At 36.5% G+C, this 288358-nt stretch overlaps 1 protein-coding gene across 2 annotated transcripts; it reads right to left on the reverse strand.

Annotated features, from left to right (window-relative positions):
- Positions 1–4459: 4459 nt before the first annotated feature.
- Positions 4460–126927, reverse strand: SEMA3C (semaphorin 3C). Of its 2 annotated transcripts, XM_033004631.2 has the most exons (18): positions 126534–126927; positions 123365–123505; positions 59011–59171; positions 56486–56548; positions 51478–51597; positions 47575–47665; positions 43598–43717; positions 41600–41742; positions 39508–39622; positions 37125–37194; positions 34276–34420; positions 27636–27858; positions 17969–18057; positions 15776–15817; positions 14382–14539; positions 11322–11389; positions 7961–8091; positions 4460–5971 (listed from the first exon to the last, which is right to left on the reverse strand). In XM_033004631.2, the coding sequence occupies exons 2-18, from the start codon at positions 123465–123467 to the stop codon at positions 5558–5560; spliced, it is 2256 nt and encodes a 751-aa protein (XP_032860522.1). In that variant the 5' UTR covers positions 123468–123505; positions 126534–126927; the 3' UTR covers positions 4460–5557. The 2 variants fall into 2 exon arrangements, with proteins under 2 accessions (XP_032860522.1, XP_032860529.1); XM_033004638.2 differs by lacking the exons at positions 123365–123505; positions 126534–126927 and adding an exon at positions 111737–111758.
- Between the last annotated feature and the right edge of the window lie 161431 nt (positions 126928–288358).

Genomic DNA, 288358 nt, shown 5'->3' on the forward strand with positions numbered 1-288358 from the left:
TTAGAAGAAAAGGGTTTTGTTGACTGATTACTTGTCTTTTAAAATGCTCTCAGAGATGGTAACTGCTCTACCCACAAGCTACTGATGTCTTGGGACCATGAGGTCTGATTCTGCCCATGCTGAAACAGAAAAAGGACATACAGTAATGTTAAAGGAAGCTAAATGGATCAGCAAATACTGTAGGGAAAGAAAAGCTTTTCTGTATGCAGGTAGTTGTATGTATACATGTATCTATCTGGAACCTGCTGGTGAGTATCTGTGTGTAGTTTTACTTGGGCTTATATCAGATGAAGTCACTTCTCCCCAGACCTCCTTGGGGTGCACAAGAAGGGCTTAGAGAGCCAGCTGCAGTGGAAAGGATAAAGAAATATTGCTCTCCTGAGACCTAGTCCCTTGCTTTAGGCAAAAGCCTTAGTGCTTCAACCTGCTTTCATGGCCTGCCCCACAGAATTACAGCTGCTGATTTAATTCCAGAAGCAACAATCATCCTGTAGTATTGGTAGCCACCCCACTGCTAGCAGTGCCTCCAGTGCAGGCAACATTTTTCACTGGTTGCCTCTGGGCTTCTGTGGCTGTGTAGCGGAGGCTGCACTTGACACTGCTCTGTCCGACAGGGATCCTGCATGGACATATACATCACAACAGACTGTATAAGTGTGTGGGTTTTGCATCCTTTTTTCACTTGAAAGATGATATTAGAGAGGTCTTGTCACCAGAAGAAAGACCTTAGTAAACACAGTAGCTCTCAGATGGAAAAAAAAATAATAAATTCCAGCAGACATTTGAAAGACAAAGGAGATAGCTCAGATCTTTGAAGATCTCACATCTGATGTCTGGAAAAGTCCTGTGTCTTGTTTTGCCACTGCTCGGAATTAATGAATCAAAGACCTAAGTGTTGAACTGCTGCAACCCTGCCAGAGGGGGAAGAAAAGATAACGGAGGAGATCAGCAAACACAACTGAGCAGGATAATAAAGACAGAGTATCAGATTTGGCATACGTTTCTCAGAGTGTAAAACTCTGTAAATGCCCAGCTTTTTTGGAGCCTAATCCAAACATTTCCTACAGCATGTGGGAGCGCTCAAAACCTCAGCTTCCGACCCAAGCTGGCCAGAGTGCTGAGCAGGTAACTCTCCAGTATCAGCACATCAAGGAACCAGCCAGTACAGAAATCCTGGAGTAAGGTAATCTTATCCACTCACACCTCATAAAGTCTTGCAGGAACCTATCTATCTGGGAAATCAAAATCCAGGTTTAATGACTCAGAACCTTGTTGTGACGGTCAGTAATTGTGACAGTCAGTACTTGTAACATTTAATTTTTAATTATTATCCCAAAGAACTGAGGAGCCTCTATGCTTTCTTGTTAAAAGTCATCTGGAAAAACAGACGATAAGAAGAACAGCAATAACACTGCTTGCATGATAGATGCAGGAAAAAGGAACATACTGGAGGTGTCAGGCTGGATATTTCACTCCCAAGTACAAGCCAGGAAATGGGAGAGCTGCGGCTCCCTGGGGCGCAGCCCCACCAGCCTGCCTCCCCTGCAGAGCTGCTTGAAGAATGCCTCAAGTCACGGCTGAAAGATAAACCTGAACAGCACAATTTGTTTCATCAGCAGGATTTCACAGAATGCACTTGTTTTTTTGTTTGTTTGGGGTCATTTTGTAGGTTTTTTTCTCAGTGGAATAAAAGAAGAAAATATTTACACTTCACTACCCTTCTTTAGTCAGACTTTTCTAATTGACTATATTTCTAGTAGAAAAACAAATTTTTTTTTTTTTTTACATTGAATAAAAGTTAACCTGCTTATATGCAACATCTTTATATGGGATAATTTCTGAAAGAATTAATCTCTGACTCCTCATGAACTTCTGGAAATCTCTGTGACTGAGTGTTCAGCCCAAAGTGAACTGATCAGCCACAATACCTGATGCCCCGAGGATTTTCTTGGACTTGTTTAATACAGTTTATGGGATTGTCTTTCAGATTAAAAAAAAAAAAGTTCCTTATTTTTAACATATACCTATAATGGGGAAGACGACAAATTTTTAAGTTGTTGCAACACACTTTATTTTGTCAAGCAAATAGTATTTTAGATATTCAATTAAATAGCACTATGTTAAACTACATTTTGTTCTTTCTTACACACTATATAATGCATATTCACTGTAATGACAGTTTCATCATGCTAGGAACTTATAGACAGACGTACACTTTTAAAAACAAGATTTTCTTAATAAAACACACATATCTACAGTAACAACAATTGCAAAGAACACATTGTTAGATCAGATTTCAGCAAACTTTACAAACTACACAAAATAAAAATAGCCAAAAAAAAAATCAGTACATGGTGAAGTTCTTAGCAGAGAACGTATCTTTACATTTGGTGAAGTTATGCCTACAAGTCATTTTGCTTTTGTACTTTTTGAGGAATAAAATTATATACATTATTTAGTAATCCTTAAAATAGGAAGTATTAAATAGCACAAACAATATTACAGTCTTAAGTTTTGGTGTTACCTACAGTAGAGGGGCTACTTTAAACAAATAAAAATTGCAGTTTGTCTATTCTGTACATTTAGGGCAAAACCCTCAGCTGATATAAACCACAGTAGCTAAATGGACAGCAAGGAAGTTACATGAGATTATAGCAGTTGAGAATCTGGCTCCTGACTACTCTATACACAGGGGAAGGCTGTTAAAGCATGGAAGCTTGGACCGGTTACGCACTGACAGAAGCTTATTATATATATGCTGAAGTTTTCATGCAGCAGGAAAAATGTTAGTTTAAGTATAATCCCTTAAACAGTCATACCATAATAATGGTATCTGAAGCAGCTTTAAAAATATTATTTTATAATCATATGAAACTCCGAGCTATGCTGATTGTTTTAACGGAATCCCTTATTGCCAATATTCTATTAGAAAACAGTGTAACTATAATTTCTGAGGCCTAATGGGGGCCTATTAAAATATCACTGTACCTAACCACTTAAAGGGTAAATTGTACCCTTAAATACCTATTAATCACTGTATTCCATCTGGAAGCAATTATGATCCTCACAATAGACATCAGTATCACACTAACTCTGCAGTAAATCTGCTGGGGAAATAGGAAGAGCATCATGGCAGCATATAGAGTATATGCACTAACGTCATTCCAGGAGGTAGTTCTATTTTCTGGCACTCGATTTTTGGTTTGTCACTTACACACTTCAGAAGTCAGTCATCCTCAGAAAAAAAAAAAAAAAAAAAAAAAGAAAGAAAAAAGTAGTTTGCTGCACTGAAAGTCAGGTGAGGGAACAAAAAAATAAACCCTTTATCTCATTTTCCTTTTTTTTTTCCTCCAGATTCTGCTTTGCCAGCTCTTTGGGCCAGATCCAAGCTCACTGAAGTCAGTTTCCCAATGGTTTCCATAAGAAAGACCTTTGATACCAGTGGCTACACATTGCAGAAATATGCATTTAGGCCTTGATTAAGGAAAGAACTTTACTAGATGACAGTACAGAATTGCTGGAATTGCAATCCCCTTTGAAGCAAACAGCAAGCACACAAATTAAAGATCCCCCACCAGTGTCAAAGGGATTTAGAGACAATGCCTAAGTGGTTTGATCAATCAGGGCCCATTTCCCAGCTATTCTGCATCAGGTGGTGATAAAGTGACACATCTAACTGATATCAGGTAAATACCAGAGTTAAGTCCCTTGCACTAGATCTTAATTCACACTGGCACAAACCCAGAGGTGTTCTCCTCCACTCTGTAGAGTTACTCACAGAGTATTCTAACAGAAACAGAATCAAAATAATGCCCAAAGAGTTTCAACAAAGACCCATTAAAAGATTTTAAAGTATCTTTCAAAATACGGTACCCACTTGTTACTGGTTGGAACTAACAACTTTTAAAAAATATTTTTTCTTCTATCTGTGTCCAGAAATTATTTTCACTCATTTTTTTTTTTCCAGAAATTTATCTTTTTTTTTTTTTTTTTAGCTTAACTTAGTTCATTTTTGAGCTGAATGTTAGTTTATATTTTTGTATACTATCATAAAATATTATGGAATAAACCACAATTTTTCTAAGATACTCATACATTTTAAATCCCTGTTATCTATCTCCTCTGAATAGACTCAGTGACTTTTGGAACACACTTAGACAGTAAAATGAGGAAGATTTGTCCCTATTTTTTGCCATCAGTGTTGCTTGAAGAAAAAAAAAAAGTAATAGTTTTTCCCAGGATGTGTTGATGTACATTTACACAATTTTCAACTAAACATTCTTCATTAGACCTGACAGATGCTTCTTAAACAAAAATATTTCTGCTTAAACGTGCCTCTCAAGTTGTTATACTTTTTGGTTTATTGACCCAAACCCATTTTTCAGTTTTACTTTTCCCTCATTCTTTTTTTTTTTTTTTTTCCTCTTTCTCTTTTCCTGATATTCTTTTCAGCAGAAAACTGAAAAGAATAGGAAACTGTGAAAATAACATTGAAAAAAGAAAGGGTACAAAGACTGGAAAATGGAAATGGATTATTTAAGAATTGTAGTTAAATTATTTGCAACTTTGAGAAAACATTTGAAAAAATGTTTTAAAATTTTCAAAGTCACTAATGACTTGTTTCCACATTGCAGACCAGCTCCAAATTAATCAAGGAACAGATTAAAGATAATCTATGTTTTTAATTTCTGAGTAAACATTATACAGTATACCCTGTCCTTTGAAATAAATTGGAGTGTAATTCTTTGAAAAATAGCTAAAATACCTAAGTCACTTAGGTGTTTTTTAAAATTGTAAGTATAACGAACATTCTCATGTTAGCTTTGTGCCACTTATAAAGCTATGTAGTGTTATAGGACACCCTACTTTAATAAAAATCAATATGAGCAGAGATACTTTAAGTTACATTCCAGAACTCATTAATTTATTACAACTCATACTATGCACAATAATCAGTGTTTCCTCCAATAAAGTATAAATTTATTTTTTTTTCTTCTATTTGTTCCTTTATTTGGCCTCTGAATGAATGAAACATTTCTACTATAATTTACTTTCTTCCTATCAGCATGCATTCACATGATTTGAACAATGAGTGAAAGCTGTAAACCCAATATTAAACAGTAAACAAGAAGAAACTCATATGCTTAAATGCAGCGCAAGGAAATCTTACTTTCAGCATGCATCTTAACCTAGATTCTTTCACCACCAGTCTGGTTGGTAGTTCCAGAGTTGTAAGATAATGCATTGATATTGTAAAAATTTCTATTCAGCTGTAATTAAATACTGAGATGTTAAAGGTGGATCTAGTTTAAGATGAATACCCAGTTCTGCCTCTAGGACAGAGCCCAACCTAGTGACAGCAAGAATCTAGGAAAGAAAATGCTCTGAACTATTTTCTTTAGTTAAGTTACACTGCATTTTATTGGGAGAGGGATCTTTTCTGTGGCTTGTTGGATTTTCATTTAATTTTTTATTAGATTTGCTCAAATTTGTTCTCAATAGACAAATACAAGCCCGCTACAGTGAGGACAGAGATATCTATTGCTATAAAATAACATTAAGATCCAGGTAATTGATTCCTTCTATTTCTACTTTTTCTGCTATTGATAAGGGCCTTTAGTTTGCTGTAGTCCCCTCTCATCTTCTGGGCTTCTTCCCTCTGCTGACCTTGCTGTCTACTGTCTTTGCAGTACTGGTTAATCATCTGCAATTCTGAGTGGCTGAAAGCTCCCACAAAGTCCTTTGGGTGGAACTGCAGCGCTCGCACCGAGCTGGCCCAGGTCCAAGGGGACCACTTGTCAGTCATGAAGGCCACCACCTCCGAATCCAACACTTTGAAATTGATCTTTGCTAAAGTCTGCTTGAAGCTGTTCTCTGTTGCGATGCAGTGGTAAAGCCCCCGGTCGCTGTCTTGGACAGAGCGAATGAGGAGTCCTTGCTCAGTAGCTATGATCCTCTCATTCAGCTTGACCTAAAGGGCAAAAAGGCAGAAGGAACTTTTTAGAGAATGTTATGGAACAACACAGTATTGAACCTCTTGGTAAGTCTCACTTCAAACACCTCTTTCTCTCTTAAAGGGTTTCTTAAAGGCATTATATTTTGCTTTATCACATCTCCTAGAGACCACTGTTATTGCTACTGTTAGGAGAGGACTTACCTTAAGGTAGGTAAGTGTCACTAAAGAAAATCACTTCAATATTTTTATTCGTCATGTTACAATAGATTTGATTAAGATCAAGACAAAGATGCAAATCTGGAGACTACATGAAAGAAGAGTTTTCATCATGTTCAAATAGCAGATCTGAGGAAACTGGCTTTTATTTGCCGGGTTACACCCCTGAGACTGTCTCTTCCAGCCTCAGAGATTGCTGCTGAGACTCAATGGAAGGAAGGTGAAGAACTGGGGGTTGGGCAGAATTGGGGGTTGATCTGGCATTGAACACAAAGTGACTTCTAGTTACGTATTTTGACTTTGAGCAGGTTCCTGGAGCTAACTTCTGAAGAACTCTATCTGCACCACAGAGTCTACAGCCTGGTATAAAAGTTTTCATCACAGTGGCCTCAGCTGGGATTTGGCTCACTGGCAAGCAAGAGCAATTTTTCTACTCCACCTATTTCTTTTCTGGCTTCAGACTCTGGACAGGCCCAGGAGATGGTCATATCATCTGAAGGAAGCAAGTTACCACAGCTTGTTCAGTTATCAACCGATTATAAATGACTGTGCATGTGTCCATTTGTATAACAGCTGGGAATTTTAAAAATAATGAATTTAACTCATTATGAAAGAATATCAGTGCTGGTATTTTTATGAATGATTTTACTGTTTTGCCACTGCACTTTGCATTATACCTTATTCTCTTGGGAATTCATTTATTTATTATGCTATTCTATTATTGTAAACTTTTGTAGGCATTGTATAGGTAAGATTTCCAGAAATCTGAGAGCTTGAAATGTAATTAACCCTTTGATTGCTTTAGTCTATTGTTATTTAAAACTGCATTGATTCTAATACAGTCATTGAACATAAGAACAAAAAGGGGAGATGTTCTGCTGAAGCAAAGGGTTAAAGAATTGCACCTACATTGTCAGGACATGGTTTGAATCTTTGAAGAGTAAGTGGGAAAAAGAGCATGAAAGACTCACTGAAAGGATTGTAAGTCCTCTCCAATTTTGGAAATTGGCCTGATAAGAGAATAATGCTTTTCAGTATTTATAAACTATCAACAGACAGCATATTAATAGTTTTTTTCAAAAGTTGTTCCTTTTTATTTATATAGTAACTGCTTGGGATTTTAAGTGGATTTTTTCCCCCTTCATATTACTTAAGGAAGGCACATTCCCCATAAACAATCATACTGTATATTATAGTACTGAAATTTGAGCGCCTTAGAGAATGCAGTAATGGAAAATGTGATTGTACCATGGTGGGGAAATGCTTTTGTCAATTTGTGTTCTTAGCCTGGATTAGTTTCTTGCTGAAAAAACCTTTCACATTTCTCCCACTTTTGTCTTTTTTCTCTTCAACAGCATAGAAGGGCTACTGCATGATGACTTCTTCCTGAATTTTATACAGGTTATTGTTTTTATGCCTATTTCCTCAGATCAATAAGAAGTTCTGAGTGCTGAAAACCTTCAGTTTGAAATTAGTAAGGTGTGAAGGAAAAATTAACTAGTTCCCAGACTTTAGGGGCTGACGGAATTTTTTTGATAGAATAGAATAGAAATTTTCTGGTCCAATAGAAATCACTGGGGCTGCGGAGTGAAGTCCCAGCTATATTGAAGAGTCTGCCCTTGTTTATATGAGTTAAATGCTGGTCACTGTCCTGCATTCACACAAATTCTCCAGCTTCACTATATCTGGACTGTCTGATGAAAACAGAAACGCTCCCTCGCCTTGGTCCAGGGAAGGCATGAGATGCTGATCAATGTCCCTTCCAGAGCTCCTGCTCACATTACTCACCTCTTTCCTCCTGTCATTGTCTTTTTGTAGCAGCCATTTAATAGAAGCCTGAGGAGATTTGGGTGTGCATTCAAGAAAGGTGGTGTTGTTTTTCACTCCATACTGAACTATTTCTGCAGCGTTTCTGTATGCTAGAAAGAAAAAGAAACAGGTCAGGCTACTGTGAACTGTGATTCGATATAGAAAGCAATTAACTGCAATACAGGTAAAAAGTTTGCAAAACAGGTACAATGAAGTATATCCGACCCTAGTACTGGCCAATTATAAGTAATGTAGGGCACAAAATTTTCAGAGAAATTAAGTGAAATGTGAAGAAGCACATCCAGTTGCAAATACTAGTGTTTTCAATCCGACATGGACTGTTCTGAGAAAGTAGGATACTTGTGGGTTGGTAAGCTCTGATGATGGAATAGCTGATCTCAGGGATATTGTTCCATAAAATGATCTCATTCTCTACTACTACAGGAATGCCTGTCTAGAACTATCAAAAGGAGAATGAAACGTTTAATATATTTCTTCACATTTCACGGTTTATGAGTTGGGGAAATATGACTCAAAATACAGCAGCATGCCCTAAAGAGGGCTCCATCTATTCTGGCTGTGTGCAGCATCACAGGGAGGCGAGAGAGGGCAGACTTGGTTCCCACTCCTCTGCTTCTCTTACCAAGCAAGGAAGGGACTTGGCTCTAAATCTGAAATGTAACGAATACATAGACAGGCCAGCAACAGAGAACGAGACAGATTTATAGCACTCCAGCAACACCTGGGCAAGTGCTGAGCATGTGTCATCGCTTAGACTTGCTGTGCCCCTTTATAGTCTTGACAGATGAACAATTGGCAGTTACTGATAGGAACTTTTATGTGCTCATTGCTTGGTCCAAATTGTAATATTTGTCCTGAAAACCATACACTTCCAAATTTAAGAGCTTACATCATATATAAAATACAATATTTTTTATATTTTTTCTTTTTTTTTTTTTTTTTTTTTTAAAAAAAGAAGCAATGGATACAAAATAGTATGAGAAATGCAAATAGCTAGAGGTCGACAGGTCTAAAATCAGACTCTGGTTTTGTGCAGTTCTAAGACTGGTTTTCCTCAGACTCTACTTTATCTCCCATTCTTTTCAGCTTCTTTCATCAACTGATATGTGAAATTGGAACCTATTCTACTGAAGTAAGGAGACTTTATTTGGTTCTAGTCCTTCAAAGTTTTTCGCAGATTTATGAGATTGTACCAAAATCTATTGTAACTTTTAGGAGAATAATAATATGGAAATATTTTACATTCAAAGACCATAAGCTAGCAACAGGCTTATTTGTGGGCTGAGCTATCTGTATCTGTGGAACAGTGAGAGTCAGAGCTGTAACATATTATTAGTTTTATGTACACAGGAACTAGGTGTACCAGAGAAAGGCATTTTTGTCTGTTTAATTGATCAATATATATCTAACTTCTTACCTACTCCATAGTACTACTATTTATACATGCTAAGAAAAAGATTGAGAGAATACAAGTGCATTTCTTTAATGGCCATAAGGGCTAACATGAGTATAACAATATTAAACAGAACATTTGAAAAACAATCATACAAACCCTTTAGTTCTTGATGATATATTTAAAAATTGCAATATGCCAAAAATGTTGAGTTTATACATGCTGAGAAGTCTATAGCATGCAAGCTATCATGTTTAAAGACTGTTTCAAGATTAGGGTTCCCTATGAACTTGGAAGATTTCTTGTTACTGCCTGACTCTCTGCTTTTGTCCTTTAGGTAGATTTCATTTTTTCCCCAAACACAATTTTGCTATAAATGGTTTTAATTATATTTTGAAAGAGTCTAAGTTGCTGTTTCTTTTTCTATTTTTTTTTTTTTTTTTTTTTTTTTTTCCCCACTGGGGAAACAACTGCTGTCTACCTATGCTATATCCCACTGCTGTCACCAAAACATCCTTTATAAAGTTGCTAAAACACATAAACCTATAAATACATACACATTAAAAAGAAATGGTTGGAAAACAAGAAACCTGTTTCACAAGACTGTCAAAGTTTAAACATTTGTTTCCCCTCAGCCCATAAAGCAGACAGTTGACATTCTCACATTTTCCACACAGAAAGAGGAGACACCCACTCTTGGGACAGACAATGGGTGAGTGGTCACAGCACATGCCTGCAAGGTAGGACACGCAGTTCAAGTTACTTCATGATTCAGAGCCTAAGCTTTAATATGGATCTGTCAGAGCTCAGGTGCATACACTAATGGTGGGGTCATCTTTTGTAATTACCTGTTCAAGCTATTCAGCTTCACATAAATGACCTAATACTGAGTCATGTGGAAAGACCCGCTGGTGCTGTAGGTTGGCAGCTAGAGCAGGATCAGCCATATTTGGACTGAGGGATCTCCATCCAACTGACCGTTGTGGTTTGTTTTGATGCATAAGTTTCTTCTGAGACCCAGGGGAGACCATTTCAGTGGAATTATTAATAACTGAAAATTTCACATGTAACTCTTAAAGCATTGTTCTCTTACTCAAAAAATTCAAACAAAAATTTACAATCAGGTCTATTATTTGGTCTCCAGCTGGTACAGATGAGAATGCACTTCAAAATGCAAGCTCAGAAACAGAGGTGTAAGGACCATAATTATGTAACATGTGTCCTTGGTTTGATGGTATACATTGCCATAGCCTAGCTCAGACATGCATGTGGTTGATGAGGGTTAAACTGCTTTTATATGTGTCTACTCTTACTATAACATTAGCAATATTTGACTGGTGTCTATCAATCTGGAGAAAGTGGTAGCTGGGAAAGCAGAGCAGTGGCTCCCCTATCCACCTGCACCATGCCAGGCTGGCTGCACAGCTGGAAATATGGGACTTCATAAAGAGATTTGGAATCATTTGTTTTCCCCTGTAAAGGGAGAAAAAAGAAATAGTGACTCAAAAGACAAGTTGAACACCTGCTGTTTGCTGAAAGATGTGCTCTAAAACACAATATGGCCTCAAATATGTAGAATAATTCTGAGGTCCAAGACTTAAATGCATGAAGAGGAATTAATAAAAACTCAATGGATTTAGAAGTAGAACAGCCCTCAAATTAACTGTACCTGTTTCTAATCAACACTGTCAGCTTCTCGTTCATGTATGCCGAGCTATGTATTTCATAGTTCATAATTTGATCATATAAACGCAAGTTTCATGTAACTGCAAAGAAAGATGTTAAAATCAAATCAAAACAAAACTCAGAACTGGAAAATAATTATGCTTTACCAGTAAACCATACAGATAATATGAGTTATGATGAATCACATAAAGGAAAGCCATTCATTCTTTATATAGCAGGAGGATCTCCAAATTATAGTACCTTTCAGGTTGAAACCTCGGCACTGAGTCAGAGGGTTTCCATGTCTCACGTCTTGCCTACGACTCCTCCTGAAATATTTTATAAAAACAAAACATTATTCCAAGATAGCTACACTGAAAATAAACACTTTTTTTTTATTTGTGGGTTTATTTTAGTTTGTTTTGTTTTGGTTTGGTTTTTTTTAAATAGATCGACTGTTAGGGATAGTTCATGACATACTGTGAGTATGCGTTACTCTTGGCCATCTTGCTAGAGTGAAGATACTGTTTAAATGAATGACCAGTTTTCTGAAGTTTATAAAATGCTTGTACTTTTGGTAGGTAAAGCAGTTTTGCAGTGGAGGTATAGAGGTGATGCATGAAATAGACATCGGTTCACTGTTGCAAGGCCTAACATTCAAAGTCCCAGCTGGAACTCTTTATAAAAGAAAGCACCTAAGAATGAGATGCACAAGAGTCACAGTGCTCATATCTACTGCACTAACAGAAAATTACAATATAGGGCATATTCCCTCCTTGATTTTGGCAGGCACCTTATTTTTGGTGCCTGTAGCCACCTTGGTAGCAGTTTGACTGAACTATTCACCCAGAATGGTGGAGTGCTAAGATTCAGTTCTGTCCTCTACCTGAGGGTATGGACTATTTCCAAAAGATATTAAAACTCACCAAGCCTCAGAATACTTCTAAATGGGACTTTGCTACGTTATTTGGATGACAGATGCAAAATCATGACTGCAGCAAATTAGCTAGGGAACTTACTGGGATTGGTTATACTGGCATTTCAGCTCTCCCTAGCTAGGGGTTCATGTAATTCAATGCATGAAAATCTGGCACGCAAATTTTTTATTTTTAACATCTATTATTTTGTTTCTGAATATTCTGTAAATTAGCTCAATATTTATCAAGTTCAACAAAAAAAAGGATTGCTGATAGATTATTGCAAATGGATACTGCTGGGATTTGTAATAGCTGTATTGTGAACAATGCACTAATGACTTGCAAGATCAAAAACCATAAAAAGGCCCTGAAGCTCCAGTGTCATTGAGTGAAGGGTGATACCTCTATGGCCATATTATACCAGGTACTGCACAAACACCCAGAGAGTGTTTATAAACCCTTGACACCTGATCCTTCACATCCTTTCCTTTAAAAGGAAACTTTTGAAAGGTGATGTTTCACAGGAGTAATTTCTGACATTCCAAGTATATTTTTGTTGTTTACCATGAAAAATATTTCATCTTATGCCTTGGGACCTTAACCCTTGTGAACTATTTATGTGAGTCAGAGGAGACAATGAAGAATTTCTCAGTGAATTTCAGGATTCCTGTGCTACTGTAAACTGCCCCACACTGTCAGAAGTGGCACACCACTTGTATTAAGTGGTTCTGAGAATGTAAATTTACAGTTTAATATTCCTAAAAAAAAAAAAAAAAAAAAAAAGTTGAGAAGGTGGTAGTCAGAAAATAAAGATAATACTGTCAGGTGTTTTGAGGTAAATCAATGTTGGATGAGGAGCCACAGTAACCCATGGGAGACAGAATTGTCAAAAGAAGAGAATAAGCAAATGTGTCCAGCAGATACCACTGTCTAAACTATGGGATTTGGCTCTAATTAACAATGTTTTCTCCTTCAGAATATCTCTTCTTAGATAAAGGGACCACTTATTTCCTTAACATATGAAAATTAGATTTTTTTCCATACAATTTTAGGTGTTTATTTAGGTTTGATATAAAAAGCAAATTCCAAACAAAATGTCAGCATGAAAGCAAGCCCCAGTGGAAATAACCCTGGGTGTATATAATGGGTATAGCAAGGAATCTAGTGGAAACTGCACAGGCTAGGTATATCTGACTGCTCGTTATATCTTTTGGCAGCTATATTAGTGTAGGAGTTAGGTGGCCTGAGACTTGGGGATTTTTCTTTTCTTTCCTCCTCCTATCTTCTGAACTTTGTTCCATGGAAGAACACAATCAGTTTGCAGACTGGAGGCTGAATATGATGAGTGAAAGCAGTAAAAACAGCAGGTACTTTATCAACTCCTACATGGCCAGGTTGGGCTTTACCTTTTAATCTCAAATAAGGAATGAGTCAAGAAAACATTGCAATAACAAAAGTAAATTGTCTTTAATCCCAGGCATTGACATTGTCATCAGCTGGTTGGGTCACTGGAGGAGACCCAGGCTTTGCCTGTTTCTGTCTACTGTCTCCCACCATGTAGGTAAAGGAGTAAAGCCCATTAACTGTATCTGGTCTTCTGTATCTACAGCTCAGGTGCAGGCAGTGAGCACAGTAGCACACAGTGGGTAAGGCTCTGGCACACCTCTGAAAGGTTTGTCTCCTCTGCAGTAATATCTCATTGTGTATTCTGTAGCTTTGTTTGTATATGAAGTGAAATCTTAGTAACATAAGAGCTCACTGCAGCTTCCTGTTATTAAATATTTCCCTTGGGAGGAGGAAAGAGGTTCTTGTTTTGCATAAGAATTATGAGATGGACTATTAGCTCTGTTGTAAGTTAAAGAGAAATTGCTTTCCCTGTATGCTTTAATAAATCTCATGTCAGAAACACCAAATCTGCAGGCACTACATGGAAATCACATTTGCCTAAAATTTCCCTGGAAGTAATTCTTTTCACTTAGGAGTATATGAGGAACAAAAAGAATAAATTACTTTATTCCTCAGACAGCCTGAGAGATACTTTGCTGTATTTAGGGCTATCATAATTACATCTATAGTGAGCAAATGAATTTAAACAAAGGGAGCAAATGTTTCACTGATTTTGTGTGCATGAGACAGAAGGATTAACGTTTATGATCAGGAATGGGGTTTTCTTCCTATTTTTTTCAGTCCATTACTTTAAATATGAAAAGGAAAGCTCTTTATCATACGCTCTCGCATCATATGCTCCTAGGCGATGGACAATGCCAAGCACAATAGCTATGGAGGTATTGTTTGTACATGTTCCTGAAAGGAAAGGCATCCCACTTCTCCATCACATTGCAACATAGTAGAATGAAAGCCTTGTTTCCTAGCTGACTTCACTAGGCTGCTTAATATTGCTCACCTTTTCCCTGTGGGATAAAATCTGGAGCAGGAATTGCCATCCCAGGCGCAGTATGGATCTCGGGCTAGACAGCAGTCAGCACAGGCAGTCCCATAGATGTGGCAGCGATGCAAAGATACCTGGGTGACCCCTTCATCTGAGCTCACGTACAACTGTTGCTGTAGAAGGAAATGGAGAGATTTATTTCAGATGTGGAGGAGCTTCACCTGAGTCTCAGCTAACACACCTGAAAACCTTTCAATTAGTTTTGGAATCAACTCAAGACCAAGAGAGGAGCCACTAGTATATATAAAGCCAAGATAAACAAAATCTCCCAGGTGAACAGGACTAAAATATTTCCACCTTCCTGTTAGAAAATACTTAGAAACACTAGGGAATGTTAATGTTTTTTGGACATTGAGTGTCATTGTTCTGAGGTAGACAAGCTGAGTTAATATTTCTCAGATTTGAGAATTTGGTTCTTACTCAGTGAGGATTATTGGCTCAAGCCTTTGAACTAAGTATTTTCTCTGCATATAGTCACTTTAATAAATATTACACAGAGTTCCTAGCTGGATTCTCCAGTGCATAGATTTACAAGACATAAAAACTATAGATTATGTTGAGGTTTAGGTCCAGATTCTGATAGACTTATATACCTGAAAAAAATATGCCAAAAGAACTTTTAGAATAAATGAGAGCTTTTGCAAAGGGAGTTTAAAGTGACTAGGTCATCACCAACATCTGGGCCAAAATGACTGTTTTACTCAGAAAAAAAAATCAATTATTTTTAGAATATAAATTAGTGTTAAACAAAAACCTAAAAACTCCCCTGATCTTTTTGTCTAAAACTAAAAAATTAAACTGAATTCAAGTTTACTTCTTAGTAGTTTTGTAAAATATCGAACAACTTGTTGCTTGCAAAATCACAGAACACATATTTTCAGTTTGGGTTTTTAACATTTCAGTAGAAATACTTTCAGTAGTTTGAATCATTCTTATTGCCATAATTTTTTACTAATAAACAAGCACACACAATTGCACCATGGACCCAACAGCCCCAACACTGCCTTTTTGCATTGTTCAGACTTACAAGGGAAAATCTATATTTAGGACTTACAGAAAAAAATGGGAGGGCAAACTTCCTTTTTAGCACTTTTTCTTTCCTTAGTTGTCAAACAAAACAACAAAAAAATTGACACTGTCAGTGAATTAGAAATTATACTTAATGAATAGAAGTTGTTTTATCTTAGTGGCTCTGAGGCATATAATCATGCAAACTTCAGTCAAATTTCTCCATATTCATTACCAAAAGTCTCCTGCCTACATTTAGTATGCTGCACAACAACTAGTATTCTAACATCTTTATTATCTCAATCAATAAGCAATAAACTAAGCATTCCACTTTTCTTTACCTTTTTAGATGAAATCTTCATTGTTGTTATAGGTGAATTACTCTGAAAGACAAAATTCCAAACTACATTTATGATTATCTTGTTAATACTGTCCCACATCAAAATTTAAAATTCAGTAAAACCAGAGTCATATCTAAGAAAACTATAACTTTTCACATCTTGGAAAGGCATCACTCCTACTAATTCTTTGCCATTTTCAGAACTAAACAAATGATGTATATACAATTAATGTCACACAAAATATATTGGCCAAGCTCAACTGCATTAGTATTACCCATATGCATCAAGTCATACACTTCTAATTATAACCTGTATCTGTGATACCTCAGCAATACAGGAACAATGAGTTTTGAAGCCATTATGCTCACTTTGTAATAAGAAACAGTGTTTGTTCTTTGACAATGATGATAAGGAAAAATCATAGAATAGCTCAAGAATATTTACCACATGATCTGGATAAGAGTATATCATATTTCTCCTACACATTATCTACAGTGCATACAGTTTGGTTACCATCCAACATACACATTCAGATTATCAATGACTAGAATATTAAAAATGACATGTGTGTTATTGAAAGTTTCTTTCCCAGAGACAGTACTATATACTACTGTGTATCATCACTGCAGTCTCTTATTATCTGTGTCCAAATGAAACGTTCAAGAGCTGGAAAAGGAATTATCACATTCATTGTCTTAAGCAAGTGAGGCAATTCATTATTCTCATCCAAACAAATGATAAAATTAATGGTAATAAAAATGTTCAGCATTTTTTTAAGATTTAGCATTTGCTCGGTCACAAAAGAAAGCCATAATGGTGGGCTAGGATTAACTGCAGTGGACCACAAGTACAGCACAGAGGCCAGGACTAGAAAATCTGACTGTGAATCATGTGAATTAGCAAAGGTTTGAAGGAGTTTAGAGCCACTGTAGCATTTCATGGACTGTCTGGAGACTCCAGGTCAAACGCTACACTGGATCTGATGCCATATTCCCTTTCCTTGCTTATACTCTGGAATCAGTGTTCTGCTTACTCTTGCTATTTATTAGCACACAGCCAGGGTCTCAGTCCCACTCTCTTGGAGAAACTCATCAAAATACTGCCATGCTGCCTACACATATTGCAATAGTAGAGGTTAAGATACCATAATTTTTAGGGTTGAGGGTAAAACAGTCTGTGCACAGAGGCCCAGAAACTAGTTTTAGTGTGAGGATTCCTCTCAGCCCATCTATCTTCTTGCTGTATTAATTTATGTTTCAATAAATGGAACTAGTAATACTTGGGCAAAGGGTATTCTTTAGGTACTATTGGTCACATATGTCTCTTTTAAAGAGAAGTCTTCAACAAAAGCCTAGGAAGACTAATTATGTCTTTATGAGGGTTACAATAGAGTGTATTTTTTTTTTTAAAGAAATTGTTAAAGCTGCCTGTATAGATAAAAAAGCTTACATTTTCCTTTTTGTATCCCCTCAATGAAATAGAGAAAAGCCCATGACAAATCCCTTAACTAAGTTTATGGATGTATACTACCATTTGCCCCGAGACTACCTGTTTTAAAGAATAGTTCATCCAAAAATTTGAAAGGAATTTTTCAACATGAGGGTAAACATCTTCTTTTGGTTATTACAAGCTGCTACATGCCTGAGTGATTGACAGAGGCTATTCCCTTGTTTCTCCCTGTAGTTGTTTGTGTTTCTTTTCAGTTTATGTTGTGTTAAGCTTGTAGCTTTCTTGACTCCAGAGGCATGTGGATTTGAAGAACTGGAGTTAAGCAAAACCAACACTAGTTTGCTTCTATTCTGCAGCTTGGAATCAGTAAGATTATCAGATAATCAAAGAAGTAAAAAATTCCCAGATTCCATCTGTCTCAATATGTGATGCCAATGATAAAATTTGCCTTCTGGCAGCCACTATAACATGACCTTGTAAAAATGTGATTATCAAAATCCTTCTAGCCAGTATAATAACATAAAAAATAACAAGTTAAATACAGGATAAAAGAAGGACTCTGGCTAGCTACAGCCTTCATAACAGTGGACGTTTCATATTCATCTTTTGGTGGGTATCAAGCTTACAGTATGCATATTTACTTAATCTTCTATCAAGTCACAGTTGGCTCTGCCGAGATCTCTCAGAACAAAGTGTTTGTGTGAACGTACACATTGGAAGAGTAAAAGTAGGAAAAAGCCAAACCTGAAAAACCTCCAGTTCTTCCAAAATTAGTTCTCCACTTGCAGAGAAGTTGGTGGGTAGGACAACAACTTTTTGTACAGTTCCTTGATCTGGAAAAGGTAAGAAAAAGTGAGACCATATGACAGAGAGCAAGGAAGAAAAAATGAACCATTATCAATTATAAAGAAACCATCAGAGCAAGAACTATGACATAGAGAAAGATAAGAAATGTTCAGTAATTTCTAAGGTTTGAGGTCAGAAAGAACCATGAGATGACTCCTTATATAGGAACACTATGTATAGTATTATTCTCCTATATGAACATGAAAAAGTCATAGTAAGATTGGAGTTACTACCAAGACTGTTACTATTCTACCCAAAAAGATCAATCAAAATCAGTATCTTCTGTACTAGTTACTGTACAGACACACATAGAAAGGCAGTATCTATCCCCATGATCTTAAGGTAAAAACACAGCAATATAAACAGGTAAAAGGGAGCTACTGCAGAATTTAATATAAATTCATATTCATTAATAAAATATAATGACAACTGGTGACTTGAAAGGTAAACCTTCCAAAGAATAACTCTATCTACACCTAAACAAAGTAAGATGAAAGCTTTTTTTTTTTTTTTTCCAGGAAAGTCAAAGAATAATCAAGTCCATTACATATTGGTAGGAGTTAATATTTTGGTCCATAAAGAAAAAAGGAAAAGCAAGGTGAGGGTATTGTAGCTACTCTATTATGGCTGACCTCCCAAAATACAGTTCCAAGCCTCCCAAATCCACTCAGAGCAAAGGAATGAGAAGTAAGATGGATGGGGCAGTGGTAGTATTTTTGAAGGGTAGATGTGATGAGTGAGACCAAAGGGATATTTGTGATTAGTTTTCCAAATTTTTTATGTGGAAAGAATATATGAGATGGAGGGATCCATCTGTGAAGGCTCTTAAAGACTGAGACAGCCACTGAAATATTTCTCATGTGGCAGAAAAGGCAGACTGTGGGAGATTCACAAGGGCAAGAATTTTTACTTGGAAAAAGCACAGCACATAGAATTCCTCTTGCCTGAAAGGCCTGGAAATTAGTCTGACTAGAATAAATTTATTTTCTCAATATTGATAATGAGGAATGAGACCACATGGTACAGTTTCTGTTTGGCCTTCAAAAGTTTTATGAGCAATATAGACTTATGTGGTTAGTAAAACATTAGTAGAGTACAATATAGGTAAGTATCTATGTGTATTTTTATGAATTTGTGACTGAGAAAAGGAAATCTCAGCTTCCTCTTTTGCAATTCATTATGTAGACAACATAAACTGAAAAAGGGCAATTTTTCATTTGATTTTAAGGTCAGTGACTAGATTCCATATCTGGAGCTGCAGGGCAAGTTGGTTACAGTAAATAATTCACATCTTCTTATTTCCCTGGAGGAAGCTAACAAATAATAATATACTTTATTTTTTTAAAAAAAAAAAAAAAAAAAAAAAAAAAGGTTTAAAGCCAGAATATTGATATGTAATGGCCTGACCACACACAGAGAGGACACATTGCAGTATTTTGTCATTTAGAAAAAAAAAGGAAAAGAGAAATTGAAGGCTGACAAGACTTAAAAATGTGTAGCTATCAATTGTACAGGCTCACGGCATGTTAGGCATGAATTTTTCATGAGAATTTTCTATGGAGAACATGTATTCTCATTATACAATGGCACGATAAACCAGTTCCTTCCGAAGAAACTTTACTGAAACTAAATCTTGTGATAGCACAGCTGTGGTCTAGACTGGGTGCCACTATTAGCAAAACTATGAGAACCTGAAAGAGATTTACTAACTCCCATGTCCCACAGAAGCTTTAAACTGCTGCAGATGCATCCCTTGTTGGAGCTAAGGAGAAGCATGTGCTTGTGTATGTGTACTGCTTCTGCTAAAGGTAATAACCCACTCATAAATATACACACCTGAAGTCCACTCTACCTCTGCTTCTTTGCATTCTTTTATCAATGTCTCTCTCTAACATTTAACTATACCAGACAAAACACAGTATCAGAAATTCAGGAAGGATTTGCAGTCTTTTGTGTTTTTTTTCAGTTGCCTGCAAACCTGTAACCCTGACATACAGGGCGCTAAGCATGCTGACAGTGACCTTACCTACAAAGGAATGTGAGGCTGCTGAGCCTCTGAAGAACCAGTTTATTTCAATGATCCATTAGCACATGCCACATATTTAAAATTCCTAAATTGTCTTCAGTCCTCAAACGTTGCCCTGAACTGAAACAAGAACCCAAGGGAAGATTTTATCCTGGGCATTGGCACAGAAAATACTGCTAATGTCTGACGCCAAGTCCTTGTGTCCTAATAACCTTTTCTGTTTGAAAAGTAGGTTCTTATCTACCTTTTTGTCACACCCCAGCAAAATACACAGAGTTAAGGACTGTTTACCTTGGTATTCATTCCCTCTGACTCAATATTTTACCATTTGCTTTGACTTAGTATTGTACCATAAAGGACAGATCCTTGCAGAAAGAAACAATCCATTTTCTCAAAGGAAACAATACAACATTTAAAATAAATATTCATGTTAGTGAAAGTAGGCAATAGAAAGCTATTCATTAAATAAAATCACTTAAAGCAGGGGATTCCAATGGTCTGAACATATATGTATACACATACTTCCAACAATACATGGCTTATAGGCTATAGTCCTCCACAACTTCTAAAAATATCTTTTCTACTGTTGCTCAGCCTTTTCCTTAATAAATGAAAAGCAATTATTTGTGCACCAGAAATACTTCTAACTCCTTTCTCAGTAGTACTGATGTCTCCATTATAAGCACAGTAACTGACAAATCAAGTCACTTATACGTGTTCATGTCAGAAAGATTATGGTACATCTGAGTTTTGCTGAAAACCTTATTTGCTTATTTCCTTTAATGGCAAGACAGTAAACTAAATTCCCTGGGTCAGAAGGAAGGTTGGAAAGGATGCAGCGCTGTGCACTGCAGGAGATATATGCAAAGTAGCAGTGCCTGAGCTATTTCCTAGTGTATTTCACAATAGATAATCTTTTGTGTTCTAAGCAAGGCATAAGAGATCACTAAACAAGTATAAGTAAAATTTTTTCACTTTTAGGTCAGTGTATGAAATTATAAGGTAATTCTGTCAAAATCATCAAAGTGAACAGGATGATTTCCTTTGTGGTTTACTTGATACTTCCAGAAATCCACTTGAAAACAGTTCTATATTGTTATTTCACATAGTCATGAAAAAAGCTATTGTGTCTCCAGAATATCAATCCACCACTGGAATGCATGAAGTGCAGAGGCAGATCTATACTCTCCAATTCCCTGACTTTTCACCAGGAGCTGTTTGCAGCCTCACACCAGCCCAGCAGTCTGTGAGTGAAGGGCAGACAGACAAACAAGAAGGAATCTCCCTCAAGCTGACAGCAAGGGGACAAGAGCAACTCATAATGTATTTCTGTTTCAAACCTGCTTGAACGATTGCAGGTCCCCCAGCCTGACATGGAAGATGGTGTTACTGAGATTGTGTTCCCTCTGAGAGGACTGAAAAACAGGGAACAGCAAGGAAGGAAAGTGCTAACATCCTGTAGGCTAAAAAATGGTGCAGAGTTGGAAATAAATGGAGAAGGAAGGCAGTCCAATAAATGTTCCAAGGAAGGAAGAAGAAGAGACAAATAAATAAGAATAACAAAGAATAAGAATTAAGAATAAATATTCCTTGAAACGCAGGGCATGATTCTGGGCTGGTATTAATCAGCTAAGCTTCACTGATACTAGTTGGACTATGCCCGATTATACTAATTCTTGGTGTGGCTGACCATGGGCAATGGAAAAGACAAAGCTTAATGAATAGCAACAAAAAATGCACAGGGGTTTGGCTGAATCTGCAGCTCTCAGTTTAAACCTCATTCTCTGAATTTCAACTAGCTTTTCTTTCCCCAGCCCTAAGTGAACACTTCAGTTGTCAGTATTGTAAGGCTCAGTCAGGACCCATCTACCTGGAGCCACATCACATGCACAAATGGAACAACAAATAAAAAATCTGACATTTCCACATCATAAAAAATTGACTGCAATGGACACCAACTGCTACTTTGACAGGAGTTTCACAGAGAGACTTCCTGCAATAATACCCCTCCCTGATGTGTCTGACATTGCTGGAGACCCTCTGAAAACTTTTCTCCATATTCTACCTGTCAGCCTAATGCAGCTTAATTATTTTTGGTCTCTAATCTTAGCTGAACCTGATGCAAACAAATAAAATTACAAAGAAAAAAGAAAGCAAAGAGTTTTCAGAATGCTTAAAATCTCTCTGAGAAAATTTTGAGGCTCAGCAGAGCACCTGTGATAATGGCAGGTTAGTAAGGGCTGAGATCCTGGTGCCCACACTCTCTCATGTACTTAGGTGACTACTGTAAGTCAGAGCTGCCAACACAGCCACCTAACCTCTCTGTGCTTTAGTTCACTCATCTGTCAAATAGGTGCAATTTTTTTCTAGCTCATAGTATTACTGTGAAACTTTGTAAAATTCAACATGCATCAAAGAACAAAAAGACAGATACAAGCATCTAACGAGCTCACACTTGAGAGCAAAACTTTTACATAGCCCCAGATCAGTCAAACTTTTTGGGGACACTTGTTTGAACTAAAACTGAACAAGGGAAATGAAACAGGTGGAGGAACATCCTCTTAATTTTCATATCTTCTTAAAAGGCTGTGAAAAAGCTTTGGATGACTTGGTCAATTAAAGGTTTTGAATGACACTATGACCAAGAGGAAGAAGGAAGCTCTGTCTGCTGCCTGTTGTGCCACAATTGTGCAACATCATCTTCCCAAGCTCACAGTCATGAAGCTGCAAACCAGCAAATCTACGGCAGGCAAGCTTGCTCTTCTGGCCAGATTATCTCTCTCTGTTAGAGACTGTAGCTCATTATATGATTTTGGCTATTGCATTACTGGAGGCTACCGTTGTCAGCAAGGGTTAGTTTTCCAGAAATACAGCCGTCATGTAACACCATGAAAATGAGTATTACAACCTTATGCTCTGAAGGCACTTACTGCATCCAGACTTTGAAAACAAGTGTTGCATCAGAGAAGAAAATTTAATAAGAAACATTGATCAACCTCATGCCACATCAGATGCATGTGGCCCACATTAATCATATGAATAAGCCACACTGAAGTCTGCAGTGCCTTTTCATGAGAGTAGCTTAGATCTCTTTCCACAAAAACATATCCCATCTTGATAGCAAGGAGCTGAAAAAATCCTGTGGGTGCCCACGGCTGCTTAATGTACCCAAGTTTGACCCAGACATTTAAACATTTTCATAACACCAAGAGCCATAAAAAACCCGATGCATAATCTTTTGGTTGTGCAATCTGCGTGTACTTTGACCAAAGGCTTTCATACTGCAATCAGTAGGTGGCATGCTTAAAAAAATAAATATTAATCTCAGGAAAATGTTTCCATGCTGTTTTACTGCTGTTCTTAAAACTCAGATGTAAAACAATCTACCAAAGGATAAACAGAAAATATTGAAAGCTTGGGTTCTTCAGATATAACTGAAATGAGTAAAGTAACTACAGTAAATCTCTAGGGTGAATCAAAAACTTCAGGACTGAGTCCTGGCCTACAGGATAATCGAAGCAGAACTCTAACCCCAGATTCCTGAACTGAGTATGTTATTACTCATTGCATAGGTAAGAAGTGTTATCAGCATCGCCCTTTTCAAATATGTTAATGGGTGATTACATTCTATCCAAGTGAATTATCCCTTGGGTTTTTGCTAGGGAAGATGAGGTATATGGCACTCTTCACTTGTAGCACTGCTCTCTACCATTAAAGACTTGCTCCTTACTCTAAATCTGCTCATTTCAGAGGGGGATGAAGAGTTCCCTTTGGGTGGATTTAACAAAACTTTAGGATTCTTCATGTTGAAAAGCATAGGGAAAACAGGAGATTGTTATCATTTGAAAAGTGGGTGGAATGCTGCAAGAACAATGTCTGTCCCTGAAATTTATTTTGGTAGTTATGTAGGCGAGGGAGGGAGAAAAGCAATGTATTAACTGTGGGCATGGACCAGCCCCTGTGAGCTCAGCACTTTTGTCTGGGGGCGCAAAGGATACACTACATTTAGTTCACATTAATGTGAAAAAATGACACAGCTGCCTATGCCCTCCCATGCCATGGCTACATGATAAAAACCACTGGGGTTCTTGGAGCTTTATACTTCCGTTATTCTTCACTTGCATTCAGGAAGTGATTTATTACCAAGGCCATAGAGGAGGAAGAGAGGAAAAGCTAAACATTTTGTGTGCTCTGCATCTGGCAAGACATAAAACACTACAATTTCAAGCATGAGACAGGTCACTGACAGTGACAGACATAACTGGCAACATCTCAGTTCAGCAACAGTAACTCATCATCTGAGCTGAGTGTAATTGTCACCAGGTGTCAAGTCCCATTGTCTCTGGCTGTGGGGCTCCAGGCTCCCAAGGAAATTATCACATGAAATTCTCCTATACAATGTGGTTTTCGCATTTGCTGAGATGAACTGACACCAAAGCAAATCCCCTCTGCATTCCTTTTGACAGTTAATATCTCTATTCGAATCCTCCTGAGTCTCACAGAAAGCAAAGAATAAAGAAAACAAGTTTCTCCTCTCAGTGGCTGAAACTTGATCATTTTTACTTAAAAGGACTGAGAAATGCAGTAACTTACATTACACCAATTTCTTCTGAGGAAGACCTTGGTAGCTATTAATGTGCTGTACCCTACTCAAGGAGAGTAATGCCTCCCCTCTAACTAGAAAGCAGACAATGATCCTCATTGCCAGTGTAATGCAGAAGATAAAACAATGAATATAAAGTATCAAGAGCTGCAGTTTACATATTTCATCCATAATGGATCCTGCCCTGTGTCAATACACAGAAGAGGATTAACAAAATATACAAACAAGCTGAGGTATGCTAATGTTTTTAGTGAATCACAGGTCTATGCGTGAAGCCACAGTGATCACCTAAAACCAGTCAGAATCTAATCAAAGTATGAAATCAAATTACATGTATTTATCTCTTGAAGAATTATTTAATTGATAAACATCACCATTTTGTTTTCATGCACATTTCAAAATTTCAATAAATTTCCAGTATTAACTATCACTGCTGTATTAAGAACTCTATATTAGCTGGAAACTCTTTTCCACTAAACTTTAGTAGATTTTTCCTCCAATTAACATCAGATATTTATAGAGCATTTTAAAACAATGACACCACTGTATTAAAAAATGCGTATAATGTTCCTTTGAAAGATCTGTACTAGCCTACCAAGCTGCTACTCCAGCTCAACATAGTGATCTGTCAAGGAATAAAGTCAATAGAAAACTAAGCCTTTTCTTTTACTAAGTGTTCTTGTGGAGTTGTATAACAGTAGTAGGGACAATATCTATTAACACTTCTGATATTTCTACAGTTGTATATGAAAACTCTTTTCTTTACTTCTGTAGGAGAGGAGGAAAATCACCCTAAAGGGTCCCAAAGTCAAGAACTGTAGCTGCATTAATTAAACTAAAATGTGGTTACATATTAGGGAGAGGGGAAAAAACTCCCACCTCAAGAAGAAAGTCCTGCCTTAATTAGCTTAATTTGGTAGTTTCCAATGATTCTGCAAGTAGGATCAGAGAGATCTTCAAGAATATCTTAAAACTCATATATCAACTAGTAACCAAGAAAACAAAAATACTCAGACCAAAACCTGACAAAATTCCTAATGTAATTCATTACCCAGAGCTTCTTCCACCTCGACTATGCTTTATAGTACACTAAGCATTCACAGTACAGCAGATGATGACCTGGCAAATGTCTGACACCAGAACATGAATGAAATGTTTCTGTTTCCCTATTTCCTTTCATTGAACTGCAGAACCCCATAGGCTGTAAGAGGCCTCTAGAAGTCTCACACTCAAAGCAGGTCCAGTTAAAGCAAGTTGCTCAGGGCTGGGTTTGACTCCTTTGAGTCTCTGAAGATGAAGAATTCACAGCCTCTCTGGACCTTTGTTCCAATGTTTGATCATGCTGATGGTGAAAACTTTTTCCTTTATATCTAATTGCAATGTCCCACATTGCAACTCTCATCCAATTCTTCTCACCCTGACACTGAGCACATTGAGAAGAGTCCAGATCTGTTTTTTCCCATTAGATAGTTGTACCCTTCCAGGAGGTAGATGTCAGCAGCAGTAAGATCTCCCCTTAGCTTTCTCTGAATAAACCCAGTTCTCTCACACTCTTCTCATACATCACATGCTAAAGTCCCTCAACTGATCTTGTTCCATTACGTCAATGTTTTTCTTGTACTAAGCAGCCCACAACTGGGCATGGTACTCCTGACAGAAGCCAAATACAGGGAAGAATCCCTTCCAGCAACCTGCTGGCTGGACACACTTCTCGTAATACAACACAGTATGCAGTTGGCCTCCTTTGACACAAGGGCACCCTGCTGACTTTGATAGTTGGGGAGGTTTTTCTAAGAAGAGTGAAGAGAGTTCCTTCTAACCTTACCCCTATAGAAGCCTGACATTCTTGAGAGACATTTTAGCATCAGCTTCCTAAATCTATTATAACAGGATGGCTATTCCCAGCCCCATGGAAGTTTGCTGGCAGACACAGTTATTCTACAAGCAGAAAACTATCAGGACTCCAATAATATCTAAACCATAAAAGCAATGCAAGCTGTCTCTGTAATTATTTTCTGATGTTCAGAGATATATTTCTTCTCCCAGAGTTCTCTTCCTTTGTTCTACTTGAAATCATCTGAAGTAAAAAAGATTAGCCTTTGTGCCTATCAACTTATAATACCCTGTTTAGCCAGTGGGAGTTTCAGATGCGAATGAATCCTAGCCAGAGTATCAGTCTGCTTGTCTCCTTCAATCAGCAGAGAGTGATTCCTATCTGAATATTTAAAAAAAATCAAAATTTATTATTATGTGAATCACTTGACCTGTTCCCTGCAGACTTCAGAAGCATAACACCAGATTCAAATTTTATGTAACTAAGACCAAAATGTAGGTTATATTAGACAGAAATTATTTTAGAATACTTGGATCAAATTCTCTGTGTCCACTACTGCTAGGAGTCCAACCATTTATTTCTTTTTCTCTGCTAAGTACTTCCATATTTTTATGGTTTTAAAATGGAATTGCTATTTCTGCCTTTGTAACATCCTGATCAGATTGTGTCTTTCCTCAGAAGTAGCTTACACAGCATATATTAAATAATATTGATGAGTGTATACAAAACAATATGAAGGCAGATTTTGGTATTTTTACTCATGTTAGAGAGCATCAAATGCTAATGTGGAATCATGTTGCAGACAAACGATATGCAAGAGAAATAGTATAAGTTAAATCAAATACAATGTACACTAGTGTTGATTTCTGTCTCTAAAAATCATATCAGTACTTTGTATGTCTTTCACATAATTAACATTTATACTTAGCATAAAAATACACAAAAAGCAAAAAGAACATAATTTATGGATTTCTATAGACATTTTTGTAGATAGCAAATATGTTTAAACAAACATTTTTGGAAGCTGTAAGTTGTACAAATTGGAGTCAATTGCAAATTATAATGCATTGGAGGAAAATGCCTGTTTCTAAGTTTGTCTTACCTGTTCCAAGAAATAAGACATGGTATCTTCCATCAGCAGCATTCACTCGATCCACGGCAATCTTTGTATACTTGTAGTCAGCTCCTATCCGAATGATTAACGGCCTCTTGTGTATTGGGTAAATGGGATTAAACATCAAAGGGTGATTCCTGATGAAGGTCACGACATCATCTGGAAACTCTTTGGTTGTCTGCATATTAGGTGTGAAGGCTCCTCCTGGACACTGTAAGAAACATGCACAGTAATGTTTAACAATAGTTACCATCTTTCAGAGAGTATTCATCTCCAAGTCATTTATAAATATTGATGGATATTTGACAAAGTAAGTTCCCGAAAGAGCACTTCAGACTCTGACTGAAAGTAATTATGTTCCAGTAACGGGAATGAAGTGCTTGAATAGCTATGCTTTGAGTTCCCGTCAATTCTGATAAAGCAAACACAAATGTATATTTGCACTTTCAAAACCTAGCTTGATGGCAAAGATTCATCCTTCTGGACCCATTTCCACATTCTTTATGCTTCCAAGCTGCCTGCTGAAAAAAAATCCAAGTGATTGGTATAGGAAGACACCAAATTCTTGCAGCTAGTTTGTTATAGAATTAGTACAAAGGCAAAAGGTAAAATCTGATACTTAACTGTAATTTGGTCAATATCCCACTAGTCATGACTATGAGATGGTGAAAGGGTCTGTGACTCATCCTGATTTGAAAAAGCAATAATATGGAGTTGAAGAGGGAGTCCCATGAAAACACATTTATATCTGAGAAGACTGAACATTCACAGGATCTTGTCCATACTTTCCCCTATGCCTGAGAAATAGCAGAGGTCCATGAATAACCTTGATGCTTTAAATGTTGTCGTGGTTTGGGCCTGGTTGGCAGCCAACCACCACGCAGCGGCTCTCTCTCCCTTCTCTTCCAGCAATGAGAAGGGACAGAGAGCCAGGCTTGGGGTTCAAGATAAGACTGGGATGGGGAAAAATCCCCCTTTATGGTCATGAGCAAAAGTCAGACTCATTAGGGGAAGAAAAAAAAGAATATACATTTATTACAAACACTAACAACACATAACAGAGTAGGACAGTGAGAAGCATTGTCACATCTTGAGAACAACTTCCCCCCCAGCACTCCCTTCTTCCCGGGCTCAGCTCTGCTTCTGATATCTCTACCTCCTCCCCGCAGTGGCGCAGGGGCGGGGAATGGGGGGGTGCAGTCAGTGCTGCCACTTCCCTTTATCTTCAGTGAAGGGAGTTTCTGGAACTTCTTCCCCCTGCTCCAGCGTGGTCCCCCTCTCACAGGAGACAGTCCTCTGCAGAGCGGCAGAGGAACAAAGTGCCGAGAAGGACTCAATGTGGGTGATAGAGCATTGTTTATCTCCTTTATTAGTCCAGGGTACATATATTTATACAGACAATGACAATTATTATGCCTACTAGTCACTAGCTGATTGGCTTAAGCTCTAAAGGTCGTGTTCGCACGATCCACCTACTTGCGGTTAGCGAACAGCACAAGCTTCTCATAACACTAAGTTTCTCAGGCCACTATTTCTAATTCCTCTTAACTTGTTTTCGATACACAACGGTACCATAACACTAAGTTTCTCAGGACAACGGTACCATAACAATAGGTTTCTCAGGCCACTATTTCTAATTCCTCTTCACCTGTTTTCGATACACCATGGTACACAAGGCCGAAGCATCCTTGACATTCTTCACGTATCAGCAGCTGCAGGCAAACCTTAGTGAGGCCCAGCATCAGCCCCTAGAACAGGCTCTGATCATACAACTGCTCGGTGGGCTCATGACCCTTGTCTCTGGGCCATTCTCCAACAGTCCTCCACAAACTTTCTCCAACATGAGTTCCTCCCATGGGCCACAGAGTTCCCCATACTGCTCCATCATGGGTCACCAACTTTCTCCAACCGGAGTCCCTCCCATGGCTGCAGCCCTTCCCGAGCTGCTCCGGCGTGGGACTCCCCCGCATGCTGCAATCCTCCCAGCACTGAATTACAGCAGCGGGCCTACCTTTTCCCATGAGACCCTGGCCTTCTTCGGGCACAGCACTTTGACCAGCCAAGCAGAAGCCACAGGCCATAAATCAATGTCTATTCCACCGTAGATCTTCATGGGTGGCGGGGGGGGGGCTGCCCTGCCATCTCACCACAGGGTACAGGGGGGTCTCTGCTCCAGCACACCTCCCCCCTCCTTTCTTCCTCCATTCCTCCACTGACCTTGGTGTTCACGCAGCTGCAGCAACTCCTCCTCACAAGTCCGACTGCCCGTCACCACGTCCCTTCTTAAATACGTTATCGCATAGGTGCAGCTGATTGGCTCAATTTTCCAAACAGAAGTGGAGCTGTCTTGCAGCTGGGGGAGCTTCGAGAAGCTTCTCACAGGGGGCCACCCCTATAGCCCCCTCCCCTGCCACCAAAAAAACTCCACCACTCACTCAACCCAGGACAAATGTAATGAAGAATCATCCAAATAATCAGCCCTGAGGCATTCTGGACCTCATGAGGAAATCTTAGAGCAATCTTAGAAAACTCAAGTGTTTACTGAGAGTGAAACTAGAAGACTGGGCAGAAATCAGGAACTATGTCAGTAAGTGATACAAAGTTCTTGATGTACCTATGTTAATTTACATGACTTTTTTTTTTTTTTCAGCTACTGTTACACACTTTTTATTGTTGCTCCTGAGCTTTTGTTTCCCCCTTTACCAGATTTCTGAGCTGTGAAACTCTCCTCAGCATATTAGACTATTTCAGAAATGTTTCAACACTATTTTTCTAATTGGAAAATGTTCATTTGTTCAATATGAAGCATTTCATGGAAACTTGTTTATTTTGATGAGGACCATTCTTTCATCTAGAATGGAATTTCTGGTCAAAACCACAGACACAAAAATAGCTAGTAGCTTAGGGAGAGATTTACCTCACCTGACTTCTACTGTCTCAAAGTCAGGCACTTATTCTTAGTTAGCCACCTAAGTTTCCTCTGTAGTCAGTAATTCAGACTAGAAGCCCTGCTTTTAGATGGCTAAAATTACATAAAATGAATCATATTCTGAAAGACTAGGAAACTCACTGGGGATATATGAGTCATGTATCCAACCTACCTGATGTGATCAAATGTCAGAATCTGAGTCTTCACCTCTCGGAGGATCCCTCTAAACACCAGGCAGGAGTGCCCATTCTACCCTTGTTGCTGAAAGCTGTTCCATCTTGTGCACCTAATAAGCTATTCATCGGGAAATACCAGGAATCCCAGGCTTTAGAATCATCTTCTGGCTCAATTATGATTAAATTATTTATGCAAACTAGAACAGCTGTGGTAGGAATTCTTTCAAAGAAACTGCTCTAGCATCAGTTACCTTCAGGAAGAAGAACTAGAACTCAGCTCAGATATAGGTCTCTTTTCTCATCTGACATGCCTGACAATTGATTTTTCTGGACTCATACTGAAGGTTTTGGTTTGGTTCTCACTAGAAATGACACTACATGCTAGCTCTCTAATATTGCTCACAAAATATAATTCTTATCTTGTTTGCTCTACTCCTCCCCTCTGTGGTACTTCCATCCACAGTCTTCCAGGAAAAGTACGGAGCTATCTGATAAAATTATCAACAAATGCTGAAAAAAGAACTGTGTTCATAAATTTGTGGGCTATTAGCAAGATTATTCTACTTAGTAGTGATCTGCCAGACCCCAGTTCCTCTCTGGAGGGATTCTGTTTCATGAGAAGTTCAAATTAAACTTTTTTGTCCCACATAGTTCAGTTAGAAGATTTCCTATGATACCTTCTATCCTTCCATTCTTGACTTGGAGATTGTAAGACTTTTTTCTGTGTCTTCCTGAAAAAATGTCTGTGCTATGGTTCACCCCAGTATGACCCTAAAAACTTACATTATATCATTTTTCTGAGCAAAGCAGCCTTAACAAACGTCTTCAATTAATTCTTTTCCTATCCCACATACGAACCAATGACAAGCAAAAGATATTACTGAAGAACCCTATAAGCTCTCTCTTTCCTGAAGGGATTGAATGTGTATCCTTCACACTTCATTCAAGGACTTGGCTACACGACACATGTTCACAGTCGATCACCATGCAGTTAGATTGCAGAGAGAAACAGAATTCTTTAATTTACAGCATATTCCCCAACTTGCTGTAGGTACCGAAACTATTTCTGTAAACTCCAAAAAATGGAAACTATCCTCAAACATCACTGAGTTGAGTAGCAAGCTGCCAATTATGTAATTTTTTTCCCTTTCTTTTTCCATAAGTAAGTTTTGCTTGTGGAGAAACAAGATACCATTGGTATTTAGTGAAGGGCAGCCAAACACTGTGGAGTTGATTATGGCCAAATGAACGTATTGCTTTATTTAATCCTACTGAAGCTATACCAAAGCCTTTTCCTTGTTTATCCAATGTACTGGGACACAATGAACATTCATTTATGTCCAGAGTTTTAGTATAGATACCTCTTTAGGAAACTGTAAAGCAGGATTTTCCAAGTCATATAAAAAGGCATCCCTGTCTAGTCAAGCATCCCAGAAGTTGCAAAAAACCTATATTCCAGAGGAAAGAGGCTCATGTCCTATAGTCTGCAAGTGTGGCTTTTCAAAGTTAACACTGAACACAAATTCTGAGCAGAAAAAAGTCCTTATGTCCTCAGTCCTGATTTTTACATTTGCTTTGACATAAGTGAAAAATACCCTTTGTGGCATGCATTTAAAATTGGAACATTTTGGCAGTGGAATAAAAGCAAAGCCAAACAAGTCCCAGCTTATAAAATATACCTTTAAGATACTGTATTGTGGCTGAATTGTCACAAAACGCAGAAATGCCAGTGATCAGAAAACCAGCAATGATAAACTTAAAAGATTCTCTTTTGGCTTATGTTTTGTATGAGCTATGATCTAAGAATTTATCTTCAAATTCAGAACTCATTGGCACATCTGAAAAAAAGTAGATAGTTTCTGCCACCATGTTAAATCCAAATCTGAATTTTCTTTTTCCTTTCCATTGTGCTGCTCCATTTCTTTAGGTCCATCTGGAATACCTCATAAACCTCCATAAGGCGAACCAAGAATAACATGCCAGAAGTTGAGGAAACACGTACAAATACAGTATTCTGAAGCAGCAAGCAACTCTGAAATGTGATTAATCATAAGAGTGTGAAACTTCCTGTTTAAATGGGCCATTTATTTTATTTTTTTGTAAAGTTTAAGCTTAAAGCCTCAGTGAACTCATGAGATTAGAGCTGTATGAATTAATTGCAAAGAAAGAATAATACTAGCATTAGATCTCAGTGGAATATCAGGTATTGATTATCTAATTCTAGAGATCTGGGAACATAAAGTCCTAAATCTTATAGCCAGTAATAACTGCAGTAAAATGTCATGAAGAATTGTGTGAACAAGGAGAACTATTCCATGTATCTGAGCATTAGTGTATGAGAGAAAAAGAGAAAGAACAAGATCTACAGCACAAAGATGAATATGAATGAAATAGTGAAATGGTTAAAGGTTCTTACAGTGACTTGCAAAATTAAAATAATTTTCTGTGATAAATGGCAAAGCAGCAAAGTGTTCATCTAAAAAAAAATAACTACATTGTTGAGAGAAGATTTATGATTCTCTGCATACTTACTAAATTCTGATACTTAAGAAAATGTAAGAAGATTTCATAGGAGTCAACAGAATTCCACACTACTATACTTCATTTAGGAAATATGCATTTAGAGAAGATTCTAGAGAAAGTTCATACATTCTTCATTAAAGATGGAAATACTAGATTTCATACTTCCGCTTAATCTAAATTAAGAATAGTGCAAATAAGTAAATAGAGACAAAAGTGCATCAACAGCAATTTTTATACATCATAAAGGTGAAAAAAAATTTTTTAAAATCTTTAATAAGACATTTTTGTACAACTTGGAAATAGAGCTAGTTCTAGTGGTGTACAGAATTTATTGGAAGATAATTGCTACCCCTGATACAGTGAAAGAAAGTCCTGAAAATTTTTCAAGACATACAAAACTCAGTCTTAACAAGAAGACTACAATGAAGTGATTGGCATGAAAGCTCATCTATTTCTGGTTCTCTCTTGTAATATTCAGTACCCAGCAGGGTATTAAGGCTAGTCAAACGACAAGTCCCAGAAATCTTGTTCTCGTACTACATCTCCCAATCATCCTAGTAGAGCTGCAACACTTTAGAGAACTATGGAAAATTCATACAGACTGAAGACAGATTTACAGATGTTTGGATCCAGACTGTAGAACACACTCACAATGTGTCTTTGTATGCATATTTATTTAGCTATCTTTTGCCCAAACATACCCACAAAATGTAAATGTACATGTAAACCAGAGGACTGTCATCTAATGAAATAATTCTTACCACCTTTTCAGCAGAAAGAGCAAGTGATTAAACCTTTTGCATGAGTTTTTATTCTTTAGACAAGATTTCCAGATACTATGTGATTTGTAGGACAAGCTGAGAAGCAAATAAAATTGTTCAGAACTTTAACTAAGCTTCATAGTCACATATAGTCTGTTCTCCTAGAAAAAACAGTATTTATTTATGTATTAAACAAAGACAAGTAATTGGCAAGGCTGCATAAACATCTTTGGACTTACAGTGCCAGGTCGCGGGTATGGAATTCTGCCCTGATATGGAATCAGCTGGTGGTTTGGGCCCTCCTTGTGTGCAAATGGCCCATTGAACACGGTCTGGATGTCAGATAGATGATAAACACACACGGCTGAGCCTTTAAATATAGAGCTGGAAGACAGCAAGAAAAAGGTAGTATTGCAATCTATCAACCTTTGTTTAGCTTTTCCATCATTTTGCATGGTACAATGATGAAAGATACCTCTAAAATAATATATTTAATACAATTTAATGCTTCTATAGCATGGATTTAATACATTTTAAATCAACTAATCTAGCTTCCTAATATACTCCATTACTCCTTAAAACCTAACACCTTTTTGAACAGTGAAGTGAAAAAAGAGGGAGGAAGGTAGTACCCTACTGGTGCAATAAGAAAATTTCGTAATGTTGAATATAAAAGAAATATAATCTGGCCCCAGTTAAATAAATGGCAAAAATATTGCTGACTTCAGTGAGACAAGAGTTTTATAAACTTTGTACTTCCAAGCTCAGCACAGGTTTCCAGAACTCCCTACCAGTATATTAACCACAAGACCTCCATGATCCTCCTAAAATACATGGCTAAAATATTAATCAAAACATCCAGTGCAATTACAATTGGTTAGATTGTTACAATCAGTTGCCAGCTTTTCTAAGCAAAATAGGAACAGGTTGTGGCTGTAAAGGAATTACTCCTATACAGTCCTTAAATCCACCCCAAAAATTGGTTTTAGAAAGACCCCATCAAGAAGGTTGAAGTTTGATGGTTCCTAAAAAGAACGTGGACAGTCACCTATAAGAAGGGTATGTTTTTTCCACTGCTCTGGTTCAGCAATGGTCTCAGACAACACAAGCCCTGAATGGCCTCCATCACCCTGTGATAAGGCTGATTGAATTGAATTAACTTCTTTTTTTCTCCACTGCATGTAAGGTTTGAGATATTTATCTTAACAAAGTGGAAAATATGGACAGTTTAAAATCTGCCTGATGCTAACTGTAGGATGAAGATAATCCAAATAACTCTCTGGTTTCAACTGAAGAAGAAAAAAAAACACTCCAGAAAAAACTGAAAACATTACATATAGTGTCTAAACAAGGGAAGTGGAAATGACATTGCTCTTAGATGTATATGGATTAGTAAGAGGAACTTTTATATGGATTATGGTATTTGTGGGAATTTTAGTAGGTATTAATAGGTTTTAAGAAATGTATTTAGTCTTTCCAGATGTTTTATGTTGGATTTACAGCAGATTATGCCACTAATATAATTTGCTTCAATACTACTTGGATTCCTTCTGTATGGTTTAGATACAAATACTAATAGCTACTATTTTCTGGGATATTTTTCTCTTGCTACTGTTATGAATTGGAGGTCTACAGAGGTGAAGGTAAAGGAACTGGTCAGGAATAAAAATCTTTATGATTGCAGTATTTAACTAGGTAACACATTCGATCTATAATTGAACAAAGAGAAAGAAAGCACAGACCATGTCATTCATGGTAACAGAAGTGTATGAGTGTAAAAACTTCAACAGAGAGAGAAAACAGATTGAGAGCCAGGAAAAAGTGAAGTTTTCTCTTTGTTGTCACCTTATATGGTCCTGTGATTCAAACCTTATTTCCACTGAAGGAATACCAGGAGAATTAAGTAAAAGTGTTTCCAGTTCAGACATGTTGCATCTACAACCTAATCGCAAGTGTGGTTTTACTGCTAAACATAACCTCAGCATTTTCTCTTTCTGTGCAGTAGAAACCATAAAATTTAGACAGCACCAGATGTTTACAAGTTATGTGATTTTTTTTTTCCCAATTAAGTATCATAAAATCATATTTTCCTGGCTGATCCACATATTTGAGAAAGCAGATCCCTGGATCCACATGAAAAAAGACAGAACAATACATTGGAAAAAAATATCTTTTCCATGCAAGGATTTTTTTTTTACTAGAAATTGCCATTAAAGGAATTATTATCAATAAGTTGAATAATTTTGCTAATTTGATCAAATAAATTAAATGAAATATTTAAAAAGTCAGAAAACCACTTTGAAGGTAAATAATAGCAACTAATTAATACAGGATAGCATATCAGAAGTGAATTCTACTATTTATACTCTGCATACTACCACTGCAGTTAGGACAAGAGAAAAGTGAAAAAAATAAAGGTGGTGATGGCAGAATCTGTTGATTCACCTGTTGGTCTATCTTTGTCAAGAGTTTCAGCCTGGTAAGCCATATCTAGTAATTCCACAGCCCTTAGGAGCTCACTGAATGATTTCTAAACTGGACAGTAAGTAAATACTACTGACTGATAACAGGGAGCTTAAGGCTGCAAGTTGGTGACCAGATGCCATATAAGCTTGTCTTTTCATAGCCAGCTGAAGCCAATAAGGGTTATTTTCCATCTGTGCATCATCTGCCAGATGAGAGACTGGAAATGATTTGTATGAATTGATGTAAGAATTTCCGATTTGATCTTTCAGGGTGCTGGATGTCCTTCAGGAGGTGTTAAGTGCTCTCAGATGCCACATGAGTTCACTGTGTTGAAGTCATTTAGCTCTCCACTGCTGAATGGTAACAAGTGGCCCTCCATGGAAATGTTTTCCCCATGCCAGCTGACAGTATGTCAGGGTGAGGTTTGCTCCAAGCAGAAAAGCTCTAACACAGATACTAACAGGAATGATACTGAAACTGTTACTCCTGCATGCAACTGATGGCCACGTCAGACATGATAAAATTGCATATAACAGCCTTGACCACAAACCATCACTTTCAGTGTTCATATAGAAAACTGGGCAGTTCAGAAATGTAACTTTTTTAAAATGTCCCCATTTACCTTGATGTTGTGAAAATTCCATACACAAGCGTTGTTCTGGGGTTATCTGTCTCTAAAAGAAACACATCCTCTGTAAGAAAGAAAAAGAAAAAACATTTTGAATAATAATAAAAACTTTATTTTTGAGTTTAATTTATTACTTTGTTCCTGCTGCAGTTAACAGTAGTTTTGTCTCAGACTTGAATGGGAAATAGCAGACTTACTGTATGAATGGACCATATGCGTAAATCTAGCATTTGAACATTCTGAAACAGATTTGGAAATTAACTCCATGCCATCTAGCCTCATGAAGACAGAAGGCAAAGATTTTCAAATATGTTCAGGATCCATGTTGCACATTTCTCTCAGCTGGGTCTTGTTTCAGCAGGTTGTTTAACAGTAGGCAAACATTTAATTTGCAGTAGGTTAAAGACAAGCAGTTCCCATAGATGGATGTAATCCAAAGCAGGACAATTAGGTGTTTTATCGTCCAGTACACAGTCTAGATGCTCTCATTAGCTCATTTTCAACACAGTATGAATGGCACACAGCTTTGCACTGAAGACACTGAAAGATGTATACCTCCCAGCTCCAGTTGTGTAGGCATTTATTGACTGCACTATGCAAAACTGTATCTACTCACTGAACTGAATTTGCCCACCGTTGCCTCTGATCTCTTGATTACCTTTTACACTTCAGTGAAAATTACATTAATCTCTGACAGTTTCTCCTTACAAATGTTTTTAATAACTAAAATCAAACTACTTCTTAAACTTATTTTATAACACACCAAAAGACTGAACTGTTTGAGCTTTTTATCATAGAATATGTTTAGCTTTCCATTAATTTAGGTGGCTCCTTCATTTAACCCTCTGAATTAATTAAATATTCTCTTAAATATATCAGAAGGAAAAGACTTCACCATGCAGAACTGTAAGCGTTACACTTTTCTGCATTATACATTAAAACAGAAGCATGTGCTTGCTCTCTCCTAATTTTCTGCATTTCCACCTGTGGTTGTGTTCTTCCACTTCGCTAGAGGATTGTGCTGGGAGCCCAGGCTGAGTACACTGTCTCCTATTCTGTATGGTGCTACATTTTGTCACACAGAAAACTAAAAGCAGTTATCCCACTGCTTTGTTGAAGAGGATTCGGCTGGTAAGTCACAGTTCTGAAAGATAAGTTGCTTTGGCAGTGTTAAGAGGCACTGAGAACTTCTGAAAGTCAGTCCTCCAAGCACTTTGCACGTTCTGAGTTACAGCAAATTAGGATCTGCTCCTAGGCCCATCAGGTTCCACTGAAACCTTGAACCAAAGAAAGTATGCCAAATAGTTGTAAAGATATAAAGTCAAAACCACTCTAAACCCCACCTGCTATGATGAGAATCAGGAATAATGACACAGAAAAGAGAGGGAGCGATTGCAGTGGAGAGAAGGTCAGAATCAGATGCAGCTCCAGTGTGAGGCCCATTAGCTATTTATATTATTCCTATTTCTATTTCTATTTCTATTTCTATTTCTATTTCTATTTCTATTTCTATTTCTATTTCTATTTCTATTTCTATTTCTACTTCTATTATTTCTATTTCTATATTTCTATTTCTATTTCTATTTCTATTTCTTTCTATTTCTATTATTTCTATTTCTACTAATACACATACCAAAACTTCAACACCTGAATTTAAAACTATGACTTTGTTCATCACAGCTGTGGACAATATAGAATTAAAACTTTCTGATAATCTTGTTTGGCACTTAAATATCAAGATATGCATTTGTTAATTTCTTAATGAAAGGGAATGTCTTGTGATTGCTGTACAGGTTACTCACTGATTATCTGCAGTGTTTCACATGTTGAACTGAAAAGCTAGGTGCCTGAATGAATCCTGAGAAATTATATTTATTTATAGTATTATTGCTGGTGCTAGTAACAGTATTTATTGGTATTATCTTGTTCTATCAAATTGAGGCCTCTACCCAGTGATTGAAAGTATTGCGGAAAAGCTGTATGTTACACAGTGGTATAAGAAACAGTTTCAAAGAGACATAGGTTAAAAAACCTCTATCATAATCCTAACCAGGAGCACAATAACAATAGACATCACTTACATGTTCCCCTCCAAATATTAATTCTTTACATACATAATTCCTTTACATACATAATTCCTTTACATACTCAAGATTAATTAGTTTTATTTTAAAGATAATGATAATTACCTAGAGAGATTAATGAGGAATTTTTTCATTTCCTGTCATAAAACTACAAAGGGAATTTTGTCATGGATTTCTACAGACCCAAGATTTCACTGTCAACAACTTGATTAAGGAGCTGTATGAACATCAATAATTAAATATGCACAAGGTGCAAGATTTAGATAAAACTTTTAGGGGATTTTTTGCCATACCTAATTCATCAAAATATGTTTCTGTTCCATCTTCATCCATTACTGAGCACACAAGTCTTGCTTTCAAGAATGTTGTCCACTTGTTCACGAGACTACGCTGACCACCTGTGTCATTCTGGGAAGGAAAATAATTTTCAGAAAAATTTCAGAACCAGTACAACACAGCTAATATTTTACTGTGCTTTCCCACATTTTCCTCAGATTAATTTAACTCATCATCTAGATAAGTATGCTGGTAAATTCAATATAAAACAATAGATAGACCTAAACCAAATCCCCTCATCTAAACACTCCACATACAGGAAAAACAAGAACTAGTTTTCCGAGCAGACTTTCTATGCTGGGCCAGCAGGCTTGGGAGGGTCAGGCAGTAGATTTTGTGCAGCAGCAGTGTGTGTATGTGTGATTAAAAAGGACTGTGGAGGTCTGTACCACTCACTGACACCTAGTGTGGAGAAGTCCATGCTACCTCTAAAAGGTCTAATAGTCCTAAGGAGGGATGTTTCTTCTAGTCCTGACAGCAGCATAGCTATATCCAACCTAGTCAGCCATGCTAGCCCATGAGGTGAATGCTCTGAACTAAATTCAGAAATGATGGCTAGCCTAGGACAAGACAGTTTTGCACTGTTGAAAGTCCTGCTAGTTTGGTCCGGAGCTGGCTTGGTCACGTCTCGCTCAAGGGCTTTTCCATCTCTCTGGTGCAAGGTGGAAACCATATATGCTAAACCAGGAGTGATAGCTCCTGCCACATTCTGCTGATGAACATCTTATCTAAGAGCAGTATCTTCCAAACTGTGTAGCACAATGTAACTCAATAAAAGGGAAAAAGGAAATGTAGAAGCTAGGCAAACGTGATTTTGATTAAATGCAGTGCACGTTTCACTGGTGCTCCTGGAGCTGATAATCTGACTTTTTAGGTGACCTATAAGGGGTCTTTTGGGGCGGTCCTTTTTGGCATCATTGTACTAATATATTTGGCCAGTCCAGTCTCAAAGGTGTTGATATATGGATATGATGGTATACAAGTATACAAATATGACTTGCTCAGGTTTCTTTTCATTGGCTTTGGGATTCTGCCACTGACTTTAGTGTAAGTCTAAACAGACTGAGGCTTTTCAGAAATCATCTGGGCTTCATTATAATAGTAACAATAACAAACACAGCTATAGCTGTGTGAAATGTCTTCTTGCAAAACACTCAAAAAAGCCTTTGGGCACCCTCACAAAAATATAGAAAATGGAGATTATAAAGGAGATCACATGGCTCATCATATTGCCAGAGAATGAGTTTAATACAATCCCAAACACACCCTCACACCCATGCACAACATCACAAAGCACTAAATTCTAAAGAAGACCCAGATTAAAGACAGGGAATAAACAAAAGATCACAATTATCTTCCTGAGCCTTTTCAAAGGAAGGAATGAAAAGGGTACTAGTAATTGTGCATTTATATTTTTTCTCCCATTAAAAAAAAATCAATTTCACCAGAGATATTAATAGCTGTTTCAGTAATTTTTCATCTATAGTTGATTACAGATACGAAAAAAGAATCAGAGACAATGAGGAGCACTGTGACTGTAACTTAATTACTGCACTGGAGTAACCATAACTCCTAAATATAACTTTTTTGTGCATGTTTTTAAAGTGCTCACACTGTAGTTGCACACATACATCAATGCAAGAACTCAGAAAGGACAGATATGCTAAAAATTAAAACAGTATTTGAAAGTTAAATCAACACATTTAAAATCTTCACTGTCTTATAATTAACTTTTTCTAAGTAAAGAATGTACCTCATTTGTGCAAAGGACAGCAACTTTGGAAATTCAACACTGCTAACTATTCTCAGTCACAAATACACAAATCCCTGAACCTCTAATTTTCCATATCATTATAGGTATATCCAGATATACATAACATGTTCAGACCCTGTGTTCAGTAACAGCTCTTCTTAATTATGAATGTGGAAGCCGAAAGAGGAAATTTGTTCTGAATATAAATCAAAGGTTTTTCAATTATTTAGTCTTTTAGCTTATCATGTCGCACAGGCATCTTGTCCCAACAACCTGGCAAACAAAACTGTTCTTACTGGGCATATTCTTGCAATCATTGAATGAATTTGTTTCGTGCTGCCACTGTTGTCTGTGAGTCTCTCTTTGAAGAAGAAGTAGATTTTGGCATCATTGGGGTCAGTGCCATCTGGGATAACATGAGCATCCACAAAAATAGGCTCTGAAATGAAGCAGTATACAAAAAAGATGAAACCAAAAGATGTATCAGTACAAGCAATTAATGATTTGAAAGTTACTGACTGCTTCAAGCAAATGTTATATAATGCATATAGAGGTACTGCTGTGGCAGGTTAAGTTCTATGATCTAACCTCATGTCTATATATACCAGATATCATCAGCCAGGTAAATGGATTCTTGCTGACAGCCTTAAGTTTCTGCGTCCTCACATTTTATCCCACAGTACATTTTTAGAAAAGCGAAGCAAATGTAGAAGTGGTAGTATTACATTACTGCTGAGATTCAAAGACTTGGAGGAAGAGGAGGGAAGAATCAATGTGTTAACAGGGGCACTTAAGGAAAGACTTATTGAGGTGAAATGTAAAAGCAAGCTGTTAAAAGACTTATTAGGAAAAGAACAAATAAGATGCATAAATATGAGAGGAAAATAACTCATGGAACACAGAAGAGGAAAGCAGGGTATGCAAATACTTGAACAGCGTTTGAGTTCATATCAGAGGTTGATAAACATAGCCAAGTGTACATGCAAAGCACTTCAAAGGAGCACTAGTGAGAGAGCAAAATAATTTATATCCTTAACAGCAAGCATATAATGGGCAGTGAAGGAGTCCTCAGAAGACCTTCTCCTTTGTCTGATGCTTCCAGCATGAAGGGTATATCTTTTCAATGATCATGCAAGATTGCTTCATCAGTTGAAATCCAGTACAAAATTTGAAACAATATGATACAAAGGTTGGATGTCTGACAGAAACTTCACTTTAGACTGCAGCATTTTTCTATTCACATGAGCCCATTCTCAATTAATAAGTGTCATGACTCTGGAACATTGAAATAAACTGCTTGTCAAATACCTGTTCTGAACATATGTAACAGGTAGATTTTCTGGAAATCAGGCATTTCAATGGTTCTTTTTCCCTATTTCACTTTAGGATGCACACTTCAGGGTGTTCAGGTAAGCATAAGAATGTGTAAGAATGTATATCAAAAAAGAAGAATTTAGAAAGCAGACATAGTTTCTCATTCATACTGAAATTTTATTCTAATTGCAATCCTGTGATTTCACTGTAGTCACAGCCACACAGGAATAACAAGAGTGACCCTAAAAATAGTCCAGATAAAACCACAGTAACTTTACTTCAACACAACCGAAGGCTGTTTTAAATTAGAACTGTTACATTAGTTGCTCTATAACCTTTGACATCTACCTCTTCTCAGAGGGTTGACCACCATTTTAATTTAAAATAGTTTAATTGGAAGGAGTCTCCTTATCAGTAAAGTCAGGGAGAATTTTCACACTGATTTCACTGAAGCCGAGAGTTAAGTGCTTGCACTCAGAAATTAGTTTTCTTACTGTGTTTTGATAATCAATTTCTTACCACTGAAATAAATAGCAATAATTACCACTGACTTCTCTGATTATGGGACTTCTCTGATTATGGGACTTCTTCTGCACATATTTTGAATGCAAGTGGTAGTGAGTCTTCTGTACAGAGGTGGATTAGCCTGAGTTAACTGAAGTTGGTAATTCATTAGGAAAAAACTTAGAATCAAGCACTCTAATTTAAAGCAATGTCTGATGCATCAGAGGTGGAGAAGGCTCTTCCCTAGAAATCAGATTGTTTGACCACTTGGCATTTGAAAGGTTGGCTTATGCCGTGAACCCTTTCCATCTGTGCATTGCTTACAATATGTATTTACAAACATTTATTCATGATTCAACTTCACAAATTAAATTTAGAGGAAAGCTCTTTAAAAGGCAAGCACTTTATTTTAAACAAAACAAAGCAGAAACTCTGTAAAACCCATTAAAACCTCTGGTAAAACAAAGGCATCTCACCACTCAGCCACTTGGAGTTGTGCTGGTCGGTTCGCACAGCATTCCTCCTGGTCAGACTCCGAAAAATGGCTGCATCGGTCCCCATGAAATCAATATACATTCCTGAAAAAAGCTCTTCATCTGCAAAGAATTGAAATGGAGGGGAAAAAGCAAATGCATTGTTATGGCTTTTGGAAATCCACACTTACTGATCTATTTTTATTTTAAACTTGTCAGCACTTTATTTACACAGGAGTCTATACAGATAAATATTGGGTTATGGGAATGGGATTTCCCTCTGATTTACAATGACACAGTCCAGAATGCAAAGAATCATCAGATTTTTCTTAAAAAAACTTTAGGGAACTGCATAATTAAATGCAACAGCAGAACTGCATATGTGGTGAACCTTTCTTTGATATGAAGCTTAGCTGCTCAACCTTCACTGCTAAGGATCACTGGAAAATCAATATACTGTTATCAAAAAGAATCACATTCAATTTTTAAAGTATGTACTTCAAAAAGCTTTTTTTGTTATGGGAGTAGACAAAATGACTGTGCTGAATTTATTGCGGGTGTAAACTGGCACAACATCTATTGAATTCAATGGATCAGTGCCAATTTTTACCAACAGCATTGTCAAGGCTGCCCCAGGCAGCCTCAAGCTGACTTCAGTATTCCAGAGGCCAGAAAATCATATTATTGAACTTTATATGGAGCAATACGGAGCAACAATTGTCCCCTTTTATGTACTTGATTCTAAGTATAGGGTCATTAAGTTTGAACAGAATTAGGCAAACAACTCTTACATTAACAGAACTATGAACTTCTGCTCTCTGTGCAGGTTTGAATACTCAATCCATGTATATTTCTTTTTGTGTGAGTCTGTATGTGTGCATAAATATATGTATATATAATTATAATTCTAATTACATATACTATCATTTTCTACTCCATGGATAGTCAAGTGATTTCCGCTGACTAATGACAATGAAACACCAGAGTAAAAAACAGTAGCTAAAATAAACTTTAACTCTCAGAGTGGGAGTGGTGGCTGAATACATTCCAATACAGCTGGGTCCTTTGATTGATGTTTTTGTCTGAATTCCTGGACTACCCAGAGAGTGTGGTCAAGCTGGCAAGAGTCACAGGTTCAGAAGCGCTTGAGGCTATTTTTGTGCTCTGTGTGTGTGTGTGTGCACATCAATATGGAAGACTATTGGCTCATGAGAGAATTAAAACTCTGGATATTTTGTTTTTCTGCTGTTGGCTAGAGCCTGAACTGAACCCCTGCAGAGCAGCCAGCAGCCACTCTTCTGCTCTCATTTCTCCCAGTGATGACAAGATTCATACACAGGGGATTTAAACAATGCATTTGCTCCATGTTTATGAAGCATTTACTTCCTGAGCATGTATTGACAGAATGACATTAGATCTATGCTGATTTATAACTGATTTTGTATATTTGCCTCACGGCCTCAATCCATCAGAGCTGTATTCTTACTACGAAATAAATTAACTGAAAGAGATCAGGCTTATGTTTCTCACTAAATGTTATGTCCTATGCATATACACATATGCACACACTTTAACAATAGTACTACACTATGTAATTTTAATCCTATTACATATCAACACTATTAGTTATGTCTTAAGCATTCTTAGTGTCTGCTTGCTAATCACGTATCAGATTATATTTGTCATCTCCACTTCCTTTTAGTTAAATTCTTAAATTCCACACAGTACTTGGTCTGCACAGCACAACTAGTTCACACTACTTCTCTTTGTTACTGGGGGGATTACTGAATTGATGAGGTATGTCTGATTTTATAAATATCTCATAATCTTGAGCCAAGCTTCCTCAAAGCACATTTTTCATCGCTCTGATGCAAAAAGTGTCCTTGTACAATGGAAAATTGTACCAATTTCAAATTTGTTTATATAGCATCACTTTTCTCCGAAGGGTGAGTCAGCTTTCCAGCTGTATTCTAGGCTGGTGATGCCCAAAACTGTCAAGAAATTGCTTCTGTATTTAAAAATGGTTCTTTTGTTGTGGAAGAGTTAGCCGACCTGGCAGTATTTCCCATCTTCTGAAGCAAGGGTAAGGAATTCCTCTTGCAGAAGAACGCTCAGAGTCCAGTATATGGGTCCCCTCATTATAACCTGAACTGTGACTTACAAAATCTTCCCTTTTCTGGCATGGATATTGAGGCTAAATTCATTCAAGCTTAATGTTTTTTAAGTGGCTGAACTTTGTAGTAACAGGGAGAAAGTATAAAACCCAATCTGTGGGACTCTTGAAAAAGAGTGTGACCTTTGCAGAGTAATTTAAACTTTGTAGATTAATTATGTCATGAAAGAGAAGTCAAACACGAGGGAAGGTCTCTTCAGTCACTAAACTGAGAGATCAAGGAAGATAACAAAGTCTACTAAGATGAACAAAGCCGCCATAGATCTACTGTAGAAAAAATTAGCTTACTGTATATAACATAATTCAGAAACAATTTACTTTAATGGTGTTTCATAAAATCCAGAAGGAACAAGGAAAGGAAACTTTATTTTTTAATGGCAGTTGATCCACTTAATAATACCAGAACAGCAATGAGTAGCAGTGGATTAATCCATCACTGACTTCGAACAAACATTTTCTTTACACAGTGAGTGTCTGTAAACACTGTCTGTAGATCACTGATGAGATAAAGACATTAAGTGCAGCCAAGGTTCAGAGAGGTATCTAGGTAGTATTTACCTGTCTTCTAAAGGTGCTTCAGTTCATACGTCTGTGAATGAAAATACTTGTCCTTTGTAGTAAATATATTTGCAATGAGGAATCCAAAAAAAAAGGTAAATTGTATTTTGAACAGACCATGTAAGACAGACTATATGACACTCCCCTTAAGCTTCATAAAACTCTTTAAAGGAAATATCTGGCACAATATATAATTGCCATTGATTTCAGTGGAAGCCAAATGGCAGAAACACCACACGTTTTTCCCTTGTAAACCTTGGGTTAAAAACACAGTACCTGTGTGCACTAAGTTTTATTTGTTAATAAAGCCTAAAAAATCTGTGTAACTGCCATTCCCTTCATAGCCAATAATATAGCAAGGAGTAGGCACATGTTGAAAAATCAAGGCTTTGGCACAAGATGTCTGTGAACATGCTGCAAATATGAAAGGTCGGATTACACTGCATATATATAACATGTCTCCTGGTTTGAAAAAAAGGAAAAAAAAAAATAAAAAAAAATAAAATAATAATAATAAAAAGTTTATTTTATTGATGACTTAAGTTGGACAAATTGTATGCCCCCTTTGAGTCTTTAGTTAGGTGTGTAACAAGCACTGCATTAATTCTTTGTATGGTGTATATCTCATAGTCACTGAGTACAGTTGTCATCAATTCACAAGAATATTTGAGATGTGTCAGTTGTATCAATTTCTGGCCTTTTAAATGGAAGAAAATTGCAAAAATGGTTGAGTACAAAGCCAATTGAAGAAGAAAGAGCCTTGCAATAGCTGGTGGGCTCTACAGAAGACATGACAACAAAAATGAAATTCAAAGTAACTAAAGTCTTCAGGCTTACTTTCCCTGGCTACTCCAAGATTTTACGAATAATTAAATGAGACACAAGTGCTGTCTAGGAAGAACAAGGTCATAAACTGTTCAAACATAAAATGCTAGACAGGGCAACATAAAGCTCAAACTAATCCTGGGAAAAAATATATAAGCTGGAAAAGGGACAACTTTTTTTTTTCTGTTTTTCTCTCTCTCCCTTTCAACAGCTTATTTCTGCATTTCATGTGTACACCCACCCTTAGCTTCATGTAAATCTTGAAACAAGGATGGACCCAACCTGTGTGCCCTATAGCCGGGTACAGGGTACTGCTCCTTGGAGGCTAAATTCTGTGTCCAGCTCATTTCTGGCATCCCATCAATCCAAATCATGCATGATCATATGGGTTTAGACCTCAGCAAATTGGAGTATCTTTACTTACTGATCATAACGGACACTGTGTTAACATTAGGGTTGAAAGAACAGCGTCCCTTTCCTGATTCACACTTGGAGTCGATCTTGAAGATTTGTTCCTGCAATGTAGATTTGTGTGTCAGTTCTCATTTCAGAAACCATTAGAGATAAAGCGATTTTTATGCTTGGTCGTTTCCAGCATTAACAAGGCTCAGCACTGCTGGCTACTTTTGCTATACTATCAGCAGTTTAGCTTTCCTATTTAGAATTTTATCATCTTTTTAGACAACTTTTTCATTGATAGCCACTTATTTTCAAGACTCTTGTCATAAATTCAAGACACTGAAACAAAGAATTTTTCCCTCTAGCTCAGATATGCTTTGGAGAGGTTGATTGATCTCTGCAATAACATCTGTGGAGATTATTTTTGTGTTTTTGAAGTTATTTATAATTTAGTTTTGAATTCACAATGATATTTATACCAGTCTAGGACATTACAATAAAGCTACTAGAACAATAACACATATTAAGTAAGAATCCCTTATGATACCTGTCATTTGGTGATAGTATAACTAATTTGCTCTTTACTGAGCTATCACACCTCCAAAAATCCCCTAAATCACATTTATTTTCTTCAATACAATCTACTGGATTATGTGTAGAGCTCTAATTCTGTAGTGATAGATGACGTATCAATATCTTTTGCCATAGCCTGAGATATCTTGGAAATTTTTTGCCATCTATGAATCTTGGTATGGGGATTTCTTTATATCTTATGTGACTTATAAACAGGAGATACATTTGACAAAGTAGAAGCAACCTGGACTACAGCTTGTAATACAAGCAGTCTGAGTATCTGTAGAAAATTCACCTATCACAGTGTACCTCTTCACTTCTTGGTTCCCAGCAATACTGAAGAGCACAGTATGCTGATCAAGAAGTGACTTGGGTCCAAGTCTGTTCCTTAAAACTTGCAGTCAGTAATGGCAAAGACATCGATCCATAGCACATTGACTCATGTACCATTGTATACCAAAACCCAGCTTGTTCCTTGCCTCCTATAACAAACTTCTAATCTTTAATAGAGGGCCAAAAGACACAATTGCAAGGAAAAAAAAAAAAACACTCAAAACATTTCTATTTCAACAGAATAAGGCAGCTGACAAAAATTCCCCAAAAAGTTTTCTGTGACATAGATGCCAATGTATTAGTTATTTAAGGGCAGCAACACTTTATATTCCCTTTAACAATTATTGTAAATCACAGGGGAATGTAGATGCCACACAGATCACTGAGCATCTATTTGCCAACAGTGAATTGGAGACTCCACCAACCTGAAATGCTCAGCTAAAGCAGGAAGTTTTCATATCCATTATGTCCTATCTCTTTTCCCCCTCTTCTGCTTTGCCTAATTTAATCACAGAGATCTTATTTATTGTTTCAGTAATAAGCTCTCTAAACAATGTTACAATATAAGCATAAAGTTTCTAATATGATCTTGGGTGTGTGGGGGTTGTTTGTTTTACTTCTAGATTAATATGCAGCTTGATGTTAATCCATATTTACTATATTATACCACTATTTACCAATTCAAAATGCCCATTACTACGCTATTAAACTATCTTCAGGATTACACTTGATTTTCATATATATTAAACTACTTTTTAACCTATAATTAATTCACATAGTGATTACATTTCCTTCTGTTGCATTCACTTTGACATTAGAATATATTTGGGTGACTAAAAGAGTCATTACCAAAGCCCAAAGTATCAAGTGTGCCAAGTAAGAAAATTAATTATTTTTAAACCTGTGTCAGGGAAAAGAGCAACATTCTACCTCCTCAATGGAACTGCTTTTTTTTTTTTTTTTTTTTTTTTTTTTTTTTTTTTTTGTGAGATTATGTGAAATTCTGGAGACAAAAGAGCAAAACACGTCCAGTTCTTATGATTGCTGGATATGGCTCTTGCTTTCAGGTTTTGTAACTTCTAGAGAAAAACAGATGTGCTTTCTAAAATATCCATTTTGCACATGAAAAAACAGCCATCTGTGAATGGAAAACTGTACTAAATTAAAGGTGAAATGATAAAGGCGGAGAAAAAAAGTGAGTTATCACTAGTCCCATCAACACTACATAGTGCTTCATTCTGTTCTATTGAATAGTCAGGAGCTGATATATGCAATGAGTTCAGAAGGAAATGCTTGTTTTAAAACTGTTATGCTATTGTTGGCCTGTACAGTGATGGCTTTGAGCATGCAATGCTTAGTCAAGTCTCTGACAGACTCCAGACGTCTGAAATAGCAGTTTATTTAATCGATTGATTATAGGCATGTAACTATACAGACAAGCTAAATGAAGCCAGTTCTGCTCTTCTAAGGCATGTATCTTTATTTTTAACTTAAGAAATTTAACATCCTACATCATCTGGAGATGTCATTTCCTGCCCTCCCTCTCCCCCCCCAGTCTCATTTTAAAATCCCCTAAAATAATGAGATTCAGAGTTCTCTGGGTTACAGTACTACTACTGAAACTGATAAAGGAATATTGCATAAATTAGAGACAAATGAGATCACTTTCCATGTTTTAAATAATTTGTCAAGGTATAGGATAACTCTGAGGAAAGCTGACCTCTCTTTCAAAATGCATCAAAATAAGTTAATGCAGACTCTGTTAACCAGAAGGATGGATTTACTTATTCAGTTCTGCTTACTTGTGCTTTTAAATCCAGGTCTATGAACCCCTACTTTTAGATAATTCATTAGGACTGAAGATGCAGTGATTCAGACTACATACTCTGTTAAGGAGGCTGGAGCCAGGTGGGGATCTACCAAAAGTCACTGAGATCATCCCATGCAAACCTATCTGTAGAAACAATGATTTATCCCCTCCTTGGGAAACTCTGGAGTAGTCTTGGGTCTTGGCTAGACTTTCCATCCCATTCCCAATGAAATCAGTAATGAATTTCCCACTGTCTTCCCTAGGAGCCAGCCCAGATTTTAAAGCTGCCCTCACATGGCAAAACTCCAGATAGCACACTCTGATCTTCCTTCCTGACACATCTGATTCCACATTGTACAGGAAAATATACTGCACACCCCTGTGCCCACAGACCTGAACCTGACTCAGAAGCTACTAAAATGCTGGGTCCTGGTTAAGTGTTTTTCTTTCTCCTTCTGGTTGCTTAATTTATTAGCTATTACATTTGTACATAAACAAACTTTTCACTTTCAAATCAGGAAATTTGGACAATATACTTGTGAAACATCTGGTAGTTTTTATATTGAAAATACACAGTGAAACTGAATATAGAAAAACAAGAGACTTATCTAGAGAAAATAAGATTTATACCCTGGAAGATCTCAAAATGATAAGAAAACTTACTGACTTTATCCTGGCAGAATCTAATGGGGCAAAACTTGTGCAGTAAATGAAAGTTATCTGTACTGGGATTGGATCTAGTGGGTATTAAGCTGCAGTACAGCAAACTTTCATATACTTGAATAGTTAGAGCACTTTAGGGCTTCTCCCAGGAATCAGTAACATGTGGAAGTCACAAAAATTTGACTGCATATTTTACTTTTTATCTAACTGGCTATTCCTTTTCAAGTATTTCTTGGCAATTTTTCTAACAAATGACAGGAATGAATTCACTGGCAACGTCAAATAAAAAAGTAGTATCGAATGTAGCCCAGTGTTTGGTATGACTGTGCAACTTTGGGCAGCCATCATATTTGAGGGATGGCTTTTGATCATGGCTTTTCTTCTAGCTGGTAACAGGCCAGAAAACTATGGACCTTTGTTATTTTTCTATTTAACATGGGTGAAAGAACTTATTTGGATCACTGATTTCTGCATTTTCAAAATTTTGAGTTTTGCATAAACTAGTAAGATGAACCACAAAATGAGCAGACAAAATGAAAAGAGACATACCTCGGACCTGCGTCCTCTGTTGACATACACACACACAGGGCTGAAGGCGCCACTGCCGCAGACATACAGGTGTGTGCGATTGTACGACTGTATCACACGCACAAAATTTCCACAGCCATGCTGCAGGGAATACAGAAAAAAAAATAATTTCACACTGGAAAATGTTATTAAAAGTTGAGATCTCAAGGGAATAGACATGGTTGATAATTTCAATAGTATCACTAAAACAGCTACTGAGTTTGGTAGTCTCTGGATTTGAAGCTGTAGACTTCTGTCTCCTTTTCATGTCATTCTGCCTAGTCTGGGAACTGGACATTGATAAAGCACTACAGAGGAGCTATAGAGGAGTGCATGTAACTTTCTCATTTCCACACAGTAATCTAATTTGCATTGACAGACTGCATGGGAAGAATCTGGACTTCTGTAGGGAAACAAGAAGTAACCTTATGAAGTTTTCTTAAGGAGACCTCCAGAACAGTCTTTTTTCCCCCTATTTTTTTCATCATAGCCGGAGATAATTAACAAGCAAAGCAAGCCTAAATCTCAGATCCTGTTACTTGTAGAAACAATTTATTTCAAAAACTTTAAAACACTGAAAGACACAAAGGAAGTTTGCAGTGAATTGTTGCTTCATATTGAAGATCAACAGTAATATCTTCAAATCAGCATGAAAATTAAAGAGAACCATTAAGGGCCACAGTTTCACACCATCAGATTTGCAGCTTTCTCCTTCCAGCATGCCCCTTTCTTCTGTTGCTCTTTCTTTTTCTGACTATCATCAACTGTTAATGCATTTTAGGTTGAAAATAGATTCTTTTCTGAATATTTTTTTCTTACTGAGATCCCAGAACTGCCTTCATATTCAATCATCCAAACCTTCACCAAAAACAGTGAGATTGCATGTGTTCTGTGAGCACAGGATTGGAAACTGTGTCATCAGTCACCTTCATGAAAATCAGTAGAGTTAATCCTTGTTTAGCAGACTACACAGATTATTTATATTTAAAGGCATTCACATTTTTTGTGAATTTTCACATCTGTAAACTGGTGCATAGCTGTAGGTAGTTCAGAGTTCATAGAGGGGGTTTCTCTAGAGGGAACACTGCATGTCCTCAGTTAGCTGTTAGCTCTAGCTGTACCAGAAAAATCCTTTAACCCAGTCAAAATACATTGTTTCTCTAAAGCTGAGGACTGTTCCTAAATGTTTCCATTTCTCATATCCACCAATCTTAGTTTGGCTCAAAGATGGCTTTAGTAACCTCTTGCTATCAGAATCGTGTTTTTCTCAGCAGTCTTGCCCATCCGCATTACAGCTGTGGAAAGAGAAGGACAGGCGAAGGTATACCATTAATTTATATATGCCAGAGTGTAAACTGATGCTTTCTTTTCTTGCTGTTTACAGAAAACTTTTCTAGAAGACTCCTAGATAAAGGATTACATGCTGAGAAATCTCAGAATGAAAGTCTTCAAGGTCGGGATCAGGAAACAATGTCTACACGAACAGTACCGATTCGTGGCACTTGCTATTCTGCTTCAGTACCATTACATGCACTTTCCAAAGTGTCTCTGGCAAGAACACAACAGTGGTTAGATGAACGTCTATTTTCTTTAAGGACAGCCTTCTGGGGTAACCATGGGACATACTGTATCTTTATGTCTCTTCATTGATGATTTACAGACAAGTAACACAAGTTGGCTCAACACCAACTTTCTCATATTTTAACACAATCTGTCAGGAAGACCATTTTATGATCTCTGAGCCTTTGCCCCATCTCTCTAGTGTTGAAACACTGAACTCCATTTGCAATTTGCTACATGAGTAATCTGGGTACTGGGCTGTGACTCCACAACCCAACAAAGCGAGAAATTGTTATTTCAGAATATACTCTGTAGGAGTGCCATTCAAGAACACCTATTCTTCAGTTTATTTCCCTTTCATTGATAATGGAGTACTTTGTGCTTTTAAATCAGTGTGGTTTGAGGTGATATGAGATCGTTGTCTTTAGGATAGATGTTTGTCAAAGGCGATGGCTAAGCTGTAAATACTCACATACGACCAGTCCTCCTCTTGGAGGAGATACCAAAACTCACTCAGTAGCAGTGTTGGGGGGACTGCCTTACTGTAGACATCTGAAAGTCAGATATCTATGCCCTACGATCTCATCACAGTAAGTGGAGAGAAATAGATGTCATATTAATTTCAGCATTCAAGTAAGCCTGGTAAACTTACTATTTAGAAGTGACAATTTCTTTTCATTAACAAAAAAGGCAGACAAAGGTGACAAATTCAGACATGAATGTTTGTCTAATCATAGGGCAAATGATCCCCCTCCAAATCTCCTTGGAAAAGAATTCTCTGGTTGCATAAAGTCTTTTACTGGCTCCTCCAAGTCTATCTATTCCTCTCTTGCCTTGTGACAATCACTATTGTCTGATAGGCCAAACATTATCATGCATTAACTCCCCCTCTTTTTTTTTTTTTTTTATTTGAAATTCTTATTTCTTTTTGATTCATTCACTGATCTCCCATTATTATCAGAAGTGAAATTCACAAGAATGCTATTAAAATAGAGCTTTAAATTTTAAGCTGCAAACAGTGATTTAGCATTGGATTGTCTTTTTCTCATTATTTCAGTGAGCTTTCAATAAGACAAACCATTGATTTTAGTGGGAGCAGAAGCTGTTCTTCAGTACCATTTTTTTTGTTTCTCTTTTAAACTCTTGAGGACAAATACTAAGAAACTCAGTGTAAACTTATATTTTTGGAACTTAATTTTTCTTCTTCAATGCACATCTGAGATCAAACAAATCAATTAAAAGTTGATGCACATGGACATTTATAATTAACTATATTACAGGATGTTAGCTGTACTCACAATTAAACTGTTGTAAAAGCATAGGTTCTATCCAGAAATCTGTCCAGTAATTCAACAACATTTGGGTATTCCAGTATGATTAAAAGCTAGGAAAGTCTCAACACTAAATATCCAGGATTAAAAGTTCTCCATAGAGTCCAGTATTTAGTAGTATCTTAGCTTTTTGTTTCTCATGAATCACATATTTTACATACTACTTTCTGGTTAGAGTATCATCTATATTTTTCCTATTTTCACCCTCGAAGAGTGTCATTATACATTGGAAACATGACTAAGAGTAATGAATTTTTCTATTTGAAAGAAAATAAAAGTCCTTAACCATCTATCACAAGTTGATGGTGCAGGATGCAGTTGACATAGTAAGTAGGCTAAATATTAATCACCATTAACAAAGCTATATGTCTTATTTTCATATTTAGTGCAACTTAACAGGCCACTAGCTGTGGAATTTACTGCTCACTGCAGTAACCAGAACAATGTAAAAATGTATAGAAGAATAGATTATTCAATAGGAAAAATACTTGTTTTTCACTAGCATAGCTATCAGGAAAGAAAGCAGATAAACTACATACCAACCATAATATAATTATTCATAAAGAATCATTCTGTTGCTCTGCAGCAATATAGTGAATTACTCTCAACAGTTTTGAAAAAGCAGTGTTACAGCAACAGTCCAGTAGGCCAACCTTCTGGTTTCCTTACATTCATCAGCATTTGCAATGGATTCTGAAACTAATGCCCAAACATATTTTTCTTATAAAATGGACTCAGGTGAATTATTGCAATATTGCAGTATAAGAATTGCATGTCACCTGTAGGCTTAATTAACAACACAAAATGAGTAGCTAAAATAAACAGAAATACCAGCCATGATATAGAGATCTTTGAAATAAATAACTGTTTTTATACTAAATTCAGTAGACTTCTGCATTAATTCTATTGTTTCTGAAATTAAAAGCTGTATTTATGTACACCTGCTTGAGTCCTTCAATCACTTCATTATGATCCTAGATATATGCTGAGGAGTATGTTCCAAAGACAATTATACTTAAGGTGAAAGCTTCTGATTTCCATAGATTTTTGCTCAAATAAAAATATAAGCAAAATGTCATTGGTTTTGCTTATAAGTTTAATAGTAAGAAATTGCAATTTTCTAGCTCAGATTAGATACTGAATTCTAATACTAAAGTAACTGTTGGAAAACATCTGTATCTAAAGAGCTAAAAAGGAAACCAGGATAAAGACCTTTAGGTACTGCAGAACTGGTAAAAAGTCAAAAGGTAACTGAATAGAATGTGACTTTCTGCTTTTTGTTTTAGAATTTATCTGTCTTCTGATAATAGAATCTAGGCATGTACAGACTGTAAATTCAAATTACTTTAGGAAGATAACCACATTAATATAAAACTCTGCCAATGGCAGGATCTGCTGTATTGTACCACTCACCAGGTCTTTCAAAACACTTAATTCTTATCTAGTTTCTATAAAGATTGTATAGGGAAATTACCATCTGACTTAGGTCCTTTGGAAGGAGTCTTCATTTAGATGGGAAATAATCAGCTGTGGTACAAAATGACTCAATATAACTTCTCCATGGGCTGTGTTTCCTGTGATTTCAGAGATCTATTTTACCTCTTTTTAGGAAAGCATACTGGTTTCCAGATATTTATATGGGCATTGTTTTGAGGAAGTAGTGGAAAGAGGTGTTTGAGGTGTTCCCGAGTCTGGGGTATTTATGCTGCAGACAGTGGGTACCCCCTGCCTGTAGAGTCCATTTCTGGGGTGAGCGGGCAGCCAGAGCACTTCCCCACCCGAAACAACAGTTCAGCAGGATGTTCAGCATCATCCCTAGGACATATCTGGAAAAGTACTATTACCTAGTTTGACTAGCAACGAGAAAAAAAAGCGAGGAAGTGGACAGTGCATATCTTTTTCCATCTGCCAAAGTCTGAAGGTGCATTCTGTTTACATAGCCTGTTTTTTCATAATTTGACTTTATCGTTTGGCCTGAAGAGCATTTAAAAAGAAAAACAAACACTTCTTTCAATTTGTTTTGGCTGCACTCAAGGTGCTCTTACTTTATTGCCAAATATGTAATTTGTGTGTGTGTATGCATGTGGATTACAACTTACTGTAGGATCTTTGCCAGCCATTTTGCACTCTTCAACCTTGTTTGCTGATGCTGGCCAGAAAATCTGTAAGGAAAGAAGTATCTTTTTAAGTAACATATTTACTACATAATTCAAACAAAACATTTCACTGCCTAAATTACACTAATAAATTAATATTTTGATATCTTTTACATCTTGATTACAAGGCAAACAAGGATTATCATTGATAAATGAAAACAACTTCCTGTCTGAGCATTAAGTAAACAAAATAAAGGCCCAGGTGTTTGGCTGATATGACTGAATTTTATTAAATATTTTTAAGATAAATTGATACATTTATTTAAGCTTCTTTCTTCTAAATAAGAGACATTTTCATCATCATTGTCTAATTTACTGTCCATCTTTACTTTTTTGCTTCTACTGAATTTCTAGGTATTGTTCACACTAGAAACCAGAAGAATAAAATATTAAAAGAAAAGTTCTTATAAAAATTTTTTGGTTTTGACAGTAAAGGATTGGAATATTTTATGATAAAGCCTGCCTAAAATCTTAATATTTCAGACTGGTTTCTTGATTTCTTTCTAAGATATCTTTCACTACAGACAGTTTTCTGACAAACAGACACCTCATTGTCTGAATGTTTATCTGATCTATACTCAAACTCTGAAACTACTGAGCTTCTTCCATTATTTATTTTGATTTTGAAATAGAAAAAAACATCCATTAGAAATCTCTCCCTAGAAATTTAGTAGGTGACAGCCTGATAACATTTAGCCTCAAGATAACATAAATAATAGCTTTAAAAGATCTCTCTCTATATATATATGCACACATACATATATATGTAGAGAATTGTAAGTATGTATGCACATGTATACAGGGTTTCTATAGAGGCATAAGATTAGAAAAGTGTATCTGTTATTAACAAAAATAAACATAAACATAAAAAGAACATGTGGAATTGCAGAGATTAATTCTGAGCCAAATATGGGTGATCACATTTGCCACCAGAAGATTTTGTGTGTTTTTGCTTTCTGCTGATTTTTTTTATTCCAGTTTTTCCAGGCCTAAATAGACTGTTGAATTGCCTCACAGTTTTATACTGCAGAATATATTCCATGCAACAGAGGCTTCCTTATCTAACCAAACTCTGAACAGATTTAAAACCAACCTGCTAAGTGATGGCTGGAGCATGCTGTGTGGGATCACAGCAGCTCCCAGACAAGTGTGGCTGGATCACTGGTGAGATGGGAATTAGCAAAAAGGTCACACAAGCTATTTCAGATCAGAGAAGGCAGCCTTGTTTCAGAGGAAGATTTCTGTACCATTAGGAGGTGGAAGGATGTGTTCATGCTGCCACACGAGAGGCATTTAATTTAAATGTGTAAGTTAGAGTTAGCCTCTCTGTACTCCCTGCACAATCAATTCAGGTAGACAGGCATGTCCACAGGGTGATTCAGAGAAAAGCCTAATTTAACTGTGCTTAATCACCCTCCAGTGGGGCCGCTCTTTCTCTCCTGACACATTAAAAGCCTTGCCTCTTAAGGAAGCCACTTAACTTTGATGCTGCAAGCTGGATATCTCTGGCCTTCAATACTCCTGAAGTACAGTAATAAAGCCCATAGATTAAGGGATCAGATGAATTTGGTAGAACAAGGCCTTTACAGTACCCGTTAAGGTAGTTTTGTAGCTGTGATAATTTAAAGATAGGCAAGGCAAAATCTGTAGAGAGAGAATAGCTTAATAGTTAGGTTTCTGGGCACACAGGTACTTCTGCAGACCACCTATTTTAAAAGCAGAGAAGCTGAATTTGAACTGGCTCTGGAAACAAGAAAGGAATCTGTAGAAGTAGTTTAAACATATGATAATTTGGTTATTTTCATATACAGGCTGCCTACTAAAGTTTGGGGAGGTGTGACACAGAGAGTCCTTAGAAAATGGCATCTTGATAAGTAAAAGAAGGAGATAGAAAATTGGTGATGGCAAGAGGGAGATGTGGGTCATAGTGGCAAAAAATCCTAAATAGGAGGTGTCTTAGCTACCCAACTGAAGGGCAAGGGCTGACACAGACATAACAAAAGGTTGGAAAGTAGTTCAGTGATCAGACTTCTGTATACAAAACAAAGAATTTGAAGGTTAAAGGCAACTCTCTCCCTGTTGGTTTCTTCCCAACGGCTGAAAAGGATAGCATGTATCTTACTTTTCCTTACAGGCTTCTTTTAAAACTGCATCTCTGAACTATAGTAAATCTTGCAGAGGAGCAGAAACTATCATCCCACACAGATTTTCCTTATGAGGCCAAGTCATGCTGAATGTCGCTTCAAAACGAGCAAACAGGTCAGTTTTAAACAGTGTCTGAGGAACAGCCATGCTAACAGCTTGTTCCTCTTGCATTACACACAAAACAAGGACTAGCAATTCAATAAAGTGTGGGCCTGGAATTTTGCCTGCTGCAAAATGATGAAATACACATTTTTTTTTTTTGTCTAAAAAGAAAGGTATGTAGTAAAACAACCTTGGATTCCCAAAATAAATCTTGAACTTACACTGAGAGGGTCCTGGCTTATATTATTAATATTCAAAGACATTATATGGTCTTTGCTGCCCACATAGATCCGATCCTGATCTTCATCCATGAATAATATCCTGTAATCCAGGGGACTGTGGGATATTCTGTGATATTCAGAGGTCTTAGTTTCTTGCAGCTCTGAAATAGTAAAGACAACAAGTTAGTAATGCAGTTCAGTTGCCTTTCTCGCTTCACAACTGCATTTCTTTCTAAATAAAGGCATCTTTGAACACAAGCAGGATCAATAAGATAAGAAAAACCCTCATCAGACACTTGGTAATAATTCAATGGTTGAGTTAAAACAAGTTTTCCTTTCCCAGTTTGAATACTATTCTTTTGCACATTAAATAGCTAGACATGTCTCATAAAAATCAGGCATTGCTGTTATTCACTCATCCAATTAATTCTTATTTTAATGGATATGATTATTTATAGCTTTGGCTTTTAAGGAAGATCATGTTAATTAATCAATGTATTCAATACATTTTGAAGTTTATGACGGAAGAAAATCCACAAGATCAATGAAAACTACATAAAAACAGTTTATTTTCCTTTCCTAATGGGGAGCTTCACTAAGAACAGGTTTTTATTGTTTCTGAGGCCAAAGTTTTTGTTAGTCCTTCATCACCATGCATGGCTTAATTAAAAGAAAGAAAATATATACTCAGTGAAGCCTAAATGTGTCCATTTATTCTGTTGTTCGTTTATGGGATTTGGACCAAACTATCAGAACTGTAGAATTAGCTCTATTTTTCCACATAAAACTTTCTTCAATGAAGTGAAACGAAAAATATCCTTTGATCTCAGTAGTGTAGGATCAGGCCTGTTACAGGAATAGCACAAGCATCTGCAATGTGAGTATTACTTGCTGCCCTTAGGAAAGCTCAGCCTTCCTGTCTTTGCTTGGCCAATATGTTTTGGCCCCCACTCAGATTATTTTTCTTTTCAGTAATAACAGAAGGGATATTTTTCAAGAGCTGGGAATGGAAAAATAAAACTTTAATAATCAATTTGTCCTTATTCAAATATTTAACATATAATTGTGTTTTCTTACCTTATGAGCATTAATATTGGATTGTGATCCCTGTGACTCTAAAAAGGTGGCAAATACATAGCACATATGAAAATTAAACCCTACTATAATGTTTATTCATAAAGCTAAGAACTGAGTCCACATCCCTTTGCAAATTGTTTGTCTGGGACAATATGGCTTGTCACTGTTTCTAAAGCCTAGTTTTTGCAAACAGCAAAGATTTTGCTCATTAGTTCCCTATAGAAAACAGTAGATGTCTTATCCAAAATCAGTCAGCTAAGCTTTTTAATTTATTAGATTAACATGGGCTAATGATGTTTTGGAAAACAAAACTCTCAAACCAAAAATATTTCTGGATATGTGCTCTGTTAAAAAAAAAAAAAAAAAAAAAGTGTGCCTAAAGTATGCACCTTCTGTAAAACACATGTTTAGTTGGAAGCATAACTTTTTCTTTGAAAATTACTTGGACAGCAATTTTTGACAAGCTTTAGACAACATACAGGCAAAGGCTGCAGTTTTGGGACTTATACCTGTCTACTAGAGATCTGATGATTGAAAGAACACTTATGAGACTATTATTTGCATTGATAAATATGATACATAACTCCACTTAATTTTTATCATAATTATTAAATAGTTTCATAGGAAGATGAAAAATATCTTCAGCTACTGAAAGGTACGATGTTTTGATTCACTTAGATGTGTGACAGCTTTCAGGAGCTAAGGGTTGTCTACATGCATTTATTTATGGTAATATTAAAGAAAATTAACAAATGATATTTCTATTTCATATGTCCCCCAGCAAAAGATAAACATACAATCAAGATTTACAGTCTGTGACTAAAAGCTTAAATTGAAACAGTAGTCATTAAATATATATGAATATCATCCACATCATTTGCAGAAGTCTCTCTTCAGAGCTTGAGAAAACAATTTTTTTACTTTACTTAAAAAAATCTTCCCTGTAAGCTTTTAGACAGGATTTTCAAAGGCACCTAGGAGACTCACCAGCATAGTGCCATTAAAATGAAGTCCCTTTGCCCTCTCTGAAATACTCACTGACCTTTCATAACAAGCCTGAGAAGCTAGTGCTCATCACTTTTCCTGGAGGCCTTATTAACTTTATCGTAATATTTGGCAGCTGTAAGGTGAAACTAAACCTTCTCATAACTGTATATTTGATATACTAGGAAAGCACAGATAAACTGGGAGAGGCAGCAGTTGCCTGCACAACACTGGGTAAATGTGAGCACAGTGGTTGCACAGTATAATGCCCCTCCTTATTGCTTCAGTGACTGACAACAACTGACAATGAATAAACCATGATTGACATAAAAGATGATCAAGATTGTTTTTAAGCAAGAGACAAAAATAGTAACAGATATTTGATTTCCACAAATTTCATTTATTAAAATCCACTCTTTTTCTGGATTTTTAGCCTCTTTGAAATGGTATTATTCTTTCTAAGGAACCTTCAAGCTACTGATGAGGAGAATACCTTATGACATGCCACTAGACTATGGAAACTCAATGCCATTCATAAGAGGAAGGAAAATCCCTAAACAAATACTCACATACTCAGATTTATTAGTTTTATTTTTTTCAGTACTGAAGCTTACAGTTTATTAGCCTCTTAGGGCTACTCAAGCAAGTGGGGAGGGAATTTATAACTGATCAAATTTTCTTCTCATTAAACAAAATTTACCACACAATCACTCACTAAAATATGATTTTTTAAAGATTTACTATCTGGGTGTTTTTACTTGGAAAGACTAGTGTCTGGACAGATGCTGTAATGTCTTCCACTTTCCTATTCATCTCCAAAAGTTTTTATAAACATTTACTGGCCTTCAAAGAAAATTCTATTCCATGCTTTTGGAATTTAACCAAACATTCAAGTCAGTAAACCCTGTATGGAGAATGATGTTGTGGACAGCTCTCTATGAATACCAAAAATTTTGTTTGACAATAAAACAAAAGGTTATAATATATTCCATATGTAAATAACTACCATCCTTAATGATATAATACTAATCTTTGTCCGTCCTTTTTTCATCAGTCAGTGAATTTAGTTTTGGCTTTCCTCAATGATAAAGCCCATACCAACTTGGTCCCTAGTATTAGAAGTCTGGTCTTAGAGGATAGGTTATATAGCTCCTGTCCCTTTTAATGAAAAACAAAAGCATCAGTGAACTCTCTCCTTAGAACTATTATTACTATTGAACTGTGCATTTTGGAGATTCCAATGACTGGGATTTTCCTCTGTAGACAGTGTACAACTCACTGATAATTAGGCAGTTTAACACCTACTATACTAGAAGATGGATCCTTCTAATCCACCACAAAAAAGTTAATGTAAGTATTATTTTTTAAAAAAGTTGTGTTCTCACAGGAGAAACAACAAAATATTTGTGCAATATCTACTATTAACATCACAAAAGCCTTTGTGACACTCAATTTTCATTGTATTGGCCAGAACAAAACAAATTTCAGCTATCAGAGACTGGAAATCCAGGGAAGTGGAGATATCTCACACAGCCTGTTATACCCAAATTGTCCAACCTGCATAAGGGTATATGAGCTAGATCCACTCATCATATAGTCCTCTAAAGGTCTGATTTAATCACTCAGCATCAACCGTTCATCATGCTTTAGTTCAAATTCACTGGTGTCACGATGCTGAAAACACAGCCTGGACTTTCCTAACATAAGGAATATAATCCCTAATATGTAAATTAAGACACTAAAATAATTGACTTCCTTGGTAGATATCTTATACTAATATGGATGTTTGATGCATATGTTACTGAAACTAATACAATTTTTAGCAGGACCTTCCCAAAATATGATTATTTCCTATTTGCAGACCCACATAACCACTTGCTACTGAAAAGTTCAATATAATCAAGAAATATCTTTACCTCGAAGAATTTGGTAAGCCATAGTATGCAAGCATGTCCAGCCCAAGTTCAAAGCACTGAGTTTATCAACTGATAAGCTGTGGATAAACTACCGTATGTGAGAGTGCGCAGAGTCATTTCTGCACTATACCATTCCTGGGTTTCCGGCCTAGCAAATCTAGGATGCTCTGTCAAGCTTTTAATTTAGGATCCCCTGTGGTAAAGTACAAGAAATAATATGTTTTCCTCTTCTTCCCTGCTGGCATAAGGATTCAGTGTCAGAAGGTTGTTTATGAGGAAGTTCAGAAGAGAAGCAGAGATTTGATGTACGTGCCTCAAAAAAAGCAGGGAGTGAGGGATAGCAATCCAGTTTCACATGCAGCACCACAGTGAAGGGGACAAACATAGCTTTCCAGAAAGATGGGCTACATATCCCCAGGGAACCTCGCTGCTCAGACTAGCATGGATTTTATGTAGCTCTAGTGATTTGGAAGTCAGCAATACAATGCTGGTTTATTTTATTCCCTCATGGGGAATGGGGTGCACAAATGACAGCTCTTGTGTACATCTTGCAGTAGGCTTAACAAAGTTAGCTTATAGTTAAGGAGGCTGCAAGACTCTCTTCAGCCTCATTAAGCCTTCTGTTTGTGCTGACTAATTTGGCAGCCCATGCCAAATATGAAACTATGATGTAAAACCTCACCATCTAGAAAATGGATTTAATTTTTTTTTTTTTGACTTGTCTAGAAATAAATATTTAAGTACAATGACAGTTTTGCTTATAAGATCAGATGGAAATGATACCTTTTTAGTCACAGGTCACTTTTGAACAGGTGAAAAATTAATTTGCACATATAAATTTAGAGACAGACTGTACATAATGTTTCTAACCTTGAAAGGAATGGTTACATATTTAAAAAATGTGAGAGGAATCAGAGGTATCTCTGAAGTTACAAAAAATTTTAAAACAATGCCTCAGCCAGAAGAAAAGATGTGTTTTATTTCAGTTTAAATACTTTCCTTTCTACTTTGTATTGATTAACTTCTCTGGGGTTTTTTACCTTATTAGTAGGAATGACTGGAAAAAGTCTAGTTAAAAGGTATCAGATTTCATAAGAATCTAATAATTTTACCTATTGTTTTCTTGGCCTTATTTCTGATTTTTTAGTGTAAAGACATGGAAAAAATAAATGTATTCTTTTTATATTTTACATAGTACCTGTGGAAAAAGTATGCTATTTAAAATACTGTTTTTCAACTCGTGAGGATATAATGTGACTGTTTCTTTAACTGTATGTATGGGAAGAGAACAAGGAGTGTCTGAATATTTCTTTTCAAAACTTTGGAACGAGTCACCTTTGCACTGTTGATATTCTTTTTCTTTGAAGAAATCTGTATTGATTCTTTCCACTTAAGGGGGTGAGATAAGAGAGCTGTTAAAGCATTTTGCCACTGCTCATGCAGTATTCAAACTAAAATCCAACCCTCAGCCAGTTCGCAAGGGAAGCTGATTAAACATGGGTACGCAGTCACTTGGCTAAAGAGCCATAAGCAGCCAGATGTGCTACTAGCCAGTCTCTTGTGTGCCTTAACCACACGGGGCCCAAAAAGATCAGGTGGACCTTTGACCTTTTCTTTATCTCTTTATCTCTTCTTCACACATGAGAAGTCTTAACATTTTTTTTTTTTAATACCGTTAGAGTGAAATTTGGCTTTTTTGTATAAGGACTTAGGAGGTTTACAAGGACTGGAAATCACAGATATGCACACTTGCTAGCTTCTGAATCTGTCTGAAAGGGTTTTAATTACATTTTTATCAAAAAGAAAAAGACAGAGAGTGAGAGGGGAGAAAATAGATTTACAAATGCTCATAAAATCACAGGCTAACTAATTAACAAGATCACTTGGAGGATAGGGAGAAAGGCAGTTCAGGCAGTACAGGCTGAAACAGGAGCCCTCTTTGCCTAGAGCTAAAATGTATAATTTGCTAGAAGAAAATTTAATTGCTTTGTTTGGAATGAGAGTAAATAACATAGAAATGTCAACAATATCTAAATATGATCTGATTTAAATATACACCTTGAATACTTGTTAGTATATTTTCTAAATGAATTGAAAATGGAGTTTAAACATTATTGGATTGAGATAGTTCAATCTTTTATAAATAGAAATAATAGTACTAAAATGAAGTCTTTGGAGAATCAGGACCAGAAGTAGCTCTAGCATGTCTGAAGAACAATCTGTCACCTTGAGCAGCTCAACATACACATTAGGAGCAGTAAAACACTCAATAGCTCTTTGTGAAGGGGACCATGTGTTGATAGGAAAAGACATACCAGTTAATAGTTGACCTTAAGCAGAGCGTTCACATATGTCAGTAGATTAGTCTTTTTTTTACAATTCATGAGTCACACAAAAGTCCTAAAATCCTGGTAACTCATGGACTTTAAAAAGATTACTATGGAGTATTAACTGACTTTTGCTCTTGGGGCTTTTTAATACTTATACTGAAAGGGGAATCACTCATGACAGAGTGTTATTTTATTAAAACTATCAAAAACTATCAGAGAATTTTTCATCTTTGATTTGCTACTTTGAAGAATGAAGAAGGAAGGGCAGATCCACTGAAGTGTGGGCAGCTGCCAATTTTGTGCAGGAGGAATGTGCTTTCTAAGCAAAGGCAAACACACAACGAGAGGAAGTCACTTACTTGTGTTTGACAAAATGTATTAACGTGGCTCTGTGGCACATTCATCAGTCCAACATACCCCACAAGGTTAAGTGCATTTTTACTGAAGCTTTATATTATGGAGAACAGACACTATTAAAATTTTATTTTTTTTTACTTACACAGATATTGTCATGATGAAATCATACCACATTCCACAATAGAAGCCCCACACCGAAAGAAAAAGGGAAAATATGTCAACTTTTTTCCAAACTGCAGTTGAATAGCTATTCCAAGTATTGCCAAATATTCCAGTACTGCGATTCCTTCATTGAGAATTATGCAAGACCACCCACACCCTCTAGCCAGCCAGTCTCCCTAGGCTGTAGACACTTCTAGGCATAATTTTCTGATTATTCCTCCACTTATCTTGCTGTAAACCTGGAATAACTCTTCTAGAGGAAGAGATATTTCAATAACAACATTGAAAAGTGGGCTTCTTATTTTTTAATAAGTAGCATGAAGTTATAATTTTACCAGTCATCAACCTAATCCCTTTATATAATTGCAATTTGTGGGTTTTATTTCAGAAAACGTCACAAATACTGCCACTCTACAGACTTTCCAGGAGAAAATATCTGATTTTTCGAGTATTACTTTGCTCATTTCTGCCCATTATTAACCTGTCTAGCCTTTATTCTAATTTTTGGTCCCAAAATCAGAGACAACTTTGTCAAGCGTGGAGAACCATAAAGACAGGCCAACTGGGTTTAAGATTACTGCAGCTGAGCTAGCCACATCAGATGGGAGCCAGTCTTCTTAATGTCTTGTGTATAAAGAGTTTGTGTAAAACAGTTCTGCAGTGTGCAAACTGCTCTCCAAGAGTTGCAAGCTGCATACTTCAAAGTCTGCAGTTACATAGAGTTTACCCTTTTGTTTCTTTCCAAAAGACATGGAGAGGGTCATTGCCACATTGACTAAGGCTGTACAAGCTCAACCTGTCTCATTCAGCAGCCTGGGTGCACACAATGGCTTTGCCATCGTCACTCCAGATGGTTTTATTTTCCAGATGCAGGAGTGAGAAGCTTTCAGTTGCCAAATATGACATTATTTTTGAGACGGAGTAAGAAAAAAAACCACACCCACAGAGAAGTCAGACAAATTCCACATTATTTTACTCCTTCTGGGAGCAGTATATCTTTTCATTGTAATCTCTTCTGTTTTCTCTCTTACTCTTTTTTTCTAGAGGACCAGCAATAACATCATTGGAGGAATGGCTGTGCTTCTTCCTGCAATGCTGTCACACATAGGAATGTTCCAAGTAGCTATCAGACTAACTGGCCAGCTGAAGCCCTGACTGTATGCAGACACCAAAACTCTTTGATCCAAATTTAAAGATATGAGAAATGGAAGAAAATGAATTATTGCAATTGTCTGTCTGAAAAATGAATTAAAACTGAAGCTCATGCTATTCTCCAAGTCAGAGCTGGTCAACAACATGAGTCTTGTGAGTTGTTCTCCCAATTCATTCATCTTCATCCCATTTTCCTCTAGTGGGTTGACCTCTGGGAGTAGAATGAGGTCTGAGTGGACTTCTCATTAGTTTTGCATCTCATTCAGGCTGCTATTTCTGTGATTAAAGCAAATCTTTTTAGGCTTAGGTTTGAATATTTGCATATTTACTCCCCACAAGCTGATGTGACAGATAATGTCAGCTGGGATGTTTCTGAATACTGAGAAGGGAGAGAGAGAAGCAGTAGGAGTGTAAGCACAGTTGACTGAAATGTAGATTGTTTTCCTGCTAGAATTGTCTTTCTTTGAAAGTTTCCCTTTCTGTTTCAGTGTAAAAGTGTACTTTGCAGGTTTACTGAGGTAGCCGGTAGACAGTGAAAACATAATCTGCCTTTTTCAAAGTTGACAGAGACAGCTACTTCCCAAATGTGAATTGTGGAGGTGTTAATACATTTTTGTTAATGTACCAACAACCATGCCTCTGAATTGTAGTGAAGAACTATCAAATGTTGCAAAATAATCAACACCTTAGATAATAAAAGTATGATAGTGGTCTCTTAACTTCTTTTCTGACCGAAAAAGCTCTTCACATCAACCTACAAGCACAGCCTCTCTTTTTCTCTCTGAGCATACTGTCACTAAGCTGCAGAATTAATCTTGTTGCCAGATCTAATAAAAACTCATTGAGAAAACACAGCTCAACCACTGAAACATTTCATTATGGTTTCTCTAATAAAGTAAGAACACACTTCACTGTGGTGAAGAAGAGGAACCCTTTTAATTATATTTCTTTCTTTCCTTCAAAGAGCAACCTCCCCAGAGATTCAGACAATCTCTGTATATCTAGGACTGACATTACTGGTCTTGCTGCAGTAATCCTTGCCTTTATTGATGTTACCTACTTTAGCTGCAATTTTAGACATGCCACTTTATCCACAGATCTCCTTAAAACATATTGGTCCTTTGACAGTCACTTCTCACCACTATTCAGTATAAAAAAGGACAACTTTGTATATGCAGGCTTGGTTACAGTTTCATTATTATTATTATTATAATTTTAATCAAATTAGGATTAGCTATCGGGCAAATATCAGGCATAAAGAGATCAAGCTAAATCCTAGGTGCTTATCTTTTATTCATTCTTCAGTAAAACAACTTAAAATTTTCTCAGCTATGAGCTGAAGAAGACTTGGAGGGCAGTATTTCACATTCAAAAAAACTTCATTAATAAATCAATTTCAATGGACTGGCAAATTAAAGGATGGTATTTTTAGACACTGACAATTCTGAATATAGAGGGATGCTCATAAAAGAAGCCAAGTTTTCTACAGCAAAAATAAGGAAACAGGTATGTAGAATGATGGGTATCACATACACCTAGGTAAACCACTGCTTCCTTTTTTAGTGTTTTTTCTTGTTTCCTATCAGCATCAGTATGTCAGTCAATGTTATGCATATACCTGGTGTCTATACACTCTTGTCTATATATCCAATAATTATTTCTATACACCCAGTCTAGAAAGTTAGCAAATTCTGCTTTACATCTGGGAAGGATAAAAGTAACACTTATTCTTACTCCACTATGTGAGAAAACAAAGCAGCTGGAGGTCAACAAATGGCATCCCCCCTTCAGTGAACCTTCAATGAACCTCTGGTCCAATGTGATGCCAGAAGGGTCATTATATTGGAGATAATGAACCTTACCAAAAGAGACAGCCACACTCAATTCCATAGTTCTTTCATAACCACATTTATTCAATCTGTTCTTGATATTTCTACTTCTAGAATCAAAATATTAGAATAGTAGAATACTTCACAATTTTTTTTTATTCCTTCTCCTGTATTTCTTTGATGTTCTATATGGTTAAATTATCCCTCGTAGCCTAATTTGGGCTGTTTGATTAAATTTGATTTTGCATCCAAGAGGCCACCCAGACTTTTGCATTGAAAGGAAGCAAGCTGCTTTCTGGACATGGGTATTTGGGGTGCCTCCTGAAGCCAAGGAAAGTTTTGTTTGTGAGAACAGCAAAGGTCAAACCTATCCTTAAATGTTTTCATGTTTTTTTCCCATTAAATAATTTTTTTATGGGTTATTAAATTCATTCACTCCCATCAGAGGAATAGCCATGTGGTTTCACCAGATTGCACATTAAGTTGTTGTTTTTTTGAGTTTGGTTTTTTTTTTTTTGTTTTGTTTTTGTTTTTTTTTTTTTTTTAATTACTATATTGCCACAACCTGCTTCACTGGACACGGGGCTTGGCCACATCCCTCAGAGGACTTCAGAGGTTGGACACAACTGGAAATTATTAATTTCATCATCAATGTTCACTGCTTGTGTTGCTGAACACCTAAGATTGTTATGAGTACTTTCAATATTAAATTAATTGAGACTTAAGTTTTTTTTTCATGTCAACTTCAAAACCAAAATGCTTCAAGCATGTGTGCAGTGAAAATTATTTTATTTAAGATTACTTTATTTCTGTACGGGTTTGGAAGCTGGAAGCCTGTCTGTCACTGTTAGGTGTCATTTATGAGATGTGGCTGTTCCTACTGCTGGCTCAGTGGAAGTAGGAGTGCTGTGCTCAAGCCTCACAGGGAGTCGTGTTCAGTGGGTAGCACGTTTGCTGTTTAAACACACAGAACGTAACCGTATTTCACTCTTTTTCGCACCATGAAGACTGTCACAATGAGTGAATTTAGGAGCACATTCCAGAGCTGCATGCTACCATCAATCTTCAAGTGATCACCAGCAGGTATTTGGGTGCACAATAAAAGTCATGTTTAGTGGGCTGAGCACAGCCTGGTGGATTAGACTCCACTCAACTCTAAATCCTATTCGGCTTGTATTTTGCTTTTTGATTTAAGACATGTCACATAAACTCTCTGAGTTACATATGTAAAGTGGAGGTAACAGTTTGGTATTTATTTGACTGGGCTGTTTTTGGGTTGCACTTGGTAATGTACAAAAAAGCCTTTGAAATTAAAATTAAATAGCTGGAGGAAGTTATTTCAAGCGTGTTTCACATGCAAAAAGAGAGATTTTTTGTTTGTTTGTTTTAAGTCCAGACTCTTCAGACTTAATAAGCTCAGCCAAAACTCTGGTTTGGATTTAAGAGATAACTTTTATGCTTTTCTGTTTAGATTTCATCTGAACGGGAAGCCATTTAAATAAATAAACCTTCCACAGTCACTCACTCCATGTTTAAAGTGGACTTGCCATATTTATTAGGCAGGACGACCATTTAGTATTTTGCCAAAAGAAGGAAAAAAGTATAAGCATTTCCTCTCTTATCATTTGCAAATATATATATATATATAAATAGATAAAACTTACTTGTTTATATTCAACTCTTAGTTATGAAACATTTCATGATTACAACACTGCTGCTTTTAGATAATGGTAGGCTCTAACAGGAGTGAGCTATTAGTTCATTTGGATGTGCTGAACATCAGCGAAGAGAAAAAGGAAGATAAAGTATTGCTTCCAGGCAAAAGGCAGAAGAGTCAAGACGAGTAATGTACTCTGATAAAGTACTGCATGAACCTCTTACAGGTTCAGCATAGAAAGAGCAGGTTCAAGGAAGGAAGGACTCAAACATCAATCCAAAACTGACAGGTGTTTAGATTACTGACAGATTAAAATTTTCACACTGCAGGTATAGGATAGGAAGTGGTAGTGGACAGCATAGGATAGAAATCAACCAGAGTTAGCCACTTAGTTCAGTAGTAAACTATTAATTGTAGATTAGAGGATGATGCAGGTGCCCTCAGTATTTAACTCTGTGTCCTTGATTCTGAAACCAAATAAAAATCACACTAACTTTAAAGGCAAAATCCATAGATTTTGTCCTTTGTGTATGTCCTTTGTTCATATTTTGCAAGCACAAGCAAAATAACATGTCTATTCCTTTAAAGCATAATGTAAAAATATCTAGAACAAAGGAGGTTTGTCTCATGATCAGAACAGGGAACTATAAGTCAGAACTCCTGGGCACTTGCTCTCTGACCTTTAACAAATCTCTCACCCTCCATTTATGTCAGCTTAACCATCTGCTATATGTTCATAGCAACACTTACCTGTCTTTCAGAATTACTATCAAGTTCAGCTAACGTATGTTTGCCAAAAAAAAAAAAAACAAAACAAAAAAAACAAAACAAATAAAAAGCATTTATATGTTCAAGGTATTATTCTAATTCATGTTCCTGCTAACCACTTAGGCTTATTACACGATACATTTAAATCACTCCATATTACAGGTACACATGCTTTAGTGTTTCTGTGTCATATAAAGTAATGCTGCTTAATGCACAATCCATTTCAGTTCCATCAAACAGATAATGTCATGAATGCTATGGTAGTAGAAAGGAAATCTCTCCACGTGACTGTGACAGAGTAAATAGAGACGGTTCTAAATACCTTTTAATCAGAATTTTTTTACTAAAGGCATATTAACATCACTAGATTTGCCCATGAGGAGGAATGCCAAACAGTGGCCTTTTGAACTCTTAACTTGAATGCAAAATATTTTTAACAGATTTAGGTCTTTTAGCTGGTGTTTATTTAATAGGGCTGTTCTATCAGACATATTTGACTAGTTCCCTTAAATAGCTTCCCCTTCATAGCATTTCAGGGTATACTTCTACTATTTATCAGTTATGCAAAACTAAAAGCAACTCTAATTCAACTTTGTTAAACTAATCTCTCATAGATGCTCCTCTTCTTTGGCTCTGTTTACTATTCAGTTCTGGGTTACTGGGTAGTTTGCTGGCACAGGAAGTGCCTAGAAACAGGAGTCTTTTGCAGCAGACGCATACTGAGTGTAGAATAAGTAATTTCAACTTATTTTTATGTATTTTTGGTGGCAATCTATTGTAAAGTCTAAATATTACTTGCTGAAGACACTACAGTCTAGAGTTACCTACCTTTCTCATTTATGCTACAGAAGTTAGAAAATCTATTCTTTCCATGGGAATATCACTAGCCTGAGAATTCCAACACTTTACAGAACACTGGGTTTTATTGTCACTGACCAGTAGTCTGTTGACCTAATTTTCCACTGCATTGCTCTAAATGTTCCATTCTCAACACCAATAAAATCAAAAGAGAAATACTGGTATAAAATATGGTTAAAACATTAGGAATCAATCCTTAGCTCTCCAATGAACTGTCAGAAATGCAGTCTCCAAATTAATCAAATTTACCAGTTAGATGCAAGTAACATTTCAAAAACTGTTGAAATATGAGCTCAGGATGAGAAATGACCTAGAAGTTCAGATGCTTGGGCTCTACTCCTGGTATTAATACTAAGCTAGAGTGCAGACAATCATTCTTAGAAATGTGAACCTCAGATTTGCAATACCTGTCAGACTCCCTGTCTGACACAGTAACCCTAAGGCAGAACTGAGGAGAGCACAAATATTCAGCTACTTGCAGGAATATTTCAGGCATTGACTTTCTGCCTTTTTTTATGGCTACCACAGACCTTTTGGTTCAGGTTGGTAAGGCTTGACCATGCATATCAGGCTCACCAAAGAATTTAGGCAGAGAAATTATTTTGTTCTGCATGATAATAAACTTCTGGCAGCTGCTTTCTTCACCAACCCAGTGCAAAGAGAAACACTGTGCAGGTCACGTCCAGTAGTACAGCTTTCATCTATGAAAATTTTTGAATATGAGCTAGGCTGGATTTTCCTGAATTAACATTCCTAATTTATGCTCTAATACCCACCTAGATGACAGTTCAGGTGCATAACTGGTGTACTGAAAATGTTCCTCCTTATACGTCCTTGCTATACTGCACTTCCCTCACTCTAGCTTTGGGCATGTCACAACTACTGCCATCTCTTCTATGGGTAAACTAAGTACAGCAACGACACTTTATGTTCCAAAACTGGTCTACCAAAAGAATTCACCAATACCTGTTGATTTCATAATAAAGGAAACTTTCTGGATTCTGGTGAATTATGTCTTTCCTTTTGTACTTCATTCTGGTTTACATGTGCTGCAATCAAAAGATCATGCAGACATGGTATTGCTATGATCAGAAGTCTAATTCTTGAATCTAATCACAGGAGGCAAAGTGTGATACCCTGGACTTGTCACTGCCTATCAGATGACCTGTCCCTTTATCACATCAAATCAATGCACAGTAGTCCAGAAATAGAACAACATAGAACAAATGATTCATGATTTACAACTTGTAAGATAAAGTACACACAAAGAAATTCATCCATCAGTGTTCCTCATACTGAACGAAATGGTCACAAATCCTGCACTGCCAGAAAATACATCATCTTCCTCAGGCTTAAAACATGACAAGACAATAAGGGCAGTGTATTTTAGGCTTTGATATAAGAAAAGTGAAACCTTAACAATCAATGACTATTCTGGGGAGAAACATTCTGCTGAAGGAGGGAAAAATAAAGTAATAATTTTCAGGTGCTTTCTGAAATGAAGGACAGTGGCACATAACCTAACTTCTCCACACTGACATAATTTTCTCTTTTATCATTGATTTCAACCTTCTTTTGCAGGTTACTGTTTTGTTTTGTTTTATTTTTCTCTATTGATTAGAAAAGAAGCCCAGATATTTAACTCAGACTAGATATCTAACATTTAGATGACAACACTAGAAGTAGGTGAATTTCCTCAATATGATAAAAACACAACTTTGGCTCACCTGGTACCTATAGGGAGAAGTGTAACAGTGACAGAAAAAAAAAAATCTGAAAACAGTTAACTAAGGATTTTGTTTGTTTGTTTCAGTGGTTGACTTTGAGCCGTTGAAATAAAAAAGATCTAATTCTTTTTACATATATTGAACTCAAATGTAATTCCATCAGAAACCTCCAAGGAGGACAAAAATCGCACAGACAGGAGTATGATGAATTAACTTGTTGGATTTCTCATCTTAGACATGAGGAGAGGACACATGAAGAGAGGGAGGAAGGGAAGATGATAAAATATCTGCAATTTGAATATATTTACATTAATTTCCTGATAACATTAAATGCCACCTAATATCCCCCTGCCCCTCACACACTAAGCCACTGCAAACCAAAAGTCCTGAAAACACTATAGAAGCAATCAGAATGTGATTTTTCATAGATGCAAAATAAAAAATAATTACATGAATAAATGTTTGCAAGTTCAGTCAGGCTGCATGTTACCGATATTTAGATGTTGTTCACAAAGAGCACTGTGCAGATCACATAATTAATACAGGTTTTCTCCTTCAGTTCTGCTTCCCTTTCTCCATCTTTTTAATAAGGCAAAGGACTATGCTTTTAACTGACACAAACTTGTGTGAATCCATCAAGATGACATACAGTCCAGGTCCAAGTGTGAACTATAGTAAGCTTCCAAACATTAGTTAACATACCTTTTTTAAAATTATAAAATGTAGTTGCTAAAAGACAATTTTTGTGCTGTGCCTCAGCCCCCAAATTATTCATATCCTGCAAAAATTCTGCTTCCAGTAGCTGACACCAAAAATCCATTCAATTATTCAAATATGATATTTTAAATATCTGACAAGGTTATTTATAACTATTGTATTTTTTTAATTAAAATAAGACCTATCAATTAGTTTAATTAATAGTGGTGGTGTGCGGATGTGTGCCTAACAAGTGAATATATAGAGTGTAGTTTGAACTGTTTTTTCTGCTGTAATGATACTGTTACTCAGGAGACATTAGGACTTGGCTAGATTTAATTGAACAAAGGAAACTATGTCAATAGCCTTGGGAAAAACATTCTAATCAGAAATGAGCAAGTATTTAAACAAGCTTCCCTCTGTACTGAAAAAAAATATAGAAAAGGCATAAAATAACTGCTGATGATTAAGATATGAGGACATAAAAAATGTGCATTACCATTCTGGAGTAGACAAAATATTAAAATATTCCCAGTATCTCATCTCTTTTGCCATATGTCAAGGTAAAAAGCACTTAATTATTGTGGACGTGTGTATCAGAATACCAAATTGTGATAAGGGACATGCTATTTCTGATTCCATTTCACGACATGGGAGATGATGCTCTTACATCTTTTGTCTGAGTTTGTGAATTCATTAAGTTGACACATTTTTGCCTATGTCTTGCCTTTAAAATTACAGTGAGTAGTTGCTGAAAGCCAATTGACTTGTCTTTTAGCTGACACTACCCAGGATTTTCTTATTGAAAAAGCCACATATTTCTAGTGACAAAGACCTTTTAGATTAACCTGAGCTCTGCTCCTGTCCAGCTGCATAACTATGGGCACATCATTTCATTTGTCTATTTCTCCTTCTGGCTTTGTTCTGTCTTGTTTATTTAGATTATAAATTCCTCAAGATGAGGCCACAGGCAGCTTCTGAACATCTTTGCATAAGGCAGGGGCAGCATATTACTTAATTTCAGTTTATTGCAATATCAATGCAAAAAAAAATTTATACTTAAATAATTTCTAAGGAGGTTCGTATAAAATGCCTGTCCTATTTTAATTAGTTTTTAAACAGTTCTTTTGGCTGAAAGATTTTAAGCTCCTAATTTGCATTTTGAACAGTGTCAAGAGAAAAATTCTATTGGAAACTTTCCTTCAGGTTGCCTTCTGTCTGCTTCACTCTGTTGGGAGATCCAGGATAAATACTTTTTCATTGCTATTGAGTCACTCAAACACATTAGCAACTCAAACCAAAGCCAAATTGTCCGTGGCCATTAGGATTACAAACAATCTAAGCATCATCTTCTGGAGCAAATAGGCAAGAAACATACAGGAAAGTGATATGTAATAATTGCTTTTGAATATTAAACAAGGCAGGTCAGTAGAAGGTCAAAAATATTTTGTATGGCTGCACAAACCACAGACCCAAAGTCAGGTTTGCCATTAGGTTACAACAGGCCTGCAAACATTATAGGAGGAGGAAAAGAAAGGGCATCATTCCAAAAACCAATTGCTCCATCACCGTTTCTGACTCAGTGAATACATGAGCAATTAAGAGTGGGATCAGACGGTCCATTTTAAGAATTCCAGGTTATCTGAGGGTAGGGACATGGCTTGCACTCTTTTTCATTAATAAAGTCAAATCCCAAAGAGATGTTTGTGTGTCACACAGGGCAGGCAGTAGAAAGTCATACAGTCTGCTGCAGGCATCTAGTATGAAGTACTGAATTTAGGAGCGCAGTTTCTAGAAGTTCTGTATATTCTCACTGAGCAAGAAAAGTTAGAGCGCTAACAGAGTAAGGGAAAACCTTAGAGTCTCTGACGTTTCCTCTGAAGGAATATGCCTTGATTTATTGAGTTAAAATGGGGCCTGAAGAGATAGGGCTCTAACTCCAATTTACAAATAATTCTCAGTTTACTTGATCTGCATACTGGCACACCTAATGGTGTCCATTCCCCATGAGATCTCAGAACAAGTGGGAAGCACATCTCCTTGAGTAAGAGATCATGGACATGTTTCAAAACACCAGGCCCATAGGTCAGTGGTCTTATTTTTTTTCTTGGAAGTATTTTAAAATGCTGCAATGTCATGCATGTCTCGTAAAGGAATCATTAACAACAGGAGAGTAACAAATTGTAACTTTCATTAATAAAACTTCCATCTTCCTTTTATGCCCTTCCAAAGAGATTAAACATTTTCAGAGCTAATCCAGTCTCTGTAGATCTTTATCCCTCTGCTCACTCCTTTTGCAATCAATGGGATTCACAAGATTCCACTGGAAGATTGGTGGCTGTATTTTCAGTAAGACAGGGCTAAAAGGTTGAAATAAACAAGGAACTTTTAAAGAATTCAAACAGGGTACAAGAAGAAAATAGGGGCAGATATTCATCTGCTACAGTTGTAATACGGTCTATTCCAAAAAAATTAAGCACTTAGAATTTAACTGAAAACATACAAGTAGTTCCACCAAGACTTCTCAGGAATGCAAGCTAAGAATCTTTAAATGCTCTGTCGGACCAGTTTTTAATTTCAGGTAAAAAAGAAAGTGAAGAAAGACAATCACATATGAGGGAAAAGGAAGAAATCAAGCAAGGGAATGAAATTATTAGGTTAGCTATTACAAATGGTAATAGTGATGTCAGTGTTTTAAAGTACACGCTAGTGTCTTACTGAAAGATAGGAAGTTAAATTTTAGCTGGAAGATGTAAATAAACACTGGGCTGCCACAATTATATATTGCTATCCCATCAGGGGAAATAATCAACAAGAAATAAATGGGTTAAGGAAAAAAAAAAAAAAAAAAAAAAAAAACAGAAAGGAGAAAATACCATTCTAGAAATAAGATTGCCAATACAGCTGAAAATTGGTTTGCATGCTGTTTTCTTCCTTCTGCCTCAATGTAATCTTGCTTGGATGCATTTCAGAACAGCCATTTTCAAGAGTCCTTCTACGTTAAGGAAGCAAAGAGAGATGGTGGAAGGATACTCCTCACACAAAATGCTAATATATCTATATGATAATTTGTTCATCAGAAAGCACTAATTTACTTCAGATTCAAAGTAAAAATGCAACTCTTTGTGCAACACAAACATAAAGCAGATCACAAATATCTTTCAGAAACAGTTGTACCTTTGTAAACAAGTCAAAGAAGAGAAATCAGAAACATAAAGAGCGAAAGTGACCCGCCAAAAGTCATCTAAGACCATAACTGGGAAGAACACTTACTGCCAAGGCCCACTTTCATGTCCTGTAAGATCAAGGGTAGTATCTTGGCCTCTCCTTAAGTGAAGGGAGAAATCATTTGGGAACAGTCATCCCTGAGGAGTCTGAATATGGCAGAGCCAGGATCCCTTCTCAGAGTCCCAGTGCAAGTTGGCTCCTCTGAAGCCTTTCCAATGTCCTTGGACAGACCAAGTACTCTGTCTGTGTACTTGCATGGGTAGCAAATAAACAGCACATGCTTGAGAAGAAAAATGCGGAAACCCCTACTTTAAACATCCATTAATGGTTTGTGGCTTAACTAAAAATAACAATGGCTGAGAAACACAATCTGTATTTGTTTTTTCTTTATGGGTTCAAATTATGCTGTGTGGTGACCAAGACATTTCATGAAATTCAGTCCAAAGAGATCCAAATTTTATTGTCCTGGGAGGATAGGTTGATTGTATATCCCCAGAAAACCTGTCAGAAGGAAGTTGGCTTTTATAAAGCCCACGCTAATACACTTCACTCCCAGCCTCCCACATTACAGAAAACTGAGATAAGACATCACTCAGCCCATCTGCCTCTCTTACCTCCTAAACATGCTTCCCTTGTGTTTTAACGGTATATATTTCACTTGGTTAACAGCTACTAATAATAAACTTTAAGAAACAAGGGTAAGTTTGATGTGGGCAAAAAGAAGTATTTTTTCACTTGTAAACTTAAAGAAAAAAAATGTCCAAGCACAGATATTCTAGAGAGAAATAAGCATGCAATCTAGCAACCCAATCTTCATCACACAGCAGCCTTCAAGCACAACAATGGCAAAGGCTTGTTACTTCCACACCTTGTCACTGACATCGAAGTCCACTGAAAACTCTTAGGTTTTCTGACATGACATTTGTTACTCTTTCTATACTTAATGTCCTTTGCACTGAATGTATGTGAAGCTATTTGTTATTTCTGTTTCCTATTAGCAGAGGATTTATGTCACTGCATTAGAATGCTATTACAATGAGTAAGCTCCTTACCACCCTGAAAACAAAAACAACAGAGAGAATAGGAAGAAAAGAAAAAGAAAACCCAGATGCACATCCGGAGAGAAAAAAGTTCTAAAGTTCCCTAAAAAAATATATATTTTGGCCACGTATGTGTATCTTTGAGACTCAATGTCCTAAATCCAAAATATAAGGGCTTTGGCCCAAAAAATTGAATAATTTTTGAAACAGCCACTGACACGTCCAATAGCAGAGATGTACTTGAAAGAAAATTCAGAGCAAAGAAGAATGTATGTTTGCCCCTGTCTGCTCAGAAGGAAGCATCAGTATACACTGGTCTCCAGTTAACCCTGTCATCCTCTTTCATGTCATCAAAGAAAGGTACAAATTTTCATTACTCTTACAAATATCACTGCCTTGAGGAATATTGCAGAAGTCAAAAGTTTGCAGAAATCATTTTTTTCACAATAAAACAAATACACTTGGCAGAGAAAGAAGTGTTCAGACTAATCTGTATAGTGAGACAAATACAATCATTTTGGCCAAACATTGGTCTACATTGATAGGAATGAGCAGAAGCGTGACTAAATATAATACAAGACCATTTCTGCTAAAGGAGTTCAGGAGCTGAAGATTTAAGAAAACAAAGTTACTGGTACTGCAAAGATAATAAAGCAATCAGGGAAACTAGCAAATTATTTCTGTTTTATAATGAGAACAGAATAGAGGAAGATGACTCAATTTCTGTGAAATAAAACAATAAAACTTTCTCTATTCTGCCAAAATGAGGCCGGTTACTAAGATTCAAAGAAATTTGGTAATTTCTTCCTTGAAATCTTATTGTGAATGTTGATTCCCACTATTCTTATATAGCTCAGCTAGAAGAAGAGCTGAACTCTCATGAGAAATGTGGTAGCACCTTCAGTTTGTTCAAAAGTGGTTTGATACTTCCTGAAGTTCTGTAATTTTCAGTTACTTTTTCAGAGTCTTTCCTCTGAAATGTACTGAAGCATGATTTCAGACAAAGAGATAGTCAATTAGTAATGCTGAGTCTTACACAGGGCTTGGTCCAAGCCCATTAGAGACCTCCCAGGTTTTTGTTCCTGAACACACGAGGTTCCACACACGGGGTTGTGTGAACAGTTACACCCCCCACCTCAGGGGCCTTGCAAAGGGCAGGCAGGGCATGCCGGCCAGGGGCTAAAGCCAAGGACTTCTGCAAGGGAACGTGCTTTCCAGAAAGTGCTCCTGAGCTCTTTCTGGGGTGCAGTACCCTGGTCTCTATGATCTGCAGGTTCATTTTCCTGGTGCAGCAGGACAGTCAGCAGGTCCTGGCACACATGTTGCTCCAGAGGCAGAAGAAACCCATAACAGGGAAGGAATTGATGTGAAAGCAACCATATCAGCCAATCTTCTGCATAAACCACACAATTTATCAGGTATAGTACTAGTGGCAACAGAAAAACTTTATAGATAAAATAGAAATACAATAGAAAATGTTTTCAATAGGTCAGGGAGACAGGGAACTCATACACAATTCATCAAACAAGGTTACTCTAAAGCCAGGCAGAAGAAGTAAGTCTAAGAAAGAACTAAGTAATGACAGAATAAAAATTAGCCTTCAAACTTCTTGTGTTTATCAGCAGCAAACTAAATCTTGACTTTATTGAGGCTCTCCCCATTGCTGTAACTAACTGAGCTGTAAAAATAGGTCACATAATAATAAGGTTTTAGATAACGTTTCCCAGCACAAATGTTTCATAGAAGCTTCATTTGTTGCCTAACACTGCATAGGGAAATCATAAATACTAGTTAGAAATATATAGGTCTTTATGGACTCATAATACATTTGTATCTGTTACAACTAGGATTAAGCTGTGTATAGGTAGACCTGCAGGCTAAATAATGGCAGGTTTAATTAATTTGTTAAAGCCATATAAAGTATTCAGCTTTCTAAGTACAACAATTCTATTCATCCAAGCTGACTGAATACCAATAATTGCCTAACAGCAAATCTAGCTATGAGACAATGCAAGCATTCAAATAGCAAAAATTACATGTAGCAATTAGGTAATATGGTAAAACTAATAAAGCAAGTGTTCATAGCACAAAGTGATAGAAAATAGTATATAAAAATAATAAAATGCATGTATTATTGAACTTGATAAATAAACATTTTGTCTCTCAAAATTATTTCCTTCTCCCTCCAGGGAAGTACACAGCCTCACAGCTGGTGTCCAGGAAGAGCTCTAATCCTGCTTGCTAAATACTTTAAGGGAGAAAACAATAGAATTGACTTGCTTATTTTTTGGAGGTTTTCATCTTGAGTACGAATGGACTACTTGATGAGGCTGAAGTATTCTGTGACCAGATCAGCTGCTTCGGCATGAAACTTAGTATCCTTTCTTTTGAATTTCACTTAGGAGGAGAGTAAGATATGAACTATTCATATGGATATTATTAATTTATTTTTAGTAGGTTCCATAAGGAAATCTGGTGGAAGGCAAGAAATTAGACCATTTTCTCCAAAGAAAAAAGTTAGTGCTCTCAACCTTCTTACATACAATTTTGAGTATTAGATTTGCAAATTTAGGACATGTATACAAAACAATTGAAAAAATGGTAACCAACATTTATGTTGCAGCAGATAATAAAACAATAACATGCAGTTATTCTGACCCAAGGATCCCAAATCTCTTTAAGTCTTAAAATGTAGACCAGGGAAGAGTGAACACAGTATAGAAAACACATCTCCCAACAACCAGGTCCAGGTTAAAGAGAATATCTGTTTCACACCACATAGCAAGCAACACTCAAGCTTGGGGATAAGAATAAAAGTGAATACTGAAGCCAACCAAATATGCAGATGGTAGGTCAAACACAAAAGTCAGAGGCTTAGATTTTACACAGCTATGTATGGGCTCACACTCTATGTTTGAGTATTCAAATTCTAGTAACCTGACTTCTGTTTAACATTTCACCTAAAGGATTGTACCTCCAACAACACAAAGCCATCAAACTTTATTCTGACTGTATTGATTTCACAGATGGTCAAACCCTGAATCACCAGCCAAACTGCAGCAGCAGCTGGGTGTGCCTGGGTCCAGCTCCAATTAACTCCACAGCCTCCAGAGCTGGCAGGACCCTTGTGCAAACCGGAGCAGCTGCAAAACTTAGGTGGAGTGATGTCTCAGGCTGTCTGCAATACACATTAATTGTTAAGTGTGGAAAAATATACTACACAATATTTACAGTCAAAAATCTAACAAAGCTATGTTCTGACATTGAAGACAAAGATCTGTGGCTTTTGAGTATCTACTTGGAAACTTGTCAGTAATAGTGGTCTATAGTTCACATCATCCTCCACCCATCCAGATCTAGATAGATAAATATATCCAGGTATAAAGATTTGGAAAACCTTGGCTAGTGCTTTCAGCAGTACTTGCCAAGCCTGCAAATAAGCATTACAGAGATCAGTCTTCATGATGAACATTAATTAGCTGGCAAAATACTTAGGAAAATATGTATGCTACAAATAACCAAAAGGAGCCTTTTCTTTTTTTCTAGGAAAAAAAAAAAAAAAAAAAAAAAAAAGAAGTTAGAAGGAAAATGCTTTCCATCTCAATGGGTAAATTTTAACATGCTAATGATCTGGACATTCAGATTTTTCCTCCTCATTTGCTCTTTTCTAGTGCTTGGATTTGTAAGAGGTACATTGATTGCATATCATTCAGCTCAAAATATATATTTATATGCTGACAGTGTACAACTTTGGGCAGAAGGGTTTTAAATGGTGTAACCTAGGCATGTGGGCACAGATTTCTATTTCATTGGCATGATCTGTAGCTATTAACAAATATCTGCTGCTTCTTATGCTCAAAATAGAAGTGGAAAGATGTCTCATAAAGTCAAATGCCTGGATATTGGGAAAAGGTTTTTTGGTCTTTTCGTTCTGTAGTTTGGTAAAACAAGACCACTCATCACTCTGGAAAATGTCATGTCCTTGAAAACCTTTTCAAACCATCCTTTGGAAACAATGATGACAGAGAAGTAGCATATTTGTTATTATTCATTGCTCCTTTGTAAGAGAGAATTCAAACACAAATAGCATGTTAAGCCTCCATAGCTACTGAGCACAGAGAACCCACAATAATCTTGGGAATATTTTTGTTATTTCTTAGTGTCAGCAAAAAAAGACAAGCAAACAAACAAAGAGAAAGCTCCCCAAAGAAGCTAAAAAGTCAATTGTTATACACTTGCCTGCACTGTGAATATGTTCTGTATTTGTGTGCTGAACTTCTTTAAAACTTAACCAACACCAAGGAATACTGAATGATTTAATGACCATGTGAGTTTTTCCTCTTGTGTTCATATTACTGACAAACACTGTGTTGTCCGGTGGTAAAATCAAGTATAATATACCTCATAGAAATAGAGAATCTAATCGTCACCTGCCAATCCTCACTGATAGTCACAATACTTGCTAATTAACTATACAGAAAAGGTCAAGGAAGGAGGCATCGGAAATGAGATTCCTGTGGTGAGGGCCTACATACAACTCAGTTTGACCAAAACAACTTACATCTGGACAAAATTAGCACTCATACTGAAAATTCTTTGAACTCTGAGATAGTGGCCAAAGTGGCTTGGATGCAAATATATGTATGTGTGTATATATAAACACAGACGCACACGACTGAGAAAGACTGCCAACTAAGTTTCTGTAGGGCCACTCGCCAAGATATATGAGAATCTGTGTCATATCTGTTAATGTCACACTCAGTACTTCAATCATAGGCAGAGGAAAAGCACATAATGGGATTAAGTGGAAGATGCATATGTGGAAAAAAAATAAAAGGAAAAAAGGACACCGTCATCTTTGAGAGCACATTAAACAGTGAAAAGAACTGAGATTTCAAATGTAAAACATATGGCTAAAGCTTGTAATTTACAATACATGAGACTAAAAATTGAAAGAATCTCAATATACCAGCCAGGTTAAACATCTGAATTCCAACATGGAAGATTATTCTGTTGCTAGTTTTCTTCAGAACTTTGATGTCTGTTAACTCCTGTATACCCATCCTGACTCAGAATTGCCAGGACTCTATGCATTAAGTGAGAGAGAATATTTAAGTATGATCTCAAAACAGCTTCCCACCTTTTGCACTAATATTCTCTCACTGATTTTAAAATTTACTGGTTGACAAGGCCTAGGACTTTAATTAAATGCTAAATATAAAAGACTATGTCTTCAATATCAATGGAATAAAGCCAGAAAAATATAACATTACTGCAAAACTGGCACGGTTTCATAGTAACTCTATATAGCTTTCTAAATCTAAAATTTACGTTTGCAACCAGCAAAAGACTTACTGTTAAAATGCTTGAACACATTTGTCGCTCCTCATAAGAGTGTGCAAAGGAAGGACATATGTGACACGTGCTCAAATTTCTTGTTTCCGTACCCTTTCTTCAAAATATTCTTGCAAAACATGCCACCAACAGCATGATGCCAAGTGCCTTAAGGGTCACACTGGCCTTGCTTCACAGGACTACAATGATTATATCATGGTGGCGTTGACATGCAGCCATGTCCAAACAGCTGCTAAAGAGATGACAGGATACCATCTGTCAGGAAAAACCATGCCCAGCTGCTGTCTAATCTGAAGATTACTTTGCTGACATGATGCAGATGGCACGAAAAGCTTCATTACCAGGTTAGTTAACCAAGTCAAAAAAATCCAACGTTATAACAGCAAAAGCTTTTCTATGGCTGTAACACTGAGGCCTGAAGAAAATGGTGTTCACACCATGGCACAGCAGAAGGCACTACAATCTACCAGACAGAAGATGAAAGCTAACAAGATAGTAAAAGGCCTGACAGCCTCTGCTGCAAGGCTGCTAACACTCTGTGACAGGATAATTCATTCTTATAAACAACCATGTCTGTCCTCTAAATTTATCCTCTAAGGCCCCTCACAACACAGGGGTGTATCATGGACCTCTGAGCAAGGAAACCAGCAGGTCCCTCTGTCCAGGTAGCTGCCAGCAGGCGCCTCTGGCTTTGGCCCACAGAGCAAAGTTAGTTCTGTGAGAGAACAGACCTCACCCAAAATGCAAGAAAGAACATTCCCATGGGTAGCTTCATCATCCAAGTAAGCAAGGAAAAAGTTGTTTTCTGGAACACCAGCTTTCTCCTTCTATTATCAAATTGAATTTCATTTTCTCCACCGCTTTGCCTAGTAAGGAAATTGGTAGCATCTCCAAGGACTTCAAAGAGCACATTTAGCTGACATTAACAAGCCCACTGCTTTTCTTTCTGCTGCTTCCAAGAAAAAAAAATGTTTGCTGTAAGCAGGAAGATGCTAAAGTACCTCTTTCAATATGTTTATAGCTTTATATTACTATGATGTTGTTTTCTTTGTGATTCACATTGTGTGTCTGCTGATTGGAATAAATTATACAGATTTCATTGCTGTAACATGAAAAGTATGAGAGGAATTTTCCATATAAAAGGTTTAGTAATACAACTCATTTTCAGTAAGATTTGTCCTGTCAGGCCATAAATGTTTCCAAGCGCTCCACCCTCTAGTACTTTCAGTAAAAAAGATGTTATTTCATAATACAATATACCGTATTTCACAAATATGTATGGTCTTGTAGTCTCTGCCAAAATTCATACAATAAAAAAGATAGGAAGAAATGACAAATGCAGAAAAGGAACTTTGTTTTAATCATGTACTTAGTTTACAATTAGCAAATGCAGTAATTCCATTTAAGGTTATAAACTGAGGATGCACAACTCATAAAGAAGAGTGCAGCTAGTAAAGAAGCCGGACGTGTGATGTCTTTTCATGCTTTTTAATTTTTTAAGAAAGAGGTTTTAAATAAAAAGGAATGCAGGGACAGTATCAAAACAGTTGCTCTACAATTAGTAATTTTGTCAAATGCTTTCTCTACAGGCTATCTTGGTAGGATTATATGAAATACTAATTAAACTGTAAACTCTCCCTCTCCCAATACACTGTGTAGCTCTAGACAATTTGTGCATGAGTATACAAAAACTCACATGATTAGTGAACAGCAAAGTGAAGGTTTAGGAGCTTCAATTCCCTTTAGATGTTTATGTAAAGTATAATTAGATACACCTTAAGATGAAAGTAAATAATGGAAATTAAGTCTTGACTATGAACTCTCTGTGGACTATGTTGACCCAGACTTTGAATTACTGAATCCTTGTTGAGGTGACTCAGACTGAGTCCAGGCATACACAATAATAAATGTTGTTCTTGTTCTGTCTTATATGCCTATAGTTACCCTAATACCTGTCTAATTTGTGTCTTTAATTTCATAGTATGTCTGTGACATAGCATCAGTGCTGATCCACTGATGGGAAATTACAGAGAGAGGACTGCGGTACTCGCTCAAAGCATCACAGCAAAGCTGGTCAGAATTAGGGAGGTGAACCTCCATCTGTGGGAGGCACCACAGCTGCTCGGTCATCCTTCTGTCAAAACATATTCATGTAAAATTAGCAGAAATGTAATTTTGCTTCCTTAAACATTAAAACCTTGATTAGGGAATGTAACATATTCAGAGAAGCAGAGAGGGTGCTGTATCATGGTTGTGCCTGTGTCTAAAAGAGTAATGTAGGCTCTCTTGAACTTGGACAATTGAGATCATCTCTCTGTGCTTCAGTTTACCTATTGGATAATGTCCCATGTGAAGTTGTTGATGATTCTTTCTCTAAAAACATTATTAAAATGCCAAATATTGTTATTGTTGCTACCATTCAAGTTTCTGAGTCAGCAGAACAGGTCTGAACATCTTACAAACAATCACTGTGTTGAAATACTTTACATACTTTTGTAGTGCAGGCTGGATAAATCCCTGTAAATGTAATGGTTTGGTTCACCCTTCTTAACAGAAACTGGAAAATTTTTAGCTATTCGGGGGAAAATGTATTTTGTATTTTCCAAAACAGTGTTTTCCTTTAGAGGGTAAATATGAAATCATAAAACATATAATAAACTTTCCACTATGTTTTTCATAAAAGCTAGAACAATTGCTTCATTCACACATTAAATGCATGCTGCTAGTGCTAGTAGTCTCAGTGAAAGCTCTCCTTTCTTTTCTAACACTGCTGTACTAACAACAAAATTGACCAAGAGTGAGAAACCACACTGCCCACCCAGCATTTGCTGCAGCAAAGTACAGACAGTATTGGTTGTTGTCTCTACAAGATCCTAAACACAGGAGTGAAAAGCTGCCAGTAACCATTCCTTCCTTTATTCTTTTTTTTTTTTTATTTTTTTTTTTTTTCTCTGTATTTTACAAAGAAGCAGCAGCTCCAAGAACAACTCTCTGGCAGGGTGCTGTACATGCTGACTTGGAAACTCATCTCTGATTCTAATCCAAACCAGCAGGCTGTGAAGAAAACCATAGTCTCTCAAGTGCAGCAAACACTTCTCCCCCCCTCCCCCCCCAGTCTACTGAGACATTGTGTCATCAAAGATTTTATTGTCTCAGCAGGTGGGAGTTACATACCTCCTAGATACCAACATTTTCAATTACAAGTCAAACACAATGCATTGTTTCTTAAAGGGATAATTTTTTGTTAAATGGTATGAAAACTGTTCTGTACAGTTAGAGTGCTGTATCAAGTAATGTAGATAGCAGCGGGGTCAGTGTGGCAGACCAGGAGCACATCTGCAGTCACAGCAATATCTTAGGAAGATTTCCTCTTATAGCTGTAGAACAGAACAGTTACACACAGAAATGTTGAAGACATATTTGACTAAAACCCACTGCAATTAAAATAATTATGAATCCTTAAGACCATTGCTGCCATCCAGTAAATCAGATTCACATATCTGCACAAACAGAAGATCAGCTGGGTCAATATGTGCCCATTGTACCACCTCCTTCTGCATTCTGCATTACTGCCAAGTAACTCTCCCTTCCAAAATACTGAGATTTTAAATACTATGTTGATAGACTTTTGTACATATATCTGCACTTAAAAGTCAACAAGATAGAAGACATGTCCTATCCTATCCCTAGGAGTACAGTGTGTGGTACATCATTATGTTTTGATGCTTATGGTGTTTTAAAAAGCATCAACCCATGTGGAAGTGCAAGACCTGCATACTGTTGCATTTCTGGTGCAACAACCATTTCTGATATAATCTAGAAATCTTTAAATATTGATGGGAACAACTGATGTTTTCCTGGAGCACAGGAGAGGACTGGGATATCAAAAATGATGCTGCTTAAATAGCTGAACACTCTCAGCACAGAAGCCTCTGGATTATAATTTCTCCCTTTTCCTCCATATGGGTAACTTCAGTCTAGCACCTACACTCAGAATTGCAAATCTAGTTCAGAGCTTCCCCGTATTTCAGTGCTTTTTAGAGGCACACTCAGTTTTCAGTTCCAGGGATGCACCCTGAAACCAAACTGCATGTCAGACTCTTATTGTTATCAGAACTAAGGCTTTTTGAGTAGCCATAGCAGTTTCAGACAGTTAAATAACTATGTTCCCCCTAGGTCCCTAATATTTAATCATGGAAATATTAAGTGATTTTACAGCTGGAATTCCACCAAAAGTAGATACTGTATACATTCAGCACATTAAGTATTCATTATTCGTTATGGAAGAAGATGATAAGCAATGCTAACAGGCTAGTGGATTTGGCATATGTGTGATGGAAAGGCTGACCTTCACAAAAATTAGACTGATGCAAAAAAGAAAAAGCATTTAGAGCTTACATTAGGGATGCCCCTCCTTTCTCTAGATCCAGTAGTGTTCTTAACTCACTAATGTTTTAAACAGACACAGAATTTACCTTACACTTCTACTAGCCAAACCTACCTTATTATTATTAGTTCCCTGTGGCCTTTATTATTCCTTATCAGTATAATGAATCACATCAATCCAACATGACAAATGCATCTAGCTTCCAGTTCTGCTAGGCGTACTTCAGGTGTGGCAGCATGGTGGGTCAGTCCAAGTAAAACATTTGTGTTGAACCTCAAATAAAAAGCAAAACCCACATGCAAACCATCAAAAAGCCAAGTCCTGACCTCAGCCAGAATCTCTCACATCTTTCCTGTCCTTCCTTGAAAAAACTACCGCTGCTCAACGAGGGATGGTGGCTCATCTTATTCACTCCTCTAAATCTCTGTGGGAATATCACTAATTCAGACCAATCTTGGGCTAAAAAGTTACATGCAGGTGTAGTAATACTTCCTTCCACAAAAATATATCTTATGTGCATGTGAATTAGGATGGCTAAATGCCTCTTGTATTTCCCTTCAAATCTAGGCACAGCTAGTCTGGCTCAGTTCTTGTTGGGGAGGTCACTTAGGCACTGTTTGCAGATGTAAAGAAGTCACATTCAAGCAATTGGTAAAACCAGCCCAACTTCTGTGTACTTTCAAGACAAATTCACTGAACCAAGTAATTCATTTTTTGTTGCCTGTCCATATGTTTGATGCAAATGTGTAGTCTAATTTCACAAGTGGTAAGTATTAGAGATATAGCCTATTCCAGAAACTTATTGTATAGTAATATAGCTTACAGTTATTACTGACATTTTGTAGAAGTGAATCCATTCGTGATACTACCAAAATGCTAATACAGATGTTACAGTAAGAAATAATTATTTTCCTAGATTTCGTTGTTCATCATTTGTTTGTTTGAGGACTTATTAGGTGGAGGCAAAAGCTTTCTTTTGTATGTATAGACTACAACAGCAGTAGAAGAGTTTTCTTGTTGTAGTTCTAGCTAAATAGCTATTGCAATAATCACATTTAAGGTTGAAAGGGACAAATAACAAAAAATTAAGCTATTTTTCTTTGCACTTTCCAGACTGAAAATGTGATCGATCCACTTAATTTACTGCACACTTCACTGAAGATCATATTCACTATGAAGTAAAACGTGGCTACTTTACTCATTTGCAGAATACTGAAAATCCACTGGGTAGGATTCAAAATTTTATAATCTTACTCATTTTAGGAAAGATCATGGAATTAACAGGATTTCTTGAACTTTAGCTTAAACCAAGGTGCAAAATTTGTATTTCTTCCTTTAGTATATTACTTTTTAACCTTTTAGCAGTTGGTGTTTAAATATGCTGCCCCCTCCTCCTCTCCTGCCTTGTGTCACTGTATCTTTATTCACCCTCAAAGACCTGCTGCTGCATCCTCACCAGCCTCTGCCTTCTTCCTTTTCCCTTGGGGTGCTAGTGTCTGCTGCAGCTGCACTCAAAGCCTATGCCTAATGTGCCCAGGGAGAGCTTACGAGTCTGGACTCCACACTATACCTCACTCTCAGTATTGAAAGTGGACTGGTGCACTTCTACAAACGTGTGTGCAGGAGTTCAATATTCACATTTATTTAATATTGATGACCAAAGCCTCTCAAGAAGCAGCAAGCAGAGATTAAAGGAGAGCAAATGCTTGAGATCAAAAAGAACACTCTAATACACAAAATCAAGTTACAAAACCATGAAACTAATAGAACTGCCATGGCAAAACTTATTGGCAGTAACAATGGAGTTACATTTCAATTTACGTTTTTCCTTTCTGGTATATATGGTTCATTCCAATAGCTCAAGTTGTATTTTCTTTGGGCATACTGTACTGCTCTGTTTAAATTTCTGGCTCGGTCAAAGTTAGGGTAAAAACATGGGACATCCCTAGAGAGATTCCAGAAATGTTAATAGACATCTTCAGTACAGGAAACTCAATTCAGCACAGTATGATACAGAAAAGTAAAAGGGGAAAAAGTATGAAAGCTAAATGAAAAATGTGGGAAATGCCAGACTTATAATACTATACACCACAACACAAATGATGGCATCACTCATAGATGGCAGTCATCCCAGACCTGTATCTGGAAATATGCAATTTTGCAAAAGCAACTGAAAAGTGAATTTTGGAGCCACCTTTAGCTCGTTAAAAATCTGTCTTATTTCCACTGAAGCTGGTGGCAAAATATTGTCCGATTTTATGGATCTCAGGTAGTAGGTTCAGATTTGTCTGTTTTCACTTTGAGAAGGGATCCATATTAGAGCCAAAAATTATGGCCCCTAGTACATTTTTGGAGAAAAGGTTTCATCTGCAAGTTTGTGTAGATCCTCACTTCTAGACATTTCACTTTTTAATAAGCAGTTCATACAGCCCTAGCATGGACTGTTGTGAAGCAACCATGAAAACGAGATAACTATTATGGAAATATATGGAATACATGGAATGTATCACTATTATTAATTTCTGATATATGGAAAATATATAATTCATTAGCATCAACACCAACACCTTGTCGTCCTACAAAACTACTGGAGAAATAACAATTTTCATTAAAAAAATGTTAAAGGTTATGGATTGCTGCCAATTACTTGACTTATATGTCAGCAAAGGCAAGAAGTACATGTTTTATTTACTCTATCACTCACATGGAAGCTAATGTAATGGACTAAATCAAAACAGAGAAGCAGAGTTAGTAAGGATCACAATATTATTATACCATCCTGGATCAACACATGTAGATAGGCTTACAATGTATTTTTTCCAATAAATGTTTAATTCTCTGGGGACCATCACTCCCATTCTTCCAACACAACCTGTTTAAGTCCATACAGTTTACGTTTCTCCTACAAATCCCTAGTACAAATTAAGTCAATAGCTCCCTGCCTTGTCCTCCAAGGATGTAGGAAACAACTGATAACCCCTGTGGCTGTAACAGTTCTGAAGACTGTTATCAAGTTCCCTTCTCCCACACTATGAGTCTTCTCCTTTCCAGACTAAACAAACCAAGTTATTTCAAATTTTCCTTGTTGGTCATATCCTTTATAGCTCTTATCAGTCCTGCTGCTGTCCTCCAGACACCCTTCACTTTGCCTACACATTTGCTGAGCGTGGTGACCAAAACTGCACTCATCAGTGTGCAGTAGAATAATTGCCTCCTGTGCCTGAAATGGCCATTTCAATTAATTTATCTGACACACTTATGTTATTACTTACTCAGTTTGAAAGGTAGTACACCTAACTCCACTTCTGTGATGTTGCTGTCCAATTTTCTTCCTTCTTTCATTTGAACATTTAATTTCTTCTCCTTAATTGCACACACAGACTTTGCAGTTCTTTTTATTGAATTTCAATTTATTGATTTCAAACCATTTTTCAATTCAGTGAGATTATTTTGAGCTCTGACCTTATCCTCCAAAAATCTTGAAACTTGTCTCAGCTTGGTGTCATGTTCAAATGTGGAAATTCTATTCCATCATTCAAGCTGCTGCTGAAGGTGTGTAATAGAAATAGATTCCAGATAGACACTTTGAAATCACACTAAAAAAGTCTTTCCAATTTTACAGAAAAACAGTATTCTTAAATTATTTTCTACCTACTAAGCATATATTAAATTAATCCAGACCTTAATTCTGTAGTTTGCTTTAATTAATTTGAAATGGGGCAATATTAAGTCAAGCTGTAACAGATGCACTTCCTCACATCCACAAGAGCAGACACTATCAAAGAAGGATCTTGGATCAAACTAAAAACTACTTTAGTCCTTGTAAATATAATTTGTTTGATTCTATTCAGCTCACTATCCTTCCAATGCATTTAAACTGACTGTTACAGCTTTTTAGTTAATTGGGAAGATTTTTGATTCTAGTATTATTGACAGGTCTGTACTTTTTTAAACACTCCGTTTACCTCATCTTTGCTGATGCACCATGCTCTGATCCACTTGGACGTTACCATCCCCAAGGACTCCTGAAAAGACTCTCTAATGCTGCATTTAGCAATTAAGAAAAAAAGTCACCTATTATGTGATTAAAAATGAAGACACAAGTCTGTAGTGTTAAACTGTGATAACAGGGGCCTGGCATTGTTTAGGTTGGTGCCAGGTAACACTTTTCCAATCAAGTACTGAGGTAGGGTGCAGTATGGAAATTGTCAGGGATGATTCCCAGCAAATAATTTGGATGCAGATGCCTTGATTTGGAGACAAAGATAATTTTTAGTGAGACCTTGGCTGTTTCATGCCCCATAGCATCGGTACCCAGGGAAGTTCATAGGAAGTTATATTTGCTAGTACAAACATAGCTTTGGAACTGAAGGATTCCCTACACTTCCCTTAAATTTGTCTCAGAAAAACTTAATCAGTCTCTCACACTTAAAAATATCCAGCCTGTATAAATACCTTTAACTTGTTCTTCTTGTATTATGATCAGTGTTTCTCTCTTTCTCCATGCTTAAGTAAACTGCTGTAACCACAATTTTCTTTGCTCTCTTTTCAGTCAGCTACAAATTTGTGCTTTTCTTTTGCATTTCTTGCTCATAATCAAGGCCTGCAGGTCATTACAGTGCTTGCATAATTCAGAATCAGGCTTACAGTAAATTGTCAACCTGCTCTAAAGTAACAATTTTGAATAAGAGAAGTACATTCATTCTTCACTGACTTAGCAACTAACAAGCAATGTTTATAGGCCAAAGTTAGGTTTTAGTGGATTTATTGTTAAAACACACGTTTCAAAATAGCTTTGTGTCATTATAGAAGCTCCTATTTCAGTTTGCTTAAAAGCACTGCAACATAAAGAGAAAGCAAGGATCCCTGATACTAGAATTCATTTGCACTCTTGGTCAATTTATTAGTAGACCTTTCCTAAATTATATAGTTAATCAGATTTTTGTATTAGTTTAGTAGCCAGAAATGACCAACTTATCAGAGTCTTAAATGGTTTTTAGATTATACAAAGGTTACTCAACACTTTTGTTTCCAGTTGCTTAACTGAAATTGTTTGGTCTAAATTTTTCCAGTTTGGCTGTCTGCCTTGGGCTGAAACACTGGAAATTTTCAGCTATGCATTTCTGCTCTTCTAAAAAAAGGAGGCTAGGGATAATATATCATCTTGACCATGCTAGTGTAAATAGCTTTTAAAATAAAAGGTTTGAGCATCCCTTCAATTAATGTTCTGAAGTGTCCTCTTCTGTCTCCTGGAAAAAGCACCCATGTGTGCCCAAAATGTGTACCTTTGAGAAATGATACTTTGCTTGTGCCCAGCAGAGACAAGTTCCAGCCTGAAAAGAATGCTGTATGTTAGGCCAAGACATGAGGCCAGAGAGAAAGAAATTTGTCTCCCATGAACCCTTTCCACAAACTCAGTCTTAAACCCTTTCTGTCTTTCCAACATGAGGTCAGACAGGATATGGAGTTAACCCTTTCAATCAAATACAGGATTGTATTTGATTGTAACACGAGGAGGGAGGCAAGCCTACAGTCAAAAGTGACTTCTCTTCTAGGTTTGTTCAACAAGGGTCATCTCACAGCTTTTGCCACTTAAATGGCAGATGACTGAATGATCTCAAAAATCATATACGGTTTATGTTTTTTATGAGCATTAGGATGATGATAGAATTTCAGCAGAAGAAGAAGGAGGCACCCAGAGTGCTTCCTAAAACACTGCTGTGAAGGTTTTTTATTCATTCATTCAACTTTACTTTGAAAGTAAACTAAAACCGCAAATTCAAGCACTCAGAAGACAGAAACTATCTGAACAAAATCTAATTTGACCTCTATGTTATTGTGAATTATAATATTATGAATTATAACATGTTTCTTAAATATATCAGCACATTTTTCCTTAGTAATCCAATTAATACATTCAGTGCATGGAATATCGAATAACCTTGAAGTAATTCAACATTTTTTCATCTTCATTCCTCAGTGATAGATATTTTTCAACCACTCTTGAAGACAGTATTTTTAATTCCTCTGGGGTTTTTCAGTGCTGCCCAGGGTATCAACTGAGAGCCTTTAGAAATGTTAACTGAATTACTATTACATGTCTATTAACTTATAGATGGAAAATTTAATTTAAGAAAAGTTGGGGTATGCAACTGAAGACACAAACATATATTTCTTTGTAGACTTTAATACTACATAGCACTTTATATGTCCAGTTGCATGTTGCTTCTTATCAGGACTCAAGTTTAAATATTTGTTACTTCTGCAATCCAACAGGAATCTCATCCCTGCTAAAAGGACTTTGTGATCAGCTGAAAACACTACTTAATTGACTAGTCTAGCATTGTCAGTGAAAACAGTGGAACAGACAAGAAGAGGACTAAATTCCCTCAAAAATATTGAGCTACAATTTTCTTCTTCCATTTTGTACTTTCTGCAAATAAATGACAGTAGAGATCTATAACCAAGAATTGTATCGCGGGCCCTGAATAATTCCAAAGGTGGAGGTAGCTTACAAACAAATTGCAGGATAATTTCACAATACATGATCACAAAGCAGCTGAGTTAAATTTAGGCTGCCTATTGCTAGTTTTTTAGTGATTGGCTTGATCCTTCAGTAATGGTCTCTTCACACGACTGGGTTTTGGAGTAGTTCTGTAATGAGTCTAATTCTCACCCTTGCTCACTCATCAGTTCTACTTCCAGGCTGATGTGTAGGGGGAGCTCTGTGAACAGCTGACCTAATATACTAAAAGGGTTCACATTTCACAAGCTCTTATGCTTTCTGATCTTTGATAATATAGTTTGTCAGTTTTTCACTTTTTATTCAACCTGGGATCCTATCAGAAAATACTGACAGGCTCCCTCTGAGATGAGAGCCTCCACAGCAACATTTAGGTCATGGGAATCTTTCATTGTCTTCAAGGGACTGTGGATTAGATTTTAAAAAGATGCCAAAAGCGGGTATTTCTCTGTATTTCACAGGGCTTCAGATCACTGTTCAGAAAACAGGCAACACACGAGTGTGTACATCAAATTGTAACAACATCAGGCTTAGTCTACCAGGCTGATGTGTGTATGTAGGAGTTCTTGACATACTCATACTATGCAACAGATATTCCACATCTCAGAGCTAAGGTAACCAAAACCTTTGAAGTAGGCTATAAACATACATAGTGCACAAATAACCTGGTGGGTTTTTTTCTCGCTAGAGGAAATTTTCAGTGTATTTATAACGTCCTTTGATGCTCCCTGTAAATTTGCAAACAAGAGGTCACATGTCCTTTCGATGAAACTTCAGTTGTAAATATATGTAAAACAATCTGCTGGAAGCACTTGGAAGAGCTTGAAATAAACAAAGAGAAAGAGTTACACATACATGACCAAAACACGGCTTAGTTAGATTTTAAAAACTCAACAAGGCAAGCTTTGGCTCCCACAGGTTACAAAGGGTTGTTTAAACAGCTCTTTTTAACTAGTTACTTAAACTAAGAACACCATGTCTGAACAGGAGATTAAGATATACACTGGCTATGTGTTTCAGCACTTTTTAAACAAACCCCCATGAACTATGCACATTACACAAACACTATTAGGAATAACGTCCCTTTCTCCTGAATACAACTTCACTCATTTCTAGAGCTGAACTCAAAAAAAATCTAATGTGTGGATCTAAAATATTCAGACGTTATTTTTTTCTAAATAATGAAAAAGGACTGGAAAGGACTGTCTCAAGACCTCCTGTATTCGATACAATCAAATCTAGAGAGGCAACCTATCTTGAAAAGGTATTGTTGGCAATCAGAAATAGGTTCTGTAAAATGGGTTATGTACTACATGCTAAGTGAGAATCTAAATAGATGCCAGCTTAACCTACAAGTCTGAATATCTTGTTGAGACTTGATGAGACAACAGAAATATTATTTGACTTGATGGACTTGCATTTCCTAGCCAAAAGTTCACTCTTGTCCTTGATAACTATAATACATACTTCAGGAGAAAAAAAATATGTTATAGCTGTCCCAAGCAACAGAAAGAAATGAGACTCTGAGTGTTACCATATAGCATATGAAAAGAAAGGAAAACTGTACATGTCTTTAACAAGATACATATCTGCAGTTTCTTTTGTACTTGGCACTGAAGACCGCTTTCCACTGCTCTGAAAGAAGTAGTAATACACTGTACTGGAAGACTATTTTAACTCCTCTGGAAGATACTAGGGTACAATGTATTAGCTTCAGTGGTTGAAATAACCCTTCTGTGGGAGCAAGCAGGATGTTACTAGCGGCACTGTGAAAAGCTTTGCAATGGCACACAGCATAAAAATAGCTTGTTTCAATAGACATTGACCCATATGACATGTCATCATTGTTCTCCACAGCAAACCACACAAAATATCAAGGCAAGATTCTTATAAAACTCCTCTTTATTTTAGGCCTTTCAGTTAGGCTTTCTCTTTTCAAAGCATATGTTAAATCCAGGTCTTGATAATTTGTGGGCATTTTTGTAAAAACTATCCAACTTTCACACACGTATTTACAGCTTTGGTTTTCTGCAGCTTTCTTTCAGATTATCCAAGTCCAGAGGGGTTGATGGTCATGCAAGAAAAAGCCCCAATTTAAATGTTGTTTTATGCCAGTGGGTAGGGTAGTGCCAGTCTTTACTCTACAAATATGAAAATATCTTGCAGAAAAAAAAACATGGACTAGCGTACACTGAATGTATACCTTGGTAGGATCACCAGTGTATCAAGTATAGACACCCTGCTCGTCAGTGAACAAATTACCATTTTGATAAGCTTTTACAAACATTCATCTTTTGCTGCCCCAAACATTTGAATGAGACTAGGCAACCCTTTCATCTAAATGAGTTGCTCTTGCACAGTATACCATTAGCTTATATAAACCTGCTGCTGTAAGCATCTATTACCACAGCCTGGTAGTGACATATTGATTTTCAAGCTGGAACTACTTCCCTTGAGACTAGAGAGCATATGGCTGTTTGCTAGACCTGCTGGGGAAAATATGTTGATGGCTAAAATGAAAAAGATGGAAAAACTAGGTGTGAGTCTTTGTGATTTTTTTTTTTTTTTTAGTTATTACAATTCTTAAATAATAATAATTCAGTCTTGTCTTAGTAACTGCCTTATAGACCAAATGAGCTTCAGAGGGGGTCTTCTGCTGTGTTTATTACTCAGATAGAAATTCATGAGCACTGGAGTTACAATCAGTAGTGATATCAAGTTGAAACTATTAGATTTTAAGTTAAAACAAAGTAGTGAAAGGCAGCATCAGGAACTATTGGTATATATGTGACTGAGATCATAATCAAACACCTGTTGTACAGAGCCTGCCCAGACAGCCGGACAGACATGAAATCTGTAAGAGTCTTTCTGTGAAATGCTTAATGGCCTTTATGTTAGATCATAAAGAAAGCTGGTTTAGCTCACAGCAAAAGTCTTCACAGTGTCTATCCTGAAATAGTCATAGGGGCAGAATATAATGGAAATGATTTTTCAAATGAGATTCCATCTTCTCCCTATAAAATGCCTCTACACATATAACGGATTGGTATTTGGTGTATCTAAATTTCTATGTTTAGCAGTATAACAAGTCAGATTTATTGAAACTTTTTAGGCTGGACATGTAAAATAAATTATATTAAGTGGCAAAGTTAAACATTTCAAAGACTGAGGCACTCAGAAAAGCTGTGTCAAACTCTTTTAACCTCCCAACTTTTGGTACATTGATGAGACACAATTCCTTTCCTGAATACAGTAGGCACTGCATTGTTCCTCACAACTCTCTCTCCCCATAAATCTCTTCAAAATACTCTTGTAATACCAAATCATAAGACAGTTATTTTTCTGGACTGTTACATGAATGCTAAATCTCCTGAGAAGCAAATGAGTCCCCTGGGGGAAATACCTAGGAGCATTACAGAAAGAAAAGGTGGAATACTTGGAGCAATAGGAAATTTTTACTCCTGTTGAAAAAGATTTAATGGATACACAGTTTTTCTTTACTTGGAAGTTGGTAAGTGGCCCACTGAGGTTAACTAAATTAGACTCCATGACAGACTAACCAAAGCTTCTCATTACTCCTTTCCTGGGGGGGAAAAAAAAAAAAAAAAAAAAAAAAAAAAAATCTCACTTTCATTCAGCTCAGTACTTTCCTCATTGGTCTGCTAATTCTGAAGCAGAGTCCACTTCTGCCTACTTCCCCTTATCATTCCCCACTCTTCCCCTCCAGCCTCCTTCTCACCCCTCTGCTGCCGAGCAGAGCCTGCCTCTGCTGCACACTCACCAATGGTGTTAACACTCACTTAGCCCATATAATTCCAGGACCTATCACAAGTCTCTAATCCCTGGAAAAATTATATTCTTAAAAGCTTTCCTTTATCATCAGCTTGAATAAGCATTTTAATCACTTTTAAGAAATGGTGAGAGCTTCTAATGAGCAGAAGTAATTGCTGGACATGGGGCAACTGAACCAAACTACCCTACATCTCTAAACTTGATCCACTTAAATTCAGTTAAGGATTGTCAAACTAAGTTTTAATAACACTGTCAGACCAACAGGTTATAAAGCAAACACTCCAGTGCTCAGTGCCTCCTGAACTTCTCCTAATTACTTCTGGCACATCTTTTACTGTAAAGTTTGGAGGCTTCCAAACATATACCACGTGAGACACAGCTACCCACTGGCAGTGGCATCTCTGTCCAGGAAGGCTGCTCAGCACCATGCCATGGGCATGGGGGGATGGTTGTGACCCCGGACAGGCTCACAGGGAAGCTCTGCCATCTGGGCAAAAAGTCAAGAGAGCTCAGCCCTGGCATGGGCAGTGACACCGCAGCACAGTGCCGGGTGTCCTGCCCTGCTGCGGCGGCCGATGGGGAGCTGTGCTGCTCTCATGGGGACACGGAGAGTGGGCAGGGACAATCGGATTTACCCACACATTCACCACCCCAGCAAAATCCAATTCCCTGTTCAGACATGGGTATGTGTAAAGTGTGAGAAGCAAAGGATCAAATCAGACTCAGGAAGGATCATCACAGTTGCTGTAGCATTATTACACAAAAGTCTGTATTTAATTTTGGAAAGTAATAATGGAGATAGGCAGAAGAGGAATGACATAAAATGTAACTGAAGATTAGAAAGATTGATTTCCCCTATCTTATTTTCATTTCTGATGTCTAATCTACATTGTAAAGTGATAGGAGAGTCTTGTTTTCCTATAAGTCTTACAGGTCTTGATGCCATTTCTGTAGCTTAGTCAGTAGCTCTCCCATGTAGAGCCTCCTGATATGCTTAATATTACACAATGTTCTCATCCAGGTTTTTTGGCTTTTATGCAAAACCTCTTCACAGTAGGTAATGAAAAACTGTTTTAAAATCCAAGGATGATTTCTAATGATTCCAGTGAAAATAGAAGCATTTTGGATTTTGTTTCATACTTGTTCTAATGTTTCTTCCAAATTTTTTCATACCTTCGAGGATGTGATAAAGCTAATGGCCTCAAAAGGTAAAGCCTACATTTATTTACTCTACTTAAAGAAGAGCAGCATCAAATTAATTAAACACTATTAATTAAACATCATTCCCTATTGCATACCTTAACACTTCTGCAATTTAAACCTGCCTTCTGCATGGCACACAAACTTTTAGCCATAAAGCAAGCAAATGAACAAACCAGAAATTCTTCTTATTTTGCATATACCATATAACCACTTTTACAATCCTTTGAAGCTTAGGCAAGTTAAAACTGTCTTCAGGCCTCTTATACATCTAAAATAAAAAAAAAAAAAAAAAAAAAAGGCAAAAACAAAAAACAAACAAACAAACAAAAAACCCCAACAAACTCCATATAAGTTTAATTTACTTTGTTAGTTTGATTTACTTGGGTCCTATTTTGCAAGGATACATTTTCTTGAAAAACAGTACCTTAAGCATTACAGAAAACACAAGCTTTTCCTGAGCATCATGGTCTTCCTTGGTTTCTATTGTTCTTTAACAAAAGCCCATTCACTCCACACAAGCGCTTGTTTCTCTCTAGACCTTTTAATTCCAGCTCAAAGAACTGTGGATCAGCTAAACTTTTTCTTCTTAAGACCGCAAATTCCTCAGCAGTGCAACTTGGGTTTCGTTACACAGTAAACAAGCATAAGGAGATGATTTTACATGCATATTGCAAAACAGCAGCAAAGACTCCACGGCTGAACTGCATTTTCATCTTTCCTTCACTACCTCTTTTCAGAGCATGCAGAGACAATGAGTAAAGGAGGAGGCTGCTTTCTGCAGAATATGCATCGATGATGTAAGAGGGGCCAAGAAGGCAGCAGATTTCTAAACTGTGTAATAAGGAGTGCTGGCACTGGTGACAATTGTCTGAATAAACAATATTACACCAAGCCTGAGGCTCACACCAAACTTCAGACCTAAATATTCTTGCTGGCTAAGTACGAGGCTGTCCAGAGTGCAAGTCGATAGGGCCAAGTCAAAACCCTGCCTTTGAAGGAAGCCCTCAGCAGAACAGATGTACCCATACACATAAAGAACATACAGAGAAAGGGTTCAGAGTTGGCAGCAAGTCTCTGTTATGAACAAACCTGATGAAATCTGCTTTCACTGGAATATTCCAACACTGGTAACAATGCTGACAGTATCAGTCATGTAGTGAGAAACATGCAACTGGTTCCTACATGATAAAGCCCCTATTTCAGTATTACAACACTGTATCTGGCTCTCTCTGATTCTTGTCTGCATATATCAACCACAGCAGATGCCTTGACACCTAAAAACAGAGTCATAGAGTGCTGTAGGGAGAAGCAGGGAGACAAATCCTTGAGATGAAAGCAGTTTAACGCAGCATCATTCCTTGCTCTTACCAACAACCCAATTTAGCATGGGTCTCCCCCATTAGACATGCCAAGGTAACCCCGTCTCAGGCATCAGTAAGAAAACTACTTGAGTGACCTTCAGGTGTGTGACTTCAAGTATCATTTTCTTTTGTAGGCAAAACCTGAGATTTCCACCTCCAGTCAAACTGAATGTCAAAATCTAGGATGAATTAGGCTGAAAACCTCTGGAACGACATACCCTCTAATTCACGATTCTGTCCTACTGCACATGTGGCCTTTAAAGGGCAAGAATAGACATGTGCCTGAATATATTAAAAAGCTGAGAGTGCAGCCCTACAGATTGGTACAGATGGTGAGTCAATGGCAAAATTACAGTCTTCAGGAAACAGTGTGCACATAAGCATGTAAATAGAGTTGTCTAAACTCCTGGCTCTATTACTTCACTAATACTGTGTCACTGGTGATACGTTAGTGTGCCTAAGGACTTGGCTCACTGTATTTTTACTGTTTCAAATCTAATACCTTAATACACAGTTAGGAAGGGGATGCATATTCACTGACTTCAAGAGGGTTAGTCTGGATTTGCAAACATTAAATTACCATTAGCACAATGGAAGTGTATGCACCTGCAAGAAATAAATTAAAAAGGCACTGAATTGTAATTAGCATTAGTTTGAACCCTAACTGGAGGAATCCCATCACAGAACAGCCATTTACCACCCTGAGATTATCCATAGAATAATGAATAACCTTGCTAAACTCTTCAGTATTAGTGATGCAAAAGAAAACTGGCACAAATTTGTAATGCTGTAAGTATTCAAGAGACTAGAATACACTGAACTATGAAGGAACATTAAGAAACCATGAACAAGCAAACCAACCAAAGTATGGCCAGCAAGGCCAAAAAATGATTGTAAAGCAACATAACTGTTCTGTGTGAGTCCTCTGTGTTCAGATGGGATAGGATTAGGATGGTGCACAAAAGTATAATTCAGTGTTACAAAAAGTTACAAAATAGAAAACAAAGGCTCATAGTTAGAAAATAACTCTTCCTTAAATAACAGCTCAGAAAAAGGTTTCCGTACTTAGGACATTCATTACCAAACAAGAGAAAGCACTACAAAAATGTGCTGGAGCCAATACTTTTTCACTAAAATGAAATGGATTAGAGGAGTTGAAGATTTCTAATATTTCTGATTTTCACAATTCCTATACTTATAGCACGTCTTTTCATTAGGACTAGATTTAAATATTGATTGGGTCTATTTCTTAAGACAGATGTCACAGAATGGAATTTTGTGCTTGTGTGAATATATGTGAACATGTACACAAAGAGACAGAGAAGTGTGTACATGTGTACATATTAGGAAAAGAGAGATATTTAGATATTTCTTACCTGAGGTAAAAATTGTAAAGTGTTCTGAATTCACAAGTATCTTGAATAGATATTTATCCTGTTGCTTGAGGGAATGAGACATAAAAGCTCTAAGAAACAAGCCAAGCTAATAATACAGAGCCAAATTCTCTGCTGGCATAATTTCATTAGAGGTAAGCACAGCTGCCCCCACATACATAGCAGAGAAGGCTACTTGAATGACGAAGAGAGAAGAGGGAGTCAGCCTAAATGTGTGGTTTGAAATTGCATTTTTCACTGTCAGCACAAATTTTAATTGCAACATAGGGCAATTTTTATTAATTACACACTTCAGAATTATCTTATAAGTATGTATTGCCCTGCATTTCATAGTTTTTAAATTAGTATCTTCAGTATTGTTCTGATACATGTATTGACTACAAAGTATGCCTTATACTGAAGGAATGTACTATCTTTACTCTGACTTTTATCTCTTTTTTCCTTTACTTCTGTAAAAATAATTTATAAAACTAAATCCATAGTCTTCATTATTTTGTAGTGCTGTCAGTGCAATAGTTTCCTTCAAGTCATAAAGTAGATTGTTCTTACAAAACATCAAACAACAATTTAATTAACCTTATCCAAGTTTTAAGGGAGATATTCACCAGGGTTTAAAATCATTCCAGAACACAGGCATTTCCTTCTGTCTGTATGCAGCATTTAGAGATCACTAGCATATAGAAATGACAGATTTGTTCATTCATAACAGCAGGAAATTAAAGCCTCCAAACATAGGGGTATCTTCTGGCAACATACACAAATTTAACTCAGTTTTCACATCTGTGAGACAGCCTAAAGCCAGGGCAAAGTGTTAGCAGACTTCCAAAATTAGATGTTTCCCAGCATTCATCCCTGGAGATGCAACACAGCAGCTAATCTATGAGGCCTAACCTGTGCAGAAGACAATCAAAGAGAAGATTTGGGGGCCAGGTGGATAATGGCCCCCTTCAGTAGGCTACAAGAATCATTCAATGGATGTGAAGAATAGAAAAATGGCTGGCCACAGCTCCAGTCTTCCACAGTCCTATAGATTTCTCCTAATTGACAGTTTCTTTGTTTTACATAGATACCAGTTATTATAAAATAAAGTTGCAATTATGAAATCAAGAAGCCACAGCCAGGGATCAGATCTAATCCACTGCCCTTTATGCTTCTCAGTCTAGTTCAGTTCATTCTGCTTTATTTTCTGTGTATAGTGGCAGAGCTTATAGAGAGGAGTGAAAAGTACACTTCTTTGATTACCTTACCTTATATCTCCTACTTACAACAGTTATTTAAGAAACATGGGCTGGAATTTGAACTTCTCTTTGCTTACAAATTAAGACAGAAATTAAAACATTTTTTTCCCTCTTTATTATATACAATGCAGAACAGAAAGTAATCTCTGCTTAGTTATTTGAATATAAACTATGCAAACATTTCTCTTCAGGCAATGACCCTTCATGTGGATTCTGGGCTGACAGAGTTACATCCCTGTAGATCTGAATAAGACAACTAAACACCAAGATCTGTGTCCTGTTCCTGCCCTCAAAGATTCTCCCCAGGATACTTCCAGGTTATATTTAAAGCAGCATGATGATTTTGGCAGCATTTGTTTATTTGACGGGGTTGCTTCCAGATCCCAGCCAGAGGTGCCTAACTCTCCCCATGGGCTGAAGAGAAATCACAGACACCTAACACTGAATTCCACTCCAAAAGCCAGCCACATAACGTTTTTGCCAGACATTTCAGCACACCATTCTTTCGTTGTTTTAGCCCTCACTTTGTAATAGTGTTTGCATGCAGCCACTATCTAATATGTTGTACATTCCAGAATACAACATATAGCAAGTAGCATCATTCATTGCTAAATTGTCTGTTGAAGCTCATTCAATATATATTAATAAACAGTTTTCAGGTATTAATGGTAGACACTTTTATACATGATTGTGCCACTGCATGCTAGCCATTTTACAGTTTGCTAGCGGAGTGAGAACAACTTAAATTTTCAACTCACAGCTCATCAGTTACCATAGGTATCTGTCACTCAACGGCAATGATTCGTCCTTTATCATAGAGCTAGCAAGGCCTGGGAAAGTGTATAACTATGAGGATGCTTGGGAGAGAATTTAATGTTGCTACAGAAAGCTAATCCAAACTATCCAAACATAAAACACATTGTTGCTTTTAAACTGAGATGCTAGTGCCTCTACCTAAGAACACTTCAAACACATACTCTTGTTCCAGTTTTTATTTCTTGCTCTAAGGTAAATGCTTTATAGGAATATTTTTGTTTATTTAATGAGAGATATGTGTGCTTCCACTGGATGCTTAAGTGCATTAAAAAAGCCGTGGTATGTGGCTACCAGTCTTATATGTTATTTAAGCTGGACTGTAAAAAGTGACTGTATTCCTACCCAGTGGTTACAGGCACAAAAGAACCTTGGGAACCTTGTTCTAGCCTTTATTTTTGGCTTTAGTAAAACAAACCCTAATTCTTTATTTGTCAAATTACTATCTATTACAGTTTGAACTTTCATTAAGCTTTAGTCTCCTAATGAAGTTTAATCTGCCTCTGGCTTGAAGCAAAACAGCATTGTGTGTTCGTGTGTAGGCAGTGTGAATGTGGTTTTGCAGAAAAGGAAGTCTTCTGAATGTTAGGGGTGAAAATCAATGGAAAATGGAAGCCAGCCTATTGCCCTTGTTTTTTCAGCTGTCAAATTTTACTCTAATAAAGTAGATAGTATTTTTTTACAATCTCATTAGTTTTTCCTAAGCAAACTGACAATACCATTCACTATTCTGTGAATGCAATCTCCTTAATTTATGCTATTCTTCTGTGATAAATATTCTGAATACTTGTGTGTAGAAAAAAGAACCTTTAAGCAATGTGTTCAGAGGCCCAAATATCTCTTCTACTTTATTTTACTTTTTAACTTGGACAGGGGACTAGATACAGAAGGGACCAAATGCGAATCAGGAGGAGACAGTGAGTGTGAAGAATTGTCAGGGCAATGTACCTTTTAGCCTGACAAAATAGTACGTTGTCTCTTAAGAACAGTCTCTTAACAATAGATTTTATAGAAAGAGAAGAACATTAACAAGATCAGCTCTATGAAATCATTCTTTAAGTGTACTATTTGAAAGACAGCCAAATTGGGGATGGGGGAAGGGAATATAAAGCAGGAACTCCCTCTTAACTACAGGAGACAATCTGATTTCACATAGGCTCTTCATCTATTAAACTTGCATCAACTTTCTAACCAATGGTTTTGTAATGTGTGAAAATTCCTCTAATGTGTTACACTGTTTAAGATTCAACAGGTTTAGCTATTAACAGAAGTCAACACCAGAGTTGCAAGAAAAACTGCTCCTATAGAAATTTGCATTTGTATTCATAGAGAATGCAGTTACCCCCTCAGCACTTATATGATTCTCATAACTCAGGTATTTGCAAATCTCAGAGTCACTAATAAATTTTATTTTTCCAAATCTCCTGTGAATAAAAAGGCAGCATTAGCACAAATGGTCACATACATACTAGCAGTATTAAAAAGTTTATAAACATTTCTAGGTACTTCAAGTTTCTTATGAAAACTTGAGATCGTTTTCATTAAGATACTGTGTGTCTGAGGATTTTATTCTTCTTTTAATTTTGAAAAACTTTATTTGATTTTGACTCGGTAAATGGGTTTTATTTTTTCCCTTCCTCCAAAGATTTGAGATACTAGGAGAAAGGGCCCTACTCTCAGTCTGTTTCAGAAGAATATTATTATCACAGTGGAAAAAAAGTCAGCTTTAATCAGTTAGGTATGAGACATATTTAATTGACTGCAGGAGAGACAGTAATGAATTATTGCTTCTCATCCACCCCCATATTATTCCCACTGACTAACACAAGTGTTAGCTGAAAAATAGAGTATTTTGCTTTTGATTTTACCTTCTCTTCTGAACTGTAGTGTAACATTCCCTCAATTAGGAAAATTAAATATTCTCAAATGTGAAAATATTAACTAACTGTATGAGACAGCACAATTATAGAGAAGGTCTGTTTCTTTAACCTTTGTCTGAACTTGTAAATTACTGATTTCTTTTTGTGGTAGTTGCCTGACATGCCTCATTTCAGTTGCTGCCAGTTGTCATAAGATGGTGAAGTACACAAAAATCTTTAATTCTGCTTCCATCAGACAAACCTCAACAAAAAGCATGGGTGCAGTTGTGTGGAGTAGTGGCTAAAGAGAAAAGAAGGAAAAAACAAACCTGCAAACCAACTCTGTCTCTATAAATAATACAAAGTGGCAATTACTGGCATGGGCAGTGAAGAAGGGACAGCAGCAAACATGTACCCTTTTCATCAGTGCCCAGGGAGCAGCCAGGCCTGTATAAATGCCACCCTGCTAATGCATCCCCACTTCCAACTTTTCACTCTGAAACCTTTGAACTGGATAAACACTTCATGCTGAAGTTGTGACATAAGAAAAAAATGTAAAAACATAGAAACTGATTCTGATATTTTTTTGCTTTCATTCCAACCTTCATTAGAAAATTGAATACTCTCTTACAGTGAAAAAAAAAAAAAAAAAAAGCATTGAACACTGTCATGTATCTGTGTTCATAACTGCACACCTTCTTTTAGGGTGGAGAATGATTAAATATAGATCTCTAACTTAATCCATTGGAAAATATGATCATGATCCAAAGTTCCATAACATTATTGGACTTCAGAAGGATTTATGCTTTGTTTTGTTGTTTTTTTTTTTTAACCCCACAAATGAAATTTCTTTTCAGTCATTGTTTCCTTTTCTTTTGCCAAAACCAAATGGAAACATGTAAGGCAGAGAAAGACTGCTGCAATGCAAGCTATATGTTGTGGATAAACCTCTGTGGACCATTTTGAAATTAAAATGCATCTGTTCAAACTGTATGGCGACACAGACATGAATATGAATATTTTTTTGAAGTTTTGTACCATAAGGTTTTGCAACACAATCTTACTTTAGTTTGTGTGTAACATCAATAAAATTGAACTTTGAATGAAATCTGGAAGAAACAGCCTTTTCATGTTCTTTTTCTCCTTAAGAGTTCCCTTTGGTTTTGACATATTGGCTTGCTTCTTTCTGAGGGCCCATTCTATCAAGAATACCCTGGATGTGCTGGAGGAGCAGTTTTCCGTTGTTGCAACCCTGACTTAATGGTAAAGAAAAAACAATCATAATAAAAAAAACTTGCAAGACTTACTCCTGCATTCAGGGTCACTGTTCCATGTGGCTATCTAGCCAAAAGTGCACCAAGAGACTACGTCTCTAGGGTAGAATTCCTGTCAAGCGGGATATGTACATGGAAGCAAAAACTCTTAATCCAGTAACACCATTTACATTAATTATGGTCTACAAGCAGAGCAGCACTAAATCTGCTATTCCCTTTACCTTGCTTTCAGCCTCCTTTTTCACATGCGGGAGGAGAAAAGGCAGAGAAGGTATGGCAGCTGGGCAAACAGAGGTGGTATATTTTGCTATGAACTGTGACCCCCAAATCCTAAACAATATTTGTGGAAAAGAACAATTGCTTTATCCAAGAACAATCTTGTTGGTATTTTCTATCAATAAAGAAATCATCAAAGGATTTTTTTCCCTAACTTGATTTAGAAAGAAAATAGTTTTATTTGTTCATCAAAAAAATATGTTCATCTCATCCAGTCTTTTTTATCATTGGCATATATTATAGTGGATAACAGCTGCTGAGAGTCTTCAATCACGGAGCTTTTGAAGGCTGATGGAAGAATCAAGATAGTATTTTCAATGGCTCTGGGATCTGAACCTATATCCTCAGGATTAAGGCAGATCAAATGAAAATGAATACCTCTTAACAGACAAAATCCACCTATCCTTTACTACACAGAGAATGAATTTGTCTGCACAAAGTAGAGTCTAAAGAAGTGAATTGAGATTTTTTTTTATTATTATTATTCATATATGAGCTATTTTGCTCCTATTTTTGGTATTACCAAAATGACACCATGCTTTGGCTTCCCCCAGTGACAAGAATTAATGCCCCATATATAAATCAATAGGTAACTGGTAATGGATACACAGGCTTTTCCTTTTAAACTGCTTTTAGAGATTGAGCTATGGGCAGGAATCAAAAGGTATCCTCAAAAAGTTACTGAGAAACTTCTCTAAAAATGGCTGGCAGGTGATTTCTTGTGACATCAAGATGTCCAGCCTCAAGAAATACTCAACAACTTCCATGGGACACGATACTCACATTTGTTCACACTCTCCGAGAAAAAAACTCAGTAGTTGACTCTAACCCTGCTAGAGCCAACAAAATCCTCCTTCTTCTTCCCCAGCTGGACACTGAAACAACTTAATAGTCATTAAGTACATACACAGACACATATAGGGTCCTGGTTCTGATCTTATTTAGTTTTAAAGTGACTGAATGATGAACTACTGTAATATGAATGGAGTCAGACTCTGTTCATATTACATGCAGAGATAAGCCTGGAGAGGGGTGAAGAGATGGTAAGCAATCACTGAAATGAGCAGCTCACCATTAGACTGTAAGAATCACTTTCCAAGACTAAAAATAAGTTAAAGAAAAAATAGTTTCTGGAGCACATATCATACATGGAGAGCTGGGAGAACTGGGTGTGTTCCATTTTAAGAAGCAAAGGAAAAGGTGAAATCTTACTGCTGTGTACAATGACCTACTGGGGAGGCTACTGGAACACTGACATTAAAAGGAAAGGATTTCCAACCCTGGAGTTATTCAAGACTAAAGTGGACATGACTCAGAACAACCTTATCTAATCAGACCTGCTTTGAGCAGGAGATTCCTTCCAACCCACATGATTCCGTGATTCTATGGAAGACAGGAAAAACACAGTGTTTTTGTTAAATAATGTCAGTAAGAGGCCATTACAGCCTTTCAGAGAGGTTAAAGTTTCCATAAGTCTATACAGCCTAACAATCAATACACCTCTAGTGACTTTTTAAAATATTCAAAATAATACAGTATCAATGACATGACTGAAAAGAATAAGCTCAGAAGTGTACACCATAATACTGGGGTTTTGTATGCTGGTTGTGCATGCATGTATGTGTGTGTGCACATTTATCACTGAAGAACAGAGCTCAAGCCTGCAAACTCAACCAACGAAAAGAAAGAAAATATGATAGCTTTGGCAAATTTAGGATGACATGCATGTGAAACAGGATGTGGCCAGGTAATTTAGAATTTTTATTCTGGACTTTGCTATTTTAATGTAGTTTTTGCTAACTGTTTTTGCTACACATCTGCCATAGAGAGGATAACATAAAACTTGTCTACAAGTAGACACATACAGCTCCACCAACGCAGTATGTGCTGTAGAAGTCTGCTTTATCTGTTCTATGTAACATTATACACATGTACAGATGCAGACTTTGAAAACAAACTAGAACCAGATGTCACAGTAAGTAAAGATCTAATATCTGTCCTGAGACCAAATGTATACTGTGAAATTTGCCCACCAATGTCACTTATTTAATTTAAACTTAATTTTAATTTGGTATTAGAGGAGTTCAATATAATTTAAAAAATAAATAAATAAATTATGCACCTGTAAATTTAGTTGCATTTTGCAAGCTCCATCATATCATGTAGTGATTTACTCACCATATTATTAATGAGCTCAGTTTAACAAGAAGGCAATCTCTTTTTCTTAAACAAGAGTACAAAAGAGAGTATATACAGAAAACAGAGGTAGAATCATTTGACATTTCTTTCATATCATTTAATTTAATGCTGCATATCTAGAATTTCTGCCATTCGTCAGAAGAGGAATTTTTATATTTTACTGTATAACTACAGACAGTTCCATGTTTTTCCCTTCCACACTAGGAAAATCTACATTATTAAACTGTAAGAAAATAAATTATACAACATGCAAGGTTTCAAACTTGGAAACACTTTAGGCACAATAATTTGTAGTAGGCATCTAAATAAAAATTCCTGATGTTGAGTGTTTGTAGCTTCCATTGTGGACACAGGCTGCCAGGTCATTTGGGTCAGATTTCTGACCTTTTTGAGAAAAGCTAACTTTCTTCTTCAGAACTGCTTAAGTAGATAAGCTGTGCTGGAAACACTGCCAAAATAGATACCAACGGCTGAATATTCACACCTGCTGATTGCTGATAAAATCACAGAACCACAAAGTATGAAGGTTGGAAAGGACATCTGAAGGTTATGTTGGCCAAAATCCTGCTCAAAACAAAGCTAGCTACTGAAGTGAGATGGATTTGCACAGGACCTCATCTAGCTGAGTTTCAAATATGTGGAGTGATGGGGAATCCACTGCCTCCCTGTACAACCTGTTCCAATGTCTCAAAATACTCATGGTGGAAAAAAAAAAAAAAAAAAGAAAAAAGAAAAAAAAAAAAAGAAGTCCTACCATCTAAACAGAATTTCTTTTACTGAAACTTGTGACTTTTGCCTTTTGTCTTGTCACTGTGCTCTTCTGAGAAGAATCTGGCTCTGTCTCACTATACTCTCCCCATCAGACAGTTACAGACAGCCACAAGATGCCCCTTAGCCTTCTCTTCTTCAGGCTGAAGAAACTCATCTGTCTCAGTCTCTACTTGTCCATCATGTGCTCCAGCAGGCATAAGAGTTTAGCAGATCTGGGATTCTTCCATTTTGACAGCACCTCTTATGCTGGGAGGGCCCAAAATTGGACACAGCAATCTTTCCCTGATCTCTCCTCTCTACAAATCAAATCAATTGGCATGATTGCTGAAAACTTTAACATATAAATGACACAGTAGGCCATAACCATGATTAATTCCTGTATAGAAAATTAGTATTTTATCTCATAACTAAGCCAAAAGAGAATACACACATGTAGTTTCTTCAACATGAGAAGATCTGGTAGCAGATCTGAAGTTAGCTTCAAAGGATCTGAAGATTACCTTCAGAGCAGACGTTATGGCTGAATGTTCTCATACAACATAAACTGGGGTGGAGTAACTTCATCCCAACTCCTTGTGCCTGTGAGTAATTTCCACAAGACCCTTTCACCTCTTGGTGACTGCTACATCATCCCCTCACTCTGCAAAGAGAAATAGATGCTTTCTTGAAAGGGCCTTTTTGAGAAAAAATGTCCCACAATCTTCTATTTCTCTCTCACATATTTCCACATAGTACTTGTACCTATCAACCAAGAATTAGACACATGTTGAACAAAACTAATTTTCAGCTGTTTAGCAAACAGGTTGGGGCTATCACAGACACAGAGCAGGAAAAATAAGCAAAGGGAACAGTAAACAATGAGTGGCCACCATGTTTATTCAGAGTGCTGTGGTTTATTGATTTTAAACACAATCTCAAGTTTAGTTATCTTAGATGTTAGAGGTTTTCTCTCACATCCAAGCTGATCTGAAAGGGAGTTTTCTCCAGCTGGTTAGGAAAGCTTTCAACAGCCATAAGCAAGCCATAAACCCCTCCAAATGCCATTGTCCCCCTCGTGTAGAAAGAGAGTAACCTCAAAGCAAAGTTCCTTCACAGTCACCAAGCAGAGTAAAAAGAAAAAACTCAGCTGATTTCCTGTTGGACAGGTCCAGGCAGACTTCTTTCACCTCTCTGAGGACAATATAATAGAGGAACTGTGTATGCAAGGATAAGGACCGGTTGCCTCATAACAAGCATGTAATGCCTGACTCCAATACCAATATGAATATGAATATAAATACCAAAATACCAATACAAATAAAAACACACTCAATAGAAGCAAAAATATAATAATAATAATAATGGAGAAGGATCTCATTGCCGTACCACAGTGCTGGATGCATCTGGAGTACTTTTATAAGGGAAAGTTCTTTGGCAATAACACCCTGAGAATTTGGAAAGAAATGTATATTTTTTTGAAATAGCAAATGCAAATTAAGTCATCATTTGTAGCAAATTCCTGTATCTGCAAACAAATCCAACTCAAGAAAGGTTGTTTTTTTAAAAAAATAAATATTTAATTCTGTTAGATCATACCTCCACCAACATATCTATGTAAATTACCACACTAGGCATGAAACCTGCCCTAGTATTGATTCAGCTGGCACAACCTTCCTGTATAAAACCCTCTTCAGAGCTCCTGCATCAGGGTGGTCTGCTCTCCCCAGCTGCCGGGGAGATGCTGAATTCCTGTGCTTGCCCCTGTCCCACAATGTCAGCTTTTATTGAAGTGGACACAGCAGCAGCTTTAACTAGTCCAGTTGCATATATACACACAAATGAAGCAAGACTCATGTTCTTTCTCTTCTCTAAGTACCATGCTAGCACTTCATGAACTCACGCTTCATGCTCATCTTCAGGGTGCTGGTGTGGGAGGAAGAATTCATCAGCTAAAGAAACACATATTGTATAAGCAAAGATTTTCCCATGTCTTGAAGAAAAAGACAAGTTCAGGTAAAATCCAATGTTTCTTCAACCTGGCTGGTGGGCCCAAGCATGCTGACCAAGTTTGTAAGTCTTCTCCTTGCTTCGCTTTCTGCACACTGTTATTACAGACAGTGCTGTACCTGACCACATCTGAAAGTTTCAAATTATTTTTGTAATTTTTTGCAGTTTTGTCACTTTAGGAACAGACTCTTTCTGTTGCCTGTGTAAGCTTAAGAACACATTTACCTGAGATCAGGAAATAGAGAGGGAGTTTGAAGAAACATCCAACGAAAAGAAAACCTCTGACATTTGATTCTTCTCCTGCTCTACTTTTGAAAATTATCTTTGAAAAAGTCTTATGTTTGCAAGTATCCATAAGAAAAAAAAGGGTTCTATTGAAGAAATGAATGGCTAAGACCCTTCTCATTTTAAAGGGGCTTATCAAAGCTATAAAGATGATAAGTTACTAAATCAGAGGTAATGGCTTTACAGGCATATTCATTTTCATCTTTTATAGCCATGTATGAACAGCTTTATTTCCCTAATGCAAACCACAATAAAACACGTCATGAGAGCTTTAAACTCTTTTGTCTTTGCTGTAGGTTTCTGCTTTAAGGGGAAAAAAAAAAAAAAAAAAAAAAAAGAAGAAAATGGTGGTGCATTATTTTCAACAGTGGCAGGAAGTGGGTTTTTAGCCGAATCAGCTTAAAAAATTCCAGCTGTGTTCATGTTGAAGCCATCGAAAAGTCTAAGCCTGGGATCAGCTCTCCATGCCAACTAAATCCTTTTCAGCCCTCAAGAAGTAAATTTTTGAAAAAATGCCAAGCCTCTCCTTGAAAATAACGTCTTAATTGGTTGATATTAAAAATAACAGAAAGTGCCATTCTGAAGATGCAATTGCTCACATTTTTGTATACTAATTTGATATCGTGCCTTATAAGAGCACTCAACGTATTAACACAGAGACTGTCTCAGAAATCTGCAATGACAGGCATGCAGACTGGTTGTTTCAGACAAGGAGGAATTTCTAAGAACTATAGAAACTAAATGTGTTATGAACTATCCTGTGCCATTGAAGTGCACCAGAAAGGCCAAAGAAGTGTGTGACAGTGTCTGCCCCAAGGAAAACACTGTGTTTCATTCCCCAGCTGGCTATGGATCAATAGAGTAAAAAGAAAGTCCACTCTTGCTGTCTTCCGAGATCAGTAGTTGTTTTCTAGAAGTCTCTGTACCAGCTTTAGGTTCACACCTAGTAAAATGTCTAAGATCAGAAAATGCAGGCATACATACTGATGTTTGTATGATAGAGTGTTTTGAATACACATACCTTTTTGCATTAAAAATAAATTACTGCAGGATTATGAATATATCTATACTACTATCTTTCCCTCTTTGTTTCCTGATACACTCTTATTTTTTGTGTGCAAATATACCATGATATTTACCTTCTCCTTCTGCTGTTCAAAACTTTGCATTCTTGGTGTGTTACATGAGAAGGAAAGAAAACAAACCTCATCATTCCCAGCCATTGAACTGAATGAACAATCAGACACTTGCCTCACATATTTCCCTTATCCCTGTAAATCTAACTCTATAGCTCCTTTAATCTGGGAGACTGAGAGATATAGCCTGATTTACACAGATGTTAAAAGCAGAAAAATATTTGCCCAATTTAATTGATTCTGATCTGACAGAAATTGATTTACTCTACATAACCTGAAGCTTTTAAAAGTAAATATATTTTTCATTAAGAATGGTAAATGGAAATGGTATTAAGCAAAAGAAAAAAATCTAAGAAACAACAACAAATTATCAGAAAAACAGGTGACTGAGAAAGACTATTACTCTCAGGGAAGGATTTACAAGACTTTGTTTTTTTCAGTTGCATTTGCAAAGCAGTATAGGATCTATGAAATTTCAAAATAAATAGTAAAAAGAGACAATTGTTGAGACGATAGTTGAAAGTGATTTTAATATGTCACACATTTACTATGTAACTCTAAAATTGCATGGTTCTTTTTCTTCATTTTAGAATCCCAGTCTGACCCTCTTAATGGTTGAAAGTCATGCCTTTAATTAGAGAATTTGGCTTCATTTTAATTTTTTTTTTTTTTTAAATAAAATTAACTGCCAAGACATGGGTTTTTTTTGCATTAAGCAGCTTGGCAATCCAGAGTGATTGTGATGTCTCCTCATCCACATTCTAGAAGATAATTTTGGTGAGGCAATCATTTTCCCAGAGCAGTGAGTAAGATTAAGCAGAACCGTTCAGAAGTCTGGGTATTCATTCCAAACTATTTCTAAATAGTTGCATTTGTTGCATTTCACAAAATAATATTTGCATTTGAAATTTGCACTAGAAGTAAAAACTTCTCATAAAAATAGGGTACGTTTTATATGACAGTCTCCAAATAAAAATTTAAAAACAAACAAACAAAAAACCAAACAAACAAAAAAAACCACAAACAAACAAACAAACAAACAAACAAAAAACACAAAAAAAAAAAAAAAAAAAAAAAACAACCACCCAAAAACATTCTTCCTTGCCCAGGATTATCAATGTCATAAATGTCATTAAAAACATCGTATTACCCTCCTGAGATGGTGACCAAATTAAGAATTGGCTAAATTAAGAATTGAGCTATCAGCCCTGAAAGGTGATCACAGATCAAACTCTAAGCTTGTGGTGATTTGAGGGCATTCACACACCAGATCTCATATTCACTTTCTCTCCCTAACAACACAGAGAGTTCCTAATAGATTCTGCATTTCTTGGTGCTCACTGATTGAAATCACTGGACTTGTGTACTGGTGAAATGCTCTTCCAGAGATTTTTCTATCAAGATGGTTTGACGGGGTGTTCCAGAAAAAAAGTTTTTTTCAGACAATGCTGAAATACCTTGGGATACATTTTCTTGTAGATAAGATGTAAAATGGTATCAGGACATATCTTCAAAATGTTGTCTCCTGTTTGTAACACTGTCTTGGAATATAAAATAACTATTTTAAGATCATTACTTAAAAATATTTATACTGTGTTTCTGAAAATAATCTAGGTATAAACTGGGGTATTAATTGTGCTAATGAAGGAGTCTTTGTAACTCTCATTTTTGCATAACTGATTTGCTGGGTGAGAGTAGCAGTTGGGAATATCCCAAATACTAGCTGCTGTACAGAAGGACAGGAAACAACCTCCATCAAGCTTATGCACACATGAAGCAAGACACTTTTCCTCAAAGAGAGATAGTTAGCCTTATATTCACAAGGATAAGAAGAAAACCTAAATTCTCCAAAGGGTGTGATGGTCTCAGCTCCAGAGTGGTTTCATGGGAAAGGCAAAGCTATCAATCATTACCCTCCTTCTCCTGTGATACCAGAGTCTTAGCTTCAGTAAACCAGTAAGCAGGATTTCTTCTTCCAGGAAGAAGCCGTATGAATGGCGGATGAAGTAACGATGCAGATGCAGTTGTACCAAGCTTGCATTGAATAAGATTGGAGGTACGAAGGGAAGGGAGAAAGGAAAGATGGTGTAAACCCTTCATTAATCACCATCATTCACTTAATTACTGGAAACATGCACTTATCTTGATTTGCACACTTCACAGTACGACACAAGATCCTACGTCACACTGATTCATGCAGGTAGTGGAGTATTTTTCAGTCCTCAGTTGCATCTCCAAGACCCCAATTCTGTTACCAGATGAACAGGGGGAAACACAGCCTTCTTTTAACCTGGTGCCTGCTGCAGCCATTGCCATTTGAATGTAAGATGAGATGAGAAGGCACACTGTGAATCAGCAAACTGTGTCCCTATGACAAAGGCCTTTCCTTGAGAAAGAGAGCCTAGTCTTTTTACTAAGGACTGTTATTGAGAACACTGAAAAGTCAGCACTAAAAAGAACAAAATACACATCTTGAGGAAATGGCCAGTTCAAATGACAGGATAAGGTCTTGCTTGGTCTATGTATTTATTCATGGCAGGATCTCAGTCAACGCACTTCAATAAAATGAGTAATTATTGTGAGTCACGTCACTAATTACATCTGATACACAAAAAGGCTTGTGCAGCACCACATATCAAAGTGCACTGTGAACTCATCCAGTATGGAAATGGCTCACAGAGGCGCTCTTGTTACTGGTACTCAAACAGTCCTGAAAAAGATAGGGTATAAGAAATGTCCATGCCATTTTTCTCTCATCGCATTTTTTTAAACATAAAAGAAGATGTGTTGTACAATAATGGCAATATAACTGCCTATGTAGGGACTTCAGCATTTGCCTTGGACAGGCAAAACAAGGGAGAATTGTAACAAGAGAGTAGTGGAATTGGCCAAGATAAGCTGCTTTCTTCTATGACAAGTAGAGAGAGCCAAGATGTGCTGAATCTGTCAAAATGTTCTAAGATAAAGTTTGATTTTTCCAAACCAAAATAAAAAAAAAAAAAAAAAAAAAAAAAGATGGTTCAGATACAGGTCAAATTGACTGAGTTAGGGAACAGAAAGAGATTAAAGGAAGTATGTAATCTCTTAGATAACAGATCTACTTTTTATCATGCAAGAAATATTCAGGTCTTCTCAAACTTTGTAAAATTTGGATGAGTTCTTCATCCAATAGTAGGATTAAATTTATAAGATTTTCCACTAAATCTGGGGCCTGATAATTAACTACCTGGAAGATCATGTACTCATTTGTGCTCTCCTATGAGGATACCTCTTGTAGTAACTTCAGAGAACAAATAACTGGACCAAACAGCACCTGTGACTTCAGCTTTATTGCATGATCATTTTCACAACTGAAATCACAACACATGACACAATCTAACTTTAAATATGGAAACAATACATTAAATTCTCTTTTCCTGTACACTCATGTTAACAATGTTGACAATGAAGCCAAGTCAGTGACACTGCCACTGAATAAAAGTGAATGTGAAAATAAGCAAATTCAATGTAATTTGGCATGTAGGAGCTCTACCATGGAACTCTAGAAAGAATACCGAGCTTTCTACATAATGCTTCCTTTAATATATGTTTGAATTTATTTATTTTTGTTACATTTAACCCATAGCTTATTCAAATAATTAAATTTCTATACAAGTAAGGTCTATCGCGTTATGTCTCTGTTAATAACAGAGAGAAAAAGAAAAAGCAAGAAACAAAATTCCATATACAGAGAAGGTAAAGTCTAAAAATGACCCCCAAAGACTTCAATTTGTAAATTAGGTATCTGTTTTTAAGAACAACCAAAACTGTCAATTCAACCAAATATAAAACTACTAACTTCACTACTAAAGATAAGAAATAATCTTCTTTTTATTTAACAGTATACAAAAGTGAGTTAAGTTTTTAGATCTCCAGTGCGAGGCAATTGAAGGGTAAGAATTTTCACATTGTTGGTGTTCAACGCTTTACAAATTTGTATTATTTAAGATCCATGAAGCTGTGAAAGCCGCAAATCAGTTATTTTTGAGGAAATCTGACCCACAATTTGCTGAAAATTATGTAACTATATAAACACTCAAGAGATTTCTCTATGAGTTCCGCATATAAACTAAAATAAAACCATGGTTCTCTAGTCTCCCTATTTTTTTTTTTTTTTTTAACGCTTTACCACTACTTCATTTTGCAAGTAGCTTTCATTCCATGGACACCACCAAAGATCCAATCAACTATTTGAGCATAAGCCTCTGCCTAGCAGACTGTCATCAGTACAAAGTCCCCCAAATAATAAATGAACTTTTTATTAACTGTGGTAACATTAACATTACAATGAGGGATTGTTTAAAAACAAGTTGTACTGCTGTTGCTCAAGAGCTCAAAGAAAATGGTTCTCAGTTCCTTTATTTTTCCTTGAGGGTAACCACAGGGGTTGCATTAAATCTTTTAAAATATGTTGACAGTTGAATAAGTGCTGCTGTTGCTCTGGTGACATTTTATGCTTTTTAATTGTCATTAATGAAGCTGATTGATACTTTCTTAAAAGTGCTTTACGTGTTCTAGCAATTTTATGACAAAAAGAGGAACAAAACCGTCTGCAAATTAGCCTTGATCCATTTCTCATATGGAATTTTCACCGGAGACAATGGGAGAATCTGCATGGGAAATATCTGCTTGACCAGACATTTTAGGTAGGAATGCATGAAATGTTCCCAGTAAATTGTGAAATTATCACTTGGTTGTGAGTCTCTGTATAAATTCAAAGCTCAAAGAAGATTTGTTTGAATTCATTTTCAAAAACAAATACTGGAACTTCTTTGACTGATTCAGAATCTGATGTTAAAATGGTATGGCCCAACATTTTAGGGTTACAATAAAGCCCAAAATACAAATGTGAATTGGAATGAAATGAAAGTTTGACACTATTCTGGAATCCAATAACTCCTTTCTTATTTTGATAATACTCCCATGGATTTGAGGAAGGTTTTGCCCCTGTAAATCTTGAAGGATACAGCTCCCAGGAATGCATACAGCTTGAGAAGCAGCAGGCACTATACTGGCTAGTTCATAAACAGATAAGGTAAGTCTTTTGCTATGGGGAGAAAACAAAGTATGGTGCTTTAAATTATGATGGGTGATTTAAGTAGATTAGGGAAGATCTATTCCCGGGACAAAAAGCCAGAAGAAGTAAGAGGTGGGGGGAAGGTATACTAATAATGTAAGGAGATGCATTGAGTCCTTTGCTTCCCTCATCCCAGGTTCCCTCACTCTTGCATGCTCCATGGTAACACAGCAGGTGATTCCCCAACACTACTGCAGTTGCTACACCACAGGCTTCACATCTTTGCAATTTCAGAAACAAAAAAAGCTGCAGCCATTTTTCTTTATTCAACTGCAGATATTGTACAAATACTGATGGTTCAAGCCACCACAGTTGAACAGGCCAATTAATTAGGTCATGACAAATAATTCCAAGCAAAATGAGAACCCCTTTGCCTCACACTCCATAGGCCTAGTGCCACGTATAACCACGTATATCTGTGCAAAGCATGCCATTCAGCTCCAGTCTGGCGTTTTCTCTCATCCCAGTAAATGGCTATACAAGGTGCAAAGCAATAGAAATCAGGCCTCAGGGTTCTGTACGACACAGCAATTTTCAAGACACTTGGGGTGCGGGCAGCAGTAAGTTCCACACTCACGTCAGATGCACATATAACAATCTCAACTAAGTCATGAACTACATTTTAATTAGACAAGGGGCCAGGCTTTTGATTTCAAAAATAGAAATTAGGGTTGCAGTCCTTCATCCATTGAAGTTAATTGCAAAATCCCTATTATCAGGCGTTTGAGGTATTACCCAGGCTTACTTTTAATTACATTTAGTTCTTAATGAAGTAGATGGAAAAGAGAAAAGCAGCCCATGACTGAAACGATTCACATTTTTATCTCTCCTGATGAACAACAGAATAGGTCAAGATACTTGCTGGATTTTCCCATGAGAAATGCTGCAATGTGAATAAACTCAATTGACTTGATGCTGAAGGAGCAGGTTAGCTTTGAAAAGCATCACTCATTTTCTTCTCCCGTATACATTCTACCCCCAAAACTTATGCAATGTAAGTATAGACACCAAGCCAAATACAATTCAGAACTTGAAAAATATCATGTAAGTAACCTAAGCTTGAATGACTTGTCTTTATTGTCTAATGTCATTTAAAACATAAGGAGTCCTAATTATAGTTTTATTTTCAAATGATGCATTTTAAAAGAGTGACAATTCTCCACAAAAACTGTCAACTTCTTGGGGCATAGAGACAGACAATAACTTGATATTTCTACATGATTTAAAAATAATAAGCTATGAAGCAGCTTATGCAGAAAGAGTATGTTATCACAGTTGGGTAGAGAACAATACAAAATTTCACCTTTTTCTCTTATATCAGTACCCATGTAAATAAATTAAGATTTATAGAACAGAAGTTCATACTATAGGTGGGGCCATTACCTTGTTATACACAACAACTTGCCAACTCTTTTATCATAATGAAAGCTGTTTCTAACCATATGAAAGTCTGGCTTTAAAATAAAATTACTGGTTTTATATTATACAAAAACCTCAGCCCTTTATTTCAGACATTACCTGTCATAAAATGCATAACTGATTTCTTACTTTTATGGCTTTAAAAGAACCATTAAAAATCAAGGACTTCATAATATAATTTAAAAAAAAAAAAAAAAAAGAATGTTGAGATAAATATTAGAGAATGTAAAATAACCATTTTAAGATAATCAGATAGTACTGCAAGTCTCTGGTGACACTTACTTTCCCCTAACTTTCACTGAGGCTGGAGAGCCAGTTTTACCCATGAAAAAAAATCCTTTAAAAGTTAAAGAGAGGACAAATGACATGCAACTACTGTACCCGATATTGCAGAAGCGAGCTGTAACCGAGGCAGTGCAGCAGGGTTACATCCAGGAACCCGAGAGCCAAGGCTGTGTCCCCAGGGCTGGCTCAGGGTGGCAGAGATCTTATGGCCCAAGAACCTCACCAGACAAAGGGGTTGCCATGACATAAAGCTGTCATAACCTCTTTTAAAGGAATGAGGGTCAACCTCTGTTCAGAGAGGGACAAAGAAACTAAGGTTTCAATTCACCCGGTCATTATTTTTTCAAAATACCTAGGTTTTGGGGGGTTTTGCCCTATGGATGGTTCTGTGTTTCATACTTGCAGGATACCTGTCATGAGCCAAGGAACGAAACGCAAATCTCTTGACTCCAGGTTAAAACCATTTGCCCCCCATTATGATTCTTTCCCATTCACAAGGTTAAATACTGCAAAACCTGAACACTTCCCACTTCGTGCTCATACCAGAGATTGAGGAAGCCTAGATTACTTTCAAGGCCACCATGGACACAATGTGGAAATGTGAATCAGCCTGTTCTGTGTAACCATGACAAACCTGCAGGTGTAACACACAACCACAGAGAAACTTGCTTCTGTGTTGAGTTGTGATGAATCAGAACCATCTACATTACGTCAGCATTACTTAAACAAGAAGAAGAAATTCCCACCTACTTCATTTGTCAGTTGCCACTTGGAATGCAATTTCTATTATAGCTTTTACTGGAGCCATGCCAATTTACACCTATTAAGTATTGCACTCATAAGTTTAGGGATCCATGATACACAACAACTTGTAATTGTACAGTATGCTAGTTGGTATTTGTGGAAGGTCTAACTTGGCAGGTCTCCTTCTGGATATCTCAGACACAAACGTATATAGTTATGATCATTGTGACAAACAGCAGTTTGAGATACATACTACTATGATTCTTTTTAAAGTGCTTCTTTAAAGACTATTCAGAGCACACAGAATATTCCCATGGCAGGTCATGGCAGTTGCAGGGCATCCCTGCACTCATGCACCAAACAAACCATCCTAATTGCAGACAGTATTGGTGCAGGGAGTAGCAAGCCCTCCTGCCTCAAGGACAATTGCAGAAAAGGCAGAGAGCTGAATAAAGCCAATGCCCCTATAGTCAGTGACAGAAAATTTCTGCTCAGATCTTACAGAAACTGTAATCCTGAAGAACACATACATTCTGAAGTGGTGGTTAAAATCAGCATTTAAGACAGGGATTAATACTAGAAGAGTAAGGTACCTTACTACTAAAGCAATACTGGGATAATTGTAGCAATAAGGTACTGCTCATCACTTCAGAAGTAAGAACACTTTTCTTTTGAACATAGTAATTTTGTTTGCTTGCTTACTATATGCTATGTACATCCAAAACAGTGTACAGAGTGCACAGGAATGATATTTTGTCAAAGGACTCCATGCCGTGCTATCTTGCTAAACCTTCAGGCAACCTGATTTTCAGAGTATAAAGTCTCTCAGTTGTGCACCAAATGAAAGCAACTCAAATCATTAGTAACTTCCACTACATGCCACATGCTATCATCTTTCCTAAGCAAAACTGAGGATAAGAAATAAAAGCTTTAGAATAAAGAGAAGGTATTATTAATTATGTACCTACAGCTACAGTAGCAATGAACTTCAGGTAAAAATCAAATTTAGGCTGACAAGTACTTTAGCAACACAAACCAAAAACAATAATTGTGGACATAGATCAAAAAGCCAATTTCTACTTAGTTATTGAATTTAATGGAAAGAAGAAAATGTTCAAGGATAACATTTGCTTAAGAATGTTTATCTTCTTTCTTACCGTTGAATGTTAAAAACACCCTTGCTTGAGGCTGGGAAGATCCTTTTACACTGCTAAAGTAAATAAATATCCCAATCAACACGTGCAGTGCAAGAAATGCCATCTCTTCAGATCTGCAACTTAATATCCAAGAAACAAAACCTGAAAGACAGAGATATCACATTACTGTTGTTATACAATTTTGTGGAGCAAAAACAACACTACAGAAATATCTGTGTTAGAAAGTTCTTCCAGCTGAAGCCATAATACATGGTAACGTGAAGAAGGTACAACACTTCTGTTTTTTCTTTGTACATCTGAAAATGGTTTTCCCCAGCAGTTTTCTGTGCTGGCACAAAAGGAGCTGTCTTCTTGTTAGTATGAACCAAGAGAGCCTGAGTTTTGACTAAGGCAGACTGCAGCATTAGATTCAGTTTATTTAAATAAGGACAATTCCACCTGCTGGAAAAATAATTATACTAAATGTCAAAGCAGAGCAAAGCAAGGACAGGAGATAAAGTTTCATGAATAAAAAGCTGGCTGATATTTTTAGATGTCTCTCCTTACTTTACATCATATTTGATCTCCCTCTCATGTTTGGGGGGGGCTAGGTTTGGGTTGTTGTTGGTTAACCCCTAGATCTTCTTTTAAGATGAAATCCTGACTATGTACGTCACCGATTTCAAAACCATTGAAGTCAAAAGTATTTCAACATGCTCGAAACTGTTAGTCAACATTTGCTTTTTGGTCTAGCCCCTTTTGGGATACTTATCTACTCTTGTAGACTTCTACAGAGCACTAAGAATACCAGTGTTGGACAGTGCATTACAATTGATACTTCTGCTACTTCTCCTGCACATCTGCTGAATCTACATTCATTTTACAGGGTTTAGCTGCTGAGAAGACTGAGCTCCTCAGAGAGTCAGAAAACACCTCAAAACAAATCTGATCTTTTCTTAGCTCAGGAAGAGCTTGAGCTCACTGGAGTCAGTGGCACTTTCCTATAATTTCCAATGGACTTTGGACCAGACCCACAAAACCCAGCAAACATTAGAAGCTGAATATTGTATATTAATAATGCTCCTAAACTACATCTCTCCAAAAATTCTGAAGTCCAAATTTCATTTCACTTATGATAATAACTTTGTTCTTCAGCTCAGCTGCAATAGTGAGAATAAAACACACCCTCATTTTAGGCCCATTCTACTTCCCTTCTTATACGTATTTTTTCCTTTTTGACGTAACAGCCCTTCTGCTAGGCACCAATTATTTGTTAATCAGGTGGTATATTTGATTCTATGGTAACTGTAAGCACTTTTAAGGATATGACCCCTACAGCTAGAAGATAGCTTTGAAAGCTATACATTTATTTCAGGAAGAGTTTTGTTGCCTTTGCAATCATCTTACACTTCTTTACCTCAGCTCTCCTCTAGCACTACAGTCCCTCCAGTGGAAGCCAGTATTTCTACATGCTTGTTCATTCAGTCCCTCTGAGATTCACACCTGCCCTAAAAGAACTTACTGTAACCACCACAGCATAGCAGGAATCAACTGTCAGGCAGGGATGACTTTAGGTCAGCACCAATTTGGGCTAGATCCACACCACTGACTTAACAGTAAATGCCCCATATCCCATTACCGATTCTGTCATTCCCTATCCACGTACTGTAAATCATTTTGAAAGGCTTCTCCCTGCACGAGAACTTCATACTAAGTTGGGGGTGGGATGGAGAGTGTGTGAGCAAGCACACAACTCTGTAGCCCACACTCTAAACTCTCCTTCGTGATTTGCTCTGGAGTGATGAGAAATGCGTGAAGATCAAGTAATGCTACAACTCCGTTAACTGACAAAAACACCAGTGTCAGAAATTTGCCGGCTACAGATCTGGTCTACGGGAGGAACATATCCATTCTGGCCCAGTTCCAAATTATCTCTAAGGGTCTGTTAACTAATAAAATGATAGTTGCAGAGTTTTTGCCAAGAATAATTTTTAAATAGGCTGCACGAAATCTAGTATTAATGCTGCTTTGTGGGCTTTAAATCTAAAGCCTTGTGACTAGCCCATGGGATATTCTTTAACTTATCCCTCTTCTAAGAGTGAAATACCATTAAATCCTGATAAAATTTCTTTGTCAGGCCAAAACAAATAGCCAATCATACAGAACATATGATTTAACAGATGCAATGGGATTAGTATTTACAGCAGTAGCACTGTGCTTTCTTTGCAATAGAGATAAAAAGTCGAAGAGGAACAAGTGTGTGGCTTTCTCTCTTCCTTTAAATGACACTGTAGGAAATAAGAATAAAAAAAAATCCTTTCAGCATGCTTTCCCTCCCACTCTCATGCCTCCTGCCAATTCTAGTGCAATCAGTTACAGGCGTGAAACATTGCTACATTTCATTGCTCAAACTGCAGATCTTCACCATTAACACAGAAGTGACAGGCAAATGTAAGATTCAAATTCTAAGATGCAGGGTTCCTACACAGCTGTTGGACACATAAATAATAAATGCATGTGGTGCTAAAGAGGTACCTCAGGGTGTCTGACATGTGAGTTACCTAATGGAAGCAGGTTTAATCTCAGAGATTTACATATCTGGTAACTGAAAACAACAAACTCATTGCAGGTTTGACTCTCCATTTGGGCTTATATCCCAGTTCTGAATTTATCTCAGTAAGTCATGATACTATATTCAGCATGTCCTGTGCACATGATCTCTGCTGACAACCCACAGACCTAAAACCTTGCAAGTACTTTTAAAGAATCTTTTAGGACAGACAAAAAGCAATGTCTAATTACATTTCTGCTCTTATACCCTATTCTAACTGTAAACAAACCAGCAAACCGCTACTAAAGTAAAGTGGTGAAGTTTTCCTGCCATGGAGGTCACTTTCAGCACGCTTATATTGCTTTTGGAAAGTATTATATAGCTTTACTGTGAAGTGCTGTGCAGGTGCCATCCGCCACAGGCTTGAGTCCTACCCCTAAATCCTGTAAGGAAAACCATTCAGCAGAAGAACGGAAAGGAAGAGGGGAAAAAAAGAAAAAAAGAGACAACACGCCAAACACAGACTATGCTAATCTGGAAAATATTGCTTTAACTATCTGTGAACAGCAGGAAAGTTCAACCATCAAACACATTTCATGTCTATTACAGCAAAGAAAGAGAACTTTCAATTATGCTTACCCAGCTATTGGAGGAAGCAGTAATACCGATTTCTATCTGGTTTCTATCAGTTTATGGACTCCACTCCTGCTACCAGAACATTTTAATTCCAAACCTGCCTCATTTTGGGGGGAAAAATAAAATTAAAAAAAAAAAAAAAAAAAAAAAAAAAAAGTCTCTCTTCCCGGTGGTTGCAAAGGTACTCCCGGCTCCTTTGTACAATAATCCTTACAGCTGGACTCCTAAGGCACCGGGTGCGCCTCTCCCCAGCCCTCCGTTACGGACCTCGGCGCGCAGGGCGGGCGGTGCCGGTGCAGGAGCCGGTTCCCAGTGACAGGCGCTGGATCCCAGTGACAGGCGCTGCCCTGCCCCCGCCGCCGCGCTAGCGAGGCGAGGCTCCGCGGCCCCCGGTGCATCATTAGCTGCGCAAATAGGGGCTGGAGCTCATAAATAATAGCGAGGCCACACCCCGCCGAGCGCGGTGGCGGCCGCTCGGCTCGGCCCGGCCCGCCCCAGCCGGCTCCGCTCGGCAGCGCGGAGCGGCCGCGGGCGCGCAGCCCCCCACCCCCCGCGGCACTTCGCTGCGCGGGGTAGGGGGGGCACAATGCAGTGAGAGGTTTTGTAGGGGAACCGCCCCCCCCCTCCACTCGGCTTGTTCCCGGTGTGGGGTTGGGGGGGGATTCAACGGCAGGTAGCCTCCCGCCCCTACCCGCGCAGTTTGCGCGCCCGCGGGGCTGGCTGAAGGGCGGGAGGGAAACTCGCCAGGAAAGTTGCTGCCCCTCGGTGCGGGCTGTCCCGGGGCTCCGAGCGCGCCCCGACGGCAGCGGGGGGGCTGCCGGCCCCGGCTCCGTGCCCGGCGGGGAACGGGGCCCCGGGGGGAGCCGGCCCGGGTGGGGGGGCTCCGGCGGAGCGGGAGCTGTCGGGGAGGCCGGTAGATGTCACTGTGAGGAGAGGGAGAGCGACCCGGAGCGCGGCCAGCCCGTCAGAGGGGTTGCTTTTCTTCCCCACTGAATTATTTCCTCCATTTGAAACTTTAGAAGAAAACGAGCGAAGACGAGTAAGGAAGGAGCGTTAGAGCAGTAGTTAGGTTTGTAGCTCACTCTCCCGATTGATTCCGGAGTTTTGCCACAAAGCTTTCAGAAGCTCTTTTGCAGTTTATGAGACTGGGAGCTGCATTTGCTCAGGCTCAGTTTTCCCCCAAGATGCTCCGCAAACTTTCTGGTTTTGGTGAGATTTGTGCTCTCATGGCAGTGGGACAGCTTTGAAAGTTTTACTCAAGGTGCCTTGAAAACATGAACTGCAGCATAGCTCCATTAAAGTCACTAGGATTTTCCGAACAACAGTACTTGGGTTCTGGGTTAGGTTTTCCTAAATTGTCTTGCAAGCATATTCTGTGCTGGTCTGCCCTGCTAGATGCAGATTCCTTTTGACACAGGATTGACACTTTTGAGTCAGAATTTCCACTTTTGCTGAGGGAGGTGGCCTCTGATCCATCTGAGGCAGTGGAGGCTGCGCAGGAGGGTACTGTCACAGCAATGCTTCAAGGGAGCACATCTCGTGGTACACTTGCAGCCGTGTCCCACATGCAGGAATATGTTAACCAGTACCCACAATGAATCAGTGCACACCTCAAGTTACAATTTTGTTTCCAACTATTACACACTCCAGCCCTACTAACCAAAGCAGTCAATAATACTAATGTGTTATAGCCAGAGAGCAGGGAGTAGCCTGAATACAGTGACCTTACTAAACAAATTTTGTCTATACATGTGGATGACTTTATGGCCTGCGTCTGCAGGCTTTGTGTAAAAGCTCATCTTCATGAGTTCAGGTCACACAAATTTAAGACAGTTTCTCCCTCAGGATTCAGTACCAGCCTAGCAAAGTTAATGCTTTCTTCAAGCAAGAAATTCCAGTATTATAAGGCTCTTATAACTTATAGTACCAGAGAACACGAAAGTATGGGATGTTCCTTCCTCTGAAATTAATCATCAGATTTGCAACTGATGCCAGAAAAGAAATAGGTCCAGAATTTTGAAAAGCTGGATCCACTTCAGATCGTATCTTGAGGATGAATTAGCTGATGCTGTCAGATGAACTAAACTTTCCATATCATGAGTCCTTAAAAATATTGATGCTCTTCCAGTTCTCCTCCTTAACACAAATAAACTATGCAGAAATATGTGAACATTTGCTGTCCTAGAAAGCAGTTAAACCAAGCCGCCAGATAGCTTATTCTCTCAATGGGCAGGCAGTGTGGCTGTGAGCATGATGATGCTCATCCTTGAAATGTGATGTTCAGACACCTCAGTCTGACAGCAGCACCCTGGCAAAAAGCGAAGTCACTTGTCTGCTTTGGAAAATCCCCACAGCTCAGTGCAATTAGAGATCACCACACCAAGCAACAGAAGTGAATCAGCTAATTCAGTATTCTCTGTCTTGCTGTGGTCTGTGCAGGATGATTCAGAGGAGGGTGCACAGAAAACCACAAAGCAAACACCAGATAACCTCTCTTTTATGAGATTTTTGAGAGATGTGTAATGGGTGGCAATACCAGTCAGACAAAGGAGAATGTTGCCATGAAATACCAACACTAAAAATTACAGTAATTCTAACTATCCTCCCAAAATATTTTTGCCTTAATAAAAAAATCTTTTAGGTAAGATTAAGCTCACAAGCATGGTCATAATTATATAACATTAGAAAATGACTACAAAAAGAATATGCTCAAGCATGAATCAACATCAGCATTAGTTAAACTCACTTGTGTTTGTCAGTGCTTTTGTACATTTGGACACTGGCAAGCTATCTGGATAGCTGCATTTATTTTTCACATGTGCTAGCTACATCAGAGATTAAAAGGTAAAATGGAACATGGAGGAAAATTATGGGGCTTTCCGACACTCCCTTAAGGACTTGGGTTTATAAAATAGCAGATGAACTACAAAGAGGCAAATGCAAAACTTTAATCTGTGAGATACCATCACACTCATATATCTGTTAGGCAAAGCAAGAGTATGCTAATTTTAAAAACAACAAGCAAATTGAAACAAGACTAATCATGCTATATTGATTTATTTGTATTTAACATGTGCATATGTGCAGGTCAGAGCATGATAATTAACTTTAAAAAGCAGTTTGAACTTCACAGCTGGGCTGAGTGAAATGGTTCAAGTTTTACTTTAGATGGTTTGTAATAGCATGTATTAGCTTCAAGCAAAACTCATGGAATGGAAATTACTTCTCCGAACTATGAGGTGGGGTTTCAGTCTTTACTGGCATGAATCAGCCCTGTGAGTGAAATGAAAAGTATGCAAGACACTTGCTTTCCATGCTGTCTATTTTAGAGGCTAACACGGGGGTGCGGATGAATAAGTTGGACTCTGCTTTGCAGTTGATTTTTGATCATTCTTCTATTACATAAAGTATAGAAAGTGGTATACAATTTGCTTCTAGTTCTGATTTGGTGAATGTGAGATTTATAACTACGTGCAGTTACTCCAGGTTGCATCACGTGTCAGGACAGAGTCAGGCCCTCACTCTCAGCTTCAGAGTCAGAGCAATTCTGACCCTTGAAATGTGACCTGAGCAGGCAAACCCTCATGGCCAAAACAAACAGATGCTGATTTTGTTATATCTCTGCGTGGTATTTGCTTCTTACCCAAACAAATCATCCTAATGGACCCAGGCCTAGCTTTAGACCTAAACACAAACTGAAGTCAGGAACGAGAAAGGCAAGAGTGTATTTGGACATTCACTTAACATTTTGGTCCGGGGTTTAGATGTTGTGTTTTGTTGTGTTTTGTTTGTTTCTTCCCATTTAGATTTTAAGTTCCTGAAAAAGTGAACGGATTGTAGGAAGCAGTAGGATCATAAGGAACACAGGTTTAAAAGAGGGAAGACAGAGTAAAGAAACCAGGATGGATGACAATGGCAGAGGAGGACATGGTTGGATGGATAAAGGTAGCACAATGGAAGAGAATCAAATAATTTCACTCACTTGGCAATAGCTACCCATTAAGAAGATCAGCAGATTCAATAATCAGTTTCTGCTTTGAACACAAGCACAGACTTACAACTCTGACAAGATCAAATGCTAGCTATTATAAAGAAAAATGTAGTAAAGGCATGATAAAATGACTGTCAAATATAATCCATTCCTTCCGTAAAAATCAAAGGAACTCTGTATGTAGTAAGTGTCCAGATTCCAAGTGATGAGAGAAAAGTGTCTTCTATTTCCTGTGTCCTCATTTATGAGTGTCAAATCATCTTATAGAAATGCAAGGTCATTAGGTAATCCAATTAGTCAATCTTTATTTATTTTCTTTCTTACAAGAACTGGGGAAAGTGTGAAGCATATCGGCAGTTTATTGTGGGAAAGCTATTAGGTGTTTGTTTTGAAGGTGTGGTAATATGAATAGCAACATATATCGTTTTTCACAACAAACAGTCCAAAGATTCAAGAGATAGTCAAGACCAAGCTACTGGTGAAACCAGTGTGTGATCAGAGATGGCCTAATGTCCTTGAACATAATGTGCCCTAACTGGTCAATGGGTCTATTCACCTGGGGCAAATAAGGAAGAGTGAGGCTTCATCACCAAGGTCAAAGCCTTATAAAACTGCTGACATGTAACTAACAATGAGTTGTCAAAGTGAATTCATCAGTTTGCTTTCTACTACTTCAGGTGCTGTGAAAGTCCATTTGCAGGAGACAATTTGTCTTTTCACAGCTTAAGAAAAATTAGGTGCTTACAAACAGGATCAGTGTAACTACACTGATGAAGCACTATTACCTGTATGAGAACAGAGGAAAACTTTATGCTCTTACTTTGATAAATGTCTTGTTGTCTCTAGTCAAATGGCTTCTCTGGAAGTCAGTGAGCCAGCACTTCATAGTGACTGTCGTTGAACAGACTGTGATGTCTGTGTGGTCATCATCAAATAAGTGCTTCTGTGTCTGTCCAAAAGATGTAAACTACTTCCTGGTATGCTACCAGCCCTTCATGCCTCCTGTTTTCAGTGAGGCAACAACATTACTGCTGTTTCTAGGAGAAGCACAGTGTTTTGTTCAGATTTTCCACCTTTTAGCCACTATGACTAAATGAGGTCAGTGATATAAGCAGAGTCACTGTGCTTACACAAAGCTGGGTTTGAGTTTTTAACAAATAAAACAAGTCATTATTTTGCAAGTTGATTAGTAAGAATATGTATTAGGAAGATTTGACTGAAAAGGGATGGGTCATTGACACACCAAGGATGGCTTCAGGCCAAGCAAGCTACAAACACAAGAAAGCACAAGTGCATAGAGGATGCAGCAGTGTGTAATCTGTGCATTGGAAGTACTTGAAATGAAGTTCCTGTGGTGCAAGGAGCTCTACAAACACACAGGGAAGTAAAACAGGAGTGGTTACGGGGAAGCTTTTTATCCAGACAGACAAATAGAGATAGGAGGAGGGAGGGAGGTGAGAAAATTATTGCAGGATAGAGGGGGACAGTGACAGAATCCTGGGCATCATGGCCATTTCCAGCACACATGTCACCCTACAGCCTGGTGATTGATCCATTGCTACGTGCTACAGGGCTCACAGCATTCAAAGAAGTCCTCTTGCTCTGTCGGAAGGAGATTTTGATAAGGTAACTTTGCCAATGATTGAACTACTTCAGTGTTTCTAGAGCATTATGTGAATCACTGCTTGGAAAAAAAAAAAAAAAAAAAAAAAAAAAAAAGAAGGCCTATGTTTTTTTCCCATTCATCTTAGGTTTGAAACACACTGGTAGAAGCCTGGTTATACAAAACTACCCAACCACTGTCTGGTCCCAGATGATATAGAAGTGTAGTCCTATTTCCCACAGTCCTTCATCTCCAAATGAAGAGTAATGACTGCATACCTTTCAGTCTTTGATTTGTTTTGTTCTCTGTAAGTACAGACTAAGATTTACTATTGGTATTTGTCAGCTAATTGATCACTACATATTGTTTGCGTTTTGCAAGCTGTTACTTTAGAAGAGGAGCAGAAGGGCCATTCTGCATATGCCTTGTCCTTCCCTAACCATGTCCTGTTGGCCACTGTCCCTATTACTTTCCCTAAGGAAGTTTTTATCATGCAGAAGAAAGAAAAATTAAAGAACTTGTTTCTCCAGATTAAAGAAGAACAAGACTAATGAAAAAGGCAATAATTTAAAGTGTGCATGCCAAGCGGAGCATTGACTGAAACAATCTGAATAATGCTCACTGTCCCCTGGAGGTGTCAAGGATCTGTATATGGATCAGAGGACACTGGGGAATGGAATGGGCCCAGAGATGTCTCCTCTCCTACTCATCAAGACTGATCCTTTTGCATTACATCCTAGCTATCACTGGAGTTGGGATGTTAAGCAAGATGTCCCAAGTGACCCACTATGACCATTCTTACCTTTTCTTCAGGAAACTGAAGAAGTGGCAATTTTAATATAAATCTGAAGTACCCTATAATGTACACTATAATTTCCCTAAGGTGGAAAATAATGAGATGCTGTTGGTTTCAAGTCCTAATTCTTTACCACAGTATTATCTCAGTATTAAAGAAGACATTCTTGCTTCCAGCAAAGTGTTCTTTTCCATTGCTTAAAGAGGCTGTCATGTTGTCTGCTATGAACCAAGGTTTGTCTCTGGAATCAGCATGGTACAGATGATGCTGCACTGATGTTTTAGCTGTAATACTGATCATTTTAGTGCTTTGTTGTATAGATACCACTGCATTCTTCTAAGGTCCTAAAGAAGATAAACTTGAAGCTCTGGTCTTTATTGTGTTCTGAGCTGCATTCTTGATTGTATGAACTCTTCTTCCTTTGTCACAGGTATTCATACAGTGCCTCCAAAAGATCATGATTCATGGGGGCAGGAGCTCTGTTTTCCTTTTTTCACTGTCAGTGCAATAGATGTTTTGAAAGGCTCTTAAAAATGCTCTTTGCAGTATATTAAGTTATCATATTTCAATCATCGAAACCCGTCTTGAAAGCTACGCCACTGTATTCATTATAATGTGTAGCATAAAAAGCATGAGCAAACACTTGGCCTGGATAATGAAAGCCTATGAAGTCAATGTATGTTCAGTGGGGTTTAAGAGAATCTGGTGACTTCTTTGTACATTTTTTTAGGCCCCAGGACAATCAGGATACGGGTTAAGAATCAGACTTACCTATTTATTGGCTATTATGGATTAAAAATATGCTTTATGTCTATTACTTTATTAATTGTCCACTTAAAGTTAGCACAGGCTTCATGGAAGCACATGATGCACGAGAAATACAGCATCATGTAATCTAATGTTGTAAATTAACTCTCAGAATTTTTTATCATACTGATAAGTTTCTGTTGCTTTAACTTGGCTTCTTATTGAAAGAACCACAATTTAAAGTGAGTCTACATTTAATTTTTTCTCAAACAACATAAACATTCCACTAAATATTTATCTTTTTTTTTTTTTTTATCTGACTCTCTCCAGAACATCTGTTAATTGAATCCTTATTTGAATCTATTAGCAATAGTTTGTTTTAAGCCAAGAAGGCAAAAAAAAAGTCTGTGGTTTAGATGGCAGCCAGAACACAGTATCTTCTCCAAAATTACACCTTCATAACTTAAAATCAATTTATACATTGTCAATTATTCAAAGTCAATTAGGAGGAAGAAAAGGCAAAAGAAAAACATGGATTATATACAAAATATTTCTTAAGAGCTTTATTATTTGTTATCTTGCTATTGCTAACATTTAAAACACTTAACTTTTACTGCTTCGTACAAATTTATCTTAATGTACTTCCAAAGAATTATGGAATTAGTGATAAACATTTTCAGTAATATTTCACCACAGGCTTGCCTGTTCATTCCTTACAGTTTACTTATATTACAAACACTTCCAGAAATCAGTTGAATTCTTTGTTGTCAATATCAGTATATACATATCTAATATATGCTTGCTCTTTATTTTATGTACACTCATTTTAATTTAGCAGTTGGCAAAGAACACTCATCAAAATGTTCTAAAAATGAGTCACTTATTGTAATTACTAAAAAAATGCTTCTAAGTCTGGATTTTCCTCTCAAATATCACAGAAGTGGAGGAAGTATAAAGACAAAAAAAAAAAGTATAATTCATTATGACTGTAAAATCACGCACAGCATAATTTTATTTATCATTATTTTTTCCTTTAAGAATGTGTTTTTTTCTGAACATAAATTCATAATATAAATGAACTTAGACCAGATAGATTTTGGGGAATCCCTAAATTTTGCCATAAGAGGGCATTATTCATGTACTTAGAATAGAAAATGCATCTCAATATAAGTACATATGTTTTAAGAAGTGGCAATTCTCCATATTTGTGCACCAAAGGAATAAAAAATATGAATAATTCTGTAATTAAGAATGACTTAAATGAGTTACTGGGACAGGCATAGTTCACTGTGTTGATTTCCTTACTGGATAGTCTGAAAGTACAAGGGAAGACCAAAGAAGAGGCAAAGTACTACTTTTGTAGTTTAGAAATTACCACAGAAGACAGCCAAAAGTTGGTGGTTTGACCTATGGACACAATTCAGAAAGTATGCCTAGGCAGGGTTAACATTAAGCACTTGTTTGTCCTCTTCATGTGAATGGAAGTTAAAGCTACATTCAAGTGCTTCCCTTGAAACAAGCAGCAAGAAAAAAATGAGAGCCTTGAAGTTTTATTATGAAAAAAGGACTGAAAAAAAAAAATAGAACATGTATGAGACAAAGGACATGAATTCTTAAGTTCCTGCTATAAATAAAAAAAAAAAAAAAAAAAAAAGAAAAAGCTTAATCCTGAGCCTCTATCATTTTTTATGAGTGACGTAGGTTGTGAGAATGGGAGTAATACAGAGATGTACCATGTCAAAATATGAACCTGAGAAACCTTTGGGATGAAAAGGAGTTGTCTATTCTCCTCTCTAAATTCAGAATAACATTCTGTAAAGTCTTCTGATAATGTTGGTAAATGTTGAATTGTCTTCCAGAAAGACAGAAGATCTTCACTGGGAACAAGAAAAGTTGTTAACAAAAAAAATATGCCCTATGTGAGGCTTTCAGTTACCACATAAACTGCAGTTCTGCTCTTCATGAACAGAGGCAGACTCAGGCCCACACACACTGGGTGACTTGGGCCATGATTGTCTATGTTTTACCCCCTATGCCTGCTCAATCAGGTATTGCAAATGTCCCTACGAAAGTATTTGGTTGCACCATCCTTGTCCACCCCAAAGAGCAATGTATTCTTTTAATTCTGAGTCTCTCAGAACATCATTTTCTGACTTCATACTATTTAACATATAGCAAGGATGTGTTTCATTGTTCTGTTTCCTGGAATTATAAAATTTATCATGTGATCTCTACCTCTAAATCACTTTCACTAACAACTATAAGGAAAAACAATTTGACAAGCAGAATACGAATTGCTTTCAGATATGTTTTGGATACTCTCCAGCTTGTCAGATCTTTTTTTTTCCATTGTCATATACCAGAAAAATGCAGAGATCCAGCAGTAATCTGTTATTTGCAGAAAATGGTAGCTGAAATGAAAAGTAGAATTTGATAATTTTGTCATCTGGGTAGTTTTGTGAATAATTATTAATTAATATTAAAAAAATTCTGTATAGGGAAGATTTATGGTCTTTGAACTTCAACCCATTTCATCATTGCATGGACATTACATTAAGAGTTGAAAAGCCAATGCTGCAGTTGGCACAGAAAATATTATTCTGGTGAAGCCAGTAAGTCCACTGAGTTATGAACTGACAAATAATTTGTGTTAATACCTGCATATCTTTATAAGAACTAGATACATTCCCCAAGGCAATGATACCTCAGTATCTGCACTGGAATCCCTGCCATGAAAAATGAAAATTATATCAATTAAATTCTGCATCTGCAACCTTATATTTTTCACTCTCTTTCTGCTTTAGGAAAAAAGCCAGGGTTTTATTAAATTCATCAGGTAACAAATATTTGAAATGGTGGTCTACAACCTGGCTAAATGCCAACATACAAACCAGCATTTTTATTGGGAACAGGTTGAAATCAGACAGCTCCATGACTGGCTGCTTTTGGGAGTGCTACGTTTGCTCCACTTGTGGAATGACCTGTGGAGCTGCTTGTATGGATTCACATATATGCCTGAACAAAATCATAAGATTTTTATTTGTCAAACATACCAGCTATTGATCCTCCAAAATTCTTCCTGTGTTTCTATATTTTTTTTTTTTTTTGGTCTCTGTTGCTATTGCTGTGATTATAATTATTAACTGCATACATGGAGATCTGAATCAATAGATGACAAATGGAAGTTTGCAGTTACATGTAAATAATTGTAAAATTATAGTCTCTAGCAGGGAATTATACTTACGACTGTTGGGTCTCTTAGGTGCAGCAAGGTCTTATAGCTCCTGGAAGGCAGGCACTTCCACCAAGAACATCTAACAAGTCCTGAAGGCTCAAGTGGAGATGGGTGTGCAATAGTGTCTGTACCTATTTGGGAGCAAGGAGCCTTCTGCCAGGCAAATTTCTCTTTTGTATTACAAGCAGGCTTGGGTTATCTTTTAATATGAATAGTAATAATAGAAAGGCAGTATACCTTCTTTGTTGTTTTAGTTCTCTCTCTTTAGCACAGACATCATACATCCTGGGAACACACATTAGGTAAAGGTTTCAAGGTTTTGCAGTATTTTTCCAGTACCTGTAAACACACAACTGCTTCATGAAATGTTATTTTAGGCAGTTCATTACGACTGTTTTGAAAACAGGCCGGGTAGTCAGGTATGAAAGAGCTATTACTACTCTCTTAGAAGAAAATATCTGTTAACACTTCAAGAGCCATTGGCTTCCATAGGCCAGAAGATACACTTTCCTTCAGCTTCTTTTGTGGCATCACTCTGAAGGAAATCTACAGCCTTCTACATTCTTCGAACTTGTACTCAGGTGTCCCATACTCCTATTTCTGCTTGGTTTCTGGAACAACAGTTTTATTCAGGTTGGGCCTGGTAAAAAAAAACAAATGAGATTATAAAGAAGTATTTTCTATTGACTGCTGTAGGTTTGGGATTAAAAGCAAGCGAGCAAACAAACAAACAAACAAACTTCCCACCCCCCAGCTAAAACCTGATATAAATACAGAACTCTAAAATGCTTCTTTGATCTTGATGGTTAATTCCTGTGTGTCATAACTTCACCTCCATTCCTGTGTGCCTTGACTTTGCCTCCCACAGAAAAAAGACAAGGAAACTCCCTCGACACATTCTTTCTCCAGTTTCTCTATTTGAATAGGAAACTTTTCAGAAAGGATCTGTTTTTCAATGCAGTCTTCACCTAAAGCTATATTGCCTTCAGGAGTATTCTTAAAACTAAACCATTATGACTCAAAGCAAACACTGAAGAGCTTTTAAGAAGCGTTCGGCAAAATCCAGTAGCACCAGAATATACCTATTTTTAATGTTTTACAAATCTACTTTGTTGAAGACAGTGTCACACATTTGCTGTATTTGTATGAGACATCCTTTCAAATCAAGAGAAGGCATGAAGTTCGCAACCTAGATAAATTTGAAAGGAGTCACTGCAGAAAAAAGAACATTTGCCAAGAGTATTTTCTATCATCTTTTGAACTCTTGTCTGTGAGCATTTAAGGAACAATTTTGATACATATAAAAAAATAATCTTTTGAAGTGCAAATGAATATTTGTTAGCCACCTCAAACAGCCCCAGGACTTACTCTTGCTTATCATCATCTCTGGGTAATGACTGGTTAAAATATTTTTGAATAATGAGGGTATTATCAAAAATCAAGTCTATTCACAAAAGATGCATAAAAAGAAAATGGGGCTCAAGTCATTGAATACATTTTTTATTCTGAATGGTTTGTCAGACTCTATTTGCATCTCAGGATGTTGATTTCCTAGCTGATTCTAAAATACACATTCACTTTGTAAATATTTAAAGATGCTAATTTTCTTTTTCTTATCATAGAAACTAGTTTTTCAAAATAATCTTTGTAAAGCATCTTTGTTAGTGAAGAGGTATTTTGGTCCTTGCTACTGACTGCTTCACACCTTGTTTGGTGGTTTACACAGGTGCAGGATGATGTAAATTGCAATCAAAAGAGAATTATTTAATTTTAAATTTTATTTTTATGTTCCTTTTCCACAATCACAATAAGTGAAAATGTGATTTCCATATATGGGGTTAATATTTTCTTGTGACACAGGAGCACAGAATTTGTACACGGATCAGCTGTTTTCAGTGAGCAGATGCTCTGCCCCTCTCCCCCCTTACATCCTCCCTCCCAAGTCTAAGCAAAAGTAATTTTTAGATATGATGTACTAGTATGAGAGGAAAAAAAAAAACAAAAATTCAATTTTGAATTTTTTTTTAAATCACTTAGCTTCATTTGGAGGTTATGTCATCTTAGTTGGTCTTAGTAAAAAATACACTGCAAATAATAACCCTGAAAGGAATTCACAGGAAAAAGTTCACTTTCTGCAAAAAGTCACAAGCACAACATCTAGTTATTGTCATAAACTCTAGAGAAATTAGAAATAAAGTATGTTTTGCTAGTATTTACAGATCTAAGAAACCATATCAAGATAAAATGACCAATAAAGCCTTTATTTTTTAATGTTTAGTATCAAAAGAAATTCAGATCCTTTGGTATTTAAAATATACAGAGAATCACAGACACTAAAATGTTCCATTCTTTAAGATTGTTTCATGTCCCTTCTCTTTAAAGCCTACATTTTCTTTAGAAATTTCTCTCTAAGGATGAAAAATATCTTCCAAGCTATCAAAGCTGAGGCGCTAGGTCAGGAAACCTGTATTCTATAGCAAGTAGCTGAAAGTGTTTTCTCATTTTTTGTGTCTGCCTAAATTGCAGATTTTATCAGACCATCACGGAAAAATTAGGCTATCATTTATTGGGAGGTGGAGGGGACTTAAATGAAAAAATTATACTATATATTATATTATATTATCATATCGTATCATAGCAAAGTATATAATATATAATATAATCTTAGTCATAAAGGAGTGCATGGATTTCATTGCAAATTATATTCATGTTAGCACAGTGTTACTCACCTGCAGTCACTGGGACTGTGTCTTGTTGACACTTTTGTCACCTGAAAAATTAATTGAACTAAACCACAGAATCAGAAAATTAGTTAGGTTTGCAGGGTTTTAATCTCATTCAATCCACTCTCAAAACAGGACTAACTGTCATTAAATCCAACCTCAAAGTCAGATCACATTGCTCCTTATCCCGCCAGGTCTTGAAAATCTCCAAGGACTGATGTTCTGCCACCTCCCTGAGCAGCCTGCTCCTGCCCGTAGGCACTCTCATAGCAAAGAACTTTTTCTCCTGTCTAAATGGAGTTTTCTTACATTGGTTCTGACCCATCCTTTACTTGATCACCTCCTGTCCTTTCACTGTGCTCCTGCAAGGAGAATGTGCCTCTGTCTTTGTTACTCTCTTTTATGTAGTCAAGACTGCTATTTGATCCCCCTTTGTCTGACTATTTTCTAGTTCTGTTTGCTCTTCTTTGCCTTTAAGCCAGGAGTTGGATGTCAAACTTCAGTTGATTCTGAGAATGGGCTGGTGGCCATGAGATAAAGCTAGGGACAGGGTGTAGGGCAGGGAGAAAACAAGGTTTTTTCTTCCGTATACAAGCAGCAAGAGTTTTCTGCATCTATGACTAAGTGGGTATGGAGCAGGAGGGAAAGAGCCAACACAGATGCCCAGTCTGTTCACAAAAGGACAGCTGCAGCACAGTTAAACTTTCTGAGATTCATTTTTAAATGGGAAACTTAAGAATCAGTGTTGGTTTCAAGAACCGTTTGTACCAGGTGAAACTGCCTCAGCACATCCTTGATCTGAGCAATGATATATATTTGAATTTATAATTAAGGGCTGTAATTTATAGCAAAAGAGTATGTATGAGTAGTCTGTGAATGAATATCCCACTGACAATTTGACCAACTTTGGGTAAGGGAAGTGAACTGATGAATATATACCATACGTTTAAATTGTGTAAGTGGAGACAATCCTCAGTGACTTCAGAGAAGCTGTCCTTGTTTACATCAGCTAGGAGCTAGCCCCGTGCATATAATTTGCAGCTGAATAAATGCAGATGTTAGCATTAGACAAAGCTTACAGAGTTTCAGGTTACTTTTGTTGAGCAAGGCATTTAGCCCACAAGTTTGGATTTGGCAGCATTGAAGTGCAATATCTGAGAAGAGACATAGGTTTGGAAGTCAACGTGGCATTTTTGAGCCTTTGGAAATAACAAATGTTCATATATCCTAACTGTTCAAGAAGTCTTCCAAGGCAGAGAAAATAAGGAAATGAAAATAAGGGTATATGGAACCTGAAACAGTGAAATATGACAGGAAAATGTGTGTACCTGAAACTGTGCCCTGCACACCTGCCTTTTGCCAAAATAAACATGACTGATTGCATCACCTACAGCACTGAGATCTTAAGGATGCTCTATTTTACCAAAGGTGAGTTGAGTTTTCTTCAAGTTTGTGTTCAGTTTATTTAAACCCGTTGTAGAAAATACTGGGCTTCCTGCAGATACTGACGTTATCTAGACAGATGCTATGATAAAATCTTGATTTATGATGAATAACTCCAGAAATCTCCATGAAGTCAGTGAGAGGGCTCACATAATTTAAGTGCTGTCCAGCAAGGAAAAGATTTGTAAGGATCAGACCTTTAGTTACTTAACAGCACTGGCAAGATTTTAAAGCCCATGAGGGCATTCTAATTAGGCATGAGAGAAATAGTTGTTGTGATGATATATTTTATTTCATTAGGAGAATGTACAACATATTAAACTTGGCTGACTTTTTCAGCAGTGTTTGCAAATAAATCTTCTGGTATAAACAGAAAATGAATGATATTGCTGACAACAATCTAACTAGGCAAATGTCTTTTGGTACAAACTAACACCAACAAAATGTGTTGTTGCTACATCTATGCTGTAGCACCCACTAATGGTTTCCTAATTCCATGCAAAGGAAAGTATCTGTGTGCCAGCTTGAATGACTGATAGATAAGGATCGCAAGGCTCATTGTAATGTCAGGAGAAAGTAAGTGAAAATACAGCTTCTATCTTTACTATCACATATATGCTTATCAGTATAGTATCATTGCTTGAAGATTGTATGACTCATTTTCTGCTGTTTGTTTGTGGTTTCTCATGTTTATTTATTAGGAAAATCTGTGTATGCAATCATCTCAAACATAAAACTCATAAACAATCGAATCCATTTTTGTTTCAATATATTTTGAGATTAAAATTGTAGCCCTGGCTTTATGAGTCTGCACAGAGTGATTAAGTCAGTTTAGAGAAATTCCAAGGCCTGTACCCTGAAGAAGGTTAGAGTGGCTTGGCAGGGTGAATCCTTCGGGCCTTTTGTCCTATGAATTTACCAATCTAAAAGTTTATTGTGGAGAAAATAATTATTTCATAATGCAAGATACTTTGTCACTGACATTTTTATATAACTGGAGGAAAAATAATCTCTCTTAAACAGTCAACAGTTTTTTTCTGCAGTATCTTATACTTCTCTTCCCACTTTCTCCTCCATTTACTGTAAGGTTTGCTCAACCATTTATGCACTGGAATAAATTCAATGGGTTGGTGAGATTCACTAATGAAGATAAAGACATCCAGGCCTGAAAAGCATGTTATGGTTTCTGTCTCTACTTTTCCTGCTAATAGGAGTTCATTTCCAGCCTGAGTTACACAGTTACAGAATGATCTGAATGCCAAACAGAGACATGCTGTATTCATTTGTGTCTTTAAATAATTGCACTGTGTCTTTGACTTTGGTTGCCTTGACTGTAGCTTCCTGCACTGGTAGCCAGCACACCATACAATTGCTATAAGCCTATCTCTTTGATCTTCTTCTTAAACTACACCTTATTCTGGCTTTCTGACTAAAGCTAGCTATCCAACCTGTTATCCTTTCTCTTTCTTACAGTACTTTAAAAGCAGTAACCCCCAATTTAAATGCTGGCATTAAAAAGGAACATGTCAATTGCTCTTTGCAGCTATTTTATTTTTACAGTACTCTGAAGCTTTTCCTCCTTTGGAAAAAAAAAAAAAAAAAAAATCTGTATTTTGCCTCTTCGCATTTAATATTCTCAGGACTATATTCTCCGTCCATGAATAAAGTCTTTACACTATTTATTATAATAGCTACACGATTACTTGTAAGAGTAGAAAGTATGTTACTGATCTCCCTTTAAGCAGTCAGGTATCCATCCTGGATTCCTTTAAAAAGAAAGTGAATCAACAGGACCTAATGAGGAGTGATAACATTGCGTACAGTATGCATGAGGAGTCCCTGCCAAAAGCTCTTGTTGGGGCTTTGGAGGAGCTATATCAAGAGGAACAAAAAGCAGGGTAGTGAAATATTCAGATAGTTCAGGTCTTATCTCCATTCTCTCTTAAAGCCAGAGCAAGCATTTACCCTTTCTCCTCAATTCTAATTCATATAAGAAAGAACAAGACCAATGTCTTTGAGAAACAGCATAAAAATATGCCTCCATTATCTAAAGAAATGTGTGAGCACAAAATGGGAGATACTGGGACTGTGGCTGCAGTTTGGTACAATGTAGCATTGAATTCAGGTATAGTGTTTCAGTGGTGGGTTAGGATGTTTCTGGAATAAATACATTTTCTAACCAGCAAAGAAACCAGCATTTTCAGCACATAGGAAGTCAGTGACCACGGGAGCAGTTCTTCAACACTCAGAAAATTAGTCATATCAAAACATCCCTTGCCTTGTTAATGTGGCAGTATCACTGTTTTACTACAGTGTTTTAGGCCCAAAAGCAGATACTTGAAACTTTTAGACTGTATTCCTAAGCCTCTGTCCCAATTCTTGACTGAGTTTTTTCTTCAACAAACAAAGAACCTGCAAGAATTTCAAAATGCTGAGAGTGCTGCTATTTTCCTCAGATGTCTTAAGACAAAGAGGAAGAAATTAGCTCTTGGGACTTTTTATAGAAAATACAGCTAGGGCAGTTGTAAATGTGGATGCCACATAACTACAAATGTGTCACAGAAACATACCATTTACCAACCAGTATTTATAGGGAAGTCTAATGCTACCTCATCCTCTTTATAATACCACACCTGAATACAGCCAGGCTTGATTACTCCAGTATCAGAGCTGATGTGGATGGTGACTTCTTTGTCAGCTGAATGTTTCTTCCCATTGAAACATGACAGCTAAATTCAGCAATGAAAGCTCTATTGTATAGTCATATAGTTATTATCAGAACTAGTTAGCACATCACTACTTTGAGTAAAGTCTCACAGGTTTAACATACACTGAAATAATTCTATAATTCTTTTAACCTCACTGATACAATAGTTCTATGGAAATGAGCTCAGAGTGTGTCATTGATCAAGAAAGCACATAAAATATAAGGAATTGTTAGGAAAGGAATAGAAAGAGAAACAAAAATGATAATTAAGCTAGTGTATGATTCCTTGTTTTTTAATTTGTGTACTGTGCTACCTCTAAAGAAAGGAACATGGGCAGTAAGGTTGACCAAAGACACAGAGCAGGTTTCATACAAGAAAAAACTGAATGGATTGGACCTCCTCAGCCTACAAAAGAGAAAGTTTAGGAGTATGATGAATATTTGCAAAATAATGGGTGCCATCAAGAGGGTGGATAAGGATCTTTTCATGTTGTTTTCCAGTACAAGATCCATCAGCTGGTCCCCCTCTACTATCATCTAGGAGTAAAGAATTTTAAAATAAACAAAAAGAAGTGATTCTTCACGCAACAGGTTTTATGACTGTGGATTCCTTTGCCAAAAGATGCTTTGTTTGCAAAACATTTATATGAGTTAACAGACACATTGGACAAGCACTTAGAAAATAAATCTGAAATTAGCTGGAGGCAAACAGAATATTATGGGTGAAATATCATACATGCTTGCTCTGATCCTCTTTTTCCTTATATGGAAGGCGGACACTCCTGGAGACATTACTGGGCTAGATGGACTCTCAAAACAGTGTGACTGGTTTTATATGTGATGAAAACCATTACAAAAAGTGTGTCTCAGAACTACTTGCTTGCAGTAATGTTGCCATCAGAGAACATGGGTTTCCTAGTTGTATGGAATTTAGAGAAAAAGAGGAGGTGCAAATTGGGGGATAATATTTTGTGTTTAAACATGTATGACCAGAAAGTTTTCCACATGGAAAGTCTGTAAGGGGATCATTTTTCATTTTGTTGTCTTAAGAGGACCAATTTAATGCATAAGTCTAGCATAATATGCCTGGGGTTATTGACTCATACAGCAGGCAGACACATAGGAGCTCTGAAAATGAGGAATAATAAGTAAGTCTTCTTCAGACTTTGCAATTAAATTGATCTCACTCTCCTCTGGTAGTTTGATGATGATCCATAAAGCTAGATGAGACATAAATCTGATCATTTGCCATTATTAAATACCCCATAATTTATTTAAGGTCTGATACTGAGAAGTAAAAACACTCCTGCAACATCTGAAGATTTGCAAAATTTCAGGGCTTAGCACTTATCCAAATTGGTGATTAGCAAGAGCAGAGATGTTAGCCCTATGGTCCTTGGTAAATTCCAACTAAGTGGAAGTACTGTTTATAGTGGTGTCTACATTTTCCCTCTGGTTTTATATGATTACAATATTTTTCAAGCCTCCTCCCAGAAAAGTAGTGAGCTGACTAAGTCAGAATGATTCACGTTTTATGCCCTATATGTGGATGTATTCCAAAAAAACAGAAAACCTGAGAATGATCGTAGTACTGCAGAACTGAGCTCTACTAGATAATTATTAAGTGTAATGCACTGGCTTTGTATATAGGGTCCAAATATAAAGTAATTTTTTCTTATGTATGAAATATATAGACAGATAAACAGGCTCTACTGAATGGCTTAAAATCATAGCCTGTGACAATAGATATTGTGTATTTTGAGTATGGAAGAATATGAACAGCCTTTTCTTATACAGCTCATAAAAATACTTCATAAGCTTTTGGTGAGGGAATGTTGGAACAAAGAACACTTATGAAGGAGGAGGAATCCTCACAGAATAATAAAGATCACTTATTGAACTTTCTTATAATTCAAGGAGAAAAAGAATTAAATCACTTCCCCCTCTTCACCCCCTGCCCCCCCCCCCCCCCCCCCCCCCCCCCCCGGCTATATGCTTATAGTAGGATGTATAAAATTTGCAGATTATGGGATATAGGGATATATCTCCCATATTGGCAACTCTCAACATCTTGACTGTAGACAGTGCAGTTAGCAAGTTCAGTAGGATGATGTCAGTTTACTCCTGGTGAAATCTGGGTATGATTTTTAGAGCTTTTGTAATCTGTCTGGACCATTGTCACAGTTATATACGTCACATGACATCCGAATATCTTAAAAAGCTCTTCTGGATGAAACATTGTTGTGATATAGTAAAATACTAGGAGATGGGTACAGTTATTCAAAAAATGTACCCTTTTTTAGAAGCCATCTCGGGAATCTTCTGACTACTGAAATAAGATCTAAGATCTTTCAGTCCAAAATCTCTCAGTAGGACCAGATACAGGCCTAATCATTGTATCAAAGACAGAGGGATGAATGTGGATTTCTGCTGGTACAGGGGAAGGGGGCCTGCCCCGTGCGGGCTGTGAGAGCAGCCCAGCAGCTTTCCCCTGTCTGACTCAGCAGATGTTTCCATGGCAGTCTGGGCTCCAACATGGGGAATGTTGGGGGGTAAACAAGAAGGAGCAGTTTTACATTACCCCCTTACTCCACTGCAGTGACTAACTCACATTCTTCACTTCTGTGTGTTGGCAGCAAGCATTGATACAGATTTGAACTTTCAAGCTTGAGTTGGTTTTATTAACAAAGACGGTTCTCTATACCAAGCAGTTCTTGGGAGGCGTGGGGGTGGGGGGTGGGGCGGGATGGTGGGGAGAAAAAAAAAGAAAAAATATTATAATTCTACATGGTCAATTCATATCTGTCTGGCAGAGAGGCAAAAGGTTTCAATATGTTTTATCATACATCTGTATGCTTGACCATATGAACTCTCCAAAATATTTGGCAGCAAACTGTGGATTACCAGAACTGTGTTTCTTCTTGGTGGCTGTGTTTGGTTCACTATGACAAATCACACCGATGCCTTGAAGCATAAAGGTTACTGATAGTTCTTGTGTTTTAATTTGCTAAGGATTTAATTTTCACTGAATGCCCTTCTATTCCAGAAATAGATTAGTAACTCTAGTGAAACCCCACCTATGTAACCTGTGCTTATCTCTGATGGATAGAGAACAAAAGGTTTTCTCCGTATACTATGCTTCTGCAACATTTTATGGTCATCAGCATAGTTTGATTGAATTAGGTTAATATGAATAAACTATGTAATATTTGACATTCTTCTCTTGGCATTAGATTTTTATGTTCTCATGTCTTTGAGATCATAATTTGAGTATTGTCCAAGGACAGTGACTTACATTTCTGCTTTTTTATAAATAAAATGCTTTTTTATATAAGTTGGCATGGCACGGCCATTATCCTCAGTAACATTGCACAGGAGAGTCTGAGGATGTACTATGAAGGCAGTGGGGTTGTACAGGTGTAAGAATAGGAGAAAATATAAGGGTAATAGAAGAAGACAAATATGTCTGCAGAATATTTATGAATATAAGTAATGCACAAATGATGAAGAGCACAGATTAAACATGCAGGGCATTATCTGAGTATGGGGACAAGAGAGGGAGAAGCAGCTGGGAAATTTGATTTCGTAACAAGATGTTCACAAGCTAAAATAAAATAGAATATTTAAGTAAAAATAATAATTAAAAATCACATTGAATATCTGAAGCATTGGTATCTGCTTAGATTAAAAAGAGATTGTTATGTCTGCAATGTATTCTAAATTGTTTGCTGCCTGTGCTTTTGACAGCATATTTATTTGTAGCCAGTAACACAGGTTTCAACATAAAGAAGTGAGATTTTTGAACTCTCTCAATTATTTGTATAAAGGTTACTGAGGTTGTCTCCCCTCCTTTCCTAGTACAATGATTGCATTTGTTTAAAAGCTACACAGAACTTCAAAAACTCACACACCAAACAAAATGTAAATGGTTCCGTGACCCTGTTAACCCACTTAAGATGACCTCTGTTTTTACCAGCTCTGCTTACGCTTAAGGGAAACTGCTGCTTTTTCCCTCTGCAAACAGTTGTTACATCTTGGGTCAAGCCAGTTGTTCAAGGTCCAAATTAAGAGGAAGCCTGATTTTATGGTATGAATCACTGAGCTTATGATGCAAGTGGCGTCTTTCTGTTTGGGCTGGGAATTTTGAGGGTAAATGAATGACCACAGAATCAAACTGTGCATCCAGTAAATACATGGGGTTACTAGCCATGACACATATAGGAAAGACCAGTGACATCTATGCTGAAACCTTCCACTGATTATCCAAACTGGAAAAATGCCGTGCTACTTTTCCTAAAAGTATATAGGATCACAATAAGTTTCTGTTACTGTGTTGAACTTTATCATGTCAGCTAAGTTTAATGAATATTAATCAGACTTGTAAGAAAATTAAAAGTTCTTTGATATTTTGGTATTTCCATTTTGGATTTTTTCTGCTTTTGGGGATATAGTCATTCAATTTGTGTCTAAAACACAGATGTGAAATTCATGTCATTACAAACTCTTCAAATTGTAATGTTTTATTTTTCATATTACTGCTTTTTCCTTTTTCCTGAGTGAGGTAGAAACTATGATGAGAACTGTAATCCTTTGTCAACTGTTATCTTCTGGTTTTGGACTGATGATTCAACTGAGAGATTTTCAAAAGGTATGTAGACAAGCAGGGCTGCCACCAAAACACTTAATGGGATTTTGAGAAGTTTCTGACCTACCCTGATTTCACTGGGAGATAAGACCATCCCACAAGGCATCTGTAGGCCGCTAGTCATTGATTTGTTTCTGCATATACCTGCCAAAAATGTATTGAAACCTGGCCTTTGATCCTTACTACTGTAAGTATTTAATCTCATTATATTTCTACACTATTTCACAGGGAGTCTGGATCAACTCTCTCCCTTGGGAAGCTATTATTTAATTGATTCTTTATATTTTTGTATTCTTCTTCCATGTGTTTTTTCCTGGGTTGTTAGTGACTACTGAGCCTGCTAACAAGTTTAGGTCAAATCCCATAAAAGTATCTTCTTTCTCTCCGACTCTAACTGCCCTTCTACCTTACCCTTTCCAGATAAACAGCAAGGGAGGGGTGATAAGACTCATACCCCAGGCCCTTCCCATCAGAGGAAGACCAAAAGCTGTTAAATCACCTTAACCTATCAAGTAGTCAGAAAAACTCATCTGGGCATTTTCCAGAGGACCAAATCAAGAAATGCTCTGGTATGTGAGGAATTGCACCTACATCTGGTGATCATGTACTGTGTAAGTGACTGAGAGACTGGATCTTCCTGCCCCTCTGCCCATACACCCCCTTCATCTAGCATATCCACATCTGAGCAGATTGCAAAAAAAGAGAGTCTTCTATAAAAGAGAGTCATGGACTTCTACATCCTCTTCTCCTGCAGTTCTGCTACTTGGGGATGTGCTCAGAAAATCTTTGAATGCCTCTGCCCTCCCAAAACTGGTCTGAGGGCTTCTTCTCCCATGGAGGTATGCTGTATATCCCAGTATCTACATCTTTACTGGGGAAGTGCTACCACAGACCTGTAATGCCATTCTTGTGGTAGAGGAATTTTCTTTTTATTTGCCCTTGGAGTTGTGCTCCTGCAGCTATATCAATTTCTCCAATCAAAGCTAATCCTTAATCTTTGCAATTTTTAATTCATCATATGCAAATATATACTAAAGTCTACAAAGTTAGCTTTAGTTACTGTGCTGCCTCCTTCATAGAAGATAATGGTAGGGTGATTAAAGGTGAGGAAAGGGTGCTGATATGGATTTTTTTCTCTTACTGTAAAGCAAGCAGAGGTTTTTCTGGATCTTTTGACATACCCAGCTGTGAGCAGCCAGTTCAGATTTACTCAGCAGTGATCTGGGCATATTTTCTTTCTCATGGCCATACCCCAGAAATCATAAGAATTGGAATGTGGTGCTTCTGTCACACATACAATATGTACTGTTGCTAGGCTGCTCTGAGCTACTTAATGGCCCCAATGTACCATAAAAAGGAAAAATTAAAAAAAAAAAAAAAATAAAGCACTCTACTACAATTCACATTTTGTTACAAGAAGTAATTTCATAACATAATTTTGGGATTAATTTCTGAAGATTTTCCATAACTTTAGTAACGTGTCCAGGACCCTGATTTTTCATGAGTGTCCAATATCTAAAGCCCTCCTTCAGCTCATTGTTCATAAACACTAGAAAAGGTGTGTTTGCTTCCCGACATATTCAGTAGCAAGCTTAGTATCTCATAGGATTAAACCATAAATCAAGCTGTCTTTCTCTGTGTGTTATGATGCAAGTGGAGGGAGCTACAAGAATAAAAAAATAGCACTGAAATGTCTGTAAGTTATAATTCACTCTGACGATAAGGAAGAACCCTTATGGTTTAATTTAAAACAAAAGTTCAAGTCTTTTCTTTTTGACCTGATAATTCTTGTCTTATTTCATTCCTGGATGGCTTTTACTTTTTAGCAGCAGTGTAAATACTCTCCAGCACTCTTGTGTTCTCAGTATTTACATCAATGTGATTTGTCAGTGATATGTTAATTTTCTTCATCATTAAGACTAAGTACAAGTTGGCCTAATCTCCAGGAAAAGCACTAATCAAAGCATCTGAATATTAACATGCAGAATTGATCCATTAGAGAGGATAGCTAATGTAAAAGTACAGAAGTGTCCAAGCAAGTATTCCTGATTATGAAGAATTCATGGTAGAAAATATAGTAGTTGCTTTAGAGCTAGGTTATAAAGACAACCCATAATGCTTCAGTAGAGTAGCTGGATCTAAACAATTCCAGACTTACCAAGTGTCTTGCAATGGCGTTGTCTTTTGTTTGTGTTGTTTAGAAAACTATTGCCAAGTCAGAAGTCTGGAGCTTATTATAATTGTGTGTATGATATATATAATAAAAAATAGCTGATTGAAATCTTAAACAAAAGCAAGAAGCAAAAAAACTGCCTCAGTGATCACAGACATAACAAGAAATATCAGGCAACTCTTTATGTAACCAGTGTCTTTGGAAACAATGTTTTAGACTTATCATTACCCTTTTACACTAAGTTGTGAGCGCTATTTTTTTTTCTTAAGAAAATGCCTTTAGAAACAGTCACTGTTCTGACAAAGAAGTCTTTCAGATACACTCCGTGCCTTGGATGGATATTTAGGAGTGACAAAAGAGAAGTAGTGTTGAGTCCACTTGTTATAAATGTTCCCTTATACAATGTGTTTTATATATATTTCTAATGATGCGTACTTGCAAATCTGGCAAGACAACTAAGACAACATATTTATAAAACATGGCCCAAAATATCAGGTTTAATAAATTAAAAAAAAAAAAAGTTAAAAATAAGCTTTCACAGAAATTGTGAGAGGGGACAATTTAAGAAAGTATGGGTAAAGAAATTTGATAAAACATTTTAAATCCCACTAATTGTTTTTGGTTTTATCCCACTCCCGGTAATTCCTGGGGTTTAAAAAGTACATTTTTTACTTTTAAGATTTTTTCTCAGCATTTGCAGATCTCTGTGGATAATAAATTATGCCCAGCAGTGGATAGAATTCCATTTTGCTTGGAACTGTTAGTGATAAATCTTGATATAATTTCTAGAAAATTTTGAAAGGTTATTTTTAAGTTATTACAACTTCAAACCCTTCAAATTGATGAGAAAATAGAACCCTTATTATTTGACATCAAATCGCTATATTAAACAACTTTATCATCCTATGAAGCAATCAAACTACTAACTTTTGTATCCGTAATAACCTTTTTAATTGATACAAGGACACAGAGAATATAATGACTAATTCAGCAGTAAATCTTTTGTACTCAACTATTACACTGATTTTAATTGCCTGTTCCTGAGAGCAAAACCTGCACTGACGAGAAATAACTGCCTTATTGAGTTAGGCCTGATGATCCACATTTATCATAGAATTATAGAATGGCTTACGTTGGAAGGTAACTTTAAAGATCATCTAGTCTAATCACCCCTGCCATGGGCAGGAACACCTTCTGCTAGATCAGGTTGCTCAAAGCCCCGTCCAACCTGGCCTTGAACCCTTCCAGGGAGGGGGCAGCCACAGCTTCTCTGGGCAACATGTGCCAGTGCCTCACCACCCTCACAGGAAAGAATTTCTTCCTTACATCTAATCTAAATCTACCCTCTTTCAGTTTCAAACTGTTACCCCTCATCCTATCACTACAGTCCCTGATAAAGAGTTCCTCCCCATCTTTCTTGTAGGCATCCTTTAAGTACTGGAAGGATTTCACTCCATGATCTTTCCAGACACAGAGGTGAGATTGACTGTCTTTTAGTTCCCTGGATCTTCTTTCTTTTTTTTTTTTTTTAAAAAATGGGTGTTATGTTTCCCCTTTTCCAGTCAGTGGGAACTTCACCAGACTCAAATATGATGGATAGTGGCTTAGCCACTTCATCTGCCAGTTCCCTCAGGACCTGTAGAAGCATCTCATCAGGTACTATGGACTTCAGGTTCCTTAGATGGTCTCAAACCTGATCTTCTGCAGTGGGAGGTTCTTCATTCTCCCAGTATCCACCCTTGCCTTCTGCATCTTGGATGGTGTGGCTGGAGTCCTTGCTGGTGAAGACTGAGGCAAAAAAGTTATTAACTCAGCCTTCTCCATATCATGGGTCACCAAGTCTCCATTTCCCTTCTAGAGATGGCCTACATTTCCCTAATCTTCCTTTTATCACCGACATCCCTGTAAAAGCCTTCTTTTGTTGTCCTTGATGTCCCTGGCCAGATTTAATTCTGTCAGGGCATTGGCTTTCTTAACCTGATCCCTCACTGTAAAAAATTTCTTCATTATACCCTTCAGCATCAGTGAAGCATCATACTTTTTCTGAGCACCTGCTTTTTCTGAGTGACTTCTGACTTTGCCAATCCTGGAATTTTCACACAGCTTTCTTAAGTTCTGAACTTGGAAAAAAGGTGAGATGGTCTTAGTGACAATTTTATGAAGTGTACAACTTTTCCCAGTTACAGGAGATATTGGTGGTGTGTGCGGGTTTTTTTAGTCTTTATGAAACAATGACACACCCATTTCAAGAGCTCTTTTTTCCATAAAATATTTTACTTAAAACCAGATTAACTGAGTTTGTTTATGGTCACATTTTTATAATAAAAGAAAACTGTGAGGAAGATGGAATTCCTGTAATTTTAAATTTGACCAATTTCAATCCAGCAGCCTAATGCAAATCTAATTTGTATTTATGAAAAATTATAAATGTACTTGTAGGAGAAATTAGTCCTTAGTGCTGTTGCTAAATACAATTAATGTTCTCAAAAGAGATAATTTTAGTGTTGTAAAATAACATTATAAGTAAGGAAGAGGACAATTAATAACATGATGTGAATTTTAATAAAATTTCCTAGATCACATACAGTTTGCTTTAATCCTCCCAGTCACAAATGTCATGTAATATAAGCCTTGTTTCTCTTTTCCCATACATGTACCATATATTTCAGGAGAGTTACTATACCATTAGAAAAGCATGTGATTCCCAGCATGGGTTTGGCAGTTGGTTCATGGGAGTTCTGGGGAGGATTACTCTTCATGTATACTAGTTTTATGAGAACATAAGGTAAGTAATGCTAAATATGAAGTCAGAGTGAAAACATTAGGATGTCTACTTCATGTTCTACTTCATGTTCTAGTATCATGTCTACTGTTCTAATAGTTCTGTCTTCCTGTGTGTTATTTTTTAACTGCAAAATTGTACAACAAACTTTCAGATGCTTTGATTAACATTGGGCTCTTCTAGTCATTTTCTGTCCTTTGGACGATGATCTTCGCAAAATACTACACATTCACACTTACTAAAGCTAACATAAATTTTTCATGAGCTAATCAAGAATAAATTTCTATGTGTTTCTTCCAAAGATATGATTTTCTTCGTCTTTCTCTTGGTAATAGCGATAACATTTTTTTTTTTTTCCCCTGTGAATTTAGTTTAAATTGGCTGGAAAATTTAAAGCTAAAACCAATAAATTGACCTGAAATTCATTAAAAATAGATATAAAATCTGTTTATTATAAATTCTGCCATTACAGGGAATAAAATTGAAATCACAAAGATGAAATACACTAAATTAAATTGTTAACAGATTTTCCTTCCTACCTGAAGGAAATAAAATCATAGAGTTCATATGGGAAAAATACTGAGCCAAATACATATGTATGTTGCCTTGATTTTCTTTGCCTCTCCTACCAAGTATTTTCTTGTTCTTTTGACAGCTGGCTGACCTAATGGAAATTCAAAGGCTAATGTAGGAATCATACCCTGAAGGATTAGCTGTGCCATTCAGCACTGGCTCTCTGCGCAGGGAAGTGCAGCTCCATACATCTCTGAAAGGCAAACTTCTTGCACAGCTCTGTGTATTGTGTCATCAAACAAGCCAAGCCACAGCTTTTTTTTTTTTTTTTTTTTTTCCTCCAGAATATTCAGCTTCCTTTCCTTTTTTAGACAGTAAATATGTAGGAAGTGGGGTGAGCTTCTAGCCTGAGCCACTCCCTTCCTCTTTTAGGCCATGCAGCTGTGCATTTGCTTTTAAGAACATGTGAAGATAGACTTGAACTTGTTTTGTCTGTTCTCCAGGGTAGGTGGATGTGAGCCAGCTCCAATCTGTCAGTGAGCTGGCTATGTTAGTATAGTGCTGTACTGAATCTGCTGAGCTCTACTGAGACTGCAGTTAGTGCTGAAGTGCAGTGACATACACATGCATCTTCCTGGTTTAAGAGATTGGACAAGGGTTGGGTCAGGCCCAATCAAAATCTCCATAGGGTGTGTATGGATGTACTTCCAATATGTGTCTACGTCATTATTGCCCTGTTGCACAAGGGGGAAAAAACATAGAAAGAAAAATAAAATGAAGGGAAGCCTCAAATACATTCTTTAATTTCCTTGCTATTTGAATTTCAAGCAGTAGGGGGTCAAAAACCTCAAATAGCTGTAAGACAAAATAAGGACCATTTGTGATTATTTAATCAATTGAAAATTGTCTTGTTTCATTTAATTTGACATTGGTTTTGTCTTTGATATCAGAATAGACAAATTTAATGAAGCTCCTTCAGATTATTCAGTAGGTATCTCATAGATATATATGGCAGTTTACATATTTAGCAGATGTCAACAGCTATGCTATAGGTGGCTATATACACTGTGACATCTGATGCTGTAATCAAGCTCCCTTCCTCAGATTAATAAACATATAAAGAATAGATGTCAGACAAAAGCATACTGTCAGAAAGGTGAACTAATTGTACTGTAATTATATCAATAGCACTTAAGAGAGACAGATAACTTATAATTACATATGGGGGGGTAATATGGGGAGGAAGGTGAATTTGGATAAGATTTGTGAAGTCATATAGTCATTTAGTGTTACAAAAAAACCCAACAAAATGTGCATCATCTATCGGCCAAGTGTAAGGTCCTGCACATGGGTCGAGGAAATCCCAAGCACAAATACAGGCTGGTCAATAAGTGGATTGAGAACAGCAGTGTGGAGAAGGACTTGGGGGTATTAGTGGATGGAAAATCGAATATAGGCCAGGAATGTACACTCACATCCCAGAAATCCAACTGTATCCTGGGCTGCATCAAGAGAAGTGTGGCTCAAGGGAGGTGATTCTGCCCCTCTACTTTGCTTTCATGAGATACCACCTGCAATTTTGTGCCAGCTCTGGGGTCCCCAGTGTAAGAAAGACATGGACCTGCTTGAGCAGATCCAGTGGAGGCCACAAAGGTCAGGGGACTGGAGCACCTCCCCTATGAGGACAGGCTGAGAGAGTTGGGGCTGTTCAGCCTGCAGAAGAGAAGGTTCTAGGGAGACCTTATAGTGGCCTTCCAGTACTTAAAGGGGGCTACAGAAGAGCTGGGAAGGACCCTTTATCAGGGAGTGTAGGGATAGGATGAGGGGTAACAGTTTGAAACTGAAAGAGGGTAGATTTAGATTAGATATAAGGAAGAAATTTTTTCCTGTGAGGGTGGTGAGGCACTGGCACAGGTTTCCCAGAGAAGCTGTGGCTGCCCCCTCCCTGGAAGGGTTCAAGGCCAGGTTGGACGGGGCTTTGAGCAACCTGGTCTAGTGGAAGGTGTCCCTGCTCATGGCAAGGGGGTTGGAACTAGATGATCTTTAAGGTTCCTTCCAACCAAAACCATTCTATAATTCTATGATTGTATTACTCTATGATTCTATATATCATCCGAAATAAAGTTGAAAGAAAGATCTTCATCCACAGTATCAAACAAAACCAAAGTAATTCCTCTGAAGTTATGATTTGGCACAGGAAAATTAAGTAAGTCTGTAAGGCTGTCAGTTAATTTTCCTCCTTTATTCTGAAGAGAATGTGCTCCAGGGCTGCTCCAATAAACAACATAGATGAAATTGCACCAGATTCAGCTACCTTTATGCTACATAGTATTTTATACTACCCCAGAAAGCCTCCATCCCTCCATGCTTCCAGAAACACAGCTTTTATGTCATTTCACACACTACTAAAACCCCCATATATATAGTAACTGTATTGAGAGAACAGAAGAAACACATGGAGCCAGAAAGACGAGTGTCTCTCCAGTGCTATTTAGTGTGGTTTCACCGGTGTGCTTTAACGAAAATATCAGGATTTTCACAAGCCACTGTGCATCATTTGGCTTGGGGCATCAGGGACCACTGCCTGGCAGAAGCATGTAGCACAGTTTAAAACATTTAGTTAAGTATAGCAGTAATATATTTAAGATGAGGTTGTAAAAAACACCTTTAATACAGGTTATGCCATCTTGGCTACCTGTATTTAGAAAGGGAACTCTAAACTTCAGAAGAACTGAATCTCTGAAATCTCATTTGGCCCAGCCAAAAACTGATGTACTATGAAATATAGGTCTCAAGGGAAGCTTTGGATGTCAAGCATCTGCCTAAGAAGTAGCACATTTTAGCAACTGAAAGTCGAATGAAAGCTGGAAACAGTATGTAGAAGTGTCAACCCACATCTGTGGATCTGCAAATACTTTATTCCTTGAAAAATGTAATTCCGTTAGTCCCAAAGCTGTTCAGGCCCTGAGTTTACTAACTTTTTTTCTTCTGGAAAAAGACAGAGCCAGGTTTGGAAGCAGGGTGATGGAGACAGTGCATTGCATGCTTTCTCTTTTATAGTCTGGACAAACCACTCATGCATGACTCCCAGGTACTTCCCCTCTCCTATAGAAATTTGAACAGGGATTTTCAGCCTTTCAGAAAAATCCCTTATCCTTTATGCTTCTGACTTTCTTGAGCTGGCTCTTCTTCTGCCTCTTATGTTTCAACTGTTTAGTTTTGAATAGAATGCAAAACCAAGGAGAATTGTTTGTTGGCTTAAGCATTATTGCATTTCCTCAGAATGTTTTGTTTTTCTAAATATTTTGTAATTTGTACAAGATAAAATGTGTTAGAAGAAGACATCAATAACACTGAATGACAGAATCACTGTGATCTAGCAATTGTGGCACTTTCCCGGAAGGTAGGAAATGTAGCTCAACACTCAAAAGAAAAAATTAGTGCAAGTCACCCTTGTAAATATAAGGGAGATTCAAGTGAAATATTTCTTTCAGCCCAAGCTTTCTCTCCCCCCACTTCCGCCTTGAAAGAAACAAAAGTAATCCTGTTTCAGACTTAAATGTAAAGGAGGGAGAGGATTGGCTTGTCAATTGATAGAAAAAAGTAGCAATTACAAAATCCATCTGAAGGGAAAGACCTTATTGAGAGTGGGTAGAAATAGAAACATTGGTCTGTTTAGATTTAATCCACCAAAAAATTGGGATGATTGATTTTGATACTTGCTCACAGTCTGCTGCAATTTACTGATAATTTTGTCTTAACTACATTTGCAAGCTATTGTTCAATTAGAATATATTAGCAAATCACTCAGGAGAGCTGTGGGTGGCATCCTCACTTCATTAAGGTCGGTGAAAAAATATAATTGGGATCAAGTTTCATCCGATAAAGACAGAATACTCAAACTGAAACTCATTTAGACTATGCAGCTTGGCTGGAAATTGTTTATATATATTATATTATATGCAGAGCAATGTGGAGATTTCAAAGCTGTCATTAAGTTAGTAGGCTCAGTCTTGCTACAGCAACACAGAAGTAATACAGATAGCCTGAATGGGATTTATCTTAACAGCTGCGACTTCCCGCCCAACACCTGAAATAGTTAACTAAGTTCTGTTTATAATCTTTGAAGAATAGAAATAATTCATGTCCTAGTAATGTAAAAAGTTAATGTAAGTCAGATGATCTGCACCCTACCTGCTTATTTCTGTTGACTGTATAGAAAAGGTGACTAGATCAAATATGGGAAACTGTTATATACCTGCAAAGATATGTGGGATGAATATCACTGTCCTTGTTCTTGACCTTGTCCTTGTCTCCCATGCATCTATGAGATTTTTATCGCTTACAGCTGAGCCAAAAAATACCTCGAGCATGTCTTTCTTCAGGGTGTTTTTCCAATTGTTTTCTTATGGACCTTTCAGAGGTGGAAATAGGCAAAATTGTATCTGTTTTAAAGGACATTAGGAACATCTTTTATAAAGTTTCATGGGTTTGGTTTGGAAATAGAGAAGGGGAAAGGTTGGTAAATGAACCCTTAGTTGTTTTTTCCAGATGCTTCACCACTCTGAATGAACTGGAGTGCAGAACAGGATTGTCAGTTCAGCACAGTGACATACGTCTCTGTAAGTGTTATTAGAAATCACAAGTCTGCAAACCTTCATTAATTTTAATAAATGGGAAGTTGCAAGAAAGACAATACAATACCAAAAGGAAAAGGATTTAATTTCTGATTGCATCTTCCACCTTTAAAAGAAAAAAATAAATAGTGTTTCATTGTAGCTGGTACAGTTCTTTCTAGTATGATTAATGGGAAGCAACATTTTAAAGTTTTTTACTTTTTCAGAAAAAAAAAAATCTCAGAGTTAGGATGGCTTTTATCACTTTAAGAACTCTTTGGGCCTTTTGTATCTGCAAAAACCTCTTAGAAATTTCCCAAGAGAGGACTGTATCATGTAGTTACAAAACTTAAAAATGGTTAACTATACTGTAACTTCTGGTTAGCAAAGAAAAATATATTAAAATAAAAAAAAAAAATGACATGAATTTTTAAATATTTAGTTTTGGTTTAGATTGGTCAAGTAATAAGCAGAATGTAATTTTAAATTATTAAATTTCCATTAATCTGTTTATTATGCTGTTGGATTTCCAGTGACTATTTTTAACTTTTCGGTTCTCTGAAGGTATTTATTATATTTGGAATTTTTAAAATAATATCAAGTAAATTCCCTTGCATCAATTATTCCCATACAGTTCAAGTTTAGATCCAGATTTTAATCAATTTTTTTAGGAAATCCTCCATCAGAGGAACCTGAAATATTTTTGCTTGGTACAAAAAATTGAGAATATAGCTGTGAGGTTTTCTCCTGAAAACCCTGACATCTGATGAGCAGTATCCCAGAACTGTGTGACATACTGTATCCAAATTAGGCTGTGTCTCATTCTCCATCTTGAAGAGTCTAATGTAAAAGACTTTTCTCCTTGTGCTTCCTAAATCTCTGAAGTTGTCAAATATCAGGAATACCATTTATGGCCTGAATCTACTCTATCTCCTGAACGATGAGTTTTGTGTTAAACATTTAAGTGATGAAATAAAGAGTATAACCCTGAAGTCTGAGTTCCAGATTTTCAGTTTCTTTGGTCTCATCATAATTACAGAATACCTGCTTTACTCAAAGAGTTTAAGAAGCAAAACCTAATTTGACTTTTAAACATAGGAATTCACTTGAATAGATAAACTAAATTTGCTGTTATAACTAAAAGCCATCACAGATTGTCATTCTTAATTTAGATTCAAATACAGAGAACACTGGATATAAAACCAAACTGAACCAAAACTATTTTTTAACTGAATCTCAATTCCAAATTCTTAGATTTTGTCTTCCAATAAAATTAATGAAAGACATATGAAAATATCTTAAAGGAGAGGAGTATTCATTCTGAGCTGAATGTGAAAGCAGTTAGGAAACATATAGGCTCAATGCCAGCTGAAAGATCTTCCAAATTCTGTCTGAGCAATTAGAGTTTGAGGCAGAAACAGGATTTCCAGACCTCAAAATGTGTATTTATGTACCAAGGGTTAAGGAGGCGAAGAAGAGGAAAAAAATCAGATGTTTTGGGAAGAAAATGATCGTTTTACACTACACATTCTTTGTTCAGTGGTCCATACAATACCGCAGAAGCTGTCTATTAGACTTGGCAGTGAAGGAGAAGACCAATGCAAGTTCTGTCTTATGCTCAGAGGAGAGGAAACAATAGAGACATTAAAAAAAAAAAAAAAAAAATCCTCCAAATAACCAAGTGCCAGAATGTGAAGTAATAAATATTTGGTACAGCTCGAGAAGAGTAACAGGGTTTTCACTCATGCCAGTATGATATGGAAAGACAATTTGAAACTCTGCTCAGTCATGACCTCAGGCTGGAGGACCTCATCCCTGGAACAAACTTCAGGGGTTCTATGTTTTAAAGATTATATGGGATGTTATAGCAAAACAGCATCTCTCTTCCAGAATCCCGTGTATGGACACCGCAGTTTTGCAGCAAGAATGCTTTTTTTGGCAGAATAATGTAATTCACATTATTATTGTAAACCATACAGACACCTTTTGTGAAGAGTTTCACTGTCCACTTGAGAAACAAATCTGGAATAGCAATACAAACAATACATTTAATGTTTTTTCCCCATATATAAAAGTGTGAAAATAACACATGGATGGCACTGTAAGTGAGAAGAGAGGAAGGGGAAATACTTTCCATAATAGTAGAACTGTAAAAGGCCAAGGAGTAGAAAGGCAGTTGGTTCACACAGTTAAAATGTAGACAAGGTTGGCTATAGACTCCTTTTAATGGCATTAGATAATGGACATGCATACCATGTCTTTAACAACATAAGGAAGATATAAAGTCTTGCCAACGTTGTTGAAGTGGTTTTATACTATAGGGTGTTTGAATTTGAAATTTCAAGTGAGTTGCTAAAGCTTCTGTGTCTAATTCACACTGAACATCTAAAAGGTACCGAGTTTCATAGATCAGAGTACAGATAAGTAAGTGTTAAGCATTGAAAAGGACAATTTAAATACATTTAAAAATACAATTACTTGGTTTTGTGGAAGTGTACTTAGAAAACAGTATTCCACCTCCAGCCTGTGATTTGACTAGTTTGTCAAATCTTCAGTGACATTCTGAGGCCAAACTATAAATTTTTATTTGTAAACAGATTCACTTTTCTGTAATGTGTACTAATGGAAGAAAGACAATTTGTCCAGGATTTTTTGTCCCTTGCAGAAAACATATTTTCCTGATCAACAACAGAGTACTTATATCTTATGTATTGGTTTATAAAACAGCATTGTCACTTTTCTAAAGAAATATGCATATATACATTTTAAAATATTTTCAAATATGTATGCGTGTATAGATATACATATGTATATATGTGCACATATATATGTATGTGAATGTATACATATATGTATATTTGTGTACATGTATATATGTATGTGCATGTGTATAGACACATATACTTTTATTTACGTATACATGCATATACACACACTTTTAAACCATTTTTTGCTGTTCTGCATTTCCATAATAAGAAATCTATTCCACAGTGTGTGAAGCTGCTATATCTGGAGAAAAAAGATTGCTGTAACTAAGTTAATTCATTACAGTTATTTGTGGTTTTTTATTTTTTAGTTAGTTAGATAGTTGGTTGTTTATTTATGTATTTAGATATCCAGTCCTGTTTCCATTGATTCCCTTTTATTCTCAGAAGTGTAGACACTAAGGTCTTATTGACAGTCCAATGAAACTGATGAAAATCAATTGTAACATTTTTCTGTTGCATTAGATGGACATGGAAGGACATGTCACTACTGAACAAATTGGATTACTAGAAGTAAATAAAAATTACTTTAAAACAAGGACAATCTTGATACAAAAATAAATGGCTAGAAACTGCAAATGAATTCGAATAGTCAGGAAAGCAAAAGGTTTCCATCCACTAAAAAGATGTTTTGGAGCATCCACTACATAGAAAAATTAGGATTATAAATGGTTTTAGGATGGTGCTGGACAAAATTACTAAGAAGATTATATTATATGGTTGCAAGGTATATCAGTAGACTGGATTTGGTGCCCTTGGTCTGTTTCTCAGAGTTCATCTGTAACTGTTGTTTATGTTGTTACTCAGAAACATGCAAGTCTTGAAAATTTTCAGTCAGTTCTATTTTTGGAGCTTCACAAAGGATGGACTGGTTTAGATTTCTTAAACTTCTTACTTCAGACTGATGTGGAAGACAAGAACATCTGTTCCAAACAATTGTTCTAGTTAGAATAAAATTATCATAATTAATCAATGAGAATGAATCTAGTAAATCATAGTTTTAGTGGCAGATATTTTTCAGATTTGTTCTTGTATATATCAGGATAAACGACCATTTTGAAATAAGCTAAGAAATATCATACAGTTTTCCAATGTTTGTGGATTTACTTATTTTTTAAACAGTTCCATCCAGGTTATTAAAAACTAGTCATAGTTCAGCATCATAATACACTTAGTAATTATATACACATAGTATATCCCACTGATTTGAAATATTCGGTGCTTGAACTTGATAGTAGTAAATTGAAGTTGCTAAATTCTTATGTTTAGCATTTTCCAGAATGCATTAGAACTGAAACACATTGCTATCATTCTCATATTTTAGCTCCAACAAAATGACATTTTTTTTAGATAAAGTATGGTAACTATACTGGTTTCAACTAGCCCCAGTGCTTTTATCAGAACTAGTAAGCATTTGATAATGAACCTTCCAGGGCCAATATATTTATGACTTATTTGTAATTCTCAGCATGAGAAGTCACAAAACCAAAGGTTTTGATGACTTGTGTTCATGTTTATTTGAATCACTTTCATCTAAAAGTTGAACTGCAAATCTTATGAGAACAGGCTCTCTTGATCTTTCCAAGACTGTTCCTCAATACAGTTTGGAAATTATTACACAATATCTTTATTTTCATTTTTTCACATCTTTCAGTTCTCTTCCTTTGTCAGAACTTGATAATGCAGACCAAAGGTGGAAACAACAAAAGGTCAGAGACTTTTATAGAAATTAAATTCCCATTTTAGGCACCTGAGTTTTATTGTCTGAGTTTGAGGCAGTACTATTATTATTATTATTAAAAATATTATTGTTGATGTTGTTTTGTGGCTGTTATTGCTATTATTATTATTAACATTATTATTCCTGACTTAATAAAACTGGAGAATATTTGTAGGAATTGTAAAATAAACATAATTACTCCCAAAATTTGGTCCTAGTTCATATTCAGTTCTATTAGATTGGAAATATGTTGAAACATCTTTTCCCAAATAGGTTTTTAATAAATTCTGTTCATTCTTATATTAGTGATTAGCGTGTGTGGTAAATGTTTGCATCAATTACTAGTTAAACTGCAGTTTGTATCAGAACCATAACTTTTTACACAAAGCTTCATTCCCTTGGCTGTTCATTTTCTTCTGGTGTAACTGTAAAACCTAATGAGTATTTTATTAAGGGAATGTGTTTCCTCCCAAAGAGTTTGACAAATGCCTCAAGTTTATTTCTGAACAAGGCTCTACTGTTTGACTACTAGCTTTATATCTGATGTAATGGTTTAAACTATGGTACCTGACATATATCATATTAACTAGTACATGTAGCTTTTTTATTAAATATATGCAGCTTGACAAATATAGAGGCCATCCCACAAATGGCAGCTTCAAAACATCAAATCATTAATGTGTATCTTCCATCTCTTTCTGGGCAAAACTCTCAGTCCACAAAAGTTTTAATGCCACCATTTACTACAAGTCACTGAGATATAAACAAATTTTTAAAATGAGGCATATGTGTGATTTAAGAGAACAAGAGAAGGGCAATCTGTCTTCATCCACCTTCAAGAAGAAAAGGCTGTTTTATTTTAAAAGGAACGCAAGGCCTTAGAAATCACTTGCTATATACTAGAGCTGTAGCTATAAAATATCACACAATGTTGAAAGCTAGGCTTTTTTAAATAATTTCAGTAGCAAACTCTGAGGTCAAGGTCTAGAGTAATTGCCCAAGTAGCACAACTAATGGCTACAATTCCTGAAACTAGAAACCTAGGTTGTAAGCGAGCAAAGAAATTAAGAATAATCAATGTGGCTGAGACTAAGGCATCTCTGAAAGCTATGTACTGAGCAAGACATTATCCTCAGCTACCCAAAATGATATACTAAGAACAGAATCTTTTCTGAACTTCCCCTTCCTATTTTAGCTTAAGTGTCTATATTCAGGTCAGGTCTTACATAAGAGGTCTATTTCACTTTTAAAAGTTATAGGAAAAAATTAAAAATAATTTGAAGATCAGGTAGAGGTACACAGATTTTTATCACAGAAACTATTCGGCTGGAGAGGGAATTGAACTCAGATTTCTCACTTTTTATAATTAATTTACTTACTACATTGCTATTATGCAAATTGTAGGAGAAAGGTCACTATCACAGAGAAACAAAATTAAAGCAATGGTTTGTTCTGAAACCTGGTTTTGGAGGCACTCATAATGAACTGTATTTCTTCATGGACATGCAGATTTGGATATTTCTTTCCCTTGGCCCTAAACTGCAGTTGGACTTTAAGCAAGATCTCTATGGCCCAGGATGCTTCTGTGCTGGCAAGAGCAGTTAGGATATGTAGAAGATGAATTGGAAAGTGTTTGATGAGCATAGAGTGCAGAGCTAGAGTATGGATTTATGGGCTATGCTACTGAACTGAAGAACATAGCTTTTGCTGAAACGCTCTCTTAGGTGTTGAATTAGGCACTTCAAATCCTTTCCTACAAAACTATCAGATTATGTCAATAACTGCAGTTTAATTCTATAAACTATAGAATTTAACTCTATATCTGGTGATGAATTATTTTTCTTGCTGATAAAATCAAACTATTTTAGTAGCCTTCAGTCATTGTACTAAAACAATTAGAACGGAGACAACAAATCTTCTGTATTAACATATGTAAATAAAAATTATGTTTATATAGACAAGTGGCCAGAACATATGGAGATTTGTTTTGGACATACTCATTCCATCATGACATGAAGGGTGAAACACTACAAAGGCAACCTTGATGTTTCAGTAATTTGTAGATCATTGCTTTCACAATAGCTAAAATACATCAATAGTATAAAATATTTTTTTTTTATTATGCCAAGTTTTCTTGGAGAGAAGAGAGCAGTAACAAAATACTGAAACTGATAGAAATACCTGCATCTTTAAACATTTACCTTACAAACTTAAAGTCAGGTGCTAATATTGGCATGAAATGAGTTGCCTTTGAATATTTAGAATGATGCTACTAAACAGGGCAAAGTTTGCAGTCAGAGATAATTTTTCACTGGGGAAAAAACAAATCTGATAACAATTGTCTTGGGTTTTATTTAATTATTTTATTCAATGGGATAGAAAGGCAGTTTGCACATGTGGAGAAGGGAAAGATAACAAAGCCATTATACTTGTTTTGTGGTACAGAAAGAGAGAGAAGAAAGGACAAGGGAGGAGAAAATAGTTTTAAAAATTCAATATAATATTATTTTGCATTTGATCCTCTAAAATTGTTCTTGGTCATTAACCACCATTCATAACAGTGTGTGCTACACCCTGTGGGAATAAGCTGAAATCACAGCCATGGATTTCAGCGGGCTTTCTTGGCACAATCGTATCATTTTGTTGTCTACAACATGGTAAATTCTTTCAGGAATAAAGACACAGAAAATCTTGCAGAAAAGCTGGACTTCATCACTTTGTTTTGGGAGCTCTTAATCCCACAGGACAATGAGTGGCATTTCTCATCATGGTTCAGTTGTGAGTGTCATGAAATGAACAGACTAATATGACTGTTTCTGTATCTAATTCCTTACATTGTTTTTGTGTAATTCAGGTATCTTTTTCTAGCTGAATCATAGGGGTGTCTAAAGAAAGATGTTGGAGATGAGCTTTTATTTGGGGAAAAATATTTAGTTTCCTGATATCCTAATAAACCCAGTCATGTAACAGAGACTACTGGTGCTGCTCACCCTGTTCTCTTCAAAGGTTGGACTTAACCCAGGTCAAAATTTTTGCTCCATGAAGTCAGGGAGAAAACTGCCATTGACTCCACTGAAGTCAAGAAGTGTAATGGTAGATAATTGTCACTATGCTTTCTTCCCTATTGTCTCAATAAAATAGGTAGAAAACAGTTCTAACTCAGATTTACAGATATATAGTTTCTGAGCCCAAAATGTTGAATGAAAGCTGAGACACATATTCTTTAAATGACTGTAGTGTGTTTGGGATATGGGCGAGTTACAGGGTGTGTACAGCAGGGAAAAATGCTGTGTAAATCAAGATTTGTTTACCCTGAAAATCATAGGGAACAGTGCCCAATTTTGGAATTATATGTGATGCAGGATTTCTCAAAACTAACAAGACAAAAATCAAACAATATCATGTATTATGAACATGTACCTATAAATTGTAAGGATTTTTTTTTCATTTGTTTGGATGGATAAATTACCATTTACATTATCATTTGCACTAAAGTTGAATGAAAATTCTAACTGTGTTGGCTGCTAAACCAGATAGGGAGTAACCAAGCAATGAAGGAGGAACTAGAGACAAGGAAATATGGTTGAAAGTCATACAGTGTCTAGGTCAGCATCATACAGACATGGAGAGAACAGAACCAGTTCTGAGGATTAAGGGTGTTGTGTCCTAGAGCATATGCAGACACTAACATACAAAAAAAACTGAAGTTTTACACTACTGTACATTGGCCTATACATTACCTATGAAGTGGTGCCATTGTTCCAAACAAAACTATTAGACTTTTTAATTCAAGAAACATAGATTGGCTGAAGTTAAAATAAATGGGATTTTGAATGTACTGGCAGCTATTTAACAGGCAATTTTCTGACTGGGCAAATTTGAAATGATCACAAAAGATACCTGATTTTACATTAATTTTAGGATTCCTATTTCTTCACATGTTGATGAATGGTTTCCATCTACCCAGAGGTTTGGTCTCATAAAATGACAGAGTTTTGGTGAAAAAAAATTCAACAGCCAAAATCCTTAATCTGAGCCATTGAAAGGATAAGATTATATTAAATATCCCTAAAGGGAACCAAAAGGAAAAGAAAGATTTTTTTATGTAGAAGTTTGAAGTAAGAATTTCCCATTAGAAAAATACAGTTTACATAGAAAAAAAAAAAGGCATAGCTAATTTCTCAGATAACAAGCAAGATTGAAAATGAAGAAATAGAGTCTCTTAAAGAAATTGTTACAAGAAATCTACATACTGTCTAGGCAGTAGACCAGAGCAATTTGTGTGTGGTCATCTGAATGCAAAAAACGATATGCAGATCTAATTGAAGGAAGAGGAATTTGGCCCACAAAGTCATTGTTTATGAGTAAGAACACAGATTTAAGAAAATATAGACTTGTCTTTATTCTAATTTGTAGTTTTGGAGTAAATCAAGGAGTACTCTGTTTAGATTAGTTTTTGCTGAATGCCCCTGTTTACTTGAACTAAGTGCTGTTCAAGAAATAGAAGAAGACATAGACCAGACATTCTGTAATTTAAACAGTCTGATAACAGAAAACATACCATATGCTAAGGGGAAGTGTCTGTTGATTTTGCTTTACTTTTCATTCATTTACTAATTTAAATAGATTTTAAGCCACCTGCATAAATTTGAGCATATTTGACTAAAAGTTGGCCAAAGATTAGAATAACAGCAGAAGTAGCTAAAGAAAGGGAAAGTCCTGTTGTAGAGCTAGAAATAAGATGAACTTTAGCAGTACAAATGAACCCATGAAGACCTGCAGACTAAGAAAAATGAAGTTCATGACACAGAAACTTTAGTCAGGAATTATACATAAGTGCTGTGCTGAATTAAATCATATGACATAGGGTGCAGAAGCAGGCATCTACAAGTTATGTAGCATTCTGCTCTGTAGAGTGTCAGCCTGGCTCCCAAATGAGACAAAAGCCTGAATGGAACTCACTGACTCTCCAGTCACTGCCTGGAGAGAATTAGAAATATAAGGAAGATGACCCCAAAGTTGCACGTAAGCAAAAATGTATTTAGTGCAAATCTGCATCTGCACTCTTGCTTCATCTCTGGAGGATCCCAGATCTAGGCTTCTCCATCTTCTCAGCACACAATGACCCAAATCATCTGGTAGTTTATATGATAAAAGCAATGTTTAGAACAAACTTTATCCTACCTGCTGAAAGTGAAAGATCAAAACATGGCCAAAGCTAGACAGCCTATGAGAAAGTGTGACTCTGTATTTGGTGTTTAAGGTGCTGAACTTGGTAGTTTAATGTGGTACAAAACTTCTGTAGTTATGGTACTGAGCTGATCTGGGCTGAGATCCCAGATGTTGGGACTGCAGCCTGGAAGGAGACATGCATTCCACCCGCTCCCTGCGATACTGCAAACATTAGCAGAGAGACTGTGTTTCTCCAAGGTTAATGCCTTGCCACAGGAATACAATCTGTTCCCCATCTGCCTCTCTGACTTCTCCCTCCACCAGTGAATCCTGGAGCAATTTCAGCAGTAAGCATGTGGAGTGTGCTTCCTTCCCTGAACCACAGAGTGATTAGGAGAGATATGGGTTTGAATCCCTATAAAAAGGTTAAAATACTATTGCAGCCCTTTTTCATCCAAGTCCTGGGGTTGAAAACTGAAAGTAACATCAAAGCAGTACCATTTCCTTCCTATGCTTAGCAAAACTTCTAGTAACATTATGGGTATTCAGTGCTCATAAACGTCTCAGTTTGACCTTGTTGACGGTGTGGAAGATGTATGCTAACTGTAGTGAATTCAGTTGTCTGTCACTCAAAATGACATATGATGGAAAAAAGTTGTCCCTCGGAAATTCTTTGCCTTGCTTCTTTTCTGAATGGCTTGTGTAGAAAATATTTTTACTCAATGTTGTCCCAGATGCGGAGACATAATCCTTTCTTCTTTTCTAAATGCACAACACCCTCCAGGCACTTTCCACCCCCCTGCCATGACCTCCTTCATTTTTGAAAAGTTTTTCTATTTGTACTGAACTCCCTGTGTTAATACTCTCCCTGTTGCAGCTCACTGATGGAACGTACAGTCCTGTCCCAGTTACAAATATTTGGCACAGTGTTCCCAGCTTGGGATTGGCTGTTTATGACTTTCCTCAGCAGCATGACAGTGCCCTGTGATTAAAGACATTCAGATTTCTCCCTGTCCTACTTTGTTTATGTTGACCAAAAATATGACATTTGAATTCACCTACTTGAATCCTCACCAAAATGAATCATCACTATTCTGTTTGAAATTGTGGCTCTGGGAACATGCCAATAAACTCCTAAGAAAACAAAGCTACAATGAAATATAAATAATAGGTGAGAATCTTTCTACATGCAAAATTAAGATAGAATCTAAAAGGAGTACAACACTGGGCTGATACTGGGTTCGTGTGCTGGAACAGAACTTTCATTTTTTACCTACAAGTTTAAGTGCAACAAGATTATTCTTAAGAGATGTGTGAGTTTGGTCACTCTGATGGTAATTTGCTGTAGAATATGATTTTAATCAGTTCAACGTTATTCACAGACTGACTGACATTTCCAACCAGTTTTATGTAGAAAAGATGGGGAGAAGGAAAAAAGGGAGAGGAAGTCTAAGAAGGGAAGAAAATCCTCTTTGTTCTCTAGGTCAGACTTCAGAATGGTTATGGCATTCCTATATTTATCTGAAAGCATTTCCACAGATAAATGGCTTCCATTTTCTCAGGATGGTCTCTGTTCACCTTATCACAGTGTATACAGCAGTGGAGTTGGAGTTCTTTTTTGTATTAAGTATTGAAATACTCAGTAGAACACAGGAATACGTAACATAATGATTTTGTTATTTGACAGTGGTTTGGACACTGATACAGTGTGTAGGAATCTGGCTTCCTTCCTTTAATTTGGGAAAATGTGTGTGTTTGTACAAAGTATTACTGTAGCAAAAGAAAACATTTTAAATCAATGAAAATTTTCCTGAAAAAGAAAAATGTTTCAGTAGAGGTTACTGTAGGAGAATCATGAAGTGATCGTTCTTCAGCTACATAACACACAGTACCACCCATAGAACAGGCTGCCCTGTAAATAAGTAACAGCTGCTATCTGTTCTTTTACTTTAATCATAAATTAAACATAAAATAATGATGAAATAAGGACAAAGTGTGACACCATTAGGTCCCAAACTCTTGATATGTCAATGTTGTGTTGGTTTCAGGTCAAGCTCTGGTTAATTTAGATGCAGTTCATTTGACTGGGCTCATAAGATGAATCCTTCACAACTTTTTTTTTCTAAAGCATTTGAGATTCAGCATTGAGAGGCAAAGATAATAGCACAAACATGATCTAATAGTGAAAGGCTGAAAAGGTTTATGATTTTGTTGTGGTTTGAGCCTGGTCAACAGCCAACCACCCTGCAGCCGATCACCCACCCTTCCCCCCCACACACCTGGGAATGAAGGAGGGAATTGGAGGGGTAAAGGGAGACTCACAGGCTGAGATAGGAACAGTTTAACAATGGTAATAAAATGAGAACAATTACAGTAATATAAAATATAAATGGGCAATGCACAATGTAATTGCTCACCACCCGCTGACCAATACCCAGCCCGTTCCTGTCTAGCAATCCCGAAATACCAAGATCCCACAATCGTAATCCCGGAAGTGAGAGAGAGCTCCTTCCCAACCACCCCTCCTCTATATAGTGAGCATGACATTCCATGATATGCAATATTTCATTGGCCAATTTGGGTCTGGTGCTCTGTCCGTTCTCCCTCCCTGCTCCCTGTGCCTTTGTGCACGGGCAGGACATGGGGAGTCGGAGAGTCCTTGAAGTCTCGGTAGCAGCTGAAAACATCAGTGTGCTATCAGCATTCTTCCCATACCAAACCCAAAGCTAAATCCAAAACACAGCACTCATCTAGTCCCTGAAAAGGAATATTAACTCTATTTCAGCCCAAACCAGGACAGATTTCCAGACATTCCTCCCTGGGAAATATTCCAAGGTGAGCATCCAAAAGCTAGCTGTCACAGTCCTGAAATACCTGTCCCTGATTTCTGGTTCCAAGCTTCATCTGACTGCTGTTAAAGTTTAATTCAAAAACCTGTTCATTTGCTACTTCTCCAATGGAAATTATTGAAATGTGAAAAAAAAAAGCCTTAGAGAATTGCTATTTACAAAATGTTTCTTTTATTATGGCAGTTTCTATAGAAGCAAACAACCAAACTTAATAATTTATATACTTTTAAAATTTATATTAAAATTAGTCTGATATAAAACATAGGTTTAGTGTGAAATAGGAACACCTGCAAAAAGTTCCAAGAAGAAACAACTGTCATAGCCAGGAAGCTTATCTGAAAGTCTGTACAAGTCTTTCAGTGTTTCAGGATAGACAGATGAAGCCTGTTTCACATTAAGACTTTTTAAGATCTAGTCTCAGGTTTCAATTCCTGCCCATCCTGCTACACCAGCCAGTGATAGTCTGATCTGAATGTCAGAGTGATCCCAGTGAAAGGAAACGGTTCCAAGGGCTGGCTCTCCTGAGTTTAGCATCCCCTCCACTGGCCATTGACTCTGGATGTCTTTTCTCCTCTTCATCTTGAGCTGTTTCCCACACAACAGCACAGCAGCACCTGCCAGCACTTTGGAGGGTATATGGTTGCTCATGGCCCTTTCCTGGAAATTTAAATAGATCCTCCTGGAAAAGCTAAGAGACATTCCTGTATGTTAGTAAGAGAAGAAAAATGAAAACACACCACTTATTTTATTAACCTCCTGGACAATTGTTGTAACCAATAGATTATTACAAGGACAAAGAACTCCTTTTCTCTTGATGTGTTCCTAGGGCAGTACTTCAGGGAAAAGGAAAAAAAAAAAAAAGAAGAGTAAAAAAATATCTGCCAATAGTGAGAGTGTGGGGGCAGAGGTACCTCATTGTAGCTCTAGGATTTAAAAAACACTCATCTACCTCCATGTTTTGTGTTTTACCTTGCTCTGGGTACAACAAGACAGCGTTAAGTTGGAAATCTCATGGTATTCACTATTTTAGCTCTCACTGTCCATCATCAAAGTCTCCACACTCAACACAGAAGGATTCTGGGCATCTAATATGATGTTTGTTACTCAATTTCAAGGGTCTGGAGTCCTGTCTGGGCTTGAATCTTTTTTCTCTTTTCTTTTTTTTTTTTTTTTAATAGTGTTTCTAGAGGTAGAAATTTTGACCTGTCAAGAAATAGATTCTGCAGAGCAAGAGAAAGTGATACAGCTATCAACAAATGACAAATGACAGTGATTGTATCTTAGCAGGCCATCTGTGACTAATTTATGGCATCACAGGTGCACAGAAGTCAAGGGCAAGTAAGGCAGTTCAGTGGGGAAAGGACCTGGAACAGTCTCCCCATAGGGACTTCCAAGGTTAATTGATTAGGGAAAGGAAAGGTTATACAGCCTGTAATGATAATTGGTTATTATATCAAAATAAAATAATGCTTAGAAAAATAGGAAGGAAGGAAGGAAGGAAGGAAGGAAGGAAGGAAGGAAGGAAGGAAGGAAGGAAGGAAGGAAGGAAGGAAGGAAGGAAGGAAGGAAGGAAGGAAGGAAGGAAGGAAGGAAGGAAGGAAGGAAGGAAGGAAGGAAGGAAGGAAGGAAGGAAGGAAGGAAGGAAGGAAGGAAGGAAGGAAGGAAGGAAGGAAGGAAGGAAGGAAGGAAGGAAGGAAGGAAGGAAGGAAGGAAGGAAGGAAGGAAGGAAGGAAGGAAGGAAGGAAGGAAGGAAGGAAGGAAGGAAGGAAGGAAGGAAGGAAGGAAGGAAGGAAGGAAGGAAGGAAGGAAGGAAGGAAGGAAGGAAGGAAGGAAGGAAGGAAGGAAGGAAGGAAGGAAGGAAGGAAGGAAGGAAGGAAGGAAGGAAGGAAGGAAGGAAGGAAGGAAGGAAGGAAGGAAGGAAGGAAGGAAGGAAGGAAGGAAGGAAGGAAGGAAGGAAGGAAGGAAGGAAGGAAGGAAGGAAGGAAGGAAGGAAGGAAGGAAGGAAGGAAGGAAGGAAGGAAGGAAGGAAGGAAGGAAGGAAGGAAGGAAGGAAGGAAGGAAGGAAGGAAGGAAGGAAGGAAGGAAGGAAGGAAGGAAGGAAGGAAGGAAGGAAGGAAGGAAGGAAGGAAGGAAGGAAGGAAGGAAGGAAGGAAGGAAGGAAGGAAGGAAGGAAGGAAGGAAGGAAGGAAGGAAGGAAGGAAGGAAGGAAGGAAGGAAGGAAGGAAGGAAGGAAGGAAGGAAGGAAGGAAGGAAGGAAGGAAGGAAGGAAGGAAGGAAGGAAGGAAGGAAGGAAGGAAGGAAGGAAGGAAGGAAGGAAGGAAGGAAGGAAGGAAGGAAGGAAGGAAGGAAGGAAGGAAGGAAGGAAGGAAGGAAGGAAGGAAGGAAGGAAGGAAGGAAGGAAGGAAGGAAGGAAGGAAGGAAGGAAGGAAGGAAGGAAGGAAGGAAGGAAGGAAGGAAGGAAGGAAGGAAGGAAGGAAGGAAGGAAGGAAGGAAGGAAGGAAGGAAGGAAGGAAGGAAGGAAGGAAGGAAGGAAGGAAGGAAGGAAGGAAGGAAGGAAGGAAGGAAGGAAGGAAGGAAGGAAGGAAGGAAGGAAGGAAGGAAGGAAGGAAGGAAGGAAGGAAGGAAGGAAGGAAGGAAGGAAGGAAGGAAGGTTAACTATCAAAATTAAACTATCAATGAAAAACATTTTTATCTTAAACTAACACATTGTTTTCTTGTGTAAAAAAGTTTTTAAAAGGCAAAGAGGTATTTTCAGTGAAAATATTTTCATCCATTATAATCATCAGTAGGAAAACATTGAACAGCTTTAACAACTATAATGTAATACACCCTATAGCAAGCAAAATGTGTACTTGAGATGAGCATTGGACAGCGAGTGCAGCCTGACCCGGTTCAAGCAGGGGACACCTATATGAACTAAAGTCAAAACTCCTCTTCCATGATTTTACAACAGGTTAGCACTATCTTCAAGAGCAAGTCTGCCTGCCTGCTTGTGGCCTGGAATAAGCTGATTAAATTTGTTCTGTAAATGGAAGGATGTGAAACAACTATGGGATAATGGCAGTCTGATCTTTGGTCTGATTCAAACCCATCAAAACAAGGGCCACAGATCCACTCAAGCCGAACTCCACTGGTGGGCTAGTTCTTGAGGTGAAGAGAGCATCATGTCTGGCTGCCTCTGTCTTCTTGAGTAGGGACCCATTGATATTTGGAGGTAATGTTGGGAGAGCCTTTGGAATTATTCACGTTTTCAGTGTCATGGCACCTTAATGATTCTGCTGTAAATGCTCCTAAGCTCACCAGTGCATGACTTCTTCAGTGACAAAACCTGTATATTATTAATAGAAAAAGTAAGAAATCAGATGCTAATACTTGCTGTATTCTGAAATTTTGAAAACTAAATTTCTGATTTCACTATCTGAAATATATGCTTAATAAGAAGAGCTTTAGTATGTAAACTCTCTTGTTTAAATGCTGGATTTAAAACAAATGTATGGTGAAATATGGACTTTTTCCTATAGATTTTTAATTCTTTACACTGACTTTGTTAAAAGATAGTACATTTCTGTTCATATAAGCATTTAAAATTCAATTATTTAATATTATTCATTTATATTACTGACAATTTAGTCAATGGTATTATAAAAAGAATTCTGAAGGCAACAAAACCTAAAAACTTTTGACAAAGTCAGTTTCAGCAGTTTTCTTTTGGTTGCCTGCTGCATTGGTTTATTTTTCTATGATCACTGAATTTGCTTGGAAGAATGAAAATGCTTATTTATAAACATTTGTCTTAAGCACTCCATAGTATGTCTCCAAGATCCCTAAGCATGTATTAGAAATAGATTTCATATATAATATGACTGTAGTGAATAGTAAAAGTAATGACAACTGTCATTGTTAATTCTTTTGATTGTTTACCAACCAGCAAAAAACATTTATTCAAACAAATAATCAAAACCTAATTTAATTCCATCAGCTTATCTGGTGCCCAGAAAACTGGATTGCCACTAAGGACAGGGGATTCAAGAAAGGTCTATCTCATGGTTCTGGAAAGGATTTGTTCATAGGTTTCCTTGTGATGGCCATCTAAACTAGTCCAAAATATGACAGCTTTATCACAGAATTAGTGTGTGTCTATATAGGGGGGCTAATAAGGAGTAGATATTTTACTTTAACTTTTTTCCATAGACAAACGCTAGATCACACTCACTGACCCAACTTCATGCTTGTGAATTTAACCAACATTATCATTTTCAGTTGTAAAAAAATCACGTTCCTCTTCTAAAATCATAAGTTTGGCCCATTAGTAAATAAATGCATGGAAACAACAACAACAAAACCACAAAAACTAAAATAAATAAAACACCCTTCTGAAATACTTTTCTTATCTGCAATTTTAAATTTTATTTTTCTATTTCCCTGATTTTCACAATCAGGAAAAGTTGAAAGATTTCTTAAGGAATGCAATTGAAGAAGTCATCCTAATGTAACTGGTTGTTTCAAGAAATTGAGGAACAAAGAAAAATATCTTGAGTGATATTAAACATAGAATGGTTATTGTCATTTCCATATCAAAATATAAGCATCAAAAGAGCAAATTATAAGATAGAGAAATAAGGATTCATTTTTTTTGAGCTTGAAAATGCAAAAAGAACATCACAGGCATTTGTATGTTTGCTCTGTCTTCAATGAAAACTTTATTAGTTCACTGTGACTTTATTATATGTTTCTTTTCACATATAAAAAGCTCATTTTCTTGGAGCTTCTTTTTGCGGCTTTTCTATTGCCTCATTTGAGGGGTCTGTGGTTAAGAAGACTACTGATTCTTGATCCTTGACTAGCTGAACTTCCCTGATTTAGTCAGAAAATAGGTTAAAGCCATTCGTTTTTACTCTCGGTAGTAGATGAACTAGTTACAATATTGATTTTTCAGATATGGATGAGTGCCACAGAAAAATATGTTTTTTTACAGAGAGGATTCAGGGGACTCTAGAGATGGTATTTAGGCAGATCATCTCTAATACTTTGCCCGAGGTGTGGGTTGGTCCAGGAAAGAATTTGTTTCTGTGATAATAAGCCTTTGGACATTTTCCCACGTACTGGAACTAATTAATAAGATACATTTGTATGCTGTTACAATCAAATTTTGATATATTACCATGCTTTTCAGAAAAATGATGTTTTAAGGTTCCACTCTTAAGCCTGAAGTTAAAATTAATTTCATTATCCTTTCTGCTGTAGCATGTAGAATCTCTTATCTGCAGGGTGATTTTTTCATTGCAAAAGTATTTGAAAATATTGTTCGTTATAAACCAACAAATAGAAAATAAACAGTGTGATTTCAAATTTAATCTTCAGGTACTTTTGACAGAAACTAAAAACAAATGCATGTCTAATATAGTATTTTCCTTATTTACATTGGAAACAGTTTTAGGTGGATGAGGTTTGCCAGTGATGTACGTATGAGAAAGTGATATTTCCCTGCATATGGATCATGTTATACTAAACAATAAATATGACTGTGAAGATTAGAATAGCAGCTTTATAAATACACAGAATAGGTAATAGATTCACTAGAAATGATCTGCTTGCGCTTATTCAATTTTCCTCCTGGAGGGGAAATATAAAGGAGAAAAAATTTTTCTACCTGCATTGAATTGATAAATGCAGCATTTATTTCAAAAGCACATACTCAGTTACCTCTTGACCTGGGTAGACTGCTAATCATAAACCATGTATTTAGTTCACTTCTTTATCTTATTCCTGAATTATAGGTTGACAAATCACGACTTTGGATTGTGGATTGTATGTTATCTGATTTCACTGTTGCCTCACTCTTCTTTCTCTGTACTATTTCAGCAGTCCATGTTTCAAAAGCATACTCGCTTCTGCTCCATTATTTTTCTCCAAGATGTTTCAAAAAATAGTTCTAATGCAAACTGTCTTGTAAAAACTTATTTACATGCATAATTTTCAGTTTTTATATGAGAAATCCAGAGGAAAAATTGTTTTCACAGTTTGTAAAAAATTAATAAAGAGTGATTGTGAAATGTCGACACAAATTCCTAGGATCACAACAAGAAATCTGAACCAACATGGCAAAAAAAAAGAAAATGGTACATTTAAATCACTTTATGCAGCTCCTTCATCTTCAAATCTTATAGAAATAGAGATGAGGAGAGGACAATATAGGCATTCAGGAGAAACATATGAAGAAGTTAAAAAAGGAAATTAAAACCTGATAAAAATGAAAGACAGAAAGTAAATTCTGAAATTAATGTTGGGTCACTCCTCCATTTCTGTCAAGCTTACCCTAGCAGTGTTTTAACTTGTTCCTGCCAAACCTGACTTTGTATTTGGTCATTAAAATAAGTGCTGTAAACTCAGATCTGAATTTATATAGGCCACAAATTTTAGTTTAGTATTCAGCCTATCCTGATTGTGTTTCTTGACATTTGAAAGAACTGGTCTTGAAAACTCACTGCTCAAACTGGAGCTTTTTTAATTTGGCTGTCAGAACAAAAATGTGTTTTATTCAAGCTACAGAGCATTACTAAAGCTCTAGTTTAAACTTCACTTTTGCCTAAATTAGTGCAGTTGAGGAGTGTGGTTGTACTTAGTGCAGCTAGCGAGAAGGGACTACACAGCAAAACTTTTCTCCTCTCCTCTAAGGTCAGTGAGGGTTGAATCAGCCCATATGCAACATAAAGCAATACACAGCTGTTGGGAATTATTTTTTTTTTTTTTTTTCTGGATCGTATGATTTAATGAATTAGCTGTAAAAACTTGCATATTTCTCTTCCCTTTTGTTGACCATCAATTGTTTCTGACATGCACTTGATAAATACAGCAGACAGTGTTGGCATATTGTAAACCAGATCAGGCCCAGTTGAGACAACAAACATTCCTTACATTGTGAATTCCAGTTGTGTGGATCAACCACTTCAGGGGTTGAGTGGTTATTCCTCACTGTCCAAATGATGGATGGAAGATATCAAACAGGTGAAGTGTCTTTTTACAATGACTCAAGTAGAGCATGATAAATACATGAGTATTTTGTATTTAATATCCTCTCCATCAAAAAAAAAACAACCAAAGAAACAAAAAGGAACAGAAAAAAAAAAAAAAAAAAAGGAAAAAGAAAAAAATAAGAAAAAAAAAAAAAAAGAAAAAAAGAAGAAGAAATGTAGCTTAGACATTTAGGGAGATGGAAGTCAATGCTCATAGCTATTTAACTTCTTTGGGTAGTAAGTTCCTAGGATAGATTAATGGATTAATTAATGTTGTCTGTCATTGAGGGTTGCAGTTGTTTAAGTGTCACAATTAATTTGGATGGACAGGTTTTATTATGGTTAGGGATTAAAATAAATGTTACAATGCTTTGAACAGAGAAGTAGCGACATGTAATAGGGAAAAGGTGATGAGTGAAGAAGACAAAAAAGAAAGTCAGGAAACAAGTACCTCATAGAGAAAGACACACAGATCAGAAAAGTTAAGGGAAGAACCAGACAATGTTAGCAAGGACTGAAATTGAGAAAATGAGCCCAAGAAATGGGATTTATTAGTTGGATGCTTCTGATTATTTACTTTTGAAAACAGATTGAGGCTTTTTTATTAAAATCAGCTAGTTTAGGACCTAGCCCAGAGTCTAGAGCTGGTTGTGGTCTAAATTAAGACAAGTTGTAGAGCAAAAGTGTAAGTGTGAAAGCTGGTAACAGCAATTAAGGCAATTTGTTTATAGAAGTATAATTGGCACAGGAAAAAATCAACAGCACAGTTAACAGGAAGCCATGTTACTTCAGTTTAAGGAAATTTTTTTTAAAAAAGCAAACCCTGTTATATTTACAAGCTTTTATAGATCTATATTCCAATAGTTATATATTTCCAGTACAGCCTTCAGGCAGAGATAAAGCAGAGATGGGAAAAGCAAGGCTTTATGTTTCTTTGGTTTCTGGAAAAGAGACTGTTTGGAAATATCCTTAGTATTCAGAACCTATTTTCTTCTCAGCACCTTTCTCCTGAGTGCTGAAGCTAGACCTCTGCTGGTACAGCTATGGTTATGTTATCATGATAGATTTGGTTACTTCCATACAGCTCTGGCAAGAAAGGAAGAGGCAAAGGCAAGCACCGAGCTTAGCCAGGCACATGGGCAGCTGGATCTCAGCTTTTTGTTACTGCAGCCAACACCTTGTCTTGCTCATTTCGCCAAGTCACAAAACTGAATGTTAATGACACAAGGTTCAAAACAAAATCCTGTGTGACAGTAGTACATTTTTACTGACGCTGGTGAGAAACACTGATCCAGGACTGTATCTTACAGTTAAAATTTTGTTACTGCTGTCAATGGAAACAATAATAAAAACATGATTACTGAAGTTTCACTGGGGGAAGTACTTGAATTGTGTTTCTTTTCCACCAAATGTTAATAATAACAAAATGTCACAACACAATTGCCAAATGTATATCTTTTAAAAAGGCCAGCAGGAAGTGGGCTCAGAAATAAATTGCTATGTGATAAAAAAAAAAAAAAATAAAAAAAAAAATTCCTCCCAACTGGTGTAGAAGAGAGCAAAAACATGTGTGTTAAGATATGTGTAAGAGTGTCTTGACAAATAAGGAAAAGTTCTGAATTAATTTTTCCCCTGAATCAATAAAGAAGCAGCATTCCATTTCAGAGACTCACCTTTTTGAGATATTTGGTATGTATCTGATCTTTTCTGCTATATATAAATATAGTGAAATTAGATAATGAAGGCATTTGCTTTCATCTCTTATTGAGTCTACCTCTAGAAGACAATTATCCAAGTTTTAAGAAGTGAAGATGACTGGTCTTTGCATAGGAAGCAATCAAGCCTTCCAACGTTTCCAATTCTGTGAGATCCTTCTTTATATGTTTTTAATGTGGGCTATTTGCTATGCCTGATTTATTTTTTCATCCAAGATAAAAGAAGGGATATAAGAGTTTGTATCTGGAAGCAGAATTTATAGGGAACATTGCAGGGAACAAAACCAGTAAGAATTCTAATTATCCAACTAAAGGGATTTCTTCTTTCTGGGTACAAAAGACCTGAGAGAAGTCTGTTTTACTAAAAAGCGGGTATCAATAATATTTTTAAAAGAGTAACATTCAAGTGTTACTGAATACTTACTATATATTCTAAAAATATATGCAGTAATATGGAAAAACTAAGACATTAGAAGAAATGAGTTATCAAAACAATGATCAAGCAAAAGGACACATCTTTCCAGGCCAGCGAATAACACTGAGGACTGTGGTGCCATATTGTTTTTAACCAGAAATCAAAAAGTTTTCCCATCTCCCACAACCACCTATATATAGATGTTACATACATTAACACAGACAGATTTACTTCTCTAAGGTGCACTGTCCTCCAAGCAAGGGCTGATGCCTACTCCCTGTTTTCTGCCTGACTGTATCCAGAAGTGTTCTGTATTTTGGGTTTTATTTTCAGAATTTGTAGAGGACACCAACTGAGACTGAAAGACAGCTTTTCCTAAGGTATGGCATATTCATTGTGTAATCAAAATCTGAAGAAAGAATGTCCAAGTTCTGTGTCAAGAAATAGAACAGTCTTCATTGTCTTCTGGTGAGTTTTAGTTGGTTTTGGCAGTTCTACTACTAACAAATCAAATGAGTGGTCTTCCTCTGAGACCAATTGTCATGACACAGACTGCATTCATGTGCTAAATTCTTATTAACAAAGCCATGGTGGCTTCACCAAAACTACCTTTTGGTCATGGTCATTGGTATGAATTAATCTCCAAAATTTGCCCTCACAGTGTAAGTCATGATACTAGTTGGTCCAAGCCAAAATCAAGTCAGGGATAATGCTAATAAGTCAGTAATGCAGATGATGATGCTACTGAGCTGTGTTTTCATGCTAAAATAATTCTACTAAATTAAGTCAGAATTGCCTTTTATTGACACTGGGTTTAGTGATGAGAATCACCAGAATAAGGATCCTAGATAAGCAGTGTAAAGAAGCTACTTTTCTGGTGGCTGAAGGTCGTCCTGCTGACAATGACTTGGGTATGGGCATAGAAGTGATAAAGCACAACTGATTTTATTTTTTCTAATATTTAGCAGTTAATTTTCTGGCCCAACCACAGTTTTATTACCCAGTTTTAATAACTTACTATGGCATTGGTCTCAGTTCCTTTTGATAATGCTCCTTTAGAGGCAGCATTAGTTAATGGGGGATAATTCTGTTTTTACAAGATTGATCACCACACTGAATAAGGCTAATAAGGAGCTGGAATTACTAGAAAGCAAACAGACAAATAAAACCAATCAGAATAAATCTTTTTGCCTGTCCAGAAGTCTTTTATTTACCTATGTTTTAATTACCTGTCAACCAAGATTACTGAAAGTGATGACTAAACCTATAAAGATATGTATTGCAGCCCCAGCTGGTGTAAGAACACAAAATTTAGATGCATGACCTGGAACTTACCTGAGCTATGGAAAACCTCTTTTTCAAATGCAACTGGACTGAGACAACTTTTTGATATTTTTTTTAATACTTCCATTTTTAGGTGGGCTAGACTTCTTTTCTTAGGACACCAAACCATGAGAAAGTAAAAAGAAGAGCTCAGAAACAGTCGAGGCAGCACTCAGTGAAGGGAAAGTGTGCCATGTCTTCTCCAATATCGCAAGAAAAAAACCCTGCAGAACTCTGTGAATCGGGTATAGCTGGTCAGGGAAGTAAATGTAAGCTCAGTTCTGGATCTCCTGTTTAAAAAGTAACTTTACGTTGTGTTTCTACTTCAGGTAACACGACACAAATTACTCTCCCAGAAAATAGTGCCCTACCCATAATAATATTGCACGGGATTTTGTAAAGCACCTTCCTGAGGAGACCAGAGCAGAAATTTACCTTTTAACTCAGTGGAAAATTTCTAGATTCATATAACATTAAGCTGGAACAAAATTTTGGCCAGAGGTTCTCAGAAAATCTAAGACATAAAATATTCCCTTTTAATGGAAAAAAGAAACACTTGGATCCTACTGTAAGCAAATAAATAGGGATAAATTAGCACCCCAAGAAGGTAACATTAGTACCATCCCACCCAAGGGACCACAAGGACTGCACTGATACTACTGAACAGATACTTCTCCACATACTAGTACAGTAACACCAGCTTTTCTTGGGTGAACTAATAGAGCAGCTGTGAAAGCACAAAATGCAAAAACTATGGGCCAAAAAAGCCTCAGGAAACCAAAACACCCTCTCAAGACCCCAAACACACTTTACATTCAACCCAGCCTGGAGATCCAGCAGACAGAGAGCCAGCACGTTACATGAGAAAGGGAAGATGCAATGACACAGAAGGAATGTGGAAACTTGAAAATAGACTTGGCACTGAGTGAGTAGATGAAATTGATGACCAAATGATGGATGGGTAATATAAAGTGACAACGAACAGAGAAAATTATTTCCCTGGGGAGCAGGCCTTTTTGGGTAAGACATCAGAATATTTGTCTGTTATCTATTTTTGCATGTGATTCTGCAATTAATCATTTTATCCTGAGGCATCTGCACCTAATTGTGAGGCCTTTTCATGCAAGTGTAGGGCTTTCTATGTAGATTTTTGATAACTATCATGTTTTATTTCTTCTGATATTGACAACACATAAAGAACTAAGTCTTGCTGATTACACAGAGGTGGACAAAGGATGTCTTGCAGGTTTCAGCTTCTGTATGTTTAGAGTTTTGTATTCTTACAAACAAAACCCACAGCCTACATATCAAAAACATTTTTAAAAACATTTTTTTCTTGTTTACATAGACTATATAACTAGAGGAGGACTGGATGGTCTAGAAGGAAAATATTTTCTAATCAGGCATTGCTTCCCTAAATATTTTGAAGTCCAAATCTATCGTTAAAATAGAGAAAATTTTGAAATCTCTGCCTGCAAGTAACACCTGAATTTCCAACCTTTTCACAGAGTCTTTCACAAGACATAAGATTTGAACGTAGTTTTGGATGTGATTATTCACTCCAAACCATTAACTTCTTGTGTTAGAGGAACTGGTTTTTTGAAAGTGAAACTTCTTAGGTATAAAACTGTATGGTGAATCCTTTATGAAACAAATGATTTTGTGGAAGGCACAAAGAACCTGCATTATGGACAGTTCAGTGTAGGGCAGCACTCCAGAGGAAGTGATGGGTATCTGTATGCACAGAAATGCAATTTTATCTAGAGTCATCTAGTTTCACTGAAAGGTATTTTGGAGCAAATACTGTCATTTAGAGAACAAATCAAGGGATTTTATTAGTCTTTTGGATGCAATACTTCATTTATCTCTCCTATAAATTAGTTCTAGTATTAGCTTGGTAAATTAAAAAATATGTTAAACACACAAAATATCTGTCCACACTAGACCTTTTAAACCCCATCAAAGACAGAGCTTAAATTATAGTATCTGCCATATGAAAACTTTAATATAGATATTCAGCAATTATATCTTTCTCAGAGACAGGAAGATGATATATCAGATAATCAGATACTCTTGGGTGGCTTTGCTGAGAAATGCTGGCTTTGTAATGGTGATTGTTGTGCATGCAGAGTTATACTGGAGTACAATTAGAAATGCCATGCAGAATTTAAGAAGAGGGGGAAGAAGCTGACAGCCAGGCAGGACGTTCTGACCATCAGATCTGTTATCCCGAGGAAATACTTAGTGATGCCTTGGCATCTGTTGTACCCTCTTCTTGCAATTTGTTATGCATTTGGTTGTAATCTCTTGGAATCAAGTATCGCAATTTATGTGATGTACCATGCTGTTAATCCAGACTCAGACTTCTTACTAATTCTGCTGCAAGAAGAAATAGCATTACTAATGCAGACCAAAGGGGTACTGCCTCAATTCAGTGATGCAGCATGCAGGTTGCCAAGGACAGAGTCAATGACCTACCCGTTGATATCTAGTAGATACATCTTTACTGGGCTCTGGCAGTGGAATTGCTCTGGCTCCTGGCCTCAGAGGAGGGGAGGGGATGGACTACTGCTACTAGCTAGATGGGGCCCCATTGTGCCCCTGCTCCAGCCATGCTCTGGGCTCACTGATGGAAGGGCATTTTAACAAAACTTCTCATGAGAGAAATGGTCTCAAACCATAGCTGGGTCAGTGGCATGATTTATGAAAGCTAGTGGAGGTGCAATTCATAAGACTACTTTTCTATACATTACATAGTTTTATGTTATCAGGCAAAGTGCAGAGGAACCCAAGACTACATATAAGTTCAAAATAATTAGGTATGAAATATATTTTTTATTATTAAATATGAAGATTCAGTCTATGGCAATGTATTGGAGCACTGTTACATGAATGCCCTTTTCTTATCCCTTTTCTTATACATTTCTAGGTGTCCAGTGTTTGTTAAATGATCCTTTGGCCCCATATTTTACAGTTGCTCTTCCATAAACATATAACGTTATATAAAAGGCTAGCTGGATTATCCAACCTATTTCATTGGTAATATGGGTTTGTTTTAGAAAGTTGTTTACTGTATTGAGTCTCATTTAAAGACAACAAGGCTTAAATTATTTCCCATAGCTATAAATTAGTCACTTAATACATTTACTCTTCATCAAAAAGGCAAATCCATGTTTTTTTCTGGTTCCTGAGTTAGCAAATTTATTGCATGCTTTTACATCCAGTTCTCACATTGAACTTGTAGTGACTCAATGGTTAATCACCTGTCTTTCATCTCCATCATACCCATACACTCATTTGAAACTCCATAGCTTCAAGACTTGAGAGCATGTATATAAAACTATACATACACAGCTGCATATATCAGCAGGAGTGGCCATACACTTGAGCCAGGAAGGGAGAGAAGTGGAATAAAATCTTTTTTCTCTTTATCCATGAGTCTGTAGCATCTTAGCCTTCTGAAAATTTGTTTAGCCTCTGTTGATGAAAACTAGTTTTTATATACATATAAGAAAAAGGAAGAATAATAAAAGTCTACATAGCCTTTGTGAAACCAATAGGATAGTTTTTTCCTTTGGCTTTACTATTGCAGCTGTTTTTTTGCACTAGAACTTTTACACATGCTGGTTTGTGGCCTTACAATTTGGGCATCACAATTTTTCTAATCTGACTGCAAAGATGCTGATGAGACACGTTTCTGATTGCAAACAGTATTAGACTTGTCTTTGAAGGACTAGAAAATAAAACTATAATGCTCTTTATTGTCTATATAACAGTCATGATTTATTACTTTATCTATTTCCTGTTACTATCAGGTTTTGTCAGTATAAACAAAATAAAAATGAAACATAATTATTATCTGTAAAACACTTAGGGATTGTCAAAATGTTTGCTGTTAAGGGGAGTATTTCCAGCCACTATTTCTAGATCCTACCATAAGTGTTGAGAAATGTATAGTTGCTGATATTAAAAGAAATCCTTATGCATTAATATAACAATTCTGATATACTGCAAACAGACATACTTTTCTGCATGGGTCTGTGAAAACAAAATCAGATTAGGAGATATTTGGAGTCCAGGTTTCCAGCTGAAACTTTTATTGCCCCTTGAGAGAGGGAGAGGTCATTACTCAGAAGCAACGCTTGTAACAACATGAAGTTTTGTATGTCGCAGGCTTTTAGTTAATATGAAGTAATGAGGAAAAAATGTGTATTCAGTTTGCCTGGGTTTGTCCAAATTACTACACAGAGCAGCAGGTGCTGCATATAACATGCACAAAATCAGTCATATGGCAAAATCCAAGCATCAGATTGCAGACTCGAGTAGCACAGTGATCAGGACCCATTGCTCTCCATTTGCCAGCCAGTGTAGAAGTGCATAAAGATTTCTAGTACTGATTTTTCGACTTTAAACTTTTCAACAGCCAGAACAACAGAATACCATCCCTGCTCATGCTTCTAATGTCTTAGGTGCTGGATAACAGGTCTGTGGACTTCCTTCTTGGCCTGTGCAGTCTTAGCCATGCTGACCAAGATGCTGGTTACCAGCCTCACAGTACCACGTGCAGTGACTGAAGCTTCAGTACTATCTGTCCCCTAAAAGACATGTTAACTCTGGCATATATTGAAAGACAGACTACCCTACATATTTATTTTGCAATCTATTCACTAATGAGTCTTTTTCTGATCATGATTTTTGGAGGGCTTGTAGACAATGAGCAACTCTTTCAAGAAAGGTGGACTCTGGACATATGCTTATCTTTCATGATTCTACTTACTCTGATGTGGTCACTGATATCAGTGTGAACCAAATTATTTCTCCACAGGGTCATTGTTTTTCTTTCCAAGACTTTTAGGAAATTAAAGTTCAGAGTCTTGAAAAAGTGAGTTATTAATATATTTCTTTAACGAGAAAAAAAAGTAATTCAGAAACATGCTGGACTTCATGTGGCCTCTATGGAAAGCATAAAGGTCAAACTATTGCTCACAAAAGGCATATTTTCATAATATTCTGGCTTCAGAAGCAAAGAAAGTTTAAATCAGTTCTTTATTCAGGCTGAAGATATTTTTAACCGGGATCATTTAAGTAATCCAAATTGCAGCACAGACATACAAACAGTTGCATTGGTTGGCTCAACTGAAAGGGTGTGATATGAAAATGGGAACAAGCATCTGGAGGTGGGAAAGAGAGGGGCTTACATTGTTTTTGTCTCCAAAGCCATCATGAAACAATAACCAGAGATTATTAAGTGGATCTCTCTCTACCTAAAATGAGCAAGACAGACAGACATGTTCCAACTAAGCACACAAGAGCTCTGGTAGTCTTTTCAAATAAAGTGCCTGGTTCCTAAATTGTAAAGCAGTTATAGTTTAGGCTTTTGGAAATTACTCTTGAGAAGATTTGACAACACTGGATGATTTTGTTATAGGACTGTCCTGCAACTCCTGTTTACATAGTACAGCTTCCACACAGAAAGGTGCTTGTTGCCTTATGATCAATGATCAAATGGATGAATATTCAGAGAGGAGACAATACTAGCTAACATGACAGTAGTAATAAAATTTTGTTTTGCAAAGACAGTGGTGTTATATGGATCTTCTTTGCGCTTCAGATATTCAACAGAGTACAGACTTCTGCATCATCAGTAGAGCTGTGAACCTAAAGGAATCACTTGGAATCACTCAGTTTCCAAGAATTTCCTTGGACAAGAACACAAAGGAAATGGTAAAGGGAAAGCTGTGACAGAATGTGAAAGCAGATGAGGAAGTAGGAAGCTGTGTGACCTACACAGGAAAAATTAGGTAGAAAACTGATTTTTTTCTCTTGAAAAAGTATAAGAGTCTAGGGCAATTGTTTACGTGGGAATTCTGTGTACCACGAGAGTTTTTTTTTCTTTCTGGATAAAACACACTGCAGAACCTCAGTTTACCTGATAATATAACTTGTCATTTGTGCTGTGGACACATGTAATGTGCTCCAGAGTCATGAAAGTAAATCAGATCAGTAGAGCAGAAGGCACAGAGCACCACGCTGTGCATCCCAGAACAGTGTCAGCTTCTCCCAAAATAGTAATACCACATGAGAGCAATGATCTTCCTGAATTAATAAATGATGACTTCTGTTATTGTAGTGTCCTGGGTTTGAGTGAGTGGTGGGGTTTTTTGATAGCAGGGGAGGGGGCTATAGGGGCGGCCTCCTGTGAGAAGCTTCTTGAAGCTCTCCCAGCTCCAAGTCAGCTCCATCTCTGCACCAAAACTGAGCCAATCATCTGCGCCTCTGTGATAACGTTATTTAGGAAGAGACACGGTGACAAGCAGTGGGACTTGTGAGGAGGAGTTGCAGCAGATGCGTGAACGCCAAGGTCAGTAGAGGAACAGAGGAAGAAAGGAGGGGAGAAGTGTGCCAGAGCAGAGACCTCCCCTGTATCCTGTGGTGAGACGTCAGGGCGCCCCCCCCCCCCCCCCCCCCCCCCCATGAAGATCTACGGTGGAGCAGTCACTGATTTATGGCCTGTGTTTTTTGCATGGATGATCAAGGTGTCTGTGCTCGAAGAATGTTGGGGTCTCATGGGAAAAGGTAGCCCCACTGCTGTAATTCAGTGCTGGGAGGATTGCAGCATGCGGGGGTGTCCCACGCCGGAGCAGCTCGGGAAGGGCTGCAGCCATGGGAGGGACTCCAGTTGGAGAAAATTGGTGACCCACGACGGAGCAGTGTGGGGAACGCTGTGGCCCGTGGGAGGAACTCATGTTGGAGAAAGTTTGTGGAGGACTGTCTCCTGTGAGAGGGGGACCATGATGGAGCAGGAGGAAGAAGTTCCATAAGCTCCCCCCACTGAAGATGGAAGAAACGGCAGCATTGACTGCACCCCCCATTCCCTGCCCCTGCGCTGCTGGGGGAAGAGGTAGAGATATCGGGAGCAGAGCTGAGCCCGGGAAGAAGGGAGGGATGAGGGGAAGGTGTTCTCAAGATGTGGCAATGCTCCTCACTTCCCTGCTCTGTTAAGTGTTGTTAGTGTCTGTTACAAATGTATGTTATTTTTTTCTTCCCCTAACGAATCTGCCTTTTGCTCATGACCATAAAGGGTAATTTTTTCCCCATCCCGGTCCTATCTTGAATCCCAAGCCTGGCACTCTGCCCCTCCTTATTGACAGAAGAGAAGGGGGAAGGAGTGGCTGCATGGTGTTTGGCTTCTGACCAGGCTCAAACCACAACATGTAGAAACAGTGTCATCTGTATATTATGTCATCTGTATACTACTCTTTGAGAGCTGCCATAATAATTTCTGGATTACTTTCTCTGTAACACACCATTTTATGTTGTAAATAGATACATGAATTGTAAGAATAAAGGAAATCCAGTAAAATATCAAGATCTGAGTACTGAAATAAAATTCTGGCATGTTAAATAAACCATATACATTTCAACCTATTTTGTGCATTATTTATGATGTTACTATGTTACTTCAGAATTGCTTAGTTTTCTTCCACAGCAGTCGTCTTGTTTTCAGCACATGAATTATTTATTTATTTCTAAATAACTCTGAATAATTTGCAAGAGAATTGACTGAGATAAGCATGAGGAAAATAAAGCTCACTGAAGGTTTTTCTATTTTCAAAGTAATAAAACTTGCATTCAGGTGAACAAGTAATAATTATAAAATCATCTTTTTCTAGTTTCAAGAATACAAGGGAATAGTAAGAAAAATCTCTGGAGATCTGACAAAGGAGATGTGAGAGAAATATGAATGAAAAAGTAAATGAAACAGATCATTTTATTGTGTTAATGATGTGTAGTTATGAAATCCGACGTTGAGTCACCAGATCTACAACATATTTTCCCTGCTTAGCCCCTGATGAAATATTTTAAAACATTTTACTGGTATAAATGTGAGTCAATAGTTTCTGTGAAGTCTTGAGTAGTGTTACAAAAACAGCCAAATGTTCTTTCTGGGTTCCCAAGGAGTTTCAAGCTGAAGAGGTTTTTTTAAAAAAAATAAAAAAAATAAAAAAAAAATAAAAAAAAAAAAAAAAAGAAAAATTTAACAAAACAAACAAATGTCATGCAACTAAACCCATTTCTCCCTGTACTGTACCCTCACAGGTACAATTGTCTGGGGTTACATTTGCTATCAGTCCTTTTATTTGAGATCTGTATGTGGAAAGCATTGGGTACTCCACTCTGTTCACTAGCTGCCAAAGTCTATAGGCTCATGGACATCAGTAGGAAAACGTTTGATGATTTAAGTGAGTTTGGAAATTGTATCATATTTCTGATCATTTTAATGTAGAAGAAAATTGTACCTCTTCATTCAATCCAGAAACAACAAGAGAGTGGATGTGTGGTAAATGATGTGAATACGTTTTTTAAATATGGACCAGGATAAAAAAGTATATTAATTGTTTCAAATACTTACAGTTCAGTTATCAGGATTGAGTGATAGACACTCTTAAAGTTGAAAATAAGCAAATTCATGAGGTTATGAATCTCAGAATTCTTAGGACTGTCATTTGCCTCACTAAATCTCTTTGGGGAGAGCTTTGGGGAACACTTGTTCAAATGGCATTATGAACTGCCTGTCTCATTTCTGATACACTTTGTCTGCTTGGGGTGTTTACTGGGGAGAGAAAAAAGAAAATAGCTTGGTGGTGGTGGTGCAGAAACAAAGCTGTTCCGATAACTGTGCTGTGATAGTGAGCAGCCTGTTCACTATTACAATGCTGCAATCCCTGATTGTACTGCAGGACAATTCTAGTGCACTCCACACACAAATGTAATCCAGAACATGTGCAAGCCAAACTGGTTAGAACTGTATTAGCTGGAATTTTGTGCTTTTATGGCAGATTTTTACTGGTTGTGTGAGAACAGATGCTCCCTGGTCTAGCACACAGCCCTCTAGTTAATCCTTCAAAATGTTTTGAACAAATCTGAACCAGCAGAATGGGTTTATACTGGATCAGTGCTTTATGGCATGTGGCCACAGAGTTTTGAATCTGATAAAAAGAGCCTCAAAACCAAATTTCGTGTCTTGTTGAACCACAGCCCAGGTAAATATGAAAATAATTTTTGTTCCATAGTACAAGGTACTGCCATACTGAATGGCCTACAAATGGGACATATGTGGTCTCTGTAATATAGACACATAGAATTTTTCTTTAAAACAGGGTCAAATTATTGCACAAGAAAATTGAACATTTTTTTATTCTTTTTTTCTTTCCATTTAGATGATGGGGGAATAGTGCTGACCTCATGCTTGCTGTCTCACACCCCATGCTTATACTTAATCAGGGACATTCACTGTATCTGTTCTTTATGGGCAGTATTCCAGAGGGATTCATCACTTCCTCTCTCTGTTTCTTTCCTTGAACCTGGATACTGGTCCTAGGAAAAGAAACTACCCAGAAAGCAAACCAAGCCTGAATCCTTATCCACAGTGAGATGCTGCTCATACTACTCTACTTGTTCCTAAAACCAGACTACATCTTACTTGTAAAAAGTGATAGAGGAACAAGTAAAAACTGTAGCACTCCCTCCAGCTCTCACTTTTCTTCTGAGTGAACATAACTGAATTAGGGTTTCAACCTAAATGTATCCTGAATTAATAATGTGTTATTACAGTCATGTTATACAACTGGTAGCATCAAGAAACATAATTCTTATTTTTTTCCCTCCAAGAAACTTTACTGGACTGTGATGAGACTTGGAAGTCTTTTAAAGGGGAATATATTGATAAGATAAATCTGTGTATGAGACAAGTTAAACATAGAATGATGCATAACAAAAGCATCATGTCTGTTGTTTATATCCTAAATGAATTATATTTTAACAGTAACTGAGAACCTCTGTACCTCGAGATAGGTTAATGAATACCAAGGGACAAATGAAGATTTCTGTGACACAGAAGTTGTACTAGTGCTTCAGTTAAAGAATGCCTGGTTTCTTACGAGCACAAGAAAGCACAGATTTTTTCCTCAAATCTTTTCTTCTTAATCTCCAATTCACTGGAGGCAGCAGTTCAGTGGGAGCCTGATCCAGTTCCACTGTAGTCAGTAGAAAAGACTCCGAATGGGATTTGGATCAAGTCCTTACTAACACTGCAGGGTGGGGTTAACAATGTAAAAAGCTATCGTTTCCAGATCTGACTATCTAAGACCAGATGTGCAAGGCAGGAAACCATATGATTAGATTCAAACAATAAATAAAAAAGGAGTTGCCCTTGTTTAGAAGCATTTTCCACTAGTGGAGATTTTCTAACCATGACAACATACTGCAGGATTCAGTATTAAGTCATTGAATGGCTGAACCTCTATCCAGAGAAGCCTACTGAATCTTTGGGGAGTCAGGATTAGCTGAAAGAACAAATGTAAGAGATCACTTTGTGTCCAGCTAAAGCCAACAAAGGTTTTAATAGTGAACTTTCTTCTGGTCTTCATTTTCTGAGTTACTTGTCTTATTTGAACCCCCTATTGCAGGATCCTTTTATCTGCTGTAGTGTGTTTCCAGTTAATAAAAGTAGGCATTGTCTGAAAAAATACATATTCCTTGAAATCAGATTTGCTTTGCATTTCCTTCTCTCCTTCCTTAACTCTCTCTTTTCCTTCCCCTTTTTTTTCTTCCTTCCCTTCCCTTCTCTTCCTCCTCTCCTCCCCTTCCTTTCCTCCCTCCCTTCTAAATCTTCCATGTAAAAAAAACCCAAAACAACCCTCCTCCCCCCCAAAATAAAACACCCACCACAAACCAAACCCCCAAATTGTCAGTATATGACAGTCTTACATATTGCAGAAATTCCCACATCATGGTGACTACTGAAATGAGCACACTGTGGGCTCCTTCTCTCTTTTACACCTCGTATAATAAGAGTTGACTATCTAAAATGGGTTGGAAATATTCTAGTTCTGATTTTCAGCCTTTTTAAAGATCACATTTGCAAATTTTTCCACTGAGACAAGTGTCTAAAGGAACTGGAAGGCAAATCTGCAATTTCTTAACTTCATGTATGCTTCATGTGTACAAAAGGAAATTGTGACTCTGTGACTTTTGAGGTCATTTATCATTGCAACACATCCAATCACATGTGCAGTGTGGGGAGAGAAAGCGAGTTATGAGGTTATTCATAACTGGGTCAGCCCCCAGAACCTAATAAAATATTTGGGCAGCATTTTCAGGATAAAGGGCCCTGTGCTAACATGTCTTTAAGACTGAAAGTTTTCACAACAGTGAGTAATTGGATTAGTGTCTGGAAGCAACCAACATGAAAAAGGTGCCTGAATAGGAGCTGAAGTTAGAGTCTTAGATATACTTAAAACTCTGCATTTACCAGTCACTACTTTCCCATTTATTATCGCTGTAGAAGAAAGTAAGGATTTATATATTAGCACAAAGGTGGACATTGTCCTGTTTTCATTCCCATTCATTTCTCTGTCAAGGAGGAAATAACCTGCACCTGGAATGCAAACCTCCCCTGCTACTCAAAGAGCAGTTAGACAGAACAAAACACAACTGTTATAAATCCCAAGGCAGATGCTGTGAAAGCTTCTCTCTCCCTTGCTACTAGTATCGTGTTTATTACTATAATTAAAAGATCTATATACTGTGGCAATATTAAGTGAAGTATAAGGTTAGATGCTATTTTTTTCCCCTCCACAGAGGAGCATGTTATAGGAACATGATTTTCCCAACAAGAAATGTGGCCAATTTTATTGTGCCTAAAAAGGTAAGTTTAAAAAGAAAGAAAAGTAGCAACATTCCTAAATAATATATGGAACTAATACAGTACAGAAGTCAGAAGATGAGTTTCTAGGCTGTAGTTCAAAACCATTGCAGAATCTGTATGCATGGGAGGAATTGACTCTTCAACTTGATGGAGGTCAGCCTGTTCCAGTTGAGGTCATTCTGATTAGTTTGGGCAGCTACTGAGCCAGCTGGTAAACAGATGCTTTCTTATAAGTTGATGGTTTAGAATAAATTAGGCCAAATGCTTTGATTGTGGTTGTTGCAAGAAATCTGATAAATACAGCCTTGCATTTTCTTTATTTTTCCATTTGAAAATTTTAGGCAACAAAAATATAATATTATACTTAATAATAAGTTGACAACATATACAAATCATGAAATGAAAATGTGCAAAAGATTTGTCTGAGCTACACCTTCTCACCATCACTACTGTAGTCATTTTTGTAGGTCTTTGTAAGAACCCTGTGGTAAAAGTGCTCTTTGATTCACGTTGCAGTAATTCCTTGAGGCACCAAACAGGTCGTGGGGATACTCCTTTCAGGTATTATGTGTATCTGACTATGAGACAGACACACTTTTGCAATTCTTTTCAAGGAAATCACAACGCGTGCTGTAAAAGCTGCTTTCGCCCTTCTGGAAAGATGGGATGGGCTCCTATCACTCAGAATCAGTCTCAACATTCAGTTCAGAAGGTCCTTAACTCCACATACCAAATTCTGTTTCAGGAAGATGGTGAAGCTGTACACGTCTGGAATTTCCCTACAGATGGATGAGCAGCAATTCTTATTATTTTTCATTCTCTTTCCCCTTGTCCTGTTTTGAGGTGGGGGGAAAGTTGAGGAAGCATGTTTGGGTTTTTTGTTTCCTGTTGTTTTTTCATGGACCTTATTCAGGCTTGGCCCTAATTAGATTGTCTCAGAAAATTTACAGACCCTGCTAGTTGCCAGTCGTTGGCTGTTAAGCAAACACAGCCACGGATGCACCGAGCTGGATTTTCCTTTCTCTTCTTATATTTCCACCTTCTCCACTCACCTAGTGGAATATCATTGATTTACACCAGTGCAAATAAGATCCATCTGTTGACTTCACTGACACACATGGGTTGTTTCTCTTGTTAAATGATACTCCTGTAATTGTCATTTCTGTAGGCACCTGGTCCCAAAGTAATTAAAGCAGGGTGTGTAGTGGCAGGGAGGGACAGGACAGAAACGGAAGAGGAGGCTTCTGCAAGTACCAGGGATCTGAAGAGCAAAAAACATGTCAGTGGAAGTCTCAGATCTTCCCAAGTCTGCAGTGAGCAGGACTGCTGCAGTTGCTCAGTTTAAAGCTCATCAGAATATACCAAAGGTAAAGATTAATGCTGGTTTTCTTTCATTTAAATTGTAACTACCACTATCATATGAAACAGTACTGTTGAGCACATCAGCATGTTACTGATGATACATACATCTAGTGACTTATAGATGCTTCTAACACACATAGACAGCATGCTTCATAATTTTGTTACAACTTTTGGCATATGCATGTCATCTACAGCATGAAATACATCAGTATATAACGTATGCAGATGTATGTACCTGCGCTAAGGCACAAGTTAAATGCTGAAATTAATGTGAAAGCCTGCTTAATTTCATCTCTTTGGAACCATAATACATAATAAAATTTAACTGCCTGGTCACCTGTCAGCAGATATTTTTATGCTGTACATAATTCAAGGAAATACCAAATTTTGTCGCAGAACTGTGAAGCATGTTGTGTATAAGGTAACAGAACCTAGGCATTGCTTCACAACACTGCTAAACTGGATATGAGATGGTAGAAAAACTGCAGTTGTCTAGTAAAAAATAGACACCTGTAGTAAGGGAAACTTTTTCTTAAAACTTTACATTAGCATGTATACATAAAGAATGGAGGAGAAGCAGTTAACGAGAATGTTATAAACTATGGAGAAATTTATTGCAACTGAGAAATGACTGGAAATTGAAAGCACTCTCTTAGGCTTTAGTCAGCAGATGTCCTGCCATTTGGGTTCAGCACTGTTCATGCTCTCAAATCAAAATCACATGAGGACCTTTGAGAAGCTGAGTTTTCAGACTGTTTTCCCTTGCGATCTGTCAGAAGTTTTCCATTAAGAAATACCACCCTGTACTGGATCTTGTTAAGATCATGATTCTGATCTCAGGACTTCCCTCTCCTCTAATAAATGACCTTTCATAAGGATTTCTTCACTACTGATTGTTTTTTTCTTCCTCCAGATTATTTTTTATCTTCAGTGTCATTTTTCTGCTTGTTACCCCAAGGCAGACTTTAAAGATATAACTTCCATAGAGAATTCACCACTTTCCAGAACCAGAATGAGATTTAGCTTCAAGGAAACTTTTTCCCCTCCACACTCCAGCTCCGAACCTCTGAGTTTTTTGTTTAGCAGGAGCTGTGCATTCAAATACTTGCTGTCAGCCTCCAGGCATGCCTTCAGGGGGTGCTTCTGTGAGGCCACTGCACAGCTTCCCCCCACACACACCCCTTGAAGTTGCCGATGATGTTTGGGAGCACATGGTCCTGGGACATGCTGGCATCACTCCTAAAACTGTGCCCCACTATTTAGCTGGTTGTGCACCAGAGGACTGATAAGGTTCTGCATTTTGGAAGCAGCTCAGGCACAGTATGAGCCTTTCACAGGTATCTACTTTCCCAGTAAAAAGGCCATAAATTGGGCAACACTTGTGATTTGACTCTTCATGTGATGGATACAGCTGGGAGCCATACACAGAGGAACTGAATACAGAGTCTGACTTTGGCACAGCCTTTGCTGGAGGAACCTACACCCCATGTTATTTCCTGACCTCATGTATCTCATCTATATGACTGGGAGATTGTTAGACCAAGAACATATATAACACTTGGGTTCACAAGTGACAGAAAAGTGATTAATCCTGCCGTGAAAGTGTATCATACTGCCAGAAGCATGAGGAAAGGCTTAAACAGTCAGTGTATGAGATATGACCTTCTCCCTCACAATCGTATCTGAGCTCCAAGGCTGCAAAGGCAGGCAAGGTCTCTCTGTGCTGCACCACCACTCTGGGAACCTCACCCACTGGGCTAAGGCCAAAAGTCCCCATGACTTGACCTACATGACTGGGGTCCAGGGACTAGAATGCACAGGATTTAAGCTTTCTAACTGCTTTTTAAATGCTCTTTCTTTTTCCTTGATAGTAGCTGTATCCCTTTGTATTAAAACTCTGTTATGCCTAGAAGTGGTTTCTGAACACATCCTAAACCATGGGTAAAGGAGGTTTCTTCATTCTTTCCACATTGCCAGTCTTCCTCACATAGACCTACCACACTGTGTCCTGTACTGTGTAATCAAACGTTGAAAAGAAGACAAGTGTAACACAGCTCAGCTTTGTGGTTCACCACATACATGGGAACGCTGACTCTGAATCATTGTGCCAAAGCAAACCCTGGTCTCAACCCCCCAGTTTAGTACAGTGTGAATTTTATCTAAGTGGGTCTGACAGTTGATATACTGAGATCTGCAGTGCCTAAATTAAAGTATATATATCAAGAAATCAATAAGCCTCAACCAATTACTTCAAATGAATCTCAGGGTGAGGGATAATCTTAGGACAGTAAAATAACAGAGACTGATGGGATCAAAACAACCATCTAAACCAGTGGTGCTTAATTTTCCTCTGTTGGTGGTTCATTTTACAGTACTTGGTTATCTGAAATCTTCAGAGATACCCCTGAATCCTTACCCTGAATGGGAAAAATTGCATATCTCCACAGTTGCATTCTAATCTTGTTCTGGTCTAGATTATGTTTATTATTAAAATATCCCTCATGCTTTATATTATTTTCATATGTTGTTTATGAAGGGTTAACATCTGATTATTATCTGTGATACAATGCAAGCAATGTATTGCATATGGTTAAGAGCACATCTGTAGAAGATACAGAAAGTTACAACGTACCTGTTGATCTGTTTGATGTTGTGGCAATTGACTGTGGCATTTATTAAAGCAAGTATCATTACTTACCATGAAAAAATACAGCACGAACAGTGGGCAAAGGGCAAAGAAACTCCTGCAGTTTCAAGACCGATACCTAAACTTTCCTGCCATCTCTCCTTACTTAGTGCAGCCTTGTTTAATTTTTCCAGTGGCCCCAATGCTCTGCCCACAGTCATGCCTACCCCACAATTTTCTGCCTGTTTTGCAGACACTTGCCAGGGCAATATCTATGCTCTAGCATGTAGTGGCTGTAAAGGTGAGAGGTAAGGCTAAATGTCTCTGGGGTAGTATTCACATACAATGCCACTGAATATGAAAGCATTTCAGATTAAGATCAGCTGCTACATAAGGTTTCCAGAGCCTGACTTCTGGGAGATGGAGGGTGCTCAGCTTCACACACTACATGGTCCAAATACAGCTCCCTACTCAGCTTCCTTTCATGTCAGAAGGGTCTTGGACCTGAAAGCCCTGGAAAACAGTTCATTAATTTCTTAACTAATAGTTTAGTAAGAGTCAGAGTATGGCACTCTCAGCCTTCACGTTGAGAAGCAAAGTACAGAAAGTAATTTGTACCTTCTTCAACTATGAGCCCAGTGAATGCTTAAGGAAAATAGACCTATTCATGTTAGAGACAGTCTATAATTTGAAAGGAGATTTTTTATACTAGTATTTATCAAAAAGGAAATTTGTTAAAGTAAGATCCAGGTATTTCAATAAAGAAAGAATTACTTAAAGATTTTAACAGAGTTTGTGATTTCTAATTCTGGATCAAATTATAACCTCCAGTATATGTCAGCCAATGAGAAAATTTTTTTTTTATTATCATAGCTGACATATATTGTCCTCGATTGCCTACAAAATACTGATAGAAATTGTCTGCATAAAGAAGCCAATACACACAATTTTTTGCTTTGCCAACAAACATTTGAAATTTATAGACATAGTAGAGTTCTGCTATGAGCAGAGCTATAAATATATGCATAATGTTTGGTAAGGAAAATGAGGTCCACTGAATGTCCTGCACTTTTCAAAACTTCCCAAAAACATTGTTATCCTCATTAGCCATCAAAATAACAATTATAGATGTAATAGATACATAACACTTTTACCAGTTAAAGTACGGTTTTAAAAAATCTATTTTCCAGGAGATTTTTACATACATGAAAATGTAAGAACACCCCTTAATATTTTAAATTCTCATTTTCCATTTGCACATTTTTTTTCCTGAGTTTCTGTTGCCTTCTCAGTTTTCACCTGTTGGTAAAAAGTAACAAAACACTAAAGGACACTATCCAATCTTGTGGCTCAGTTGGATAGCATTTACAGCTTTGACTCTCGAATTACGTTTGGCGGTAAGAGTATATGCAAACACTAAATGAGTAACATAACATTCCAGGACCAGTGTTCCTTACATGTCTTTCTTTCCACTGCCACTCCTTGGTTGAAATAAGGCTTGTAACTTGTTGGTCCAGGCTTCTTTGGATGATCAGAGCCACCTATAGAAAGACGAGTGATCAAGCTGTGTGGCCTAGAACAAAGGTATACCATGTAGGACATTAAGGATTATTCTGTTCATTTTATTCATGTGTGTGGTCCTACATATTTCTTGCCTGTTGTTTACATTAGACAGAAATTTTTTTCTGATTACTCAGAATACAATATAGATACAGGATCTCTTTCCTATTTAACTAAGCAAGCTATGCTTTCAGCCATAAAGTCTTTACTACTGAAGTTTAGGAACAAACTAGGAATAGGTGAATGGGTGTTTCTACCAGAGGAACCATTTAGTTTAAAATATATGAGGGAAACGATTTGTGGTAAACATTTGTGTATTTATATGAACACTTGTAGTTGATGCTGATTACCCCAAGGGAAGGTTTTCATTAAGTTTTATTCAGGAAAGTCCATATGTTTCAGTACTAGCAGAAGGAATAAAATGACATATTTCCTCTATTTTAGTTAAATAAACATCCTTGCATCACTTTTTATCTAATTTATTCTGTTCCATTTTACACGCATATAGTTTCCCATGAAAAAAAGTGACTCCGTGAGTTCTTAATTGAAGCAGTATTCCTAGTGATTGAAAGTAAAAGAACAGAGGCATTCCATCTGTCTACCTGTTTCTCTGAGTATGTATGCATGTAGATATTTATGATAGAGAGCTATCCTCACACTTTCAAGCTTAGCTATTCCCACACTTTCAAGTCTTTTGTGAGATAGTTGCCCATCCTAAAAAGTGGAGGGTTTGGGTTGGGTTTCTTTTGTCTTAATTTTATGTTTGGTCAGCTTCCACTACATGACTTTGGCTTATCCTTGTTATTTCTACACTTTCTTCCTCCTGTAAATTTACCAACCATGTGTGTTGCTATTAATTTCCAGGTGGCATCCCCCCACCCCCTATTTCCGCAGTTTTTTGACACACTTTTATTGCTATAGGAAATATAAATATATTTTGTAACAGAGCAATTGTCTTATTCTCCTTAGAAAACATACTTCACACAATGTCAGGTTAGTTTCAGATGTTATCTTTATTTCAGTTTAGTCTTGTTTGTTTCAGGAAAATTCTTAATTGCCCACACCTGTCAGATGTCTCCAACTTTCTGTACCATTGTGTTGCATCTCGTTATCACCTTAAAGCTCTTAGCTGTTGAGTCTTTCTGAGGCTTTAATTTTCCTTATAGTCTTCTGCCTCAGTCTTCCATTCAAATTATGTCCTGTGCCAGAAAAAGTCCTATCTGCTTCAGGTGTACTCCTGGCAAGCCATAAGGCTCTTCAGCACTGAACTGATTATCAAAAGCAAATTGTCTTATACAGGGTCTTGTAACATGCAAACCTCAGGCCAAATCTGGCAAGGTGAGGGAGAACTGCAGGGTCTCCTCACTGAGGAGTAGTGTAATGGACACAGCTTGTTCTTACATTGACAATATTCTTGCACCCACCCTGTAGATATCGGGCCTTTGCCTATTACTTTAATGGCGTCTCTTCAGGAGTCTTCTTCCATTAATTTCCTTACAGGATCATGACTTGTCTCAGAGCCTTGTAGTAAAAGACAGACTAGGAACTTAAAGACCTTAGCAACAAGATTCCACTTTTTTTAGTACTGAAAATACATTTAGAACAGACCAGATGTGTTTCCAAATGTAAAGATGAGTGAGGAATAAAAGCTTGTTTGATTCTTGATACAGATATTCATTTTTAACTGAGACTAGTGATTTGTTCTAATTAAGAAGCTGTAATACCATCATGATTTGTTTGGGCCACAGTGATTTTCTCTATTTGACAGGATCATTTATAACAATTAAATTAAGTAATTTCCAAATTAAGCAGCCACAAGAGGAGGGAAAGAGTTTTAATATTTTTCTAAAAGAAAGACTGAAATGAACCATGGCATTATTCTGATTCCAGTACAGTTGTTTCAGTTTTCAAACTTTCATTCTTTCCTTCCCTCATGGTTTAAAATATAGTGTGAAAGAAATAGAAATGAAAATAAAATGGGAAAGGATATATTGTTCTGAGTATTCTGTGCAAACGAAAGAGTAACAGCAAAATACTAGGCCATTTATTTTATCTATTTGTTTATTTCAAGCTATTTAGAAATATGTTGTTCTGCCAAAACCCTGAGTGCACATACAAAACCTTTTGTAATAAATCTTGGGAATTAAAGCCAACTTCCATATACTGAAGAGAAAATAAACCTGCTGTGAAAGACCTTACAGGAAAAAAAACACTGTGCAATATTTGTCCTCAGGTGTGTATGCAGCTTCCAGGGTAATCAACAGAAAGAATATGTCCATCTCTACTTTTATATCACTGGATCTCCATAGAGATGTGTGAATCATCAGAATTAAAGAACAAAGACTAAACTCTATCAAAATTCCCAAAATACCCGCTGGTGCAAACTAGGATATCATCTAGTTGAGGGTTTGTTCCTGGAAAAGCTAATATTGCCCTAAATTGTAAAGGGAGGTGAATTATGTGCATATATATGGGTGTAATGTGAAACAATGTCTCCAATGTCTCTTACATGTGTTTCTTGCACATATCCACACCAGGATGTTCTTTTTCAGCTTTCTTTGACCTTACAATTTGTCCTCAAGCAAATGGGCAAGAGAAATGGAAACAAGAGAAGCCTCAACTCCATCTCAAATGACACTCACTTGTTAAATGGAGCCAACAGCTAAGAGCGCTGTAATTTCCTGTTAATGCAGTTCAGAGAAGGAGTGATACAAGTTTATTTCTCTAAGGCAAAATAAGCACATAGGCCACCATTAGTGCAGTGTGATGTCTGCATTACCCAGAGTCAAGGACTTCACCTCAAGCCATGGGGAAACTATTGAGCACTGACCCGATTCCATTGAGCATTATCCTGGAAGACAGTGTGTCTGCTCACAGTGGCAAAAGTTTTGCCTATTAGTTTTAACTTATCTCTTGAGCCCATTTAATTTATTACTATTTTAATCCAGAATTGTATTTTTACAGGGAAATGAATACGGGTCTTTTGTAAAGCAGGTGGTTTCTTGAATAGGCCTTCTCATTTTTAAATATTGGGAAAGGAATAAGACCTCTGTGGTCTCCAGACAAATAAGACATAGAGGTTGTAAGTCTTTGACTTCCAAGTTGACCTTTCGTTACTGCTGAGTTGCTGTCAGCCATGCAAGACTCAACAGAACAAAAGTGGGATTAGATTTCAGAGACATTAACCACCATACTCTGTGGTCCAAAATCTTTAGTGCATGACCTGACAATTAATTCTGGCTTGCTGACACACATGGCAATATGTAGATCCTAAAATCAAGCTCATTAAAATATTTAAATAGGAGAGACAGGGAACACAAAAAAGTGGAAACAAATGAGCAGCAGCTAACAGAAGCTGGGCTTGGCAGCTACGTCCCCTTCAGAAACTGATTATATGGATGTTTCCATCTCTTAAAAAGAGGTTTACTATAAAACAAACTCCAAAAGAAAGAAGTGGAGTGAAGGAAATTAGTATGTATGCTTAGAAAGTAAAAAACTTTAATGACTTGGACTGTGAGTAAACCAGACACATTCTGTAGAGGTTTCATGTACTTTAATTTCCTGTTCTACCTGGGTGTGATCTGTCTCTGAGTTCTTTAAGAGTGCTAGATCTGAAATCCAGCATGACTTCTCATTCTCCATTAAACATTGGTTGAAATGTTTTGAAATTAAACAAAAGTTTAATTGAAGGCTCAGAAGAAATCAGAATTTTTCTTTGGTCTGGAAATCCCAGGGAAGGAGATTGCATCCACAGGCTTCATGTGTGATTCCATGCCTCTGTGTTCTTTTTCTTGAGTCCTTACTGAAGCAAATGTAAAGACACAGAAATGCAGACAGAAAAATTTAAAAAAGAAGAAACAGCAGGCAGAGAAGACTATTTTTTTTTTCCTAAAAGCTCTATAGGAAGAAGATAGACACAAGTAAAAATCTAAATTTCTCCATAATTTCTGGGAGATCTGGAGATCATTCTGAAAACATTGACATTTGGGAAATAAGATTTAGGTTTCAAATCTGAATTTCTCATTTTGGTCATGCATCTAGGCAATGTCTACATTTGATTTTTTCCTTGGATGAAAATGTAATTTATCTAGATCAAGAGTATTCTTTCTTTTTCCACTTTTACAATGAAAATGTCATATTGTTCTATGTTTTTACTGTATGAAACTGAGCATCAGAAAGTCTGTTTTTCCAAATAATTAAAGACTCTATCAAAGAATATTAAGACAATTTTGAAGCTTCTAGTAATCATTTGAAAGATCTGAAGCCACATATCACTAAGTACAGAACTGATGTGCGTTCATACTGCTGCTTCAAATTTGTTCAAAATATTTTGATAGGGTAATTTTGTCCTGGCAGACTCAAGATCAGATCAAGTATCATCTGTTCTCCTGCAGCTACACAAATTCAGCCCAAGCACCATATGGTGTGCTCTGGCACAGCATGCATGCCACAACTGAAACACGATCACATGCTCACACCAGACCTAGATCAGATTTCTGTTGTTTTTTAGCACATAGATCAAGTATCAATGAATATGGAACCACTAATTATTTGCCATGGTTTTAAAAGAAATACCCCACTATTAGTAACAGGTTTGGGGCTTAATGCTGGGAGATGTTGAGAGTTCTCCTCTCTTGTGTAGTGTAACTGGGATTGTCAGTTGGGCTGCTGGTGAGCAGAGAACCAGCAGAGTCACTGAGGGACACACTGTGTTTAGGAAGGGCTTAGAGAAGGGACAGCTCAGCTGTGGCCCCAGTTACACATCTGCTATCCTAAAAAACACACCCACTTCCTGGGCCTTTAGTTAAGCAAGACCTTTCAGTTGCTGTTGCAAGGCTGTTATCTGCACAGATATATGCACATGCACACAAGATACTGGTGTTTTCTTAGAACTTGCTGGCCAATATCCAATTAATCTTTAACTGCAAAATCTATATTTAGAAACTGCTTTCACTATGACCTTTCCTCAGAAAATATATTTTGGTCCTATGTAGGTAGGATTCATTAAATGTTAAATAAATAGTGCATAATGATGTTCAGAGTATTAAGCTAAAATATTTTCTTTTATTACTTTCTGTATCTCCTGTTCCACTTCCACATCTACAAAAAGGCATCTATATATTTCTAGCTGCAATTCCATATAAGGAAAAAAAATATAAACAAATTTTACATTTCTATAATATACCAGACTTTTCTGACACTTTATATCTGGTATAATACTGTGGGGGAAAAAAAACAAAACAAAACAAAAAACAAACAAACAAACCAAACAACCAAACAAAACAAAAAAATTTCTTTGGAGGTTTGTTGTCAATTTCAAACTTTTAAAACTTTTGTCCTGGAAAACATAACCCAGCTTTTTTCTTGAGATTTATAACAAAGCAAAAGAGTAAAATATGAATTTTAAATGTGTTAAAGCATTATGTTTTGTGAAAACTAAATGTTTTGATTCAATTTTCAGGTTTTAAAAGCATCATGAATTTCTAACAAACTAAAAGGAAATTCTCAGATAAAAAACTATTTCAAATGGATCCATTTAAAATATCAAAATATATGTTTTCAAAGCGATTCGGTAATGCTGAGTGTACATTTTTTCCTAGAAAAGATTTATGCATCCGACTCTAATCAGTTTGCACCTGTGTAAAATGAGTGTAAGCAGATGTATAATGGCTCTGTTATGATGTGGTACCTCTTACACTCGCAGGGGAAATCCTGTCTCTAGCAGCGTCAAAGAGAGTTTCTCAAACTCATTTATTCACACCTAATTCATGTTTCATCTTTAAGAATCATTGACTTCACACTAGTCTAAATGTTGCTACTCTTACTGGTACAATTGCCAGATCACTCACATTAAATATGCTTAGTATCACAACAATTCGGATTTTTTACTTTATCAAGGGCCAAAATAATGGTTCATGCCCTAGATATTTCCTGTCTAGACTCCTATATTGGTACTTTTGGACAGCTTTCCTGCTTTTTCCATTGCTGTCCAAGTGAAGTGTACAATACTCTGTAGCTTGTTTCTTACTTTTCTAAGTACTCAGGAAGATGGGCTTGTTTTCTTGGCTCATAATACTAGAAAACTATACCTCTGGTGAGGAATCAGTCCTTTATATTTGAATTGTGAGTACATGAGAAAGCAGGAACTGATTCTGTGGGTTAATCTACAGTGCAGTCCCCTTTAGATAATGGCAAATTTATAGCAGTGGCTTCTGAATTATCCCATTTATTGTTCTCCAATGAAAGATGATAATACCCTGCATTCAGCGACTCAATAGAGACACTGAGAGGTCAAATATTCAGGTGGGTTTCGTTCACTGTTTTATTCTGAACATATTGAAGTTAAATGTCCCATCTAAATTAACCATAATCTCCACCAGCATCTCCAGATAATTATTTATCTGAAATATATTAGATGTCTGTCTTAATACACTATAATTGACCTTTTTAGAACACTTGTTTCAGTGTACTAAAGGGTCTCTGAACCCAAATAAGACTACATCAGATGCTTAACTTTTAGATAGCTAAATTTAGATAGCTAAGAATACTATCTCTACTTTTCTTCTGGGTACCTTGTAATTTGCCAAGGATGTCTAAGGACTGTGATGACTGTCCGTGGAACAGTAAATATGGATATTTTTGGAATTTCTGAACAGGTTATTAAGTGATTAATAAGACATCATCTGTTATTTTTAATTACAGTTTGAGCTTGATCAAATTTATTATAACATTCAATAATTCCAGTCCAACCTTTGTTTCAATATCTTGCTCTCTAAAATTTGATTGAATGATCAGTCAGAATCCATAGCATACATTTTAATGAATCAATTTTAATTTTTCAGTTTTTCCTATAACACTGACTTATCCCATGTATTTCTTCAATATGTTCGTCCATGCACAATTTTTGATCAATTTTCTGAATGTTCTTCTGAAAATTGTGACCCAAGAGTTATTCATTGACACCACACTCTGGTTTCTTTTGTACTTGGGGTATAGGCAGCTTCACTGCTTGTGTGATTTTGTAACCTTTGAGATTTCAGCTGAGTGACTTTGTTCTTCTGTAATCATGAATTCTGTTTCACTGAGTTTCGTATTTAACATGTTTTTATTCAGGGAATGCTATTCATGCATGTTTCCCAACCAGTATTTCAACAAAGCTCAAGTGTTCTGTTGATCTCATTGTGAACAGTTTTTAACAGAGATTTTTGGAAGCTTTCCAATAAAAATGCAACAGAAGCAGACAGAGAGAGGTTAGGCAAACAGTGCTGCATTATACATGGCCACATATAATACTATGCTCAGGAAAGGCTAAAGAAATATAATTGCTCAAAGGGACCATTTATGGGGAAAAATGGTAATAAACATAAGTAAATGTTTCAGAATAATTTTAGTTTGAAGAAATTATGAAGACCAATGCAATCTCTGGTCTATAAGATTTTGTCTCGCTGCAAAAATTTCCAATTTTCAGTGGTATGTGAAAAAAATGCTCTTTATAAAACATTTCAAGATCCTTTTACAAATCTCCCATTTTCTCCTAAATCTTTGAAAACATCAGAAAATACAGAGTGAGAGTGCTATTGCTTGAGTAAGGTCTAGGCTATGTATGTTTTCTTATTCTATGTTGTTGAAAGTAAATAATTGTTGCTATTTTATGCTCTTCCAGTGAACATTGTGCAGACACTATTGTCTAAACCTCAGTGTCATACGGTGTCTTCTACTCTGTCTTCTTTCAGAGAGTGTTTATTTACCATGGCTAGACCTACAAGCAAAAATCCTCCATGTTCTTTTTTTCTGTGAAGATATTCTAGGCAGACAGCCATTTCCTCATTCTCTATGTTGGGATAGATGAAAGTGTACATGGGCCTGTTTGTCATCTCACAGCTGATGCGTGCTTCCTTAGAGAACAGGACTGGGTTGGGCTAGAGCAGCCTCTGGACAGTGCTAACAGAAAATCACATGGCCCTAAGGAGCTCCTCACTGACCCCAGTCTCTTATAAAAATCTTAATGTTCAGGATAAAAAAGGGCAAACATTTTTAATTTGGTATGAAATAATTGTTCCTCTCTGTCATACTGTTCACTCATGTACAAGCATTAGATGTTTCATTAACTACTGAATTTTTCACAGGGAAAACTCCAAATCTTTTTTTTTTTGTTGTTTTGTTTTGTTTTGTGTTGTGGGTTTGTTTTTTTTTTTTTTTTTTTTTGGTTTTTTTTTTTTTTTTTTTTGTTGTTTTTTGTTTTTGTCCAGTTACATTACTTTGGGTTTTAGTGTAAATCCAGGAGATACTAAACCTTTGTAGCATGAATACAAATGTTGTTGTCGCAGATAGAAGCACCCTTCTAATAAAACAAGCCTTATTCATTTTTCTAGTGCTCTTGTTCCATGAAAGACTTCCCCTTTTCTCAGAGGCATTCATGGTTGAAACCTGGGCTACCAGGAAACTGAGATTTTCTCCAGTGGGCTCATAACTAGTTAAATATTAATAACATCTGAGAAAATATGCTTTGATTATATATACTAGATTGACCTCCTTCCTCTACATCATCTTTGAATTCCAGATTTCCCATGGTCATAACACCAATAAAGAGTAGTTATTTATCAGACATTGTTTTTTAGTTGAAGTTTTGTTTTTCCAGCTATGGTATGCATGACGTCGTAATACATACTTGTCGTGGTTTGAGCCTGGTCAGCAACCAACCACAATGCAGCCACTCTCTCTTCCTTCTCTTCTGGCAATAAGAAGGGACAAAGATCCAGGCTTGAGGTTCGAGATAGGACTGGGATGGGGAAAAATCACCCATTATGGTCATGAGCAAAAGGCAGATTCTTTAGGGGAAGAAAAAAAGAACATACATTTCTAACAGACACTAACAACACTTAACAGAATAAGACAGTGAGAAATATTACCACATCTTGAGAACACCTTCCCCTCACCCCTCCCTTCTTCCCAGGCTCAGCTCTGCTCCTGATATCTCTACCTCCTCCCCCAGCAGCACAGGGGCAGGGAATGGGTGGTGCAGTCAATGCTGCTGCTTTTTCCAACTTTGGTGGGGGGAGCCTATGGAACTTCTTCCTCCTGCTCCATCGTGGTCCCCCTCTCACAGGAGACAGTCCTCCACAAACTTTCTCCAACATGAGTTCCTCCTATGGGCCACAGCGTTCCCCACACTGCTCCGTCATGGGTCACCAACTTTCTCCAACTGGAGTCCCTCCCATGGCTGCAGCCCTTCCTGAGCTGCTCCAGCCGTGGGACACCCCCGCATGCTGCAATCCTCCCAGCGCTGAATTACGGCAACGGGGCTACCTTTTCCCATGAGACCCCGGCCTTCTTCGGGCACAGAACCTTGATCAGGCAAGCAGAAGCCACAGGCCGTAAATCAATGTCTGCTCCACTGTAGATCTTCATGGGTGGCAGGGGAGGGGCCGCCCTGCCGTCTCACCACAGGATACAGGGGGGTCTCTGCACCAGCACACCTCCCCCCTCCTTTCTTCCTCTGTTCCTCCACTGACCTTGGTGTTCATGCAGCTGCAGCAACTCCTCCTCACAAGTCCCACTGCTCGTCACCACATCCCTTCTTAAATGTCTTATCACAGAGGCGCAGCTGATTGGCTCAGTTTTGGTGCAGAGGTGGAGCTGACTTGGAGCTGGGGGAACTTTGAGAAGCTTCTCACAGGGGGTCGCCCCTACAGCCCCCTCCCCTGCTACCAAAAACCCCCACCACTCACTCAACCGAGGACAGTGATATATATATATATTTCCCCTGTGATATGGAATTTCAAATGTATTTTTATCATCCCTTCTCTTCATCCTCTCTCAATACATAAGATCCTATAGTATCGCTTCACTCAGCTGCTCTGCTTTTTTAACTCTCCTATAGATCTAATTACATGGTAGTTTTAACAAGTATATTTATGTGCCTAATTTTAAACTTACTGAGTGAAAATCACTAAAATTTATTCCGAAATTAATGCCTTTAGAAGCTACAATAGCAAAAGTTTATTTGCCATCAGTTAGTGGATTAATAGTGCTGCCCACAAAAAAAAGATATGAGATCTTATACTTTTGCTAAAACTATTATTGAGCTTTCAAAACTAGACACTGTAAAAGATGGGGTTTTGGTTCAGTTGTGGGGCTTTTGTTTGTTTGTTTGTTTGTTTGTTTGTTTGTTTTGTCTAGACAATGTCTAATACAATTAAGAAAGTTAAAAATTATAAACTACTGGCATTTCATTTCAGTGCTTATGAAATGAGATGATTTCATACAAGAACGAAACAAAAAGTCATGCTCTCAGCAGACACATGGAAATATAAGTGTGTGTCTATACCACACACTACCCCTGGGCTAGTATCAGTATCCTCTGTCAGGATGCTGCACGACATCAATGTGTTGTTGCCAGATCAGAATTTCCTCGCTGGCTACAGGGTCACAGCATGTGCCTCTGCTAGTGCTGAAGACAAAGAAGGATGGTTAGAAATTCTTTCAGCAATAGAGGCAAATTTGTCCTTTTCCTCTGGGATGAGAAAGGGGCAGAAGGAGGCAGAGGATGTTAGGAGAGAGGTCAGGGCTACAGATGGCTTTTCTTTTTCCTTTTTCTGAAATCTTGGGCAACTACCTAATTTGACCAATGCTGACACTTCAGGTATGTCCTCTAATACCAGTAAGGCTGAATAATTTTTATAGTGAATTTTGTTGGTGCTGTTTTGTTTTAAGATGTCTAACATCATCTGCAGCAAGATTAGATGTTGAGAAATAAGCTGTATTCTTAAAAGTATATCTCCACAGCTAGAAGTTTGAAATGAGAGTTTGTCTGATGATTTCATCATTGTCCAAGACCCCCAGACTTTGAAGTCAGGCCAGGATCTCTACAAGGTCCCCTAATTTAATATGATGTCATCAAAGACTCAGAAAGGATCTCTCAACTTGACTGGATCAGCTATCCATTCAAATAACTTCCCCAAGCAAAAATGAATGCTCCCTGGGTGAATGTCTGGAAGGAAGTCTCAGAAGCAGGTAGGATTTGTATATTTTAGCTAATCAACTCCAAAAATCCACTCTCTTTGTGGTATTTAGGGAAGCACACATTAAATAAAACTGGGATTGGTAAAGGCACTGGAGAATAGAGAAAGTGAAACACTCTAAGGGCACATAAATATTACATACATCCTTTATTCCTTTATTTCATGTTTTATATTGATCACAAGTATAAATAAAAAATAAACATGCTCATTCCACACAAACAAACTTCATGAATTAATTCATTCAGATGTTTGTAAAGATGTAGCTATGCATGTTTCTGTACAATGGACATTAATTTTCTGTGTGTTTCTTATTTTGTAGAATGAATTAAGACAGGCGGCCCAGGAAAAAGAGCCACTACTGAAAATGTGATTGAGAAGCAATAGCTTCAGGGAGGGGGAGCTGAATGAAGGAGAAAATCTAGCATGCTGAGCAAGAGAGAAAAGCATGCTCCAAGCACAAAAAGTCACAAGGCATAAGTAACTTAGTTCAGAAGCAGGCTATACTATAGACTCACATTGCTCTGTTAGATAAATTAGACTAATCTGTTTAACAGTGAACACATTCTAGAAAAAAATGACTGGTGTGTGCTTGAACTTTACACACCTGCAAAGAAGTTAGCAAATTGGTCATATACAGTGTGCTAGGAAAAGGATTCAAAATCAGGAAAGGAAACACAGACTAATTTCAGCTGCTGGTGAGGTCTTTCAGAGTAAAGTATGTAAATCAATAATTAGAGTAACTGACAAAAGCTATGCATTGCAAATACAGCAGAAGCAGATATTAATACATAGTGATTGGCTGCAGTTTGTGTGCAGGATGAACATTAAAATAAGGAAAATGTATCAGTGAGACATTTAAAAATAAAACAGCAGAACATTTTAGTATTTTCAAAGTACACCTCCTTTAGTCAACGGAAAAAGACAACTGTGTCCAGAAAGAAATTTGCCTTACTTTAGAGAGAGGATGAATTACTTTCTGGAGTTCATTACTCTCTCTCTACTCATTTGCTATAGAAAGAACCCAGCTAACTTGTAGAGAATATAGCCTACATTTTTTAGAGAAATTTATAATGGAGTTTAATAACTATTTTCCAGAACGTGTTCCATTCAGATAAGCGTGAACATAGTTAGGCAGTATGTAGGAAAAGTTATCACGTGTGAAACATATTTTGCACACTGTTGCAAACGTTTATTCACATTTTTTGCTGAAATAATGAAAGCATCTAAATCCACACTCTAGTCAATGACAGATTTTTTTTTTTTTTTTCAGAAGTCCTTGGACTCTAATACTGTAGTTTTTCTTATAATCTTAGAACTACCATGGAAAGGAGAATCTGTTTTGCTCCAATATGTATTATTATATGCTTGTATTGATAAACAAGTTAAAATTTACAGATATTGAGTGTCAGTTCTATGCCTAACAAAATATTTGTGGTTTGCTTTTTTTTTTTTTTTTTTTTCTGTAGACAAGGGGCTTTATGTTTGTGCTTTTTGTTTCTTTTTTAATTATTATTATTCTTATAACTAAAAGTAATATTATAGGAAATTTGTAACAAATTAGTCAAAACACAGACTTTTCAAATCTCTTATATATCCTCTGAGATAGTGAATGGGAGAAATGTAAATATGTAACCACTTATTCAGAAAAACTGTAAAACCACATGTGTACAATCAAATAATTCAAAATCTGTCCTAATGAGGAATAATCAGTACAAACAAGCAATAGCAGGATGCAGATAGACCTTTAAAAGATTCACAGACTCATCGTCTATGATCCCAATTGGTCTGCAAAATCAAGGATAATAATTTTTCACAAAAAAAAAAAAAAAAAAACAAAAAATTAATCAGAAGGAGACAGTTAAATGTTTATGATCTTTGGTCGTGGTTTGAGCCTGATCGGCAAACACCACACAGCCACTCCCTCCCCCTTCTCTTCCAGCAATGAGAAGGGATAAATGAGCCAGGCTTGAGGTTTGAGATAGGACCGGGAGGGGCAGATCACCCATTATGGTCATGAGCAAAAGGCAGACGTGTTAGGGGGAGAAAAAAAAGAACATACATTTATTACAGACACAACACTTAACAACGTAGGAAAGTAAGAAGCATTGCCACATCTTGAGAACACCTTCCCCTCACCCCTCCCTTCTTCCCAGGCTCAGCTCTGCTCCCGATATCTCTACCTCCTCCCCCAGTGGCTCAGGGGCAGGGATTGGGAGGGCAGGGGGGGGTTGCAGTCAGTGATGCCGCTTCTTCCATCTTCGGTGGGGGGAGCTTCTGGAACTTGCTCCCGCTGCTCCACTGTGGTCCCCCTCTCACAGGAGACAGTCCTCCACAAACTTTCTCCAACATGAGTTCCTCCCACGGGCTGCAGCATTCCCTACACTGCTCCGTCGTGGGTCACCAACTTTCTCCAACTGGATTCCCTCCCATGGCTGCAGCCCTTCCTGAGCTGCTCCGGCGTGGGACACCCCCGCATGCTGCAATCCTCCCAGCACTGAATTACAGCAGTGGGGCTACCTTTTCCGACAAGACCCCAACATTCTTCGAGCACAGACACATTGATCAGCCATGCAAAAAACACAGGTCATAAATCAGTGACTGCTCCACCGTAGATCTTCATGGGTGGCAGGGGGGGGCCACCCTGCCGTCTCACCACAGGATACAGGGGGGTCTCTGCACCAGCACACCTCCCCCCTCCTTTCTTCCTCTGTTCCTCCACTGACCTTGGTGTTCATGCAGCTGCAGCAACTCCTCCTCACAAGTCCCACTGCTCGTCACCACATCCCTTCTTAAATGCCTTATCGGAGAGGCGCAGCTGATTGGCTCAGTTTTGGTGCAGAGGTGGAGCTGGCTTGGAGCTGGGGGAGCTTTGAGAAGTTTCCCACAGGGGGTCGCCCCTATATCCCCCTCCCTTGCTACCAAAAAAACCCACCACTCACTCAAACCCAGGACACCTTTATGTAACCCCAAAAGAACAGATGAGAGGCAAGGGGCTGACGGCTGCTAACCTTGTTCTAAGTGGCTCCCTACATTTAGTTCAATGAGTTCTGTATATAACTTGGAGTACAACAAGCCTTCTATCATTAAACAGTTTGTTTCCTTTTACCTCCCTTATTGCTCAGACCTTATGAAAGTAATAGTTTCTGAAAAAAGGCTACTTTTAAACACTGAACTTCACTGGCATTCTTTGACGCTTTAAAGTAAAGATCAAATATTTCATAAGTAAACAAAATCTGTTCATCAAGGTTTTTACAAGTGTATATGTTGCTATCTCATTTGATTATCTCACTGGTAGCTATATTTAATTCTGATTTTTTTTAAAAGCGGGCTTACTGAGAGGACCTTACATGGCATAAATTAGATAATTAGATGGTGTCAGCATAAAAGATATATTCTCAACTCCCAGTAAATTTTTAGAAGCAGATTACAGCCTGAAGGATTACTGCAGCAGGGACAAGAGAATTGAACTGGTTTGTTTTGTGCCTTTCATACAGTTGCAATTTCATATCTTTCATGATACAGGCTTCAGAGTCTCTCCCTGCAAGTTCTCTATGAAATTCATTTGCATTTTGATGAATCAAAGTATATATTTTTTGAAAATTAGCCAGTCACAAATTATTTTTTCAAATTAAAAGATAGTTATAATATCGTAGAATATGTCAAGTTAGAAGAGACCCATAAGGATCATTGATTTAGAATATTTAAAGGAACATGATCTCTGAGTCTTTTTGTCACACACCTGAAAGTAAGGTAAGTCAGAGAGTCCTGTTTAGAAATGTTTTTCAGTGAATAGTTTGAACTCTCTCTCTCTTTGAGTGGGTCCAGTAGAGGCCATGAAGATGATAAGGGGGCTGGAGCACCTCCCTAATGAGGACAAGGATAGAGTTGGGGTTGTTCAGCCTGGAGAAGAGAAGGCTCTGGGGAGACCTTATAGTGGCCTTCCAGTACTTAAAGGGGTCTACAGGCAAGTTAGGGAGGGACTCTTTAACAGGGAGTGTAGGGATAGGATGAGGGGTAATGGTTTGAAACTGAAAGAGGGTAGTTTTAGATTAGATGTAAGGAAGAAATTCTTTACTGCAAGTGTGGTGAAGCACTGGCACAGGTTGCCCAGTGAAGCTGTGGCTGCCCCCTCCCTGGAAGGGTTCAAGGCCAGGTTGGACGGGGCTTTGAGCAACCTGTGCTGGGGGAAGGTGTCCCTGCTCATGGCAGGGGGGGTGGAACTAGATGCTCTTTAAGATCCCTTCCAATGCAAACCATTCTATGATTCTGTAAGTTGATAACACAGTCCAGGTTGTAACTCATGGATGAGACAAGGGAAGTAAAGGCAGCCATTTGGGAGTCTAGGTTGCTGATATTTCTTCTCATTTGTGTGACATAATGATTCATACTCCAGAAGTAGTTACAAGTCAAGTCTATACCACAGCTTTCACAGCTGTTTCCTGATATTTAACATTAGGCCAGTCAATCAACTATCTACATGATCCAAAAAAAAGGAGTCAAATAACTACAATTTTTTATACAAGGATTACAATAGCCACAGTTAAAAATAAATCATAAATTTATGGAATCATAGAATACCAGGTTGGAAGGCACCTCAAGGTTCACCTGGTTCAACCTTTCTTGGCAATAAATAAATAAATAAATAAATAAATAAATAAATAAATAAATAAATAAATAAACAAACTTATTTCTGAACAGACTTAGAGTTAACTTTGGACTTAGATATAAATTTATGTTACTAGTAAATTTACTACAAAATATCCAAGAAAAACACGTTTTATGGTGACTAAAAAAGTCTTTGTTAAGGCTGTCTCTTGTAGTTCTCCACATCCGGAAAAGTAACACAAAATTTAAAAAGAAAAGCAGAAAGGTAATCCCTTGTTAACAACAAATTCATGAGTTTGCTTTTTCCTATAACTTCCATATACTTCTGAGGAGGTAATAAAAATGGTGACAGGGTCTCCACACATTTTTTAAAAAAATGGAGACCTGTATGAATACATGCACATAAACATCTTCCATACCTCATTTTAAAAAGCAAGTACGGCAGCATTCTGAAAGAGTTAAGAACAATTTTTAGTATAGAATTAATGTTTGTGGTGATTTTTTAAAAATAGATAATGGAAAAAATAAGAAATTTATTTGCACTGCCTTTTAATCTTTTTTTCTCCCCCACATCCTCCACTATTAGAGATAGAAATCAAATGACCCTGTAAAATAGAATGATGGAAGTAAAGGCATTTGAACTGTATTATAAAATAGTGGAGAGTTCTGAAGTAAGATCTTATATGTCTGCTCTTTCTGAACTTCTCATAGCACTAGTTAAGTTTCAGTGTCTCATCCATTTTTTGTTCTCCTGTATTTTAAGTGGCTGAACTGCCTAGATTGTCAGGAAAGGACAATGTAGAAAACCATCCAAGACATTAAAACTTTATGAGGTTTGAGTCAATTAATTGTCTTTTTATGTTCTCTGCTACTAAATTGTTTGTTTATTAGAGAGCAAAAAATGATTATATTGGCTAATCATAATACAATTAAACCAACAAGCACATGAAATTCAATATACAAGCAATAAAGAAAATTACTATTTTTATATTAATTTGTGCATGCAAAAGACACTTTAAGCTGACAAAATGTGAAACGTGTCATGTGTAAGTACCATCAGTGACAGCTGAAGAATTTGCTTCTATGAAGCCATGTGATTAAAAGAAAGACATTAGAAAATTGCAGAAGCCCCGAATTTTCATTCATTGATCCGCAGACTTTTCTGGGAGAGATGAAGGGCTGGAGATCCCATGATAAAAACTACTCAATTCTGTCACAGGAATACTCATCACTGCCATTCATAACCTGGTTTCATTTTTGTTTAATTACCCTCTCATAGAGGGTATCCCTTCATCTTTGGGAATTAGGTCTGTATTATTCCCTTTTGCAAATAGGTGTGAACAAGATTTGAGCCCAGAGGCCAACTGAGCACCACGCAGCTGCCCACTCCCCACCACTCCCCCTTCACCCCAGCGCTGGGAAGGAGAAAATGAAACAAAGGTATGAGGAATGGAGATAAGGACAGGGGGTGATGACTCATACATTACATTCATGGGCAAAAGACAGGCTCATTAGGAGAAGAAAAATAACATAAATTTAATTCAGACACTCAAAACAACACTTAATAGACAGAGTAAGACAGTGAGAAATATTGTCATATCTCAAAAACACCTATACCCCCCACCCCTCCCTTATTCCCAGGCTCATCTTTGCTCCTGATTTCTCTACCTCCTTCCCTGCAGCAGTGCAGGGGGCAGGGAATGGAGGGGTGCATCAGTCCTGATGCTTCTTCCTCAGGATGGGGGAAACTCCTCGTATTCTTCCCCTGCTCCAATGTGAGCCCTTCCCACAGGCCGCAGTGTTTCCCTAGCTGCTCCAGCATGGATCCCTCCTGCATGTTGCAATCCTCCCAGGGCCAACAGTGGGGACTTCTTCCCACAGAATCCCAGACTCCTTGAGGCACAGCCACCTACTCCAGAACGGGCTCCTCCACAGGCTGCAGGTCAGCATCCACTCTACCTTGGACCTCCATGGGTGGCAGGGGAGGGCAGCCCTGTTGTCTCACCATGGGCTGCAGGGGGAGTGAACCAGTGTACCTCCCTCCCTTCCTCCTCCTTTCTTCCACTGACTCGGGTGTTCTCATAGGTCTTCTCCTCGTAACTCCTCCCCACAACTCCAACTGCTCTTCCAAGGTTCCCCTTCTTAAATATGTTATCACAGAGGTGTGGCCACCATTGCTAATTGGCTCAGCCTCTGCCAGAGGTGGATCTGACTTGGAGCCAAGGGAGCTTCAAAAAGTTTCTCACAGGAGACACTATTGTAACACCCTCCCCCACTACCAAACACCCCAACACACACACAAATCCAACACATGAGGAAACATGAGAATTATGGTATCAATTAAGAACTATTCACCTAACCCATTATTCTGCTTCTAGCAATGAACATAAGCTGAACCTGAGATGAGTAAGAACAAGGCAACTGTGTATGGAAGCTTCTCCATATAGTCTCCCAGCTTGTAGCTGTTTTCTGCTCAGTGAATTTTCTGAGATAGATGTAGTTTAGTTATTCTCAGTGATTTTTTTTTCCATCAACTTTTCCAGTCTTTGCAAACTTTCTTACCTTACTGATCACCGCCTTGTTTAGGTCAGTTATTTTTAAGATAAATATTGAAGGTCTTGGTACAGCTTCCTGCAGAAGTCCCTTTGTTGCAAGGACTGGCTGTGTATTTCAGCCTTATGTTTTCTATCTTTTTAACAAATGATTTATCTGTGCAAAGACATTATTTCTCATGTTTTGCTCCTTGTTTCTTAGATGCTGAGACTCCTTACCAAAAGCCTTTGGAAATCCAAGTAGAACTGTATCAGGAACACACTTTTATTCCCATTCTTTTGTTGACTGTTTTAAGGTATTCAATTAGGTTTTAAACACAGTATATCCTTTTTTAAAAGACATGCTGACAGTTCCCAAGAAGACTACATATATAATCTGTATCAACAGATTGTTTTCTTTATTACTGTTTCTAGAAATTTAGTGAGAGCAAATGTCAGACTTGGAGGACTGTATCCTTCAGCACTACCCTGGAGCCATTCTTAAAGTCTTTGCCACTTTCCAGTCATCATATATCACAGCAATTTTTACAAGAGGTTACACATTACTATTAGTATTTCAACTATCTCATCCTTTGGAGTGCCCATAGAATTCTTGGGTGATTACCAATCTCTGGTTCTGGCATTTTCTTGTTGATTTTGTTTATATATCCTATACTCTGTGGTCAGTTAAATTTTAGGCAGATGCTCTGTGTAATCTCCCACAATGAAAGGTTCTGGTTTAACTAATTCCTTCCAATGTAATCCCCGATTGTTTTTCTTATGTGATTTTGCCTAATCATCATTGACTGTTTAGACTCTACTGCTGGTTTCCTTATTTTGGTAAATCTGAAAAAAAATATATTTGTTTTAATTTTTATTTTATTTTTTTCAAGTTTTCTTTCAATCTGTTTGTCCTGTCTGATTGAGTTCTACTGTTGGTCAGGTAGATATAAATTTCAGTGTTATCCTAATGTAAGACAGATAATGGACCACCAACTAGTTATTTTTTTCTAAATTTAATATTTAATTTTAAATTTTCATTTATAAAGTTATTGTATATCTAAACCCAGAGATATATTGAATGGCTTATGAGCCTGCTTTACCATATTTTATATATATTTTCCAACCACTCCAAAAGAAAATGTACACACATTCTGATCTATAACAGATGGAAGGCAAAGAGCAAATAATGAGTATCTTCACTGGCATAAATCAGTTTTATTCTGTTCAATGAAATGTCCGCCTCTTCCAGTATCTTATGTTTAACAGTGCCACTATCAGTGTTCATGGAAAGAATAAAAGAACACTGAAAGCATAGGCTGATATTTCCCCTGACTGTGGAGCCTCTGACAACCTTTGGTTTGGTTACTTCCTCTTATGAAATTTTCCCCATCTTTGATAGTCCCTAGAGTCCTTGCTCCTCTCTGAATTTGTCTAATATCTCTTGGAACACAGCTATATATTTGAACTTCACAATATCCCAGGGCAATCAGTTGCCTGATTTATTTACTTATTGTTTTAGAAGTACCTTTTAAGGGGATGTTATGACATCTGATAATTTTATTGTTATCACCTTCTGTCATGTTTTCAGAAAAAGGGAATAAATTGTTCTGGTTCAATATATGATTATTCAAAAAAATACATAACATTGACTTCCATGTGTAAAATTGTTGTCTTTCAGTTAATATTAACCACAGTTATCATGGTAAACAGTCTACAGATAGGCATGAAATAAAATTATCCCTTTTTTTTTACTTTTTTTTTTTTTTTTTTAATTCCACTGGCACACTCAATTTATCTAAAGTTTAAGCAGCAGTTTGGAAGATCTTTTTCTTTAGCTGAAAGAGAAGGAAAACTCATCTGACTAAAAAAATTATCTGTTTTGGAAGTAGCTGTTGTAAACAGCTGCTAGGATCATTACAGCCCAAAGTACGTCCACCACCCATGAATATTTTAAATACACTGAAGAGTTCTGGTTTCTAAACACATTTCTTATTTCCATTTCCTTTAGTCCTTGAGACATTTAACATATCTGAAGATACAACAATAAATCATGCTCAAATTATCTAGAAATTGTTTTAACTAAGAGTTATGTATTTATATTAAACTTTATAGGAAAAAAGAAATTTTAAGCCCTAAAATCACTTTTTTAATGTAGAATTTACTGCTGTACACAACATTCCTTTTTCATAATGATGGACGTATATCATGTTTAACATTTCTGCAGTATAATTCTCCATCAGTAAATTCTTTGGAACATTTACAATTTTCTGTCTTCAGATAAACAAGTCTAGTTCCTGACTGAGCAAAGGACCACACTTATAATTGGCTAATTACCACCAAGGAAGATTTGTCTGAAAAATGCAACTCTTTCAATCTGTTCCTGAGTTTCCCTCAAATAATTCTTTTAAACTTGCAGTTGACATAAAACCCCAAATACTGATTCTGTGGAGGTTTATTTGTAAAAGTTGTATTACTTGCAGCCTGTGTTAGCCTTTGTGATTTTCCTTTAAACTCTATCTGTATTTGAAAATAAAATTTTCTAAGGTTCATTCTTTGGCCGTCAGGCCTCATATGTCCATAATATATTTCCATACTGCTAAACTCTCTTACTCTATTAGACGGAGCACCTTTATACATGCTGTCTGTTGGGAGCAGCCCTGTTCTCAGCGCTAGCTGGGAGGATAATAGTTGACACAAACCAAAACCATGGCACAGGGCATGTTCACCTGTACACAGTCCCATGGACCAGTGTTTGAACCTAGATTCCTGCCTTATTTATGTTATTAGGGTAAATGCAACCCTCAAATAATTAGTGGTATACATATAAAGGAGTTTTATACTTCAGAGCTGAACTGTTGTTTTCAAACTATTAAGACTTTTACAGTTCATGGTGTGGCTTGACATCAGCAAAGGACAAGCCAATCCACATGGTATTGTTTATTCTCCTTGACAGGGTTTTTCTGAACAAAGAATAAAGAATAGAAGAGGTAGCTAGGAAAAAAAAAAAAAAGCAATCAACCAACCAAAAGAGTCAGTGGCCTCTTCAGTTTTCCCTTCACTGGATCAGAAACATTTAAAAATTTTTAACGTTGTCTATCCAAATTAAAGTAATCAGTGTTAGTTATGCATAGCAATTTGTCTCTTCACATATGAACTATGATTCTGTAAGAGTAAAAAAAAAATCAGTTTTCCATATATCAGCAGGGAGAAAAAGGTCTTTGTGAAAAATGTTCATGAATATTATATAAAAGAACAAATGGCAATGTACAGCTTCTCAAGATCCGAAGATTTTTGATGACTGCTTTTTAGCTTATGAATGCAAAGCTAACTCAATGTGGAAGTTGAGAGTATTATGTATCAAACTGGAGGTAAACCTCTGTAAAATTTCTGCATGTATGCTTGCCCTTTGATGCAAGTATTAATGTACTGATTAATTTTAAAGGAATATATCACTGTAGTCAATGAAAAAGAGCTACATATCAACAATATCAGACATTTTCTGTTTCAAAATACTCTGATGTGGTGCATTATACTTCCTATATCTAACAGGTACCAATGTACAGAGGGTCAGAGCTAGTTTTCAACAAAAGGGAAGCTCTTTATATTTACCTCAAAGGATGATATGAAATGACACTTGCTGTTATTGGAGGTCCATGGTAGCACAATGCAAGCAGGAGGCAGTAGTTTTGGAGAATGAAAGGAGCCTGGTGGGAGGCTACACTCACCCTGGCAAACAACAGGTTTCATGATAGTTGCAGTGCAGACAAATAAAGGGGAAACATCAAAGTCAGGATTCACCATGTAAAGAAAAATACCTAAATTTAAATGGCTGTGTGCGGATATTGGCATGCAAAATAGACATCTCAGCTCCCATTAGAGATAGTGGGGAACATCCACAGGGATGTCTCAGTTGCCAACACACGGATGGCTACTGCTGGTAGACATGCTCCAAGCCTGGATTGTGCCTGGCCTGCAGTTGCTGCTGCAGAGAAGCAAGGGTTGCTGTAGGGCTCCGGTGTGCCTCTCCTGTGCAGCTGTATTGGATGTTGAGAATGAGCAAAATGCCCCTGGCTGGCGGTGTCCAGGCAGGCAAGCCAAGGCCCTTGTCAGTATAATCAACCAGGCCTGGAGAGCTACAGCCAGGCAGATGCAGGACTGTTTCTGAGTGAACTGAGTAGTTCTCTAGCCTCCATGGCAGGCAGACTTATGTCTGACTATAACATCAAATTCACAGGTAAATAAATACACCTTCAGGTGTCTGAATCTGGACCTGAACCTGACCCTGAAGATCTTTCTTAGGTGCTCACACACAGATATATCGTGCTGTTTGAGATGTCTTAGTGTGCTTCAGACATCCATGTAACATAGTCTATGGGAAACCTCTAAGTTTTTGGAGCAGCAGTTGAAGTTCAAACAACGTACCACAGGGCATCTTATATGTGAGCAGTGACCTGAACCTCAAATTTCTGGAAGTTCAGAAAGGTTTAGAAGAAGCTGTGTGTTGTACCAAATCTTTGGCAGGTCAGGTTATCTCTCTGTTCTCCCCTTGCCAATGTATTTTCCTCCCTGGACCAAGTGTATCTTTCCTAATCTCCATTGCTTCACATTTCCATTTGCAGTCTCTGCAGACTTCATCATGACCCAGACCCAGTCTCTCATCCTGTTTTGCATCAGCCTTTCTCAGAGCCTGAATGAGTTTCCCTTAAAATGAGTTTCAGAAGAATTCTCTTTGTGGATGTGGTACTCTGCATGCAGTAGATTGCCAGCTGAATGACTGTAGTGATGTATTTCATGGCTTCTTCACATCACAGGCACCCAGGGACACATTGTCCTTCACCTCTTCTATTTCAGTCCTAATGAAATATTTGAAAAGTCAGTATCTGTGAAGTTTAATGAGATTATGCACTTCCAGAACATGCTGAGATCTTGAAATTAAATTTTGTACTGGAAATTAAACTATTTTCTTTAAAGAAAAGAAAAAGAAGAGGAATCAAAATGCTGCATTGATTTCAGTCTTAAGTATGAGTTTGAGCTGATAATTCAGTTTTCTAAATTACATACTTCTGGTGTACCACACTGTAAGTTTTTCCTCAAAAAGTTAATAAATTAAATTGTGTTTTGTGAATTCAGCACTGAAAGATATGAAAGAAGATGTTATAGGCCAACTGTATACAAGAGGAAAGAAAACTCTCTTGTTCCAATTTTGGACTAGGAGAGATTACTTCTCCTTGGCAAGTGAGTTATCTACAAATAGAAACAGGATCTCCAAATTCAAACCATGACAGGAAAGTTGGAGATGCCTACTGTCAGCTATTTTTCATATGAAAACACAATAACCATAAGGTTTATCATGTCAATATTCCTTGAATATAAAATGGGAAAAAAGAGAAAATTAAATCACTCCTTCCAATCTCCCATACTAATGCTTATTATCCTTTTCCAAGTGTTCAATGGCAGCATATCCCTTCTATCAGGCCACCTGACCTCCTGTGCTGAATTGGAATTGTTGTGAAAAGTGACTTTCTAAGAGGTGAATTGGAGTAAAAGCTCTGCATTAAGAAAAAATTAGTGTTCTACCTAATTGAAAATACTGTGTAGCTACTATTCAAATTCAAATAAGGAAAGTAATTTCTTTTCAGAAGCAAAACGTGTACAATCTGTAAATTTGGGAGAGATGACAGAATTGTATGGAATATGAAAATGATTTCTGGATGACAAATGAAAGATCATGATACACAGTAAAAAGCAGCATCACAGACACTAGCTGTATTATTAGGAAAACAAAACAAAACAAAACAAAACAAAACAAAACAAAACAAAAAAAAACCAAACAAACAAAAAAACCCCACATTGATTAAAGGTTAAATGGTCTTCTGAAACATGAATATGATTTTTGACCCTTCTGTTCTAACTTTTAAAAATGTGTTTTCAGAGAAACTGTTGATTTCTGCATTGTAAATCCTTGTTTAGAAATAAAAGCAAGTACAAAAAAGTTTCAAATAATTAAATGTATTAGACACTGAAGCAAATCTGTTTGTTTTTTTTGTAATCTCTATTACATTTACAATACAAAGAAAACATTCCAGTGAGTGATTGCTCCCTCCTCCAGCTTTCTAATCTGAAGTTTTGCTGAAGCTAGATCAAGTACTGTTTTGATATAGAAACTAAAATAAGTGTTAGTGAGATCTGTACTTAACGAAAAACATGCTATAAATGAGTTGCAGTGCCTTTTCCAACTGCTAATTTAAAGGCAATTCACACAATGCAGTGTGTATTCTGTTATGAAAAAATATTTGGTTAAAGACAGATGCAACAGCTGTGACACTGTATGCATGTCTAGATTGTTGGGATTCTTTAGAATAGTCCTCAACAAAATGGTACTGCTGCTGCCATAATCCTTACGTGTCAATCCATAGTACTGAAAGCCAGGCCACATTCTTTGGTTACTTTTTAAAGCTATTGGATGAAATCTTGGCCCCAGTACAGTCAAGTCAAAATAAAAATTACCATGGACCTGAAATGGGCTGAGGTTTCACTCGTGCAAAAAATAAATCCAGTTTTACTTGAACATCTACATTTGATTCAGCATTTTAGTTTTTGTTAATTGCCTCCTCAAATGAAAGTGCACTGTGCATTTTATCAAACTAACACATCCATTCCCTTAGGTGCTTTATAGATTATTATTTTTTTTTTAACATTGCAGGCAGGAAAAGCTTGTTGATCAATGTTACGCTAAAAGTTTTGTTCGTATATGTGTACTCACATGATGGCAGTGTTTCTTGCATTTTGTACTGCTTTAACATAAATATTACTAATCATTTTATAGTAAGAGTAAAAACAAATTAATTTGTTTAAAGTATGGCACAAAGTTGTAATTTTTAGAGATTTTGTGGGTAAAAAAATCTACATTTCTGTAGATTATGGTCATTCTATGACCTTGCATTCAAGTTATATGCATGAATTAATAGTTGGCACAGAATCATAATAACTTTATTAAATTATAAATATAGTCTCAATATTTTAGATTACACAAGGAAAAGTTATTGAGTCTGAGGACTGGATGCTTCCGATGTTTGTTAATTGAATATAGGCTATTTGTCTGAATCAGTTCCAAGTTAGTAATAATGACCAAAAAGTCAATAATCCCTAATGGCTGTTTAGGAGACTTACTGGAAATCAGTTGACTGTTTCAGTTCCCATTGTAGCACAGAACTTTCCCTTACACTTTACAAAGCTGCCATCAGTATCTGGGCAATTGTCACGAAGGCTGGTTATGCCACTGGAAAGGTCATGGAAGGAGAAGTTACTGAAGTTACTGAACTACAATTTACATTTTTTCTGTTAGCGTTGAAAAATATTTAAATAAAGTTTGCCCTTTAAACAGCAAAAAAACCCCAAAATCTTCTCTCTAGAGCTAAAATTTTTATTTATTTTTTGGAGTTTTTCATTCACATTTGGAAGAAACAAGCTGTATGATAAGAATTCATCCTCCGATAACAAAATGCTTCTCAAAAGAAAGATATGGCTGACCCCATAGGTAACTATTCTGCCTCAGTCCTGCAGGTGCTGAGAATGCACCTAATTAATTGAACACTTTTGCACAGATGAAGGTTTTGGAGTATGAGGAGCCATAGTTAAGCAAGTATCTTGTTCTTCTTTCACAACAATTGTTTACAAATAAATATTTAGGGTTTTTTTCTAAAGCCACATGCGGAGCCGCGGACGAACGACACGCCGAGACGGGTTCAATGTGGAAGATAGAGCATCAATCAACGTGTCTGTTTATTGGTCCAGGGTAGATATATTTATACAGACAATGATAATTATTATGCCTACTAGTCACTAGCTGATTGGCTTAAGCTCTAAAGGTCGTATTCGCACAGTCCACCTACTTGCAGTTAGCTAACAGCACAAGCTTCTCATAACACTAAGTTTCTCATGCTACTATTTCTAATTCCTATTGACTTGTTTTCGATACACAACAGTACCATAACACAATGTTTCTCAGACCACCGTTACCATAACACTAGGTTTCTCAGACCACTATTCCTAATTCCCCTTAACCTGTTTTCGACACACCACGGTACACAGGGCTGAAGCGTCCTTGACATTCTTCATGTATCAGCAGCTGTGAGCAGCTGCAGGCAAACCCTAGTGAGGCCCAGCATCAGCGAGGCAGCATCAGCCCTTAGAACAGGCTCTGATCATACAATTGCTCAGTGGGCTCAGGACCCTTGTCTCTGAGCCTTTCTCCAACAATTCCCCCTTTTTCTTTTTGTATGAGCAGAGCCTGCACTAACGTTCGTTCAAAGATTTTCTTAATACATGACAAGGCACAACTTAGGCATGCAGGCTTACAATCTATTGGCTAAAGGCACAGGACCCTTGTCTCTGAGCCATTCTCCAACAGCCATGTGCAAGTGTAATAACAATAGTAATTGAACTGGCCACAGATATCAACAAAGCTTTCACTGGAATGAGTCAATCCTGATCTTGGCTTTAATTTTTGTTCACCTGTGCTTAGAAGCAAATACATTTAGTGCAGAAAAATGCATAAGTGTAGAATACTTAGTGCACATAGAAAATTTATTGTAGAAAAATGTACAGTGTAGAAAAATTACAGGTGTTCTTTCCAAAAATAGATTTATTGATTTAGTCTTGAAAGTCATGCAACTACCAATGATCTTGTTTTGTTATTAATTTCAACAGCATTTTTTTACCTGGCATAACATTTAAAATCCAAAATAATTTACAAACTTCCCTGATTTCTATAGAGTACATTAACAAATGTTCAAGTCTGATAGACTTTATTACATCCATCTCATCTCTCATTATAGAATTACAGATTTGTAACATCTAGAATTTTTTATACAAACTAACTTTATGTAATATTTTACCTGGGTAGGCAGAAAAAATATTTAGTTTTTGCCCAAAGAAAATGTGCTCAATGAATGGTACATCCAGGAATAGCATCTTGGAATTGCTCATACAAGGGGCACCCATTTTGTTGCATAAATGCACTAAAAAACCTGTGACTTGTGTGATTTCTGTTATGTAAACATTACATTTAGCCAGTTATACTGTACTGATTAAGTATCTGTGGCTAAATGAACACATTCAGAAAAAGAAAAACATTTATGTGTTTGATGGCATCCTGTTTTTTGTCTCTGATTCAGTCTTTGGTCTGCCAAAAATACTAGAGATAGCAATGGAATTTGGACTACGTTCTGATTATAGCTTTCAGGACAAATCTGAGCTGTATTAATTCCCATTCAGGGAATATAAATACCCTCCCGTTTAATGAGTGGTTTTCTAACCTAATCTCCCCAGAAAATTAAGAAAAAGTCCCATTTTTGCATAGCCATCTTTTACCAGAATATCACCAAAATGATTATTTGGATTGGAACTTAATTGGACAAACTGTGTGATGGACAGACCAGTGCGAAAAGAAAGGGAGCAGGTGAAGAGCCGTTGTTGGAGAAAGCAGGTACTAACCCCAAAATAAATGGAAATTTTGAAAGATACCCACCCTAGCTGAAATCACATCCTACCACTGAGATCAATTACTATGTCTATTTTTATTCCTTAAAAGTACAGTCCAAACCCCACTTGTTTTTCTGAACCTCTGTGAAAGGGAAAAATAATATCCCAATTTGACATCTTTCCAATATTAATTTTTCAGACATTTGTTTGGGTCTCAGAAGTTCCTCTTCTGCTCCTTCTGACTGCTCTGTAAAGTCACTGCAGAGTATAGGTAAGTGTATGAAATCAGTGACATAGAGGAATCTTTAAAAAAGAAATAGAACACTCATACATGGGCACTAAGTAAACCATTTCAGTGCATTTAGTACTTCACAAAAATAAGAGGCATGTTTAAAAGTAGGGACAGACAGCTCTGTTTCCTTATGATTCTTTCAGTTGATTTCCTGACTTGAAGGTAAAATTCCATTGATCTCCTTTGGAAAGAAATAACTCTTTCCATCTCTAGGATAGAGGAAAATAAAAAAGCATTGTGATTACACTAGTAAATGAGAACTGTCTGTGGCCAGGATAATTTCCATTTGAATCTATACTTGCTTCAAGAATAAATTCACAGGAATTTTTGTCTGATCGGTTCTCAATCTTTTAACCCTTTCTCATAGCCTTATCTAAGCAGTGACATGAGATTGAATAGTTATATAAGACATCTGCCTTCTTCAAGATATATTATTGTACTGGCAAATCATAGATCTTCCTTATAAATAAGAAAAGGATGTGAAATAAAAGATATTGTGTTGTTATTATCAGTGCAGAACAAGATTCCCCTTTTTCATGGCTTAGGGTTGTTTCTGGTGTTTCAATGACCTTACAAATTCTCTCACCATGGAGTTTTGAGTGTCATAGGTAGCACTGTGCCAGTCCTGCAGTTGTGACAGTTTAGTTCACAGTTTTCACTGCTGTAGTAAGTTAAAGTACATATAAATATTTATGTACTGGCAAAGTACTTACTTAAGAATAAAAATAACAGCATGCAGTTGGCAGGCAGCCATACTATAAAATTAACTTTGTACCTTTCTTACTTCTGTCCTTTTATATTTTTCTTTCCTCTCTTCTTGGTATCCTAGGTAAAATGCTTTTTATTTTTTTTTTTTTTTTTTACTTTTTCTTGTTATATGTCAGACTCTAAACATTGAAATCTATTCCGAGGCTATATTGGTAAGTGAAATTTAGTAGCATACCACTATAATAATGTTAAAAGATCACTGGAGTTGTTAGATGTTGTTAGAACATTTTAGTTATGTGGTGATGTAGTATCAAAATGATTGAACACAGCTAAACTTATGTGCTCTGGTAATGTGGAGGTGGGGACAGAAACATCTTTTCCAATAACAGATTTTTTCCTGATGTGGCTGATCACGCACAATACTTGTGCTTTTTGATCACTGTCTGTGACCAGGTAGATCAAGGACATAATATTGTCCCATGAAAGGGATTGTCCAAATAACTGTATTCCTCTCTTGTACAGAACTTAATTATCTATCCATTACAGTCCATTTCTTATACATACCATATACAGTTGTTCATTATTTACATATTCTAAACTGATCATCAGACCATTAAAGCCATTGATTTTAAATGTGGATAATTTTAAAATATTTTAATAAAGACTATTTCATAATTATTTGAACAATCAAAGACAATTTTGATTGTTTATTTATCTGGGCTTTGAAAGAAACACGGATTTGATTGATATCATATGGGCTTGTCGTCTTCTTGCATGAGAAAGATTTGTTCTAACAAATGCTCAGCTGTAGTTTTTGGCTGTTGTGATACACTTTAAAATGCACTGATTGCCAAAATAAAAGCAAATAATGTAGACTCTTACAAAACAAGTTCTGATCCATTCTCAAACAGGGAACTTCTTTTATAATGAAATTGCTTTAGAAAAAGAACCACCATGATGTCACAATGTTTTTCCAAAATAGGTTGTGAATATTTTTTGAGTGCATCAATACATTATTGGCAGTTTGAGTCTTAGCAAAGAGAAATGTCTGAACTTCAGAAAAAATTACTGTAAAGATCCTATACAGAAATATACCTCTGACTTTGCATCACTTTCTTTTCTTTGAACATGCTCTGGTTGAACAAAATCCTTAATATGACTCCGTAGACATCTTGTGTATCTTCTGATAGACTATACATTTCCTTTAGAGAAAAAAAAAAATATTCTGTTGATGACTCCAGTAGAGCCTAAAATTATATCATAGATTGTTTTTTTTTTTTGTAATTCAACACACTTATTTGCTGGTTTTGGAACTACAGTATTTGTAGGTGCTCAGCTCAGTGTGGTTCAATTTGAAGGTAAGCCAGTGCTCTGTGTTTGAACTCTAGCTTCTAGATGGTATTAGTCTCCCATTTCTAGCTAGTGTTAGTGACATAAGTAGCACACAACAATTGGAAAGCGGCACTGTTCTGGTCAGCCGTATTTTAAGGGGAGAGTTCTGCTTCATTTGGGGAAGATTGCTGGATAATCCTGAATGAATAAGGACAGTTTCCTGAAGCCTTTAATTAAGAAACTCAAGCTCAAATGAAATGGATTTTTCAGATCCTGCCCTTGATCATTTCCAGCTCAGAACCAAAACTGTTTTAGATCTCATTTTATGGCACCCAGTTTTCCCCCTTAGGTTCCTACCATCTTCACTAAGACCTCTGACCTGGAAGTTGGACATTGTACTGCTTAGTTCTGAGTCCTGGATTTTTTTTATCAAGTGCAACACCTAACACATGCAGTTCCCTTAACTTTTCAAGAAGGATGGGCTACATTTCAGGCTTTGTATCATCCAACAGTATGCTGTGTGCTGCTGCAGCAGAGATGTGCCTATGGAACAGCGAGTAGAGAGCATATTCTCCAAATCTCATCCAAATGTTTGACATCTTTCAACCCTGAGTGATGGTGTGTTGAGTGGGCAGCACAAATTACACATCCCTAGCACAATAAACATCCTCAGGAATTTATATTCTCTTTTCCTTTACATGTTGAATTTTTTTAGGCCTGCTCTGTTAAAAAGTACACCATATGGCAGGGAAGAGCATGGTCTCCTAAAAGCTAAAATGCTTTTTGGTACCCAGATTAGGTTTTCCTTTGCTCATTTTTAAAATTAACAAGAGTCTTCTCTGGCTTCAAAGTATCAGATCATGTACCACAATGTGAAAGGACAGGGAACATAAAATGTCACTTGTTAGAGAATTTTTATATCACTGACATTAATTGGACTCAAGAGTTGGGTAAATGTGAGGAATATATTCCTTAAATAGTCATAGCCTTATTTATTAGCCAGGATTCTTTTTAATTCCAAGTTCAGGATTATTTTTTAAATTAAATACTCAGATGCATGTAAACATTTTTTTATTTTATTGAGCCTAAAATTATTTTTTTGAACAGTGGCCATTGTTCTTGGATCACAGCTGTGGACATTATCTTACTTTCTTTTAAAACTTTACCTTGAATGGAAATAAAATCAAGTTCCAGAAACTGGAACAGAATGGAATAGTTTAGGCGATAATGACCATGAAGACGAAATGATATGATCTGGGGCACAGCTCCACCACAGTAAAGCCAGGGCAGTTTCTACTTTCCACTCTATTTTATCATATAATCAATTTATATTAACAATAATGGAACTTGGCTCAGTGTGCTAGTGACAAAATCACATTATAAATAGGCTAGAAAAACGTATGTCTTCTTTGATTTTATATTCTTGGTCCATTGGATCTTGCATTCCTTTCCTTCCATAACTCATGCAGGGACATTAACTCAAGACTCTCATTCTTCTTCACCATTTCTTGGTGAATTTGCTAACAAGCAGCTTTGCCATATGAGAGAGACAATGGCAGTGGCAGTCTTGATTGTTCCATTTATCCAATGAATTACTAATTTTATGTATAATTAGGAATTTTATTTTGATTTAGTTCAAACCACATAAAGAAAAATAATATTACATCTTCCCAGATAATGTTTTTATAACATGAGTCTAGGATTAAATGTTATAGTCTATTGGAAGAAGACCTCAGACTGAACTGCATTGAGACCTGTATCCAGATTTTGTCAAAAAGTGAGCTAGCTAGTCTACTCTAAAAAATACCTTAACAAATAACAAACATTTATGAAATGCTACTGATCAAAAGTAAATGCAACATTGATATTTTGGTATGTTTTGGGGGGGAAACTACATATGGTATCCTTGTCTTGAATTATCTGAATAAGATACTAATCTTTCACAAAAAACATTAGAAAAGTAGCTATTATAACAGTTCAGTGAGATTTCTTAAGGACAAACCTGTATCCTGGTGCTATAGACTAGAGTGTACAGCAAGTAGCAGGAAATTCAAAATTTGTCACAGGCTTGTCATAGGCTTAGATATTGTAGCAACTCTACCTTTCTCTGGTGAGTTGACAGAACAGCGGGGATCTCTATAGACTGAGAGAAAAGCTGCCTCCCTTGTTCTCCATCTTACTGGACTGGGACCAAGGCTTAGAACCTGGCAGCTGGACAAATAATAAAAAACACCTAGAAAAACTAATTCTGTTAAGAGACATGAAATCTTTGTTTATTTCAGCTCCAAACATTACTCTTTGGCTAAGTCTCCAGGACATGCTATAAAGGGTTGCTTTAGCTGCAGCTGGACTTTGTGTAGAGAAAATATAATGTGATATGCCCTAAAAGTCAGTAACCACCAGATCTTTGAGGACATATGTTACAGTTTTCATAAACTGTACTATTGTATGTTGAGAGAGTAAATAACATATATTACCTGTGCTGTTATATAAAGCTGGACTTTATGTAAGGCTAACCACATTGTGGGCCTTGTAGAAAGTAGTGTGAGCATCCATAATAACTTTCTGTACCTAATACAGACCTGAAGCATACTATTTGACTCAGAGATACCAAGGTACCAGTGATACTCCTCATTCTTGTGACATTTTACAATGCCAGTGGATTATACCTGCAAAACAAGCCCACAAACTCAGTAGACACTGTAGATCAGCCAGGAATCAGTTACCAGATGGTTGTACTTTTGGGGTTTTTATGTACTCCTTAGATCATTAATGATTCATCTGTTCTGGTCCATAAAGCTTGACTGTGATGGAACTGTTGGCGTTAGTTTTTATGGACTTCATTTATTCTAGCCAGTTAGCCAGAAGTGTTATTAAATGTTTGCAGACTACTAATCTATTCATAGGAGATAAAATATTTAACATTTTACCTTGTAAATACAAACAAATTATGAAGATGAAAGACATACTACTTTCTGGTTTTATGGTACTGCATAGGATTTTACAACCTATTGTCTATAGGTCTGCTTTTCTTCTAATTATTAAGTTGCAGAATTCAACCAAAATATTTCTGGAAACAGATGAGTGCGGTAGGTGAAGAAATTATCTGAACTAGGCCAAATACCATAAGAATTTATCTTGAATGAAACAATCTGGAGAAAATCAAAAAGATAAAATTATGTTCAAATGATTAGCAATGACTACAAAAGCATTGACCTTAAGATTGGCACTCAAAAGCTGACCTATTGAGGAAGCAATATAAATACCTCCAACACTAGGTCTGGTAAATATTTTGTAGTTCCACAAAATCCCTTTATCACTGTAAAGTAAGCATGTCACTTGGGACTTGGCTTACTTGTTTGTACCCACATTAGACCTAGCCTAACACAGCCTACCATTTTTTAATTCAAGACAAAGCAAGGGAGACTGATAAGAACACATCAAATTGTGTTTCAACATGTTTTGTTTGAAAGATTACATGACCAGATTTTTCTATCAGTTCTTGACAAAACAGATTTGTTGTCTCCATATTTAGAAATATGATTGCAATATATAGCATTCTTAGCTCTGACAGATGTGTTTTCCTTAATGGCAGTCCTCAAAATGTGTAAAAAATAAGAAGTCATAAAAGCAGTACTCATAACCTGTAAGTGTAGATCAACTTTCAGACAATTTACCTTTTTTATTTATTATTTGAAATGGCTGAGAAATTTCTATAAATAAAAGAACAGCTAGGTAATGTTTCCTTTAACAAGCAGCACTTTAAACAACAGTATCTGTTACAAGAGACTGAGAGAAAAACAGATTCTACTTTCAATCAATAACATATATAACAGGAATGTAGGTTGTTTAGCTAGACTTAGATGCAGGATATTGAGACACATTATTCAGTTTATACTACTTTGTCTCATGCAGCAGAAAGTTTTCCTCCATTCAGAGAACCATTACCAGAAATAAGATTTATTAAAATCTTATTTAATCATTACTTTGAAGATTTAAATGAGACTAACATATAAATTTTGCAGGTGTCTGTGCTGTCTAAATTAAGCCTAATAAACAAGCTTTATTTTATTTTTATCAACATACTCCTACCATTGTTATAGCATTGAACCTTCTTACTTTTTTTCTGACTTTCTGCTGCAATTCACCCACTTGGTGTTCACAGATGCATCTGGCAGTGGCCAGAAAGAAGGTCCACCTCTGTGATAGAGCTGTGAGGTGACCTAGGTTCCACTCAAATCAACAAAGCCCCAAAATGAAAGTCGCAGTGTCTTTTTGTTCCACACTCAAAGTACTGCTTTATACTAAGGAAAAATGGCAGGAGAGAGATCTATGGCAACACCAGCAAGTAAACAGTAGTAATAGCATAATCAAAGGAGGAGTGAATTTATCTGAGGTCAGCCATATGCAGCTGAACATAAAGAGCAAAGGAGTTGAGTCACTGAGCTCACATTAAGCAATTCACTGAAAAAGATTCAGGATTAGATATTTGTATGCTTCTTGCATACACTTCCTGAATAATGATCCTAGGACATTTTAGGCCTCATTAATGCACAGTGACCACAACTGCTGAGTCGAAGTGTAACTGGGTCAGATTACAAATGTTAGTCACAAAGGGAAACTCTCCCTCCTTTGCACAATCCCACCCGAGTGTCAAGGGATGTACCAGTGACTGATGTGAGCAGTGAACAGTCATTCTGTCTAGGACTGTACTCGATCCACTTTTTGCATGTGCAGAACCCTCTGGGTAAAAAAAAATGTTTAGTTTCAATTTAATTGTTTAAGGAAAATGTCACTTTGTATGAGTTAAAATGTCAGAATTCACCCTGTAATTATCATCTTTCCTTGGCTTGATTTCTTTGCCTTCACTATTTTTTTTTTAATTAATATTTTATGAATTCTAAAGAACTAGTTGCTGAAAAGCACGCAAAGAGTTGTACCCTTCCTCGTTGCATTGAAATATTCATTTCTTCTGCTTTGTGTTTACTCCCTTAAAGACTCTTCAAAATACCAAATTTCAGAGACTCAATATGTAGTAAATCTAAAAAGAAAGATCAATGTATATAATTGCTCTTCCTTTGAAGTTCAGTTTTTATTGTCATTCATGAAATGAACAGGTAGACTATAAAATATGTGATGTTATTAGTTAATTTTCTATTTCAAAAATTTTAGCCTAATGATTTGTTACAGTAAATGATGTTTTTAACAGATTTACTGGAGAAGAGGCAATAGAGAATGAGAAGGCCTCAGGTCATCTAGTTATGTGCCAAAAACTGATTGCTCCTTGCAGTGTATGTTGGATGCACTAGGGAAAAGGGAGGGAGCAGAAAGAGTCAAACAGAAGCATAAGGATATTGGTCAGGACTTTGTTTCTCATGGTCACTGAACAGAACATTGTAATAACATACACACAGTCTATAAAAAGAGTTTGCATCCTTTTTTTACAATGAACTGGAAAGAAAGGCTGTAACTTAAAGATAGTATGAAGTAGGAAACAGGAAAGTAGATAAATAAAAAGTTGTGTCTTGGTCATACAGAGAATGACCAGGTGATAGATGACAAGAACAAATAAACTTCCCCAAATTATTGACCTACTACATTGTCTCCTGTGAGTTTACAGTTTTGTTTCGATTGAGTAATTTTATGCAGCATTTGCTCACAATCCAAACAAAATGCAACAAGAATAAATTAACTATCACTTTTATTTAGTAAGCTTCCTACAATACTGTAAAATCAAGAGGTTGGATTTAGAATGAGAATTTCAAGCATGTTTTATAAACTGGAGGATTTAGATAACAATATGACTTTCTAACTAATTATTTCTTATTAGTAAAAAGAAAAAAAAATTGATAGAAGGCAAATCCACTTTACTGAGCACAGATTATAATATGAGCATCCAAACTACACACATACTTTAATGTTACTTTATTTATACTCATTAAACAAGGCCTATTGATATAATGCATGAGGACCTCAGATTCTGCCTGCTTACTTCACTTATTATCTAGATGACATCTGGGGCACTGACTTTATAAAAGTTTACATTTTTCCATCCAATTAACACTGTTCATATTATCATGCCAAATTTTATCTTTAAATGTAGATGAGTGATTTCAGCAGGAGATATCTGAATGACACAAGGGATTTCCTCTCAAGGAAGCTTTTTTTTATTAAAACTTCCCTCAGGAAATAAACAAATACATATAATAATTGATTTGTACAACTACCTTTATAAATTCATGTTTGGAGACAAATGTTTCTTATAACATAAGTTATCTTGAAATAAAAATGCAATCATTTTATTTGTCTAGTTTTGATAAATCCTTCATCACAGTCCTTTCTTGAAACCAAGTTCTCTGCTGAGTCATATACATTTCAGAGCATTTGTTAGATGAAGTTAGAAGTGTTACGACATGACACAAAAAAGGAAGACCTGATAAATTCATAGTTCTAATCAGAATGTCTGAGAGAGATTAAAATTAAATCTACATATTCACAAAAAATAGTTCTTCCATGTTTCCATTTAGCAGCATTTCCCATTAGTTAAATCTTGTTTCTTCAGTAGGTGAACCAGAAAACAGAGTTCTCATTCTCTAGCTAATGAAAATACACAGATGGTGAAAATGCACAGTTGATGTATGCTCACCCAGTGTTTGAAATATGATGAAGTTCGTAACAGAAACCCTCAAATTTCCATCAAACAAGCGAAGGTAATAGGTACACCAACTGTGTCGATACTAAAATGGCTGAAACACCATAATTCTTTTTATAGGTCTTATAGCTTGAAGTCTACCAAAAGTAAACATCGAATCTATCTTGAGCAGGTTACCTCAGCTGCATCCCAGTGAAAGAGGAGCCATAGATCCTCCTTTAATGTTTGCAGAACTTGAGAACATGTAACAGAATTCCCTCTTGTCTAACAACTAACCTTCATGATTTCTCCAATTTCTTCAAGAATTTTTAACAGACTTTTTCTCTTCAGATGTTGAATGTGCACATTGAGTTTGAAGGATTGACCTATTCACCCTTGGCCATTTTAGGTGTAAGAAGACTTCTGTAGGCCAAACCTATAAAAGGATCTGAAGCAAAGTAACAGTTAAATTTCTTTTGCAAACAAGACTTTGCTGAAGATACTGGGCAAAAGCTGTTGGAATTTTTTTCTCCAGTGCACAACAAATTCAATTTATTAGAAACAAACCCCAAAAGCAATAGAAAAACAATAGAGAAACATCTACTATTTTTTTTTTTTTTGGCTCTTTGTTTTGTGTGTGTATATATATATATATATATACACCTCCTATATATAGGGGGTATAAATGGCAAGTTTTTAATATTGGGTCTGGAAAGTGCTCTGAGGGTTGTTGTGTTTAATTGTTTGTCTTCTTTTTTTTTCTATATCTGCATCGGTAATTAAATGTCTAGGTTATATTAATTGGCAATAAATTAACTTAAATTCCACAAGTCAAATCTGTTTTGCTTGTGACAGTAACTGGCAGGTGATTTCACTGTCTTTATTTTGACTCATGAGTTTTCTCTCTCCTGTTCTTATTTTCTCACCCAACTCACTGAGAAGGTGGAGTGTGCAAGTGGCTGTCTGGGTGCTCAGCTTCTTGCTGGGGCCAACTCACCACAATCTTTTAAGTTATTTGATTTTTTATCATTTAATATTAGTTTTCCATCTTATTTCTATCAAACAACTTGCTTTGTCTCCTGTATCACACAGCAACATTCTTATGTTACACAAAGACCAAAAGGTTATTACTAGAACTTATCAAAACTATTTTAAACTTTACCAATCCTGACTTTGATCTATGGTCTTTTTTATTTTTTGTTTTCTTTCTGGCTCTCATTTAATAAGACTAAGGAAACACTTGTTATGAATTGTTTCACTGCACTTCCTGATCTCTCATGTGTAGCATTCTTTACTCAATCCTAATATCCTTCTTGAGATGATTCATGGAGTTATGCCTGGAGCCCTCCTCTCAGTTCTGTCCGCTTTGCTTACAGTGGCAACTTCAGACTGTTTGTGTATGTTAAACATAAACACGTAAAGAAATTACAAACTCCTCCACATTAAATCTTTGAGTGTCTTCATCCAGTTTACCTACCTTACTGGCTTCCTAGTTTATTAGAGTTTTAAACCTTATTTGATAATCTTACCTGAGTTGTTTTTTTCTTTTTATTTAATCTTTCATTTACACTTAAGTTTGAATTCCAGCTGAAATACCTTATTAGTAAGTGATAGATTATAAAATATTATAAACTGAAATCAGTTTAATTTGTACATTATGTTTGGTTTTATTTTGAATGAATGTCATGCTTTATAGGAAAATTTAAAAATAACCAGAGAATGATTTGATGGAAAATCTCAACAACAAAATTAAGGAATACCAAGGAATACTGTATCAATAACAATTTCTTCTCCAAACCATTTCTTGAATAAAAGTCTCCTGTAATTAAACTATTCAGTGTAGTACTAATTATCAAGTGTATTGAAGGGTGTTTCACTGACCGAGGGCATACTAGCAGCCAGACCAACATTCTCTGTCTCTAAAGAATCTACTTAATTATCATGGTTCAGTTTCAACATTTCAAATATCCTAGTCAACACTGTGCAATTTTACATGTTTGTTTCTGTTTTGTTTCTTTTTTTTTTTTTTTTTTTAATAATTTTTCTATCTCTTCATACATTTGAAAAAGAAAAAAAAGTATAGAAATATTGGAAAAGGGCTTTAAGATTGGAAAGTGTATTCCTCCACTGTGTGAATACAGCAGTTGTAAGATATCTTCGATGATGTAAAAGGAGATGGAATTGATATCTTATTTTCTTCTGATAAGGTGACAACAGAAGTTTTACTCCCCGGAATCATTGTCTCTTTTATTCAAGAAGTGGTTTTAGTGGGTAAAAAGAAACAAACCTGCATTTTATTTCTATATATCATCAGCTGAATTTCAATTCTTATGAATATCAGATGTACCTTTCCATCCTGTTTTGGATGGTGATGCACTTAAACTGTCTGATATTTTATATCTGCCCACAACATAACTTAGTGGAGTGTAGCATTGAACAGCAAGTAGGATAATTGTGTCATAGTATCTTTTCAGTATATATATACATATATATATATATATATATATATATATATATACAACCTGTGGTAGAATTAATGAGAGATACTGAATATATTAAACAGAATTCTCAAACTTCTTGTGAAAAAAAATATAATTTGATTATTTGCTGAAAATTATCAACATTTAACATAGGAATTATTGTCCTGTTTGAATTGTCTGTTCCATTTTAACATATACTTGTCACATGAAAATAAGCAGTACCCTACATCTGCAAAAAATAAAATAGATGAATCAATCACAGCCTGAATATGTCTAATACCGAGCTTGGCAGTACTGTATATGAAAATCCAATAGCGGATTTTAAACAAATATTCATTGAAACTTAACAGATACAGTTTTCCAAAAGAATCATCAAAACTCCGTAAAACATACATGTTTTCAATAAACGTTTGAAATGTAATTATTCTATAGTATGTATCCTATTAAAGTTAGAGTTATATTTAATAACAGTTGCTGCATAGTTCATACAGACTAAAACAAATGGCTGGTGTAAACAGATTTGACAAAAATCAATGGTTATTGAGGGGATATGTATGCTATATATATATATACATGAATTCATATTTATATAGATATATTTTCTTCATGTATGCACATATATAGACTGAATATTTCCTCCATGCTTTTATGTTTCCATCATTATATATATATATTTCCTTTCTTATACATGCATACATTTAGATTAGACGATGTTTCAATCAAATTTTTTGAAGTACATGCTTTTAAAATTAAATATTTATATTGATTTGCTTTTAAAATCCAGATTTAATTAACTTTTAAGACATCACATCTTTAAGATAGATTTCACACCAAGACCAATACATTATAAACACAGGATAAAATAGTTTCCCTATAGACTCTAGAAATGTATCTATAAACTGTAGACATTTGTAGTTAAATGAATGTAAATGTCTTCTTTTGATGATAGTTTCCCTACAATCTCTTTGCAGTCTGTAGTGAAAAATAAATAAGTTTAGGGTGTTTCATTGAGCTATCTTAGTATTCACCAGACTGTTTCCACAACCTTCCTATTGTTCTCCACTGACTTGAAAAGGAGCATACAGTAATTAGTTCAGATTTAAATGTGTTCATTACAAGCCCAGGACTTAGATTTTTAACTCCTACAGTCAGGAAATTGTATATTTAATGTGTCTCTGCCTTCACTGCTAATCTATTTTTACAGAATAGTCACAAAATAAATTGAATTTTTGAGTTCTGTAGGCAAAAAGAATTACTCTATACCAAAATATGTCAATCCACCTCCAAAACATCCTGAAGTGTATTTTCCATTCAGTTACAATGTTTTTTATAATCTGAAAGATTTCATTCAGATTGTGAATTTACAGCAAAAAGCTATATAATAAAATATAAAATAAATGTCAAATTTTGAAATAATGGGGAAAATAAATTAAAATATATACCACATTATTATTAATCTTATTTTTTGTCAAAAGTATTTTTATCATATGGATATGTCTTGATGAAAGAAGACTTCATAAAACTGGTGTTTTCTCAAGAAATAATTCTGGAATATTTCTAGCCAGTAATTTTTCCAGAGTAAAAAATTCCTTATTATTAAGGGGAAGATAGCTCAAACATAATTTTGCGTTACAAGGAATAGATTTACAGTGTTTCAGAAGTTTATCTGTCCAAAAATGCAACTCTGATTTTATTAAATTTGTTCTCTAAATACCGTATGCTGAGCACTGGCGTGTTTTGATGTTACTTGATATAAAACTTAATTGTCACAATAGCCTCATTATTTTCAGTGACATTGCATGCAATGAGGTGACAGGATTTGTCCACTGGAAAACACTGGAAGATGGCTTCATGTGGAATATTTATGCAATGACAGTGTGTTAGAATTCTAGATGGACTACCCTGGCTGAGATATAATCATTTCCCTGAAATGAACCCCAACCATAAATCTGCCAGACATACCAGTATCATCTTACTCATCTCAAATTGCCAGCAGGACCTACACTGAGTTTATCTGGTTCCACAGTTTCACTCTGGCATGAAGTATGCAGTGAAAGTCAGAAAGAATGTAAGAGCTGAATGTGATCTGACTGAATCAGGTTTAGAAGTCACTTATTGCCAGCACCCAAATTAAAAAATAGAAAAAGAAAAAACAACAACAAAAAAAAGAGCACTGATGACTGAAATCTGCTGTACAACAGGGTACACATGAAAGGTGAATTAAGCCCTAGAACCTGGAAGAGTGTTACGGGAGGACCAAGATTCAGGACCAAGATGGAAACAAGATCAAGGGTGAAAAAAGAAACCCAAACAAACAAAAAAAAAACCCTTGCTCAGGAAGAAAGGATTCTGCTTTTTTTTTTCCCACATCAAATACAAACCTAGTTTCTTCTGAATTTTAAACCCTTTGCCATTGCACAACTGCATATTTTTATAGGAAAAATGTAGAAAAACAACTTAATAGGAGACTATGCCACCCTTTTAACAACTAGGAGTTATCCTGCTAAGAAAAAGCATATTAGACCAAGTAAGTTTGTAAGGGTACAGTGCACACAGAGATTTTAAACAGACAATTAACCCCCAAACCCCATCACATTTACCATAAATGAGAACCTTTATAATCACTGGAAAAGTCTGACAATCTGACAAGATTCAGTCTGATCTCTGTGTCAGGGACAGCTAAATGTGTTAGTCACTCTTCATTTTCCACAGAATATTTAATGTGGGTGTAAGAGACTTTATACGGAAATTATAAAAGTATAGCTTTATAAGGTAATCTCTTTAAAGATTAATACATATGATACTAGTGTTGTGTTCTGTTGCTCCTAAATAGATTGTCTTAGTGGATCATTGAGCTCCATGGTGTGATGCTACATATTGTAACAAGTGCATGTTTTTATAGAGAGCTTTCTGGAAAAAGGAGAGGACCAGCTACACATCGTGAACCTCTAAATGCATTCTCTTTGGGAAAAATAGTCATATTTAATTTCCACACTTGAATTGTTTCTACAGGTTTCCTTACACTCAATGTTGTTGCATAACCTTTTTAGTTTATTTCAAACTAATTATGAAATTAAAGAGGTATGCAAAGAGTTACTGACAGGTACTGCTTGAAAGAATTCCCTCAGGTCTTGCCACACAGTCAAAAGTAATTGCATCTTACTGAGTTACCACTCATCAGCTGTGCAATAGAAGCTGACTGTGCATATTCTTCACTCACCTCAGATTTGGAACAAGATGTATTTAATCTAAATTATGTTCATTACTAGCTCAAGTTAATGTGTTTTAATTTGCAATTTGGAAAGCCTATAAGCATAAACAGTCAATGTATGAGACTATACTACAAAGATTCATGATGTCACACTTCAAAAGGTTTTATAAAAAGCTCAGAACTGCACAGAAAGGATAGGAAGGTTTTCATTATAAAGTTCACAGAAATTGTTCTTTATTGAATAATAATGCAAAATGAAGACATAGTTAATTTATCCAAGTTTCAGTAAAATTTCCATCTGTGATTCTAATTACGTCCTTTCCAAAGTGGAAAAATAATAGGACACAAAGGATAGTTTAGTAGGTTTCAAGATAATACATTCGCCTTGAAATGGTTACACATTGAAAGAGGTATATATTCAGGTAAATCACTTTTAATAAAATAAAATAAAATTTCAGTATGCTTGAAGATTGACATGATCTTAATAACATGAAAAAATGAATAGCAAATATGACAAGGGGAAACTATACTTTAATACTAAATTGGAGGAATACAGGGGCTGAAATCCTTAACTTTCAAGAGATTGTGCAATTTCAGAGTAGCTTTTCTGCTTTAAAGGTTCATATGGTGTACATTTTTTTTTTTTTTTCCTTATGGACAAACTATGTCAAGGACTTTAAAAATGCCAGAGAAGTTATCTAAGTTTCCTGTTACTAAGAAAAAAAATCATGTCTATGAGTTCTTGTATATTTAAACTTGTACTTTCTATTTGCTGTGATATGAACAATTGCATATACTATTTTCTAGTCAGATCATAAGATACAACCTTAGATTTAATTAGGATTAATAATTATTTATGTTTCCTTTAAAAACTGTAGAAAAGTGAATAATTGTGTCCTATGTCAGCAAAATTTTGCAGATTTTTTAGTATTTTGGCCGTCTTTGAAACAAAAATGCCAAAATGGGTTTAGATATCTGTAGAACATTATTATTTTGTTATTTTAGAATTACGTTTCTAAGAAAATCCCAAAGAAAATTTGTTTTTGAAAATCTTAACTTCTGGTAAATTATTTTTTAATCAGATCTACAACACATGCAAAATGAGATAAACTTCAGATATTCTCTGATGATGTGTGAGACCAGACTGTATATTTTAATAATACCTGTAAGATTTAAATAGTGTTACACTTTCTGTAATTAACATACTTCTAGGGAACTTTTATGGCTTCAAACAACTGATTTTTTTTCGAATCCTCATCTTACTCAACAGCCTTCTGATTTTGTAGAACAATTTTCTTTTTTATGTGTGATAAAAGTCTCCCATGTTAAATAAAACCTGAGTCTATTATAGATGCAAAGATGGGTACTTGTAATATAATACTGTTAGACATTCTACCTTTGTGGAAACACATACACCAGTATCAAGGCTTTCAGAAAATTTGTTATCATTCAAATTTTCTAAAATTGAAACCTGATCATTAAAAATCATTTCAGTCATAACCTGGGCATGATCATCTGGGAAGAACTGTTTTCTAATTTTTCTTCAGTTTGGTTTTTGTTCAAAACCTCACTTAGAAAGCTTTTCAAAGCCAAAATGATCACTGAATATGGAAAACAACCTGGTTTCCAATTGCTTTGAAGGACACTGTGTTTTTTCTTTTATCCACCTATGCCAGCCTTCACATAAATTATTTGATATCTTGTGTCCGGGCACTGTAACTCTTTGTTGGATTGGCCATGAAACTGATTTACAACTAACTAACAAGGCTTCGTCTATACAACTTTGGCAGTGAAAATACTACTAAGAAAAATTGCTCTCTGGTTTTTGTTTGTTTATTATTTTGCTTCTGAGTTTTGTATATACATACCAGAATCAGTACCAGATCATACCAGAGCAGATCACCACCTGAGTTTCTATTTTCTCCCAAAAGATTCTGCCATCTCCCACACTAGAGGCCCTGCCTTTCTTAGATGTTGAAAGCAAGGAGCTAGAAGACAAAATCTGGAAATTAGTTGAGAACTTCAGTTGATTAATTCAGATCATAGTCCCAGGTTAAATATCCAAGGGCATGCTCAGCCCTAGAGATGCTGCATCTACATCCTTCTTTTTCCCTTGTGAACCCCAGTTTGTGGCCGTCCTTAACTGTTTGACACACACCTCAACTCCCTCACTTGTCTTCTCTTGGTTTGTCATGTCCAGCTGTGCCTGGGCAATCCAGCCTTAGCCCAGCAGAGACTCTGGTTAGTTATCCATAAATGGAGAAAATCCAGTGGAGATTGACCAGAAGAATACTAAGAATGAAAACCTGACTCCTAAGAAAAAGCTGAAAGAATAGAGAAATTTTAGACCAGAGTAGCAAATAAGACAACCATCAGAAATTCCCTATGCCCATATTGAATAGAGCAAGAAATAATAAATTACTTCACAACAAGGAAGGATTACTCTGTATTTTAGTGAAACTTCTTTTCTGATAGAGAGATAGATAGGCATAGAAACACATTCTTTATGAAGCTATGGAATCTCTACGGTAGTAAGAGTTTAAAGAAGTTAGACCAATGGGGATGGTCTAGATGTATCAGATCTCAAGAAAGAGCAAGATGACTTTCTGTATTTCTAGGGTTTTATGTCAATACAATTAACTTCTTTTACTAAATTCTGTGGAAGTAGATTTTCCTGAAGCTGGGATAAGTGAGAAAATAATTATAAGATTGTTTATGGTTATTGAGTTGTTATATGCATAAAAATAGATGGAAGAGATCATAAATACCAATATCTGTTATATTTAGTTTTCTCCACTTTTGATCTTGTCAAAGCACAGATTCCCTAAGAAAACAGATGAAGTTTACACTTTTGACTTCCAACAAATGCAAAAGAATTTTTTATCATTTACATATAAAGGTTCCTAATATAAATTCTGAACTTTGATAGATGATGTGTTTATCATCCAAATTCATTTTAGCTTGAATATCTATTAATTTAAATGGTTTAATATTAATATCAGAATGACAAAGTCTCCTGAAAAAAAACAAAGTACTATGCATTGTTTAGTTCTTGTAGGGAACTGAGAGCATGATAAATTCCATTTCTATGTGACTGTTTTAACATCTGTTGATAATGCAGATAACAGATGTAATAACATTGGGAAACTGGAAAATTGAGAAGAGAAAGAAAGGAAAGGAAAACGGATTTTTCTCAAAGTGCTTTAGCAGGTGGTTTTATTCAACCATGAGAGCATTTACATTCCCTTCAGAGAAGTCAGTCTGCTTTAAAACTTAAGAATATACTTTGGTGAATCCTGAGTCTATGATACATTCTGTTCCATTGACTAAAAATATAAAGAAAGTAGGATGACTTGAGACTTCTTAGACTGGCATTTTTGTGAATCAACATTCTTCCCATAGCAAGATTTAGTGACACTTATGTAGAAGGAAATCACTGTTCAGTTGGCCTGAAAGTATCAAGGCATCACCTCTAAGGAGAAATGGTGATAATTCACACCAGCCACTTATATCAGGGATTTGCAGTCATACTAAATCTCAAGCCTGACCACTTCTGATTATTCACTGCATAGAGATATGTAAGTATTCTTCTTGTAAAAGCACAATTTGCCCCTCTACACTTGTTGGGAGTTTTTTCCACCTCAATTTCAATAGTTTGCTCTGCCTCTCCATTTCGGCTATGCTATTCAATCTCCTAATCCTTCTGGATCTAGTCAGGTACAATATCGTTCCCTTATTGGTAAATTCTTATTCTCATTCTATCCTTTTGGTCACCACAATATTCTCCTTGCACGCGTGTCCTCCGCTTTCCTTCTCTCTTCCCATTTTCTTGTTCCAGGCTTTAGTTCTTCATGTTGTGTGATGTGGAAGGAAGAACAATGTATTTCTCAACTCTTTTTCATTGTTCTAGACTACAACAGGCACCTTGGTGCCTCCACATTATCCTCTATGTGAGGTGTTCCTCATGGGTTGTGTTTGGGCTCTGACGTAGCCTCTATGTTTTGTTTAGCACTACTGTGATTAAAATTATACTTGTGACTATCTAATGGGCCTTAAAGAACCCATTAATTTTATGAAAGAAGTTCATTATGAAATCATAGCATACACAGATGACTCAAATTGCGATGTATTTATAATCTATAAAACGTCAATAAAAATATTAGTGTTTATATTCTACTTCTTGTGTCACTAGATTTCCAGATAAATTTTTTTCAGGTCAGTACTTGATCTATGAATCTGCATACTGAAGTAATCAGAAAATGTTTCTTTAGAACTTAATATACCTGTTTATAATCTTTTACAGCTGAATAAGTGACAAAAATGAGCTTTTGGTCTGCAGTGAAACACTGCAGAGCTAAATTGCTATGGAAAAATGACTCATATTTTATTTTAGCTCCCACATCATCAGTGGATCTAAACAAAATTTCAGCTGCAAGACCATGTTCTTCCCTCGGTTTTATACTTCCCTGCTTAAAGAAGTTTGAACTAGAGGTAGAAATTGAAAACAAGAAGGTGTTCCCAGTAGATTTGGTTTGATAGACTCCTTAATACTTGTGTTAATGCATAAGTCAGAAAAAAATCAAAGCAAGTCTCACTGTTTCCAGGACCGACACTTAGGAAATACCTAAGAAAACTTTCTCTGCAGTTCCTGAGAGACAATAAATACAGAGCCTCATAATGCAGATTTTACAGAGCCGTTTTCTAAGTAGAAGCATGCTGGGGTTTTCCCTTTATAGCAGGGCAGAAATCACCTTATTTGTCAGTAATTTACTTGCCAGCAATACAGTTAAACCATTCATGAATTTCAAAATACATTTGGATGGACCTTTTTTTTTTTTTTTTTTGTCAAGAGGAGCAAAAAATATTAGCAGTTATCTATTCCTCAATAAGAGTTCTAGAACTGTAGTTTTGAAGCAGTCACTTAGCTATGATGTTGGAGATGCATACTCTTTCTTTAGTTTAAGGAAAGTCATTTTCATTTATCTTCCACTATGAAGGAAAAAAACTTCAGCCTCTGCATGATGGGCTATCTCAGAAAAAGACAGGATGCTACTTTGCACATGAATAACTTAACCACTGAGCAAGGAAACTTAGTCAGTCCTCAGTCCTACTTTCTGATTCTGACTTAAAATATCAAAGTCATTATTTTAGATACATATATATATATAAATAGGAGATTTTCTACCTTATTGGTATTGATACCCAATATATTTTTGGCAAGCAAATGGAATATACTCTGCTGGATTCAGAACAAGGATCTGAATCAAACTGTCATTAACTGTTCAAGTATGTGATGCAACAGTGGCAAGAAAGATTCATTGTCTGTGGAATGTCTTCTTCCAAATAACAGAATTGAATTCTATTTTTCTACACTCTCTTCAAGCAGGCTGCTTGGGGAGCAGGAAAAAGGTAATCACAGTCCCACTCTTTTTGTGAATATTAGGAAATTCTCTACTTTCTGACTGCTTTTCTTTGAAAAGATTCTTTTTTCTTTCTTTCTTTTTTTTTTTTTCTTTTTTTTTTTCTTTTCCTGGAGAAAAGACGCATTTAACTGAATGAAAACAAATTAAATATTTAGTTTCATATTTTATTACACTGACTTTTTTTCAACATATTTTTCAGCTCAGTGGTTGAATTTAAAAATTGCTTACCTAATATACAATGCTAAGCATTCTGAAAAATCACTAATTTATTTATGAGTTATAACATATACCAAGATAGAATCTGGCTTACAGAGGACAAGGAATTAACAGGATGAGGTGAATGAAAATAATCAGAATACCATTGGTGTGTAGACCAATCTTCTGATCCAGGACAAAGAATTTAATTTAAAAACATATTCAGTGTAAAACATTCTTTGCAATTTAGGTGCCCATACATTATGTGACAAACACTATGTTTCCTATGCTAAACCTATACTTTATATACTAAATGTACCAAACTACATTTAGTTAGTAAACAAATAATATATCTTGTCGCTGTAGCATGTGTTTTTATTTATCTGTAAAGGTATCTGAAGGGAAACAGAAAGCAGAATTACAGAAGAATTCTGTGCCTCAGAAACTTTTTTTATCCTTGCATGAAATCCAGCTTAGTAGGTTTTCTGCACCTCAATTCCCTGAGATGACTGCAAAATCCACTTTCACAAAGGTGTTATATGTGTTCTAAAGCTTGCTTAAAATAATTCTTTTTCAAGTCATCAGGTACAGATCAGCAGAAATTATTTACTGGCTAGACATCAGGCTTTACCAAAAAACTCTGTTAATGTAGTTGTTGGGAATAAAAAATGCCTTCTAAAGATGAACTGCATGCAAATATAAACACCATCTGAGAGGACACCTGGAATTGAATCATGGTCCTTCACAGGTAGGCAATAAGCAATTACAATTTGAAATAAGCCTTGTTAATAGGTATTGCATCATACTTATATGCAGATCAGGCACAGAGCAAGTAGTGCAGAACATTGATTTTGCATGTATATGCATGTAGTATCATCTTTCAGTCTTGTCACAGAACCATAGAGTCATAGAATAGTTTGAGTTGGAAAGGACCTGTAAAGGTCATCTAGTACAACCCCCCTGCAGTGAGCAGGGACATCTTCCACTAGATCAGGTTGCTCAGAGCCTTGTCCAACCCCACCTTGAACGTTTTCAGGAATGGAGCATCTACCACCTCTCTGGGCAACCTGTTCCAGTGTTTCACCACCTTCATCATAAAAAAATTTCTTCCTTATATCTAGTCTAAAACTACCCTCTTTTAGTTTAAAACCATTACCCCTTGTCTTATCACAACAGGCCCTCCTAAAAAGTCTTTCCCCATCTTTCTTATAAGCCACTTTTAGGTGCTGAAAGGCCAAAATAAGTTCTCCCTAAACATTCTCCAGGCTGAACAACCCCGACTCTCTCAGCCTTTCCTCACAGGAGAGGTGTTCTATTGCTCTGATCATCTTTGTGGCCCTCCTCTGGGCCTGCTCCAACAGGTCCATGTCCTTCTGATGTTGGGGCCCCAGACCTGGACCCAGCACTGCAGGTGGAGTCTCATGAGGACAGAGCAGAGGGAAAGAATCCCCTCCCTCGACCTGCTGGCCACACTTCTCTTGATGCAGCCCAGGATACGGCTGGATTTCTGGCCTGCAAGTGCACATTGCCAGCTCATGACCAGCTTTTTGTCCTTCTGACTGACACGTGGATGTAATGAAATCCCTGCCCCCTAACGATTAAATTGTTTCCATGTATTATTAAAATATTTTTCAAGAAGGATTGGAAAATTCTTCACATGCATATTACTGCTTATTTTGCTTTGGCTTTTTATGATCTCAACCATACCATACATAGCTATAACATGACACTACCTGAAATTCAGTATTATTTCTCCCAGGTTGGACTAGGTTTATGCATTTATTTTTTTTTTTTTAAATAATACGATCTAATTCAGCTAATTAATTAACTGTCAGGTAAATATATTCAAATTAGTTTTATATCTCCATTGAGCCCAAATTGTCAGCTAACTGAATCAACAACTTTAATCCATAACTAGATTAAATTACATTTCTAACTACTTTAATGACTCCATATAATACCCCTGAATCTTTTGGTCTTCAGGCTACCCTCAGTGCTAATCAAGAAGTGGAAGAGGTCCAAAAGCATTAGTTCTGAGATAAACTACAGTGGTCCTATTACAGGAGAACATGCTGCTAGATGGACTGAACACTACTTTTTGCTCCATCTTACAATGTCAGATAATGATAAATAAGACCAAATGAAGAAATCACTGAAACATATAAAAGCAATTTCCACATAATTTTTATGAGGATATCTTTTCAGATGCCCTTCCTTTCTCAAGCAACGGTGGTGATGAATTTTCAAGACAGGCTTTTAAACTATGTGCTTTCTTGCTTTTCTTCACCTGGATTTCTCCCACTGACTTAATAAACCCATTAAACTTAATGTAGTGCCAAATAATTTATCTTATAAAAATTTAAGGAGTTACCTTAATGGTGAGCTAATGAACAGCCACGTAAGTGATATAGACACCTTTCCATTTAAAATCCTACTACTACTCAAAAATTGTACAGTAGACAAAAGAGGTAAATCACCAATTATTTCTTTGGGCATGCTGTTCTTTAAGGACAAAATTTTCTCATTTCACTATTTTAAGCACAGAATAGAGAAGTTCCATTTTGAGGTCTAAAATGATTAAACACGAAATACTACAGCACTTTATAGAGTAAGAAAAAGATGGAAACCAGAGATGAAAAGGGACATTAGATCACCTTATGTATTTATTTATTTATTTAATCCAAGATTGCTATTTATGAATACAAACCATTTCATAGAAGGAGGCACCCAGTGGAATCTGATGTATTTTCAGCTTGATAAATTTCAGTACCTGTCACAACAGAGAGCGTATAGTGAAATGTTATTTTCTACTTGCATGTTGATTCTCAAGCATAAATCGGCTTTTTTGTAATCAGTTGAAAATATGGAATTAGTGAAAAACACCACAGACTACAGTTTCACACTTACTAAAAGAATTATTATTCACTCATAGAAAAAAAATCTACAAGAAATTTTGTGGAAGCTCTACAAGGTACCTCTAATAACAGACAAAGAATTGTAATAATGAAATAACTGCATTTAGAGAGAAAATGCTGTATGTGCCAGTGTACATTTGTGTGTTAATAGCATGTGTATGAAAGTACCAAACTATCATAAAGGGTTTCTTGTTTGCAGTTTTGATACCTCTTCAGATCTATGGCAGCACATGGATTTCGACGTATTAGGTATGCCTTTATAATCTGTATTTGACCAGAAGCTCAAAACTTTTGGCAGTTTTCAAATTTGGATCTTGAAGACACTCAGTTGTTTTGACATAGAACTACTGTAATGCAGTCAATATAATATTGCCTCTTATGCCATTCTGTGAACGTCACACATGATTGGAGTTGCAGTGACTCCCAAATTACAGATAGGTGTGATTATCATGACAGATATATCATTAACAAGTGATTTGATACAATAAAACCGTAATGATGTAGATCATAGATGCTTGCAGAGGTGGGTTATTTGTCTGTCTGGTTTTTATTCCATGAGTACATCAGAACAAGAATTTTTGGCCTTAAGATTATTCTGACCATTTTCTGTTCTCTCAAGACTTTCCAGGGATAGAGAATAAATAGAGAGTGGAGAAATGTTAATAGAGAGTCATCAATTTTTAGAAGTTATTGGCAGCATTTTCTTTTAGATATTAGTTAAATCCAGCAGTTCTGCATTGTTATTACAATTGCATCCATGTTTCCAGATCTCCAGATGGAGCTGCCTCTTCTCCACCCGTTGCCATGGAGTTCTGCCTGTTTTACTCCATTGTTTGCGAAAGGGAAATAAGGCCTGGGAGTTGTAAAAAACTTCAAGAGTTGTCTAACCCATAGGAAAGTGTTTTCTTACCTCTATAAGAGCTAATATTTTGACAGAAAGTAAAACACATTGCCAGCAACTAAATGTATATTTTGGCAAGTCTAAATAAGACAGTCTAAACATGCAGTGCTCACAAACCAGCCAAATCCCAAACCTGTAAGGTTCAAATAGGCTAAGGAATATTTACAGCAAGTTATACAGTCCAGTTTCAAAACACACAAGCCATTACTTCCACTATGATCCCATATATATATGTACATATATCACCACCACACAAAAATGACATATTACATTAGTTTTCTTATGACTGAGAATATTGGTGCATCTTTTATGAGTGTTTCTTTCTCAACCTATAATCCAGAAGCTAAAAAGAAATTTCAGCTCTTTAAGATAACGATTTCCACTGCATTCAGCCTCCAAAAATTATCTTTCATTATTTCTGAAGGTATTCTCCTAATCTGGTCTGGTTTCTGGTTTAGATCCTAGTTGTTTCTGGCTAGATTAATCTAACAGAAAACATCCTGATCTCCTTCCAGCCTACACAATAGCCTTTTATCACAGATGGTATAGGCTAAGTTCATATCTATATATTGGAAATTAGGTCTTCTACCCCTTTATGCTTCTAACTGTTGCAGTATAACCGGTATATACCTTGTTATTTACCTCTTCACATATTTTAAAACAGATCTAATTTTTTCTTTTTAAATGGGAATTATTTTCTTCACTTTTTTACAAAAGAAGTTGCTTTTGTGAGCTACTTAATAAGATCAGACTTTCAGGCTATGATTACTACACAAGACTTATGTGTAGTGGAATACCTTTATGTTCACCAGAAACATTTTAAAGTTCCCTTAGGAAACAAAAAGATTTGGATGTTGGAAGTGTTTTTTAGACAATAATTTCTAAAGATCCCTGCCTTAGACAGTTGAGGGATCAACAGATTGCTCTATGATCCTAGGAGTTTTAAGAAGGTAATTTTTTCATAAAAAATGTTCAGGTAGATCAGTTTATTATGATGGTAACAAGAGGCGTCTAAATGTTAAAGAGGTATTAGATGGGAGCTACTCTAGAATGATATTCTGAGTATTGATAAGCACAGTTTTATGAGTACAGCAGGTGAGGTGGGCCAGGGCAGTAATGTAATGATATGAGACCTTGTTAGTTTTTTTTTTTATTGTGTGATTTCACAGTCTACAATGATTGTTGAGGAATATTTATAACTGCAGTGCATGAATGCATCAGGAATGAAGGTATAACACTGACTGCCAAGACCTGTCAAAAAACGTACCTAGAACATAAGGCAGCAAATTAAATTCTGCCTCCTTTTTCCATGTAGTTGAAAACATAATTTTTTCAAAGGCTGGCATACCAAGTCAGAGGGCTGCACAAAATGGAAGAGCCTGTAGGCAACTGGTTTACTGGGTACCAGCTTGGAATGAAGGTAGATACCTTACAATCTGAAAATGTGCAGTCTGTTTAAGGGGTTTTGAGTCTGGGTTTTCTTCTAAATATGAGATATTTAACTTAAAGGAAGCTATATGGCCAAAGGGAGCAGACTGAAGGGCTTGAAGTTAAGCCAGATTGTTCAGAAAATGTTCTTTGGTCCCATGATGTGGCTTTAGCAAAAAATTGTGTGATTCCGTACTAAGCTAAGCAATACCTAATAGACAGAATCTAGAGAGAGGTGCACTCAAGGAAGTAAGGAAAGGTCATAGGTGCAATTTGCCCAGTATCTGTGAGTTCAAGCATTGAAGCAGAGGTAAAAGCATTAGCTTTTTGTGTTAAATCCTGTTCTAAGAGCTGAAATAATAGGCTTTTTATTTTGTCACAGAAGATGGAAATCAAGCATCCAAAACTGTATTATGGAATGAAATGGGTGTGTTTGCATTTGGTTTCTTTGAATGCAGAAAATTATGTCTGGAGCTCCTCTTTATTAAAAAGTTTATTCTGAACTAAAAATAAGGGAAATATTTTTAAGAATGAAGGTAATTTCCTACTGACAGTGCACATCCTGGGACTTTGAAGATTCTCCATCACTTTCACATCTAGAATTAAAACTGGATGTCTTTCCAATATATAGCTTAAACTGCAGTTATAGATCATGTACAGAATTATTAGTTGAGTTTTTTCAGACTTGATGATCTGAAGGCATCCCTTGCCTTCAAACTCCATGAATCTTTTAAACGTAGCTGTTTTAATATTGATATGTAGATGTACTTTAAAATGAGTTGAACAAACTCTTGCAGTAAGGGTAATGCATAAGAAAGGTAGCTGGATGATGTATGTGATAGATTTTCTCTCTAAAACTTTTTTTATTCACCAGGGATATGTAAATTACAAGAATTGATTTTGTTGACGTGGAGTCATAGCTCACTGGAAGGTTGTCTAATTAAAAAAAGATGGAGAAATCAATTATAGTTTTAGGTGTTTAGCACAGTAGTCAATACAGAATTCCTGGCAAAAAAAAAAAAAAAAAGCACTGCTGGCTGGAAAATGTGTCTTAGGCATGACAGTTAGCTCCAATTTCTTGTAAAGAAAGATGACTTCTGTCATTTACATTCTTGTAATAACAAACTTCATTGTTTGTTGTGGAAAACTCTGAGCATAAGTAAACCTACAGTAACTACTTGAGGCTTAATCTTGTTCCACTGAGTTCTGTGGATAATTACACATTTGTTTAGGTGCAATCATTACTTAAATGGTTAACAACAACCCTTTATCAACCAGGATGCTGCAATACGCATGGTGTTTAGTCTTTGAAGGTCCATGAAGATCTTCACACAAATAAGTCTCCTCTCAGCTGAAATGGGATGACTCTTCCATTTGATTCCTGAGGCAATGGGAGTGTCACACTTTTGGGTGTATCTCACAAGACCAAAATCAGAGAACCTGTAAATCAACAGCACTCAAAAATACAAACATATTTTGACTTTCTGGGACTAAAATAGGACTTACAGACTTTTCTGTCATAGACTGTAACAGGGTAACATTCAATTATAATACATGACACATAGATATATGTATATGAACAGAGACCGAAATTTAGATAGATACGCACTAGATGTATACAGGACATGCTGACTATTGATCACAGAGTTCAAGTAATTAGTTTCAATCAGTTAACTTTAAAGAAGTTACTCAATTATAAATGTAACTGAGAGAAGAATCTGGTTTACTGATTGTTATTTTTAAGACCGCAGTAGTGATATAAAACGTTAATGTTAAATAATTTAGACATTACCAAATAATTTGGCAGGAGTTCCCCTGTACCCCTCAAACTGTAAAACAGTCCAGAATGTGCAACAGATTGGCACATACTACCCTCCATGTTTTATAAATATTTCTGGTATCATAATGAAAGTAGAGGCTGAAAAACTTAAACAATATGAAACACAGTACACATACATATCACATATTTTGCTGAACTTACTTACTGCACTTTAAAAACTCCCTCAATATAAGCTACAAGAGAAATGGAAATCTGTGAAAATAAATACATAATATTTTTTTAAGGTCCCACAGTATTATCTGCTTCACTGCTTTTCCTTTGAGTCATCTCCTGAGCGAGGATGACCTTGCTGGACTGCCGAACACACAGGTATGTCCTAATGGTGCCCTGACAGAGGGAACACTGAAGAGCAGTGCTTAGACAGCAGGGTTAAAAAGGGTCAGAAACATGGTTTATGATTAAAGATCAAGAACCAGGTTTCTAGCCTTCTAGTAATAATCAAAATATACTAGATTTCCCCGAGAAAGTGGGTACGTAGCTATATTTTCAGTCATGAAGCTTATATAAGTGCATGCAATCATATCTCCATATGTTCTCCCTCATCCAGATCAGTATGAATTCCATAATTACAACAAATCTGGAAACTGTATAGCACCACTGTAAACCAAGGACTTTAGGTGCCAAAAAGTTTCAATCGTGTCCAGATCCATACCACACCCTACATATGGTTTATGTCTAAATACTACAATGTAGGCCTAAATATACTTCTTAAAGAGTTGCATATGTCCTTTGGAACAGAACATTCTATTATCTATTCCTCCATCCCTGCCATGCTGACCAATAGCTGTTGATGGTATGAAGAGAGAAATAAAGAATAAATTCAAAGAGCTCTCTATTTTACAAGTAAATCAATGAAGTGATCACATCTTAGTAAGTAACAAAGAAAAAAAAGTGTTATTCATATACTTCTACTTCAAACTGTATTCATTATTCATTTTAGTTCAAACCATCAGCATTTTCTTACTGGTTCAGGATCATGACTTTTATTTTTCAGAATTGTCTCATATGGCTTATTCTACACTGTATAACACCATGCAAATTCTGATATTACCAAGAATCAATGGCAAGATAAACAGAACTCTAATAGTTTTCTGTAGAAGGGATGTGAAGGTTGGATCTATTATTTTAATTTTAATCAGAATCAGTAGCATATTTTTGAAGAAAACCTCCTAGCTATATCAATTATAGCACTGTGGTCAGTAATATAGAGTAGATTCAAAGCATGAAAACTGGATTCCTTTCAGAGCAAAAGAAACCAGAATAGAAACTCTTTAAAGATGCCTAATGTGTTCCAATCAGTGTTTGAGTGCAGGAGACTAGACAAGAGGTATTCTGAAATATAACCCTTGAAATACATGTGGCGTGGACACTGCATCATCACCAACAATGCTCTGCAAAACCATTGTGTTGAACTGCTCTACTCACTAATGTAGGCACAGCCACATGGACAAAAATAATCTCCTTGATTTAACTGCTATCTATATTGCATAGCAGATGCACAGTTGGACTTGATGTCCTGTTCATCTGATTGTCCAGAGTAGGAAACTGGCCATCTGACTACATGAATACTTTCTTCCAGTTGCCCTATTCCTATGAATACATTCTACAGAGGTCTCCCCAGGTCTCACCCAGAATAGAGGACTACATAAAGTGCTAGAAAGACAACCTCTGGAGGAAAGCAGTTCACAGTGGAATAGATGCAAAAAGGACTAGTAGCTTAAAATGGAGATCTGGTTCTACCAGCTAAAGCTGAAATATTTTATTGACCTTTTAAAATCAAATGTTGAGTGAAGATACAATTTATGAAAGTACTAAGAATATAATTGAGTAAAACAAGTTCATAACTAAATTTAGCTAGATAGCAGAAGACAAGGTCTATATGTCAGAAGAATATGCCCCAGGAACATTCTTTTTAGAATGAACAAAATAAGCTAATTAATGTTAATCTAAATTTATGCTGGTTTGATATTAGTTTATACATACAATTATATGATATTATTTATAAGTATTGAAAGCCCACATTCCCAGTTTTTATGTTCCCAAGAATAAGTTTGTATCATCATTTCATCTTTAAGAACCACCACAGTTAATCTGGTAATCTAGCATACAGTTCTTAAAAACATCATTTTGTTCAATTAGGGTAGAATCTAACAGCACAACTCAAGCAATGTCATAATTTCTTACATGGTAATTCTTTCCTTTACAACACTTTTATCTCATCAGAGATATTTCTCCTATTTCATCAGAAAGAATAACAATTACTTGTTTTGCAATTTAAGAGAATGAAATGGTTTATGAAACAACATAAAGTGCCTATTGTCTGTTTATTAAGTGCAAAAAATCCGAACACATTTCAAGAATCTGACCACTTATATCACATTCCAAAGTGATTTTGTTTATTGCTATTTCTATATCTCAAATATTTTCACGTTTCATGTCAAGTATGAGTGTCCCTTTTGAATCTGAGCACATATACTATTAGTAAGAAGAAAACCTAAACAGTTTATAAGACTAAGATCCCTGCTGATGTAAATCAACATAACTACATTGCTAGCCAAGACTATTATTGCTTGAATAAAAAGTAATTTCTTTCAATTCTACATAATTTATCACTATCTAACTAATCATATTTGAAATAGGCAAAAAACCCCAACTATATTTCTGTAAATAAGTGGTATGCAAACAAAAAGCATGGAAGTATTTCTATATTTTCCAAAAATGTGTTATTTTGTAGAAAAAAGTCTTAGTAATTGCTTTGTAGAACTGGATGATTTTATGAGAAAATTCTTTCAAATCTTTATATCTTTTATTTTCTTAATGTCTAAAATGTGTTTTAAACTCCATTTTATACAGAAGGAATCAATCATGGTAAGTGAGCATGAAAAAAGTAGTCTAATATTTTGTTTCTGACTGTAGATCTTTGCTTGAATACTAGGAAGTGGCCCTTCTGAAGCTAATTCTTTTTTTTTATTTCACTTAGTCAACAAACAGTGGAATTATATAAAAAAGTTCCAATTTATAGAAAGTTATGCCTCATAAAAACTCCTGGGGCCTGTACTGTTCCAATTTATACTCCATAAAACCTCATTGAAGTCAAGCGCCCATGTACTTTTAAAAAATATTTGCTTATCATGATGAGGCATATATTCATCCAAAATGTACTGGAGATGCAGTTTAAAATCTGTGTTGCATTAGGAAGAAACTAAATGTTTTACATTACATATCACACTTGTATCCTATTAATAGGCACTATAGATTCAGATGTATTTTTAGATTAAGACTTTTTGGCACAGAGTTTGTCATAGTAAACTGCTCATTACATCTGAAATTAATTCCTAATATAATATGAACAAGGATAAGAAAAAGCTGAGGCAGATTAGAGTAGATGAAATTCTCTGCTATCTTGTGGATACTTAGGCCCAACTGTTATTGAATGATATGCAATCTTTACTCAATATGAATGTTTTAAGACACCAGATTGCTAAATATACAACATTATTTGATGATATATAAAATATAGTGTATGGTTGTTCTGTCCTTTTATAGCTATTTGCTTGCATATTTCTTTCTTGCATTTTTTAGGGCTATTATAGCCATCTGAAATATTAATATAAAATTTAGAAACATTTATACAATTTCATAAAATAATTCTCATCTAAAAGATGCCTAAAACAGAATACGAACTTCACCTTGCTAACATTTCTTCTTCCTGGACATAATACAAACATATATAGACTAAATCCTTTTTCTGAAAATCTCCTCTGATAATTATGATAAAGTCTGTTAAAATTTCTTCTTGAAACATACTATGACATATAAATATAAAAAGCAAAGAAAATAAGTCCAACAAACCAAATAAGCAGAACTGAAAGTGAGAGTAAGTTTGTAATTTAAAATATCCTACAAGTTTTATATGTTCATAAATACCAGTCAGAACAAGAACATCTTCTTCAGAAGTATTTTAGAAATATTTTCTCTGAAATTAAAAGCTCAGATAATTCTTGGCTTTTTGTGTGCTTGTATTGTGATAGCACTCAAATGTAAACAGTTTTCTGCACAGGTAGAAAAACTGGGAAGACTCAGTGCTGCACAGCAGTGTCTAAATCTCAATATAAAAACCTGGGAAACTGCTCATGATTCTAGCAAAAGGAAAAGACTAGAAGGAACATAGGGGAAAAAAAAATAAGTAAAAATCATGTTCTGAGCATAAATACTATTTTGAGACCCATGATCGAGTCTTTCTGATCTTTCATAAATGACATACAATATTTTATTTCATAATTAAGGCAGTGTTTCCCACTTCACTTACCATCATCACTCTAACCAGATTCATCATGGTTTGGTAAGGTCTTTTAGAGTAAGTAAGAAAAGAGTTTTTGAAGCATGAGAGAAAGTGTGAGAAAGCATGCTTCTCATTCAAATTTTTTGAATGTTCCTAATTCTGACCAGAAATATTGATTAGCTGGCACTGATTCTATGCATACATTAATCTCGGAAACCCAAGACACTTCCCAAACACATTGTCTCACCATCAGGTTTCTCATGTGAACAGAGCCTACAGAGTCTATCATTCTTTGCAGGATGTGATATTAACAACCAAGTAGGAAAGACTTTCACCCAATCTTATGTTTTTGCTTTTAAAGGCACAAAAAAGCTGGGAAAGATTTAAGGGCAATCAAACAGCAACAAAGCTCATCCTTGTGTAAAGCAAATACTTGAGCATGCTCTAAATGAGACAGGAGAAAGTATATCATGACATGTCTTTAGGATAGATTCCAAGTCCAAGGCCATCCAATGGTTAAATAACGTGGGATTGGTAGAAACTGTGGTCTTTAAAGTTCCCTGACACTTCTGCACAAAACTGTAGACAGAGGCAAACTATAAAATCATTTCATGTATCAAGGAGTGGAATATTTTCTATGTTAAAAAAAAAAGAATTGGTCAAACTTGATGGGCTATATAAACCTCAGTGGGCTATATAAAGGGAAAATATAGGAAGATTACTGACAGTAATAATAACAATAATCACACCATTGATGATAATTATAATGATAATGATAGTACAAATTTAAACAAAATTAGAGACAGGCGCAGTGAGTATTATCACTACTATTTCTTCTACTACTTTCTCTGAAGGTTGTAAAACTGGCACACACCCTGGCACAGGTTTTTACTCAGGTCCTTTCATGGTGCTTTCTGATATAGAAAGGAGAGATGGGGAGGGAATTATTCAGGAGCAAATGTGTCAATGGAAAGGAAACTATTTTGAAACAAAAAGCAGACTACAAGTCAAATGGAAATGTGCCAATCTGCAAAAAAATACAGAGGGAAGTCCAACAGGTGTCATGACTCCAAATCTTTTGATGTTTCTCATCTGCATAAATGATACAGACAGGGAAACCAGCTGAAAATATGTTAAGTTTACTGAAACACAATACTAGAGGGAGTACTAAATACCAGGCAGTTATCAAGGATACAGAAGAGGGATTTTGGATCATCTTTGCAGAGTAATTGCACAGCACATGTTAAATCAACATATGGTTCAAACAGAGGCTGGGATAAAGAAAGGTTTTAAAAGCAGGCTTAGGAAAAGAGAAGAAATATAACTTAAATGTGTCAGAAATTTATACGGAGGGCTGGGGGGGAAACCACAAAAAGAAACAAAGAAAAAAAATGTGAAATTACTGGGTCCAGAAATAGATTATATGGTCCTGGAAATTACAACACTGATTAGAAAGACTATTCACATTCATTCATATAACTATATTGTGGACATAAGAGTAGGAGAATTTCTTTATTTCTAAAATAGAATAATGTGGATCTTTTGAAGAAACTGTTTAAGAAATCAGAATTTGCAGGTCACTGCAAATTTCTCTAGGTTATTGAATCTATGCTCCTTTTCTCAAACTGCTACAGATAAAAGATAAAGTAAAATGGGAATTTTTAACTAATCAGTAGGTACTGATAAGAATGGATTCTATGCTAGTAACTTCAGTGGGAGATTTTGGCTAAAATAGTCTTTAAAATTTTCAATACACTTTCAAAATCCCATTGAAATATAATAATGGAATTGCTTGTCCAAAAAAACCCCACATGCGTGCACACACACATACACACACAAGAATTTGTGGATTTATTCTGCTTAAATCTGTATTCACAGAATAAGTAATTAGTTTTAGTATTTGCCCATTTCTATTTCATAAGTATGAAGCTCACACTTTTTATGTTGAAATCATTTCATGTTATAATTATTAGACTTTTCCATCTGTATGAGAATATGATTTTAACAGTGTTTTAAACATTGAAGAGGAAAATAATTGTAGCTAATGTTCCATCTATAATATGATGACAAAGTGTTTGTTGTATTCTCTTTATAACTTACCCTCAGAAAAAGGGTAACAGTCTATTGGCATAGTTTCTAAATTAAGTTATTCATTGAACAGAAATGACACTAGGATGTGCTTTGTTATGGAAAAGCTCATGTTCAAACTTTATTAGTGCCATCTGTTGAGGAGATGGGGTCTACAATAGAAAAAAATAAAATTTAATCAAAAGAAAGTACTTTAATTTTTATTGTAAATTACAAATATATAATTGTCATGATACCCACTTGTATTAAATGGAATTAGGGATACATCAGAGATAAATTGAACTAAATCATAACCACAGAGAATTCCATCTTAAAACATATATCTGTAGGTCATCTTGTCCAAATCTACTTCTCTCCCTCAGATCAGTACCAATAACTTTAAAGTTAGATCAGTTTGCTCAGGTGTGAGTTTTGAATTCTATTATATCCACAAGGATATAAATTTTCATAGCTGCTCTGGGCAACCTATTCCTCTGTTTGATCAACCTTATTGTAAATTTTTCCTAATTTGTACTGAGAATTTCTCTTACTGCAGAGAAATAGATGCCCATTTCGTCTGGCTCTCTGAAGTAAAAATATCCAGACAACACCAAACAACTTTCTTTACACATGCGTTTTTAGAGGGATTCACTATACCTAAATCCTAGAATTTAGCCTCATTGAAGATTTCTTACCAAAGAGTGGCATAATATGTATGGTATATATTCTTGCCACAAACAAGGGATACATCTGCCACAAAATGGAAAATCTTAAATATTTTTGGTAGAAAGTTGTCAAGGAAAACAGAACATGACAAGTTCAAAACTAACTGCAGTAATCTTATCTCTACATTCAAGAAGATGTCTTAGGGAAAAAAGAAGATACTGAAATGTCAGCAAACCTGAGTGAAGAGAAGAAAGAGTAAGCAAGGAAAGGAGATCTTGGAGCTCATCACACTGATTCTTGGAGCTTGTTTAAGATCCATTTTGTAGCGTGATGAATGGCAGAAGGCATGGAGACAAGCAGTCCTAAATAGTTTTATAATTAAAAATATTCTAGCAGGAAATCACTGATCATCCCAATCATTTAGCAGTTCAAATATGTTAAGCTTCCAAATGTTCATACAGTTCAGGCTATTATTACAGATAATTAACATTTTTCTTGAGTAAAAATGGTCAATGTTCCTCTGAATAACAAAAAAGGGAAATAATCTTTCTTACAAGTAGGGAATCCCACAGAAGATTCTCATTACCAAAAAGTCAGATTTCTACTAAGAAAAAGTGCAAATCTGCTGGCTGAGCAATTTTTAACTAGTCTTGTCAGCATCACTGCTGTCATATATGTCCTTTGACTACATACATCTTGAAGTGGACAGGAAGCTAGGTTCATTCCTTGTTTACCAGTTAATTCTTTCATAATGTCACTGTGTTTTATTGCTATCGCCCCTTAGTTATTCTCTTTAGATCTTTACATATATTATTTTAGCATGCAGAATGTGAAATATTTTGGATCAGATATTATTTACATATAGAATGGTCAGAAACTCCAGATGTTCATAAACAACAAAAAAATAATTTAGTTAGTTGTCTCCTTCATTCCCTATTATAACTGAGAAATGATTAAATTAATCCAAATGTGTCTATGCCTTTAATTCCATATGTGTCACAGACAATAAGGCTGTTGTTGTTGATGGATTATTGCATATTAATCTCCAGAGCATTTGATGTTACAGTTAGTCTGATACTCTGTTAAAATACACATTTGTTCTCAATTCTTGGAGTAAATCCTGATAATTTAACTAAATATTTCTTAAACATTCATTAGTAGGGGCGTGTTTTCCTCCTGCTAGATATATTGCTGCAAGAGTGTTAATTATAGGAAAATATTCAAAATAATTGAGATAAACATATGAATTTCAGTCTCAAAGGCATTATAGCAAGAGAAACAAATAAAATTCTTATAACAAAAACGTGAAATATATCCTTTTTGCTGAGAATGTATGGAGATATTCTATTGTTATCTTTATAATCTCTAATTCTAAAGACCCCAAGCACCTCTGGTGATCTGTAAACTAGGCTTTGTTTTGTCTTTTGTTGTTTGTTTTGCCTTTTTTTTCCTGTGAAAATTATTTCCTTAAAAGGGAAATGTGTCAGTGTTTGTTTTACTTTACTTGTTTTGAATTGTCATTTATTAGATGAGTGTTTTTTGTATTCACTACAGTAAGATCTGTTACATGCACACAGCATGTGAACAGTACACTGTGGTTACCTACAGTTGTTTAGATTTTACTGGAAAAAAATCTAGCGAGAGAGGAGCAAGTACAGTTAAATACGTATTTTATGTTTTCTGGATCAATCAGAGAAATGGACAAGAACTTAGCAGAACTTATCTGTACACTATGTTGTGGTTTGAGCCTACTCAGCAGCTAAACGCCACACAGCCGCTCACCCACCCTCCCCCCACTTGGGAATGGGGAGTGAATCGGAGGGGCAAAGGGAGACTCATGGGATGAGATAAAAACAGATTAATAAGAGTAACAGAATAATACACTGACAGCAATATCAGTAGGTAATGTACAATACAGCTGCTCACCACCCGCAGACCAACACCTGCCTGCTCCCAGCCAGCAATCCCAAACACAAAGCCACCACAGCCACACCCCCAGAAGTGCCAGCCTCTCCCAGCCCTCTCCTGCCTTTATATGGTGAGCATAATGTCACATGACATGGAATATCAGCCAATCCAGGCCCAGCACTCCAGCTGTGCTCCCCCGCCCCCACACACAGGTGAGGGCACTAGGACCTGGGGAGCCCCTGGGGTCAGTGTGCTGCAGCACTCCTCCAGCTACTAAAACAAACAGGAACTCTATTCCAGCCTAAACCAGGACAACTAACATTATTCAGTACTCAGCACAGCCTAATCAAAATGCTCTCCAACCAGTACAGATGGAAATTGCAAGAAACGGGTAAGTGTACAGGTCATTCCCATAAGCATGTTTGAAGTAGTGTAAGTAGGTGCCACTTCCTGCTGTGAGATGGGTGCTTAGATGAAATCTTTATCACAGGTGAAAGAGGGAAATATTACACAACAGTTTACAATTCTCTATCTTTCTAAATAGTAAAAGTTACTTATTTATAATAATGTAATCTTCTATAAGGTTTATGGGAGTGATGGAACCTTGGTAGCTCAACCTGATTCAGACGTGCCTGAGATTCTCCATGCTTCCACTGCTCCTTATGCTTAGCAAAGTTTGTGGCCTTCACCTTTTGCATCTGATTTATGTATGGAAGCCACCAAGTTTTCTAGATGTTAGCTATATTTGTGTTGCTTCCTTTGGAACCAAATCTCAATTTAGAAGGTTTTTATCTTCCATTGCCCTGAGATCTGCATTGGAAGTTATTTAAACTACTGACTTGGACAGATTAGAGAACATGGACCAAAAGGACAGCAAACTTACATTCCATCTTGGAGGGACTGAGTCCAATAATCTGTCCTCACAGAAAATATTTATTAAGTAAATATATTAAGTTAACCAACACAACAGTAATATAGATCCAAGAAAAGAAGACCATCATGTGGAAAAGATTCAGATTCAGTTAATAGTTTCTGATAAAGAGAACATGAATCAATATGAATATTGCACAAATTAGTACACATCTTAGGTAACCAAATACTCTCTTTCTTGAAATAAAATTATTTTTCCAGTTCCACCTCCCAACAGTAATGATACACTGATTATTTCTGTGACATCATTAAATGTGTAGTGGCCAAAATCTGGCACTGAGAATATGAAGGGACACATGAATTAGGTGATGAAATATACTTTTACAAATTTACTAATATACAAATTTAAAAATGTTAAAATAAACATTAGAGAACAGCAGATTCTTTGTCAGTAAACTTAATACTTGCAGTAGGAACCTGTATGATAGCCCTATGAGCTGAAGTTTTCTTCCTATATTTATGTGTATCACAACTCATCTACTTTAAAAATATAGGTAGTGAAAGAATGTATATTTTTCATGGACAGCAAAGAGTAATTTAAAACTGTAGACATGACCTCCAAACAACTGATAATTTTGTTTACTATTAGCTTTGATCCTTGGTGTCTGCCATGACAGGTCCACTGGGAAACCAATTAATGCACTGTCAAGTAGCTATATGGGATATGAGCACATGTACTCTAGAAAGTAGGGAACTTAATTTAATAAGATATTATGGGTTCACCAGCTATCCATAAGATAAAAGATCTCTTTATTTCCTGTGATCCAATGAAACTTCCTCTTATTAAATTCCTAAATCATGCTGCCATCTAATCCCTTCTATTTATGTATTGTACCTTTCTTTGCTGAAACATGTCTTTGTCTTCCTTGCTGTAACCAGACGTGGATTTCTGAATCAACAAATAAACTGATTAATTTTATATGATTACTGATTGATCAGTCATCAACTTGAGGGAAGGCCACTACAGAACTATGATATTTCCCAGAAAACATTGATTCAAAAGATCAGGCATGTGTTATAATTTACTATAATACTTTCTTGTCATCAAGTATAAAAACCTTTTTCCATTGTCAAATATAAGCAAATGTTATTGGCCTCACATAGTGAGACCACTGACAAAAAGTAAATTTTGCCAACCAGGGACTTCTTGATCCTTTGAAATATTTTTAAAAAGAGAAACAAAATTCTCGTTTAGTTCAATCCCTGTTTCTGTAGACAGCATATATTAAGTGCAGTCCAAAAATATCAGGAAAGTCAAGTCTTATTAGGCCAGATCAAGTCAGGCACAAGGCTATGGTTAGTAACCAGTTTCTCATTGTTCTTCCCTGATATACCCATCTAAAGCTCTCTACAGTCCATTGAGACAAATACAATCAGAAATTGACTTCAGGAAAAGACAGAATATGAAAACAAAGACAGAGAAAGCAAAGACAGGACAAATTCTGACTTGATCCTTCAAGTCACCTGAGAAATAAAGTGTTTTGGTTTTATACATGAGATACAGTTAAAAAAAAAAAATAAAAAAGAAGGCCATAACCTTCCTCATCCTTATGGCTGCAAATTATATTGCTGAGCTGGTGACTCCCATGACCAGCTGATTCACTTGATCTGTAGCTACAGAGACAACTACTTTGTTTGGCTTGTCTGTGGAAAATGTCTGTAACATGAAGATTTACCTACGACCAAGAAAACTTGAACCCTGAGCTAATGCTGACAGCTGTCTGCTTCCTAGAATTTATGGTGTTGACAAAACTTCCTTCCTTCTTGTTCTAGCACAAGCAATTAAGCACGTTGTGTGAATTTCTGCATTTTCTTGGTATATTGTTCAACCCATTCCTCCTTTCACAAGAAATCCTCTATGTTTCATGGAAACAATCTCAAATTTTCCACATGCTGAACTTCTCACATGCCAAGTTATTTCTGGTCAGGATCCTGAAAGGTGGATAAGATCCTTAATCTCAAAACTCATGTCAGTGTTTTTGTCATAACTCTATGCAAAAACCCTGAGTGATAGTAAGGGTGCTAGACTGAAATTTGAGACTATATCTTCCCTTGTCTTGTCTTATGCAGTCAGCATTCAAGAGCTGTGTCCAACTCTGCCTTGGAATTGCTTCTTCAATTGTCTCGATATAAGATGATGCCAAACCAAACTTATCAATGCTCCATATCTTCTCATTAGGTGATATTGGTGACAACACTGTAAAAGAATTTTTGATCAGCCCTGGGAAGCTAACAAGTCTTGGTTGTGTTGTTAACTGGCTTGGGGAAAAAAAAGGAGGATTGTACAATCATTAAGATGGCTATTCCCTCCCAGAGCTGATCATAACTTAGTATTTTGACATGGTCATAAGCTGGTGATGTGGCAGAAAGAATCACAGCTATGTGGATATGCCAAATCATGATTTTCTCCCCATATTGATATTCTGACATTTCCTCTTTCTACTCTTGAGAGTATGAACATACATGATGGGCACTTAGCCAAAGACCTTCTGGACCCTGGATGCTTAGGGGAGGAGTTGCCTTTTCCATTCCTTCTTATTGCCTAAATTGACTTGATATATCTTTCAGGTTCTTCTATTACTGACCAGTTTATCTAGTTGGTTATTTTTCTTCACAGTGATATGTCACTCGTGAGATAAACCTTTTCAGATCAGTAGATTCCAGTGTATTCCTTCCACATACAAAAAAACAGCCTTCCTTCCTCTACAATTTCTTCCTTACCTGGTGTCAGCTCACAGGTATGTATTGCAACACAAGTAAGCAGGCTCAAGTTGCTGTAGGCAAGGGTATTTGTAGCATGAATGACACTGTGTATGGGTTCCATGACAGAAAGACTCATACGTTTTGCCCTCTAGATTCTTTTCACACATCAAACAAGGCATGAAGGAACACAGAAAGAACTATGCAACAGAGCTGGTCAGAGTTTGGTCTCGATGCTTTTGGCAATGCCAAAGCAGTATAAACAGAACAAGTTTGCCCAGGAATAGACTTGGTTGGAACATTCAACAGAGCTCTCTTTTCTTTTTTTTTTTTTTTTTTTTTTTTTTTTTTTTTTTTTAATAAATGGTGCCATAACTTTGGACTGTAAAAGAACTGTCTCTTTAGATTAATGATCTGGCCTCAGCCATGCCTTTTTCCAGTAACAAACTGTTCCAACAGCAAATAAACCATTTTTGTAAGACAGGAACAAATCTCATTTTAGGCAGGGATGTTTATCTAAGGTAACCTTGGTCTGCCAGAGCAATGATCTGTAGTTACTTAGGGCATTACAGTGTTTTATCTCTTGCTTGAGAGATCATTTTTTACAGCACCTTGTTTGCAGCAAGGGGTAAGCTTCTTTCTGGCTTGTTGTGCTAAGAAAATGGCTTCATCTCACAAATAAACTAAGCATTACCTTTTTTTTTATTCTATGGCTTGAGAATACTCTGAAAAGATCATAATTATAGAGCACAACTAGGACTTAACAACAATCCATGCTCAAACCAGATTTTTAAAACCTTCTCTTCAGAGAATGTGGCACACCAAATCTACTTGAATGCTTCGTTATACAACCAAGAAAATTTCTAAAATGTATTTATGTAAAATCGTAAAGCATCATCAAAGAATTATAAAATACCAGGTTGTAAGGGAACTCAAGGATCATCTGGTACAACCTTTCTTGGCAAAAGCCTGGTCTAGACAAGATGGCCCAGCACCCTGTCCAACTGAATCTTAAGTGTCCAATGTTAGGGAATCCACCACTTTCCTGGAGAGGTTATTCCAATGACTGATTGTTCTTGTGAAAAATTTTCCTCTTCTGTCCAATTGGAATCTCCCCAGGACTAACTTGTAGCCATTACCCCTCATCTTTTCCATGTGACTCCTTGTCAAAAGGGAGTCTCCACCTTCTTTGTAGCCAACCTTTAAATACTGGAACATGGTGATAAGGTCTCCCCTAAGCCTTCTTTTTTCAAGGCTGAACAAAACCTGTTCTCTCATCCTTTCCCTCACATGGCAGTTTCCCAGTACCTTGATCATCTTTGTGGCCCTTCTCTAGACTTTCTCCAGCCTGTCCACAACTTTCTTGTATAGTGAGGACCAAAACTGAACACAGGATTCCAGGTGTGGCCTGACAAGCACTGAGTGGGATAATGACTTTTTTATCTCTGCTGGTGATGCCCTTGTTGATACAACCCAGCACCCTGTTGGCTTTCTGTGCTGCTGCAGGACCCTGTTCACTCATGTTGAACCAGAACCCCCAGGTTCCCTTTACACAGAGCTGCTCCCCATCCAGGTAGATCCCAGCCTGTGCTGCACTCATGGATTGTTTTCCCAGGTGTAAAACCTTACACTTGTCCTTGTTGAACTTCATAAGTTTCTTGCTAGTCCACTCTGACAGCCTATCCAGCTCTTCTGCAGGGTGGTCTCCTGTTGAGAGGTACCTCTCCTCTTGATAAAGACTTATCAAATCAACAGGTATTATTGTGGCCACAGGAGAGCAAGTTTCTATTCCCCCTTAGTATTGTTGATCTTTGCATTGCTGCACTTTTTTTTTTTCCTCATCTGTAAAACAGAGATAATGAGACACAATTTGTGGTCCATTAAACAAAATCAACTCTATTTCAATGGTACTATAAGATGACAAAGGTTTTTTTTTTTCTGTTTTTTTTTTTTATTATTTTTTTTAGCTCAATCTTTATTCCTCAAATACCTCTACCAGCCAAAGGCACATATGATGAAGAAAAAAATGTTAATGTTACTAGATCTTCATCTTAAATACATTAATGTCATTGTCTGGGCTTCTATTAACTTGAACAGTACAAAATTCATCTCTTAAAATCAGTCCAAAGCAAATAACTTAAGTACATCTCTGTTTTGCTTTCTATCTTATTAGCTGAATTTGGAAAACCAAAACAAAATAAACAAAAAAAAAAAAAAAAAACAAAAAAAAAAAAAAAAAAACAAAAAACAAAAAAAAACCAAACTTGTCTATCAATCTGACCCCACATCATTTTGTCAAAACATCTAGCAAACCATGCTCCATTGCCTTACTATAGTAAGTGATGTATATGTCTAAAAAGCAATATCAAGAATTAGATTTTTAAGTTGCATGTTTGATTCTTCCCATGCTTTAGAAGAAAAAAAAAAAAAAAAAAACCCAATAAATTAGGAGAAAGTAAGAATTAAAATGCCAGTGCTTATAGCTTTTGTTAAATGTTAGTTTCTGTGTATAATATCAGTATTTTGAAAGGCAATTGGCTTTTTTTTTGCTTTTTTAAAATTAGCTTTGTCATAAATCCAGAACTCTAACAGAGAGGAAGTAGAATGTAGTAAGGTAGAAAGAATGCACTTATTGCTTGTGGTTTTCTATTCTTGATATTGCTGAGAACACTGCCACTCTTTCAGCTTTTTATGAACTACTTTCAGGCTGATTGCTTTCAGAGCTATTCCCTTTTGCACTAATAGTTTTATATGACAGCATCCATTAGAAGAAGGTATAATACTGTCGAATACTACAGATGATTTTATAGCCAGCAGGATATAGTTTGTTTTTTAAATACACTTTTTAAAATATTTAGCAAACAGTTCAGCTGATGAGCTCGTTTAGCATTGATTTACAGAGACATTCTCCTACAAATCTTTATATTTTTATTTAGTTATGGAACTCCTATCTTGCATTACATTAAACCTGAAACCCTGAGGAAAAGCAAAATTAAAGTGTATTCTTAAGTATTGTTCCACAGAAATCTCTAAAGGGAAGTGAGACAATTTTGTTTCATCTGCCTTTCATGTGTTAAACAGGAATTAAATGGAAAAGTTCATATTAGCTTCAGTGGACCTTGAATCTAAGTCCACAAACACCCATTTAGAATTTTTCTCCATACTTGGCCATTTCCACATTTTCATTTGCTCATCAACAGCTTTCAAAAGATGCCTTTTCTACACCACACAGGAACTAATAAGATCCACCTGTCCCCAAAACAACAGTGCTCTCATAATTGAAAGTAACATGTTTCAGTAACCTAAACCCACATTCCTTTTATAAAGGGTCCCTGAACTACCATTCAGTTGCTGGTATGGAGAAAACACTATTGTCATTACATTAGAAGCTAAAAAGCAGACATAATTAGGATCAGTTGCTCTGAAAACCAGCGATAATCTGGTTAGATTTCATTGTCAGTTTAAATAGTCATCACTATTAAGAAATAATTCCTTTAGCTTCATTCAGCTCAGTTAATAAAACTTAGCTGTATTCTTTTGTTCCACCTCTCATAACAAAAATGTAAGCTTCAGTTACCCAATAAAGTTTTTTTAAAGCTTATTAAAAACAGAGTGAAGTGAATAAACACCTCAAGGTTTTTCATACTTTCGAGCTTTCACTTTGATCAATAATAATATTATTTACATGTTATTATATTCAGCATACAATTAAGAACACAAATTTATGTATAATATTCACTGGTTTGAGTTTGCTCCTCTGTCATTGTTTTTAAAGCTTCAAACAGATATGGTGCATATGTTCTCTCTGACAGTCTGAGAAGAGATATTGCTCACTTGTCTGTGTGTGTGTATGTGACAGAGGAAGAGAAAAAACAATATGAACTGATAAGATTCCAATGTGTATCCTCTGGTCAAGTTCAAAACTAAATTTAAAAGCAGAGCTGCAAACAGAGTTTATCCATTTGCATAATAAAGTCACTGTAGATGCATAATAAAAATAATTTATATTATGATATTATATTGTGGTCATGGAATAAGATTAGAATCAGTTCATTTATGGGCAGAAGCATAATAACTACAAAAAATGACAATTAAAAAAAAAAAAAATCTCTTTTCTCTCCCCCCTCCCATTCTAACCACATTACATAACATGCACATAAGGACATCTTGGAATAATTAAATTACAGACAGAAACCTGTCAGCATGCCCTTCATTGTCACTATACACCCAGCCCAGGCTTTGTACATGCGTGACTTTCACAGTAACACTTGTTAGGTTACAGTTTATATCTCAGACCAAAAGTTGCTTTCCTAATTTTCATGCCCTCTGCCTATAACATTGTGATTGCTATATTAATTTTTTATGTCTGTCTTATTTTATTTATATATCATTAATGTCCAGTTTTAACTGTCCTCAAATACACTTTAAACCTACGTGCCTACAGTTAGACACAATTATTTCATAGGCTTTTTTCCAGATCTTTTTCAAAAATAGATTAACTTCAGCATCTGCTAGCATCTGTGAAGACTGTTGGAGCTCAGCACCTAAAAAATCCAGACTTATCATTTCAGTGCTGACCACTAATGATAGAAATGTAAGAAAATCTATGCAAGGTTTTCAACTAAAGGTTTAAGAAATGGAAAGAGGAGTTGTACATACCTCTGTTAGATAATAAAGTCAGCAAGGGCTTGCAAATTCCAAATGGTAAAAGTACTCAAGATACTGATTTCAGGCGTTAACAGATGACTCATTTAATGTGGAAAATAAAGTATTTTGGAATTGTCACTTAGAGGAATTACTTAGTTTTATGCCAGGAAATATAAACTTGATATTATGACAAGATGACAAGAGGCCTGTGTGAGAACTTGAGTTCATGAGTTCAGAATTTGAAGGGTGAACTAAGGATACAGGGCTGTTTAATAATACCCAACTCTGGGTGAAACAGCAGTTTTTCTATTAAAACTGAAAATTAAATAAATGCAGTTTCTGCAGAAAGCATAAGAATTAAAGTGATGCACCTTGTTTTGGTTTTGCTTTTTTTTTTTTTTTTTTTATTTTCCTGTCTTATGATTTGAAAATCACTGCATTTGAGAAGCAAACAGACAGAAAGTTTTCTTGATGAAAAATGTTTTGTTCCCCATATTGAGTCTAGTATATTATCTCCATCTGTTTAATGACTGATTATTTTCCTGATATAATATGAAATAGTCGGTTTTGTTGTTGTTGTTTTGTTTTGATGCAGTGGGTCTGGGTTTTTAAAGGCCTCTTTCTGGTTGAATATATACCCAATATACCCAGTATAATAACCAGTGCCCCAACACATATTGTGAAGATTAAGGCTAATGAAAGTCCAAGAGAACTATCACAAACTCTGTCCTAAATTATTAGCTCTTAAACTATCCCATAAGGTTGTGTTGAGAGGTCCCTTTAACTCTGAGGAATTAGCTAAAATCATCAGATTTTAGATTGACCACATCCAGAGAAACAAAATTAGTTTGCTAGATATTTGGAAATCACCAGCAGCAAATGTAAGGCTAAGACAAAGAAATACTACATTTTCAGTAGTCCCAGACATCAACACCATTACTGGGTTTCGAGGGAGAGATATAGAAAGGGTAAGGTGTGTTTCTTTGCATGTGGAAATTTGCATTCACTCTAACAAGTTTTTTCTTTGTGTTTCCCAGCTAAAAAGCTATCAGGAAGATATATGTCATTCTGGCACAGGAACAATTTCTGAGGCAAGTCCTCTTTCCTCCTATACTGTCGCAGAAGAGATACAGGTCTGACTAAAGGCTTATATATGCAAATACATCTTGGGGCTTTATTCAGACATGCATTTCCCATCCTATCCCTCGCCTAACAGAGGAAGTCAGGATGTACCTTTTAACTTTTGCTTATCCTGTTCCACCTTCATTTAGACCTGGGAAGGGGTAACCATCTCTTCCCAAAAGTTATAGTGAAATCAGATAAAAGACTGTTCTGATGCCTAGACAACTATAACTGTTTTTTTGTTTTTTTTTTTTTTTTTTTTTTTATATCTTATTTTCAGGAAAAGATTTTCTCCTTATAGTAAGCTGAGTTCATTCTTCAGTGTAAAGCTTCTTCAGCTGCCAACACCAATGTTTAATATCTTTTATATATATCAATAGCCAGTGTTTGTTAAAATTGTATCATCTGTATAATATGTAAGAATCACAGATGTGGTTCATTGTTAATACTTAGCTGAGACAATAAAATATTAACTTTCAAGTGACAGATGACAAGGTTTTGAAAAATATTGTATGATATGGGTTCAGCTGGTAAAAATTAAATTCTAAAAGCAAGAACTGTTACCCTTCAGCTGGATGGATGTACATCAGCTGAAGGACATATTTTTTAAACACTAATTTAGTATTATAATAAGTATTATGTCTGTGAAAATGTTTCATATCATCTTAAATTAAGTGAATTTCTGTGATTAAATGTTGCCCTTCAAAATAAACACTATAGCCATTTAAAAAGAAAAATTATGGAGCTCAATGAAAAAGTTGTTTGCTGAGAGCAGGGAGCTAGTGAAAGCAACAACAATGACAGTGTAAGAGCTGTATTAAATACTTTGAAGCAGTGATCCATAATGACACTGTGTTTTAAGAAAGATTGTGCTTCAAATTAGCAACACCAGTCCTTCAGTCATGTCTACATGGATACTACTTGTACCATGTGCAGTAACACCAGGTTCAGCTTTGACTGTAAGTGGACACCCATTGCATTTGCCAAACAGAAGTACTGGTGTTGAGACATATATGCACAATATACAAGCAGACAGACATGGATAGCTACATAAAAATGGAGTAGTATTGGTTAGATAAATTTCACTATAGTCTTTGTCTTTTATTAAAAAAATGATGTGAAGAAAATGGCAAAACTGTTTACATTTCATCTGTGGCTTTTAATAGATTTAATGAGAATTAAATATGTGTGCATATATATGTATATAAAATTTCTCTCAAAAAGTCTTGAAAAAAGGTGGTCTTTTTTTCTTTTAATTCACCTTATCACTTTATTCATATTTGGGGGTTTTGTGTTGGCACACTATGGATCAGATTTACTCTAAGAGTATCTCTGTGAGTTTAGAAATGTGAGTGGGAAGTGGGTGAGTTTTTGAATGCATGCATCATCACACCTTTGCCCTTCCATAGGTTTCTAGTCAGCAATTATTCAGTTTAAACCTTGACCTAAAATTCAGACTCAGCCTTAATTTCTCAAGGGTAACTTAAAGTCACTTTTGCAAAATCATACTTGGTTTTCAGTTGATTCATTGTTAAATGATGTACCTTTTAAACTCTGAAACAGAGTGAATTATGAAGAGATGGCTTAACCAGTATTATGTCATAGAAAAGTATGAGACTAGGAGGATAGATGTCCTAGATGTCATGCTTGGGTGAATCAAACTGCAGCAAAATGGTAGGCTTCCAGTCCCTTTTTATACTAAACATTTTAAGTACTTTTCATTAAACAAATGGTTATATATCAGCAGTTTGGTTTTTCTGCAGATTTTGCTGCTCTAATCTCCCTTTGACAAAATAAGAATGCTTAAACCATATATCTCCCTTTGTTTACCTGGACTGATGTAAAATACTAAGTGGCGCCATCTGATCCATTGCTTTATTTACAGCAGCTCAAATATTAAGATTTCCATACAGATTCTGCTTGTTTATATCATGTGCAACCCAAGTCAGCCTGGTAGAGTTGAATCTGTGTGGTCTGCAGTCTTTTACTATTGGGACAGAAAGCAGTAATTTCTTATCTGTTCAATAAAAGAGAATGTAACCTTTCATGTAACCATTAAGATCGCACATAGGAAGGATAACTATGTCATATTACAACAACAAAATAAAAGACTTAATTTAGGTAAACATTTCTATGCTTTAAAATTTAGCTTTACATTAAAACATACAAAACAGTTTTCCTTCTTTTACATAGCACCTTGCTAAAGAAATTTGCCTTATCAGTACAATGCAGGATATTTTCAAGTACACTTTGATTCTGCATTAGTCTCTATGCACAGGAGAATGTTTTCAGAGTAAATTCTGCTCACAAAAATGTTACTGGTTTATACAAGAAGCATAGCCTCAGTTAATGTATACATATATTATCGTATTCTTTCATGGTACAATTTGCATGGATGAAATATTTCTATAGTTCCTTTATAAAGTCTGAAAATATATCTATTGTATTGTTTTGACTTCATTTGAGAATAAATGAATCTGGGGTTCTTCATCTCTTTCCCAGAGTCAACGTCAGTCTTACAGTCATCTGACAACACCACTTTGATATATGACTGCATAATCAGCCTAACATGTTGTAAAGCTTAGCTGTAAATGCAGCTCATAAGACTGAAAATAACATAACATCTGATGAGTATTGTATTTATTTTATCATCTAGGGAAAAAAAATAAAAATCTCCCATTCTTTATTTCATTTCCATTATAAGGAAATTTGACATTTAAACTTTACTTATTGCTATTGTTTGAATAAATACAAATTATAGGATCTCTGTTTTACAGTGAGGAAGACTATTCAATCACAAAGGAGTATAAACACATATTAAAGCATCATAAAATAGTGATAAAGCAGGTCTTTTGCTTCTTGGACTTTATATCTCAGTAAGTATAAATGTGAGACAGTCTTAAACATTGTTTCCAAATGATTATCCCAGTCCCTAAAGAATTGATTCTAGGTCTTTTTTTCTTTTTTTTTCCAGTTTAGATATTCTAAACTTGTATTAGATCTGTCATAGCAATGATGGCATCTGGAAGGCATTTTAGTAACAGAAATTTAGCCAAATATCATAGGAATGAAACATGTGGACAAAGCGTGCTAACTTCATTTGTGCAACTAGGCACGTCGATACTCTATAACATTAAAACCATTAAAACTTCAAACTATCCTTTGATGTACAGTAGTAGGATTCTGATGCAGACTGTGTTAACACTAAATGAATTGCTTTTAATAATACTAATATAGTCATTAGTATATATTAGCACTTGATTCCACTTTAAGGAAGACTGATATCCTTGAAAGTAAAAAAAATATTGTAAATTTACATTTTTATTTCTGGATAAAACACAAGCTTGTTGTGGTACATCATTTAGAAATCAAATAAAGATTTTTTATTTGTGTCAAACTAGGTTTTTAACAAAAATGAAATACTGACCTTTTTCTTTACTCATAAATAGGTGTATTTTATCAGTTTGCTTATCTTTACTCAGAATAGATATTGTAAATAAAAAAGCAATGAGATACATTCAACGAAATTACATTCTCATAAATTTTTATATTGTCAGAATAAGCTCAGAAGTATGGTTTGGTCCTTTTGTCCCATTTTCCTTGTCCTCTAGGCTTATTTTGAGCACAGAATATGTTACAGTTGTTGCAGACTAGTACATAGGAAGCAACAAATGCCTCTCACACCTGTGTGCCTATATAAATCCTGTGGTGACATACCCCAGAACCATTTGTAGCCATTCATCAATTAGGTTACAGAAAGTGAGAAGTAGCAGTTGTGCTGAACTGGATAATTAATTTGAACTTTCAGATATCCTGTCACTGATTCACACTGAAACAGCAAGTCACAAAGCTCTGCCTTAACTACGAAGGTATAAGAAAATTGTTAAAAAAAAAGAGCACACACAAGGATCTATTCAGAAGATACTACCATTAGGTGTGGAAAATAATTAAGTGCTGTCATGTCAGGCACACCATGGGTTTTTTGGTTCTCTACAACTTTTAATCTTGATTAATTATTTAGCTTTCATGATTGAGTATGCAGGAAGGAGGAGGGGGACTGAAACAGGTGAATACTGAGCCTTTAACAAGCAAATCTTCAAAGGGCTTGGGAACCTGCTTCATAAATGGGATAATGACAGGTGGCAAAGGCAATGTAATACTGACAAATTTGAAGTCATTTCCATTAAAAGGAAGAATAACAAGCATAGTTACCTTACACACTGAACTAGAAGAAAATTATGAGTTTCTGTTGCAGAATTAGATTGATTTACTCAAAAAATGACAAAATTTTACAAAGGGAAAAATAAAAAGACATCTTGCCATACATCATCTGCTTTGTCTCATTTTGTATGGATACAAAAAGTCAGTGATCTTGATTATATAAAAAACTGATAGATATATGTCAGAATTTATAATTTTATCCACTGTAAATCAGCATTTCAATTAGAAAATTAAAATAAGAGAATATTAAACTTAGGTTTCATTTCTTCAGAGGAGACTCAAAACAAGCTATTTTAACATTTCACCTAAATTCAGGTAGAATCAGAATATAGGAACTGAAGTGTCCGAAATGACTGAAAACATCAGCTAGCTCCTTCCTCTGGGCCACACACTAACCTAAATGAGTAGGTATTGCATTTCTGTCCAGCTTCTGCATTACTCACAGATGGGACATGAGCCTGAATTCCACAGACGTTTAATTAGGGTCTGATATAAGGCCATGCAGCATAGAGAACACTTGATTAATAATAACTCAGAATGAAGCTCATTGATGCTCTGAATCACAGAAAAGTGTTATATCTTTGCAATCAGAGCACACTGGAAAGTTATCGTTGGGTGCTGTTCATCTTTTGTGTTTAAGGGAAAGTCAAATATAGGGTTTCCAAGACCAGGGCAATACAAAGAGAAGACATAATTTTTCTGGTTTTCTGGGAGAAGATGGGGGAAAAAGGTATCAGCTATGGCAGTTTTCATCATGAATCTCTCTAGTCCATGACAATTGCTTAGGTGCGTGACCATAGAATTTGTGGAAAATGTTGGGTGCAAAATGTATGTTAATCATTTCTTTGTGAAACAGAAGAACTGGAAAAAAAAAAAAAAAAAAAAAAAAAAAAAAAAAAAAAAGGTGTACATCAAAGAGAGAGAAATTAAATTTTACAGTTCTAGGACTCTTCTCACAGCAGTAGAAAGCATGGCTTTGAGCCCTTAATCTAATGACTGGGTAAATATGTGATCCAAAGACTGTTCTCTACACAGAAATATAAATGTGTACTGAGATGAAGATGGGAGCTGAAGGTTTCCCCTGTAGTGAAGTGCTTTAACAACTAGTCTTAAAAGTCTGACTTGCTCTTTCTGGGTGTGGCTCAATGAACCTTGGGCTGCTCCGTGTGAGAGAGAATAGAATGAAAAGCAGATGTGGAAATCCAGACCTAAATATCTTTCTTTGGCCATGCCTTATGTAGAGAACATCCTCAAAGTGAAGACCAAGTGTTTGGTTAACAATGTGTCCAACAAAGTTGTGGGCCCTTGTGAGGTTGGGGTGTGAAGACAAGTATGGAGAAGTCCCCAGTGTAGCCTTCTTGTCCTAGATGCCCTCAGGATCTGAGGAGGTCACCCATAGCTAACTGAGTGCCCATTCAACTGAGGAGGGGCATACATGGCCACTGACCTTGAAGAAACCGTAATGAAGAAAGCTAAAACCCTCAGTGAGGGTCAATCCCCACTCAGTGAAAGGTGTTTCCAGCTGAGGCTCTTGATCCTCACCTAAACTGTAGCCTTGGCCATGACAACATGGTGCTTCTGCCTGGCCTGGTCGGACCTCACCCCCATTCCTGACCCCACAGCCCTTCCCAGCCATCCCAGGATGGGGCTGATACCCGTTGCCCCTCACTGGGCCTGATCTAGATTCCTGCTTGTGGGCCAACATCCTGTCCCTTTCCCCCCCGAGGAAGTACCTGATGCCCAGGGCTGGGGCTGCCCCCCGTGCCCCCCAGCCTGCCCCACTCCTGTCTGGGGGGGACACGCCCTTCCCTACCACGCTGGAGAACACTGGCACACCCAGCCAAGGGAACCGCCCGTCCACCTGAAAAGCAGGTCAGGTTGTGGCTCTTCTGGATGCTGATGGCTGTTACAGAAGATTGTGAATTGGGATTCAGAGCTCTAGAGGAAAATCAGACAGAACTTTGGCATATGACCCCAGTTTTACATCTCACATTTATGGAGGTTAAATATAGATGAACAGGAGCATGAACTGATAAAAAAAAAAAAAAAAAAAAAAAAAAAAAAAAGGAAAAAAAAAAAACAAGCTAAAAAAAAACTTTTTTAAAAAAGTCACAGGCACACCTGAAGAGCTCAATAAATTCAAAGACCATCAGTTCAATCAGTTAACTTGTATTCTCTGTGCTTCTCCCAGAGTCCACCATATTCTAAAATTGAATGCAGAATAATATTTAGTGATAATATCTGCAGATCTCTTTTCAGGGGTTTATTAGTGCTCAACTTGAAAGTACACATACAGTACTCATGGTTTAATATAATTTCTCATTCTTTTTTATCATTTAAGTGCAAAAAATAGCCCTATTTCATACATAATTCTTTAAATATATAAAGGCAAAAATTCTATCTACTCATTGTGACTTGGCTAAACTCAATACATTTACATTCTTATATTTTTTTCTGTTGAATATTCTTATTGCATCCACTCCTCTTAAATTATAATCCCACATTTATGACAGGACACTTACTATTTTGTGTTTTGCAGAGCAGCATCAACATTTTTTTGCATGTTTCATGTAACATTCTGAGTACAATATCAATAATGCTACATAAGGAAAAAATCACTCCCTGTGCTTTGACTCAGTGTGCAATTCTATTAACAGTTCAGAAGGGGCTGGAATGTACTTCTGTCATCACTCCACTTCAGCTACAATGATAAACTAACACTTTCCTCTGCCATCACATTATTATGTGATAGCTGGCCTAAATCTCTGAGGAGGGTTAGGTGATAATTATTTATAATACTTCATGAAAAGTATTATTTTATATCAAAGTGAACTTTGGTATCTCCTTTATCCTTTTCATTATTTTTTTTTTACTTTGGTTTTAATCAATTTGCATTTCAAGCTCACATCTGTATGTGTCTCTCTGTGAAGAAAAAGGTTACCTTTACTTTAAAAGAAATACTGAATGATTGGTTTCATTACATTGTACTTCTGTCATGGCTAGTAAATTTGACTACTCAGTTCTGAACATGGAGCCATTTGTGCCTATGTCCAGATCCCACTTAATGCATCATTATAGCAATTTCAAAATGTTTATTGTCTCTCCAATACCACCATCAGCATATTTTCCAGTAAACCCTTACCTGCTAAAATTGACATGTGGTAAAATGCTTAGCATTCACTGAACTGTAACTGAACAATCCCACTGCTGTAAATGCTTACTGATTTTACTACCCTGAGAATTAAGACTAAATTTTCTCACTTGTTCTTTCCAGGTAATTTTGATCCTGTCTAGACTGTACTTTTTCCCCCTTAAATTTCTAGCCTTTATAAATATATCTGTTTCCTCTCTACTGTAATTAAACATTCAATTTTAAACTAGTTTAGTATTTTCTGGGTATTTAATTAGAAATCTGCATAGCAGATTATTAGGCATGATCAGTAAAACAAAGTTTGCATTCTGTCCAGTGGACACCTCTACTTACTACTTCAGTCAGCATGACTTTTCAGGCAGCATGGTATTGCCCAGATAGAAGGTAATTTAAGAGATTATTTTGGAGAAGGTCTTGCAAGGGTAACATGATAACTAATGCAACAGATGAACTGTAGTCCAAATTACATTGCACCATCTGCAGTAGTTTCATGTACACACCAAAGAAAAATGGTGAAATAATCTCTATAAGATTTACTAAAAGAAATTAATCATTTCCTCAAATGGGAAGGTGCAATCACTCAGAAAGAACTCTCGGGACATTGTGGAGCATGTAGGTGAATCAACAGTGTATTTAACTATGAATTTGAAGTTTGACAACAGATTGAAGAGCAGTGAGGACCAAAGAAGATAGTAGAGGAATGAAACCGATGTTAGAATCCCAGCATTTCTCACAAATAGAACTAGAAAAGCAAGACAGAAGAATCTTAATATTCTCAGGGACAGAAGCAGTCTCAATTTTAATAGGAGTGAGTATGCCATATACAGGATTTGGAAACTGTAATAATGGAATATTCACTCTATACTGGGTTATGTGATGAGATGATGTCTCCCTCATGAAATGAGGATGCACTTTTCTTATGTTGGATAAGCCCCTAGCTCCACCTCAGCTGCTATGGGCAAGTTTGTGGAGCATCTCAGAGCACAGGTATTTTCCAGCGTGGCAGTGTAATACAACACCAATGGGGAAAGACTGAGGCCTTCTGCTCATCAACCCATTCTTTCCTGGTTATTTTAATCTGGCTGTAGTACAAGATTTATTTTTTCTGTAAAAGATGATAAATAAACAAAATTATTCTTTTAGATGATAGCCCTATCATCCAATGAACCTAGCGATCTTATATCCTCCTTCTTAACCATATTGCACTACTTGTGTTCAGGCTGCTGACACAAACTTAGCCAATGCAGTCATGGCCTGGTTTTAATTCTTAGTCATTTCCTTGCTATGTTTTTTGTGTGGGGTCATTCACTGATAAGAAACACATACCTAACACTTCTTTTTCATATTGGCAAATAGGTCATCTTTAATAAAAATTGCTGGCTGAACCATTTAGAATTTTTCTGGTTTTAAGTTCTCAGTGTCAGCATATTTGCAAGGGCTGATTTCCAAACAATTGGTGCTCAGGCTTATCCCACTAAGTTTCTTTTGAGATGTTTCCTTACTGGAAACCAGAAAGTACTCAAAATTAATCATATACTTAAAAAAATGATGAAGATAACACGTTCATTTTGATTTATTGTGAAAATGTAACATTGTCCCACATGATTATACGATGGATTCCTAAGATGAACCCTGATATCACAAAGAATTGTGTAAAACCCCATAGTTCTGTTTATTTTGTTATACCTCCTTCAACTCTGAAGTCTATAATGGAAATAGTAACACCCCCTAAATGCAGCCCTGGGAACTGAATTACAGCTATAAAAATCACTGAAGCTTTATTAAAATCTCTCATTTATTGCACAGAATGTTTTTTATGATGTTGGAGACAATGGTAGTGTCACTGTCACTTACCTAGAATTACTACTGCTTACTCCTTCCTTCAGTTCTTCTGAACTTGAACTCTGTTTGCTCCAATACATTTCAAAAGAGCTTTATTTCTCATAACTTCTCTTCTGTTAGACTGCTTAAGGATACCAATGTTCTGTAGCTGCATGTTATAATGTGTTGCATAATAGGAATAGTAAAGCTCCTTGAATAAATTGCTGGAAGTTAGACATATTCAATCTCTGTTAGGCTTTTAGTAAACCCATACAGCATAAAGATAAGAAGCTTTTCATTAGCTCTCTAACAATCTATTCCCTGAATTATGAATACTGATGAAGAAGTCTCTGCAAGCCTAAAGTACTTTATCTGAAGCATTTAAGATCATTTGCTTTGGTTATTCAATTTACATCATGAACTCAGATATACCCATGAGGCCTTCATTTTTAAGAGAGACCAAAATGAATAACATTTAACCACTATAGCTTCTATGACTCTAATAGAATGAATCAATATTGCTAAACACATAGTAATTACCTTATAGTTATAATATTTCCTAAAATTACAGAAGGAAATTAGTATTATTAATCATATTTGCAAGAGAAAAAAAATATTTTACAGGTATGTGGCAATGAGGGACCCCAAGCATTACTGCAAAGGTAAATGGTGAATAATATGGGAAGCTCAGAGTACTGACAATACTTCGTACATAATGTTGAATGTTCCAATGGACTTCTGATTTTAAAGTAATCAGAATAGATTTTTAAGTTCCTCTCTCTAATAGTTTGATTTAGTGCTACATTAAGCCTGTAAAAAAAATTTTTGCTATTCAGTTGCATAATATTTTCTTTACTTCTTTTGCACATATTGAAATATTGTATCTTCTTGCTCACTTTGTTTCATACTCTTAAGAAAAACATTAACTTCTGTCATCTATGTTAACTCCATTCCTTTAAGTCATTTTCTAGAGAAGTGAAAATATTCATTTTAATGCCTTCAAAAGACAAAGCTTTTTATTTTGTTTATCAGTATATTCCTAATATTATGAATGTATGCTAATAATTTAATATTGTTAAAGAAATATTTGAAATTATCACAATCATCTTCTTTAGTTACCATTATTTGCTCAAAAATAACAAGAGCTAGCAAAAAAATGTGGAAAAAATATTTCTTGTTGTAGTTTATAGACAGCTTTACAGCTAAAGGAAAAAAAATGTCATTTTACCATTTTAACCATCTATTATTAGAGTTTATTACCATTTCTCAAACTTTGGTAGGCAATGCCATGTTCAATAATTTATAAGAATGCAAGAAGGTACCATTCTTATTTCCAGGATATGAAATGTTTGCACTTGTGCACATGGCCTAGTTGACCCTTCTGATTTGTAATTCTCAGTGTTGAATAATCCCATTGAGAATGACAAAAAGCAACTTTCTTGTTGTGCAGTGTCTTTCTCTTTTGTGTAATCTAGCATTTGGTACTGTTACTGGGAGCTTTGCTGATAACAAAGAGCAATTCTCAGCATGACACCTGCTTTCTCCTTGGCAGACTAAGGTCTTTTGAACATGCCCATTGCAGTGCTATGGCTCTTACCCAAGATCCAGGAAAATAAAATAATTGATTGGGATGGAATCTTGCATCTTCAACACAGAACTAACAAGTTTACCAGCCCTGTGCACAGTTACAATTTACCCTGATCTTGGCTGTATTTAACCTCAGATAAACAGAAAACAGAGCTAGAGGATATCTTGATACGTCATCTAATCTGATTTTAGCAAAGCTATTCCAAAAGACATTGCTCTAGTCCAGTCTTAAATAGTTCAATAATAGTAGTTTAGCAACTTCCCTAGGTAAATTATTCCAATATTTAACTAATTTTCTATTAGAAAATAATTTATTAATGTTTAATCTCAGTTTCCTTGCCTATGTCCTTATAACTGACTACTCTTGCCCTGTCCTGAGTGAGTGTGGAGAACAACTGATTTCTATTCTTTTGTTGACTAATCTTCATTTATTTGAAACTATTTGTGGTGTTTCCTTCAATCCACCTTTTCATTACATAAAACTGTTCTTTCAAAAGTTATTCACAGGTGTTATCCTTTGGGATGGTGTGCATCTTTATTCAATAAAACTGTAGCTGTGGCTCACCTTATGAGTTGTGCAACGAAAAAGCTACTTGAACATTCAAAAGTATTACAGAGAGCAAAGGTGAAGCAAGTCTACTCCTTTGGAAGCCTACCAAATAATCTCTTCAGATATTTTGTCTCTTATCTTGTAATATCTTAATTTAAAATGAACAAGTTGCTTATCATGCTTTGAACTGTTGTACTGATGGCAGAGACAGTTGCTCTATTGCTGCATTTGCTATGTTAATATTTCCACTCCAGGAATCTCCCTGAGATGCAGAACTAGTGTCAGGCTGCTGCTTGGTAACAACTTTTGTTTTCCAAGTCTCTTTCTCCTCTTAAAATATAATCAGTGGAGGCCTCTTGATTTAATCATGTTTAATGTAGGTGTTAATGGCAGTGAATCATCTTGGGGTAGGTACCTCAGTGTCACTCCATTAGCAGCGCAGTTACACAGAAATCACAGATTGTTACTGGTTTTAAATCCTGGTTGAGCTTTTGACAGCTGTTAAGTTTTGTAGATGAATTCTACATTGCCTGTTGCAGTGGACACCACCCCATGAAAGAATTTGCATCAAGAAAGGTTAGTGGCTTTCAGAGGAGCCAACAGTTTCTCGTGCTAGGTGTGGTTGTTTTCCTCACTGAAGTGGAGTGTCCAAAGCACTGAATTCCTCCTATTATTCTTACTTTTGAACTATCATGTCCTCTAAGTGAAATTAGTTAACATGATGCATTTTATAGAAACCCTTCCAAACATGGGATTATGCCACTAGAATATTATTAAGAGGGGTTTTTTTTCCAAGCCAGATTCTTTTAAACAAACAAAAATTGGGCTTGATTCATGTATTTTAAATCCCCACTGGGTTATGCTGTTTTCATGACTAATTTCTCTCACAAACCACTGCTTTACAGCCTATGACCCTACAACAGCAAGCAAGCTGTAAGAAAACATGAGCTTGTTGTGATGGTTATGCCTTTGCTCATGTTCCAGGTCCCCTGTGGCTTGTTAACTCTCCACACAAATACTACTTCAATTGCCTCCAGGCCAACTGCAGTTGTTGAATTGCCAGGGATCATGAAAGTAACATGTCTCCACTGGACACTCCAGATTAAAAATGAGTCATTCTAATTTATGTTAGAAACAATACAGATTCTTCTCAGTTTCACTATATGAAACAGAATTGTCTAGAGAAAAACATAATATTAATTTCAGTCTTTTGTAATCTCATATGCAGTCTTTACTGAAAATGATATTCCTTTAATATTAAATTATACTAATGACAGGCAATAGATGACACAATGACAGACCTGGTTAAAAAGAACTGGCATTTCACCAGACATTAACACATTACCAACTAAAAGTTGCTTAATATGTAATCACATTCGATTATAACACAAGTGCTTTTGTTGACACCTCACAATGGAAACTATATATTTTCAAAACTTGCAGGTCTATCACATCACATGAGTTTCCTGGCTTCCTTTAAAGCAAATATATCAGGTTACCATTCAAACATAAACAATAACAGGCTAAATAGAGTTCCTTCTAAATGTAAGTTTGGCTTTCTTATCCTGCATAATTACAGAAATGCAAGTTATAACTTTCTATTAAATCAGAGGCAGATAATATGGAAGAGGTAAGTATGGGAGAAGAGCTGAAGGGTGGAGGGGAGCTCCTGTGGAATATCTTCTGTTGATGTATATACATACATATGTATCAACATACACATATTTGTATCAACATAAATATATTTGTATCATATGTAATCTGTGTCTGTCTGCATCACTGTATAGAATGGAGTAGCTATTGTGAATTCTCAGGTGATGAGACATGAGGTTTCTAAACAGATCATTTATCTTGATCATACAGTTTCAAGCTAAAAATTTCTCAGACTGGTGTATTTCTGGAAAGAAGATCTAAATGATCAGGAAGTAGCATGAGCAATTTAGTAGTTGAAGACTTCTCTGTGACCTAATATTGCATCTGTGACCTATGATGGTGTTGGGGCATGACATACTATGAATAAGTTATTAAAACAAAGTCAGGCACCTTTGATCATTAAAAGCTCTTGTTGCACTGCTTGCAAGAGTACATGATATGTTAAATTTGGCTTCTGGACAAGTTTTAAATTGAGCAGTTTGAATCTGTTTGAGTAATTCAAATAGGGTAATATTCCTTGCTGTTTTTGTATCTACAATCTCATTAAAAGACAACTTTCTTCACTTCTCTCCTGAACTGTAATGTGTAGTATTGTTGGCAAGAGCTAGAAATTTTCTCCCATATTCCCACAACACATTAAAAGCACACATATTTGGACTCAGTTTATACGGAAGGACTTTGATATGAAATTAAAATCCTACTTTTATGTAGTCTACAAACTTATACATCAGTTTTATAAGGACATTAGTAGGATGCATTTAAGACAACTGTGTAATTAAGAATAAAACTCAGATTCAGGTAGCCTATTTTAGATGTCCAGAATAATTATCTCATCTCAGATGGATTATCTGGGCATAAAATTATTCAGTGTGGATCTCTGTTCTGTCTGCTGGCTGTGTAGAGTGATTCAAAATACTTATATCTCTTTTTGACTACTTTCTGAGTTTAAAGTTCTCAGTAAGGAGATTTCAGCAGAATACTGGCTCGGTTATACTTAGACAATTAAAAAACAAGTAAATACATGGTAATAAGTGTGGGTTGTCTTCTTTATAACTTCAAGTACCTGAATCAGACCTTTATAGCCCGACCGCTCCTTCATAATTCAGAATTACTCTGAGGTCTTTTCTTAAGCATGGACAGAGGTATTTCTTTCCAGATCATCTGAAGATGGAAGTACCAATATTTGCATTCTGGAAATGGGAAGGTTTCTTCTATATTGTTGACATTTTGAGAAGCTGGAAAGGTGCAGCTCCCACCCACATCCCTAGGCAGCTGTTCTGTTCCAAGTGTGAAAATGCCAATATGTCCTTTTCAAAGCTGCTGATGTTGAGCCATTGTTGGGAAGTCAATATTGTTGTGGACAGAGAAAGAGCAAGCAGAGAAAAGACCAGTTCTATGGCTCAGTGAAATGGGTTGCCGCACTGGGAGAAAGGGGGTCTAGATCTTGTTTCCTACTCCAGGAATCAAGTCTGTCAAAGAACCACACCTAAGACTTGTATCACGCAGTGGTTATGCCTCTGCCAGGGAGGAAACAGAACTGTGTGTCAAAATGAGAATATTAGCCCTTAGGTACCACTAGAAATGCAAAGTGCACCTTATATATTTTCAACACTTCCATTTTCTGTAAGTCCCAACACAGATGGAATCTAGGGGGTCTGAATCTTTCTGTTTCTGATTTTCTGAGATGTGATAGACATGTTTTCCCAGTGACTGCAGCATATGCTACAAAAGTAATGTGTATGACACTTCATCAGTTAATGCATATTTAAAGAAATAAACATTCTTAACGAGAATCCTATAGCTTAACTTTGCACACATATCCAGAATGAAAGGCATATTTGTGATACACTTGGCTATGCAATACAAAGGACTGATGACTGAAAGGAAAGGTCAAGTTTAAAACAGGAACTATTTCTGTATTCATCAGTCCATAATGAATAAGTGAAGCAATTATTAAGGTTTTTATCTAACCAGCAAAATGTTAATTGTGTCACTCAGACACTGAGTGACTTGTTACAAGCATCTGTATTGAATTAGAGAACCGTATTGAGTTTGAAAACTATGAATATTATATGTTGTTGCCTAGGCCAATGAAATATTACACTTTTCCATTTCGAACTCAAGCAATTCTTTGTTAAATTTCACTGCAGGAAGCTATTCTTTAATCACACATCAAGACAGGACTTTCTAATGTTTGAATACATTATCTATAATGTCTAATATCTAATATCTATAATGTCTAATATGTCTTTACGTCACACCATATCACACACTCATTCAAAAGTTAAAAGGATATAATTTTATTTCTGTAGATCTCTGCCTCATGTGAGATATGGTTAAAAAGTGAACAAAGTGTAAAGTTACTTTAGAAAGAGGAAGGTCAAGACTACAGAGAGAAGTCTATTGCCTCTACATAAAATGATGGATTTACATCAACATATGCCATTCTCAGTCACCCACAAGAACAAGAGGGTGGGGAGGATATTACTCAACAAGAACTAGTTCAGAGAATAGTACAAGACTGGTCAAGTATATGGTAAACCTCCTTGAGAAGTGTCATTTAATAGTCTTATTTTTTTTAATCCTTAAAAGCTAAATAAGAAAAAAAAAATGACAAAAGTGAAGGAACTGACTGAGAGTAACAATTATGACAGTCTATAACCACACACATATATAAAACATAATGTCAAATTACACCAGATAAGCCATTTTCCCTTACAGCAATTAGTCCAAGTCAAAACTAAGCATTTGAGTGGATTTATTCAGGTTTTTATCCAGACTAGTAATTCCTATATGTCGTTGATCTGAGAAAGAAATAAAAAAATTTCGCTTGTTAGTCATAGTTTATTGTCCTGAGACATATAATAATATATTTTGGAAAAGTAATACATTATGTGTATTCCATATAATTTATTTCCAGTTTACTTAACTAGAAAAAATCTTTCCCAATTGGTAACAATGTGGGCTAGATTCAAATGTAAAGCTGGTACTAAAAATGCATTGTCTGGTATTACCAGAAACCTAGAAAAAATTGCAATACGCATTCTGCTCCTAGTGATCTAGTTTTCTCTATTTAAATCCATTGGCTCAATAAAGAATTTTTAATAACATAAAGGAAGAAAGAAGAAGCTCTAACAAAGCCACAAACAGAGCAGCATACAATACCTAATTCTCATGCATAACTAATGCCGTTTTGCAGTCTTCTTTGATGAGGCAACTGCTAAGACAGCTGGTTCCTTCCCCCTTCCTATGATAATACCTCACTCACACTTTGGGGCTGTCAAAGCTTCACAGATAGGAGACCAAATTTAAGCTGCTCT

Source organism: Tyto alba, unplaced genomic scaffold (genome assembly GCF_018691265.1).
Source record: "Tyto alba isolate M040663 unplaced genomic scaffold, T.alba_DEE_v4.0 Super-Scaffold_2, whole genome shotgun sequence".
Taxonomy (NCBI): Eukaryota; Metazoa; Chordata; class Aves; order Strigiformes; family Tytonidae; genus Tyto; species Tyto alba.

Bases quoted from the DNA above. Each gene is read 5' to 3' on its own strand.
- SEMA3C (XM_033004631.2), bottom strand. From the start codon at position 123,467: ATGGCATTTCTTGCACTGCACGTGTTGATTGGGATATTTATTTACTTT. The intron at 59,172-123,364 runs GTAAGAAAGAAG...TTACTATTTCAG, and splicing joins GGTGTTTTTAACATTCAACG to AGCTGCAAGAAACTAAGACC. The intron at 47,666-51,477 runs GTATGTCTCTTT...TCTACATTGCAG, and splicing joins ACAGAGGACGCAGGTCCGAG to GAACAAATCTTCAAGATCGA.